The following is a 257,055-nucleotide window of genomic DNA, read 5'->3' on the forward strand; positions in this document are numbered from 1 at the left end:
TTTACCTCAACTCCACTTTCCTGCCTTTTCCCATATCCTTTGACTCCCTTGCTGATCAAAAATTTGTCTAACTCAGCCTTGAATGTATTCAATGACTCAGCCTCCACAGCTTTTTGGGATAAAGAATTCCGAAGATTCACGACCCTCTGGGAGAAGAAATTCCTCCTCATTTCTATCTTAAATGGGTGACCCCTTATTCTGAGACTATGCCCCCTAGTTTTAGATTCCCCCATGAGGGGTAACATCCTCTCAGCATCTACCCTATCGAGTCCCCTCAGAATCTTGTATGTTTCTATAAGATCTCCTCTCATTCTTCTAAACTCCAGTGAGTATAGACCCAACCTGTTCAATCTTTCCTCATAAGACAACCCTTCCATACCCGGAATCAACCTAGTGAACCTTCTCTGAACTGCCTCCAATGCAAGTATGTCCTTCCTTAAATAAGGGCACCAGAACTGTACGCAGTACTCCAGGTGTGGTCTCACCAGCACCCTCTACAGTTGTAGCATGACTTCCCTGCTTTTATACTCCATCCCCCTGGAAATAAAGGCCAATATTCCGTTTGCCTTCTGGATTACCTGTTGCACCTGATGTTGACTTTTTGTGTTTCATGTACGAAGACACCCAGATCCCTCTGTACCGCAGCATTTTGTAGTATTTCTCCATTCAAATAATATTTTGCTTTTTTATTTTTCCTCCCAAAGTGGATGACTTCACATTTTCCCACAGTATATTCCATCTGCCAAATTTTTGCCCATTCGCTTAACATGTCAATATCCCTTTGGGGCTGATTTTCGGATGGCCGAGTGGGTGCTTATTACATAAGCCAGTCAAGAATGGCCAAGACGTGGCAGTAGTGGTGACAATCATAATATTTAATGTGCTATTAACAAAAATCAAATATAAATAAAAAATATGGCAAACCGTCAAACACCCTTGTGCGTCCCCTTTGTGCTCACAAAACCTTTGCCTTACGCTTCCAACTATTCCTATATGGTGCTTCCCCTGTGGCTGCAGCAGAGGTAGTGGCAGGTTGCTCTTGTCCATGCCCTGACCGATTCTATGCTTTGGGCCTACGCCCTCTGGGTTTCAGTGCCCGTGAGTGCCCCTCCAAAGACTGCTCCACCTGCACCTGTGCAAGGGCAGACTTGACCACCTGGAGAGGAGGCAGCATTGCGAGTACTGGTTGAGAGGTGGGCAATGGGTGAGACGTGGGAGCGCTTTGAGTGGCGTCCCCACTTCCATGTCCCCTTTCGCCATCATCCCTCTCCTGGACGACAGTTTGGTGGACATGTGAGAAGCCTTGTAAGGCCAGTGATAGTGTATCTGCCTGCCTGTCTAAGACGGCAGAAAGTTGCTCACCCTGAGTCCGAAGGGCCGTTGTCAGGGCCTCAGTGGATTCATTGGTGAGCTGTGCTTGAAGCTCGATGGAGGCTAGCCTTCCCTCCATCGCACTTACCCGTGACACTATCTCAGAGATGCCCTCACGTCCCTGTGACAGTATCTCAGAGATTCCCTCCTGTACCTGTGCCACCATTCCACTCATGCAGGAGTTGGACTCCTCCATCCTCTGCGCGATTGTGGAGAGTGCACGTGGTACCTGTTCCAGTACCTCGCAAGTGTGCTGCTGCCCCTCGATCATTCTCCTTTTAAAGGATGGCCCCTAGGGTTCAGCATCTGTGTCCAGCTGAGCAGAGCCTGGAGAGGAGTGCTCCCACCGACGCGGACTCTCCACAGCTGCCCCTGCCACCAGTGTCTGTTCGTGCTCACGTGTGTGGTGACTCACATGTGCGACCCCAACTAAGTGAGGACAGGGACCCACCGAGGTGTATGTATCTGCGCTGGTGGATGGCTCGCTCAGATGTGACGGTACCCCCTCAGAGGCCGGCAGGTCCTCTGAGGAATCGCCCTCCGCTGTCACGGCAGTCGCTGAAGGCCCTGTAAGAGAGCAGAAGGCAATATTAAGCATGAAGACAGATGTTGAGCTGCTGAAGATGGCAAGGCATGTTAACATCATTTGCTATTGTTTTCTCTCTTCCCCAGGGGACCGAACCTTTATAAGGTAAGTGCAATAACATTTGTAGAAATCATGTTTTCAGAAATCATGTGGTCAGACGTCACGTGGTGAGAACATCACCTGGTCAGAGGCCACATGGTCAAACCTCCGGGAGTGCCTTCAACCAGAGTTGGCAACCCTGAGCTTCGAGCATTTTCTGTTCAAAAGTATTTTTAAGAAGAGGAAATAGGAGACAACATATTTCAGAAGCTTCACGGAGGTAAAATTCATATTGAGTTCTTTTAAAAGAGAGGCTGCGTGTGTGTGTCAGCGTATGAGTGTGTTGGAGAGAGGACAAATGACCATTCCAGTGATGTACCTGTTGTAACCTTTGTTTACTCTTCTTCTGTAAGCTTTAGGAAGTGACCGAGACGGAGAGAAAAAGGGGTGGAGGGGAAAAAGCAAATATTTCATCGTGTAATGTTACTTCAATTTAAAAATAAAGAGTTGAACTTTGAAGCCAGTTCATTGCCTCACCTGTGTTTTGTTGTTAGTTAGATAAGGTCAATGCCAATGGATTACACCTGTAAGACAGAAGTTCGAATTTGTAAAACCTATGAAACATTAGAAAGCGGGGAGAGCTTTCAAAACCCAGCTGGTGTTAAAGATGTGCCTAAAGAATTAGGAGAAGGATATGAGGGACGATTCTGAGATTTGGAGTAGCGGAGGAGAAAGGAGACATATAACCCATGCCAAAGAAAAATGGTTGGGGAGAGGTGTGAGATGGAAGACGGGGACATCCCAGCCTTCACATAGGTTCCACGTATGGGCTGCGGGCCTGCAAGAGTTAGGATACTAAATGAATCAAAGCCTTTTTCTAATTCTAAACTTGCCTCATAATTTAAACAATGGGCTAATTTAGGAATAAGACAAGAGGCAATTTAGTTTGATTTGCTGGTAAGGAGCGGATGTGACCTCCTCCAGCCCACAACCCTCCGCGATTCTCTGTGCTCCTTTTTGACCAAGCTTTTGGTCGCCTGTTGTAATATCCCCTTATGTGGCTCAGTGTCAAATTTTATTTGATAACGCTCCTGTGAAGCACCTTGGGACATTTTACTACGTTAAAGACGCGATATACGTTGGTGTTGATGATTGGGAGAATCAAGCAAGGATCATGAATGGACAGTAACACTGGATGAAGGCCACAGAATATCTTCCAGTTATCATTCATCACCTGGCTGAGCACAACACAGCTTGGCAGTGCCTGGCATGGAATCTTCCTAGGACTGGTTGGCATGCTCACCAACTTTGATCCAGGTAAGCAGGAGCATGTCCGTCAAATCAGGGGAAGAGTAGATACACAATCATTATTTAGGGAAAAAACTTTCAGAATAGATTGATTCAACATTTTTTTTAATGTAATTTTCATTTTTCAAATTCCTGGACAGCCACAATGACCGAACAAATTTATGCAGTGATTAGCTGACCAATCAAACCCAAGTCTGTGCCATATCAGGTGGGGCAGTGATTCAGAGTCTACGATTGGTTTAGGGAGAGTAATATCCCACTCCTGCTCACCAGCCAGCCATCCCTGGTCGATGTGTGGGATTGTTAGTGGCAGGTGATTGCAGGATTGGGTTCTATGGTCGAATTGCCTCCTTCCATTCACTGTGAAATCTCAGGCATGAATAATAGTTACTTGAGTGAGATGCACCAGAGGTTGCCCTGCCGACTGTGGAAACATACACCGGCAAGACTCACCGCTTTCACGAGAAGATGAGAGGGAGGAAGCTTGGCAAGCAAAAGGATAAAATACATTGCTGGAGAATATGAGACAATGCAGGTCCAGCAGCATCTGAAAAATGAATGGAGAGGCCAACATTTCTGGTAGAAAGAAAAAAAGACTTGCATTTATATAGCGCCTTTCATGACCTCAGGACCTCCCAAAGCACTTTACAGCTAATGAAGTATTCCTGAAGTGTAGCCACTGTTGTAATGTAGGAGCCAATTTGTGCACAGCAAGATCCCACTAACAGCAATGAGATAATGACCAGATAATCCATTTTTTAGTGATGTTGGTTGGGGGATAAATATTGGCCAGAACACCAAAGAGAACTCCCCTGCTCTTCTTTAAAATAGGGCCATGGGATCTCTTATATCCACCTGAGAGGGCAGACAGGGCCTCAGTTTAGCGTCCCATCTGAAAGACAGCACCTCCAACAGTGCAGCGCTCTCTCAGTACTGCACTAGACTGTCAACCAAGATTTTGTACTCAAGTCTCTGGAGTGGGACTTGAACCCACGACCTTCTGACTCAGAGGCGAGAGTTTTTTTTTATTCATTCATGGAATGTGGGCGTCGCTGGCGAGGCCGGCATTTATTGCCCATCCCTAATTGCCCTTGAGAAGGTGGTGGTGAGCCGCCTTCTTGAACCGCTGCAGTCCGTGTGGTGAAGGTTCTCCCACAGTGCTAACCACTGAGCTGTTGGTGAATGCCAAGTGGTGAGTGAAGTGCTGGTGCGATCAAAGATGGACACTCTCGATGGACACTCTCGATGGACACTCTCGATGTGCACTCTTGACACCAGCACAACTGTCTTATCCAATATAGCGGGTGCCGCACTTCTGGATGGAGATTTGTGCGCACTTCCCACCTGCCGTATTGGGAGCATAGAGGCCATTTAGTGCCCAAAAAATGGCCGAATTTCTCGATTGGTCAATGACCAAGAAACTATTAAAAGTTATCTTTGAAATGTGTTTGGGGGGAGGGGAGAATCTCGGACCTCACGATGACCTTCTTTCAATTATGATCATTGCCAACTATAATTGCTCCCGGAAAAATAAGAGAGGGGTGAAATCCTAATTTTAAAAGTGATTTCACTGGAAAAAAAATAAAGGAAGCCCAAAGATCAGGCATGTGTTATTTTAATTTCTTCCAGCTGGTTTGGAGAATTCCTTTAATGCTCTTTTCTCTAGAAAAGAGAAGACTGAGGGGTGACCTGATGGAGGTCTTTAAAATTAAGAAGGGGTTCGATAAGGTAGACGTAGAGAAAATGTTTCCACTTGTGGGGGAATCCAAAACTAGGGGCCATAAATATAAGATAGTCACTAATAAATCCAATAGGGAATTCAGGAGAAACTTCTTTACTCAGAGAGTGGTTAGAATGTGGAACTCATTACCACAAGGAGTGGTTGAAGCCACTAGCATGGATGGATTTAAGGGGAGGTTAGATAAACACATGAGGGAGAAAGGAATAAAAGGATATGCTGATAGGGTTAGATGAAGAGAGGTGGGAGGAGGCTCGTGTGGAGCATAAACACCGACATAGGCCAGTTGGGCTGAATGGCCTGTTTCTGTGCTGTAAATTCCTATATGATGTAATATTGAACTCTAGAGTTGATTTTGAGTGCCTGACTGTTCCTGTTTAGTCTATAAGTTGCTCACATAAGACATTATCCAGCTGGAGAGGTTTGCAAAATAAAACAGCTCTTGCAATCTAAGAACTAATAAGTGAGAACAAGATACTAGTGTAAGATGCTTGAGACTTGCAAAAAGATTTTTAGTGAACACAGTGCAATAAGGCCACAGATAAAATGACCGCTTCAAAAGATGATGGTGATGACTTGACTTAAATCTGACAAGTTTTAACTCTCTGTTGCTAGTCTGCCTCGCTTTTCGGCCAGCTGTTTGCCACATGTGTTGTGGTGGGATTTACTGAAACTTATTTCAATCCCAGGCTCATTTCGCAACACTCAGAACCAGATGGTGAACAGAACCTCTTCCCACCAGTAAAGAGTAAACTTCAAGTGCTTTCCCCTCACAGTTCCCGAGTTTTGCTCTTCCCCTTCCCGGTTCGGGTGGATTTCATCTAACTGTTCACAGTTTCTTGAGCAAGCAGTAAAGCTAATTTAAGCACAAGGGATGAGAATTTAAAACGAATGCTGGTCTGCCTCTCTCGGTGAATGTCGAAGATCCCATTGGGAAGAAGAGCAGGCAGTTCTCCTGGGATCCTGGCCAGCATTCCTCCCTCAAACGACGTCATCAAAGACAGATTACAAGCTCATTCATCTGTGGGATCTTGCTGTGTGCAAAAGGGCTGCCTCATTTGCCTACATCGCTGCACTTCGAAAGTAATCAAGGTGTGTGCAAAGTACTTTGAGATGTTTCAACGTGACAAAGCACCATATAAATATAAGAACTCTTGTCAATCATTGGTCAGGAAACAGAACTTGAATGACCCCAGACATTTGAACGGCAGTAAAGAAACTAAAGGATGACTTCACTCAATGCCAGTGAGATTGCTCGCCCATAACCAATAGTCAACACAGAAAGGTCAAAAAATGAGGGCCTCCATCCTGAAAGAATTCACACAAATAAAGCCTACACAATATCACAGAGCTGGAAACTATATGACAAGAATTCAACAATCTACTGAGCCAATTCATCCACTTACTTTACAAAGGAAGTGACTATCAGCCACAGCCCTCAGAGGAATTTTCCAATCACTTAATGAAACTCAAAACAGCAAAAGATCTGAGGCTCTCAACACATCTTGCTTTCAACAAACTGGAGAATGCCCCCAAGCAGAAATAGTCCGCCAACAAATGGGAGAATCATGAAAGAAAAAGGCAAAAAAAAGAACGGTGGGAATCTGTTTTTTACAAACTCCTCTAAGGGTGCTGCTTTGGCTCAACACTATCACTGCTGAGTCAGGAGGGCTTGGGTTAAAGCCTCACTCCAGGATTTGAGCACTTAATCCAGGCTGACGCGTCAGCGCAGTACTGAGGGAGTGCTGCCCTGTCAGAGGTGTTGTCTTTCGGGCGAGATGTCAAACTAAGGCCTTGTCTGCCTGCTCAGGTGGATGTAAAAGGCACTATTTGGAGAAAAGCAGGGAGTTTTCCAAGTGCCCTGGCCAACATTCAATCAAAAACAGGTTAAGTCGCCATTCAGTGTTGTTGTGGAACTTGCTGTGTGACAAATTAGCTGCACTGTTTACCTACTAAAAATGACTACTTCAAAAATATTTAATTGGATGCGATTGGACATGATAATCATAGACTCATACAGGGACCATTCGGCCCATTGTGCCTGTGCCAGCTCTTTGTAAGAGTTATCCAATTCGTCCCACCCCCCTGCTCTTTCCCCATAGCCCTGCAAACCTTTCCCCTTCAAGTATGTATCATAGAAAGAATCATAGAAAATTTACGGCACAGAAGGAGGCCATTTGGCCCATCGTGTCTGCCCCAGCCAAAAATGAGCCACCCAGCCGAATCCCACTTTCCAGCACTTGGTCTGTAGCCTTGTATAGAATCGCAATTCCCTTTTGAAAGTTACCATTGAATCTGCTTCCACCACCCTTTCTGGCAGTGCATTCCAGATCAGAACAACTCGCTGCGTAAAAAAAAAGTCTCCTCATCTCCCCTCTGGTCCTTTTGCCAATTATCTTAAATCTGTGTCCTCTGGTTATCGACCCTCCTGCTGGTGGAAACAGTTTCTCCCTATTTACTCTATCAAAACCCTTCATAATTTTGAAAACCTCTATTAAATCTCCCCTTAACCTTCTCTGCTCCAAGGAGAACAACCCCAGTCTCTCCACATAACTGAAGTCCCTCATCCCTGGTCCCATTCTAGTAAATCTCCTCTGACCCTCTCCAAGGTGCTATTTATTCCACAGACTCACCTCAAAGTATGTGAGTGTTTGCCATAGTCTCTAACAATCATTCTGGGTCATTAATTCTTTATTTTGGAGAAATGTGGTAGAACAGAAAATGTACATCATGACCTGATATCAGATGACCTGATATAGGTTTTTAAAATTACAATGGGGTTTGATAGGGCAGACCTAGAGAATTACATAGAACATAGAATTACATAGAAGGTACAGCACAGAAACAGGCCACTCGGCCCAACAGGTCCATGCCAGTGTTTATGCTCCTCACGAGCCCCCTCCCTCCTTCATTCAACCCTATCAGCATATCCTTCTATTCCCAGAATATTGCCATAAGATGTTTCCACTTGTGAGAGAGTCCAAAACTAAGGGCCAGAAATATAAAATAGTCACTAATAAATCCAATAAGGAATTCAGGAAACTTCTTTACTCAGAGAGTGGTTAGAATGTGGAACTCATTACCGCATGGAGTGGTTGAGGTGAATAGCATAGAGGCATTTAAGGGGAAGCTAGATAAGTACATGAGGGAGAAAGGAATAGAAGGATAAGTAGATAGGGTGAGATGAAGTAAATAGAGTGGGAGGAGGCTCATGTGGAGTGTAAACACTAGCATAGACCGGTTGGGCCGAATGGCCTGTTTCTATGCTGTAAATTCTATATAATTCTATGTAATGAAATAGAGAGATGCCCAGATGAAAAGCAATGGTGAGGTAGACAACATGAGAAACATGCAACAGAACAAAAATGGCATAGAATGCAACCTCTCAAGGGAGATACAGACTGTATAGTGCAATGAGGCAGCACACTAGGTGGGTTTGAGTCTAGCATAGATTGATGGGGTAAAAGTCTTGCTGAGTTAAGCCCCTGTTGAATACAAATGTTCAGTATAGAACTGCCTGTAACTCAGCACAGTGTGACCACGAACTGGCAGTTTCACTCAGAAGAGACACAAAGATGAGGCAAAGTGGAGATGTCACACTATGGCAGGAGGCAGGGTGCTCCTGAGATTAAAATTAAGGCACACATTGCAGGCAGATTCCCTCTGTTGGCCATTCATAGAACAGAGAAAACAGGAGCAGGAGTAGGCCATTCAGCCCTTCTAGCCTGCTCCGCCATTCAATATGATCATGGCTGATCCTCAGTCTCAATACCATATTGATGCCTTTTGTGTCTAGAAATCTATCTAGCTCCTTCTTAAATATATTCAGTGACTCGGCCTTCACAGCCTTCTGTGGTAGAGAATTCCACAGGTTCACCACCCTCTGAGTGAAGAAATTTCTCCTCATCTCAGTCCTAAATGTCCTACCCCGTATCCTGAGATTGTGACCCCCAGCCAGGGAAAACATCCTTATTGTATCCAGTCTGTCTAGCCCTGTCAGAATTTTATATGTTTCAATGAGATCCCCTCTCATTCTTCTAAACTCGAGAAACTGAAACTTTAAATGAGAGTACAAAGATATTTAGAATTTTTCTACAAGTAGCAACCTGACAATATCTTCCCCTTTTTTTGTTAGGACAGAGCAGAGCGAGCTTTGCTCTTCAATAAACCTGTGCTATCCCTGATCTGGGAGTGGTGGACAGGGTAATGTAGAATGAGCTTTATCCTGCAATAAACCCGTGCTATCCCTGATCTGGGAGTGGTGGACAGGGTAATGTAGAATGAGCTCTGATAATGATGGAGTGTCCTATCGAGTCTCAGTTGTTGTGGGAGTGCTGAAAGGAGAAGAGCCCAATTCTGAATACACTTACACACCCACACATATCACATTCGAAGCCAGATGAGGCGGATAGATGAGTCGCTTTGCGAACCAGGGGCTTGGCCGTCAGTCTCACAACCTCGCAGCCTCAAATTCGTTCAATCCAACCTGGCAGACGTGACACCATCGCTGTTGGTGGCTGTGTTTTCGCAGGCGTTGGGGTCAATATTGCAAGATATGAAGGTAACTTTTAGTGTGTTGTTATAGTGTTTCACCTGCCCACCTCTGTTACAATATCCGGACTGCAGCTCATGGTAAAAGATGACTTTGGGAATTGTATGATCAGGCGTGCGAACTGCGTGACCAGTCTAGCACAGCGGGTCCTTTTTGATGTGGTCAGTTGTGTTGGTCTGAGCTTCACTCGACATCAATATCTACATGAAATACTTGATCTGCGAGTGCTTGATGTGTAATGTAGAGGGAGCGTTACTCTGTGTCTAATCTGTGCAACACTTGATCTGGGAGTGCTTGACGTGTAATGTAGAGGGAGCGTTACTCTGTGTCTAACCTGTGCAACACTTGATCTGGGAGTGCTTGATGTGTAATGTAGAGGGAGCGTTACTCGGTGTCTAACCTGTGCAACACTTGATCTGGGAGTGCTTGATGTGTAATGTAGAGGGAGCGTTACTCGGTGTCTAACCTGTGCAACACTTGATCTGGGAGTGCTTGATGTGTAATGTAGAGGGAGCGTTACTCTGTGTCTAACCTGTGCAACACTTGATCTGGGAGTGCTTGATGTGTAATGTAGAGGGAGCGTTACTCTGTGTCTAACCTGTGCAACACTTGATCTGGGAGAACTTGATGTGTAATGTAGAGGGAGCGTTACTCGGTGTCTAACCTGTGCAACACTTGATCTGGGAGAACTTGATGTGTAATGTAGAGGGAGCGTTACTCTGTGTCTAACCTGTGCAACACTTGATCTGGGAGAACTTGATGTGTAATTTAGAGGGAGCGTTACTCTGTGTCTAACCTGTGCAACACTTGATCTGGGAGAACTTGATGTGTAATTTAGAGGGAGCGTTACTCTGTGTCTAACCTGTGCAACACTTGATCTGGGAGTGCTTGAAACAAATGTCCAAAAATGAAAAACTGTTCCATTGCTCAATATTTCCTTTGCTCACCTTGTTGAATACAAAAGAAAAGAGCCTGATTGGGATGGGAATCTGAGGAACACCCCCACCTCCATTACCTGTTTAAATAATGAAGGTAGCTTGAGCAGTTATATTGGCGTAGAGAGCCTAAGCATTGGCGTTCACCCTTCAGTCACGTGAAAGCTGTGGGTTAAAGGTTTCTGGGAGAATTTATTCTTGCAGTTTACAGTTTTGGTGTTTTCAGTCTGTGGGCCAACCAATGAGAAGGGGCCACCACTAACTTTTCGAAATCATCGGAGGGTCACAATTAGGAGCCAGTTCAGCAGCTGACATAATATTGAGAAGGCGAAGTTAGATAGTTACTCACCAAATTGTTTAAGATTTGCATGTTCCTGATTGAAAGAAAGGATCTGTAAAACTCTTCTACGTTGGCTCCTGGACTGGCAACACCTCGATTTGAAAATTGTCATCCTTGTGTTCAATTCCCTTCATGGCCTCGCCCTTCCCTATTCTGTAACTTCCTTCAGTCCTACAACCCTCCGAGATCTCTGCGCTCCTCCAATTCTGGCCTCTTGCCCATCACCGATTTCCATCGCCCCACCATTGGCAGCCGTGCCTTCAGCTGTTTAGGCCCTAAGCTCTGTAATTCCCTCCCTAAACCTCTCTCTCCTCCTTTAAGCCATCCTTAAAACCTACCTCTTTGACCAAGCTTTTGGTCACTTGTCCTAATATCTCCTTATGTGGCTCGGTGTCAAATTTTGTCTGATAACGCTCCTGTGAAGCACCTTGAGATGTTTTACTATGTTAAAGGTGCTATATAAATGCAAGTTGTTGTTGTTGCAAGGACTCAGGGAGAAAAGGCACACGCACGTAAAGGAATGGATGGCCAACTCACTCCCCCAGAAGTATCTGCTGTACCAAGCATGGGAGGAGGTAGTAAATTCAGCCAACTCCAGTCAACCAATACTGTCTTGGATGTGGATGGTTCACACCCAGGCAATGGTCAGGCAAAGCCCAAGGAGGTCTAGGCCCTCAGAGTCCCAGCAGGCAGTCAGTAGGGAGCACCGACTGCACTGTCTACAGGACAAACTTCTGTTGGAAACATCTGATTTTGCAATGCTCTCCAGTGATGCAAAGGGGTGGAAGTTATGCTACAGTTGTGTACAGCTCTGGTTAGTCCCCATTTGGAGTATTGCGTTCAGCTCTGGGCACAGCACCTCAGGAAGGATATATTGGCCTTGGAGGGGGTGCAGCTCAGATTCGCCAGAATGATACCGGGGCTAAAAGGGTTAATTATGAGGACAGGTTTCATAGACTAGGCTTGTATTCCCTTGAGTATAGAAGAGTGAGGGATTAAGGGGTGATCTTAAGTGCTCAGAATTTGCTGCAAAAATAATGGTGAGCCAAACAGCACTCACCGTTATTTCAGGGCAAACGGAAGGACAACTTCCAGCACCACACATGCGCAGTCAAATGCACAAAGTTGCTCTACGAGGTTCTGTGCTCATTTGAAAGCTGAGTGGGAAGGACAGCTCACCGGTGAAATGAATGGACCAGCGTGAAGTTGCTCTCCTGCCCAGCTGGAAATGAACTAATTGACATAGAAAATAGTACGCTGGATTTTTTAGGTCTAAACTAACTTTTAACAGTGCATCATAATGCCTGCCAAACAACCTAACTGGCACTGAAAATTTACTTTTAAAAATGTGGAGTCTCATTCCTTCCGATTTTAATTGTTGTTGGAGATTTTTTTAAAAACTTTTTTTATTTTTTTACTTGTCATTTCTGTCTCTTTTATCTCTGTTCCTTTAATTCAATATTTCTTATCCTCTCTTTATTTTGCTTTCTCTAACTGATTTTACTGTTGTAGTTCTGACTGCGCGGCTTGTCAAGGATGCTTCAATCTGGTTGGTTGAGTGGACAGAGCGATCCTTTTCCCGCTCACACAGCTCACGGATTCCCGGGAGAGGACGCTGCACTTTTTGCAGCTCACCATTAGAGGAAATTCCCGCACTAAAGCCCGTGGATCATTTGTGGGTAAGTTTAAATCATTTAAGCCGTTTGTTCACCGCTCAGAACAAATCCCAGGCCATTGTGTTTAAGGTGATTAAAGGATTTGAAAGGGTAGGTAGAGAGGAACTATTTCCTCTGGTGGAGTAATCTTAAAATTAGAGCTAGGCCGTTCAGGGGTGATGTCAGGAATCACTTCTTCACACAAAGGGGAGTGGAAATCTGGAACTCTCTCCCCAAAAAACTGTTGAGGCTGGGGGTCAATTGAAAATTTCAAAATTGAGATTGATTTTTGTTAGGTAAGGTGTACTAAGGGATCTGGAGCAAAGGCGGGTTAAGATTCAGATCAGCCATGATCTGATTGAATGGCAGAACAGATTTGAAGGGCTGAATGGCCCACTCCTGGTCCTATAATACCAGGAACTCTGGGATTACCCACTGCTGTCAACTATTCCTCAGCTCCCAACACCCATTCTATATGGGTGGAAAGCTTCTTTAGTGGTGCACAGGGCCAACAATGGGGGTTGATCACCATTTACATAGCAATTATACAGATATTAAGCAGATTAGTGACACTCGCTGTTTGCTAACCCCATTGTGGAATTATGTTTCTATAGCACCTTTCACGACCTCAGGATACCCCAAACTTCTTTACATCCAATGAAGTACTTTTGAAGTGTAGTCACTGTTGTAATGTAGGAAACACAGCAGCCAATTTGCACACAGCAAGCTCCCACAAACAGCAATGTGATAATGATCAGATAATCTGTTTTAGTGATGTTAGTTGGGGGATAAATATTGGCCAGGACATCAGGGAGAACTCCCCTGCTCTTTTTCAAATGGTGCTGTGGGATCTTTTACATCCACTTGAGAAGGCAGACGGGACCTTGGTTTAACGTCTCATCCTAAAGACAGCACCTCCAACAGTGCAATGCTCCTTCAGTACTGCACTGGGAGTGTCAGTCTAGATTATGTACTCAAGTATCTGGAGTAGGGCTTGAACCCACAACCTTCTGACTCAGAAGTTAGAGTGCTACCAACTGAGCCAAGATTGACTTAATGTATTCTTTCACCCAGTTACTAATTCTAACAGTTTGTTGTTTTGCTGGTAATCCTTTTAAATGTGTTAAAATAGTGCAAAAAGGAATGGTAAAACACTACATTAACAAAGGGAAATACATTTTGCACCCTGCCCCTCATGAATTAACAGATGGATCAAAATATTCACAAACCTGTATTCAGTGCACAAAACTGGGCTCCACCAGATAGTGCTACGCACTTCAACGTTGAGAATTCAAGAACCATACCTTAAGGAATTTTGTTGCTGCTTCTGCCTCAGTTCCCGCTGCCATTAGCCCTTTACATCAACAGTAGCTTGAAAGCTTTTCTGGGTCCAAATAATGTTATTTATGTAAATTGTTTGTGAATTACATTCATACATTGTCATTAGAAACATAAAAATTCTTGGAAGTGGAGCGGTGCAATGGGATTTACTGCCCTTTTAACCCTTACAATTTGGTTTGGAGTGCAGCCCAGACTGATGGACAATCATGGTCCGAAGTGAAGCGAGTCTAAACAAGTCTCAGTCCATTTCCTATTCACCGTGGGAGAACAGCACAAAACAAGCCCCAATGAGGCGGTCATTGAATTCAGACTCGATGGTAACCGAAGGATTGATAGGGGCTGAAATTCTGTTCATAGCCCAGTTACTAATTGTAACGGTTTGTTATTTTGCTGATAATCTTTTCAAGTGACTTAAAATAGTGCACAAAGGAATGTTAAAACACTACGGGGGTTAAACCGGGTAACCCCTGAAATCGAGTGCAGGGATCGCGGTCTGTGATTAACGCCCGTTCATTGCGCTGCAGGCAGCACCTTAAATTGGTGCTGCCTGCTGATTTCCATGATTGCTGAGGCAGCCAGTGCTACCCGTGCTGTTCATTGGCTGCACGCATCAGCGAAGGGTCCGATATCGGGAGTGACTGGTGCTACTTAAAGGTAGCCTCTTAAAGCGGGAGGGAGGGGGGTGCATTGCGCTGCAAGAAGTGGTGTCAGAAAGTGAATTGATTTTGAAGAATTTTGTCAAGCTGGCTCAACCTGCGTGCACCAAGTTTTTCTGATAGTGCACTAGAGGCCTTGGTGCAAGAGGTGGAGAGAAGGAGGCACATCCTGTATCCGCAGGGGGCAGGAGGCCATCCAGACATATGCTTAGGAGGCAGTGGGAGGAAGTAACTGTGGATGTCAATACGAGTAGTGTGGATGCAGTGCAGGAAGAAGTTTAATGATCTGACACGAGTTGTCAAGGTCAGTGAGTTCAATCTTCAAACGGAATATCCTACCAACTGCACCACTAGCCTCATCCACTGCTCAATTTATTACACCCACCTACCAATAATCCCTATCAATCAGTACTCAACCCTTCAATTCATATGGTTTACCTCACCCTTGCACACACAGCACTCTTACAAGCCTCACACCCACAACTTACAGCTCACACTGGCAGCTATTCAACCATGACAACCACATTACCCAAACATATTACAGGACATTCACTGACACACTTCCCTCCTTTTTTTTGCAGGAGAAGGTGGCGCATAACAGGAGGCAGCAAGAAATAACTGGAGGAGGACAAGCACGCCTACACATTTTAACCCCCATGGAGGGGGCAGTGCTGGCCATCATGGGAGGGGGTATCACTGAGGCCGTGGCCACTGGTGGCGCTGGAGGGATCGATGATGAGGGTCTCTGCATACCGAATCCTCCTCCTCTCTTCCCACTTCTCCCTCATCCCACAATCTTTTCTGACACATGTTCTGCAGATGGTGTGAGCACGCACTTCTTACTTTCTCCTCTCCCCGCACCACAACCCAACTCTTGTCCCTTTTTCATTTCAGATACTCAAGAACTGGAACCTTTCCAGTCAGAGGGTAAAGAGAAAGAAGACAGTGATGATGAAACGACACTGTCACTTGACCTTACACTTGCAGTCACCAGCTGAGAGACTTATGTGGAAATGGAAGAAGTAGTGTAAAACTGAAATAAAATGAAGGAGTCACCATGCGTAAGGGATAGTGGATAAATAATGCAGAGGTTCAGTAACGTTCTGAAACAGAGGGCTCATCGGTAACCTCGTCAGACACGGGTGAGGTCACTACAGACGCCAATTAACAAACAATGGGTCAATGGATGAAGTAAGATGTAAACTAATCAAGAAGATGGGACAGGTTGTAGAATAGGATAAACTAATCATCAGGGCGCAGGAAAAGGGAACAAATGTGTAATCAAGGAGATGGGACAGATTATAGGATAGTATAAACCTGGAGGAAAAACCCCAGATAGCAGCGAGAACCTCGGAGCAACACTCAACAGCAGGGACCTGGGGACGAAACCCTACGTAGAGGTTTGGACAGAGATTGATCACCTCGGACCAAATCGGGTAATATCAATATAAGTTGTGAGTCTTATGTGTGGGAATTGTACTTTAAACTACGAACAGTGTTTGTTAAGCATTTATTAAAGATAAATCTTTGTATGCGAAATCTGTTGCCGGTGTGTTTGTTCAGCCCAAACTTACATTTGAACCCTAAAAGGAAAGGTTGCTAACCTATTTGTTCGATCTTTCGAACATCTAGCGAAATCGGAGCAACAGACTGACACTGTGCTTACTAGGAGGGATCTGCACGTGGTGAGATATCGGGCACAAATGCGCAGGAGCCGGAGGGCAAGGCCGCACACTAGTTCTGCTGCAGAGGAGTCAGATGAGGACTTCAATGAGGACTTTGATACAGAAGAAGGCTGATGGGTGAACAGAACCAAAAGCTTGGTGCACTGGAAAGCCTGCGCACAAAGTCAAGTACCATTGAGGAGTCCAGCTCCAATTTGGAACAGGGCTTTGGGCCGAGCTTGGAGCCCAACGTGGAATGGGTTGTCACCTCCATCAGTACACACATGGAACCCACCATAATACAGCATCTGATGACCGATGTCATTCATTGCAGCACAAACAGCTTCCATCAAAGGTCTGACTGCTGCCTTCGAAGCTCAGACTGCTGCCATCATTGCTATGGGTACCATTATTGAAAGGGGCTTCCAGGGCATCATAGAAGTCCAACAATCTGTTCTACAACAGATCACCAGGATTGCTGAGGCGCTGCCCTGGGACAGTGGCAGTGGCACGATGGCAGTCGAACCTGCTGTCCTCTCTCAGGATGACAGCATTCCTGCTCCACCCCTGCCACTCCGCCGGTGCCCTTGCTGTTGCCTGTCAGCCAGCCAGTCCAGACTGTTGCAGCCCAGGCCGAGATGACCTTCCTCAATTGAAGGTCAGCAGTTTTCCACCTCCCATGCTCCAGCCAGTGGGGAAGCATCTTGCAGGAGCACTAGGAAAGGTAAAAGGCACACGGAATGCACAAGGATGATTAGTTTCATTTTGTAGACATTATTTAATGAGTGAATTGATAAATTCACTGCTTGTCTCTGGCAAGAGGGGATGAGATGAATGTGTTTCTCATTGTATAGAGAGCCTCAGCGACCTCCCTTATACTGCATTGCAGTGCAAAACTGCGAGATGTTGCTTATATCTCCAGCAGCAGCCTGAAAGGAACCAGAGGCATAAAAATTAAGAGCAACAGTCACCTTAAGAGCTAGAGGCAATGCTGTCCTTGCTCTGCTTTGAAGCTGCAATTGTGGCTGCAGCAGTTGACAAATCTCAGCCACGACCTCTTTTGTGAACCAAAGACGACTCATGCATTGGTCGTCGCTGAAGTTGAGGTAAGAAAATTGGTCCCCGAAGACCCTCCTTGGATATGGCCTCCTGCTGAGTGCCCTGCTCCTCCTCCTCCTCCTCCCTCTTCTCACAGCTTGTCCTGCTTTGCATGACCTCTCTTCATTCTCCCAGTCATATTCAATTCCCAGAGGAAGCCCTACCAGGTCACCCATGTCTAGAAGCAACTTCTTTCAGTACAATATTTTAAATGACACAAAAAGTACTGCAAGACAAGCCAGACCATTCCCAGTAGAGTACTTACTTAAACTCTAGCCAAGTAGAGGAAACCTCCAAAAACGTGAACAATTGCACCAGCAGCCAGAAGAAATAATCCAGCAACTAATCTGTGAGCACTTCTCAAACTCTTTAAAAAGTATTGGTTGGTGGGGGGGGGTCCTACATGCTATATAACGTCGTGTTCAGCTGTGCAAAGTTAAGACCAGACCTCGCAAGGATGGCGGGAGTGTGGAGTTGCAAAATGGCAGCATTGCCTTCAAATGCACACTTATTCGCGTCATATTTTCCCTACTATGCATTCTGCCAGTAGTCATTAGGCACGCGCAAACCCCTTTACCAAGATGGCGTCCTGCGCACTTCCCATCGGAAGTGTGCGCGTGCATCTTGGACACCATTTTGAAACCTTAGGTGGCCGCGTAGTGCTTAAAAACCAGGTGCTACACGGCCCAATTTAACCCCCATGGCTACTAGAGGGAAATAAATCTCGCCCCCTGGCCTCATGAATTAAGAGACTGATCAAAATACTAATACACCCAATAAATAGGGGCCTTCATATACTCAGGTCTTCTCCATATCCTTTACTCTAGCTCTTGTATTGTAGATCATTGTCATAGGTGAGTCCCAATTCCCTGTGCCTTAGAGAGTCTCTTCACTAGTTTTACTGGCTAGATAAATTTTTGTCAATGTGAAAGAAAGAAGGAAAGAACTTGCATTTATATAGCGCCTTTCATGACCTCAGGACATCGCAAAGGGCTTTACAGCCAATAAAGTACTTTTGAAGTGTAGTCACTGTTGCAATATAGGAGACGCGGCAGCCAATTTGTGCACAGCAAGGTCCCACAAACAGTAAATGATAATGACCAGATAATCTGTTTCAGTGATGTTGGTTGAGGGATAAATATTGGCCAGGACACTGGGGAGAACTCCCCTGCTCTTCTTCAAAATAGTGTTGTGGGATCTTTTATATCCACCTGAGGAGGCAGACGGGGCCTCGGTTTAATGTCTCATCCAAAAGATTGCATCTACAACAGCACAGTGCTTCCTCAGTGCTGCACATGGATGTCATCCTAGGTTATGAGCTCAGGTTGGGTTTAAACCCACAATTTTCTGACTCATAGGCAGGAACACAGCCAACTAAGCCAAGCTGACATCTGTTCTATTTCTGGAGTTTGGGAGCACAGAGTTCTCTTGATCCAATGGGGATGTGTTCCCTCGCACTATAACAGGCTGGATGAATCCAAACTCGTGGTGTCCCGCTTTTTTTTTCTAGACAAAAAAACCACCCGAATGTAATACTTTTCCAGTCCATTTGCCAGTAATTCCCAGAGAGACTCCAACCCACGTCGTTTCACAGCGATGTCATCTGGTCAGAACCAGCAGCAGCTGTAATCATGCTAATAGAGGGTTAGCTAGACTCCGTCAGCAAGACTTCATTCACTCTAGGAGGTGGCACATCCCTCAGGTCAGCATGCCAGCCTCATTTAAGCCCATCCTTTCATTGCACAGTGAGTTCTTGTGGTTTCAAATAAAGACAATTGCTGCTGCTCCTTTTATTTTCTTGCCTTTTCTATTGTGGACGGCCCCAACACTGGGATCATAGTTTTTTATTCCCTTTGCTGTTTTTCCTCACCCTCCACTCCTTACGGTTGCAGATTTATAGCACTGACATCAGGAAATGAGGACTGGGTCTGTACCAATTATAAAGAAAGAACGTGCATTTATACAGTGCCTTTCACGACCTCGGGATGGCCCAAAGTGCTTTACAGCCAATGAAGTGTTCTTGAAGTGCAGTCACTGTTGCTTTACAAGGCAACGCGGCAGCCAATTTGCACACAGCAAAGACCCACAAACAGCAATGAGATAAATGACCAGATAACCTGTTTTAGTGATGCTGGTTGAAGGATAAATATTGACCAGGACACCGGGAGAACTCCCCTGCTCTTCTTCAAATAGTGAAATGGGATCTTGTCAGAGATGCTGCCCTTTAAAGAAAGACTAGCATTTACATAGCACCTCGTATGGGTTCAAATCCCACTCCAGAGATCTGAGCACAAAATCTAGGCTGATACTTCCTGAGGGAGTGCTGTTGGAAAGACAGCACCTCCGACTTCAAAAAGTACTTAATTGGCTGTGAAGCGCTTTGAGACGTCCTGAGGTCATGAAAGGCGCTGTATAAAGGCACGTGTTGCTTTCCTTTCATTTCTTTCTATGCAGGACACATGAGCTGGAGCATACTGCAGAGCCCCTCCTGAATTGCCTAGGCAGTGAAAGTTCCCCTTTACGATCCCAATGGCCCTCTCAATGACCACCCCAGTAGATACATGTGCCTTGTTGTGGCACTCCACAATGCTAAATATGTTCAACCGAGGCCGAGCAGCAATCAACAGAGCCAATAGAGTGTTGAACTACAAGAGCCAAAACAGTAGAATAGAGGTCAGAGAAGACAATGATCAATTGTTGCAGTGCTCTGCCAAAAAATAAGAAAGAGATTCAAATGCTGGAGGCAGTGCAGAGAGTAGTCACAAGGCTGATCCGTAGTGTCAGGGGCCTGCGTAATGAGGAAAGACTCGAGGTTTTTCAACCTAGAAAGGAGGGTCCCGGTTTAACTTTGGGTTGCCAACACTGGTTGGGCGTGTTCCTGAAGTTTTCATCACATGACCTCCAACTGCCCCGCCCTCACCTGAGAGGGCGGACGGGGCCTCAGTTTAACATCTCATCCAAATGACGGCACCTCCGGCAGCGCAGGACTCCCTCAGTGCTGCACTGGAGTGTGAGCCTGGATTTTCTGGAATGGGACTTGAATCCAGGGGTGAGAGTGCTACCCACTGAGCCACGGCTAACACGTGCATAGCTGTAGCCTGCCGTGCCCTGCACAGTTTCACCATCCAAAAAGGCCTGGATTTGGACATTCCTGAGGAGATGGCTCCAGCTGCTATGGAGCCAGGAGTACAAAGAAAAGACCTGAGAACAACCGTCACCAAAGAACGCCTCAGTGACTGCTTCAAGGGGCATCGGAGCAGAACTGATCACCGAAGTCTCTTCTTTCTAACAGATTCCACCTTTGACTACCAGAGCCTTATCACCTTCAAATGGAGGACCAATCCTTCAATCCACTAGCCATCCTAGAACATGACATCAGCCCTCTTTGGCCCCACATGACCATGGCGTAAATAGGGAATGACCGTTGGGTAAATACCAATAGGAATATTAGGGAATGACCGTTGGGTCAATACCAACAGGAATATTAGGGAATGAACACCGGATCAATACCAACAGGAATATTAGGGAATGAACACTGGGTCTACACCAATAGGAATATTAGGGAATGAACACTGGGTCTACAACAATAGGAATATTAGGGAATGAACACTGGGTCAATACCAATAGGAATATTAGGGAATGAACACTGGGTCTACACCAATAGGATTATTAGGGAATTAACACTGGGTCAACACCAAGAGGAATATTAGGGAATGAACACTGGGTCTACACCAATAGGATTATTAGGGAATTAACACTGGGTCAACACCAAGAGGAATATTAGGGAATGAACACTGGGTCTACACCAATAGGAATATTAGGGAATGAACACTGGGTCTACACCAATAGGATTATTAGGGAATGAACACTGGGTCTACACCAATAGGAATATTAGGGAATGAACACTGGGTCTACACCAATAGGATTATTAGGGAATGAACACTGGGTCTACACCAATAGGAATATTGGGGAATGAACACTGGCTCTACACCAATTTGAATTTGCTGCCCCAGGAAGCTGTGGAAGCTACATCATTAAATAAATTAAAACAGAAATGGACAGTTTCCTAGAAGTAAAGGGAATTAGGGGTTACGGGGAGCAGGCAGGAAATTGGACATGAATTTAGATTTGAGGTTAGGATCAGATCAGCCATGATCTTATTGAATGGCGGAGCAGGCTCGAGGGGCCGATTGGCCAACTCCTGCTCCTATTTCTTCTGTTCTTATGTTAATATTAGGGAATGAACACTGAGTCTACAACAATAGGAATATTAGGGAATGAGCACTGGATAGTGTAAGATTCTCAAAATTCACAGATCCCCCAAAAACTCAGAGAAAAACCCTAAAGAAATTCACCTTTACCCTGAGTATGGGAAAACTTTGGCCATTGACTATAATCCGAAAATGGAAGGATAGTTGCGAGGTCACCAGACAAAATCTACAACCCACACGTGGAAGGTGGGAGAATTACTGCTTCAGACATGTCTCTGCTTTAATGCAAAACGGACAGCAGGGGGTCGATAAGCACTCCCATTGAAAGAGATAACTGTTTCCAGACTGGTGGGGCCATGCTTTTGTTTTAATGCAAAACCTATCAACACCTAGGACGTTGGATACAAAAGGAAGCCTTATGTGACAAGCTCTAAATCAGAATTAAAAACAATGACACATTGGGAGGAGCAATTTGTAATATGATCGGGACCATCAAAAGGCCATCAAAGAACTTTGTAAGAACTGTTTAAACAGACCATTGTAGAAGAGACAACAAGGCGAAAGCTCTCTCTCTCTCTCTCTCTCTCTGGCTTGCTGGCTCTGGTGGGCTGCTTGTGTTGGTTCTGCCTGTGTCTGGAAAGAAGAGCAGTTTGCAGTTTCCAGCAAACAACAAGGCAAGGGGAAGGCAGTTTGACAAGGAAGATCAGCAGCTCTAGAAGCACGCCGACACACAAGAAGAAACCAGAGCAACAGTCCCAGTGACCGTCAGACACCTCACGGCAACAAGGGCCTTACGAAACAACCAACCGAATATTACCACCAACCAACCGGGTAATATTGAGCCACCGCGACCAAAGAGAACCAACTCGGGAGAAAACCGAAGACCCGCAAAGTTACTACTCTACAATCTATTTCTGACTTACCTCTGGGTGAATTACTGTCAAGGGTTCGTTTGGTGAGCATTATCCCTGGTCCTTTAGAGTCCAACTTAGCTAGTACAGTGGGATTGGGAGGGGTGAGGTATCTTTCTACTGTAATTTCCCTCGCGTGTACTGTAGTGTTCCCCATTTTATTAGAGTGTTAAGATTGTTGTGTTGTATTTCCTCTCTTGAATAAAGGTCAAAGTTTCTTGCACCAAAACCAGTTGTCTGCTGCACTTTGTCACAACCCCCAAATAAGTCCAAGGTCTAGAACCCAGGGAGTGGGAGCGATTCGAACCGCTCAGTAGTCAGAGGTGAAGCTGACACATACCACCACCCCCTACAAAATGGCGACCGCGGCAGGACCTTGGCAAAAGGGATGTGACACAGTGGACACTGATTTGGAAGAGAGAACTCTAATGGAAGAGAGGATTTCAGATTATGTGTTCAGTCAGGTGAATATGGAAAAAAAATGGGTCACTAATCTGTTAAAGGCTGGGCGCCCGGTAGATGCTGCAGCTAAATGGACAGGAGGGAAGGTTCATAAGAAATCCATAGACAAGGCAGTCTGGCTGATATGCTTCAAGAAACAGATCCAGCTTTTGGACAGGCTCGTTGAAGCACAGGCAGCTGAGATCCGGCAGTCAGCCGTTGAAGTCCAAACGAAGGCCCTAGCAGGGGAGAAGTTACTGTTAGCATTGCAGACTCTGAACCAGGAAAGGGTGCAGTTAGTGGGGGAGCATAAGACCCAGCAGGAATATTTACAGTGTCAGGTCACTGAGGCCAAGAACAGCGAGCTGAGGTTGCGGGAAAAGAATGCCCGTCTGGCAAGTCAAATATGAGAGCAGGAGGAGAAAGTAAAAGGCTCACAGGCAGCCTATAAGATAGTGAGCACACAGAGGTTTGAGGATTCAGACCATGGCCCCTGCCAGAAGCAGATAGAGAGTCTGAACCTTGCTCTAAGGACGGCAAAAGGCATGGTATGCCTCATAAGCCCGAGTGCAGCCCAGGTCGACTTCACAGGGAACCTGGGGAGAATGGTTCAGACACCACAGGTAGTGCCAAGGGACGACCCGGTTGAGGAGCAGGAGGGCCCACGACCACCACCCGTAGCACCAAGCTTTAGTGAAATCTGGCAGGAGAGGGGGGTGGAATTAGGGGCAGAAGCTGAGGAGGAAAACCCCCAGCAAGAGAGGCTGGGACCGGGGCCGATGTGCCCGGCCCGGCAGCAAAGGTTCGGCCCGCCCGCTGATAACGGGGATGAGGGACCCCTCCAAAACCAGTTCGTAGTTCCCCACAGCACCCAACAGCTTAGGGCCATGGTAAGCCATTTAACAAAACTTGCTGCAAATGGGGACCCCTCGGTCCACTTCAAGGAAGTGGAACAAGCAGCAAGCATCAACGAGTGCAATGATGCTGAACAGGCCAAAATGCTGCTATTCTCCCTGGAGAGGAAGCTCTTCCAGTCCCTCTCTGACCAATGTAAGATGGGACAGTGTGATTATGGGGAGCTCAAGGAGGAAGTTCTTGAGGCCATGGGGATGAATGAGGGAAGTCCTTTCTCCCGGGTGGAAAAAACAGTGCAGCTCGTAGGAGAGACCCCGCAGGCTTTTGCAGACAGGTTGTGGCCGGTGTATAGGAGCGCATGCAGTGGGATGCCTAACCGGGCTAACCTGGACCAGGATCAGCGGGCCCACTGGCTCCGTTGCCTGATGGCAAACAGCTTGCCACAGGTCAGGGCCGCGGCAGGAATGTGGTTTGACCCAAAGAAACCCCTGACTACCGAACTCACAGTGATCAGACAATTGACCACAGCTTACCGTAATGGTAAAGGAACTGATGCACGCCCACCTAAAGGGAAAGTGCATGAAATGAAACCTGGCCAGGGTAGGAAGGAGTGGCATCAGGAAGGGAATAACCCTTCCAGCACAAAGCTCAGCTGTTATGGGTGTGGGAAGGATGGACACTGGAGGAAGGAGTGTAAGAATCCTTGGAAAGATAACAAGGGAAAGAATTCCTCAACCCCAGCCCAAAAGGCAGAGACAGGAATCCCTCCCGCCACGGTCGAGTCATTTTTGGACGCCATGAGAACCCTATTGACTGGCCCAGGGAAGGTAGCAGCCACCACCGGCGCTCTGACCCCATCAGCCCCATCTAACCCACAACCCTGACTAGAGCCAGCGCAGCCTGTTTACCTGTGTTCCCTTACCTACGACTTATGGAAGAGACCCCTCGTTGAGATGGAGGTAGAAGAGGTTTAAAGGGGACCTATCTGTTGGACACGGGAGCATCATGTACCATGATCCATTCAGCTAACCCCACCACCTCACCTCTATCTAACGGGGTCCCATAGAGTCTGTTGGGATTCACAGGTAAAGAACAGGCTGGCTCATTTTCCATCCCGCTGAACATTTGTTTAGGAACACTCCGCTCTAAGTGGACCTGTGTCCTAATGAAGTGGGAAGTAGAGGGTGGAAAAGGGATCCTGGGAGCCGACTTTATTGTAGGCCACGGGATCCTAGTGGATTTGAGGAATCACTGCCTGTGGGGAGCAAATACAGGAAAGGAAGGCGGAGTAGTAGTCATCCCAGGGAAACAGGGGAAGGGGACCCTGTGCACCATGAAGCCTAAAGAGGGTTATAACCTCGAACGCATGGTCAGCAATACCCCAAGGGAGTTCCAGGCATTTGTGCGAGCCCACCTAGCCACATTTGCCACACACAAACACGACTGTGGGAGGGTCAACGGGTTCGAGGTCAGTGTAGACGGGGACCCTATGGCCCGACCACAAAAGCAATATAACTTCCCCAGAGACGCGGAGCCAGACATGGAAGCAGCCATGTCCTCCTTAGTGCAACAGGGCGTCCTGAGACCGATAGTCACCCACGTGAACTCTCCACTGTGGCCGGTTAGAAAACCGGACAACTCCTGGAGGGCCACAGTGGACTATCGGGTGCTCAACAGTAACATCCCAGCCTGTGCACCCATGGTAGCAGCAGTTGCCGACCTGATAGGAAGTATCCCAGCATCCGCGACCACTTTCACGGTGCTGGATATCTCCAACGGGTTTTGGTCCATCCCTTTAAGGAGAGAGGATCAGTACAAGTTTGCCTTTACCTTTAAAGGGCAACAGTACACCTGGAACTGTCTGCCTCAGGGCTTCCACAATAGCCCCAGCATTTTCCACCAATGCATGGCAAACAGTTTAAAGGGCTTCAGCCAGCCCAGGCAGCTGGTACAATACGTGGATGACCTGCTCCTATTCACCGATGCGAGAGAGGAGCATGGCCCACTTCTGGCCGAACTGCTGGAACTGCTCGGTCAGGAAGGTTTTAAAGTGAACCCAAAGAAAGCACAGATTGGCCAGCAGGAGGTGAAATTCCTGGGCCTGACAATACGTGCTGGGGAAAGGGCCATAGATAAAGCTAGAAGGGAAGCAGTACAGGAGTTACCAGTCCCCAACACAGTCATGGGAGTGAGATCGTTTCTGGGGCTAACCGGGTACTGCAGAGACCTCATTGAGGACTATGCAGCCACAGCAGCCCCTCTGCTCCGACTCCTGCATAAGGGAGTGGGGTGGGTTTGGGATGAGGGTTGCCAGGCAGCATTTGTCAGGCTCAAGAAAGATCTGCAGACCGCACCAGCTCTAGGGGCCATAGATGGAGGGAAAGAGTTCTTCCTGGAGGGAGCAGCCAGCGGGGACAGCCTGAGTGCTGTGCTGCTCCAAGAGCGGCATGGAAAGCTGAGACCGGTGGTCTACTCCTCCAGGATACTCACAGATGTGGAGAAGAGCTACTCCAATTGTGAAAGGCACCTCTTGGCCACATATTGGGCTGTGAAAAGATCGCTGATCTTCACAGGCACCTCTCCCATCACCCTCCTCACCGATCACACGCCCACCCAGATGCTCCTGGACGGGAGAATCAAGGATGGGACAGTGAGCAGTGCCCGCATTGCTCACTGGACCCTGCTTCTCTCACAGATGGACCTGAAAGTAAAAGGACTCTGCGAGCCAAAGCTCGCAGCTAACCTGGTATATCCTGGAACAGCCCACTGGTGTTCCATAGAAGGGGTTTGGGAAGTAAACATGGGTTTACGGGCCGGGATACACCCCACAGGCCGTGAAATCTATGTGGATGGCTCCAGCACAGTATCTGCTGGTGAGTGACTCACGGGGTGTGGAGTTTATGACCCAGCGGCAGACCTTGCCCTGGCAATTAAGCTCCCCAGCACCATGAGCGCCCAGCAGGCTGAACTGTCCGCGGTAGTGTACGTGGTTACACACCCCGAGATCTTCCCCACCCCATACACGATTTGCTCGGACAGCATGTTCACATGCAATTCATGTACGGAGTACCTGGCCATCTGGTCCCGCCACGGATACACCTCCGCTGACGGGAGACCCCTCACAGTGAAACCCTTGCTGGAGAAAATCTTAGCAGCAGTGGGGGAGGAAGGGGAGGTTTTCATCCATAAGGTGAAAGCCCATTCCTCCGCAGAACCCCGGAGTGAGGGCAACCGGCAAGCCGACGTGCTAGCTAAGGAGGGTGCCCGCACAGGCACTTTCTGGGACCCATTTGGGTCCCGTCCTATAGCAGCAGTCACGGGTAGGAATGGGACAAAGGGGAGTGCAGGGCTGGCTTTAACCCCGGACCTTAAGAAGGTCCAAACCCAAGACCCCGTCCTCAAGGCAGTCCTCAGTGCAGTGGCAGAAGGGAAAAGGGTAGAGGGCCCTTACAGCACAGCAGCCCTCTCTGTAAAGGAGGGCATGCTGTTTAAGGGAGAGCAATGGGTAGTACCGCAGCAGCACAGGAGGGAATTCCTTCAACTGGCCCATGAGGGTCCAGGAGCGGAGCATCCCGGGCCTGAGACCACCTGGCAGCGGGTGGAACAGGCAGGATGGTGGCCAGGACTCAGGGAAGATGTCCGCGAGTTCTCTGCCAGCTGTCTGGTGTGTGCTGCTAACAACCCTGACCCCCACAAAAGGAAAGTACCTATGGGACACATCAGGAGGGTAGAGGGACCATGGCAGTCGATCCAGGTCGACTACATCGGGCCCCTACCCACCGCCCAGGGAGGCTATAAGTACTGCCTAGTCCTGGTGGATGTGTTCACAAAGTGGGTAGAAGCCTTCCCCTGTCAAACAGCCACGGCTATGAGTACAGCCAGGATCCTGGTCAGGGAGGTGTTCTCACGATGGGGGCTACCACAGTACGTGGAGTCCGACCAAGGGAGCCACTTTACCGGGCAGGTCATGCAGAATACCCTTATGGTACTTGGCATAGAGGGGAAATGGCACATTGCACACAACCCACAGTCCTCAGGGATTGTAGAGAGGATGAACAGAACCTTGAAAGAAAGGCTGAGGAAAGAGACGGTAGACTCACCTAGAAAGTGGGTAGAAGTCTTACCGTTGGTCCTAATGGGGATCCGAGCCAGCCAGTCAAAAAGCACGGGGTATTCCCCACACGAGCTCATGACTGGTAGGGTTATGCGGACCCCCACCCATGTGCTAGCCCCGGTGCTCACGGAGGGTCAGCTCAGAGAGGTGAACCGTGACAGCTTCGTCAGGAATCTGTTTGAACACCTTAAACAGGTTCACTGGCAGGCTGCTAGCAACATGGGAAAACAGCATCGGAGTAACCGACTGCTGTTAGAACCCCGTACGCACCACGAGTGGGAGATAGGGGATCAGGTTATGGTTAGGAATTTTGCTCGGATAGGCAGTCTAGAACCATTATGCATGGGGCCCTACAGCATTGTAGATAAGGCAAGCCCCATGGTATACGCCATAAAGCTGCCTCAGCGCACCAAATGGTTCCACATTAACCAATGTAAGTTGTTTAAATCCAAGAGAAGGGAACAGCCAGTTGGGGCAAGGTCTGAGGATAAAAATCCTCAGCCTGCAGCAGGAGCAAACTCACAGACTGCACAAGCGGGTGCAGTGGCTTGTTTTAAGGGAAGGGCCATCCCACCCACCGTTTGGGACACTCCCCCGCTCATCTGGGACTCAGACGAGGTGGAACCTGAGGGCAGAGAGTTACCTGCCCCTGACACAGGTTTAGAAGAGGTACAGCCTGAGGATAGAAATCCCCAGCCAGTGGCAGTGGAGATTCCACAGACCGCACAAGACGGGACAGTGGCTCGGGTTAAAGACTCACCAGCCAGAAAACCCCGACCAGCCACAGTCCCTAGAAGGCCCCCACGAACGCCACGGCCAAAGAAACCGTGGTCACCGGCTCCCCAGTTTAAAAGGGCAGTCCCTCAAGTCAGGGATCGATCTGAGGACAGAGGTCCCCAGCCAGCAGCCGCAGGCTGCGAGGGACCAAAGGTACAGGACAGGGCGGCCACACCGAAGGGAGTAGTTTGCTGTAACCCGAACAGGGATTAGCCTGGCCGCCCGGGGACGGGCGGCGGATGTACATAGCTTCTGTTATTTAATTTTGAGATTGTTAAGTTTGGGTGTTTTAGTTAAATTTTATATAAGGTGGTTGATAGTTTAAGTATTATTGTTTACCGTGTATTATTTTTCTATGTATGTACTGTATTTTCCAAGTGGTGCAGGGGTGTTGGACCCCCTCCGTGCTTGGATATGAATGTAACTGAATTCTTACCTGTGTCTGCATCTGAACATGGGGAATGCATGTTTTGGGTCTTAGATAGGTAAACTACAGGGGAAGGTTGGCTCTCGAGGATCGAGAATTTTGCTCACCTTTGACCAGTATGATACTTGAAGCAAGGTTAAAGTATCACAGGGGGGAGTGTAAGATTCTCAAAATTCACAGATCCCCCAAAAACTCAGAGAAAAACCCTAAAGAAATTCACCTTTACCCTGAGTATGGGAAAACTTTGGCCATTGACTATAATCCGAAAATGGAAGGATAGTTGAGAGGTCACCAGACAAAATCTACAACCCACACGTGGAAGGTGGGAGAATTACGGCTTCAGACATGTCTCTGCTTTAATGCAAAACAGACAGCAGGGGGTCGATAAGCACTCCCATTGAAAGAGATAACTGTTTCCAGACTGGTGGGGCCATGCTTTTGTTTTAATGCAAAACCTATCGACACCTAGGACGTTGGATACAAAAGGAAGCCTTATGTGACAAGCTCTAAATCAGAATTAAAAACAATGACACATTGGGAGAAGCAATTTATAATATGATCAGGACCATCAAAAGGCCATCAAAGAACTTTGTAAGAACTGTTTAAACAGACCATTGTAGAAGAGACAACAAGGCGAAAGCTCTCTCTCTCTCTCTCTCTCTGGCTTGCTGGCTCTGGTGGGCTGCTTGTGTTGGTTCTGCCTGTGTCTGGAAAGAAGAGCAGTTTGCAGTTTCCAGCAAACAACAAGGCGAGGGGAAGGCAGTTTGACAAGGAAGATCAGCAGCTCTAGAAGCAGGCCGACACACAAGAAGAAACCAGAGCAACAGTCCCAGTGACCATCAGACACCTCGCGGCAACAAGGGCCTCACGAAACAACCAACCGAATATTACCACCAACCAACCTGGTAATATTGAGCCACCGCGACCAAAGAGAACCAACTCGGGAGAAAACCGAAGACCCGCAAAGTTACTACTCTACAATCTATTTCTGACTTACCTCTGGGTGAATTACTGTCAAGGGTTCGTTTGGTGAGCATTATCCCTGGTCCTTTAGAGTCCAACCTAGCTAGTGCAGTGGGATTGGGAGGGGTGAGGTATCTTTCTACTGTAATTTCCCTCGCGTGTACTGTAGTGTTCCCCATTTTATTAGAGTGTTAAGATTGTTGTGTTGTATTTCCTCTCTTGAATAAAGGTCAAAGTTTCTTGCACCAAAACCAGTTGTCTGCTGCACTTTGTCACAACCCCCAAATAAGTCCAAGGTCTAGAACCCAGGGAGTGGGAGCGATTCGAACCGCTCAGTAGTCAGAGGTGAAGCTGACACATACAACCACCCCCGACAGCCGTGATCTTATTGACTGGCGGAGCAGGCTCGAGGGGCCGATTGGCCAACTCCTGCTCCTATTTCTTCTGTTCTTATGTTAATATTAGGGAATGAACACTGAGTCTACAACAATAGGAATATTAGGGAATGAGCACTGGATAAATACAATAGGAATATTAGGGAATGAACACTGGTTCAACACCAATAGGAGGACTAGGGAATGACCACAGCTTCTACACCAATAGGAATAATCGGGAGTGAACACTGGGTCAATAACAATAGGGATATTAGGGAATGAACACTGGGTCAATACCAATGGGAATATCGCGGAATGAAGACTGGGTCAATAAAAATCGGAATATTAGGGAGTGAACATTGGGTCCACACCAATAGGAATATTAGGGAATGACCACTGGGTCTACAACAATAGGATTATTAGGGAATGAACACTGGGTCAATACCAATAGGAATATTAGGGAATGACCACTGGGTCAATACCAATAGGAATATTAGGGGGTGAACACTGGGTCAATACCTATAGGAATATTAGGGAATGACCACTGGGTCTACACCAATAGGAATATTAGGGAATGAACACTGGGTCTACACCAATAGGAATATTAGGGAATGAACAGTGGGTCAATACCAATAGGAACATTGAGGAGTGAACACTGGGTCAAAAAAAGGAATATTAGCGAACGAAGACTGGGAATATACAAATTAGGAATATTAGGGAGTGAATGAGAGGCGATCTTATTGAAACATATAAGATTGTGAAGGGGCTTGATTGGGTGGATGCGGTAAGGATGTTCCCAAGGATGGGTGAAACTAGAACTAGGGGGCATAATCTTCGAATAAGGGGCTGCTCTTTCAAAACTGAGATGAGGAGAAACTTCTTCACTCAGAGGGTAGTAGGTCTGTGGAATTTGCTACCCCAGGAATTTAAAACAGAAATCGACAGTTTCCTAGAAGGAAAGGGAATTAGGGGTTACGGGCAGCGGGCAGGAAATTGGACATGAATTTAGATATGAGGTTAGGATCAGATCAGCCATGATCTTATTGAATAGCGGAGCAGGCTCGAGGGGCCGATTGGCCGACTCCTGCTCCTATTTCTTATGTTCTAACACTGGGTCAATACCAAGAGGAATATTGGGGAATGAACACTGGGTCTACACCAATAGGAATATTAGAGAATGAACACTGGGTCAATAACAATAGGAATATTAGGGAATGAACACTGGGTCAATAACAATAGGAATATTAGGGAATGAACACTGGGTCAATAACAATAGGAATATTGGGGAATGAACACTAGGTCTACACCAATAGGAATATTAGGGAATGAACACTGGGTCTACACCAATAGGAACATTAGCCCGTGAGCACTGGTCAATGCCAATAGGAATATTAGGGAATGAACACTGGGTTTACAGAAATAGGAATATTAGGGAGTGAAAATTGGGTCAATGCCAATAGGAATATTAGGGACTGAACACTGGGTCAATACCAATAGGAATATTAGGGAATGAACACTGGGTCTACACCAATAGGAACATTAGGGAATCAATGCTGAGACAATGCCAATTGGAATATTAGGGAATGAACACTGGGTTTACAGAAATAGGAATATTAGGGAATGAACATTGGGTTTACAGAAATAGGAATATTATTGAATCAACATTGGGTCAATGCCAATAGAAATATTAGGGAATGAAAACTGGGTCAACACAAATAGGAATATTAGGGAATGAACAGTTGGTCTACACCAATAGGAACATTGGGGAATGAACACTGGTTCTACACCAATCGGAATATTAGGGAGTGAACACTGGGTCAATACGAATAGGAATATTATGGAATGAACACTGGGTCTAAACGAATAGGAATATTATGGAATGAACACTGGGTCAATGCCAATAGGAATATTGTGGAGTGAACACTGGGTCTAAACGAATAGGAATATTTGGGAATGAACACCAATTCAAAGCAATGGGAATATTAGGGAATGAACACTGGGTCAATATCAATTGGAATAATAGGGAGTTAACACTGGTCAATATCAATTGGAATATTAGGGAGTGAACACTGGTCAATATCAATAGGAATATCAGGGAGTGAACGCTGGGTCAATATCAATAGGAAAATTAGGGAATGAACACTGGGTCAATAACATTAGGAATTTTAGGAAGTGAACACTGTGTCTAAACCAATAGGAATATTAGCGAATGAACACTGGGTCAATAACAATAGAAGCATTGGGGAGTGAACACTGGGTGAAAAAAGTAGGAATATTAGCGAACGAAGACTGGGAATATACAAATTAGGAATATTAGGGAGTGAACACTGGGTCAATACCTATAGGAATATTAGGGAATCAATGCTGAGACAATGCCAAAAGGAATATTAGGGAATGAACACTGGGTTTACAGAAATAGGAATATTAGTGAACGAAGACTGGGAATATACAAATTAGGAATATTAGGGAGTGAAAATTGGGTTAATGCCAATAGGAATATTAGGGAATGAACGCTGTGTCAATACCAACAGGAATATTAGGGAATAAACACTGGGTCAATGCCAATAGGAATATTGTGGAATGAACACTGGGTCAATGCCAATAGGAATATTGTGGAATGAACACTGGGTCTAAACAAATAGGAATATTAGGGAATGAACACCGATTCAAAGCAATGGGAATATTAGGGAATGAACACTGGGTTAATGCCAATAGGAATATTAGGGAGTGAACACTGGTCAATACCAATAGGAATATTAGGGAGTGAACACTGGTCAATACCTATAGGAATATTAGGGAATCAATGCTGAGACAATGCCAAAAGGAATATTAGGGAATGAACACTGGGTTTACAGAAATACGAATATTAGCGAACGAAGACTGGGAATATACAAATTAGGAATATTAGGGAGTGAAAATTGGATCAATGCCAATAGGAATATTAGGGAATGAACGCTGGGTCAATAACAACAGGAATATTAGGGAATAAACACTCGGTCAATACCAATAGGAATAATATGGAATGAACACTGGGTCAATACCAATCAGAATTTTAGGGAATGAACACCGAGGAAAGCAATGGGAATATTAGGGAATGAACACTGGGTCAATACCAATAGGAATAATAGGAAGTGAAAACTGCGTCTACACCAATAGGAATATTTGATAATGAAAACTGGATCAACACCAATAGGAATATTTGGGAATGAACACTGGGTCAAGACCAATCAGAATTTTAGGAAATGAACACCGAGGAAAGCAATGGGAATATTAGGGAATGAACACTGGGTCAATTCCAATAGGAATATTAGGGAGTGAACACTGGGACAATACCAATCAGAATATTAGGGAATGAACACTGGGTCTACACCAATAGGAATATTATGGAATGAACACTGGGTCAATACGAACAGGGTCATTACGGAATGAACACTGGGTCAAAAACAATAGGAATATTAGGGAACGAAGACTGGGACAATGCCGAAAGAAATATTAGGGAATGAGCACTGGATCAATACCAATAGGAATATTATGGAATGAGCACTGGATCAATACCAATAGGAATATTATGGAATGAGCACTGGATCAATACCAATAGGAATATTATGGAATGAACACTGGGTCAATGCCAATAGGAATATTCATGAATGAACACTGGGTCAACACCAACCAGAATTTTAGCGAGTGAACACTGGGTCAAAAAATAGGAATATTAGCGAACGAAGACTGGGAATATACAAATTAGGAATATTCGGGAATGAACAATGGGTCTACACCAATAGGAATATTAGGCCGTGAGCACTGGTCAATGCCAATAGGAATATTCAGGAATGAACACTGGGTCAATACAAAGAGGAATGTTGGGGAATGAACACTGGGTCAATACCAATAGGAATATTAGGGAATGAGCACTGGATCAATCCCAATAGGAATGTTAGGGAATGAACACTGGGTCAATAACAATAGGAATGTTAAGGAATGAACACTGGGTCAATACCAAGAGGAATGTTGGGGAATGAACATTGGGTCAATACCAATAGGAATATTAGGGAATGAGCACTGGATCAATCCCAATAGGAATGTTAGGGAATGAACACTGGGTCAATAACAATAGGAATGTTAGGGAATGAACACTGGGTCAATACCAAGAGGAATATTGTGGAATGAACACTGGGTCTACACCAATAGGAATATTAGGGAATGAACACCGATTCAAAGCAATGGGAATATTAGGGAATGAACACTGGGTTAATAACAATAGGAATATTAGGGAGTGAACACTGGTCAATATCAATTAGAATATTAGGGAGTGAACACTGGTCAATATCAATTGGAATAATAGGGAGTGAACACTGGTCAATATCATTTGGAATATTAAGGAGTAAACACTGGTCAATATCAATTGGAATATTAAGGAGTAAACACTGGGTCAATACCAATAGGAATATTAGGAAGTGAACACTGTGTCTAAATCAATAGGAATATTAGGGAATGAACAGTGGGTCAATAACAATAGGAACATTGTGGAGTGAACACTGGGTCAAAAAATAGGAATATTAGTGAACGAAGACTGGGAATATACAAATTAGGAATATTAGGGAGTGAACACTGGGTCTACACCAATAGGAATATTAGGGAATGAACACTGGGTCAATAACAATCAGAATATTATGGAATGAGCACTGGATCAATAACAATAGGAATATTAGGGCGTGAGCACTGAGTCAATACCAATAGGAATATTTGGGAATGAACACTAGGTCAACACCAAAGGAATATTAGGGAATGAACAGTGGGTCTACACTAATGGGAATATTAGGGAATGAACAGTGGGTCAATAACAATAGGAATATTAGGGAATGAGCGCTGGGTCAATACTAATAGGAGTACTAGGGAATGGACACTGCGTCTACACCAATAGGAATATTAGGGAATGAACACTGGATCAATACCAATAGGAATATTAGGGAATGAACACTGGATCAATACGAATAGGAATATTAGGGAATGAACAGTTAGTCTACACCAATAGGAATATTCGGGAATGAACAGTGGGTCAATCCTAATAGTAATATTATGGAATGAACACTGGTTCTACACCAATAGGAATATTAGGGAGTGAACACTGGGTCAATATCAATAGGAATATTAGGGAATGAACACTGTGTCTAAACGCATAGGAATATTTGGGAGTGAACATTGGGTCAATGCCAATTGGAATATTAGGGAATGAACGCTGGGTCAATACCAATTGGAATATTCGGGAATAAACACTGTTTCAATGCCAACAGGAATAATATGGAATGAACACTGGGTCAATACCAATGAGAATATTAGTGAATGAACACCGAGGAAAGCAATAGGAATATTGTGGAATGAACACTGGGTCAATATCAATAGGAATATCAGGGAGTGAACGCTGGGTCAATATCAATAGGAATATTCGGGAATGAACACAGGGTCAATATCAATTGGAATATTAGGGAATGAACACTGGGTCAATATCAATGGGAATATTAGGGAATGAACACTGGGTCTACACCAATAGGAATATTAGGGAATGAACACTGGGTCAATGCCAATTGGAATATTAGGGAATGAACACTGGGTCAATACCAATCGGAATATTAGGGAATGAACACTGGGTCTACACCAATAGGAATATTAGGGAATGAACACTGGGTCAATGCCAATTGGAATATTAGGGAATGAACACTGGGTCAATGCCAATTGGAATATTAGGGAATGAACACTGGGTCAATACCAATCGGAATATTAGGGAATGAACACTGGGTCAATGCCAATTGGAATATTAGGGAATGAACACTGGGTCAATACCAATCAGAATATTAGGGAATGAACACTGGGTCAATACGAATAGGAATATTAGGGAATGAACACTGGGTCTACACCAATCGGAATATTAGGGAATGAACACTGGGTCAATGCCAATGTAATGTCACTATTAATATTGAGGAGAATGAGAATTGATTCTGTACATGTGGCATTTTATTGGATTCATTTGGCAATATTCTAGACAGTGGTAGATTAATCAGACAGAATTTTTTCAACATTGAAGATGTACTTTAACAGCGTTCTCTTCAGTTGAATTTCTTTCACTGTTCAAGGCGTTCTACTCAAATTTTCCTCATTGCCCTTTCCAGAAGTGACTAATGTGAGAAGAGTGGTCAATCATTTATTTTGGCCTGCTCACCTCGTGCTTTATGAATCAGTCCATTTCACTGATTCCTGTGTGTATTTTGTCCACAGTTGTGGTTGTTGCCTAGTTGGGCCAGGGGAATTCCATCGGTTGATGGTTTATTCATGTCTAGCTTTTCCTCCCAGTATTCATTCCCCTTTGCTCCTGAGGGTGTTGACACATGCTGAGGTACTGTCTTGGGACGCTGGGTCTCTCGTAAGTGGGCAACCTTCTTGTGCAAGCCTAGGCCATGAGTGTTTCACAGCTGAGGACCTAATGGCTGAGCTAGGTCCTCTCCTCACCAGACGTCCACAGGTGCTCTTTTCATGGATAGTGATCAGGATCTAGCAGACCTGGCTGATACTCCTCTCCATAAACCCAGGGTACCGAGACCAACTGCAGCAACTCTCCTACTATTGTGCCTGAGATTCGAAACTGGGGGCTTCAGCATTGTGTTGCTTGGTAACATACTGAGCAGGGCCCATCCTTCATTTGTTTATTCCTACTCCAATACTCTCCTGGCCGGCCTCCCATCTTCTACCTTCCATAATCTTAAGCGCTTCCAAAACTCTGTTGCCCTTATATCCTAACTTGCACAAATTCCCGTTCACCCATCACGCCTGTGCTCACTGACCTACATTGGCTTCCGGTTCAGCAATGCCTCGATTTTAAAATTCTCATCCTCGCGTTCAAATCCTTCCATGGCCTCACCCCTCCCTATCTCTGTGACATTCACCAGCCCTACAACCCTCCAAGATCTCTGCACTGCCCCAATTCTGGCCCCTTGTGCATCTCCTACTCTATTCGCCCCACCATTGGTGGCCATGCCTTCAGGTGCCTAGGTCCTAAGCTCTGGAATTCCCTCCTTAAACCTTTCCGCCTCTCTGCCTCTCTCTCCTCCTTTAAGTCACTCCTTAAAACCTACCTCTGACCTGTCTTAACATCTCCTTATGCGGCTCGGTGTCAAATTTTATCTGATAACCCTCCTGTGAAGCGTTTTGGGACGTTTTAGTACGTTAAAGGCCTATATAAATGCAAGTTAATGTTGTTTAATTTAAAAACCGATCAAACATTTCAAAGGGAGTTGCTAGTTTTTTCTAACATACACAAATAAGCGCTGTGGTCAACTGGTCCCATGTACACATAAACAATCTGCCCATGATGGCGTCAAAAAATAAGGCACATGAGCCAAACCCATCTCCATATGTTTTTTTTTACTATATTTGTTCTTAGCATGTGGGGAACACTGGCAAGTATTTATTGCCCATCTCTGTAAGTGCCCATGGTACTTAAAAGTTTGGCAGTTCTCAGTGTAGAAAAGTCATCCGGTCCAGATGAGATGCATCCTCGGAGGGAAGTAAGGGTAGAAATTGCAGAGGCTCTGGCCACAATCTTCCAATCCTCTTTAGGTATGGGGGCAGTGCTGGAGGACTGGAGGATTGCAAATATTACACCCCTATTCAAAAAAGGGGAGAGGGATAAACTCGACAATTACAGGCCAGTCATCCTAACGTCGGTGGTGGGGAAACTTTTAGAGACAATAATCCGGACAAAATTAATTGGCACTTGGAAAAGTATGGGCTAATAAATGAAAGTCAACACGGATTTGTTAAAGGGAAATCGTGTTTGACTAACTTGATTGAGTTCTTTGATAAAGTAATGGAGAGAGTTGATGAGGGTAGTGCGGTTGATGTTGAGTATATCGACTTTCAAAAGGCATTTGATAAAGTAACACATAACAGACTTGTTAGCAAAATTAAAGCCCATGGGATTAAACGGGCAGTGGTAACGTGGATACAAAATTGTCTAGGGAACAGGAAGCAGGGAGTAGTGATGAACGGTTGTTTTTCAGACTGGAGGGCAGTGTACAGTGATGTTTTCCAGGGGTTGGTATTAGGACCATTGGTCTCTTTGATATATATTAATGACCTGGACTTACGAACATCCGAAATGACCAGCTGGTCTGTCAAGTCTGCCCCACACCATGATGGCCAGGTCATCATGATTAAACACTTCTTCCCTCCCCTCACCTCTTCACCGTCCCATCCTCACACCCACCTCCACAGCCATGTAATCTCCTGGGAAAGGCAAAAAAAGAGAAAAAGCACAGGGCCAATAAGGGAAGAAATTCCTCTCTGACCCCCACAGGCGATCAAAACCATTCCAGGACATGGACCAAGTGTTATCTATAAAGACACTTACCTTCTATATGATGCAATCTCTGCCCCAGTCAGGAACTGTTCCAGCTTGCTCTTGAAGGCAAAGAGTCAGCACCCACCACACCAGTTGGCAATGTATTCCAGAGACTAACCACTCTCTGGGAAAAGAAGAGCCGCCTAACATCCAGTCTATTCCTACTCTTCCATAGTTTAAACTCATGTCCCCTGGTCTTCCCCAACCTGTTAAACCAGAATAACCCATCAATAGGAACGCTATCCAGCCCTTGAATTATTTCATAGCGCTCAATCAGGTCACCTCTAAGTCTATGCTGCTCTAAAGTAAATGGCCAAAGTCCTTGAGCCTATCTGAGTAGCTGAAATTCTTTAAGCTTGGAATCATTCTTGTAGCTCTCCTCTGGACCTTTTCCAAGGCCGCTATATCACCCAGCAGGTGGGGGAACCAAATCTGGGCACAGTACTCTAGATGCAGTCTGACCAGTGACCTGCATTGTGTCAAAATTGTGTCCTTTGATTTATACTGAATGGTTCTATTAATACAACCTAATACCTTGTTTGCTTTAGCTGCAGTTTCTCTACATTGGTCATAAACCTTTAGTGATCTGTGCACATTAACACCAAGATCTTTCAGTTTTGTTCCCTGCAAATAATACATGTATTCTGTGTTGGTCCAACCAACATGCATAACACTACATTTATCTAAATTAAACACCATTTGCCAATGTGCGGCCCACTCCCCTAGTACATCTAAACCATTTTGAATTTGATTGCACTCCTCTACCATTTTAACCCTTGCACAGATTTTGGTGTCATCTGTGAATTTACTTACCATACTCCCAACACCACTGTCCAGGTCATTAATAGAGACCGTGAAGAGTAGCGGGCCTAGGGCCGATCCCTGGGGGACACCACTAGTAACATGTCTCCAAACTGAACCACATCCGTTAACTACAACTTTTTGGCTGTGGGATTGGAGCCAATTCCTGATCCAGCTTGTCAAATTTCTACTGATACTACAAGATTCTATGTTGTGAAGTAACTTAGTGTGAGATATCTTATCAAAGACTTTCTGAAAGTCCAGGTAGACAATGTCTACCGGATTACCCTCATCCACTACCCTAGTGACTTCCTCAAAAAAAACTGTCAAATTTGTTAGGAACGACCTATTTTTTCAGAAGTCGTGTTGAATGTCTCTAATCGACCCTTCCCTTTCCCAGTGATCATAAAGAGAATCTCTTTCGATACCTTCTAACATCTTCCCAATAACAGATGTCAGGCTGATAGGCCTGTAGTTCCTTGGTTCTGATTTGTCCTCATTTTTGAAAATAGGAACTACATGTGCGAGCTTCCAGTCTATGGGAACTATCCCTGACTCTATTGAACTATTGAAGATACGGGCAAGGGGTTCACAGAGCACCTGTCCCATCTCTTTAATCTCCCTTGGATGGATATTATCCGGACCTGGAGCCCTATCAATTGTGAGGTTTCCTAATCTATCCAAGATGACACTACTATCTATTTTAATGTTAATAATGATATTCAATACTGAGCACCCCTCATTTGGAACATAATCATCGTCTACAGGAGCATAGACTGATGCAAAATAGTCATTCAGCAGCTCTGCTATAACCTGAGAATCAGTTTGAATCTGCCCAAAAGTATCCTTTAGTGGCCCTATTCAATCCTTTATGGTCTTCTGACTACTGACATAGCTAAAAAAGCTTTTACTATTACTGCCACAGTTACACACCATCTTCTTTTCCTGAGATCTTTTGGCTAATTTTATGGCTGTTTTTGTCTTCCTTAATTGCATGCGATACTTTTCCCTGTTCTCCTGCGAGTTAATTGCCTTAAGAGTGTAGAATGCCTTCTGTTTCGATCGAATTTGCCTTCTGTACATTCCTCGTCAGCCATAATGGTTTTGTTTTACCATGTGCCCGTCTTTAAACCATTGGGGCATACCTGGCTTCATTCTGTTAAAGAGTGGTTTTAAATAGAACCCATTTGTCCTCAGTACTTGATTGCCTATCTAGTAGGTTTGCCCAGTCAACTTTTGCCAGTTCTTCAGCCATTTTTGTAAAGTTAACCCTCTCAAAATCTGGGACCAACATTAGATTGGCCAATAAGATTAAACCTAATGATATTATGATCAGAGCTGTCCAGGTGTTCCCCACATGGAGGTTTGATACAGCATTAGGGTCACTGCTAAAAAAACAGATCGAGAATTTGTTTATCCTTATTTGCCTCACCAACATGCTGTTTAAGGAGACAATCGTTGATGGTGTCTCCAAAAGTCTCAGCCACTCTCCCCTCTACACGAGATGGTTCACCATTTAATACAAGGAAAGTTGAAGTCTCCCATGATGCAAATTGGGCCCAGACTAGAAGCCTTAGCAATTTGTGAACAAAGTTCCTTATCAGCTGGGGATCCAAACACCTTCAGCTCCCGCTGATGTGCTAATATCTCTTGCTGCAGCAGGCAGGTGATTTCTGACAAATAAGGCTACACCCCACCTCCCTTCTGATCTATTCCATCTTTCCTAAAACAGTGATACCCTTCGATACGGCATTCAGCACCATCATTTAAATCTAGCCATGTCTCAGTAACACCTATAACATCTGGGTTTTCTAATGCTGCGTAAGATTGTAGTTCCAGCTGTTTATTTCGAAGACTTCTTGTATTGGCATAGAAGCTTTTCAATGGTTTGTCAGTTAGCTGACTCTGGGTACAATTCCTTGTCTCTGCCTTACCTTTAGAATTGTAAACAATTTTACAACACCAAGTTATAGTCCAGCAATTTTATTTTAAATTCACAAGCTTTCGGAGGCTACCTCCTTCCTCAGGTGAACGATGTGGAAATGAAATCCTCGAAATGAAGTCGCATTTATAATTCACAGAACAATGCTTGGTGAGTACAGACAGTTTTTTCAACTGCCCGTTGCCAAGGCAATCAGTGTGCAGACAGACAGGTGTTACCTGCCAGGTCTCAGAATATACAAATCACCAAAAAAAACAACAAACAAAAAAAAACAGAGATAGAGAGGTAGAAACATAGAAAAGACAGCAACTGACCCGTTATATTAAAAACAGATAACATTTGTTCGCTGGTGGGGTAACGTGTAGCGTGACATGAACCCAAGATCCCGGTTGAGGCCGTCCTCATGGGTGCGGAACTTGGCTATCAATTTCTGCTCGACGATTTTGCGTTGTCGTGTGTCTCGAAGGCTGCCTTGGAGTACGCTTACCCGAAGGTCGGTGGCTGAATGTCCTTGACTGCTGAAGTGTTCCCCGACTGGGAGGGAACCCTCCTGTTTGGCGATTGTTGCGCGGTGTCCGTTCATCCGTTGTCGCAGTGTCTGCATGGTCTCGCCAATGTACCATGCTCCGGGGCATCCTTTCCTGCAACGTATGAGGTAGACAACGTTGGCCGAGTCACAGGAGTATGAACCATGCACCTGGTGGGTGGTGTCCTCTCGTGTGATGGTGGTATCTGTGTCGATGATCTGGCATGTCTTGCAGAGGTTACCGCGGCAGGGTTGTGTGGTGTCGTGGACGCTGTTCTCTTGAAAGCTGGGTAATTTGCTGCGAACGATGGTCTGTTTGAGGTTGGGTGGCTGTTTAAAGGTGAGTAGTGGAGGTGTGGGGATGGCCATAGCGAGGTGTTCGTCGTCATTGATGACATGTTGAAGGCTGCGGAGAACATGGCGTAGTTTCTCCGCTCCGGGGAAGTACTGGACGACAAAGGGTACTCTGTTGGTTGCGTCCCGTGTTAGTCTCCTGAGGAGGTCTATGCAATTTTTTGCTGTGGCCCGTCAGAACTGTCGATCGATGAGTCGAGCGTCATATCCCGTTCTTACCTTTAGAAAACCTGGGTAGACTTTTAGTGTTACCTACCCCAGTAAAACTACTCATTCAAAAGCAAAGTACTGCGGATAATGGAAATCTGAAATAAAATAGAAAATGCTGGAGAAGCTCAGCAAGTCAGGCAGCATCTGTGGAGAAAGAAACAGGGTTCAATTTACAAACGGAGCTGTGAAGGGGGCGGGGGGGTCAATTTGAGGTCGGGAGACCCATTAGTACGGGTTTCCCGGACATCCTTATGATTTTGACGTAAAGACATGTTTTTTTTTGTCGGTTTCCCGTCCAACTGACCGGCTGATTGACAGGCTGGGCTCAGTCGGACGGGAGACCAGCCAGGGAGAGGACGTCTGCAGGTAAGTCTTTGTTTGCATGGATGGGGGTGGGGGGGGGGGGGACAGAGGGGGCTGGGTGAGCACGGGGCATGGGTGGGCATGGGTGGGCAAGGGTGGGCATAGCTGGAAACGGGAATCATGAGTCATGTGGGTTGGGATCGGGGGTCAGTCACAGGGGTCCGCGGTCATTGAAGGGGAGGGTAGGGGGTCTAGAGGATCGGGCTCGGGGTTGGAGGGGGAGGATCGGGGTCGGGGGTCGGGGTCGGGGGATTGGGGTCGGGGTTGGAGGGTCGCGGTCGGGGTCGGAGGGGGAGGATCGGGTCGGGGTTGAAGGATCGGGTCAGGGTCTTAGGATCGGGCCGGGGTTGGAGGATCAGGGTCGGGGTCGGAGGGGGAGGACCGGGGTCGGGGTCGGAGGGAGAGGATAGGGGTCGGGGTCGGAGGATCGGGCTCGGGGTCGGAGGGGGAGGATCGGGATCGGGGTCGGAGGGGAGGATCAGGTCGGGGGTCGGGGTCGGGGGATTGGGGTCGGGGTTGGAGGGTCGCGGTCGGGGTCGGAGGGGGAGGGTCGGGTCGGGGTTGGAGGATCAGGGTCGGGGTCGGGGTCGGAGGATCGGAGTCGGGGTCGGAGGGGGAGGGTCGGGTCGGGGTCGGAGGATCGGGGTCGGGGTCGGAGGGGGAGGACCGGGGTCGGGGTCGGAGGATCGGGCTCGGGGTTGGAGGGGAGGATCAGGTCGGGGGTCGGGGTCGGGGGATTGGGGTCGGGGTTGGAGGGTCGCGGTCGGGGTCGGAGGGGGAGGGTCGGGTCGGGGTTGGAGAATCAGGGTCGGGGTCGGGGTCGGAGGATCGGAGTCGGGGTCGGAGGGGGAGGGTCGGGTCGGGGTCGGAGGATCGGGGTCGGGGTCGGAGGGGGAGGACCGGGGTCGGGGTCGGAGGGAGAGGATAGGGGTCGGGGTCGGAGGATCGGGCTCGGGGTTGGAGGGGAGGATCAGGTCGGGGGTCGGGGTCGGGGGATTGGGGTCGGGGTTGGAGGGTCGCGGTCGGGGTCGGAGGGGGAGGGTCGGGTCGGGGTTGGAGGATCAGGGTCGGGGTCGGAGGGGGAGGACCGGGGTCGGGGTCGGAGGGAGAGGATAGGGGTCGGGGTCGGAGGGAGAGGATAGGGGTCGGGGTCGGAGGGAGAGGATAGGGGTCGGGGTCGGAGGGGGAGGACCGGGGTCGGGGTCGGAGGGGGAGGACCGGGGTCGGGGTCGGAGGATCGGGCTCGGGGTTGGAGGGGAGGATCAGGTCGGGGGTCGGGGTCGGGGGATTGGGGTCGGGGTTGGAGGGTCGCGGTCGGGGTCGGAGGGGGAGGGTCGGGTCGGGGTTGGAGGATCAGGGTCGGGGTCGGAGGGGGAGGACCGGGGTCGGGGTCGGAGGGAGAGGATAGGGGTCGGGGTCGGAGGGAGAGGATAGGGGTCGGGGTCGGAGGGAGAGGATAGGGGTCGGGGTCGGAGGGGGAGGACCGGGGTCGGGGTCGGTGGATTGGGGTCGGGGTTGGAGGGGGAGGATCGGGTCGGGGTCTTAGGATCGGGTCGGGGTCGGAGGGGGAGGGTCGGGTCGGGGTCGGAGGATCAGGGTCGGGGTCGGAGGGGAGGATCAGGTCGGGGGTCGGGGTCGGGGGATTGGGGTCGGGGTTGGAGGGTCGCGGTCGGGGTCGGGGTTGAAGGATCGGGTCAGGGTCTTAGGATCGGGTCGGGGTTGGAGGATCAGGGTCGGGGTCGGAGGGGGAGGGTCGGGTCGGGGTCGGAGGATCAGGGTCAGGGTCGGAGGGGGAGGACCGGGGTCGGGGTCGGAGGGAGAGGATAGGGGTCGGGGTCGGAGGATCGGGGTCGGGGTCGGAGGGGGAGGATCGGGGTTGAAGGATCGGGTCAGGGTCGGAGGATCGGGGTCGGATGATCGGGGGTCAGAGGGGGAGGATCGGGTCGGGGGGTCAGGGTCGGGGGACTGCGATCGGGGGTGGGTCCGCGATCAGGGGTGGGTGCGGCGGTCGGTGCAGGTAGGCTTGTTGGGCCAGGGGAAAGCACTCCTGCTCCTCTGGGCCCACAAGCTGTGCCTTTCTAGGCACTTACCTGCAGTCTCGGGCCTTCTCGCCCCCTTTCACGAGGCGTAATACAGGAGGTCCGGGAATCCCGGCCTCCGGGGTTGAAATGGGGAATTAGTTAAAAAAGGATGCCCGAAACCTCCTTGAGAGGTTTTAAGGCCAGACCTGCCTCCTGGGATTGGGTTGGCTGCCCGCCCCTTATCCCGCCCCCGTGAAAACTGGGGGCAGGTCTGAAATGGTGGCAATTTTCAATGGCCCCCCGCCCCCAACCCACCCACTTTTTACTTTGAAAATCGAGCCCAATGTTTCAGGTTGAAGACCTTTCATCAGAACTGGAAGGTGTTAAGAGAGTTAAAGTAAAGCTAAAGTAGTAAAACTACTGGCTGGTTTATCGATTCTAACCCTTGGCTCAACTAGTTTAATCCCCAAAGGCCACCTTAGAATTCTCGGCCAACATCTGTGCACCCAGATGGAGGCCATTCCTCCTAAGAAGCTTACCTTGCCGCTGAAAAATTTCCCAGTTCTCAATAAAAGTAAGTCTCTCCTTCTTACATAGGTCCTCGAGCCACAGGTTGACTCCGATGATTCTGCTGTTCCTTTCTGCAGAACTGCTTAGCACTGGAAGAAGGCCAGAGATGACCACCTTTGTCCTTTAATGCATACACGAACTTCCTATAGTCCTGCAAGAGAAAGGACTTTTTATCCATTACCTGGGTATACAGGGTATAATTTTAAAGTTTGCAGATGAGACGAAACTCAGAAATGTGATAAGCAATGTGGAAGATAGTGACAGACTTCAGGAGGACATGGACAGACTGGTGAAACGGGCAGACACATGGCAGATGAAATTTAAAGCCGAGAAGTGTGAAGTGATACATTTTGGTCGGAAGAATGAGTGGGGGCAATATAAACTAAATAAAACAATTTTAAAGGGAGTGCAAGAATAGAGAGACCTGGGGGTGCATGTACACAAAACTTTGAAGGTGAAAAGTTGAGAAGGCTGTTAAAACAGCATATGGGATCCTTGTCTTTATTAATAGAGGCACAGAGTACAAAAACAAGGAAGTTATGCTAAACCTTTATAAAACACTGGTTAGGTCTCAGCTGGAGTATTGTGTTCAATCCTGGGCACCACACTTTAGGAAGGATGTTAAGGCCTTGGAAAGGGTGTAGAAGTGATTTACCAGAATGGTACCAGGGATGAGGGACTTCAGTTATGTGGAGAGACTGGAGAAGCTGGGGTTGTTCTCCTTGGAACAGAGACGGTTAAGGAGAGATTTGATAGAGGTGTTCAAAATCACGTTGGGTTTTGATAGAGTAAATAAGGAGAAACTGTTTCCAGTGGCAGAAGGGTCGGTAGCCAGAGAACACAAATTTAAGGTGATTGGCAAAAGAACCAGAGGCGACATGAGGAAGCATTTTTTTACACAGCAAATTGTTATGATCTGGAATGCGCTGCCTGAAAGGGCGGTGGAAGCAGATTCAATAATAACTTTCAAAAGAGAATTGAAGGGAAAAATTTACAGGGCTATAGGAAAGTGCAGGGGAATTGGACCAATTGGATAGCTCTGCCAAAGATCTGGCACAGGTACGATGGACCGAATGGCCTCCTTCTGTGCTGCATTATTCTATGATACGATGATATGTAGTTGCCCTGAAAGCATTAAAGTCAACCACATGGTGTCAGCCATGGCTCAGTGGTAGCAATCTCACCTCTGAGTTAGATGGTCAAGGGTTTAAGTGCCATTCCAGAGACTTGAGCACAAAATCTAGGCTGACGGTCAAGTGCCGTACTGAGGGAGTGCTGCACTGTCAGAGGTGGCATCTTTTGGATGATACATTAAACCAAAACCCCATCAGGTGGACGTAAAAGATACCATGGTACTATTTTGAAGAACAGCAGGGGAGTTCTCCCCGATGTCCTGATCAATATTTACCCCTCAATCAACATCACTAAAAAACAGATTATCTGGTCATCATCAGATTGCTGTTGTGGGATCTTGCTGTGCGCAAATTGTTTGCCGTGTTTCCTACTTTACAACACTGACTACACTTCAAAAAGTACTTCATTGGCTGTAAAGCATTTTGGGATGTCCTGAGGATGTGAAAGGCGCTATATAAATGCAAGTTCTTACTTTCTTTCCACTTGAACACATGACCTCTGGATTGCCATAACCAGTCAGCTACCATATTCACACATATACCGCGTTAAGAACGTGGGTGCACAAAGACACAATGCATGGAAATAAAAGGAAGGGTTGGCAATATTGGTTAAAGAAACAATTACGGCTATGAGGAGGGATGATATGTTAGAAAGGTCATCAAATGAAACCATATGGGTTGAGCTAAAGAACAAAACAGGGGCAGTCACACTGCTGGGAGTGTACTATAGACCCCCAAACAGTCAGAGGGAGATAGAAGAGCAAATATGTAAGCAAATTTCTGAGAAGTGCATAAACAATAGGGCAGTAATAGCAGGGGATTTCAACTACCCGAATATTAACTGGGATACAATCAGTGCAAAATGTACAGAGGGCGCAGAATTCTTAAATTGCATTCAGGAGAACTTTTTTAGCCAGTACGTAGCAAGCCCAACAAGAGGGGAGAAGGGGGAGTTCTGGATTTAGTTTTAGGGAATGAAGCTGGGCAGGTGGAAGGAGTATCAGTGGGAGAGCATTTTGGTGGTAATGATCATAATTCAGTTAGATTTAGCATAGTTATGGAAAAGGACATGGATAGATCAGGAGTAAAAGTTCTAAATTGGGGAAAGGCCAATTTTACTAAGCTGAGAAGTGATTTAGCAAAAGTGGACTGGAAACAGCTACTTGAAGGTAAATCAGTGTCAGAACAGTGGGAGGCATTTAAGGGGAAGATTCAAGGGGTACAGAGTAAACATGTTCCCACAAAGAAAAAGGGTGGGGCTGCCAAATCTAGAGCCCCCTGGATGTCAAGGAGCATACAGGGTAAGATAAGGCAAAAAAAGAAAACTTATGTCAGACACCAAGAACTCAATACTGCAGAAAGCCTAGAGGAGCATAGAAAGTGCAGGGGTTAAAAAGGAAATTAGGAAAGCAAAGAGAGGGCATGAAAAAATACTGGCAAGTAAAATTAAGGAAAACCCAAAAATGTTTTATAAATACATAAAGAGCTAGAGGATAACTAAGGAAAGAGTAGGGCCTATTAGTGACCAAAAAGGTAACCTTTGTGTGGAGGCAGAAGATGTGGGTATGGTTCTTAATGAATACTTTGCGTCTGTCTTCATAAAAGAGGAGGATGATGCAGAAATTGTAGTTAATGAGGAGGAGTGTGAAATATTGGATGGGATAAACATAGTGGGCGAGGAAGTGTCAAGGCGTTTAGCTTCTTTGAAAGTGGATAAATCACCAGGGCCGGATGAAATGTATCCCAGGCTGTTAAAAGAAGCAAAGAAGGAAATAGCAGAGGCTCTGACCATCATTTTCCAATCCTCCCTGGCTACAGGCGCGGTGCCAGAGGATTGGAGGACTGCCAACGTTGTACCGTTGTTCAAAAAGGGAGAAAGAGAAAGACCGAGTAATTACAGGCCAGTCAGCCTAACCTCAGTGATGGGCAAATTATTGGAATCGATTCTGAGGGACAGCATAAATCGTCATTTAGAAAGGCACGGAGTAATCAAGGACAGTCAGCGTGGATTTGTTATGGGAAGGTCGTGTCTGACTAACTTAATTGAATTTTTTGAGGAGTTAATGTAGTGTACATGGATTTTAGCAACGCGTTTGACGAGGTCCCATGTGGCAGACTGGTCAAAAAAGTAAAAGCCCATGGGATCCAAGGGAAAGTGGCAAGTTGGATCCAAAATTGGCTCAGTGGCAGGAAGCAAAGAGTAATGGTTGACGGGTGCTTTTGCGACTGGAAGGCTGTTTCCAGTGGGGTCCCTTGCTTTTTGTGGTATACATTAACGATTTGGACTTTAATGTGAGGGCCTTGATCAAGAGGTTTTCAGATGATACAAAAATTGGTCGTGTGGTTGATAGTGAGGAGGAAAGCTGTAGACTGCAGGAAGATATCAATGGACTGGTCAGGTGGGCAGAAAAGTGGCAAATGGAATTCAATCCGGAGAAGTGTGAGGTAATGCATTTGGGGAGGGCGAACAAGGCAAGGGAATACACAATAAATGGGAGGATACTGAGAGGTGTAGAGGAACAAAGGGACCTTGGAGTGCATGTCCACAGATCTCTGAAGGTAGCAGGACAGGTAGATAAGGTGGTTAAGAAGGCATATGCGATACTTTCCTTTATTAGCTGAGACATAGAACATAAGAGCAGGGAGGTTATGCTAGAGCTGTATAAAACATTGGTTAGGCCACAGCTTGAGTACTGTGTACAGTTCTGGTCACCATATTACAGGAAAGATGTGATTGCACTAGAGAGGGTACAGAGGAGATTTACGAGGATGTTGCCAGGGCTGGAGAATCTTAGTTATGAGAAAAGATTGGATAGGCTGGGGTTGTTTTCTTTCGAGTAAAGGAGGCTGAGGGGAGATTTAATTGAGGTGTATAAAATTATGATGGGACTAGATCGAGTGGATAGGAAGGACCTATTTCCCTTAGCAGAGGGATTAGTGACCAGGGGGCATAGATTTAAAGTAATTGGTAGAAGGATTAGATAGGAGCTGAGGAGAAGCTTTTTCACCCAGAGGGTGTTGAGGATCTGGAACTCACTGCCGGAGAGGGTGGTGGAGGCAGAAACCCTCAACTCATTTAAAAAGTACCTGGATGTGCACTTGAAATGCCGTAACATACAGGGAAAGTGGGATCAAGCTGGATAGCTCTTTTTCGACCATCACAGACAACATGGGCCGAATGGCCTCCTTCTGTGCTGTAACTTTCAATGATTGTATGATTCAATGATGGACTCTGTGTTTAGACTGTGTTGGTGCTGAGGTCATGGAGGCGGGGGAGGGGAGGAGGGAATGGAGATGTTGGTGTGGGACAGCGAAGTGGAAAGATAGACGTACACAGGAAGAAGTGGGGTCGCCCATGTGACACACTTGAAATGTGTTTCTCGCTGGCAGTGGCAATGTTCTGTAATAACACGTGTGTTGGGAGTTGTAGAAAAGGTAACCTTTCGCCTACTTTCTCTCATCTAAACGCGTACACTTGTAACAGTTACAGGACTTCCTGGAGGGCCAATGAATGTTGTATTCCTAACAGGAGAAACCTCCAGAAATGGACCAACCTTAAGCCTTTTGTAGTAATCACCTCCTCTCCCTCCCACCTTCCTCTCAGCACCCTCCCCTACCGTATGAGTGTGATCCAGATGTGGACTGTGCACAGAAATGAGATTGAGGCAGAAAGAGAGAGACCGACTAAGCATCTGGTTACCATTAGCCTTCCCTCTGGCACACAGCCCTGCCGTATTGTCATGTGTACAAAGCCCACTTGAAATGAATGCTCAGTTCGTTGCTGCTGCCTGACCCTTTAGCATGGGTGGCCTCCTTGAGCTTGTCGGGTAATATTGGCCTTCTAAATGGGCGCCACGCGTTACACGCAGGATGGGAACATTGTACTGTGGATTGGAGAATGCCTGTTCTCAGCTGGAGGATTTTCCCTGATAGGGGGAGGCAAAATCAGAGGGCAATTCTAAAAAAAAAGAAAGACTTGCATTTTTATAATGCCCTTCACGACCTCAGGATGTCCCAAAGAACGTAACAGCCAGTAAAGTACTTTTGAAGTGTTGTTACAATTATAATGTAGGAAACACGGCAACCAATTTGCAACAGCAAGTTCTGACAAATGGCAATCTGATAATGACCAGATGGTCTGATGGTATTTTAGGTTGAGGAATAAATATTGGCCAGGACACCATGGAGAACTCCCCTGCTCTTCTTTGAAATAGTGCCAGGGGAGCTTTTACGTCACCTGAGAGGGCAGGGAGGAGACTCGGTTTAACTTCTCATCTGAAAGACGGCACCCCTGACAGTGCTGTAATCCCTCAGTGTTGCACTGTGAGTATCAGCTTAGAACCCACAACCTTCTGACTCGGAGACGAGAGTGCTGCCAACTGAGCCATGGCTGACACCGGTAATCTTCTACCACCATCTCAAAGTTGATGGGTACGGAGACGGTAATTTTTCGAGTTCCCTGCCAGCAGCGTATTCGAGGGTGCACTGACCACAACTTTTCATTCATTCACATGAAGTTAGCCGGAAGATTTTTCTCCCCCAGTGTGTGCCAACTTTACCTTTAAGTGGCCACAGCCCTTTTAATTTTCCGCAGCAGCCTCGCGCCCATACTGTGCCCCCCCCCCCTCACCTCCCACCCCCATACTGCGATCCCAGCTCAACCTTGACAGTCACCCATGGGGACTGCAATGAAACCCCTGGCCCAAGTAAAAAATTACAGTGGTGGCCTGCGCGATGTAGCTGTACACGGCAAGTTGGATGGTCCATCACCTATCTGCTGCAGTTGCTTGAAAACAAGAAAAAGAAAGACTTTCAGCGCCTTTCACGACCTCAGGTCATCACAAAGCGTTTTACAGCCAATGAAGTACTTTCGAAGTGTAGTTACTGTTTTAATTTTGGAAACGTGGCAGCCAATTTGCACACAACAAGGTCCCACAAACAGCGATGGGATAATGACCAGATCATCTACTTTTAGTGACGTTGGTTGAGGGATAAATATTGGGAAGAACTCCCCTGCTCTTCTTCAAAATAGTGCCTTGGGATCTTTTACGATCACCTGAGAGGGCAAACTGGGCCTCGGTTTAATGACTTATCTGAAAAACGGCACCTGCCAACAGTGCAGCGCTCCCTCAGTACTCCACTGGGAACGTCAGCCTAGATTTTGTGCTTAAACCTCTGAAGTGGGACTTGAACCCACTACCTTCTAATTCAGAAGACGAGAGTGCTACCCGTTGAGCCACGGTGAAGGACCCAGTGGCATAGGCTGCCTAGACGGTGGTCACCTTGAAAGGCACCGACAGAACTGCACCTTTGCTCAAAGTAGTGTCAAAGTCTGCCACAGTAGATTGCACAGGTCTCTCTGGTAAACCATAATCACCGCATGCTGCAGATCCACTCAGGTATGTGGAGGTGTGAATTCCTTGGCCTGAATACATGGCTGATACGTTACTTCTTGACTGTATAAAATGCATTGTTCCACTAATCCTCCTCTCTCTTCTCCAGAGCCTGTAGGTAGAGAGGGAAGCCCACTGGGATACACATTCCCACTTTGTAAACTCAGTACAGTGGTACGGAAGTATAGTGGTTATTTTACTGGACCAGTAATCCAGAGGCTTAGAATCATAGAATGGTTACAGCACGGAAGGAGGCTATTCGGCCTGTGCCGAGTCCATGCCAGCTCTCTGCAAGAGCAATCCAGCTAGTCCCACTCCCCCGCCCTATCCCAATAGCCCTGCAAATTTTTTCCCTTCAAGTCCAATTCCCTTTGGAAAGCCATGATTGAATCTGCCTCCACCACCCCCTCAGGCAGTGCTTTCCAGATCACAACCACTCGCTGTGTAAAAAAGTTTTTCCTCATGTCGCCTTTGGTTCTTTTGCCAATCACCTTAAATCTATGTCCATTGGTTCTTGACCCCCTCCGCCAATGGGAACAGCCTCTCTCCATCCACTCCATCCAGACCCCTCACAACTCCGAACACCTCCACCAAATCTCCTCTCAACCCTTCCTGCTCCAAGGAGAACAACCCTTGGACGACTAATCCAGACAAACGTGAGATCAAATCCCACCGTGGCATTTTGAGAATTTGAGTTCAGTTTAAAAAACGAAATAAAGTTTAAAAAAAAAGATAAATCTGTAAAAGTGACCATGAAGCTGTCGGGTTGTCATTAAAAACCCAACTGGTTCACTAATGTCCTTTAGGGAAGGAAACCTGCCATCTTTACCCAGTCTGACCTATATGTGACTCCGGTCCCACATCACTCTTAACTGCCCTCTGAAATGTTTTATTTTTTTTTATTCATTCATGGGATGTGGGCGTCGCTGGCAAGGCCGGCATTTATTGCCCATCCCTAATTGCCCTCGAGAAGGTGGTGGTGAGCCGCCTTCTTGAACCGCTGCAGTCCGTGTGGTGATGGTTCTCCCACAATGCTGTTAGGAAGGGAGTTCCAGGATTTTGACCCAGCGACAATGAAGGAACGGCGATATATTTCCAAGTCGGGGTGGTGTGTGACTTGGAGGGGAACGTGCAGGTGGTGTTGTTCCCATGCGCCTGCTGCCCTTGTCCTTCTAGGTGGTAGAGGTCGCGGGTTTGGGAGGTGCTGTCGAAGAAGCCTTGGTGAGTTGCTGCAGTGCATCCTGTGGATGGTGCACACTGCAGCCACAGTGCGCCGGTGGTGAAGGGAGTGAATGTTTAGGGTGGTGAATGGGGTGCCAATCAAGCGGGCTGCTTTATCTTGGATGGTGTCGAGCTTCTTGAGTGTTGTTGGAGCTGCACTCATCCAGGCAAGTGGAGAGTATTCCATCACACTCCTGACTTGTGCCTTGTAGATGGTGGAAAGGCTTTGGGGAGTCAGGAGGTGAGTCACTCGCCGCAGAATACCCAGCCTCTGACCTGCTCTCGTAGCCACAGTATTTATATGGCTGGTCCAGTTAAGTTTCTGGTCAATGGTGACCCCCAGAATGTTGATGGTGGGGGATTCGGCGATGGTAATGCCGTTGAATGTCATGGGGAGGTAGTTAGACTCTCTCTTGTTGGAGATGGTCATTGCCTGGCACTTATCTGGCGCGAATGTTACTTGCCACTTATCAGCCCAAGCCTGGATGTTGTCCAGGTCTTGCTGCATGCAGGCTCGGACTGCTTCATTATCTGAGGGGTTGCGAATGGAACTGAACACTGTGCAGTCATCAGCGAACATCCCCATTTCTGACCTTATGATGGAGGGAAGGTCATTGATGAAGCAGCTGAAGATGGTTGGGCCAAGGACACTGCCTTGAGGAACTCCTGCAGCAATGTCCTGGGGCTGAGATGACTGGCCTCCAACAACCACCACCATCTTCCTATGTGCCAGGTATGACTCCAGCCACTGGAGAGTTTTCCCCCTGATTCCCATTGACTTCAATTTTACTAGGGCTCCTTGGTGCCACACTCGGTTGAATGCTGCCTTGATGTCAAGGGCAGTCATTCTCACCTTACCTCTGGAATTCAGCTCTTTTGTCCATGTTTGGACCAAGGCTGTAATGAGGTCTGGAGCCGAGTGGTCCTGGCTGAACCCAAACTGAGCATCGGTGAGCAGGTTATTGGTGAGTAAGTGCCGCTTGATAGCACTGTCGACGACACCTTCCATCACTTTGCTGATGATTGAGAGTAGACTGATGGGGCGGTAATTGGCCGGATTGGATTTGTCCTGCTTTTTGTGGACAGGACATACCTGGGCAATTTTCCACATTGTCGGGTGGATGCCAGTGTTGTAGCTGTACTGGAACAGCTTAGCAAGAGGCGCAGCTAGTTCTGGAGCACAAGTCTTCAGCACTACAGCTGGGATGTTGTCGGGGCCCATAGCCTTTGCTGTATCCAGTGCACTCAGCCGTTTCTTGATATCACGTGGAGTGAATCAAATTGGCCGAAGACTGGCTTCCGTGATGGTGGGGATATCGGGAGGAGGCTGAGATGGATTATCCACTCGGCACTTCTGGCTGAAGATGGTTGCAAACGCTTCAGCCTTGATCTTTTGCACTCACGTGCTGGACTCCGCCATCATTGAGAATGGGGATGTTTGCAGAGCCTCCTCCTCCCGTTAGTTGTTTAATTGTCCACCACCATTCACGACTGGATGTGGCAGGACTGCAGAGCTTTGATCCGTTGGTTGTGGAATCGCTTAGCTCTGTCTATAGCATGTTGCTTCCGCTGTTTAGCATGCATGTAGTCCTGAGTTGTAGCTTCACCAGGTTGGCACCTCATTTTTAGGTACGCCTGGTGCTGCTCCTGGCATGCTCTTCTACACTCCTCATTGAACCAGGGTTGATCCCCTGGCTTGTTGGTAATGGTAGAGTGAGGAATATGCCGGGCCATGAGGTTACAGATTGTGCTGGAATACAATTCTGCTGCTGCTGGCGGCCCACAGCGCCTCATGGATGCCCAGTTTTGAGCTGCTAGATCTGTTCTGAATCTATCCCATTTAGCACGGTGGTAGTGCCACACAACACGTTGGATGGTGTCCTCAGTGCGAAGACGGGACTTCATCTCCACGAGGACTGTGCGGTGGTCACTCCTACCAATACTGTCATGGACAGATGCATTTGCGACAGGTCGATTGGTGAGGACGAGGTCAAGTAAGTTTTTCCCTCGTGTTGGTTCGCTCACCACCTGCCGCAGGCCCAGTCTAGCAGCTATGTCCTTCAGGACTCGGCCAGCTCGGTCAGTGGTGGTGCTACCGAGCCACTCTTGGTGATGGACATTGAAGTCCCCCACCCAGAGTACATTTTGTGCCCTTGCTACCCTCAGTGCTTCCTCCAAGTGGTGTTCAACATGGAGGAGGACTGATTCATCAGCTGAGGGAGGACGGTAGGTGGTAATCAGCAGGAGGTTTCCTTGCCCATGTTTGACCTGATGCCATGAGATTTCATGGGGTCCAGAGTCAATGTTGAGGACTCCCAGGGCCACTCCCTCCTGACTGTATATCACTGTACCGCCACCTCTGGTGGGTCTGTCCTGCCAGTGGGACAGGACATCCCCAGGGATGGTGATGGAAGAGTCCGGGACGTTGGCTGAAAGGTATGATTCTGTGAGTATGGCTATGTCAGGCTGTTGCTTGACTAGTCTGTGGGACAGCTCTCCCAATTTTGGCACAAGTCCCCAGATGTTAGTAAGGAGGACCTTGCAGGGTCGACTGGGCTTGGTGTTTTGCCGTTGTCGTGTCCGGTGCCTCGTGGTCCGATGCCGGGTGGTCCGTCCAGTTTTATTCTTATTATGACTTTTCGTAGCGAGATTTTACAACTGAGTGGCTTGCTAGGCCATTTCAGAATCAACCACATTGCTGTGGGTCTGGAGTCACATATAGGCCAGACCGGGTAAGGGCAGCAGGCTTCCTTCCCTAAAGGACATTAGTGAACCAGATGGGTTTTTACGACAATCCGGTCGTTTCATGGCCATCATTACTGATACTAGTATTTTAATTCCAGATTTTTATTTAATTAATTGAATTTAATTAATTAATTGAATTTAAATTCGCCAGCTGCCGTGGCGGGATTTGAACTCATGACTCTGGATTTTAGTCCAGGCCTCTGGATTACTAGCCCAGTAACATAACCACTATGCTACCGTACCCTCCCACTGGGCCAAATGGCCCAACAACCCACTCAGTTGCCACTACCACCTTCTCAGGGCAACTAGGGATGGGCAATAAATGCCAACGATGCCCATATCCCATGAATGAATAAAAGAAAATAATTCCGCTTCCCTAATAAACGCAGATGGGAGAGAGGATGCGGCTTTATAAAGATTCCACAGTGAAAAGAAGCAGACAAATCCCTGCATCAAATCACAGCTATTTGCCATAATTACCAAACAGGCTTCTCTTTAAGCAAGGTGAGCCAACATGTCTGACCTTTGGGGCCTATTACCCAGAGCACATTTGGTATGGATGTCAAGCAACGGCAGCACTGTTCAGTCACTGAGGCTGCTTTACGGGGCCTGCATCTCATCAACTTTTTTTGGCATCTTAATGAGTCTCGGGCCTTCAGGGCCACAGGCTCTTCCCAATCACCCCATTCTGGCCACATCCGCCTCCAGCCAGTCTGCACTCAAGTTGAGCTCAGCTGCTGAGGATTAGAGTTGAGGAAGGAATCATTTCACGACTTTGTGCGCCGCCCTGGGAAGCCTTGCCTGCCGAGAGAATGCGTGTCTGAAATTTCAGCCTGGGCTGTGCCTGATTTCCTCACCAGTATGTGATCGGTGCATGCCAGAGTTTCCAATGTGCAATTTCGGCAAGCAAGGCCCCCAGCCAGATGTCGTAAAGTTGCGCAGTTCTTGAAACCTGCACATCTGGATTCTTGGTCCATGAGGGCTACAGAACCTCTGTTACGTCACATCAAATTAAAGCTTTCAATTAACTTTAAATGAACCGGCTAACGAACAGTTCCATTATTGTGCACAAGTGGTGGGTAGGTCATTTACTGTTATGTGTTTAAGTATCTTATAAAATTGCTCGCTTTTGCACATATGTGATAGAAGCCTGTACTTTGTCTGTATCTCTCTTATACTCTTTGCAGGGAGACAGCTGTTTCCCACCGCAATGTTAATCAGTCCAGTGCCTGTCACGACTTCCATGGGCTCAATTTTCGCACCCGCAATCGGGTGCGTTCGTGACGGGGGGGTTGCGAAAATCGGGGATTCCCGGGGCGGGTCGGGAGCCCGGCTCCAACCCGCCCGCTTCCGGGTTCCCCAGTGACGCGCTGACATGCGCGCGCAGCCCCTGCATGTGGGACTCCCGCCGGCAATTAAAGCCAGCGGGGTGCCACTTAAAGTACTTAAACAGGTACTTCAGGTCGTTTACACACCTGATTGACCTGATATTTTAGGAGGGGTGGGATTTTGAAATTAACTGAGACTGTTTCCCGTACTGGGGGAAACACTCCCAGTTCAAATGGACGTGTTGCAGCCATCAGCCTGTGGCAGCTGCAAAGGTCCATTAGACAGGTGGGGGGGGGAGACCCTCACTCATTGCAGGAGGCCACTCTGTCACTTGGGACAAAGTTTGGCCTCCACCACCCTCCTCCTAACAATAAAATTCACCAACTTGCACATTTACCCCGGGGTCCAGAGACATGTACCTACCTTGCGGACCCCCTCAGATGTACATCTTCTGGATGGGGGCCGCCATAGCTGCATCACCAGCCTCGCCATCCACCTCTGACACGTGGAGCTCCACAACACAGTGCTGTGACACATCCACCTGCACAGCAGGAGGGAGGGCAACCGCAGAGAGAGATGCGTCGCAGAGGGCACTACCCTCGCCACAGGGTCCACAGACCGAGGCTCAGCTTCCTGGACCTCTCTGAGCAGCAGTGTACACGTAGGCTCAGAGTCACTCGACATGTAGTCGTGGACATCTGCAGCCTCCTTCATGCCGAGCTGCTCCCGGTTGGCCCGAGCACCATCTTCTTACCTGTCGCTGTCAAAGTCACCACTGCCCTCAACAACTTCTCCTCCGCATCCTTCCAGGGTGCCACCGGGGACATCGCCGACGTCTCTCAGTCGTCTGCACAAAAGAGCCCTGCAAATACACCTACACCCACTCTGCAGTGACACAATGGGTGGCATCAGGTGTGGGTCTTCATAGTGATCCTCAGGAAAGGGCATTATTGCACAAACCAGACAAGATTCGCAAAGACGCGGCAGTAGTGGTGCCAATATAATATGTGATGTGAGTTGATCAGAAATTAATTATAGGTAAACACCATGACAAACCCTCAAACAGCCTTGTGCATCCCCTTCATGCTCACAACACGTTCGCCTTACGCTTCCTACTGCACATATGTGATGCATGCCCTGTGGCTGCAGCACAGGTAGTGGCAGGTTGGGTGAGGAAGGACAGGTAAGTGGATCCAATTAGGCTGCGATTCCATGCGGAGCACACTGATTTCACCGGGCGCGTTACCCACGCGCCCAGTCGACCCCCCGCTGTGAACCCGCCGCCCTGCTAATATCGGGCCCCATGTCTTTCGTCTGTAACTATCTGATTGTCATCTAACCAGTTCTGAAGAACATGTTCATTTAAAGAACCCAACACCGCTGTTCCATTGCAACTAGGGGAGGGGACAGGATGGGGCCCACCAGTTGCTGAATGATTTCCTGACACTGACTGTCTAGGGTCAGTCATGTCAAATGGCCACTTGGATGAGGGCTGCCAGAACTGGTAGAACTTGTGTTCCAACAAGATGTCAGGAGGGGAAGAGAGAAATTTAAGATCCAAGTACATCGAGGGGGTACAGCAGAGCAGTGCTAGTGCTACTGGACTGATAACCCCATGAGGTAATGAGTTCAACTCCTACAAAGGCAAGTTGTAAAAGTGAATTCAATAAATCTAGTAACTTGAGAACGTGAAATCTGCTACATGTCATAATAAACCTAACTAGTTCACTAATGTACATCAGGGAAGGGCACCTTCGAACCCTATCTGGCCTCGGCCTGCATATGACTCAAGTCCCTCGTGATTTGGTTGACTCTTAATGCCCTCAGGGCAATGTGAGGTGGGCAATAAATACCACCATGCCCACATCCCAGGAGCATATAAAAACATTCTATGGTGTTCAGCACTGTATTGGCTGTTAACCAGTGAGAGCTCAGGAATGTGTCTATATAACTGTTTCCTGCCCTGGGGCAAGTTTTTTTTCACAAGTGTAGCCAAGCTCCCATCGTTTACAATGTCAGGAATAAAATGCCAATGCAATGACTGAATAACCAAATCAAAAAGTTACCCCTCCCTGAAAGCTTAAAATAACCCTTAAAACTCTCAACTAATTTGATTGATGACATGAATGAAATGGATGTCCTCAAAACAACATTATTCACCACAGTTCGCTCTTTGGCCCTCATAGTGCCAGCCCTGGCTCAGTGGGTAGCATTCTCACCCCCTGAGTCAGAAAGTCGTAGGTTCAAGCCCCGCTGCAGAGACATAAGCACAAATTCTCCACTGATACTCCCAGTGCAGTACCGAGGGAGTGCTGTACTGTCGGCAGGTGCCGTCTTTCGGATGAGACGTTAAACCAGGGTCCTATCTGCCCACTCAGGTTGAATGTAAAAGGTCTCACGGCACTATTTCGAAGAAGAACAGGGGAGTTTTCCTGTTGTCCTGGCCAATATTCATCTCTGAACCAACATCACTAAAACAGATGATCTGGTCATTTATCACATTGCTGTTTGTGGGATCTTGCTGTGTGTAAATGGGTTTTCCTACATTACAACAGTGACCAGGCTTCAAAATAAAGTACTCCATTGGCTGTAAAGATCTACGGGATGTCCTGGGGTCATGAAAGGCCCGAAAAACTGCGGGTTCTCTCTTTCTCTGGGTCAATTGCACAATCTCTTGATGCTGTTGCCTTGGGATGTGCTTCCGTGATCTGACCTCTTGATTAAGTGACATAATAGCCAACACTCTGTTATGATACAGGTCTCACCCCCGTTAATACTGCCAAGATTGAACTCAAACGAATGCTGAGCAAACAATTCACATGGCAAGTACTGTTCCCTCATTAGCAGCAATTAGCTATTAGGGACAGAAAATAGAGTGTAGCATTTCGCTTCTCAGAAACATCCTGAAACGCTTCGCATACAGTGAATTACTCTGAGGCACAGCGACTGTTGTTATGTGGATAATCCTGGTGGCCGTAGAATGTTGGCCAGGCCACCAGGAAAGCACCCTGCTCTTCTTTAAATGGTGCGGTGAGAACTTTAATGTCCACCTGAGACACCCGAGAGGGCAGTTTAAAGTCTCATCTGGAAGACGGGACATCCGACAGTGCAGCACTCCCCTGGTACTGCACAGGGGTGTCAGCCGACAGTGCAGCACTCCCCTGGTACTGCACAGGGGTGTCAGCCGACAGTGCAGCACTCCCCTGGTACTGCACAGGGGTGTCAGCCGACAGTGCAGCACTCCCCTGGTACTGCACAGGGGTGTCAGCCGACAGTGCAGCACTCCCCTGGTACTGCACAGGGGTGTCAGCCGACAGTGCAGCACTCCCCTGGTACTGCACAGGGGTGTCAGCCGACAGTGCAGCACTCCCCTGGTACTGCACAGGGGTGTCAGCCGACAGTGCAGCACTCCCCTGGTACTGCACAGGGGTGTCAGCCGACAGTGCAGCACTCCCCTGGTACTGCACAGGGGTGTCAGCCGACAGTGCAGCACTCCCCTGGTACTGCACAGGGGTGTCAGCTGAGATTAGGGCCTCAATCAGCACCTAAGAATTTATTCTATCCTTGGATTTTTTTTTCTCTCTTTTATGGGTTGATTCACTGCAGGGTCCCTTCCCTTCCTTTCCCCATATGTAAATAAACCTGCAGTGGTTTATCTCGATTATCTTGGCTCAGTGGGTAGCACTCTCGCCTCTCAGTCAGAAGGATTTATGGCTTCAAGTCCCACTCCAGAGACTTGAACACATAATTCAGACTGATGTTTGAGTGCTGCACTGTCTTTGGGCTGAGATATTAAACCGAGGCCCCATCTGCCAGTTCAGGTGGATGTTAAAGATTTCACCTGTTAAAGGCCAGCTCACGAGTGCCGTTGGCTCGGTTGTGAGATTAAGTTGCTTCATGCTGTCTTGTACAGAAAATCATGGGGTAGGAAGACGCGGAGGAAAGGACTAGCATTTATGCAGTGCCGCTCCAGAGACTTGACCACATAATCGGGGCTGACGCCTCAGTGCAGAGCTGTGGGAGTGCTGCACTGCCTGAAGTGCTGTCTTTTGGAGGAGGAGTTAAACCAGGGCCCCGTCTGCCAGTTCAGGGGGATGTTGAAGATCCCATTTGAAGAATAGCAGGGGAGTTCCTGGAGAACATTCTTTCCTCAACCAGTACAAGAAGACAGATCATTCTGTCATGTTTGCCCACACAGTAATCATCACACTTAAAAAATTGTGTGAAGCATTTTGAGACATTTCAATATGAAAGATGTTATGTAAACAGAGTGGTTAGAATGTGGAACTCACTATATGGAGTGGCTGAGGTGAATATCACAGATCCATGTAAGGGGAAGCTGGACAAGTACATGAGGGAGAAAGGAATAGAAGGATATGCTGATAGGATGAGATGAAGTAGGGTGGGAGGAGTCTCTTGTGGAGCATAAACACCGACACATAGCTGTTGGGCCGAATGGCCTGTTTCTGTGCGGCAAATACTATATATGTACTATGTCGTGCTGAAGACTTGTGCCCCAGAACTAGCTGCGCCTCCAGCCAAGCTGTTCCAGTACAGCTACAACACTGGCAATGTGGAAAATTGCCCTGGTATGTCCTGTCCACAAAAAGCAGGACAAATCCAATCCGGCCAATTACCATCAGTCCACTCTCAAACATCAGCAAAGTGATGGAAGGTGTCGTCGACAGTGCTATCAAGCGGCACTTACTCACCAATAACCTGCGCACCGATGCTCAGTTTGGGTTCCGCCAGGACCACTCGGCTCCAGACCTCATTACAGCCTTGGTCCAAACATGGACAAAAGAGCTGAATTCCAGAGGTGAGGTGAGAGTGACTGCCCTTGACATCAAGGCAGCATTTGACCGAATGTGGCACCAAGGAGCCCTAGTAAAATTGAAGTCAATGGGAATCAGGGGGAAAACTCTCCAGTGGCTGGAGTCATACCTAGCACAAAGGAAGATGGTAGTAGTTGTTGGAGGCCAATCATCTCAGCCCCAGGACATTGCTGCAGGAGTTCCTCAGGGCAGTGTCCTAGGCCCAACCATCTTCAGCTGCTTCATCAAAGACATTCCCTCCATCATAAGGTCAGAAATGGAGATGTTCGCTGATGATTGCAGTGTTCAGTTCCATTCGCAACCCCTCAAATAATGAAGCAGTCCGAGCCCACATGCAGCAAGACCTGGACAACATCCAGGCTTGGGCTCATAAGTGGCAAGTAACATTCGTGTCAGACAAGTGCCAGGCAATGACCATCTCCAACAAGAGAGAGTCTACACACCTCCCCTTGACATTCAACGGCATTACCATCACCGAAACCCCACCATCAACATCCTGGGGGTCACCATTGACTAGAAACTTAACTGGACCAGCCATTTAAATACTGTGGCTACAAGAGCAGGTCAGAGGCTGGGTATTCTGCGGTGAGTGACTCACTTCCTGACTCCCCAAAGCCTTTCCACCATCTACAAGGCACAAGTCAGGAGTGTGATGGAATACTCTCCACTTGCCTGGATGAGTGCAGCTCCAACAACACTCAAGAAGCTCGACACCATCCAGGACAAAGCAGCCCGCTTGATTGGCACCCCATCCACCACACTAAACATTCACTCCCTTCACCATCGACGCACTGTGGCTGCAGTGTGTACCATCCACAGAATGCACTGCAGCAACTCGCCAAGGCTTCTTCGACAGCACCTCCCAAACCCGCGACCTCTACCACCTAGAAGGACAAGAGCAGCAGGCACATGGGAACAACACCACCTGCACGTTCCCCTCCAAGTCACACACCATCCCGACTTGGAAATATATCGCCGTTCCTTCATCGTCGCTGGGTCAAAATCCTGGAACTCCCTTCCTAACAGCACTGTGGGAGAACCTTCACCACATGGACTGCAGCGGTTCAAGAAGGCGGCTCACCACCACCTTCTCAAGGGCAATTAGGGATGGGCAATAAATGCCGGCCTTGCCAGCGACGCCCACATCCCATGAACGAATTTTTAAAAAATGTATGTACTATGTATGTTAAACTAAGAATTCTACATGTGTGTGCTTGTTCACATATCATTGAACTGTCTTTAGAAAGCTCTGCAAAAGAGATTCCTGCAAAATATTGTATCCGCATGGTCTTCATATTGGTCAGATACGCTTATAGATCATTTCTTTCATTTGTTTATATGATGAATTCTGGCTGGTTGTATTTTCATAGAATCCAACCTCTTTACTGATGTTTTCCCTGAAAACTGAATGACGGAGCTGGAAGAATGCACAAGGGTTGTTTGGACTGTACGTGTATGTGTATGTGTGTATGTGTGTGTGTGTGTCCATCAATCACATTTGCAATGAGGTGTTGTTGAGTAGGCAGGTGTCCCACCTGGTCTGTGAGGGTCAGTGGAAAGCTTAGCCGCAAAAAACATATTGTTCTCCATCCTTGGCACCCTGCCCTGACCGTACAGTGATAGGAGGGTGTGGGATCTGAATAATAAGAAAGAAAGAACTTGCATTTATATAGCGCCTTTCATGACTTCAGGATGTCCCAAAGTACTTTACAACCAATGAAGTACTTTTGAAGAGTACGCCCTGTTGTAATGTAGGAAACACGGCAGCCAATTTGCGCACAGCAAGGTCCCACAAACAGCAATGTGATAATCCATTTTCTTAGTGATGTTAATTGAGGGATAAATATTAACCAGGACACCGGGGAGGACTCCTCTGCTCTTCTTCATAATAGTGCCATGGGATCTTTTGCCTCTACGTCTCACTCAAAAGGTGGCATCTCCAACAGCACACCTTTAGCATCTGAATAAGCGTCAGCCTAGATTTTGTTTCTGGAGTGAGTCTTGAACCCATAACCATCTTGACCCTAAGGTGAGAGTGCTACCCACTTTGTCACAGCAGTCAACAAGTCAAGTTTTCACAGATCTGCCAGTTGATTCCTTTCTGCAAGTAGGCCACGAGCTTCAATAAATCGTCAACACAAGTCACACGCCCAGCTTTCAAGCCTGTGTGCCCCCTCCCCAAGTATTGTAACCGTGTTGAAGGTCCTCCCTACTGGTTTTCTGTACCTTTCACGTGACTGTAGTACCAGAGGTTAATGCTGCGTCACTGCCCTGGTTTGAAAATTTCCAAGCTTGCAGGCCACACTGATAGCAAACAGATGAGAGTGTTGCATAAGAAGATTACAGGAAATAAAAGGATCAAATGTTCCAGATTTTCTTTTGGAAGTACCAGCTAAAGTTGACTGATATTTGGCATGGCAATCGGTTCGGAATGGTACAGCCATGGGAGGGAGGGGATGTTAGAAGGTTAGTTCATACAGAGTTGCTTTTATACACCTTCTAAAAGCCAGCTCAGGAGTCCCGTTGGCTGTGTTATGGGATCAGGTTGCTTCATGCTATCCTGTCTATCCTCTCAAGAGGACATAAAAGATCCCATGACACTATTTGAAGAAGATCAGTGGAGATCTCCCCGGTGTCCTGGCCAATATTTATCCCTCAACCAACATCACTAAAACAGATGATCTGGTCATTATCACATTGCAGTTTGTGGGATCTTGCTGTGCACAAATTGGCTGCCGCGTTTCCTACTTTACAACAGTGACTACACTTCAAAAGTACTTCATTGGCAGTAAAGCGCTTTGGGACGTCCTGAGGTTGTGAAAGGCTCGATAGAATCGCAAGTTCTTTACTTCCTTGCGTAAATGAATTGTTGGTTAGGAAGATGCAAAGGAAAGAAGGTGGGAACTTCCTGAACTCAGTATGACCCAAAGTACTTCACAGCCAATGAAGTACAATTGAAGTTTAATCATTGTTGTAATGTGTTCTCCAGCTCAGTGATGATGAAGGACTGCCCTCACTTGGTTCCACTCTTACCCATCCAACCACAGCCAGAACATCTCCGGGCAATGGCTTCCCTTCCCGCCCCCATGCCATTATATCAGGAATCCCCCAAGGAACTATCCTTGGTCCCCTCGACTACATGTTGCCCTTTGGTGACATTATCTGAAGACATTGGGTCAGGTTGACAACACCCAGCTCTATCTCACCACCACATCTTTCCACCCCTCCACTATTTCTATGCTGTCAGACTGCTTGTCCAACATCTAGCCTTGGGTGAGTCACTTCTTCAACAGCATCTCCCAAACCCACAACCTGTACCAGCTGGAAAGACATTGGCAGCAGGTGCATGGGAACACCATCACGTCAAGCTCCCCTCCAAGTCACACACCGTCCTGCCTTGGAAATATATCGCCGTTCCTTCATCATCACTGAGTCAAAATCCTGGAACTCCCTCCCTAACAGCACTGCGGGAGAACCTTCACCACACGGACTGCAGCAATTCAAGAAGAAGGCTCACCACCACCTTCTCATGGGAAACTAGGGATGGGCAATAAATGCCGTCCTTGCCAGCGACTCCCACAGTCCAAGAATGAAAACAAAGAAAACTCCGAAGCCGTTCTCTTCAGTCCTTCAGCTGTAAAATTCTGTGATCTCGTTATCCCCCTTTTTCAATTGCTGGCTGTATGTTGCACATTTTTGATGTCTCTCTTTTGTACAATGACCCCTGCTGAGCGACCTTTAAGAGTTGAAGGAGATCCTTGCTCACTTTAAGATTTTCCAAAAGAGTGCCCTGAACAGTGCCACTCACCTTTGTCTATTTATGCCCCTCCTCTCTCTCCTCATCCCTTCACCATCGCCCCTTTGAGACCAACTAACCCCTTGTTGAGGTGAATACCATTGACTCACTCATGTTGGTTTACCCTGAGGGATGCACTGTTCTGGTTGCTATGGAGGGTGACACCAAGGGGGTAGACCTTACACACTCACACTCACTTTGTGGGACAGGAGCACATGTCAGGAATTCTGCGGGTGGAACTCAACGTGGTTTTTTAAAAATTCATTCTCGGGATGTGGGTGTATCCAGCAAGGCCGACATTTACTGCCCATCCCATAACTGAGTGGCTTGCTAGGTCATTTCAGAGGGCAGTTAAGAGTCAAACACATTGGAGTGGGACTGGATTCACAGATAGACCCAGACCGGGTAAGGACGGCCGATCTCCTCCTCTAAAGGTTAGGGTTTTTAACAAAAATCTGATAGCTTCAGGGTCACTTTTACTGATATCAGCTTTTTATTAAACTGAATTCGAATTCTCAAACCGCCATGGTGGGATTTGAAATCACGTTCCACTGGATTATTAGTGTAGGCCTCAAGAATCACTAGCCCAGTAACACAACCACTCAGCTAAAGTACCCGTTTAATGCCCCTTAATGGCACGGCAACAGGCTTGTGGTCAACAGCACCATTAGTTAGCTTTGTGGGGGATAAGGAGACTGAATGGAGCCCTAGATTGGTTCTCCAACACTTAGCAGGCGAAAACATCTACAAGAGCTCAGACTGAAACTACTTCAGACGTGACGGTTATAAAATTAGGATGTATGGATCCAATCTGTGTGAGTTTTAGTGATTGATATTCAATTCTAATTACTTTGATTGAACTCAAGTGGGTTGGAAAGTTAAAATGGAGTAATATTGGCCCAGAATTTGCTGGGCAAATATCGCTATCATTAGTGTGTAAACAACCCAGCAATTTGTGGCGAGAAAGAGGTACGATGTGAGCTGAGAATTGCCACAAATTGCTGGACGATTTGTGCCGCTCTGTTGTTAGCCTCGTGAAAACAGGAGCTCGCAGTCAATCTCACCGTGACTGTCAAGAAATTGCTACAATTGTTTAGGATCCTTTTACTCTGTAAAAAAAGGTCGTCCTTTGCTGTAACAGGCCCCAAATCGAAAAGAATTACAATCTGAAGTTGCAATTTTTAATATTTTGAAAAGATGGTGTCAGATATTTCTTACACTGCAGTACAGACATGGCAATATGCCAACAAATACCCAGCCAGCAGACTCTTAGACAGAGTCTGGCCAGCCTATGTCTGGAAGGATGTCAACTCCCTCCTAAATAGGTCAAATTGTAACGCAGCATTAAAGAAATTATCATTTGTTTTAACTCCTTCTGTCATCCCGTCCTCAAGACTCACTAGAATCTCTGGTATCTCTGGGCTTCTAGTTCCTCACCAATGCCCTGTTTCACTGTTGCAGTGGTATCTGGGCACAGCCATCGATTGGAACAGGTCCCAAATGACCATTATGGCTGAATGTCCACTGAATTAGAACGGTTCAACCAGGGGGCTAATTGCCAACCCAAACCTGGCCCATGAGTGGAGCACTAGCCCAACCGTTTGAGATGCCGGCAATCAGTGTGGTTGACCGTCAATGAGTGAGTGTTAAAATGGACCATGGCCAAAGCCAACACCCTCCCCACCCCGCCCCCGATGTACTGCTCAATCTCTCCTTCCCTTTGGAATCCCTTCAGCATTTGACAACTTAAGCAGAAGCACGTTGACGACAAACAAATTCCACTCTATCACCCACTGCAGGACCAGGCCAGACTGTCACCAACGTCACAATGTTCCATTACCACAGTCTCACTATTGCCATACTGTTCCAATTTCCTTCCCAGTGGTACACCATTAATAGATATATATATGAGTTCAACATTCCTTGATTTGTAGCCAAGCATAATTGTATGCCTCTTGTGCTTCTTGATTCACACTGTGGTGTGTCAGTAATCCCATTGAACATTACACTGAGGCTTTAATGGTTTTTTTTATTCCCATCTGTTTTCTCATTATAGGCTTCTGTCTCCAAGCAACCATGTTCAGTTGGGAGCTGCCAATGGCATGGCTATAACCTGCTGATGACGTTATGAAAAATTGGCATTGAACTGGTAGAGCAATGCTTTCCTACATTTAGGTGATTTTCCTGGCATATGTTGTCAGTTGTCCTAATCACAAGTCTACAAATTACTCAAAATGATTGTCCGCTTTTCTTATTTTCCCTTCTACAACTCATCGCCCTCTAAAAAGCTCAAGTCTGTACAAGACTTGAATACTGCTATCGATGTCCAGGGAGATCTATTTAACACCTCTCTCACACTCTTGGACAGGTACAAGAAAAAGCTGATAATCAAATGCTCTCTCACTTCTAGAGTCTAAGCTCTCTCTCCTTTCCTTGTTGTCTTTCTCTGTTTCTTGGAAGCTATGGTCATTGCCCCTGTTAACTTTTTACTCTTTCTCCTGTGATCACAAGCTAAGTACAGACGAGCGTAGATCTTAGCTCATCCCTAGAGAGAATCTATGCTGCAACTGTGTCTTAAATGATTCCAGGGTTTTTGCTTCTACTGCCCTAGCAGGAAGTCCATTCCAAGTATTGATCACTCTTTTGTGAAGAACTGCCTGACATCAGTCCTAAATTTGTCCCCTTGTCCTACTACCACGGTTTAGTTTGAAGTAGTCTTCAAGATTTACCTATTCCATGCCATTTACTATTTCTTTAAAATTTAGTTCATTCTCAGGATGAGGGCATCGCTGGCAAGGCTAGTATTTATTGTCCTGAGAAGATGGTTTTACAACTGAGTGGCTTGCCAGGCCAATTCAGAGGGCAGTTAGAGTCAACCAATTTGCTGCTGGACTAGAGTCACATATAGGCCAGAACAGGTAAAGATGGCAGGTTTCCGTCCCCAATGGACAATTGGGTTTTTCCAACAATCCGGCAGCTTCATGGTCACTTTTACTGATACCAGCTTTTCTAAACTGAATTTAAATTCTCAAACTGCCATGCAGGGATTTGAACTCATGTTCTCTGGATTATTGCTCCAGATTATTGGATTATTAGTCCAGTAATATAACCACAATACCACCGTACCTTATATGACAATGGGCTAGATTTTGCTGGAGCGGGGCATTTTGCAACGTGCCTCGTTAGTTAGACTTGTTCACGCACATTTAGGTTTATAAATTTTTGCCCGCCAAGTCGCTGGAAGTGAATGGCGGGGCAAAGTCAACATAACATCTGGGACCTTGGCGAATAATGGGACCAACAGTCTTTCTCCCTAATCAATGAGATTTAAAGATTGAGAAATAAACAGAGGAAGGACAGAGAAGGAGGGTGAATTAGAGTGGGTGAATTCAATATCAAATTAGGTACAGAAAGAGATTAAAGAGAGGGAGAGAAGGATTGGATTAAGAGAGTGAGAAAAAATAGTCAGAAAGAAAAAGTTAGAAAAAAATGCAAAAATTTAAATTTGACATTTTTAAAATCTCCTAAAACAATTCACAACCTGAAGGAATGAGACTCCACATTTATAGTTGTTCACTTTCTGGGCGAGAGAGGTTGATTGGCAGTCATTAACAATTATCATGTCGTTAAAAGAGTACTTACATTGTTAATTACTAGACTTAACTTTCTGCGGTAAGTTTAATGGGCAATTAATGTGCAAATGCAGCAACTTCATGAAACACAAGGGGAGGTTAAGGGCGAGATGCCATTTTCGTGAAGCTAACGGCAGAGTGACGCAAATCAGCCAGCAATCTGTGGCGATTCACAATTGACGGGGTATATCTTCCTCCCCACAAGTTGCTGGTTGATTTGTGCATTAATAACGGCGTGTGTCGTTCAGACACCGTTATTTTTTCTGCAAAAATCTGGCCCTATATATTACTGTCTAACACACCACTATAAGATCAGCTCATTAACCTCCTTTCAAGGCTGAAAAATGTTAATAGTATATCAATTGTCTTTGTAGAAGGAAGAATCCTGGGAAAAATTTCAATTTGACGATTGAATTCTCTGACAAATCTGGAAAAAGAAAATTAAGGCTGTTGGGCCTTGCTGTAATTCTGTCTTAATCCCTCTCAGAACTGCACAAACCAGTTTGAAGTCAATTCTTCCACTGCACTTCGATAGGCTGATGTGTCCCATCTGTGTGGCATGGATACAGTTTTCCAAAATAAATAGTTAATGAAAAAACAAACTCCAAGAGTAAAAAAAAATCCAGGGAAAATCCTGTCAGATGCCGGATCCGATTGCAGCTGATGGGATGTGCTAGGACTGGCCATTCTCTGGTGTCTCATTGCTGCGTCCTCTTGTTAGATGTGAACACTGCAGTTCTTACCATCACTGAGCCACCTGTACTTAGGGGGGAGTGTGATACTCTGCCTGAATATTGCCCCCGGCTTGTATTCTTTGGATTGTAACATGCCCCACACAGAGTAGCGTCAAACAATGTTACCTCCCAATAAGAAGAAAAAAGAAAGACTTGCAATTATATCGCACCTTTCACGACCTCAGGACGTCCCAAAGCGCCTTACAGCCAATGAAGTACTTTAGAAGTGTAGTCACTGCTGTAATGTAGGAAACGCAGCAGCCAATTTGTGTACAGCAAGATCCCACAAACAGCAATGTGACAATAGCCAGATAATCTGTTTTTAATGATGTTGGTTGAGGGATAAATATTGGCCAGGACACCAGGGAGAACTCCACTGCTCTTTTTCGAAATAGTGCCATGGGCTCTTTTACATCCACCTGAGAGGGCAGACGGGGCCTCAGTTTAATATCTCATCCAAAAGATAGCACCTCCAACAGTGTTGTACTCCCTCAGTACTGCACTGGGATTATCAGCCTAAATTTTGTGCTCAAATCCCTTGAGCATAACTTGAACGCACAATCTCCTGACTCAGAGGCAAGAGTACTAGTACTGAGCCACGGCTGATGACTGTACTCCACATCAGGCAGACAGAAATTCTATCCGGGTATTCATACTCTAGTTTTCTTGTGTTGGAAGCGAATCCTCCGTTACTTTACGCAAAGCAACGTGACTGGCTTAAGAATCAACATTATCAGACGCAGTCCGACAGACAGGCTGGTAGTTGGGGTTTTCAGTAACTAGAATCCCACCAGACAATTCACTCTACTTTTACACAAATCAAAGCCAAATTATATTACATCAAAAAAGCCAAGTCCCCAAACTGAATCTGTAGCGTCTATCTGAATATCATACTAACTAAAACCATTCGCAACCCGTCTATCAAAGGGAACCGTACGAGCTGTCAGACTGCCTCATGTCTCTAATCAAAGTGCCATTTCCCCCTAGATTAAAGGGGAGGTCTGGCCATGTAGGCCTGTGGTTTCATTTGTGCTGGCAATAAAATCCTCATTACATTAACCCTTTAAGGCTTGCACTGTCATTCCCAGTGCACATTGAAATATATTAAAGTTAGAATTTATCATCTCTTTTTTTTCCCCAGATTGCACTCTGAACTGATGAATTTTGCACTCCCCCCACCCCTCCCCTCCCCCGCTGCTGTTTATTTTGGGACAAGCTGTAAATTGCAGAGTCTGTTTTATTTTCTTGGTATTGTGTTGAGATTGTTCAGTATACTTTTACTTTAATGACCATTAAAGAGATGGAACTTTCCTCCCCTCCTGTCAGGCCTGGATTTCAACTCAAAATTACAAGGGCAACGTTCTCTAACAGACCCTACCACCCAGGCTCTCTGTTATGAAGAGAGAAAACCGTAATCCCCTCTGGATGGGTTGGATTCCAGTCAAAGTCCCAAGAATGAAAGAAGTATTCGAATAGGCAGCACCTCCCGGCCCACCCACTCCAGAAAACAGGCCTTCATCCCTTTAACTGAGTTGGGCTTGAAACTAGGACCCTCAAATAAAAGACCCTGCATCGCCCAACCTTGCTATCACGTTGCAACAAAGCTATTTTCCTCAGAAAACTTAGAAATAGTTTGCTAGAATCAGCATAGAATCGTACAGCACAGAAGGAGGGCATTCAGCCCATCGTGCCTGTGCCAGCTCTTTGAAAGAGCTATCCAAAGAGTTCCACTCCCTGCTCTTTCCCCATAGCCCTGCAAGTTTTTACTTTTCAAGTATTTATCCAATTTCCTTTCGAAAGTTACTATTCAATCTGCTTCCACCGCTCTTTCAAGCAGTGCATTCCAGATCATAACAACTCGCTGCGTAAAAAACATTCTCCTCATCTTCCCCCGGTTCTTTTTCCAATTATCTTCAATCTGTGTCCTCCGGCCACTGACCCTACTGCCAATGGAAACAGTGTCTCCCTATCTACTCTATCAAAGCCCTTCATGATTTTGAACACCTCTATTAAATCTCCCCTTACCCATCTCTGCTCTAAGGAGAACAACCCCAGCTTCTCCAGTCTCTCCACATAACTGAAGTCCGGCCCATGGTCGATGAACGGTGCCAGCCATCGGTAGCAAGGACCAGCTAGAACCTTCCTCATATTAACCCGAGGTGGAATTTCGTTGCAACTTTAGCGCTGAATTTTTCTCAAGGCTCTGAAATGATCCAAAGTTAGTGAGACTTTAGTGGACTGCAGCATGCTTATTACCTTTCATGGAGTAGTAAGCAGATTTCCCACATGTTTGCTGTGTAAATTAAACAGTGCTGCTGTTGCCTGGACTCTATTAACAGCAACAGTTAAAGCTTATATTGAAAATCTTGTGCCAGCAGTTGATTATTCGTTCAGTAGATACTCAGGATTGGTTGCTGGTTTTGTCATGTCGCCAACTTACGATTAAACATAATCTGCAGGCCAATTCTCTATATCCTTCAAGGACGTGCATTTGGGGAACCAGAGAATTTGGAATTTAACTTCAAAGGAATTATATTTTCAACAACAACAAACCACATTTATATAGCCTCTTTAATGCAGAAAAACATCCCAAGGCATTTCGCAGAAATGTAATTAGTAATAAAAGGCGGCTGAGCCAAAGAAGGAGATATTAGGAGGGGTGACCAAAAGCTTGGTCAAAGAGTTGGGTTTTGAGGAGTGTCTTAAAAGAGGGGAGGGAGGCAGACAGACGGAGAAGTTTAGGCAAGGGATTTCAGAGCTTGGAGCCTAGGCGACTGAAGGCATGGCCTAAATTGTGAGGCAAAGGAAGGGGGGAATGCACAAGACCCAGATTCGGAAGAACACAGAGTTCTGGGAGGGGGCGGAGGTTTTAGAGCTGGAGGAGGTTACAGAGATAGGGAGGGGCAAGGTCATGAAGGGATTTAAACACAAGGATGAGCATTTTCAATCCGAGGCGTTGCAGGACCGGGAGCCAACGTAGGTCAGCGAGGACAGGGGTGATGGGTGAACCGGACTTGGTGCAAGTTAGGATACAGGCAGCAGAGTTTTGGATCAGTTGCAACTTACGAAGGGTGGAAGGTGGGAGGCCGGCCAGGAGAGCATTGGAATAGTCGAGTCTGGAGGTGACAAAGTCATAGATGAGGGTTTCAGCAGCAGATGGGCTGAGACAGAGGCTTAGGTGGGCAATGTCGGGAGCAGGTGGTCTTTGTAATGGAGATTTTATGAGGTTGATTAGGACGCCAAAGTTACAAACAGTGTGGTTTAGCCCGGACAGTGGCTGGGGTTGGCGATAAAATCGGTGGTGAGGGTACAGAGTCTGTGGCGGGGACCGAAGAGGAATGGCTTCAGTTTTCCCAGTGTTTAACTGGAGGAAATTGCAGTTCATCCAAGACTGGATGTTGGACAAGCAATCTGACAACATAGAGGCAGTGGATGGGTGGAGAAAGCTGGTGAAGAGGTAGAGTTGGAGATCATCAGTATACATGTGGAAGCCGACCCCATGACTATACTTTGCTTGATGGCTCATTATTGTCCTGTCCAGTAACCTGTTCCTTTGACCATCTTTTCAATCACCTCTTCACTAGATCTTTCACCACAGCTCAGGGCTCATTTCACCTCTGTGAAGCACCTTGGGAGTCCTCTAGTTAAGTGCACTATGTAAAACTAGCTTGTTATTGATTGATGCGACCCCATAGAGATGTGAGGTCTCTGTTTGCAGTTACACAGTCCCTTTTACCTCAGAGTGCAGCAGGTTCTCCTCAAGAAGACTGGTGTCCAGCACTGGGTGGAGAGTAACCCCACTCTGGTGCAAAGTTGCCTTTAAAAGTGCTCAGATAACTCACTTGGTTTATAATCATGGCATTGAGACTTTTAAATATTATAGGAAAGGGCCCACTGCTGACTGTTCTCTAACTTTACAGACAGCCACCAGCAACAAGAACTCAGCATGCACAGAGTTCGCTCTTGGCTGATGGACTGCAAGTCGCAGCATCCGGTATAACTCTGGTCTTGCCAGCCATGTTTCAAACTCTACTGCGACTAGTAGAACAGTATAACCACAACCATTGAGTCACTGTATTTGATGGGTCTCCTGCCCATTTCCTCTCCCCTTTACCAGTGTCATGTTTCAGGATATTTAACCATTTGTCTGCAGAAAGGATTTGGAAAAAGAGTTACTTTTAATGCTGGGTTTTTGAAAGCAGTACATGGTCCAACGAGTTCAAAAAAAAAAGGCACTTCCAGACGATGGGTGGTTACTATGCTAAAGACAAGTTGTTTATCCCAGAGACTGAACCACAACTGATTCACCAGCTTGTCTGTGTAATCAGAAAACACCTCTCATCCATTGTGTTGGAAAGCCTTTGATCTCCATCAGTGTGTGAAGCAGGCGATAATAAGAGAGGCACAGGCACCAAAAAAAGGATCTAGCTTTTGCAACCGAGTAGCTGCTAAGGCAGAAAGGTCCCAGGAAAGTCAGGCTGAAAAAGATCAGAATGAAGAGTCAGTCGGTTTAAGTCAAGCAGGGTGGCCAACGGAAGTGGGGGGGTCGTAGCGTATTCATTGTTTTTATATCATGACGCAGAGATAAGTTGTATTGATTGAATTAAGTGAATCTGATCATAATTATTGCTCTGGGCATTCATCTTACTGTGGAATAAAACAGCTTAGTGATTCAAACTAAGCCTTGCCTCAGCTATTGTCCACCATCAGAAGAAAGACATGTACAAAAGCTGGGGAATAGCCAGCTCAGGTCAGAAGGGGTCTCCATGGTTACAGCTCTGGTTCTCACTATCGTACAAGTCGATATAGGGCAGTGTGAGTTGGCAGGTAAATGGAGTTAAGATGCAGATCAGCCATGATCTAATTGAATGGCAGAACAGGCTCGAGGGGCTGAATGGCCTCCTCCTGTTTCTATGTTCCTATGTGAGTCAACTCTCATAAAAGTAAGATGCAAAGACCACTTAAGGGAATAACTGATGCCCTGTATCTACAGCAGACCCCAATTCACGACAACCAGCAATTTTCAAATACAAACACTAGCCACAGGGTTGGTTCAACTGAAAGGCCCTACATGGTAATAGTTTCAGAAACTTTTTCAACTGAATCTCATGTGAAGGGAAATAAACCTCGTAAGCCAGCTCTTAACTGGAGACAGAAACTATTGGTGGTAGTTACTCACTGAATGAAATATTTCTCTGCACCCAGATGGTTTCTATTTGTGTTTATCATCACATGAAAGTAGCCTATGAACAGATGAGACTTAATGTTTTAATATGAAATAAATTTTCCCATGAAATGAGATTTATCAAAGACATCCGTATCGGAAAGAGGTTTCATTTTGGTCGGATGACTTAAGCCACGTAATTCTCCCCCTCCTTTTCTGCTCTTTCCAATGAATTTCTTTTTTGTTGTCTTCTTTTACATTCAGTCCCGGTCCTGAAACACCTCAACCTTAAAATTCTCATCCTTGTTTTCAAATCCCTCCATGGCCTCTCCCCTCCCCATCTCTGTAACCTCCTCCAGCCCTACAACCCCCCGAGATCTCTGCGCTCCTCCAATTCTGGCCTCTTGCGCATCCCCGATTTGCATCGCTCCACCATTGGCGGCCGTGCCTTCAGCTATCCAGGCCCTAAACTCTCGAATTCCCTCCCTAAACCTCTCTGTCTTTCCGCCTTTCTCTCCTCCTTTAAGATGCTCCTTAAAACCTACCTCTTTGACCAAATTTTGTTGGATAATGTCCCTGTGAGCATCTTAGGACATTTTACTATGTTAAAGGCTCTGAATGAATACAAGTTGTTGTTATTATTGATTCACTCCAATCCTCTGTTTCCTCCTACTCCCTGTCAACTGTAAACCACATTCCAACTGGGCCTCAACAGACCAGGCCTAGAGGCTCTGTCTGTGTCGTGTAGAAGCGGTTACTGCAGAGTACACAAGAGTGGCCTGGGGATGTCTCTCTTCCTGATTCCCCCCTCCGCCCCCCATTCTTTCCCCTTAGAGGAAGCAGCTGGAGATGGTGCTGGTCAACTCCATAATGTGACACATCAGAATTTGAGAGATTGTGAGTGTGAACTGCAAATGCTTATTCTTTTTCAATGATGGGTTATTTTCTCCTCAACCTTCTTTTCATTTTTCTCTTCCACTCCTCCCTTCCCTCATACTCTTCACTCTAACTATCCTTTCTTTTATTTGCGGTGATCTCGCCTCCTCATACGAACATACAAAATTGACGGGTAGGAAAAGACCAGCTGGTCCATCAAGCCTGCCCCAAACTCATGATGGCTGGAACACCTTGACTAGATACCTCCTATCACGGCTCCCCCCCCTCCCCACCCCCCACCTCGTGTCCTAGGCCCAACCATCTTCAGCTGCTTCATCAATGACCTTCCCTCCATCATAAGGTCAGAAATGGGGATGTTCGCTGATGACTGCACAGTGTTCAGTTCCATTCGCAACCCCTCAGATAATGAAGCAGTCCGAGCCCGCATGCAGCAAGACCTGGACAACATCCAGGCTTGGGCTGATAAGTGGCAAGTAACATTCACGCCAGATAAGTGCCAGGCAATGACCATCTCCAACAAGAGAGAGTCTAACCACCTCCCCTTGACATTCAACGGCATTACCATCGCCGAATCCCCCACCATCAACATCCTGGGGGTCACCATTGACCAGAAACTTAACTGGACCAGCCATATAAATACTGTGGCTACAAGAGCAGGTCAGAGGCTGGGTATTCTGCGGCGAGTGACTCACCTCCTGACTCCCCAAAGCCTTTCCACCATCTACAAGGCACAAGTCAGGAGTGTGATGGAATACTCTCCACTTGCTTGGATGAGTGCAGCTCCAACAACACTCAAGAAGCTCAACATCATCCAAGATAAAGCAGCCTGCTTGATTGGCACCCCATCCACCACCCTAAACATTCACTCCCTTCACCACTGGCGCACAGTGGCTGCAGTGTGTACCATCCACAGGATGTACTGCAGCAACTCACCAAGGCTTCTTCGACAGCACCTCCCAAACCCGCGACCTCTACCACCTAGAAGGACAAGAGCAGCAGGTACATGGGAACAACACCACCTGCACGTTCCCCTCCAAGTCACACACCATCCCGACATGGAAATATATCGCCGTTCCTTCATTGTCGCTGGGTCAAAATCCTGGAACTCCCTTCCTAACAGCACTGTGGGAGAACCATCACCACATGGACTGCAGCGGTTCAAGAAGGCGGCTCACCACCACCTTCTCAAGGGCAATTAGGGATGGGCAATAAATGCCGGCCTTGCCAGCGACGCCCACATCCCGTGAACGAATAAAAAAAAAACACATGTAATCCCCTGGGAGAGGCAAAAAAAGAGAAAAAACCCAGGGCCAATAAGCAACAAAACCCTGGAAAATTCTTCTCTGACCCTCTCAGGTGATCGAAACAAGTCCATGAGAACACACGGACTAAGTGCTATCTGTAGAGACACTTACCTTCTATATGATGCGATCCCTGCCCCAGTCAGGAACCGGCCCAGCTACTTCTTGAAGGCAAAGAGTCAGCACCCACCACACCAGCCGGCAACGTTTTCCAGAGACTCACTACTCTCTTCACATATCTTTTCTCAGCTCCTGAAAGATGTCCTACGTCAGACCACGGAATAAGCTGCCCTTGAATTTAATCAATGAGTCTATCTCCCGGCTTCCCATCCTGCAATGAATCGAGCAGTTTGGAGGAAGATGATGCAAGTTGCCTACATGTTTCTAGGGTCAACATAAAACAAGGCATGTGTTTTACTATTACCTGTACATTCATGTTACCTCAAGGATATGGGGATTTACCATTACCTGTACAGTCATGTTACCCCAAAGACATGGGGATTTACCATTACCTGTACAGTCATGTTACCTCATGGATATGGGGATTTACCATTACCTGTACAGTCATGTTACCTCATGGATATGGGGATTTACCATTACCTGTACAGTCATGTTACCTCATGGATATGGGGATTTACCATTACCTGTACATTCATGTTACCCCAAGGATATGGGGATTTACCATTACCTGTACAGTCATGTTACCTCAAGGATATGGGGATTTTCCATTACCTGTACAGTCATGTTACCTCAAGGATATGGGGATTTACCATTACCTGTACATTCATGTTACCCCAAGGATATGGGGATTTTCCATTACCTGTACAGTCATGTTACCCCAAGGATATGGAGATTTACCATTACCTGTACAGTCATGTTGCTCCAAAGACATGGGAAAGGCAGGACTTCTCATAGGTATTCAAATGCTGTTGCTTACTCCCAAGTTCAATACTCTTTAAATAGTTATTTCTAGTAACTTCCATATGCCACTTTAGTCATTTATGATGATCAATGGAGGCCATTGATTCAACAAACTTAACACCCAATAAACTTCTATTGAAGATACGTATTTAAAAACAGAACATACTTTGGCAAGCAGTGCTGTCTATAGATGATGCATTGAAGGGAATGGTTCATGGCAATAGTATACTGATCCACTTGCTGCCGTTTGTGAAGTCTGTTTCTTTAGTTCCTTGCTTAACACTTAAAAATTCATTTTAGAAAAGGTCCTGGCTTCATGTCGGGAACATTTGTTTTTGTAGGTTACTCAAGTGAAGTGTGTTGACCAATCGTCCACTGTGAGTTCATGGTTCAGGCCCACAGGGAGTGTCCACTACCGATAATAAATCACTGCTGCCTCTTCGACAGCTGTAGGGCGAAGCAGAGAATTCACAGCTGGCCAACGTACTTTGTGACCTCTACACCATTCACAAGGCCAACTGTGGAACCAACCCAGCTCCCTGTTGCCACAGTCAATAATGACAAAGCTGGCTGAATTTTTTGAGGCAGTAACAAGGAGGGTCGATGAGGGTAGCACATTGATGTAGTCTATATGGATTTTAGCAAGGCTTTTAAGATGGTCCCACATGGCAGATTTGTCAAAAAAGTACAAGCCCATGGGATCCAAGGGAAAGTGGCAAGTTGGATCCAAAATTGGCTCAGTGGCAGGAAGCAAAGGGTAATGGTCGACGGGTGTTTTTGTGACTGGAAGGCTGTTTCCAGTGGGGTTCTGCAGGGCTCAGTACTAGGTCCCCTGCTTTTTATGATATATATTAATGATTTGGACTTAAATGTAGGGGGCATGTTAAGAAGTTTTCAGATGATACAAAAATTGGCCATGTGGTTGATAGTGAGGAGGAAAGCTGCAGACTGCAGGAAGATATCAATGGACTGGTCAGGTGGGCAGAAAAGTGGGAAATGGAATTCAATCCAGAGAAGTGTGAGGTAATGCATTTGGGGAGGTAAAATAAGGCAAGGGAGTACACAATAAATGGGAGGATACTGAGAGGTGTAGAGGAAGTGAGGGACCTTGGAGTGCATGTCTACAGATCCCTGAAGGTAGCAGGACAGGTAGATAAGCTGGTTAAGATAGTATATGAGATACTTTCCTTTATTAGTCGAGGCATAGAATATAAGAGCAGGGAAGTTATGCTAGAACTGTATAAAACATTGGTTAGGCCACAGCTTGTGCACTATGTACAATTCTGGTCACCACATTATAGGAAAGATGTGATTGCACTAGAGAGGGTACAGAGGAGATTTACGAGGATGTTGCCAGGACTGGAGAATTTTAGCCATGAGGAAAGATTGGATAGGCTGAGGTTGTTCTCTTTGGAACAGGGGAGGCTGAGGGGTGATTTAATTGAGCTGTATAAAATTATGAGGGGCCTAGATAGAGTGGATAGGAAGGACCTATTTTCCTTAGCAGAGAGTCAATAACCAGGGGGCATAGATTTAAAGTGATTGGTAGAAGGATTAGAGGGGAGCTGAGGAGAAATGTTTTCACCCAGAGAGTGATGGGGGTCTGGAACTCACTGCCTGAGAGGGTGGTAGAGGCAGAAACCCTCAACTCATTTAAAAAGTACCTGGATGTGCACCTGAAGTGCCGTAACCTACAAGGCTCTGGACCAAGTGCTGGAAAGTGGGATTAGGCTGGGTGGCTCATTTTCGGCCGGCACGGACAGGAAGGGCCGAATGGCCTCCTTCTGCACCTTAAATTTTCTATCATTCTATGGTCACAAAGTGGCATTGACTGGATCCCCTCACCAAGCGAGGCCGCAGAAGTGGGAATAGAAATTTCATACATGTGGATTTTTAAAGAAAGAACTTGCATTTATATAGCGCCTTTCATCACCTCGGGATGTCCCACAGTGCTTTACAGCCAATGAAGTACTTTTGAAGTGTAGCCACTGTTGTAATGGAGGAAACACAACAGCCAATTTACACACAGCAAGATCCCACAAACAGCAATGTAATAGTGATTAGATAATCTGTTTTTTAGTGATTTTAGTTGAGGGATAAATATTGTCCAGGACACTGGGGAGAACTCGCCCACTCTTATTCAAATAGTGCCATGGGATCTTTTACATTCACCTGAGAGGGCAGACTGGGCCTCGGTTTAACATCCAAAAGACGGCACCTCCGACAGTGCAGCACTCCCTCAGTACGGCACTGGAAGTGTCAGCCTAGATTTTGTGATCAAGTCTCTGGAGTGAGACTTAAACCCACAGCCTTCTGACTCAGAAACGAGAGGTGCTACTAACTGAGCCATGGCTAACACGAGTGATCCCAGCTTCAGACATATAATACAGGACACTCTGCTGAGTCACACAACAGATGGAGTTCAATTTATCAAAGAACAAAACTATAAATTTCTCAGACATGCGTTTATTTATGATATATTCATTGGTGCCCTTTAAAACTGGACGATCTGTTGGCCGATGACTGGTCAGATTCAGCCCTGTGCCTCCATTCATCAGTTCTTGGTTCTAGTGAACAATGGAACATATCACCTTGAAGAGGGAAGCCTGGTGAGGAGTGTGCAGTCATCTTTGGCCAGGGGCTACTATTGGCACTCTGCGAGTGTGGGGCTCCGGCTAGCTACGTACTGAGCATTAGCAGTTCTTTACCAACTGCAGCTCATCTGCTCACCCAGCTCCAGTTCCTGAAGACTAGTGAGGGGCGAGCCCTTCAGGAGATTGTGGAAAACATTACTGAGAGAAAGGAAAGGTAGTCATGTCCCTTTGGGAATATTCCACCCACGCCAGGCTGTAATGACCGTTTCAAACAGTGAATATGTTAGTAGTGACTGGTTAACCTAAGTGAGTACTCTATGTGCCAGCTTCTCCACATAAGAACATGTCTGCTAATAGCTACCTTTGGTTAGGTTTGCTCTGAGTGGTGAATTCGCACTATGCTGTGCAACTAAGAAAATGAGAACTTGCATTTATATAGCATCTGTTACGACCTCAAAGACATCCCAATGTGCTTCACTGCCAATGAAATACTTTTGAAGTGTAGTCAATATGGGATATGCGGCAGCCAATTTGCACACAGCAAGGTCCCACAAATAGCAATGAGATAAATGACCAGATCATTTGTTTTTAGTGATGTTGGTTGAGGGATAATTGTTGGCCAGGACACCAGGGAGCACTCCCCTGCTCTCCTTTGAATAGTCCCATGGGATCTTTTATGTCTACCTGAGAGGTGAGACAGGTCCTTGGTTTAAAATCTCATCCAGTAGATGGCAGTGCAGCTCTCCCTCAGCACTGCACAGAAGTGTCAGCCCAGATAATGTACTCAATCCTGGAGTGGGGCTTGAACCCATGACCTTCTGGCTCAGAGTGCTACCACTGAACTGCAGCTGCCACCTAGTTTGGGTTTAGAGGCTTACCTTGGTAGGTCTGACAGGGATCAGAATAGGGGTACGGAGTCCAGTTGAACTGGTGCATTAGGCATCCTCCTCATTTCTGGCTATAATATCAATCTGATTCTATGTTTATAACTGGAAAATCTGCCGTAAACCTGCTGCCAAACTGGCGATAGGGTATCAATGAAATCTTTTGACCAGGTTCGATCTGCAGTTCAAAATGCACCAGGAAACCTGAGGAAAATTTGGAGCTGGTATCAAAAGGTTCTTCACGCACGGGGAGCGATCAGCGTGAGGAACGGAGATTTAGTCAGAGCCACAGTCTCATTAACCCTGTATTCATTTAACAGGCGTTTGGATGCCATGATGGAGGTTTTCTAAATAGATGGGCTGAATGTCCGGGCTCATCCCTATCTATCTTGTGAGTGACTGGTGGTGCTGCCAACTCTGGTTGGACGTATTCCAAGAGGTTTCACCAGATGACCACCCGCTTCCAATTGCCCCGCCCCCCCACCCCCATCATTGGTCGCCCGACACGTCCATCCTCATGGGGCACCGCCTTCCCAGGCCAATCGGGAAAGCGAACAGGCTCTTTGTTATCCGATCAGATGATTTATGACTGTCAGTCAAACAGCCGAGTTCCCCCCCTCCAATATTTTTATAACTAATAAACGAAAATGAAAAAAATACAAATTATTTTTTAAAGCTCCAAAGATTTTTCTCCCTGGGTTGATTGCAAAAGTGTGTGGGAGGTTAATCTTTAATTCCTAGAGACTCCAGGACAATCCTGGAGAGTCGTCAGCCCTGCTGATAGGTCTAATGTCTGAGAGGGTTTGCTAATGTTTTAAGAGCATGACTTATTGGTTTATCCACTCATTAAAGCTCAGGGGCAGTGACTGAGAACTCAGTGAGATGCTGGGAAGGTGAATTCCTGAAATAAGCACCCTTTGTTTCAGGTAAGTATTCTGCCAAAAGCTATAGATCAATAGATTTCACCCAAAACAGGCGGCATGTGTGCTGATGACACCCAGCTCTACCTCACCACCACCTCCATCGACTCCTCCACTGTCTCTGATTTGTCACACTGCTTGTCCGAGGAGCAAAAATTTCCTCCAACTAAATAGTGGGAAGACCGAAGACATTGTCTTCAGTCCCCATCACAAAACTCCGTTCCCTAGTTACCGACTCCCTCCCTCTCCCTGGTCACTGTCTGAGGCTGAACCAGACTGTTCACAACCTTGACATCCTATTTGACCCTGAGATGAGCTTCCGACCACATATCCGCTCCATCACCAAGACTGCCTACTTCCACCTCCGTAACATCACCCGTCCCCACCCCTGCTGAAACCCTCATCCGTATCTTTGTTACCTCTAGACTTGACTATTCCAATACTCTCCTGGCCGGCCTCCCATCTTCCATCCTCCGTAAACTTGAGCTCATCCAAAACTCTGCTGCCCGTATCTTAACTCGTACCAAGTCCCGTTTACCCATCACCCCTGTGCTCGCTGACCTACATTGGCTCCCGATCCGGGAACACCTCGATTTTAAAATTCTCATCCTTGTTTTCAAATCCCTCCATGGCCTCGCCCCTCCCTATCTCTGTAACCTTCTCCAGCCCTACAACCCTCCGAGATCTCTGGGCGCCTCCAATTCTGGCCTCTTGCGCATCCCCGGTTTTAATCGCTCCACCATTGGCGGCCGTGCATTCAGCTGTCCAGGCCCTAAGGTCTGAAACTCCCCCCATAAACCTCTCCACCTCTCTACCTCTCTCTCCTCCTTTAAGACGCTCCTTAAAACCTACCTCCTGTCCTAATATCTCCTTAGGTGACTCAGTGTCAAATTTTGTTTGAAAATCACTCCTGTGAAGCACCTTGGGATGTTTTTCTATGTTAAAGGCGCTGTATAAACGCAAGTTGTTGTTGTTTTTGAATCTGGAATTCCCAAGATATCAGGGAATATGGACTTTGACTTGGGGCTGTCAGAAGGAATCAGCTGTACTTTAGAAAATGCTAACCTGAGCAAAGAATGTTAAGGGGAGATTTAATAGAGGTGTTCAAAATAATGAGGGGTTTTGATAGAGTAAATAGGGAGAAACTGTTTCCAGTGGCAGGAGGGTCAGTAACCAGAGGTTGCAGATTTAAGATAATTGGCAAAAGAACCAAAGGGAAGATGAGAAAGAATTTTTTTTAACACGGCGAGTTATGATCTGGAATGCACTGTCTGAAAGGGCGGTGGAAGCAGATTCAACAGTAACTTTCAAAAGGGAAGTGGATATATACTTGAAAAGTAAAAATTTGCAGGACTATGGGGAAAGAACAGGGAAGTGGGACTAATTGGATAGCTCTTTCAAAGAGCTGGCACAGGGACGATGGACCGAATGGACTCCTTCCGTGCTGTATGATTCTATGTTACAGGATGCTCCAAAACCATTTACAGCTTACACTTCAGTTAGTTCTTAATTTGAAAAAAAATTTAAATCATAAATCTCAAAGAAAGGTGAGTGTCTAATCAAGCTGGCCAGATTGAGTAGGGTCTTCTGCTGTTTGCATACCCTACTGAAAGGGACTTCGAGTAACTGCAGAAGCCATTTGCTAGCAGCAGATCTAATCGTATGTGCTTTTTTAAAAAAACCCTGAAAGACAATGTTATTCTGCTGTTGAAGCCTATGATAGTGAAGGGGGGAGTTGGAGGGGACACTCGGTGCTGACTGGGGGGGCGAGTTACTGGAGAAACAGCACCGCCTGGTGAGCGGAAGCGGGAGCGTCAGGGAGAGATTGGGACCCTAAGAGGGGGGGTTTGAGAGGAGGGTCAGTGATGGAACTTGGAAGGCAGGTTGGGGACGTTGAGTTCCTTTTTGCAAGAGAGTTGGGCTGAGTTTTATTTTCTGAGGTCCTCCCAGTCTAGAGACGCCCAACTCTAAGCTGGATGCAATTCTCCTCGCTTGTAAAAAAAAAACCAAAATCGTGCTATTTTCATTTCTCTTTCTAGCTGTTGGTGGACCATGTAAAAAAAAAAGCCAAGGACGAACTTCTGAACGAACATTTGCTTTTTGAAGGTCTCATCGCCTTTTCAGGGAGGAAGGCACAGACCGTTGGCAGGTAGTAAAACTTGTTCTGTCTGTGTGTGTGTGTGAAGTTCTGAAACTTTACTAAAAGTTACAAAAAGTTTGTAAAAACCTGTCACAGTTTAAAGAGTCTTGCAGAAGTACAAAGGAAGATTTATAAGGTGGCAGAATGAGGTTGAACCTATTAAATAAATCAGGAAGAATTCTTTCTCTCCAACTGAACATTTCTGCAATCGTTTGAACTTATTTCTCAATACTAATCACTGGGGTCAATGCTGGTTTTTTTCCCATTTTTAAAAAAAAGTCTAAACGGTGACAGTTTGCTGGATTTTTGTCTTGTTAAATATTGTAATTTTTTTTGGATTTGCATTTTTTTTTGCCGGTTACATATTTGCCCTATACAGTCCGGTTAACCCTGTCAGGGCACTGGAAGATGCCAGTTACAGCGCCCCTCTCTTAAAGCGGTACCATAACTCCGTTCTCAAATAATTGACACTTATTAATTGCACAAAATGCCCCAATTTCTTTGGGTTCAATAAAAACTGCACACGTCCTGTTAAAGTAAGTCACACAAAAGTGCCAATTTTATCCCCCGAAAGCGTCAACGCCTTTAAATTGTTCTCTCAATTCTAAAATAGAGTATCTAGAAAAATAATTAAACTATGGCTCATAATGTGAAGCCTCTCGAGGATTAATATGACAAAGGGTTGTTGCATTAGCTTCGGGACCATTAACATCTTGTTTGTTAAAGTGCTTTTATTTTTTAAAAAAACAGTATGGATGGGGTTAATTAATACCACACTGAAAGGCCAGGCTCGTGATGTATGATTCCAACAATCGCTCAGTTCTGGGGATCCGGCCCTTCGCATTTTGATACCGTTTTTTAAAAGAAAAAGTTTTAGGTTTATATTAAAATAATTACCATGGGCTGCTGAAGGGACGTTTCCTGTGCATCTCCGCCCCCTAGTGTTTCCACTGTGCACCGCAGATCCAAGTAACGTCATTTACTGCTGTACTTTATTAACTCATCAGAGAACCGCAGGACCAAAGTACAAGGCTATGCTATTAATTTAATATTCTATTGATTATTGAAGTGTTTCTATTGATTATTCTATTTCAGCTCAACCCCAGAGCTGCAGTTCTTGCAGCATTGGTTAATTACGAATGTCATTGAAGCTCTCTGATAAATGTCAGTTCACGCTTTTAACAGAGTCAGTTGGTCCTTGCCAGACGAGAGTTGGTGGATGCCAGCGACTCCTCCCCAGGCACTGTCAGTTTTGGGCCTGGTGCTGGTTGTTAGGAGATGCTGTGCCAGTGTGTCCCCTGTCTCCCTCCTTTGGCCCAGTACGTTCTCCCCTCAAGCGGTTTTACATCTGCAAGCTACTGCTGTTGTCCAGCTACCTCACCCTCAAGAGTAGACTGGGGCACACTTAGAAGATAAGGCAGGTCAGTGGCTCTACTGGGAAGCAGGCAGGAGTCCCAGTGCGTTCTGGCATTCAGTTGAAACCGCAGCGTAGCACCCAGTCTTTCTTGTGGGTAAGAACAGTGGGCGATGCCCAGGGGTTGTAGCTAACTTAAACAAGTGCCAGTGGGCAACGTGGTCCTTAGTAGTTGTTTGGCCTTTTGTGTACCCACAGACCTTGGCACTGAGCGAGCAGGTGGGGTCTGGTTCTGTAGGACCTGCACGAGCTTGCACAGTGACCTGGGGTCAAATTGACCCCATCTGACCTCACCTGGTAAGAAAGACGGGCATTTTTACCTTTCACAACCTCAGGACGTCCCAAAGCACTTCACAGCCAGTGAAGTACTTCTTGAAGTGTAGTCACTGTTGTAATGTAGGAAACGCAGCAGGCAATTTGCGCACAGCAAGATCCCACAAACAGCAATTTGATAATGGACGGGTAATCAGTTTTAGGTGTTGGTTGAGAGATAAATATTAGCAGGACAACAGGGAGAACTCCCCTGCTCTTCTTCAAAATAGCACTATGGGATCTATTATGTCCACCTGAGAGGGTAGACGGGGCCTCGGTTTAAATCTAATCCGACAGTGCAGCACTGGAGTACCAGCCTAGATTTCATACTCAAACCCCTGGAGTGGGATTTGAACCCACGACCTATCTGACTCAGAGGTGCGAGCGCTACCCACTGAGCCACAGCTGGATCATCCACGATGGCTACCCAGTCATCAGGCATGCTTCAAATTTCTGGCTCACACCTTTTACTCCCACTGTTTGATTTTTTTGTTTCCCCACTGGGTGTGAAGAGAACATCGTCCCCCTCTGTCCCCAGGTTCAATTTCAACCAAGCACAGTGCGACTAGCAGGAAGTCTCTCTGGACATTGATGTAACCTATGTTACTCAGATACATGGACCTTTGTGCACGTTCATGAGAACCCTGGGGGGGGGGTCCCGTGAGTAAGGGGACCTATATTGCCATTGATTCACTGAAGCCCAGGCAGTCAGACCCTTCTGAATCAGGGCTAAAGGGGTTAAATGATGAGGGCAGTTTGCATAGACTAGGCTTGTATTCCCTCGAGTATAGAAGATTAAGGGGTGATCTAATTGAGTTGTTTAAGACGATTAAAGGATTTGATAGGGTGGATCGAGAGAAACTATTTCCTCTGGTGGGGGAGTCCAGAACAAGGGGGCATAACCTTAAAATTAGAGCTATGCCGTTCAGGGGTGATGTCAGGAAGCACTTCTTCACACAAAGGGGAGTGGAAATCTGGAACTCTCTCCCCCAAAAAGCTGTTGAGGCTGTGGGGTCAATTGAAAATTTCAAAACTGAGATTGATCGATTTTTGTTGGACAAGGGTATTAATGGAACCAAGGTGGGTAAATGGAGTTAAGATATAGATCAGCCGTGATCTAATTGAATGGCGGAACAAGCCAGAGGGGCTGAATGGCCTCCTGCTGTTCCTGTGTTCCTATGTAATCTCAATCCTTGCAGATTGCCACTAGTGCCCTGTTGTTGGCTCTCGAGTAACCAACACTGCAGTGCTAGATCAGTCTCATCAGTCAACAGCGCTGACAGCCTGCTCCAGGTCTCTTGCACTGAATCTCCTGGGAGGTGTTTGATATTAGCTTTATTGCCGCATGAAAGGCAGATCCCTTCATTCCTGGGCTGCATCCATCCCAAGAATAAACTTGAATCACCTGGTGCTCGTTGTCCTCCATGGCAACTTTGCTTGTCTTTTCCTTCCCAAAGATCTCCCCATAGTCCTGGTAAGGTACCTCGGGGTCATTGCTCACAATAAGGTTCAACCAGCTGGAGGAGATCTTAAGTCTCCCTGTCAGACTATGTAGGTTTCTGGCAGGGACCCTGACACTCAACAGAAATGTCATAAATCCCGATTGTCACCCTGAGCAGACTCCAATAAATCCATTCTCTGGTGCACTCTGGCCATCTTCTAGGTTATCTAGAGGTTGTTATCTATTTGAGATGGGTCAGCAGTTTGAGTCTGTTGTTGTGGGGTAGGGTCTTCTCTAGCCTCTTCTAGCACCTGCTCCAAGTAGTGGTCTTCCCGGTCCACCTTTCAGTCCTTGGGCCAGTTCTGGGGACTAGTGGCCTCGTAGTTTTTGAAACCAGTTGGAAGATTTACTGTCTCGTCATCCAGGCCCCCTGGGGGGAAATGGGAGGGGCCTGCTGCTGAGTCAGGCCGCCTTTGGTTCTTTGTAAAGGATCCCACAATCAGCTGTTGTAAGGGTGGGATGGAGTTGCACACTGTCTTATCCTAGTAGCTTTAGGACATCTTGAGGTTGTGAAAGGTGCGATCGATATGCAAGTTCTTTCTTTCTTTGTATCATTTGCTTGGCCTTCAAGATGTGCAGCAACCAGTTTGCCTGTTTTGGGCAGTTGGAACTCACCGGGGCTTTTTTTGTTATCTTCAGCCGCTCTTCAAAAGCCAATTCTCCTTGCAGTGGATGGCACTGCCCTTGGGGGACCAGATGGAGTTGGGCATTTGGTCGTAGACCCCGGTTGGATCCTGATGACCGAGCTCACTCCATCCTCGTCCTCCGGCCTAGGCTTCTTGTTGCGAGTTGCTCACGGTGCCTTGCAGCCTTTCCTCTCCTTTGTTACCCAGCAACCTCCACTGGCTCCTAATCCTGCCAACCACACCAACAGAGAGAGCCCGCCAGCAGCAGCAAGCAGCCAACTAACAACAATCGACGAGCTGGTGTCTATACGGTTTGGGATCTTCATTAATGCTGTGTCACACTTTGTCTTTTGGCTACCAGGCTCAATCATGTGACTGGCATTAGCCTGAATGTTACTTGGGACTTTGCCAACAATGTCATCACAATACATGACCATCCATCTGGCCCCTTTTACATAACACTTCTAACTCCTCCCTAAACAGCCAGGAAGAGTAGCCCAACCTTGGTCTCTGGGGAGGGTCTACAGCAGCAAAGCTTTGTTGCATTTCATGATCTTCACTAGGCTCAGGCCTGCTCTGCTTGTTGGCCTGACTGTCTAGGCCTAGATCCCAGGGGATACATCTTTGCTAGACTCTCACTCCATAACTTCTATACTTCTTAACAATTTTGCAGCCAGGATCCCTCGCTCCTCCTGGGGAGGCTCCAGGAAGAGGTTCCTCCTGAGCTCTTTGACATCATTTCTGGTTTCAAACCGTCTGGCAGGAAACTTGGGTTTGCCCCAGACCCATGGGCTTAAATTTTAACAAAGAGAGAGACAAAGGGTCTAGCTTGCTAAGCGCGATTAGGAGTCCAATCATGGACCCCCTCCCCCCCCCCCCCAAGGCCCATTACACATCTAAAAGCTTGGCTGAGATTGACAACTCTTCTCCCCCTCAAGGGAAGCCCCATGGGTCCAGTGTCCATATAGGCCAAGATGTGAGGGCAGGTCTCCTGATCTGTACATGGTCCATGAGAGCAACACAATGACAGCTGAGCTTACCCAAAACATGACTTTGCGTCCGTCTTCACAAACGAGAGGGGCAATGCAGACATTGTAGTTAATGAGGAGGATTGTGAAATATTGGATGGGATAAACATAGTGAGAGAGGAAGTATTAAGGGGATTAGCATCTTTGAAAGTAGGCAAATCACCAGGGCCGGATGAAATGAATCCCAGGCTGTTAAAAGAAGCAAGGGAGGAAATAGCGGAGGCTCTGACCATCATTTTCCAATGCTCACTGGATACAGGTGCGGTGCCAGAGGATTGGAGGACTGCTAACGTTGTACCATTGTTTAAAAAGGGAGTGAGGGATAGACCAAGTAATTACAGGCCAGTCAGTCTAACCTCAGAGGTGGGCAAATTATTGGAATCAATTCTGAGTGACAGGATAAACAGTCACTTAGAAAGACACGGAGTAATCAAGGACAGTCAACAAGGATTTGTTAAGGGAAGGTCATGTCTGACTAGCTTGATTGAATTTTTTTGAGGAGATAACTAGGAGGGTGGATGAGGGTAGTGCGTTTGATGTAGTCTACATGGATTTTAGCAAGGCTTTTGACAAGGTCCCACATGGCAGACTGGTCGAAAAAGTATAAGCCCATGGGATCCAAGGGAAAATGGCAAATTGGATCCAAAATTGGCTCAGTGGCAGGAAGCAAAGGGTAAAGGCCGACGGGTGTTTTTGTGACTGGAAGGCTGTTTCCAGTGGGGTTCCGTAGGGTTCAGTACTAGGTCCCTTGCTTTTTGTGATATATATTAATGATTTAGACTTAAATGTAGGGGGCATGATTAAGAAGTTTGCAGATGATACAAAAATTGGTCGTGTGGTTGATAGTGAGGAAGAAAGCTGTAGACTGCAGGAAGATATCAATGGACTGGTCAGGTGGGCAGACAAGTGGCAAATGGAATTCAATCTGGAGAAGTGTGAGGTAATGCATTTGGGGAGGACAAATAAGGCAAGGGAGTACACAATAAATGAGAGGTGTAGAGGAAGTGAGGGACCTTGGAGTGCATATCCACAGATCCCTGAAGGTAGCAGGACAGGTAGATAAGGTGGTTAAGAAAGTATATGGAATACTTTCCTGTATTAGCCGAGGCATAGAATATAAGAGCAGGGAGGTTATGCTAGAACTGTATAAAACGCTGGTTAGGCCACAGCTTGAGTACTGTGTACAGTTCTGGTCACCACATTATAGGAAAGATGTAATTGCACTAGAGAGGGTACAGAGGAGATTTACGAGGCTGTTGCCAGGACTGGAGAATTTTAGCCATGAGGAAAGATAGGATAGGCTGGGTTTGTTCTCTTTGGAACAGAGGAGGCTGAGGGGTGATTTAATTGAGGTGTACAAAATTATGAGGGGCCAAGATAGAGTGGATAGGAAGGACCTATTTCCCTTAGCAGAGGGGTCAGTGACCAGGGGGCATAGATTTAAAGTGATTGGTAGACGGATTAGAGGGGAGCTGAGGAAAAATGTTTTCACCCAGAGGGTGGTGGGGGTCTGGAACTCACTGCCCAAGAGGGTGGTAGAGGCAGAAACCCTCAACTCATTTAAAAAGTACCTGGATATGCACCTGAAGTGCCGTAACCTACAAGGCTACAGACCAAGTGCTGGAAAGTGGGATTAGACTGGGTGGCTCATTTTCGGCTGGCACGGACATGATGGGCCAATTGACCTCCTTCGGTGCCTTAAATGTTCTATCATTCTATGATTCTAACAGTCACTGTACCTCTGGAGTAATTAATTGAGTGGCTATGGGGGCAGGGCTTACCCAGCATGCAAAGCGGTAGTGAACGCCCTCTATGAAATCACCTGCAGTCCGCCCCTTATTCTTCCCTGCTTTCTCTTGCTCTGGAAATGCCGGGAATTGCCACCACAATCCACGAGCTTGTGAGGTCACCATTTTCTGGTGAGACGGCAAACCAGTGGGCGAGTCTCGCGTCGCGTGCGGGAGAATTGTTGGGCCCTGGCACAGCATTACGGTGGATGGGACCTCCCATTAGAAGATGGAGGGAGCTTGTTGTCGCCGGCTGTTGTGCCACAGAGAGAGAGAAAAGATGCCTCGATCTTAACTTTAATACATTCTTTGAGATGTTGACAGTGTCTCAATGGTGATAAGGTGCTGCGTTAAGGAGAAGCAATTCTTCATTCTTAAGTCCAAAATATCCATCGAATGATTGTGTTAAGCAATAGCTTCCTCTGACCCACAGGCAAGAGTATTACCAACTGAGCCAAGCTCATCCTTTAATGATGTCTAGTATTATTGAAAGAATTAGACACATTCAGAATAGTCATTTGATACGAAATTCTGCCCCAAACTTGGTTGAGGTAGGACGCTAAAAGAAGCAATTGGTAAGACTGAAGTCATCATCTTCAGCCCGCACCACAAGCTCCGTTCCCTCGACACCAATTCCAATCCCCTCCCCGACCACTGTCGCAGGTTAAAGCCGGCATTTCACAATCTCGACATCCTATTTGACTCTAAGCTGAGCTTCCAACCCCATGTTCTCTCCATCACAAAGATCACCCACTTCCACCTCCCCAACTTCACCCGTCTCCACCCCTGCCTCCGCTCATCTGCTGCCGAAACCCCTCGTCCATGCCTTTGTCACGTTCCAGACTTGACTATTCCAATGCTCTCCTGGCCGGCCTCCCATCCTCCACCATTTGTGAACTTCAGCTCATCCAAAACTCTGCTGTCCGTATCTTAACTCGCACCAAGTCCCATTCACCCATCACCCCCTGTGCTTGCTGACCTACATTGGCTCCCGGTCCCCCAGTGCCTCAAATTTAAACTTCTCATCCTTGTGTTTAAATTCCCTCGTGGTCTCGCCCCTCCCTATCTCTGTAACCTCCTCCAGCCCTAAACACCACCCCCCCACCACAACCAAACTCTACGTTCCTCCTCTGGCCTCTTGCGTGTTCCCACCCCTCGCCTCACCATTGGCGGCCATGCCTTCAGCTGCCTAGGCCCCACCCTCTTGAATTCTCTCCGTAAACTCCATCACCTCTCCAACTCCCTGTCCTTCTCTGAGACCCTCTTTAAAACCCATCTCTTGGACCAAGCATTTTGGTCACCCCTCCTTATAGCTCCTTTTTTGTCTCGGCGTCTATTTATTCCTGATCATGCCTCGAAGAAGCATTATGGCTTAGGACATTGTTCCTGTGTTAGAGGCACTAAGTAAATCCGAGCGGTGGTTATTGTTGCATTATGAAGAGTAATTCTGGTTCCAGGCTCTTACACTCCTTGCCTTTGATCTATTTTGCTGTGTTCACCAGGCGTTGTTGCTGAACTGCAGACAGAAAATGCTTTCAAAATATCTCACTTTGCTCCTGATCTCTTGGGGACTCGTTGACCTGGTGAGAGGACAGGCTCTCGATTACAGGCCAGACGTGCCGCCTACTCCAAGTCCAGGAGGGTGCACAGGTAGGGAACGCGGAATCCTCGAGGTTTATCGCTCTCGATGTATTGCGTTGAATTTGAAAACTTGCAGTTCCCCTGCAATGACGAACACTTCAGCCCCGTGGGGCGAAGGCAATGCCCCGTATGCTGCTTAGGCCGAATGACCAGGAGGTGCCGGGTTTGATTCCCTGCCAGTTGCGGTGCTAAAGTTGCCCTCAGCATCTGAATGGCTGTCCAGTGACCCCTGCTGGAAAGTGTGTGTGAGTGTGTGTGTGCTTGTGTATATGCGCGCATGTTTATATGCGTGTACGTGCCAGTTAACACGGGCACGGGCTTGGTTGTGATGCCCTCTGTGGGTGAATAGCTTTCTGACACTGCATTTTAAAAATATTCATTCTCGGGATGTGGGCGTCGCTGGCGAGGCCAGCATTTATTGCCCATCCCTAATTGCCCTTGAGAAGGTGGTGGTGAGCCGCCTTCTTGAACCGCTGCAGTCCGTGTGGTGAAGGTTCTCCCACAGTGCTGTTAGGAAGGGAGTTCCAGGATTTTGACCCAGCGACGATGAAGGAACGGCGATATATTTCCAAGTCGGGATGGTGTGTGACTTGGAAGGGAACGTGCAGTTGGTGTTGTTCCTGTGCGCCTGCTGCCCTTGTCCTTCTAGGTGGTAAAGGTTTGGGAGGTGCTGCCGAAGAAGCCTTGGCGAGTTGCTGCAGTGCATCCTGTAGATTCTGGCTAGTTCTGGAGCACAGGTCTTCGGCACTATAGCCGGGATGTTGTCGGGAGGATGGCCTTTGCTGTGTCCGGCCCACTCAGCCATTTCCTGATATCACGTGGAATGAATCGAATTGGCTGAAGCCTGGCACCTGTGATGGTGATGTCCTCACAGTGAAGAATGGCCAGTTGGATAAGGCCTGCTGCGATCTCTACCCTGGAGTTGCCAACTCTGGTTTCACGTATTTCTGGAGGTTTCATCACATGACCTCCTGCCTCCCAAAGCCCCGCCCACACGCTCTGGCCATTGGTCATCCAACCTGTCCAGCCTCATGGGGCACCGCCTTCCCCACGCCCATCGGAAAGCAAGCAGGCTCTTAATTACCCGATTGGATGATTCTTGACTGTCAGTCAAACAGCCTTTTCACCCCGTCTCCAATATTTTCATAACTAATAAATGAAAACATTCACAAAGAAAATGAAAAGAAAATCACGCACAACTTTTTTCAATGATTTTTCTCCCGGGTCGCTCATAGCAGCGTCCTGGAAATGAATCTGTAATTCCTGGAGACTCCTGGAAGGTTGACAACCCCTACAGTAGCCCAGCAAGGGTGTGAAACTGATCGACCGACCGTCACGAAATTCACCCCAATTTGTCATTTCTATCCAAATCAAATGAGTGGCTACTATAATGGTCGGTCGCTCCAAGGCAGCAGATTTCCATCTGGGCGGCAAGTTGAAAATCTACCCCAGAAAATCTACCTTCAGAAAAATGGATGAAAGAGGGATGACACATTGAATAAAATGGTTCAGAATTGGGCAGTCACAGTCAGTAGCAAGGGAGTTATTTCAGGTTGGCTCATACACGGTCGCCAAGGGGTAGCTACAAATTCTAGTCGTTCTTGTGACAAGAGTGCTGAGCTCCCAACCAAAAGGCCTTTGAGTTTTTAAAAAAAAGGCCCAGGCCCACCAGCTAATATTGACCCTCACTGTTGTTTCAGTTCTTCTCCAGGCCACTAGTTGGAGCACCTGGTGCTGTTGACAGCAGAAGGGAAATCCTGTCAGGCTAATCTCATGCAACCGAAGCAGGAGCTGCTCATATCTAAAGCCCATCCTCACAGATTTTCATGAGGGCATCTCTCAAGCTGATTTCACCTTTGGAAACTGCACTCGGCGGATAATTTACCTGGGCTGGAGTTAGTAGTGTGAAATAAATTTACTGCCTTGTGTCCCTCAGTTAGAGTAGGGTTGTCAATTCTGGTAGGTCGGCTTAATCACATGACCTCCCATCTCCAACTGCCTCACCCAGTCAAACATCCTTTTTTTCGAACTCATCTTCAATATTTTTATAACAAAAGTGTTCAAAGAAAATGGAAAAAAACCCCCCACACATTTCATTTAATGCCCCAATGATTTTTCTCCTGGGTTACTCGCAGCGTCTGCGGGACAGTGATGGGGGGAGGGGAAAGCGGAATTCACGTTTTTGTGGGTCTGTTGTCTGATTCACTGTCTCCGCTCCGGCCCATTAGAGAACACCGCTGGACAGAAGCATTAGTTGGGGAGAGGGCTGGTGTGGCAATTATCTGCCGCAATGTCGACGTGCTGCTAGTTGGCTCGGCTGCCACATTCAGGCGTGTCAAGTCGCAGTCGTGAAGTGAGACTCACTCATTTTGTGGCTTCGGAAGTAATCTGTTTAAAGTATCCCGTTCCTGAATATATCGCAGGATGCACTGCAGCAACTCGCCAAGGCTTCTTCGACAGCACCTCCCAAACCCGCGACCTCTACCGCCTAGAAGGACAAGGGCAGCAGGTACATGGGAACAACACCACCTGCACGTTCCCCTCCAAGTCACACACCATCCCGACCTGGAAATATATTGCTGTTCCTTCATCGTCGCTGGGTCAAAATCCTGGAACTCCCTTCCTAACAGCACTGTGGGAGAACCGTCACCACACGGACTGCAGCGGTTCAAGAAGGCGGCTCACCACCACCTTCTCAAGGGCAATTAGGGATGGGCAATAAATGCTGGCCTTGCCAGCGACGCCCACATCCCATGAATGAATGAGAAAAAAACTCCCATATTAAATGAGTTTGTGATCTGTCTTGTGCTTTTTCTTTTGATTGTAATCTCACTCCTAACCTCTCTCTTATGTTGACACTTTTGCATCTTGGAGGAAAGCTATGAGGTAGATTACTGAATCCCACCTCCACCCTCACCCCACCCTTTGGCCGCGGTTAGTGTGTGGCCCAATAGGTTTACAGACCCCACCACCTATGCCATTCACGTTTATCATGGGCAGCGTTAAACATTTGCCCATACTATTAGAGTCAATTATAAAGGCGCCGTGTACAATGTACGCTGCCTATTTTGGCCAGTCCTTCGCACCTCGATAACCCCCTGTATGGTATGTACCGCTGTGCGGTGCTCAGTTTTTACGTCCAGGAAGCGGTGCTGCCAGGTGTCTCTCCCGCGATTCTCTCTTAGCTGGCAGACTGGCATTTTCAGTTGCTGCTTTTGTAGGTCAGAACAGGAACGGAGTGGGAGCTGCATCCCACGCCCAGCCCATATTTCAGCGAGCAGTAGAGCCTGCAAGGGACCGCAGCAGTGGCGATTGGTTTTAAACATCCTCCGCATATAGTGGGCAAATCGTGTCAATGCCAACGTGCCTGTTATAAGACCATAAGAGATAGGAGCAGGAATAGGCCATTCGGCCCCTCGAACCTGCTCCGCTATTTAATGAGATCATGGCTGATCTGATTTTTACCTCAACTCCACTTTCCCGCCCTTTCCCCATATCCTTTGACTCCCTTGCTGATCAAAAATTTGTCAGCCTTGAATGTATTCAATGACTCAGCCTCCACAGCTTTTGGGGTAAAGAATTCCAAAGATTCAGGACCCTCTGGGAGAAGAAATTCCTCCTCATTTCCGTCTTAAACGGGCGACCCCTTATTCTGAGACTATGCCCCCTAGTTTTACATTCCCCCATGAGGGGTAACATCCTCTCAGCATCTACCCTATCGAGTCCCCTCAGAATCTTGTATGTTTCTATAAGATCCCCTCTCATTCTTCTAAACTCCAATGAGTATAGACCCAACCTGTTCAATCTTTCCTCATAAGACAACCCTTCCATACCCGGAATCAACCTAGTGAACCTTCTCTGAACTGCCTCCAATGCAAGTATGTCCTTCCTTAAATAAGGGCACCAGAACTGTACGCAGTACTCCAGGTGTGGTCTCACCAGCACCCTGTACAGTTGTAGCATGACTTCCCTGCTTTTATACTCCATCCCCCTAGAAATAAAGGCCAATATTCCGTTTGCCTTCTGGATTACCTGCTGCACCTGTATGTTGACTTTTGTGTTTCATGTACGAGGACACCCAGATCCCTCTGTACCGCAGCATTTTGTAGTATTTCTCCATTCAAATCCTCGCTCTCAAATTGGATGTGAAATTCTATCATGTTATGATCATGTTATAAGCAGTGGGTTGGGGGGGGTACGGACGGACGGCGCTCTTAAATACTTCCTCAGCCTTCAAGACCTTTCTGAATGTCTTTTTTGTTCTTTCTTTGGTTGTATTTCAGGGAAGCAGGAATGTCTGGTGAGCGTGTACTTTGTCCTCGATACTTCGGAGAGCGTCGCCCTGCAGACCCGTATCCACGGCAACCTGGTGGAACTAACCAAACTCTTCACCGAGGACATTGTAATGAAGATGGTGAATGGAGCATTCAAGGACCGGGTGAAAATCATCTGGGAGTTCGGGGGCTTGCACTTCTCCGACAGGGTGGTCGAATTTAGCCGGATAACCCCTGATCAAAATGACTTCATCTCGGCCCTGAGAAACGTCAATTACATAGGCCGCGGCACTTTCACAGACTGTGCCCTGGAACAGATGACGGAGAAAGTAAAGCAGCAGGCCCGGTCGGACTCCTCGATCCGCTTTGCCATCGTCATCACCGATGGTCACGTGACAGGGAGTCCTTGTGGGGGCATACAGCTCATGGCTGAAAGGGCCAGGGACTTCGGCATCAGGATATTTGCCGTGTCTATCGATGACCTCCTGTACGAGCAGGGCCTTAAGACCATTGCCAACTTCCCGCACGAGCTCTACCGAAACAGTTACGCAGCAACACCTACAAAGGATAGCCGACCACCAGATAAGACCGCTGATCGAATCATTCAAGTTATGGTAAGTGCTCTTTGTTTTAAAGCATCTGTACTTTGAACCATTTTTGGTTTTGCCCTATATTAACCTGTGGCTTTTATCTGTGAAGAACTGCCCAGTTCTCAGGTGTGTGTCAGCTGGGCCTCAAGATCATCACACATCTTACATTATGGGTATATGTAAGGAATCTGACAACACCAGGTTATAGTCCAACAGTTTTATTTGAAAATCACAAGCTTTCGGAGGCTTTCTCCTTCGTCAGGTGAGTGTGGGATTCCATGGAAGGTTACCGCATATATACCTTCCATGGAATCCCACACTCACCTGACGAAGGAGCAAGCCTCCGAAAGCTTGTGATTTTCAAATAAAACTGTTGGACTATAACCTGGTGTTGTAAGATTCCTTACATTTGTCCACCCCGGTCCATCACCGGTATCTCCACATCATTATGGGTATAGACCTGAGATCAACAGACATCTGAGGTTATAGGTATAGTCCAGAGACTTAAGATCAACAGACATCTTAAGTTATAGGTATACTGCTGGGACCTAAGATCACCTGACATTTTGAGTCATTGGTATCAAGCTAGGCCGTAAGATCAACAGATATCTTAGGCTCTGGGTGTAGTGCGGAAACCTGAGACTAGCAGACATCATAGGTTATGGGTATAGTGCTGGACGCTGAGATCAACAGACATCTTAGGTTCTAGGTACGGTGCTGGGTCCTGAGATCAACAGATGTCTTAAGCTGCAAGTCTACTGCTCGATCAGTCTGAGAGTAGTAGCTGCAGAGAGCTGGTAGCACCAGAGTTATACTGTGCGCTGTGAAACTCCATTCCCGCTCATGGGCAGAGCTTTGTTCCCAGCCAATAAATGTTAAAAGTTTTGAGAACGCAGGTGGTCTTCACTATAAAAACCTTTTTAAAAAAAACCTCTGTGGTTCACACTTTATGAAGTGCACAGGAGATGCAATGCTGTTTGACAAGGTACTGCAGTGTCCAGCCCAAGCTGTGTGAGGCAGTCACACCGGTATATTCTGCATTGAGTGACAGCTGTGGCTCAGTGGATAGTACTCTTATCTCTGAGTTCGAAGGTTGTAGGTTCAAGCCTCCAGTGATAAAAGAATACAATTTCTGAGTCCATGCCTGCAGTAAAGTACCTTGCCTACTGTCACAACATAGTGAAAATGACCAACATGGATCCCATGATTTACTGATGTGTGTTTTTGGCAGGTGAGAAATCACGCCATATGCCCTCATGTGAGCTCAGCTCTCTCCTGGAAGTGAGGATGCAGCCAACAGTATAACTCTAGTGCTGCCTGCTGCTGTCTGCAGATACTACTCTTAGACTGATAGAGCTGACTTGGAAAATCTGCCCACACTTTTCCAGAGCAGAGACCACTCACGGTGATGGATAAATGGCATTGTAAATGCACTCAAAGGCCTAAGTCATAGATAGAGGATGAAGCGTTCTACAGGGTTAAGGATTGACCAATCTACAGGATTAAGGCTGGACAGTTCTACAGGGTTAAGGATTGACCAGTCTACAGGATTAAAGCTGGACAGTTCTACAGGGTTAAGGATTGACCAGTCTACAGGTTTAAGGCCGGACAGTTCTACACGGTTAAGGCTGGACAGTTCTACAGGGTTAAGGATTGACCAGTCTACAGGGTTAAGGATTGACCAGTCTACAGGATTAAGGCTGGACAGTTCTACAGGGTTAAGGATTGACCAGTCTACAGGATTAAGGCTGGACAGTTCTACAGGGTTAAGGATTGACAATTATACATGGTTAAGGAGTAACATTTCCATGGAGTTAAGGAGTTATGGTTCTAGACTTAAAGATGGACAGTTCTGCAGGAGTAAGGACTGACAATTCCACAGGGCTAATGATTGACAGTTCTCTAGGATTAAGAATGGACAGTTCCATGTGGTTAATGATTGACTGTTCTACACGGTTTAGAATATACAGTTCTACAGGCTTAGGGATTGTACAATCTGCAGGGTTCTGGATGAACAGTTCTACAGGTTTAAGGATTGACAGTTCTACGGGGCTAATGATTGACCGTTGTACAAGGTTGAGGATTGATAACTCTACACGTTTAAAGATTGATAGTTCTACAGGATTAAGGATTAACCGATCTACAGGATTAAGGATTGACTGTTCTACAGGATTAAGGATGCACAGTTCTACATGGTTAAGGAGTGATATTTCTACAGGATTAAGGATGGACCAATTTACATGGTTGAGGAGTGATAGTTATATAGGATTGAGGATGGACAGTTCTGTGGGGTTAAGGTTGGACAGTTCTATAGGGTTAAGGAGTGATAGTTCTATAATGGATAGAAAACAAAGAGTAGTCAAACCAAATTTGCAAAAGTAGTTATCAGGACGAGTTCATGGAATGTATTCAAGACAGTTTTCTAGAACAATATGTTGAGGAACCAAATGGCTACAGGCTATTCTAGATCTAGTATTGTGTAATGAGACAGGGTTAATTAGTAACCCGATAGTTAACGATCCTCTGAGGGAGAATGATCATAATATGATAGAATTTTATATTGAGGTTGAAAGTGATGTATTTAAGTCCAAAACTGATGGCAGAGACCAGCACGTGAATGCAAAAGACAAGGCTGATGCGTTTGCAACCATCTTCAGCCAGAGGTGCCGAGTGGACGATCCATCTCAGCCTCCTCCCGATATCCCCACCATCACAGAAGCCAGTCTTCAGCCAATTCAATTCACTCCACGTGATATCAAGAAACGGCTGAGTGCACTGGATACAGCAAAGGCTATGGGCCCCGACAACATCCCAGCTGTAGTGCTGAAGACTTGTGCTCCAGAACGAGCCGCGCCTCTAGCCAAGCTGTTCCAGTACAGCTACAACACTGGCATCCACCCGACAATGTGGAAAATTGCCCAGGAATGTCCTGTCCACAAAAAGCAGGACAAATCCAATCCGGCCAATTACCAGCCCATCAGTCCACTCTCAATCATCAGCAAAGTGAAGGAAGGTGTCGTTGACAGTGCTATCAGGCGGCGCTTACTCACCAATAACCTGCTCACCGATGCTCAGTTTGGGTTCTGCCAGGAGCACTCGGCTCCAGACCTCATTACAGCCTTGGTCCAAACATGGACAAAAGAGCTGAATTCCAGAGGTGAGGTGAGAGTGACTGCCCTTGACATCAAGGCAGCATTTGACCGAGTGTGGCATCAGGGAGCCCTAGTAAAATTGAAGTCAATGGGAATCAGGGGGAAAACTCCCCAGTGGCTGGAGTCATACCTAGCGCAAAGGAAGATGGTAGTGGTTGTTGGAGGCCAATCATCTCAGCCCCAGGATATTGCTGCAGGAGTTCCTCAGGGCAGTGTCCTCGTCCCAACCATCTTCAGCTGCTTCATCAGCGACCTTCCCTCCATCATAAGATCAGAAATGGGGATGTTCACTGATGATTGCACAGTGTTCAGTTCCATTCACAATCCCTCAGATAATGAAGCAGCCTGTGCCTGCATGCAGCAAGATCTGGACAACATCCAGGCTTGGGCTGATAAGTAGCAAGTAACATTTGTGCCAGATAAGTGCAAGGCAATTACCATCTCCAACAAGAGAGAGTTTAACCACCTCCCTTTGACATTCAACAACATTACCATCGCCAAATCCCCCACCATCAACATCCTGGGGGTCACCATTGATCAGAAACTTAACTGGACCAGCCACATAAATACTGTGGCTACAAGAGCAGGTCAGAGGCTGGGTATTCTGCGGAGAGTGACTCACCTCCTGACTCCCCAAAGCCTCAAGTCTTGAGTGTGATGGAATACTTTCCATTTGACTGGATGAGTGTAGCTCCAACAACACTCAAGAAGCTCCACACCATCCAGGACAAAGCAGCCTGCTTGATTGGCACCCCATCCACCACCTTAAACATTCACTCCCTTCACCACCGGCGCACTGTGGCTGCATTGTGTACCATCCACAGGATGCACTGCAGCAACTCGCCAAGGCTTCTTCGACAGCACCTCCCAAACCCGCGACCTCTACCACCGAGAAGGACAAGGGCAGCAGGCACATGGGAACACCTCCACCTGCACGTTCCCCTCCAAGTCACCCGCCATCCTGACTTGGAAATATATCACCGTTCTTTCATTGTCGCTGGGTCAAAATCCTGGAACTCCCTTCCTAACAGCACTGTGGGAGAACCTTCACCACACGGACTGTAGCGGTTCAAAAAGGCGGCTCACCACCACCTTCTCAAGGGCAATTAGGGTTGGGCAATAAATGCTGGCCTTGCCGACAATGCCCACATCCCATGAATGAATAAAAAAAACATAGTTAAGGACTGACACTTCTACAGGGTTAAGTTTTTACAACTCGACAGAGTTAAGTTTTGACAATCCTACAGGGCTAACGATTGGCAGTTCTTCGTGGTTAAGGATTGTCAATCCTACAGAGTTAAGAATCATGGAGTAGAATCATAGAATGGTTACAGCACGGAAGGAGGCCATTCGGCCCACGCCCCTGCCCTATCCCTGTAGCCCTGCAAATTTTTTCCCTTCAAGTACATATCCAATTCCCTTTTGAAAGCCACAATTGAATCTGCCTCCCCCACCCCCCTCAGGCAGTGCATTCGAGATCACAACCACTCGCTGTGTAAAAAAGTTTTTCCTCATGTCGCCTTTGGTTCATTTTCCAATCATCTTTTTCCAAATCTGTGTCCTCTGGTCCTTGACCCTTTCGCCAATGGAACCGTTTCTCTCGATCTACTCTGTCTAGACCCCTCATGATTTTGAACACCTCTATCAAATCTCCTCTCAACCTTCTCTGCTCTAAGAATTATCAATCCACGGATTGACAATTCTACAGGGTTAGGAATTGATAGTTCCACAGATTTGAGGATTGACAGCTCTACAGGGTGAAGGATCGACAGTTCTACAGTGTTAAGGAGTGATACTTTCAAAGGATTAATGATTGACCAATTTATAGGGTTGAGGAGTGATAGTGCTTCATATTTAAGTATATTCAGTTTTACAGGGTTAAGGATGGACAGTTCCACGGAGATAAGGAGTGATTGTTCGAAATAGTTAAGGATGAACAGTTCTACAGGGTTAAGGATTGACAATTCTACAGGGTTAAGGATTGACAATTCTACAGGGTTAAGGATTGACAATTCTACAGGGTTAAGGATTGACAATTCTACAGGTTTAAGGATTGACAATTCTACAGGGTTAAGGATTGACAATTCTACAGGGTTAAGGATTGACAATTCTACAGAGTTAAGGATTGAGAATTGTATAATGTTAAGGGTGGACAATTCTACAGGGTTAAGGATTGACAAGTTTACAGAGTTAAGTATTCAGAATTCTATAGGGTTAATGGTTGATAGTTCTACAGGCTGAAGGATTGATAATTCCACAGGGTTAAGAATAGATTGTTCTACAGGGTTAACGATTAACAGTTCCACACGGTTAAGTTAAGAACATAAGAACATAAGAAATAGGAGCAGGAGTAGGTCATACGGCCCCTCGTGCCTGCTCCGCCATTCAATCAGATCATGGCTGATCTTCAACCTCAACTCCACCTTCCCACCCAATCCCCATATCCCTTGATTCCCCTAGAGTCCAGAAATCTGTCTACCTCAGCCTTGAATATATTCAAAGGCTCATTATCCACAGCCCTTTGAGGTAGAGAATTCCAAGGATTCACAACCCCCTGGGTGAAGAAATTCCTCCTCATTTCAGTCTTAAATGGCCGACCCCTTATCCTGAGACTACACCCCCTAGTTCTAGACTCTTCAGCCAGGGGAAACAGCCTCACAGCATCTACCCTGTCAAGCCCCCTCAGAATCTTATATGTTTCAATGAGATCTCCTCTCATTCTTCTAAACTCCAGACTGTATAGGCCCAGTCTTCTCAATCTCTCCTCTTAGGAGAGCCCTCTCATCCCAGGAATTAATCTAGTGAACCTTTGTTGCACTGCCTCTAAGGCAAGCATATCCTTCCTTAAATAAGGAGACCAAAACTGTACGCAGTACTCCAGGTGAGGTCTCATCAAAGACCTGCACAATTGTAAACAATTTTACAACACCAAGTTATAGTCCAACAAATTTATTTTAAATTCCACAAGCTTTCAGAGGCTTCCTCCTTCGTCAGGTGAACGGTGTGGAAATGAGATTTTCGAATCCTTCGCATTTTAAAATCACAGAACAATGCCTGGTGATTATCACCAGGCATTGTTCTGTGATTTTAAAATGCGAAGGATTCGAAAATCTCATTTCCACACCGTTCACCTGATGAAGGAGGAAGCCTCCGAAAGCTTGTGGAATTTAAAATAAATTTGTTGGACTATAACTTGGTGTTGTAAAATTGTTTACAGTTGTCAACCCCAGTCCATCACCGGCATCTCCACATCATGCACAATTGTAGCAAGACTTCCTTACTCTTGTACTCCAGCCCCCTTGCAATAAAAGACAAAATTCCATTTGCCTTCCCAATTGCTTGCTGTACCTGCATGCTAACTTTCTTTGCTTCTTGTTCAAGGACACCCAGATCTCTCTGAACATCATTTAAAAAATATTCTGTTCTTCTATTCTTCCTACCAAAGTGAATAACCTCACATTTCCCCACATTATACTCTATCTGCCACCTTCTTGCCCAATCACTTAACCTGTCTATATCCCTTTGTAGACTCTTTGTGTCCTCCTCACAGCTTACTTTCCCAACTAGCTTTGTATCATCAGCAAACTTGGATACATTACACTTGGTCCCTTCATCTAAGTCATTAATATAGATTGTAAATAGCTGAGGCCCAAGTACTGATCCTTGTGACACCCCACTAGTTACAGTCTGCCAACCTGAGAATGACCCGTTTATCCCTACTCTCTTTTCTGTCCATTAATCAATCCTCTATCAATGCTAATATATTACCCTCAACCCCATGAGCCCTTATCTTGAATAACAACCTTTTATGTGGCACCTTATCGAATGCCTTTTGGAAATCCAAATATACTACATCCACTGGTTCCCCTTTATCTATCCTGCTAATTACATCCTCAAAGAACTCTTATAAATTTGTTAAACACGATTTCCCTTTCATAAAACCATGTTGACTCTGTCTAATCATATTATGATTTTCTAAGTGCCCTGTTACCACTTCCTTAATAATAGATTCCAGCATTTTCCCGATGACTGATGTCAGGCTAACTGGCCTGTAGTTCCCTGTTTTCTCTCTCCCTCCTTTTTTGAATAGCGGGTTTACATTTGCTACCTTCCAATCCACTGGGACTGTTCTAGAATCTGGGGAATTTTGGAAATTCATAACCAATCCATCCACTATCACTGCAGCCACCTCTTTTAAAACCCTAGGATGTAGACTGTCAGGTCCAGAGGATTTGTCGCCATTAGTTTCTCAAGTGCTTTTTCTCTACTGATAATAATTACTTTAAGTTCCTCACTCTCATTAGACCCTTGATTCCCTACTATTTCTGGTATGTTTTTTGTGTCTTCTACTGTGAAGACAGATACAAAATATTTGTTTAATGTCTCTGCCATTTCCTGATTCCCCATTATAATTTCTCCTGTCTCAGCCTCTAAGAGACCAACGTTTACTTTTGCTACTCTCTTCCTTTTTACATACTTGTAGAAGCTCTTACAATCCGTTTTTATATTTCTTGCTAGTTTACTCTCATATTCTATTTTCTCCCTTTTTATCGATTTTTTGGTCATCTTTAGTGGTTTCTAAACTCTCCCAATCCTCAGGCTTACTACTATTCTTCACAACATTATATGCCTCTTCCTTTAATCTAATACTATCCTCAACTTCTTTAATTAGCCACGGATGGATCACTTTTCCCATGGAGTTTTTATTTCTCAATGGAATGTATACTCGTGAAGAATTTTGAAATATTTCTTTGAATGTCTGTCATTGCTTATCTACCGTCATACCTTTTAATCTAATTTCCCAATCTACCTTAGCCAAATCACCCCTCTTACCAATGAAATTAGCTTTATTTAAATTTAAGAGTCTAGTTTCGGACTTAATTATGTCACTCTCAAACTGAATATGGAATTCTATCATATTATGATCACTCTTCCCCAGAGGATCCTTTTACTATGAGATTACTAATTATCCATGTCTCATTACACAATACAAGGTCTTAAATAGCCTGTTCCCTAGTTGGTTCCATGACATATTGCTCTAGGAAACTATCTCAAATGCATTCCATGAACTCGTCCTCCAGACTACCTTTGCCAATATGATTTGCCCAGTCTATATGAAGATTAAATTCCCCTACGATTATTGCATTACCTTTGTTACAAGCTCCTATTATTTCTTGATTGATACTCTGTCCAATTGTATAACTACTATTAGGGGGCCTATAAACTACTCCCACCAGTGTTTTCTGCCCCTTGTCATTTCTTACCTCCACCCATACTGATTCTACTTCCTGATTTTCTGAGCCAAGATCCTTTCTCACTACTGTCCTTATGTCATCCTTTATTATCAGGGCTACTCCCCCTCATTTTCCATTCTGCCTGTCTTTTCAAAATGTCAAGTACCCTAGAATATTTAGTTCCCAAACTTGGTCACCTTGCAACCACGTCTCAGTAATGGCTACTAGATCATTTATTTCTATTTGTGCCACTAATTCATCTATCTTGTTGCAAATGCTTCATGCGTTCAGATAAAGAGACTTTAATTTTAACTTTTTACCATTATTCCTTGCTTTGACCTTATTCATTGATGCACTATTTCCATTAAACTCTCTGTCCCTTCCTGTCACACTCTGCTTATCTTTACCCAAATCGCTACACTGCTATGTTGCCTTGTCTTTTCTCTTTAGATTTCTATATTTCACCTCACCTAACGTCCCAGTCCCCCCTTTTTAATTTAAAGCCCTATCTAAAGCCCTACTTATTGGATTCACCAGGACATTGGTCCCAGCCCGGTTTAAGTGGAGCCCGTCCCAATGGAACAGCTCCCTCTTTCCCCAGTACTGATGCCAGTGCCCCATGAAGTGAAACCCCTGTCTCCTACACCACTCTATGAGCCACGCATTTAACTCTCTGATCTGTCCCAATGCCAATTTACACGTGGCTCAGCTAGTAATCCAGAGATTATTACCTTTAAGGTTCTGCTTATTAATTTAGATCCTAGCTCCTCAAACTCCCTCAGCAAAATCCCATTCTTAGTTGTTGTTTCTGTGTCGTTGTTTCCATGTGGACCAGAACAACTGGATCCTCCCCCTCGTGCTCCAAGTTTTTTGCCAACCGTGAGGAGATATCCTTAACCCTGGCACCAGGCAGGCAACACAGCCTTCGGGACTCCCAGTCGTGACTGCAGAGAACAGTATCTATCCCCCTGATTATATTATCCCCTACCACTACCACATTCCTTTTTACTCCCCCCACTTGAATGGCCTCCTGTACCACGGTGCTGTGGTCAATTTGCCCATCCTCCCTGCAGTCCTTGTTCTCATCCATAGAGGTAGCAAGTACCTCGTACCTATTGGACAAGGTCAAGCGCTGAGGCTCCTCCATCACTACATCCTGGGTCCCTATACCTGCCTGACTCTCAGTCACACACTCCTGTCCCTGACCACTACTTAACCTAAGGGGTGTGACTTCCTCCTGGAATAAAGTGTCCAGTTAACTCTTCCCCCTCCCTGAAACATTGCAATGTCAGTTTTGACAGTCCTATAGGGTTAATGATTGACAGTTCGATAGGGTTAAGGATGTACAGTTCTACAGGATTGTGCATTGACACGTCTATAGCATTAAGGATTGACATTTAACAGGATTGTGGATTGACAGTTCTACAGGATTAGGGATTGACAATTCTAGAGGGTTAAGGATTGAAATCTCTACACGCTGAAGGATTGACGATCAAATACGGTTAAGGATTGACAATTCTACAGAGTTAAGGGTGGACAGTTCTACAGGGTGAAGGAATGATAATTTTACAGGTTAAAGGGTTGACAATTTTACAAGGTTAAGGATTGACTGTTCTACACTGTTAAGGACTGACTGTTCTACACCGTTAAGGACTGACAGCTCTACACTGTTAAGGTTGGACATCTCTACGGGGCTGAGGAGTGATAGTTCTACAGGATTAAGGATTGACCAATTTACAGGGTTGTGGAGTGATAGTTCTACGGGGTTAAGGATGAACAGCTCTACAGTTTTAAAGATTGACAGTTCCACAGGGCTAAGGAGTGCTAGTTCGATATTATGGATGAACAGTTCTGCTGGGTTGAGGAGCGACAGTTCTGCTGTGTTGAGGAGCGACAGTTCTGCTGGGTTGAGGAGCGACAGTTCTGCTGGGTTGAGGAGCGACAGTTCTGCTGGGTTGAGGAGCGACAGTTCTGCTGGGTTGAGGAGCGACAGTTCTGCTGGGTTGAGGAGCGACAGTTCTGCTGGGTTAAGGAGCGACAGTTCTGCAGGGTTGAGGAGCGACAGTTCTGCTGGGTTGAGGAGCGACAGTTCTGCAGGGTTGAGGAGCGACAGTTCTGCAGGGTTGAGGAGCGACAGTTCTGCTGGGTTGAGGAGCGACAGTTCTGCTGGGTTGAGGAGCGACAGTTCTGCAGGCTTAAGGAGCGACAGTTCTGCTGGGTTGAGGAGCGACAGTTCTGCTGGGTTGAGGAGCGACAGTTCTGCTGGGTTGAGGAGCGACAGTTCTGCTGGGTTGAGGAGCGACAGTTCTGCTGGGTTGAGGAGCGACAGTTCTGCTGGGTTGAGGAGCGACAGTTCTGCAGGGTTGAGGAGCGACAGTTCTGCTGGGTTGAGGAGCGACAGTTCTGCTGGGTTGAGGAGCGACAGTTCTGCTGGGTTGAGGAGCGACAGTTCTGCTGGGTTGAGGAGCGACAGTTCTGCTGGGTTGAGGAGCGACAGTTCTGCTGGGTTGAGGAGCGACAGTTCTGCTGGGTTGAGGAGCGACAGTTCTGCTGGGTTGAGGAGCGACAGTTCTGCTGTGTTGAGGAGCGACAGTTCTGCTGGGTTGAGGAGCGACAGTTCTGCTGGGTTGAGGAGCGACAGTTCTGCTGGGTTGAGGAGCGACAGTTCTGCTGGGTTGAGGAGCGACAGTTCTGCTGGGTTAAGGAGCGACAGTTCTGCAGGGTTGAGGAGCGACAGTTCTGCTGGGTTAAGGAGCGACAGTTCTGCTGGGTTAAGGAGCGACAGTTCTGCAGGGTTGAGGAGCGACAGTTCTGCTGGGTTGAGGAGCGACAGTTCTGCTGGGTTGAGGAGCGACAGTTCTGCTGGGTTGAGGAGCGACAGTTCTGCAGGGTTGAGGAGCGACAGTTCTGCTGGGTTGAGGAGCGACAGTTCTGCTGGGTTAAGGAGCGACAGTTCTGCAGGGTTGAGGAGCGACAGTTCTGCAGGGTTGAGGAGCGACAGTTCTGCAGGGTTGAGGAGCGACAGTTCTGCTGGGTTGAGGAGCGACAGTTCTGCTGGGTTGAGGAGCGACAGTTCTGCAGGCTTAAGGAGCGACAGTTCTGCTGGGTTGAGGAGCGACAGTTCTGCTGGGTTGAGGAGCGACAGTTCTGCTGGGTTGAGGAGCGACAGCTCTGCTGGGTTGAGGAGCGACAGTTCTGCTGGGTTGAGGAGCGACAGTTCTGCTGGGTTGAGGAGCGACAGTTCTGCTGGGTTGAGGAGCGACAGTTCTGCTGGGTTGAGGAGCGACAGTTCTGCTGGGTTGAGGAGCGACAGTTCTGCTGGGTTGAGGAGCGACAGTTCTGCTGGGTTGAGGAGCGACAGTTCTGCTGGGTTGAGGAGCGACAGTTCTGCTGGGTTGAGGAGCGACAGTTCTGCTGGGTTGAGGAGCGACAGTTCTGCTGGGTTGAGGAGCGACAGTTCTGCTGGGTTGAGGAGCGACAGTTCTGCTGGGTTGAGGAGCGACAGTTCTGCTGGGTTGAGGAGCGACAGTTCTGCTGGGTTGAGGAGCGACAGTTCTGCTGGGTTGAGGAGCGACAGTTCTGCTGGGTTGAGAAGCGACAGTTCTGCTGGGTTGAGGAGCGACAGTTCTGCTGTGTTGAGGAGCGACAGTTCTGCTGGGTTAAGGAGCGACAGTTCTGCTGGGTTAAGGAGCGACAGTTCTGCTGGATCTAGGATGGACAATCCTACAGGGTTGAGGAGTGCTAGTTCAATATTGTTACGGAGTGACAGTCCAACAGGGTTACGGAGTGACAGTCCAACAGGGTTACGGAGTGACAGTCCAACAGGGTTACGGAGTGACAGTCCAACAGGGTTACGGAGTGACAGTCCAACAGGGTTACGGAGTGACAGTCCAACAGGGTTACGGAGTGACAGTCCAACAGGGTTACGGAGTGACAGTCCAACAGGGTTACGGAGTGACAGTCCAACAGGGTTACGGAGTGACAGTCCAACAGGGTTACGGAGTGACAGTCCAACAGGGTTACGGAGTGACAGTCCAACAGGGTTACGGAGTGACAGTCCAACAGGGTTACGGAGTGACAGTCCAACAGGGTTACGGAGTGACAGTCCAACAGGGTTACGGAGTGACAGTCCAACAGGGTTACGGAGTGACAGTCCAACAGGGTTACGGAGTGACAGTCCAACAGGGTTACGGAGTGACAGTCCAACAGGGTTACGGAGTGACAGTTCTACTTGATTAAAGATGATGTGGAGATGCCGGTGATGGACTGGGGTTGACAAATGTAAGGAATCTTACAACACCAGGTTATAGTCCAACAGTTTTATTTGAAAATCACAAGCTTTCGGAGGCTTTCTCCTTCGTCACGTGAGTGTGGGATTCCATGGAAGGTTACCGCATATATACCTTCCATGGAATCCCACACTCACCTGACGAAGGAGAAAGCCTCCGAAAGCTTGTGATTTTCAAATAAAACTGTTGGACTATAACCTGGTGTTGTAAAATTCCTTACATATGATTAAAGATGAACAGTTCTACAAGGGTTAAGGATGAACAGTGACACCAGGTTCAGGATGGATAGTTCTACAGGGTATTTCTAAAGCGTTAAGAATGGACAGTTCTACAGGGTCAAGGAGCGACAGTACTTCATCGTTAATGGTGGACAATTCTACAGGTTTAAGGATTGACAGTTCTACAGGTTTAAGGATTGACAATTCTACAGGTTTAAGGATTGACAGTTCTACAGGGTCAAGGAGCGACAGTACTTCATCGTTAATGGTGGACAATTCTACAGGTTTAAGGATTGACAGTTCTACAGGTTTAAGGATTGACAGTTCTACAGGTTTAAGGATTGACAGTTCTACAGGGTTAAGGATTGACAATTCTACAGGGTTAAGGATTGACAATTCTACAGGTTTAAGGATTGACAATTCTACAGGTTTAAGGATTGACAATTCTACAGGTTTAAGGATTGACAATTCTACAGGGTTAAGGTTTGACAGTTCTACAGGTTTAAGGATTGACAGTTCTACAGGTTTAAGGATTGACAATTCTACAGGTTTAAGGATTGACAATTCTACAGGTTTAAGGATTGACAGTTCTACAGGTTTAAGGATTGACAATGATACAGGGTTAAGGATTGACAATTCTACAGGTTTAAGGTTTGACAGTTCTACAGGTTTAAGGATTGTCAGTTATGCAGGGTGAGGGGTGGACAATTCTACAGAGTTAAGGATTTACAATTCTACTGGGATACGAATGGACATTTCCATGGGGTTAATGATTGACAGTTCTACAGGATTAAGGATAGACAGTTTGACAGGGTTAAAGATTGACAGGTCTACAGAGTGAAGGATTGACAATTCTACAGAGTGATGGATTGACAGTTCTACAGGGTTAAAGATGAACTTTTCCACAAGTTAAGGATGGACAGTTCTATAGGATTAAAAATGGACAGTTCAACAGGGTTACTGAGTTAGGGGTGGACAATTTTACAGAGTTAAGGATTTACAATTCTATTGGGATAGGGATGGACATTTCCATGGGGTTAATGATTGACAATTCTAAAGGATTAAGGATGCACAGTTCGACAGGGTTAAAGGTTGGCAGTTTGACAGGATGAAGGATTGATAATTCTACAGAGCCAAGGATTGACAATTTTACAGAGTAAAGGTTTTACAGTTCTACATGGTTATGGATGGACATTTCCACAGGTTTAAGGATTGACAGTTCTACAGGGTTAAGGATTGACAATTCTACAGGTTTAAGGATTGACAATTCTACAGGTTTAAGGATTGACAATTCTACAGGGTTAAGGTTTGACAGTTCTACAGGTTTAAGGTTTGACAGTTCTACAGGTTTAAGGTTTGACAGTTCTGCAAGGTTAACGATTGACAGTTCTACGGGTTTAAGGATTGACAGTTATATAGAGTTAAGGATTGACAATTCTACAGGTTTAAGGATTGACAGTTCTACAGGGTTAAGGATTGACAGTTCTACAGGTTTAAGGATTGACAATTCTACAGGGTTCAGGATTGACAGTTCTACAGGTTTAAGGATTGACAGTTCTACAGGGTTAAGGATTGACAATTCTACAGGGTTAAGGATTGACAATTCTACAGGTTTAAGGATTGACAATTCTACAGGTTTAAGGATTGACAATTCTACAGGGTTAAGGATTGACAATTCTACAGGTTTAAGGTTTGACAGTTCTACAGGTTTAAGGATTGACAATTCTACAGGTTTAAGGATTGACAATTCTACAGGTTTAAGGATTGACAATTCTACAGGTTTAAGGATTGACAATTCTACAGGGTTAAGGATTGACAATTCTACAGGTTTAAGGTTTGACAGTTCTACAGGTTTAAGGTTTGACAGTTCTGCAAGGTTAACGATTGACAGTTCTACGGGTTTAAGGATTGACAGTTATATAGAGTTAAGGATTGACAATTCTACAGGTTTAAGGATTGACAGTTCTACAGGGTTAAGGATTGACAGTTCTACAGGTTTAAGGATTGACAATTCTACAGGGTTCAGGATTGACAGTTCTACAGGTTTAAGGATTGACAGTTCTACAGGTTTAAGGATTGACAATTCTACAGGGTTAAGGATTGACAATTCTACAGGGTTAAGGATTGACAGTTCTACAGGGTTAAGGATTGACAATTCTACAGGTTTAAGGATTGACAATTCTACAGGTTTAAGGATTGACAATTCTACAGGTTTAATGATTGACAATTCTACAGGTTTAAGGATTGACAATTCTACAGGTTTAAGGATTGACAGTTCTACAGGTTTAAGGATTGACAGTTCTATAGGTTTAAGGTTTGACAGTTCTACAGGTTTAAGGATTGACAGTTCTACAGGGTTAAGGATTGACAATTCTATATGGTGAAGGATTGATAACTCTACAGGATTTTTGGATTAAGAATTGACGTTTATACAGGATTAAGGATGGATAGTTCTAAAGGGTTAAGGATTGACCAATCTGCAGGTTAAGGAGTGACAGTTCCACAGGATGCGCAGTTCTACATGTTTAAAGAGTTAAAGTTCTGCACCGTTAAGAATGGACAATTCTACAGGGTTAAAGGTGGACAGTTCTATTGGATTAAGAATGGACAGTGACACAAGGCTCAGGATGGACAGTGACACAAGGCTCAGGATGGACAGTGACACAAGGCTCAGGATGGACAGTGACACAAGGCTCAGGATGGACAGTGACACAAGGCTCAGGATGGACAGTGACACAAGGCTCAGGATGGACAGTGACACAAGGCTCAGGATGGACAGTGACACAAGGCTCAGGATGGACAGTGACACAAGGCTCAGGATGGACAGTGACACAAGGCTCAGGATGGACAGTGACACAAGGCTCAGGATGGACAGTGACACAAGGCTCAGGATGGACAGTGACACAAGGCTCAGGATGGACAGTGACACAAGGCTCAGGATGGACAGTGACACAAGGCTCAGGATGGACAGTGACACAAGGCTCAGGATGGACAGTGACACAAGGCTCAGGATGGACAGTGACACAAGGCTCAGGATGGACAGTGACACAAGGCTCAGGATGGACAGTGACACAAGGCTCAGGATGGACAGTGACACAAGGCTCAGGATGGACAGTGACACAAGGCTCAGGATGGACAGTGACACAAGGCTCAGGATGGACAGTGACACAAGGCTCAGGATGGACAGTGACACAAGGCTCAGGATGGACAGTGACACAAGGCTCAGGATGGACAGTGACACAAGGCTCAGGATGGACAGTGACACAAGGCTCAGGATGGACAGTGACACAAGGCTCAGGATGGACAGTGACACAAGGCTCAGGATGGACAGTGACACAAGGCTCAGGATGGACAGTGACACAAGGCTCAGGATGGACAGTGACACAAGGCTCAGGATGGACAGTGACACAAGGCTCAGGATGGACAGTGACACAAGGCTCAGGATGGACAGTGACACAAGGCTCAGGATGGACAGTGACACAAGGCTCAGGATGGACAGTGACACAAGGCTCAGGATGGACAGTGACACAAGGCTCAGGATGGACAGTGACACAAGGCTCAGGATGGACAGTGACACAAGGCTCAGGATGGACAGTGACACAAGGCTCAGGATGGACAGTGACACAAGGCTCAGGATGGACAGTGACACAAGGCTCAGGATGGACAGTGACACAAGGCTCAGGATGGACAGTGACACAAGGCTCAGGATGGACAGTGACACAAGGCTCAGGATGGACAGTGACACAAGGCTCAGGATGGACAGTGACACAAGGCTCAGGATGGACAGTGACACAAGGCTCAGGATGGACAGTGACACAAGGCTCAGGATGGACAGTGACACAAGGCTCAGGATGGACAGTGACACAAGGCTCAGGATGGACAGTGACACAAGGCTCAGGATGGACAGTGACACAAGGCTCAGGATGGACAGTGACACAAGGCTCAGGATGGACAGTGACACAAGGCTCAGGATGGACAGTGACACAAGGCTCAGGATGGACAGTGACACAAGGCTCAGGATGGACAGTGACACAAGGCTCAGGATGGACAGTGACACAAGGCTCAGGATGGACAGTGACACAAGGCTCAGGATGGACAGTGACACAAGGCTCAGGATGGACAGTGACACAAGGCTCAGGATGGACAGTGACACAAGGCTCAGGATGGACAGTGACACAAGGCTCAGGATGGACAGTGACACAAGGCTCAGGATGGACAGTGACACAAGGCTCAGGATGGACAGTTCTACAGATTTAAGGATTCAGAGCTCTACGGGGTTAAAGATTATCAGTTGTACAGTTATTGATTGAATGTTCTACAGAGTTATGGATTGACAATTCCACAGCGTGAAAGATTGACAGTTCTACTGAGTTATGGATTGACAATTCCACACGGATAGGGATGGACATTTCCACAGGTTAATGATGGACAGTTCTTTAGAGTTAAGGATTTGCAATTCTACCAGGTTGAGGTTGGACAGCTCTACATGGCTAAGGAGTGACAGTTCTACAGATTTAACTATTGAGAGTTCTACAGGATTAAAGATTATCAGTTCTACAAAGTTATCGATTGGCAGTACTACAGAGTTAAGGATTTAGAGTTCTATAGATTTCAGGATTGAATGTTCTACAGAGTTATGGATTGCCAATTCTACAGGGTGAATGATTGGCAGTTCTACTGAGTTAAGGATTGAAAGTTCTACAGAGTTATGGATTGACAATTCTCCTGGATTAACGATTGACAGTTCTACAGGGTGAAGAATTGGCAGTACTACCAAGTTAACAATTGACAGTTCTACATCGTTAAGGATAGACATTGCCACAGGATAAGGATTGAAAGTTCTACAGGGTTAAAGGTTGACCAATCTACAGGGTTAAAGATTGACAGTTCTAAATGATTAAGGATTGACAAATCTATGGATTTACAGAGTGACAGTAAAGAGGAACAGAACTACAGGGTTAAATATTGATAGTTCTACAGGGTTAAGGATGGACAGTTCTACAGGATTAAGGATGGACAATTCTACAGGTTTTAGGATGGAAAGTTCAGCAGGGTTAAGGATAGAATGATCCACAGGTTTAGGGTTGACAGTTTTACAGGTTTAAGGATTGATAATTCTACAGGGTTAAGGATTGTCAGTTATGCAGGGTGAGGGGTGGACAATTCTACAGAGTTAAGGATTTACAATTCTACTGGGATACGAATGGACATTTCCATGGGGTTAATGATTGACAGTTCTACAGGATTAAGGATAGACAGTTTGACAGGGTTAAAGATTGACAGGTCTACAGAGTGAAGGATTGACAATTCTACAGAGTGATGGATTGACAGTTCTACAGGGTTAAAGATGAACTTTTCCACAAGTTAAGGATGGACAGTTCTACAGGGTTAAGGATTGACAATTCTATAGGATTAAAAATGGACAGTTCAACAGGGTTACTGAGTTAGGGGTGGACAATTTTACAGAGTTAAGGATTTACAATTCTATTGGGATAGGGATGGACATTTCCATGGGGTTAATGATTGACAATTCTACAGGATTAAGGATGCACAGTTCGACAGGGTTAAAGGTTGGCAGTTTGACAGGATGAAGGATTGATAATTCTACAGAGCCAAGGATTGACAATTTTACAGAGTAAAGGTTTTACAGTTCTACATGGTTATGGATGGACATTTCCACAGGTTAAGGATGGATAGTTCTACAGAGTAAAGGAATGACAGTTCTACAGGTTGAAGGAATGACAGTTCTACAGGGTTTAGGATTGACAGTTTTATGGGGTTAAGCATTAACGGTGCTATAGGGTGAAGGTTTGAAAGTTCTGTTAAGTTAAGGATTGAGTTCCACAGGGTTCAGGATTATCAGTTTTACAAAGTTATCAATTTTGACAGGTCCACAGAGTTAAGGATTGAGAGTTCTATAGAGTTAAGGATTGACAATTCTACAGGATTATGGATGGATATTTCCATAGGTTAAGGATGGATAGTTCTAAAGGGTTAAGGATGGACAGTTCCACAGGGCGAAGAATTGACAATTCTTGATGTTTAAGGATTGATAGTCCTTCAGGTTTGACGATTCTACAGGCTGAGAATGGACAGTTCTTCAGGGTGAAGGATTGAAAGTTCTACTGAGGTAAGGATTGACAATTCTACAGAGTTTAGGACTGAAAATTCTACAGAGTTAAGGATTGAGAGTTCTACAGAATTAAAGATTGACAGTTCTACAGAGTTATGGATGAAGAGTTCTACAGAGTGAAAGAGAGATATTTCTGCAGGGTTAAGAATGGACAGTATTACTGGGTTAATGATTGACAGTTCTACAAAGTTAATGATGGACATTTCCACAGGTTAAGGATGGACAATTCTACAGGATCAAGAATTGACAGTTTTAGAGGGTTACGGTTTGACTGTTCTGCAGGGAGATGGGTGGACCAATCTACAGGGTGAAGGATTGACAGTTCTATGGGATTACAGATGGACAGTTCTACGGAGTTAAATGTTGACAGATCTACAGGATTAAGGATGAACAGTTCTACAGGATAAGGGAATAATAATCCTACAGTGTTAAGGATGGACAGTTGTACAGTGTTAAGGATGGACAGTTGTACAGTGTTAAGGATGGACAGTTGTACAGTGTTAAGGATGGACAGTTGTACAGTGTTAAGGATGGACAGTTGTACAGTGTTAAGGATGGACAGTTGTACAGTGTTAAGGATGGACAGTTGTACAGTGTTAAGGATGGACAGTTGTACAGTGTTAAGGATGGACAGTTGTACAGTGTTAAGGATATAGACCGGTTAAGTGAGTGGGCGAGAAGGTGGCAGATGCAGTATAATGTGGGGAAAAGTGAAATTATCCAGTTTGGTAGGAAGAATAGAAAAGCAGAATATTTATTAAAAAGTGAGAGACTGAGAAATGCTGGTAGTCAGATGGATTTGAGTGACCTTGTACATGAATCCCAAAAGGTAAGGTGCAGGTACAGCAAGCAATTAGGAAAGCAAATGGTATGTTAGCCTTTATTGCAAGGGGGTTGGAGTGTAAGAGTAAGAAACATAGAAAATAGGAGCAGGAGTAGGCCATTCGGCCCTTTGACCCTGCTCTGCTATTCAATATGTTCATGGCTGATCCTCTATCTCAATACCATATTCCCGCTCTCTCCCCATACCCCTTGATGCCTCCTGCATCTAGAAATCTATCCAGCTCCTTCTTAAATATATTCAGTGACTTGGCCTCCACAGCCTTCTGTGGTAGAGAATTCCACAGGTTCACCACCCTCTGAGTGAAGAAATTTCTCCTCATCTCAGTCCTAAATGTCCTACCCCGTATCCTGAGACTGTGACCCCTCATTCTGGACCCCCCAGCCAGGGGAAACATCCTCCCTGCATCCAGTCTGTCCAGCCCTGTCAGAATTTTATATGTTTCAATGAGATCCCCTCTCATTCTTCTAAACTCGAGTGAATACAGGCCGAGTCGACCCAATCTCTCCTCATACGACAGTCCTGCCATCCCAGGAATCAGTCTGGTGAACCTTCGCTGCACTCCCTCTATGGCAAGTATGTCCTTTCTTAGGTAAGGAGACCAAAACTGCACACAATACTCCAGGTGTGGTCTCACCAAGGCCCTGTATAACTGCAGTAAGACATCCTTGCTTCTGCACTTAAATCCTCTTGCAATGAAGGCCAACATACCATTTGCCTTGCTGCACCTGCATGTTTGCTTTCAGTGACTGGTGTACAAGGACACCTAGGTCCCTTTGCAGATCAACATTTCCCAATCTGTCACCATTTAAATAATACTCTGCCTTTCTGTTTTTCCTTCCAAAGTGGATAGCTTCACATTTATCCGCATTGTACTGCATCTGCCATGTATTTGCCCACTCACTCAACTTGTCTAAATCGCCTTGAAGCCTCTTTGCATCCTCCTCACAACTCACAATCCCACCTAGTTTTGTGTCATCAGTAACTTGGAAATATTACATTTGGATCCTTCATCCAAATTATTGATACATATTGTGACTAGCTGGGGCCTAAGCACCGATCCCTGCGGTACCTCACTAGTCACTGCCTGCTGCCCCAAAAAATTATTCCTACACTCTGTTTCCTGTCTGTTAACCAATTATCCATGCCAGTATATTACCCCCAATCCCATGTGCTTTAATTTTACACACTAACCTCTTGTGTGGGACCTTATCAAAGGCCTTCTGAAAATCGAAGGAGGTCTTGCTGCAATTATATAGGGCTCTGGTGAGACCACACCTGGAGTACTGTGTACAGTTTTGGTCTCCTTATCTAAGGAAGGATATACTTGCCTTGGAGGGGTTGCAACGAAAGTTCACTAGATTGATTCCTGGGATGAGAGGGTTGTCCATTGAGGAGAGATTGATTAGAATTGGGCCTATGCTCTCTGGAGTTTAGAAGAATGAGAGGTGATCTCATTGAAATGTATAAAATTCTTAGAGGGCCTGACAGGTTAGTTGCTGAGAGGCTGTTTCCCCTGGCTGGAGAGTCTAGAACCAGAGGTCATAGTCTCAAGATAAGGAATCGGCCATTTAGGACTGAGATGAGGAAAAAATTCTTCACTCAGAGGGTTAGTGAATCTTTGGAATTCTCTACCCCAAAGGGTTGTGGATGCTCAGTCATTGAGTATATTCAAGACGTAGATTGATGGATATTTGGACACTAAGTGAATCAAAGGATATGGTGATACGGCGGGAAAGTGGAGTTAAGGTAGAAGATCAGCCGTGAGTTTATTGAATGGAGGAGAAGGCTCGAGGGGCCGAATGGCCTACCCCTGCTCCTAGTTCTTATGTTCTTATGTAAGGAGTGATAGTTCTACAGGGTTATGGGTGGAGAGTTCTACAGGTTTAAGGATTGACAATTTTACATGTTTAAGGATTGACAATTCCACAGAGATAAGGATGGACAGTTCTATGGGGTTAAAGAATGACAGTTCTACAGGATTAAGGATTGGTAATCTACAGGCTAAAGAGTAACAGTTCTACACGGTTAATGATGGACAGTTCTACGCGGTTAATGATGGACAGTTCTACACAGTTAATGATGGACAGTTCTACACAGTTAAGGATGGACAGTTCTACACAGTTAATGATGGACAGTTCTACACAGTTAATGATGGACAGTTCTACACAGTTAATGATGGACAGTTCTACACAGTTAATGATGGGCAGTTCTACACAGTTAATGATGGACAGTTCTACACAGTTAATGATGGACAGTTCTACACAGTTAATGATGGACAGTTCTACACAGTTAATGATGGACAGTTCTACACAGTTAATGATGGACAGTTCTACACAGTTAATGATGGACAGTTCTACACAGTTAATGATGGGCAGTTCTACACAGTTAATGATGGACAGTTCTACACAGTTAATGATGGACAGTTCTACACAGTTAATGATGGACAGTTCTACACAGTTAATGATGGACAGTTCTACACAGTTAATGATGGACAGTTCTACACAGTTAATGATGGGCAGTTCTACACAGTTAATGATGGACAGTTCTACACAGTTAATGATGGACAGTTCTACACAGTTAAGGATGGACAGTTCTACACGGTTAATGATGGGCAGTTCTACACGGTTAATGATGGGCAGTTCTACACGGTTAATGATGGGCAGTTCTACACAGTTAAGGATGGACAGTTCTACACAGTTAAGGATGGACAGTTCTACACAGTTAATGATGGACAGTTCTACACGGTTAATGATGGACAGTTCTACACGGTTAATGATGGGCAGTTCTACACGGTTAATGATGGGCAGTTCTACACGGTTAATGATGGGCAGTTCTACACGGTTAATGATGGGCAGTTCTACACAGTTAAGGATGGACAGTTCTACACAGTTAAGGATGGACAGTTCTCCACGGTTAATGATGGGCAGTTCTACACGGTTAATGATGGGCAGTTCTACACAGTTAATGATGGGCAGTTCTACACAGTTAAGGATGGACAGTTCTACACAGTTAAGGATGGACAGTTCTACACAGTTAAGGATGGACAGTTCTACACGGTTAATGATGGGCAGTTCTACACGGTTAATGATGGGCAGTTCTACACAGTTAATGATGGACAGTTCTACACAGTTAATGATGGACAGTTCTACACAGTTAAGGATGGACAGTTCTACACAGTTAATGATGGGCAGTTCTACACAGTTAAGGATGGACAGTTCTACACAGTTAATGATGGGCAGTTCTACACAGTTAAGGATGGACAGTTCTACACAGTTAATGATGGGCAGTTCTACACAGTTAAGGATGGACAGTTCTACACGGTTAATGATGGGCAGTTCTACACAGTTAAGGATGGACAGTTCTACACGGTTAAGGATGGACAGTTCTACACAGTTAAGGATGGACAGTTCTACACAGTTAATGATGGGCAGTTCTACACAGTTAAGGATGGACAGTTCTACACGGTTAATGATGGGCAGTTCTACACAGTTAAGGATGGACAGTTCTACACAGTTAAGGATGGACAGTTCTACACAGTTAAGGATGGACAGTTCTACACAGTTAATGATGGGCAGTTCTACACAGTTAATGATGGGCAGTTCTACACAGTTAAGGATGGACAGTTCTACACGGTTAATGATGGGCAGTTCTACACAGTTAAGGATGGACAGTTCTACACAGTTAAGGATGGACAGTTCTACACAGTTAAGGATGGACAGTTCTACACAGTTAATGATGGGCAGTTCTACACGGTTAATGATGGGCAGTTCTACACGGTTAATGATGGACAGTTCTACACAGTTAATGATGGGCAGTTCTACACAGTTAAGGATGGACAGTTCTACACAGTTAATGATGGGCAGTTCTACACAGTTAAGGATGGACAGTTCTACACGGTTAATGACGGGCAGTTCTACGCGGTCAAGGGCGGGCGGTTCTACGCGGTCAAGGGCGGGCGGTTCTACGCGGTCCAGGGCGGGCGGTTCTACGCGGTCCAGGGCGGGCGGTTCTACGCGGTCCAGGGCGGGCGGTTCTACGCGGTCCAGGGCGGGCGGTTCTACGCGGTCCAGGGCGGGCGGTTCTACGCGGTCCAGGGCGGGCGGTTCTACGCGGTCCAGGGCGGGCGGTTCTACGCGGTCCAGGGCGGGCGGTTCTACGCGGTCCAGGGCGGGCGGTTCTACGCGGTCCAGGGCGGGCGGTTCTACGCGGTCCAGGGCGGGCGGTTCTACGCGGTCCAGGGCGGGCGGTTCTACGCGGTCCAGGGCGGGCGGTTCTACGCGGTCCAGGGCGGGCGGTTCTACGCGGTCCAGGGCGGGCGGTTCTACGCGGTCCAGGGCGGGCGGTTCTACGCGGTCCAGGGCGGGCGGTTCTACGCGGTCCAGGGCGGGCGGTTCTACTGATTCTTGGATGGACGGTTCTACGGATTTAAGGATGGATAGTTCTACAGCGTGACGGATGGACAGATAACACACGTCTCTTCATATCTCTCACATTCAATATAACACACGTTTCTGCATATCCCTCAAATTCAATATAATACACGTCTCTGCATATCCCTCACATTCAATATAGAAACATAGAAACATAGAAAATAGGAGCAAGATGAGGCCATTCGGCCCTTCGGGCCTGCTCCGCCATTCAAAATGATCATAGCTGTTCGTCTAACTCAGTACCCTGTTCCTGCTTTTTCCCCATATCCCTTGATCCCTTTAGCATTAAGAAATATATCTATCTCCTTCTTGAATACATCTAATGACTTGGCCTCCACTGCCTTCTGTGGTAGAGAATTCCACAGGTTCACCACCCTGAGTGAAGAAATTTCTCCTCATCTCTGTTCTAAATGGCATACCCCGTATCCTGAGACTGTGACCCCTGGTTCCACACTCCCCAGCCATCGGGAACATCCTCCCTGCATCTAGTCTGTCTAGTCCTGTTAGAATTTTATATGTTTCGATGAGATCACCTCTCATTCTTCTAAACTCTAGTGAATATAAGCCTAGTCGACCCAATCTCTCCTCATACGTCAGTCCTGCCATCCCAGGAATCAGTCTGGTAAACTTTCATTGCACTCCCTCCATGGCAAGGACAACCTTCCCCAGATAAAGAGACCACAACTGCACACAATACTCCAGATGTGGTCTCACCAAGACCCTGTATGACTGCAGTAAGACATCCCTGTTCCTGTACTCAAATCCTCTTGCAATGAAGGCCAACATAGCATTCGCCTTCCTAACTGCTTGCTGCACCTGAATGCTCACTTTCAGAGACTGGTGTACAAGGACACCCAGGTCTCGTTGCACCTCCCCTTTTCCCAATCTGTCACCATTCAGATAATAATCTGCCTTTCTGTTTTTACAACCAAAGTGGATAACCTCGCATTTATCCAAGTTATACTGCATCTGCCCACTCACCAACTTGTCTAAATCACATTGAAGTCTCTTTGCATCCTCCTCAAAGCTCACATTCCACCCATCTTTGTATCATCTGCAAACTTGGAAATGTTACATTCAGTTCCCTCATCCAAATCATTGATATATATTGTGAATAGCTGGGGCCCAAGCACTGATCCCTGTGGTACCCCACTAGTCACTGCCTGCCATCCGGAGAAAGACCCGTTTATTCCTACTCTCTGTTCCTGTCTGTCAACCAATTCTCAATCCATGCCAGTATATTCTCCCCAATCCCATGTGCTTTAATTTTGCACACTAACCTCTTGTGTGGAACCTTATCAAAAGCCTTCTGAAAATCCAAGTACACCACATCCACTGGTTCTCCCCTATCTATTCCACTAGTTACATCCTCAAAAAACCCCATTAGATTTGTTAAGCATGATTTCCCTTTCATAAACCCATGCTGACTTTATCCAATCCCGTTAATGCCCTCCAAGTGTTCTGTTATCACATCTTTTATAATAGACTCTAGCATTTTCCCCACTACTGATGTTAGGCTAACTGGTCTGTAATTCCCTGTTTTTTCTCTCCCTCCTTTTTTAAATAGTGGGGTTACATTTGCCACCCTCCAATCTGTAGGAACTGTTCCAGAGTCTATAGAATTTTGGAAGATGATCACCAATGCATCCACTATTTCCAGGGCCACTTTCTTTAGTACTCTGGGATGTGGATTATCAGGCCCTGGGGATTTGTCAGCCTTTAGCTCCATTAATTTCCCTAGCACTATTTTTTTACTAATACTAGTTTCCTTCAGTTCCTCCCTCTCACTAGACCCTTGGTTCCCTAACATTTCTGGGAGGTTATTTGTGTCCTCCTTTGTGAAGACAGAACCAAAGTATGTGTTTAATTGTTCTGCCATTTCTTTGTTCCCCATTATAATTTCCCCCATTTCTGACTGTAAGGGACCTACATTTGTCTTCACTAATTTTTTTCTCTTGACATATTTATAGAAGCTTTTACAGTCAGTTTTTATACTCTATTTTCCCCCTCTTAATCAATCTCTTTGTCCTCCTTTACTGAATTCTGAACTGTTCCCAATCCTCAGGCTTGCCGCTTTTTCTGGCAATTTTATATGTCTCCTCTTTGGATCTAACACTATCCCTAATTTCTTTTGTAAGCCACGGTTGAGCCACCTTTCCTGTTTTATTTTTGCGCCAGACAGGAATGAATAATTGTTGTAATTCCTGCATGCGTTCTTTAAATATTAGCCATTGCCTATCCACCATCATCCCTTTTAGTAAAGTTCCCCAATCTATCATAGCCAACTCGCACCTCATACTTTCGTAAATTCCTTTATTTAGATTCAGGACCCTAGTTTCGGATTCAACTGTTTCACTCTCCATCTTAATGAGGAATTCTATCATGTTATGGTCGCTGTTCCCTAAGGGACCCCGCACAACAAGATTGTTAATTAATCCTTTCTCATTGCACAATACCCAGTCTAGGATCACCTGTTCTCTGGTTGGTTCCTCAACGTATTGGTCTAGAAAACCATCACGAACACATTCCAGGAATTCCTGCCCCACAGTATTATTGCTAATTCGGTTTGACCAATCTATATGTAGATTAAAGTCACCCTTGATTATAGTTGTACCCTTCTTGCATGCATCTCTAATTTCCTGTTTAATGCCCTCTCCTACATCTCCACTACATACAAGGTGGTTTGGGGGCCTATAGACAACCCCCACCAACGTTTTCTGCCCCTTGGTGTTTCTTAGCTCCACCCATACAGATTCCACATCATGATTTTCCGAGCCAATATCCTTCCTCACTATTGCATTGATTTCCTCCGTTACTAACAATGCTACCCCACCTCCTTTCCCTTTTTGCCTGTCCTTCCTAAATATTGAATACCCCTGGATGTTCAGTTATCATCCTTGGTCACTCTGCAGCCATTTCTCCGTAATTGCAACGATATCATAACCGTTACTATCTATCTGCGCTGTTAATTCATCTACCTTATTGCGAATGCTCCGCGCATTAAGACACAATGCCTTTAGACTTGTCTTTTTAAGATTGCTAGTCATCTTAGTTTTATTTTGCACGATGGCCCTATTCGCCGTTGTTTTCTCTGCCTTCCACTATTACTTCTTCCCTTTCTGTCTTTTGTTTCTATCCTTGTTTCTTCCTCCTCTGTCTCCCTGCTCAGGTTCCCATTCCCATGCCATTCCCCAACAGCACTAGCAAACACCCCCGCGAGGACATCGGTCCCGGTCCTGCTCGGATGTAACCCGTCACGCTTGTACAGGCCCCACCTTCCCCAGAACCAGTCCCAATGTCCCAGGAATCTAAATCCCTCCCCCCTACACCATTCCTGCAGCCACGCACTCATCTGGTCTATTCTCCTGTTCCTATACTCACCAGCACGTAGCACTGGTAGTAATCCTGAGATCACTACCTTTGAGGTCCTTCTTTTTAATTTATCTCCTAACTCCTTAAATTCATCTTGCAGGACTTCATCCCTTTTTTTTACCTATGTCGTTGGTACCGATATGGACCACGACTACTGGCTGTTCACCCTCCTCCTCCAGAATGCCCTGCAGCCGCTCCATGGCATCCTTGACCCTCGCACCAGGGAGGCAACATACCATCTTGGAGTCACGTTTGCGGCCGCAGAAACACCTATCTGTTCCCCTTACAATTGAATCCCCTATCACTATCGGCCTGCCACTCTTCTTCCTCCCCTCCTGTGCAGCAGAGCCACCCGTGGTGCCACAAACTTGGCTCTTGCTGCTTTCCCCTGATAAGCCATCTCCCCCAACAGTATCCAAAGCGGTATATCTGTTTGAGAGGGAGATGGCCCCAGGGGACCCCTGCTCTACCTGCCTCGTCCTTTTACTCTGTCTGGCAGTCACCCATTTCCTTTCTGCCTGCGTAACGTTTACCTGCGGTGTGACCACCTCACTGAACGTGCTATCCACAATAGTCTCAGCATCGCGGATGCTCCACAGTGAATCCACTCGCAGCTCCAGCTCCAAAATGCGGTAAGCCAGTAGCTGCAGCTGGACACACTTCCTGCACACATGGTCACCAGGGACACTGGTAGTGTCCATGACTTCCCACATAGTGCAGGAGGAGCATATCACAGGTGCGAGCTCTGCTGCCATGACTTGCCTTAGATTTACCTCATTAGATACTTACTTAAGGAGTTTACTCCTTCAAATTACTCTTACTTTGGAGAATGTGAACTACACCAGGGACCTTAATTCACGAAAAAACACTACTTGCTATAAGACCTGCAGACCTTCTCTTTCTTTTTACTTTAGTTACTGCACTGTAGAATGGTAGAAATATTCACCTGAACCTACTTACCAATCAGCTGCCTCCCCTACGCCGCGTCACTTTTTCACTGGTGACGTCACCTCTGGAAATCCACCGCTGGTCCCAATTATCCCCCTCCGATCTCCCTTAGCTCAGCTCTCCCGCTCTCGGACCCTCCTTTATCCCCCTCCGATCTCCCTTAGCTCAGCTCTCCCGCTCTCGGACCCTCCTTTATCCCCCTCCGATATCCCTCAGCTCTCCCGCTCTCGGACCCTCCTTTATCCCCCTCCGATCTCCCTTAGCTCAGCTCTCCCGCTCTTGGGCCCTCCTTTATCCCCCTCCGATCTCCCTCAGCTCAGCTCTCCTGCTCTCGGGCCCTCCTTTATCCCCCTCCGATCTCCTATAATACACGTCTCTTCATATCTCTCACCTTCAATATAACACATGTCTCTTTGTGACTGGAGACCGTACTTCCTATGTTTATGATTAATGCAGCACAGAGGTGCTTCAGAGCTTGAACAGGCTCCCTGGGGAGATACTGGAAGCAGTTAGTATTGATTAATTCGAATGCAAATTAGATAGATTTCTTTCAGAAAATAACGTTTGGGATATATGGGTGATTTGAGACATGACATGTGGTGGCTTTGGAGCTATAGTCTTTCCTTGCTTTCCTCTCCTCTCCTCTCCCCCACCCCACTACTGGGGTTTTCCTTGTGTCATATCTGGGTCTGTTGTAGACTAATTGATAGAGATTGATTGCTATGATTAGTCATTAACTCCATTATTGTTGTAACGTGCGATTACCAGGATGGTTGAAGATGAACTGGATGGACCTTGGCCTTTTCTCATCTAGCAATTCCTACGTTCTAGATCTTTCTAAGTCACTCTGATTAAAAACAGACTGCATTACAGTTCTGGTCTGCTTATCCCACAAGGGCTATGTTCTAACGGGTGCATTGCAGTGGAAGCCAGCATCAGTCATGCCAAATGAATGTTCTCTCTGCCAACAAACACCCTCCACTTTTCTTTACCACCTAGTATGTATGGAGAAGCAAAGAGTAGAGTGGCCGTAATTATATTCGAGATCTGAAACAGCAGAGTTCCTGCCTGGTTTATCGAGATTGGCGGTTTGCAGAACAGGTTTATTAGACGTTGCCAGTGCTCGGCTAGGCTTTAGCACAGATTGTTTGCACGTTTATCACTCTTCAGCAACATAGCAATTGCTCGATGAAGAAAGACCACGGTCCATCTTTTTTTAATTCACTCTTGGGATGTGGGCATCGCTAGCAAGGCTGGCATTTACTGCCCATCACTAATTGCCCTTGAGGAGGTGGTGGTGAGCCGCCTTCTTGAACCGCTGCAGTCCGTGTGGTGAAGGTTCTCCCACGGTGCTGTTAGGTAGGGAGTTCCAGGATTTTGACCCAGTGATGATAGTTCATCTTCTCCCGTCCTGGCAGTCACATGATACTTGGAGTGAAGAAGCTCCATGTGACATCTGATCTGAATTGATAATTCCCCAGTTTATATTTGCTCTGCTCCTGCTATCCTGTCTTATTTTAAAGAAATGTGTTCAGGAGTTACCTTATCTAAGCTGTTTAATATTTTATAAACTACAAGGCCTCCCTCCCATCTCCCTCTCTCCCCTGCATCTTTTCTCCAGGTATTTGTAGGCCCAATATTCGGAGCTCATACTGCTGGCTGGTGGCCTCACCCACTGGGACTATTCATCAGGAAATGGTGGGCGTGCTCTCCAAGACGCTCTGTCCAAGCGGCCCAGATGTGCAGCGAGGCATTGTGACTGACACTCAGCGCACACTCGGACAATCAGCCCCATTGAGTTCTTCTCACCTTCCCTTATCTCCCATACACTTGGATTCAGTCCTGTTGCTCTTCTCTCCACTACGGTTACCAACTCTGGTTGGCCGTATTCCTGGAGGTTACATCACGTGACCGCCTCCCTCCAACTGCCCCGCCCCCACACTCCCACCATTGGTCATCCAACATGTCCATTCTCACGCCGATTGGAGAGCAAATAGACTCTTCGTTACCCAATTGGACGATTCTTGACTATCGGTCAAACAGCCTGTTCTTTCTCAACTCCCACATTTTTATAACTGATTAAACAAAAGTATTGAAAGGTAATGATTTGTTTTTTAACGTCCCCTAGGATTTTTCTCCTGGGTTGTCCTGGAGATTAATCTTCAATTCCTAGAGACTCCAGGACAATCCTGGAGGGTTGGTGTCCCTACTGTCCCCTACACTCCATGTCCTCCAGCCTTTTTTGACGTGGCAATCTGAGACTGTATGCAGCACTCCCAAGAGTGTTCTGGCTGACTGCACTCAGCATGACTTTAGAATCATCAACCCTTCAGCGCTGGGGTTCACTGAGGACCACACCAGTAGGTGTCCATTCACTTAAAAGGTACACTGTTAACCAATTTTGAAGCCACACTTTAGTTCAACAAAGTCCAACGTGACCTCAAGATCACAACGCGGTGAAAGAGAGGGGACAGGCAAATCCCTTTTAAAGGCTTCTGCATTCCCAGGTGCAACTTAACATTAATGAGCAGCATAGGCCTATGCTTACCATCTGGAATGGTAATAAGGCAGTGGATCAAATCTTTCCCTGATTGGCTAGCATCAACGCTGATCTGAAAACTCTCGGCCTACATTTCTAGCTTTTCTAGCACTTGGACCAAAAGCAAATGATACAGCCACAGGAGAGGGCCCATTTCTATAGAAACAACAGGCCCTAAAAATATTCCTCAAGTTTTGATGTATCATGTGTAACACTCATACCTTTTCTGTTAGGGGGTGTGGGTAGGGGGAGAGGTGCTGGGACTTTACTGGGTCTCAGCTCCAGAACTACAATGTTTAGTAACGATTGTATTAACCCCTTGCGTCAGTGCTGCCACGTTCAAACCCAATCTGTGTGTGTGTGTGATACTGTTTTACTGTAAGCTCCTCTGACTGGGTTTCCATCTGATTTATTTTTTACAGAAAACAGAGGCCTTCAACGAGGTGAGTGTGACTACATTTCTGCTTTACTAATGACTGGACATTTAATCAAGTTAAACCATATTTTTGGCTAATCTGTAAGCACTAGTGAATTCTTCATGGGAATTCGGTGAGAAATGTTCCTCTTAAAGCCACATTACCTCAGTTTATTGGGCGGAATTTCCAACTACGAAGGCGGGGAGTGTAAATTGGGCCATCCGTTGTACATCCCTTCCCACTCCCTGATTTTTCTTTCCGTTTCAACAAAATTGCGTTGACGATACAAACTTAAAATAATAACCTAGGATTGGTTTTCACGACTGCACGTCCTGGTTTCACACAGCACCCGGTGGGCATTCAGAGTGGCACCGGGCAGGGGTCCAGAGAGGGAGATTGTCCACCTCTTCGGGCAATTTTTCATTGGCCATTGCCCATTCAGAGATGCCATACTATGCCAGCCATCTCGCACCATCATCCTTGGTTTTACATTGCTATCTGGTGGCAGTTCACTAGATTTTCCCCCCACCTCCCCACCAAAAAAATTGCATCTCCACAATGGTTGCCGCAAGGTAAGTAGGCCCTTTCATAGTTCCAAGAAAAGCTACTTCTGTCACCTGTGGTTTTACAACATAAAATATTCCTCGCAAAGAAGTGGCTATCGAAGATGAGTCAATCCTGAAATTTCAACGGGAATTGGAAAAATACTGACAGAAAAAAAATCTTAAAGGGAAGGGGAAAGAGCGGGGAAATGGGATTAGCTCGGACGGCTCTGATGTGGAGCTAGCAGGTGCAGCGGGCCGAATAGCTTCCTGCTGTGCCAAAGTGAGCCCAAGAACGGAATGGGTGAGTGATGTTGCCGAAACCTGGAGGGGTGGGAAGAAAATGACATGGAGAGGGAGAAAGAAGAGAGTGAGAAAGAGAACAGAATGAAGGAAATGGTCAATCTTAGCAAGCGATCATTGTGACGCTATGTTTTGCTGCTGTTTTTAAAATATTTTTCCACATGTCCCTGATGTCAGACGTACTCACCCACGGTTTTGCTGTTGAACGATTAACTCCACTGTTTGTCGGGCTTTGACGTGAAATCAAGGGCGGGTCACTTTAACCGAACCCGCCTGGCGGGAGACAGACCGGATCGGATTGGCTGCCTGTTTTAACCCCGCCCCTTCCATTGTGGGAAGTGAAGTGGGCGGCCAATCCGATCCCATCTATTTCCCAACGAGTGGCTTATTTAAATTTACAACCCCCCCCCCCCCAAATCTCAATGCAGCTCTTCGTGGCTATTGGCCCACAGCATAAGCCTACCCATAATAACCAGCAATAGTCACTAGATTGTAATCTCACTCACAGAGATCTAAGTATGGAAATATCTAAGGGCACATCGCCCTGCCCTTCCCACATAAAATACTCGATTCCAGTCTAGGCCCAGATTCACAAGGTTTTCCTGCTCCAGGCCCGGGGCCACTCCTAGCACAGGGCTCTCCCCTAGAAGTGCCTAGTGCCAGCAGAAGAGGCAGGAAGAGACTGATAAGACTTCAACCTCCTAGGGTGAGAGTGGGAGGTTAAAAATCCCTATCCTTCTTGCCTGCCCCCAGGGCCCCCTCCCCCCATCATTCACTCTCCAGGTCTTTGAGTGCAGGCCACAATGCCATAATTTTTGGATGCCCAGTTTAGGATTTCTAACTCTAGTTGGACGTATTCCTGGAGGTTTCATCACATGTCCTTCTGCCTCCAACCGCCCCGCCCCCACACTCCCGCCATTGGTCCATCCTCCAGGCACACTCCCTTCACATGGCCAATTGGAAAGGGAACAGATTCGCTGTTACACAATTGGATGATTCTTGACTGTTAGTCAAACGGCCTTTTGTCCCCACATCTCTAATATTTTTCTAACCAATAAACGAAAGTGATCAAAGAAAATGAAAAACCCGACAACTTTGTTTAACGCCCCAATGATTTTTCACCCGGGATTTTGCTCGCTGCAGTGTCCTGGAGATTAATCTTCAATTCCTGGGGGCTCCAGGACAATCCTGGAGGGTTGGCGACCCTATCCCAGCTCGCTGTCAAAATGGCGAATGAGGTGGGAGATCAGCAAGGCCCCACCCCGTCATTAGAATGCCTCGGGCGCCGGACGCTCTCCGCCCCCCTCCCACTTCCAGGGAAATCCCGGGGCAACCCGGAAGTGGTGGAGACCCCGCCCCTATTTCCTGGACTTTGCGCCTGGGGATCGGAATGTCGTTGCCACATGAGACCCAATAGTGTTTTTATAGAAGGAGAGAGGGATTGTAGCTGATGACGTTAGACTAAAATGTTATGCCTAAGATTCCCTTCACCTGCTACGATTGAGTAATGAGTATTAAATAAGATTTGAAAATTGATATGTGATTAAAAATTTCCTTCATTAACCATTGTATTGTCTGACTTTCAGTGCTATAAAATGAAGTGTCTGGAATTTACAGGCGGCATTGGCTTAAAGGGATTCAAAGGGAGGAAGGTGAGTAGAATCGAACACTATTGTATTTTATTCAGAAGCACAGGAACCTTAAGAGTCCATACTAAGAGACTTGAGCTTGTGTCTTCATCTCACTGGACATTTGTACGTTGACTCCCTTGTTCATCAAGGAAGGGTGGGCCTCGATTTCTTCTGGGTTGACTGCTTCTCAACATTGGTGATATCTGTGGAGAAGGCGATCGGGTCCAATTGTCTTCTCTCACCTCCTAGTCTTGGTTTTGAAGAGATGCCTGCACTAGGAGAAAGGTCATGAGGTGGGACGATACGCTGCGGCAAGTGCATTTCCTGTCCGTGGACTCCCAGTTCCTGTTGAGTGAACCCTGCAGGAGCATAATCAGCAGGAACAACGAGGCTGGGGAAGGGAGGAAGCATGTGGTCCCTCTCGCTTGCCCCCTGCTTGCCTACCTGTACCTGGTTTAGATACGATCGTCTAGGGACAAGGGAGGTGAAGGAAAAGTGACAAATGTTGGAAGGACCCTATCCAGCATCTGATAATGAAATGATCAGGTTGTTACTTAGGGTGGAGAGCCTTCATCAGAACTCCTGATAGTTGACTGGTTAAGCATTTTAGAAAGGATCAGTAAGCTTCCCCAGTGCTGGGTCCTCCCTAATCTGTACTACTGAGCCATTGGAACCAGGAAGGACCCCATTCCATGCTGGGTTAACTGATCTCACCCGGGCCAGCAAGAGGGCACTACATTTTGTCTTGTGTGCGGCTGTTGGGTGAGGACAGGGTTGAGTGTAGCTGTGATGCCCTTATGGGTCAATAGTCTGCAGACCCTCTCTGTCTAAGCTCACACGTATTAAATGGCCAGTTGGACAAGGTCCCAGAGGGTGGTACCTTGGACCCATGCTGCAGCGAGAGTCGGCGCTTCAGAAAAGGAGAGGGAGAAACAGATAATTAGTGTGAGCCTATTCTACTGACATCTGGTTTACCAATGGGAATGCTTGGCTGAAATTTTCCAAGTTGCAAGCAAGCTTCGAAAAATGTAGTTGACAGCTTGGTTCAGTAGGTGGTGCACTCACCTCCTAAATCGGAAAGTCGTGGGCTCAAGTCCGACTCCCAAGTACTCGTTCAGCACATGTTCTCAGATGGCACTTCAGTACTGAAGGAGTGCTGCGCTGTCAGAGGTGCCGTCCCTCAGGTGAGACATTAAATCGAGGTCCCGTCTGCCCGCTGAGGTGGATGTAAAAGGAACTCGAGGCACTATTCATAAGAACATAAGAAATCGAAGCAGGAGTAGGCCATACGGCCCCTCGAGCCTGCTCCGCCATTTAATAAGATCATGGCTGATCTTCGACCTCAACTCCCCTTTCCAGCCCGAACCCCATATCCCTTGATTCCCTTAGAGTCCAAAAATCTATCCATCTCAGTTATGAATATACTCAACGACTGAGATATGCTCAACGACTGAGTAGAAGAAAAGCAGCGGAGTTCTCCCGGTCTCTTGGCCAACACTCATCCCTTAACCAACAGCAGATTAACTGGTCATTAGTTATTGCTGATTGCGGGACATTGCTAATGCAAGATGGCCGCCTTCTTTGCCTATCTAATAACAATCGCTGAACATCAAAGTAATTCATTGTGCGTGAAGCACTCTGGGACACGTCTCAGAAGCATTATAAGTTGCAATATAAATGCAAGCCTTTCTTTCTAAAGTAGAAACACAAGAAACAATATAATGTATAATTTTTGTCTTTATAGGGAGAAAAGGGAGGAACTGGTGACCCTGGTGAAGAAGGCCCAGTTGGACGGCATGTAAGTGTCACTTTATCAAGAGATTTTGTTTTTAAACACCAGATTTAACTTTTTTTCACATTTGTGAATGAAATTCCCTTTTCTTCTTGCATAGGGCGATCCTGGTATCGAAGGTCCCATAGGATTCCCTGGTCCTAAGGTAAGAGACGCATCTGCTCATTGACTCCTTTGCTGGCTTGGCGGACCTCACAAGATTCCAGTAATTCGTATCCCAACCTGAAAAATCCAGTCAGGGCCAAGGAGAGCTAAATCCTTTTATCCCTCCGTGTCCCGGGACATTAGTTATTAAGCTTTTCTGTCCGTGAATTTTCCTCAGCTGCAAAAACAAACATCAAAACTCAAGGCACCCTCTGCCCTAACCCTATCCTTCCTCCTGTCTGGTTTTGGACTGGAGGGGAAAGAAGTGGTGATACCAATTAGGGCAGTCTTAAGTGGATGAAGATCATACGCATTAGACAATAAATAGATGAAATAAATGACTAACTTTGAGGTTGAAATCACACTGTGAGATGTTAGTGATAACTGTATGAAATTTCATGAAGGTGTCAGCCTGTTTTTTTTTAATGGGTTTAAATAGCTTCATATTCATTAATGTGTTTCGCTAACATCACACACCATGATTTCAACCCTTTTATGTATTCTTTTTCATTCTTGGGTGGTGGGTGTCACTGGCAAGATTGGCATTTATTGCCCATCCCCAGTTGCCCTGAGGAGGTGGTGGATCAGTTTTGATACAACTGAGGCCACTTCATCGGGCAATTAAGAGTCAACCACATTGATGTGGGACTGGAGTCACATATAGGCCCAGACCGGGTAAGGACGGCAGGTTTCCTTCACGAAAGGACATTAGTGAACCAGTTGGATTATTACAATCCGACAGCTTCATGGTCACTTTTACTGATACTAGCTTTTTATTTCCAGATTATTAAAACTGAATTGAAATTCTCAAACTGCCATGGTGGGATTTGAACTCACGTTCTCTAGATTGCTAGTCCAGTATCATGACCACTACGCTGTGAAATATGTAAACTATATAATGTAAGCGTTGCTATCTACAGATGCCTCTCAAATAGTTCCACCTGTGAATAATTGTCCCATGTCCATAATCCTGATGGGATGAAAGTCTCTTCCATGTGGAATGAGTTGAGTCAGTCTGAGCCCAGAGGGTGTGAGCCCACAGCGCAAAAATACTTCCCCTAACTCAACCCGAAACTGTCAATCTCGCTCAGAGGCCACAGGAGAGCCGGCATGGGAGGTAGAGTAAAGTCCCGCGGGTACCGTAGGGAGTGCTGCTCCGAGTTGGGGGGACTGAGACGCATTGTTGGGCAGAGTAGAGGGAGCTGTCCTCTTCGACGCACACTGGGGATAGTTCAGTTCCCCGGTTGCAGTAAAGAGGCACCTGGAGGGATGGACGGAGAGCCAACGCGAAGGGTCTGCATTCCTACTACACTGCCTCCCACAGTTCTTTACATAGAATTTACAGAACAGCAACAGGCCCAATTGGTCCATGCCGGTGTTTATGCTCCACACGAGCTTCCTCCCATTCTACTTCAGCTCACCCCATCAGCATAATCCTTCCATTCCTTTCATCCTTGTGCACTTATCTAGCTTCCCCTTAAGTTCTCTGAGCTTTCCTGGAACGATATAAGAGCCTAGGCCTGGGGTAGGCCCATGCCGAGTGTCAGAATGTTAACATGGAGAGAGGGGCGTTCCCGCCCTCCGAGCTCGTTTTCCTCCTTGCCTGCCTGTTGGGGGGCCCGAATAGGGTGCCCGTAGAAATCTGGTGACAGAGCTTATGTCGGGGCCCTCTACAGACTGGATGATCCTGACAGCAGCCTGACAATCAAAGAAGACTAAGGTATTGTACGTTTCGGCACTATTAATCCCCACTCTGCTCCAAGAAGTTTTCAGGGCCTCTGACTGCTGCCGTCCAGCAGCCAGTAGGTCCAGGCCCAAAGCAGCTAAAGGCCTCTTGAGGCCTAGAGCAGTGCTCCGACGTCCACCCCCGATCCCAGCCCAAGGCCCCTCCCAGGAGTGTGCCTGCATCACGCAGTTGACTCAGGCTAGATGATTATGAGCACGTCTCCCCTCCCCTCATAGGCAAAGCACTAGTGCAGTACCCCTGTGCCAGTCAGAGGTCCCAAGAGGAAAATCATCCCGATGCTCAGCATCTAAGTATGCTGCACCTGACCTGGGTGGTCTCGATGTTGACACTGGGTGGAGGGGTAGATTGCCATCTTCAATGCCTGAGTGGTGGAGCGAATCACCCACCCATTGTAGAACTTGCCCGATTTCATTCCGTTGATTTCAATAGAATGAAAAACGGGTGAGTTCTACAACAGGCGGCCGATTCGCTCAGCCAGGGTGGCGCCCGGGCGACGAAGGTGAAAGTCTACCCCTGGGTGTCTAAATGGAAAATGTTCCATTCCCCAAAACCCTATCTCTCAACTCGATGAGCTCATTATTCTTTAAATCGCACTGATAACTGTGTACAAGTTTATCATAAATGGTTCTCACACTTCGCACTCGCTCTGTTGAAACATGCCAGGCACCCACGTTTGATCGGTTATGCTAATCTTATTCCTTTTTTCTCCCTTTCCCAGGGTTACCCAGGCTTGCTGGGTGAAAAGGTAAGACACCTTCTAAATATTCACCTCCGTCTTCACATACAAACGTTGACATGACATAAGCCCTTTTAGAAGCTGGGTGACATTGTGGACGTGTTTCGAAGGGGGCCCCCTCAGTTCGGTCTCCGAAACCTGGGCGGAGAAATTGGACTTGTGCCCTGGAAATGAGCGGCACGAGGCCCGTGCCAAATCTGCATTTAGCTGGTGAGCTGCGGGCGCTGACTGGGCATCCCGAAGCAGCTCGCCGTTCCCAGCGGCAGCGAGCTGGGCCTGCTACGGGCGCCAGTCGCCAGCAGCGGCCCTCAGGCAGGTGCTATTTTGGGGGAGTAGAGGGCGCGGGGTGGTGGGGGTAGAGGTAACGCGCAGAAGGGGCAAGACCAGGACTGGCAGTGGCCCGCAGTTGATTTGTGGAGCCAACAGGGGGAGCATTCCTACTCTTTCCAACTCCACAGAATACAAAAAATTTACGACAGCTATAGGCCTATTTTCATCCTCCCTTTTAAGGGCCGGCTGGTTGAGCCGATCTAGTCCCGGAAGAACTGTCCAGTTTCACAACGGGGGTCCTAAAACTGGCGCAGGACCCTGATTTGCATAAACAACACCAGCATGTTTCAGGCGGACGCCCTGGGCGACAAATAGTCGCCTGATTCAATTTTGCGTGAGGCGCACCTCGGGTGTCAGTCGGGTGTGGGAGATCGCGACCCTGATTTTTGTATTCGGGTCGCTTATTTCACACTTGAAAAATGGGCGCGTTGATGCCCAATTCCCCTTCCCCACCTCCCCCCCCCCCCCCCCCCCCCCCCCTCCATGTTTGTAATGGGTAACGATTGGTTTAAGGACTGGCGGAACACACTTGCAAGCCATCCATTCCAGCAGCGGAAAAGGCGGCCACCGTTTTGAGGTCCTGGCCTCGTTTGGCTCCGACCAACGCCAAATGGACGTCTCGAGGCAACTTGATGGTTTTGGGCTATAGGTGAGACTTGGGGGAGGGGGGGGGGGGGAGCAAGGTCGAAGGGGGCAAGCCCGGGCCGGCAGCGGCCCACAGTAATTTTGTGGAGCCATTAGGAACACTCCTGCTTCTTTTGGCTCCACAAATATACAAGTGTAAAAATTATGTTTGCGGCTATTACAGCAGCGGCCCTTTAAGAACTACTGTTTAGGCCACTCAACACCAGTACACACGGGCTCCGCCCATGTGTCCCGTCAAATCGCAGTTGGCGTCCTAACACGTCATTCAGACTCCGACTTGCGTGGGTAAGAGGCCTCCCGTCCATTTCAGGCAGGTGCTCCGGCCGCCCGGGGTTAGGCCCCTTTCAAAATGGTGGCGGCCGGAGCTTCGCCATTAATATAGCGGCAAGTCTACTGTCTCCATTTTGAGGCCCTTGTCACCCGGTTAGCGCCAATTCCGGCCCCAGCGACCCTCGGCGCTAGAGCCTTCCCTTTACCGAGTTGGGAGCGAGCGTCACGCGCTTGGCGGGCACGGGAGGGCGCCCGGCATCTCGGACCTGCGCGGAGGAATCAGAACGTCGAAAAAAAAGGAAACAAACCCCGTCGCAAAGCTGAACTTCAGCCAGTAAACCGTTTTGTTCTGAAGTTGTAGAAACCACATGAATGAATTTGGGGAAACATTTCAAGGTGAAAAAATGTTTCTTGCTTAACGATGTTGCTCGCACCTGCATGAATTGGCCTAAGATCTTTCATTGGATGAAAGGTGCCTTAATACGACTGCAGAATGGGTGCTTGCAACAAGAAATGCTAGGCAACATCATATCAAATATTGTCATTAACATGTTCCCTTTTTGATGATTATAGGGTGAAATCGGAAGTGAAGGGAAGAAGGTGAGATTTCTCTCTCTCGTCCTCTTTTTCTCTCTCCCTGTCTCCTCTCTCTCTCTCTCTCTCCCTCTCTCATTAGTTAGTTCAGTTTAATATTTTTCCTGTTTTAAGTCGTGGCACTGTCTACACATCCCTAACACTTCGACCCATTGTATCCTCCAGGGTATTGCTGGATTACCAGGTCGGGATGGGATTAACGGACAGAAGGTAGGCTCTTCAATACGATGTGGGGCCAAGTGAACCGAACGGTCGTGTATTAGGGATGAGTAGTGTCTGGTACAGTGTGAAACAGTACTGTTGAGGACCGAGTGCGGAGGGGTCACCTCCAGGAGCGAGATTCAAATCCAGCCCAGACTGAGAGGTTGAAAAGCTCTCCTGATGGTTGTAAGGGTGGTATGTGAAATGAGTCTCTGAATGTTCAGCCCAGTTCCTAATGGGCCTTCAATTCACCACTGAACTCGCCATCACCTCACAGGATGGTTGGTGGGCTGTAGCAAATGGATAAGAGAGGTGTTCAGTTGCTGCATTAGTACACGAGGAGTTCTCTTCAGAGGTCTGCCTTGTTGGGGTAGAGTATTTGGAGCTTTAATGTGTATCTAACTGAGCTGCAGCCTGGTCCATCCCCAAACACTAACACCCCCAACCTCAGTGGGCGCAGGAAGATCTGTGTTCACTCGCCCATAGAGAGGATTGTTTCCTGTGTGCAAATGATGTTTGTGAAGCCAGAGTTTTGATTGGTTGAAAATTGTTTATCTAGATAAGACCACCTAAATGCACCTTTGGGAGACCCTCCCACATGTCAACCAATCACTTCAAATTAGAAAGACCACACTGCACAAAGGAAAGGAAGGAGAAAAGCAATGAAGCAAACAATAGATATGATATACCCATGTATTGTAACTTGGACAGTGCACTGCAATATGACAGTGCATGCAGTATACCCATGTATTATAACTGTGCTATACAGCGTGTGACAGTGTATACAATATACCCATGTATTATAACTGCAATACATTATAATATAGTGCACATGATAAACCCATATATTAAAACTGTGCTATACAGTATATGATATAGTGTATATGATAAATCCATGTATTATAATTGTGCTATACAGTGTACGATACAGTGCATGCGGTATACCCATGTATTATAACTGTGCTATACTGTATGTGACAGTGTATATTGTATTCCCATGTATTATAACTGTGTTATGCAGTATGTGACAGTGTCTATGGTATACCTACATATTACAACTGTTCTATACAGTATGTGACAAAGTACATGCGGTAAACCCATTTGTTACACCTTTAAAGTGCAATGCAAAATGTTGATTGTGTATATCATAGATTGTATCAATTTGGATCAAATAGCACAGTAAATGTGAATGCTGCTGGGTGTTGGTGACAAGTTTAAATCGTTCAAAGGAATCTGAATAAACATTGTGCTTTTTGTATTGATGAATTCAGGGAAAAATGGGACGTATTGGGGCTCCAGGATGCAAGGGAGACCCTGGTGACATGGTAATTTATTTTTATCATTAATTGTTCTTCGGAGTATTGTGAGGTTAGATAACCGTGTTGAAGATCATTACCCTCAGTAATTCAGACCATTACAATGTGGGGGAGGGGGTTTGGGTTTTTTTTCCTCATCCAAGAGTATCTCTTTTGAGTCTGTTTAAGAATAGCTTTGTAAAATTGAAAAGCACCATGCGATATCCATTTTAAATATAGATTCTAAAATCACGCACTGCCTCCACTCATCTTTCAACCTCCTAAGTTTGTTCTTTTCCTTTCTTTTTATGTCTGTGACCTCATCCATTCATTGCCCAACTCTACCCATTCTTGCTGTTGATTCAAGTTTACATTCATCATCTTCTCTCAGACCATAGCCCTTCAATTCACACAACCACCAATCCTCAGAATCGCGATGGCTTCATTTCCGATATGGCATAACTTCTCTGAGATGATATTCCTTCAGTGCACACAAACCTCCATCCCTCCAATGGCTGTATCTTGATCTCCCTCATACCATTCGATGGGACAATGAAAATCTTCTTTCTTTCAATTCTTTAAAATATGTTTTCTTCATGTCCCGCTAGTCTAACCAACAATCAGCACCTCTTCCCTTTTGAGCTCTCCCCTTAGTCCTTCCTCACCTACTGCTGTTCTTGGCTTAAATATCTTCTCTGACATCAAGTGGAACTCTCATGTTTCTTCTATTACTAAATCTGCCTCTCAGAAGCTTGGTTTCCGCTTTCATGCTGAATACTTCTCACCAACTCTTGGATCTCTCCAAAGCCCAACACTAGTTTTTGGACACATCTCTAATATCTGCCACCTTTCTCACATTCCAGGACAGGATACAAAAGAAGCTTGCCAAATCCTCCAGCCTTTGAACTCTTTCTCTTCCATCTTAACCTTACTTATTTCTGTCTATTCTTCCCATACTACTTTAGCTAGTGCTACTCTGTAAATTCCCCACTTGTTCCTCCTAAACTGCAAATAAACCATCCTAAGTGCCCCCTCCTCACTGCATCCTTACTGTATTGCAATCAAGGCCCATCACACAGTCTCCCACTCCAACTTACTTCCCCAAGGCCTCAAAACTGTTTATCCTCCCTTGTGCAGTTATGTGGCTTTATAAACCTGAGCTTATTTCCTGACTTACTCCCCCTTCGCTTTTATTGTTTACAACATTGTTGGTGTCCAGCACTATGTGCCTTGGCCCTTCATCTTAATGTCTTAAAAAAATGTGTACATAGATCCTAAAGAACCACAGCTCTAGTCATTATAGGACAGATAGATCATCTTTATATATTAAAGGTGAACATGTGAGCCAAAAGAAGTAACTTCTTAGGGTAGGAAGTGAGCGAGTATTCATTGCAGCTTTAGTACACTGTGAGGGAAATATGTGTGTACTAATTGAGGTACAGAGCAGGGACCTCATTATTAGCCTCTGATCTTATTCCCTATATTGTAACAGTATTAAAGGGGAAGGACTTGCAATGCATACAATATGCCCAACTATATTTTGCCCCTCGAGGGCACGTTGTGAAGACAAGTTCCACATATACCATGATGACACCCAGCCCTACCTCACCACCACCTCTCTCAACCCCTCCACTCCCTCTGCATTGTTAGATTGCTTGTTCGACATCCAGTCCTAGATGAGCTGCAATTTCCTCCAATTAAACCTTGGGAAGACTGAAGCCATTGTCTTCGGCCCCTGCCACAAACTCCGTTCCCTTCCTACTGATTCGATTCCCACTCCTTGGCCACTGTCTGAGGCTGAACCAGACTGTTCACAACCTCGTTGTGCTATTTGATCCTGGGCTGAGCTTCGAACCACATGTCCTCTCCATCACAAAGACCGACAACTTCCAACTCCATAACATCGCCCATCCCTGCCCCTGCTTCAGTGTATCTGCTGTTGAAACCCTCATTCATGCTCTTGTTATCTCCAGACTCGACTTTTCCAATGCTCTCCTGGCCGGTCTCTGATCTTCCATCCTCCATAAACTTCAGCTCATCCAAAACTCAGTGGCCTGTATCCTAACTCACACCAAGTCCCATTCTCCCATCACCCCTATGCTCGCTGACCTACATTGGCTCCCCGGCCTGGCAATGCCTAGATCTTAAAATTCTCATCCTCATATTCAAATCCCTCCATGGCCTCTCCCCTCCCTATCTCTGTAACCTCCTCCAGCCCTACAACTCTCCGAGATCTCTGCAGTCCTCCAATTCTGGCCTCTTGCAAATCCCCGACTTCCTTCGCTCCATCATTGGCGGCCGTGTCTTCAGCTGTCTAGGCCCTAAGCTCTGGAATTTCCTCCCTAAACCTCTCTGCCTCTCTACCTCTCTCTCCTCCTTAAAACCTACCTCTTTGACCAAGTTTTTGGTCACCTGTCCTAACATCTCCTCATGTGGCTCAATGTCAAATTTTATTTGATAATGCTCCCGTGAAGCACCTTGGGACGTTTTCTTACGATAAAGGTGCTGTATAAATGCAAGTTGTTGTTGTCGTTGTTGTTGTTGTTTCTCCTCATGAAAGTATCTCTGAAAGGTGAAAAATCATTGGGCAACCTCTAACGTTTGAGATCTGGTGGAGGCCTTCCCAAGCCCTTTAGGTGTCAACAGCCAAAGCCTCCATTAGTTGGGTGCCATCATTCATTCAGCAGGAGCGGGTGTCCTTGTTTCTAGATCCAAGATCCCCATCCATTAAAGTCGGCTTGGCAACCAGCATTCAACTGGCTTCTCACACAGCAGATCACTGTCTCCCAGACACTGCTCAGCTCTTGGGAGATCGGACTTTTAACACACTGGCTGTTAGCACTCCAATCTGGAGCTCTCTGATAAAAGCAACACCTTTCCAGCCGTGACCCAGTGAGCCAGAAGGTTGTGGGTTCAAGTCCCACTCCAGAGACTTGAGCGCAAAAATCTGTGCTGACATTCCAGTGCAGTACTGAGGGAGTGCTGCACTGTCTGAGGTGCCGTCTTTCATATGAGACATTAAACCGAGACCCCGTCTGCCCTCTGAGGTAGATGTAAAAGATCCCACGGCGTTATTTCGAGCAGTGGAGTTCTCCCCATTGTCCTGACCATCATTTATCCCTCAACCAGCATATGCTGATAGGGTGAGATTAAGTAAGGTGGGAGGAGGCTCGTGTGGAACATAATCACTGGCATAGACCAGTTGGGCCGAATGGCCTGTTTCTATGCTGTAAACTCTATGTAATTTTATGTAAGCATTGCTAAAACAGATTGTCTGGTCATTATCACATTGCTGTTTGTGGGATCTTGCTGTGCGCAAATTGGCTGCCACGTTTCCTACATTACAACAGTGACTACACTTCAAAAGCACTTCACTGGCTGTAAAATGCTTTGGGACATCCTGAGGTCATGAAGGGCGCTATATAAATGCAAGTCTTTCTTTCTTCCAGTACGTATCTAGCATGTGGCTATCGGCTCAGAACCTCACGGCCTCAATACCGATCTAGTTTAATAATCATATTTAATAAAAGAAGTGGCTGGAAGACCTCCTACCGTTTTAAAATGTAGCCCACCTGACTGGTAGCCGAGGATTTACCAAACAGCTGTGAATTTCTAAACACTGATGTGGTTCCTCGAAGAGTGCTGGGCAATGTAGCACTAAAAGGGTTAATGCTTCTAATTCCTTATCGTGTGTGATGTCTCCTCATGAAGCTGTGATTCACTTGCTCATAGGGAGCCCCTGGTTTTCTTGGAGAAGCTGGAGATCGAGGATTTGCTGGTGATCCTGGGCCTAAGGTTTGTGTGTGATCGTGTTTCAGAGACCGAGGGGCGCTAAATTGGGCCGTGTAGCGCCCGTTGTTTCGGCACTACTCGGCCCCTCGGGCATCCAAGATGGTGTCTTGGATGCGCCAGCACGACGTGCGCCAGACACCATCTTGGTATAGGAGTTAGCTTAGGCGCAGTTAACGAACGCTGGAATCATGTAAAGTAGGGAGAAAATGGCTTCAGTCAGTGTGCAACGCTGATTTAAAGTGATAAGTCCCAAAATGTCTCAACACACAGTCTTAACCCTGACCATCTGAACGTGTCTTAGAGTGCCTGGAGGACCCCCCACCGGCGCTATTTGAAGGGACAATGCAGGATTTACAGGTTAGCGGCTGGATTATTGCTTCTGGCTGCCGAAACATTTGTACCTGTTTTTGGAGGTCTCCTAGACTTGAAAACTAAGACGCGGGGACTTAGCCTAACATTTAGAGCCAGGACATGCAGGAGTGAAGTTAGGAAATGCTTCTACACGCAAATTGTGAGAGACGTTTGGAACGTTCTTCTCCAGACGGCAGCTGATGCTAGCTCACTTGTGAAAGTTAAATCTGAGATTGATAGATTTCTGTGAACTAAGCATATTAAGGGATGTGGGGCTAAGGTGGGTATATGGAGTTAGGTCATAGGTCCACCATGACCTCATTGAATGCGCAACAGGCTTGAGGGGCTAAATGCCACTTGCTGCCTCCTGATATGCGCCACCTTCTGCAAGAAAGCGTGATGTGTGCCTGGGTGATGTGCCTGTCATGGTTGAATAGCTGTCAGTGTGTGTGGCCTGAGAGTTGTGAGTGGACAGCTTGCAACAGTGATAATGTGTAAGGGTGAGAGGAAGCATCTGGTTGGAAGAGTTGAGTACTGATGGAAAGAGTTTGTTGGTATGTGGGTGATGGGGCTGTCGTGCTTGGTGCAGTTGGTCGGAGACGCCACTTGACAGTTGACCTCACTCACCTTGACCACTCATGTCAAAATATTGAACTTCTTCCTGCACTGCATCCATGTTCATGATGCTGTGCGCCTGGCATTGACTTCGTCCCCCGCTGTCTCCCACTGCCTTTGGGGAAATATCTGGAGGGCCTCGCCCCCCCCCCCCACCCCCCTGCGGATATAGGATGTCCCTCCTTCTGTCCACCTCTTGCACCAAGGTCTCTAGTGCATCAGCAGAAAACCTTGGTGCATGCTCTCTCCCAGGCCTGGCACAAACTCAGATCGGCAGATTGGTGAGGTCTGGAGTGCTGATTGGAGGATGTGGGATTTAGTAGTGCGCAACTTTATTTAATGTTTTAACATAACTCATCAGTGTGTAAACATAGGGATGGGACCTGCATCTGTGTTTTACATGTGCGATGTGTAATCTCCGCACATACAGTAGACTGTGAGTTTCAGCAAATAACAGGTACCGGCTACCTTTAAGAGATTTGTAAGAAACATCCTTCCTTTAAGAGATTGAGCTCCCCCTGATGGTGGAAAGTGCGAACTGCATTGATTCCCCACGCAAGGCCTGGAATAGAACGCTGATTGAAGGTGAGTCCTTAGGTCGGCCGAAACTTGCGTCCTGCCATTGGGCGCGGGGGCCATTGGGCGTGGGGTAACAGCACATCACGCTACCTGTGCCCAAAAACGGCCCCTATCAAATTTCTCCCCCCTAATGCCTGTTTTAGACAGCCACCAGAGACGCCTGAGAAACAGCTCATCCCAATTTCGAGTCAGCCGTTTTTCAGGTGTGCTTGGGGCGCAGGACTTCAATCCCCGAAGTCAGGCCTCATTGCGCCTGTTTTTCGCCTGTAGGACAGATGTAGCGAGCTCCAATTTCTACCCCATTCTTTCTCAGCAAAGCCATTGCTTTATCCTGATGAATATCAAAAAATACCCAAGGATGGAATTGAGCTTACTTGTGGTGTACTTGGACATCCTGCCCAACGCTGCTTAAACTATGGTGCCTTTGGGCTGTAAATTCATCTGAGCCTGTTTTCGGGCCCAGATTCCGTACTGCACGGGCCCAACTGGAAGAGCGTAGAAGGATGTGCGGATAGGGTGAGATGAAGTAGGGTGGAAGGAGACTCGTGTGGAGCATAAACACCGGCATGGACCTGTTGGGCCGAATGGCCTCTTTTACACTGGAAGCCCCATTAACTTTATGTGCAGACTGTTGAGCCAATCCAATCTTCTAGCCATGTTACAGTAGCTATTGTATGAGGTCCAGGGGGTCACACAGCAGAAGAATTATTGAGTAATGTTGTGCTTTCTTTCAGGGAGATGTTGGTCGACCAGGAAGAAGCGGACCTCCCGGCTCTCAAGGAGACAAAGGTCCTAAGGTGATTGTGATACAATTCATAACACGTAGACTGGTCGTTATAGATGCTGAGGGCAGTATTGTACAAGTATTGGCTAAAGATACAGGGGAGGAGGCGTTGGGATAGTTCTTTAGGTTCTTTCATCCACCAGATTTTCTTCTGCAAAGTGCTCACTTACTGCCTCTAAAGGAGAGGACAGGTTTCATGACAGTAGTTGCAACTCTTTAACCCATCAGGGATATTTTGGGGGAAATTACAGGGGGTTAGCTGTGTGATAACGAGGAAAGCATGGAGCAAGAAAAGACTATTCGGCCCATTGGATTTCACGTGCAAGGTTGTGGACTTTCCCTAGTTTGTAGCGAATCTGGAGATCAAGGGAATCTCCAAGAAGAGCAGTCTCTGGAATGAGTTGGACTGGGTTAGGACATTGACCTTTTACCTTTGGGATCTGGGTTCAAGTACAACCCATACTGATGGAGCGAAAGTTTCCTCTCTGTAGGTCCTATGGTGAATTGAGTTTGAGGAGTCTCATCTTAGCTCCTAATGGTTCTGAATTAACACCAGAAAGCTGTCCATAATAAAGCAAATTTGCACTAAACTTGGTAATGTCACTTAAGCTGTGATCCATAGCCACGTGGGAAGTGGAAAATTGACACTCCTGCAGTAGGGGAAGCTCTACTTGGGTTGGGGACGAGACATTTAGTTGGGGCAGAGGAGAGGGAGCTTCAGCTCTGCATCTGGCTTTCCTGTACCTGACCTGTGAATGATCAGTGGAAGTTCAGCAGGAACCTTGTATCCATTTGTAACTAGGTCTTCTGTCGACGTTACGGTGGTGGAGCAGGAAACAGTCCAAGGAAATTCCCACCGCTGGTGTCCCAAAGTGTAAAAGCATTCCATTCTCCAGTATTAATATCTGTCACTTTAATGATCACATGAAGAATAAAAAAAACTGCTCTCAAAGTTCTTTCTGACCCTTAGGGTGATTGCATAGATGAGAAGGCATTCCCGTAGTCCATCAGAACTGCAGACATACTGCTCCACAGAGTATTTGATGGTCCTTCCCCTTACCTTTATAAACCTTCAGTCTCTTTCATAACTGGTGGACCATCTTGTCACTCTTTAAAGGTTCAGAATAGGATTGGCTAATGTAGCTAAAAGTCTATTCCACATATCTACTGCTGTGTAGGGGGATTGGTGCCATCTTGCAATGGCTGCATGTAGCAGATAATTGGTGATGATTTAGCGTGTGATATGTAGCTTCCCGTAATCCAACTAAGGTGGTTAGTCCAATGCTGGATGAAGAGGTCCTGTTACCCAAGGTTCATTTCGACTGCATCCAAATAATCTGATTGTTCCATGTTGTTTCTGCATCACTCTATACTAACCTAGTTGATCCCCCTTTTTATTAGGTAAAGGTATCAAGGGATAGGGATCAAAGGTGGGTAAATGGAGTTGAGATTCAGATCAGCCGTGATCTAATTGAATGGTGGAACAGGCTCGAGGGGCTGAATGGCCCACGCCTTTTCCAATGTTCCCCTGACATTGCCCATCACGCTTTGTAATGTAGGTCCACCAACGCTTAACAGCAACCCGGCCTCCAGTTCCCATTCAGAGCTCCGAAGCATACAGTAGAGTGTTATCTGGGCGGGTGGGTTCTACAATGGGTGGGCAAACCTAATCGCCATGAGTTGAAACTTTCCCCCCAGAATTTTTTAATATTTTGTGGATAGCTACAGAAAACAATTGGCTGTGAGTAAACTACCATCATGCAGTGCTTTCCCAGCCCATTTTGCACCATGGTGGTTTTGGTTAGTGTGTCAGCTGACACGTGAAGGTCCTAGCCACATTGTGCCAATTGTTGTTCGGGTTCAGTGGGCAGCACTCTCTCCTCTGAATCAGAAGGTCGTGGGCTCATGTCCCACTCCAGAGTCTTGAGCATAAAATCTAGGCGTGCAGTACTGAGGGAGTGCTGCACTGTCGGAGGTGCACTTTATCGGATGAGATGTTAAACCGAGGCTTTGTCTGCCCTCTCAGGTGGGCATCAAAGGTCTCATGCCACTATTTCAAAGAAGAGCAGGGGAGTTCTCCCCGGTGTCCTGGCCAATATTTATCCCTCGACCAAGATCACTAAAAACAGATTATCTGATCATTATCACATTGCTGTTTGTGGGACCTTGCAGTGTGCAAATTGGCTGCCGCATTTCCTACATTACAACGGTGATGGCACTTCAAAAGTATTTCATTGGCTGTAAAACACTTTGTAACGCCCTGAAGTTGTGTACGGCTTTATATAAATGCAAGTCTTCCTTTCTTAAATGAAACAGCTCACAGGAGTGTCCTGTTGTCTCTCAGTCTGTTGCATTCTGAAGAAATGTACTCCTCTCCTCTGACAACAATAGTGGGGATTGTATCCCCAGGAGGAAGATGAGGAGCAATCTATTGAGTCAGCATATAATTGTAAACGTTTACAGTGTTGTCCTGTCCCTTCACTTTTCTTTTATTAACATCTTTTCTTTTTACTTAGGGACCAGTGGGACCTGCAGGACGTCCAGGACTAATGGGTTCGAAGGGTGCAAGGGTAATTTTATATACTCAAGCCAAATATAGCTCAGTGGGATCTGGGGTCTACACTGTTTTCCAACGCTGGAGGTTGAACCTTAGGCCCTGGGTTCAGTGTAGTCCAGATAGGTAGGAAGAAGCTATCCCCAGTCACAATAAGGACTGTTAGAAAATCTCTCCACAAACTCTCTTGTAGAATCTTCATGACTTTTTTTCCTCTATTCATTAATTTATTCTCTTCAATTCTCACTAACTGATTCTGCCTCTCTCTTTCTGCTCTTATATTTTCTTGTTTCTTTCTCTTCTAACTTCACTCTGAATGTTGCTGTATCCTTTTTTTCTTTGATTCTTTCATTGTCTAGTTGTTTTTCTGTTTTCATTTTCTTCCTTTTGCATTCTGTTTAGTGCCTCTTTCTCCCTCTCTCTCTCTGTCTCCTTTTTCTATCTGCTTCTCTTTTTCTCTCCCCTTTGTTGCGTTCTTCATTACCGTTCTATATTTTTCTCTTCTCTACCTCTTACCACTGTTGACCAATTAATTGTTCACTATCAGCCTTTCTTTTTTTCTCTGCTTCCTCCCTACATCTTTATCTTCCTCTTTTCCTCGCTCTCTCCCTCTCTTTCTGTCTCTCTTGTACCTCTCTATCTCTCTCCATTCTTTTTCCTCTCTTTCTATACCACCTTCGATCTTTCTCTATCTCCACCCCTTTCTTTCCTTTTTTTTATTATACCTCATCTTCTCTTTCCCTTATTTGCCTTTCGATTTTCTTTTTCTTCAACATTTCTTGTCTTTTATTTTCTCTGCCATTACTGGTTACTTTTAAATGTTTAATTTCAGAAGCCATTGATTTAAGAAAAAGCCTCTAAATAAAAATGAACATTTGTATTTTGCACCTTGCTTGCAACTCCTTGTTTACGTTAAACCTCATATGAGTTGGGAATAAGCATATTTAACAATTGTATAATTCGAAGGAAACATCAGTGGCTTCATTACAACTGTTACCTTTAACCTTCGCGGCCTCTGGGCCTAACTTTTAACTTTGACGTGGACCTAGAACTAGGAGCATTGGATCGTCCGCCTGTTATTTCACGAACTACTCCAGGAATTCCTCCCTTCACGTGATTTAAAAAGCCCTCAGCGGATCTCGCACCAGCGAAGAGCTAGCATGACTCTCACTGAGGCTCCCGAAAACCTTGCCAAATGTAAGGCAATTGATCATGGAAGGGTTCTCACCTTGTTGTACCAGAGTTATGCCAACCATTGGAGCCAATGACCTTTGGGCCACTCTTTCTTCGGTCCAGGTGCTTCCAGTGAGGTGGTTTTGTGCTGTTCCCCCTTTGACCGGCAGATGGGGGCGGGCGTTACTGACGTGTCTTTATAGGTGCAATGCGCCCACTCCAGACATGTTAACGACCCCGTCCATGGGATTTGGGATGGGATTGGCATCCGTGGCTGCGGGTGGCCAGGAGTGGTGCTCTGCCACTTTTCTGGCAGTGGAACAGAGACCTTTGAACTTTGAACCCCAGTGTTCAGACCAGAGGCCTGCAGAGTGCTCAGGAGGAAGGTGTATATTCTTCCTGAAGTTTGTGCCGAACTTGGCTGGAGCAATGTAACAGGCCAAAGATGGAAAGGCAAGACTGGGAATGGGAGAGGGTTGGTCAAATGGAGGTGCTGGGCAAATGGATCACCCAATCTGCATTTAGTTTTCCCAGTATAGAAGAGATTGCAGCATGAGTGGGGAATACAATATAGTAGATTGGATAAAATATATATGAATCGCTGTCTTACAGTGGCTTCTTATTAACTGATGTTCTACTGTTTATTTTACTCCGCAGGGAAACAAAGGAGTTCCTGGGCCCAAAGGAGATGTGGTAATTTTTATTTTCTTCGTAAAAAGTATATTGTTTACTTACACGCATTGTCATAAACTCACAAATACTTTAGAAATGAAGCCAAAAGCTAAGAACTATTATAGAACATTACCCAACAATGTTTACTTACACAAGGATGTAGCAGAGATGCTAATGCATAAAATGTCACACATCTCTGTCCATGAGCACGGTCTTATATACATAGATAGGAGATCTTATGCACGCAGGCACGCACACACGCATGCACGGGCACACAGATATTGGTGGTTATTGCTGGATTTCAAAGGAACACAGATTAGCCTGTTTACACAGTGCTGACAGGTTTCTTGTTAGGCTGAGACAGACAGAGAGAGGTGCTCTGCAATGAAGCAGGCAGGTACTGAAATGCAGCCATGTAGTAAAGCTGCTGACAAAGTATTCCTGATTTATGTAATGACTTTCGTCCCGACCACAATATAGAATATCAGTGGATCAAACCCTTTCCCAACCACTCTTATTATATTGAATATGAATTGATAAATCAATTTTCCCCATTCACAGCCATTACCACTGCCAGAGGTTCTGTCGATCATTAAATGTAACTTCAGCTTAATATCTATGGAATCACCATTTCCCTACAGTTTCCCCGGATCTCCCACCAAAGTTACAGTGGAAAATCGGGAGATCCCCTGCGGACATACAATCCCATAGAGAACCCCTGAGGACATTAAACCCCGTAGAGATCCCCTGAGGACATTAAACCCCATAGAGATCCCCCTGAGGACATTAAACCCCGTAGAGAAACCCCTGAGGACATTAAACCCCATAGAGATCCCCCTGAGGACATTAAACCCCGTAGAGATCCCCCTGAGGACATTAAACCCCGTAGAGATCCCCCTGAGGACATTAAACCCCATAGAGATCCCCCTGAGGACATTAAACCCCATAGAGATCCCCCTGAGGACATTAAACCCAATAGAGATCACTTGAGGACATTAAACCCCATAGAGATCCCCCTGAGGACATTAAACCCCATAGAGATCCCCCTGAGGACATTAAACCCCATAGAGATCCCCCTGAGGACATTAAACCCCATAGAGATCCCCCTGAGGACATTAAACCCCATAGAGATCCCCCTGAGGACATTAAACCCAATAGAGATCCCCCTGAGGACATTAAACCCAATAGAGATCCCCCTGAGGACATTAAACCCAATAGAGATCCCCCTGAGGACATTAAACCCAATAGAGATCCCCCTGAGGACATTAAACCCAATAGAGATCCCTTGAGGACATTAAACCCAATAGAGATCCCTTGAGGACATTAAACCCAATAGAGATCCCTTGAGGACATTAAACCCCATTGAGATCCCCTGAGGAAATTCAACTGCACAAAAAGACAAACGGAGAGGGAGACAAAGAAAAAAATGTACGTCTAACATACAGAGGGAAGGATAGGCTTTGAGGAGAAATAAAAAAAGTGAAAAACAGTCCAGCAAACAGATTCAGAGACCAGAGAAAATGTGTGAGATGCATACAGAGTGAGAAAGTAAGACAGAAAGAGTTGAAGACAGTGAGACGGAGAGAATTAGAGAGTGCAGAACAAGCAGACACACAGTTACACAAAGAGTGGCAATTTTTTAAAAAGTTCTGCCTATGAACAGTACCATGGGAGATCAATCATTATTAAAAGTTTGGAGCCTGAACATGAAGGAAGATATGAATGTAAAACATGGAGGTGACCTTTGGCCGGTAAATCCAAGAACTCATGTCTCCAGTGTCATTTCTGATTGGTTCCTAGTTCTGGCACAGAAATATAAATCAGTTTCCAGAGCCATGGGGGTAATTTTCCCTTTTGCCGGGGGTGTAAAACTGGCAGTAGTGGATCAACCGCCCATTCCGCACCCTCTTTGATTTTCCTTTCCATTGAAGCTGTAATCATTAGTTTGCCGCCTATGCTGGAAGTGAAAATTACCCCCCTCCCCCTTATCTCTAATGTTGGCTCTGATTGATTCAGTCACAAACCATTTTTTTGCCAAAATAAAATTATTATATAAAGAATGGGAAGGGTCAATCATATTTTTCACCAAAGTTCTAGTTATGGCAGGCATTGAATGATGCATCAGACAGATTGTCCACAGGCAGAATACAGTTTGAAAATCTCTATTGCTGAAAGCACTGATAAAATTTTAACTATAGACAAAATATCTTACGTGCTTTTTGAAACATTCTGGACACTTTTTTTAATCATTCATGGGATGTGGGCGTCGCTGGCGAGGCCGGCATTTATTGCCCATCCCTAATTGCCCTTGAGAAGGTGGTGGTGAGCCGCCTTCTTGAACCGCTGCAGTCCGTGTGGTGACGGTTCTCCCACAGTGCTGTTAGGAAGGGAGTTCCAGGATTTTGACCCAGCGACGATGAAGGAATGACGATATATTTCTAAGTCGGGATGGTGTGTGACTTGGAGGGGAACGTGCAGGTGCTGTTGTTCCCATGTGCCTGCTGCTCTTGTCCTTCTAGGTGGTAGAGGTCGCGGGTTTGGGAGGTGCTGTTGAAGAAGCCTTGGTGAGTTGCTGCAGTGCATCCTGTGGATGGTGCACACTGCAGCCACAGTGCGCCGGTGGTGAAGGGAGTGAATGTTTAGGGTGGTGGATGGGGTGCCAATCAAGGGGACTGCTTTGTCCTGAATGGTGTCGAGCTTCTTGAGTGTTGTTGGAGCTGCACTCATCCAGGCAAGTGGAGAGTATTCCATCACACTCCTGACTTGTGCCTTGTAGATGGTGGAAAGGCTTTGGGGAGTCAGGAGGTGAGTCACTCGCCACAGAATACCCAGCCTCTGACCTGCTCTTGTAGCCACAAAATTTATGTGGCTGGTCCAGTTAAGTTTCTGGTCAATGGTGACCCCCAGGATGTTGATGGTGGGGGATTCGGCGCTGGTAATGCCGTTGAATGTCAAGGGGAAGTGGTTAGACTCTCTCTTGTTGGAGATGGTCATTGCCTGGCACTTGTCTGGCACGAATGTTACTTGCCACTTATCAGCCCAAGCCTGGATGTTGTCCAGGTCTTGCTGCATGCAGGCACGAACTGCTTCATTATTTGAGGGGTTGCGAATGGAACTGAACACTGTGCAATCATCAGCGAACATCCCCATTTCTGACCTTATGATGGAGGGAAGGTCATTGATGAAGCAACTGAAGATGGTTGGGCCTAGGACACTGCCCTGAGGAATTCCTGCAGCAATGTCCTGGGGCTGAGATGATTGGCCTCCAACAACCACTACCATCTTCCTTTGTGCTAGGTATGACTCCAGCCACTGGAGAGTTTTTCCCCTGATTCCCATTGACCTCAATTTTACTTGGGCTCCTTGGTGCCACAATCGGTCAAATGCTGCCTTGATGTCAAGGGCAGTCACTCTCACCTCACCTTTGGAATTCAGTTCTTTTGTCCATGTTTGGACCAAGGCTGTAATGAGGTCTGGAGCCGAGTGGTCCTGGCGGAACCCAAACTGAGCATTGGTGAGCAGGTTAATGGTGAGTAAGTGCTGCTTGATAGCACTGTCGACGACACCTTCCATCACTTTGCTGATGATTGAGAGTGGACTGATGGGGCAGTAATTGTCCGGATTGGATTTCTCCTGCTTTTTGTGGATAGGACATACCTGGGCAATTTTCCACATTGTCGAGTAGATGCCAGTGTTGTAGCTGTACTGGAACAGTTTGGCTAGAAGCGCAGCTAGTTCTAGAGCACAAGACTTCAGCACTACAGCCAGAATATTGTCAGGGCCCATAGCCTTTGTTGTATCCAGTGCACTCAGCCGTTTCTTGATATCACATGGAGTGAATTGAATTGGCTGAAGACTGGCTTCTGTGATGGTGGGGATATCGGGAGGAGGCCGAGATGGATCATCCACTCGGCACTTCTGGCTGAAGATGGTTGCAAACCTTGTCTTTTGCACTCACGTGCTGGACTCCGCCATCATTGAGGATGGGGATTTTCACGGAGCCTCCTCCTCCCGTTAGTTGTTTAATTGTCCACCACCATTCATGACTGGATGTGACAGGACGGCAGAGCTTTGATTTGATCCGTTGGCTGTGGAATCAGTTAGCTCTGTCTATAGCATGTTGCTTCCACTGTTTAGCACGCATGTAGTCCTGAGTTGTCGCTTCACCAGATTGGCACCTCATTTTTAGGTACACCTGGTGCTGCTACATCATTAGATAAATTTAAAACAGAAATAGACAGTTTCCTCGAAGTAAAGGGAATTAGGGGTTACGGGGAGCGGGCAGGAAATTGGACATGAAGCTGAGTTCAGATCGGTCAAGGCCCTGTGGGTGGCGGAGCAGGCCCAGGGGCCGAGTGGCCGGGTCCTGCTCCTACTTCTTGTGTTCTTTAGATTTGAGGTTAGGATCAGATCAGCCATGATCTTATTGAATGGCGGAGCAGGCTCAAGGGGCCGATTGGCCTACTCCTGCTCCTAGTTCTTACGTTCTTATGCTCTTGGCATGCTCTTCTACACTCCTCATTGAACCAGGGCTGATCCCCTGGCTTGTTGGTAATGGTAGAGTGAGGAATATGCCGGGCTATGAGGTTACAGATTGTGCTGGAATACAATTCTGCTGCTGCTGATGGCCCACAGCGCCTCATGGATGCCCAGTTTCGAGCTGCTAGATCTGTTCTGAATCTATCCCATTTAGCACGGTGGTAGTGTGTCACACAGCATGATGGACGGTGTCCTCGGTGCGAAGACAGGATTTCGTCTCCACGAGGACTGTGCGGTGGTCACTCCTACCAATACTGTCATGGACAGATGCATCTGTGATAGGTAGATTGGTGAGGACAAGGTCAAATAGGTTTTTCCCTCGTGTTGGTTCGCTCACCACCTGCCGCAGGCCCAGTCTGGCAGTTCTGTCCTTCAGGACTCGGCCAGCTCGGTCAGTAGTGGTGCTACCGAGCCACTCTTGGTGATGGACATTGAAGTCTCCCACCCAGAGTACATTCTGTGCCCTTGCTACCCTCAGTGCTTCCTCCAAGTGTTGCTCAACATGGAGGAGGACTGATTCATCAGCTGGGAGAGGGCGGTAGGTGATAATCAGCAGAAGGTTTCCTTGCCCATGTTTGACCTGATGCCATGAGATTTCATGGGGTCCAGAGTCAATGTTGAGGACTCCCAGGGCCACTCCCTCCTGACTGTATATCACTGTACCGCCACCTCTGGTGGGTCTGTCCTGCCGATGGGACAGGACATACCCAGGGATGGTGATGGAAGAGTCTGGGACGTTGGCTGAAAGGTACGATTCTGTGAGTATGGCTATGTCAGGCTGTTGCTTGACCAATCTCTGGGACTATTAAGATTAAACAGTTAGTTTATATCATTAATTATCAGCTGCAGTTTTTTTGTACTTAAAGATTAATAAACTGCAGACAGAAATGACTATATCTAATTATCAAACTCGTGCCCCCAACCCAAATGGCGTTTGGTGTTCGTGTTCCTGGGCCCACCCTCTGTTACTCCCTTCTACAGCACACTCTCTCCCTCGACTCACTATCACATCTACCCACTCACAGTCTGACCACCGCATCTCATAACTGCACCAGACCTTAACACCACCCCCTCCTCACCCACCTCCTCGTTTCTACCTCCCTCCCCTGCCCCACCCACCCACCCCCCCACCCCCCCCACATCTCCTCGCCTCAGCCCTGTGCTCCCTGTTCCTCCGATCCACTGTAGCAGCCTGACCTGCAACCTACCAATGTCACTTGATGAGGGGAGAGATCCCTACCCACTCACCAACCCGGCCCCCCCCCCCCCCAACCCCGCAATACCACCCGCCCCCCTCCCACCATGTCAGCCAGCCACCACGACCTGGAGCCTCAGCTGGGGTCGGCCCTCACCTGCTGCCACTGTAAACAGGGAATCATTGATTATCTAGCAGAAGCAGTCAAACAGATGCAGAGATTATACGAGAAAAGTGCACGAGAGGCAGACAGAGAGAGACAAACAGAGAAAGAGGCAGACAGAAAGAATTAGTGGGCACGGAAAGCTTCAGGAAGCGAGGGACCTTCTTTTGTTTGGCAGCAATGCAATGGGAAGTTCTAAGCTTTATTTTTTTTTCCGTCAATCTTAATATTAGGGTCGCAGAGGTGACCTTGGATCCAAAGGTGCTCCTGGACCCAAAGGAAGTCCAGGAGAAAAGGTGAGTGTGGATTTTTTTTTTTTCAAAGCTTTCTTGTCAACACACAAATGAAATGTGCAGAGGAGCTTTTGGAAAGGGACAGCCAAAATTTCCAGGGGTTTTTCTGCATGAGGTTCAGAGTTCAGCAGTCATGCCCCCTTTAAATTACAGAACCCGTTTGAAGCAGATATGGCCCTGTAATCAGCTCGAGCCCCCGATGCAGTGAGACCAGCTCCATTTACGTTGTTCCTGCGTAGTTGGTTTGAGAGGTACAATTTGCCGTTTAATTTCAGAGAACTGGCCCGGGAGCTGGCAGACTTCCTGCGGCAGAATCACTGGATCACTCAGCCTGGCTGTACCGGACGGAACAAATTGGCAGCTGTTGCCATTGGCAGCAATCTTTATATTTGCCACCTGGCGGTCTTGCCCCCTCTAAGGGGTGGTTCTTGGAAACAAGCAGTGCTTCCTCGCGTAGAACGCAGCACTGCTCCCCAGAACCAGTGCCTCGAGGTAATGGGTCTGTAGGCATTGTACCAAGCAAGGTGATTGTAGGGTTGCCAACCCTCCTGGATTGCCCTGGAGTCTCCAGGAATTGAAGATTAATCTCCTGAAGCAAAAACCCGGGAGAAAAATCATAGGGGCATTAAAAAATAAGCTTTTTTTCATATTCTTTCAATACTTTTGTTTATTAGTTATAGAAATATCGGAAATGGGAAAAAGGAGCCATTGGACAGGGCGGGGCAGTTGGAGGCGGGAGGCCATGTGAAAAAAACTCCAGGAATACGTCCAATCAGAGTTGGTAACCCTAGGCTATTGTAAGGCAAGGCTTAGAGGGGTTGAAGCCATTCTGATCTGCTATTTTTAGTACATGGATGGACACAAACGAGCAGCCAAGGAGGGGGGGGGGGGGGGGGGGGGTGAAATCAGGATGTCAGAGGTGTCGAATTTCTGGCAAGAACTGAACAGGGTGGCTCTGGTCTTGCAGGTGTCTTATTCAGAAGTAGCGCTCTGTCCCATCCATGACAATCATGGAAAGCACTGCTCAAACCTGAAATGATAATGACTTGACTTATTAAACATGTTCTTGTCCCATTAAAGGGCGACAGTGGAATTGAAGGTGTGCGAGGATTGGCAGGTGAAGCCGGATTGAAAGGCGAGAAGGTAACGGACTACCTTGTGATGTCAGAACATGAGTGTAACGATAATCTATTAACTGCTGCAGTATTCTCTGGCAATTTTCATGCTGCTGTAAGCACTATTCAAATAACTTCCTAAATGATATGGAAGACGACCATTCAAAGCTATTGGGGCAGGGATGGGGTAGGACTGCTTTATTTTACCAAATCTAAAAATGGGACAAGAGTGAGAAAGAAGGAACAGAGGATGGGATCAGGGATTGAGTTCTGAGGTTTCCTTTGCCATTGATAAAAATTCGTCAAAAACTAAAGTTCATCATTATAACTAAGATGAAAGTTCCAGAAAGGCTAGAAGGGCTCCAAACAAATAAATCCGCAGGATTAGATGGTATTTATCCCAGAGTGCTGAGAGGGACTAGGGAGGAGATTTGTGAGGCACTGACACTTCTTATGGGGGAGTCACTGGGCACTGGGGAGGCTCCAGTAAACTGGAAACAGGCTAATGTGGTGCCCATATTCAAAATGGGAGACAAAATAGACACAGGCAACTACAGCTCCATTAATCTTAATTCCCTTCCACGCAAAATAGTGAATCCAATGATCAGGAGTAAACATCAGGATCATCTATACAACAATAACCTAGTTATCAGCAATCAATGAGGATTCAGGACGGGAAGATCCTGACCAACCTCCTCAATTGAAGTGGTTTTCCTCAACTTCCATAAAGCTTTTGATCAAGTGCCATACGAAAGGCTTATTAACCAAACGCAGAGTTGTGGGCGTTCAGTGTAAACTCTAGGACTGGATAAGAAACTGGTTGAAGGATAGGAAACAACAAGTTCTAATTAGAGGAGTTATGTTGGAGTGGGAGGAAGTACTGAGTGGGGTGCCTCAGGAATTGGTGTTGGACCATTGCTGTTTCTAAAATACATCAATGACCTGGATCCAGAAACTCAATGCAAACTGGTCTGATGATACCAAACTAGGGGGGGCAGCGGAATTAGAGAATGAGTTGGATAGAATGTGTAAAGTGGGCAGAACCGTGGCAGATAACGTTTAATGCAGAAAAGTGTAAAGGGCTACACATAAAAAGAAAAAATAGACAACACACATCCTCCATGAATAATGCTGAAATAGCTAAGGATAAAGCTGAGAGACCCAAGAGTCTTAGTAGAGCAGCAATCAACAAAGCCAATAGGATGTTGAACTCCAAAGCCAAGAAAGTAGAATAGAAGTCAGAGGAAGTAATGATTAAAGTGTGTACTGCTCTGGTCAGACTGCACCTTGAATAGTGCGTCCAGTTCTGTTCACCAAGAAACCTGGGAGACATTCAAATGCTGGAGGCAGTGCAGAGAAGAGCCATGTGGCTAATCCCCAGTGGTCAGGGGTCTAAGTCATGAGGAAAGACTGGAGAAATGTGGGCTTTTTCAGCCTGGAAATGAGACGCCTGTGAGCTGAACTTATGGAGGGATATGAGGGAGTTAAGGTTATAGAAAGTGTTCACCTGCAATATTCATTTAAATCAAACTAGGAGTCAAATGAGGGACACAGTAAAAGACAACAATTTTAGGACTGATATCAGGAAGTTCTTCACACAAAGAGTGACCAAAGTGTGGAATAAACTACCAGATAGAGTAGTGAAGGCAAAAACTCTGGAATCATTTAAGAAACAATTAAATGTTACAATGGAGGGTGGCATTAGGATCTCTCTTATTAAGATGGGCCGAATGGCCTTCCTCATCCGTAATTACCTTGCGAACCTCCATAATTAATGTCTCCACATCAGGAGGTGCAGACATCAATGGATAAGTGGACTTCGGTTTAGAACTGAAGGCTCCCGATGTTCGGTTCAGCTCCTGGAGATTACCAGAGAGCCTGCTCAGAAAGTCCTTTAGAGAGGGTGCAGAGGAGATTTACTAGAATGGTACCAGGGATGAGGGACTTCAGTTATGTGGATAGACTGGAGAAGCCGGGATTGTTCTGCTTAGGGCAGAGAAGGTTAAGGGGAGACTTAATTGAGGTGTTCAAAATTGTGAGGGGTTTTGATGAGTAGATAGAGAGAAACAGGAGGGTCGGTAACCAGAGGGCACAGATTTAAAATAATTGACAAAAGAAGCAGAGGCAAGAAAGGAGAAATTTCTTTACACAGCGAGTTGTTCTGATCTGGAATGCGCTGCCTGAAAGGGCGGTGGAAGCAGATTCAATAGTAACTTTCAAAAGGGAATTGGATAAATACTTGAAAAGGAAAAAATTTCAGCATTATGGAGAAAGAGTGGGACTAATTTAATTTCATTTCCGTTCGGATCGATGGAAAGGAAACTCAGGCAGGTTCTCAACGGTCAGGCAATCCACTTTGCCTATTTAACGCCTAGGTGGTGAAGGTGAAAATTGCCCTCAAAGCATTCATAACTTTAGAATTTTTATTCATTGGTGTTTTAGTTGCATATTTGTCAATATGCCATGAACAGGACTAAATTATGAGGACAGGGTTGCACAGACCAGGCTTGTATTCCCTTGAATATAGAAGATTAAGGGGCGATCTAATTGAGGTGTTTAACACAATTAAAGGATTTGATAGGGTAGAGAGAGAGAAACTATTTCCTCTGGTGGGAGAGTCCAGAACAAGGGGGCATAACCTTAAAATTAGAGCTAGGCCGTTCAAGGGTGATGTCAGGAAGCACTTCTTCACACAAAAGTTAGTGGAAATCTGGAACACTCTCCTCCAAAAAGCTGTTTAGACTGGAGGTCAATTGAAAATTTCAAAACTGAGATTGATAGATTTTTGTTGGGAAAGGATATTAAGGGATATGGAACCAAGGCGGGTAAATGGAGTTAAGATACAGATCAGCCATGATCTAATTGAACAGTGGAACAGGCTCGAGGGGCTGAATGGCCTCCTCCTGTTCCTATGAATGAAAGCTTCTCTTGATATCCCTATAATATTAGGGATACATCTCTGGATTAGAGCGGGAGGGCTGAAATATTTTTTTAAATGGCCAGCCCAGAGAGATGGGAATGCCCTTGATGGTATTGTCAGGCCAAGCTGAAGATCGGTCACAGAGGTCTTGGCCTAAAGAGGAAGGAAGTCCCTTCCTCTCAGTTCGGCTAACACTGGCAGGTGGTCACTACACCGTCAGTCCTGAGTTTTGAGTTGAGGCGTCATTGCGGGAAGCCCTTCCTTTTCCAGCTCACTCATTGAAATCTTCACTTTGTTCACAGGGAGATATCGGCCTCCCAGGACCGAGAGGAATTCCTGGCTCACCTGGAGGACCGGGCTTCAATGTAAGTTGCAGTTTCTGACCCCATAAGTACCGAGTGCTGTGTGACCTAATTTAGGGTTGCCAACTCTGGTTGGACGTATTCTTGGAGGTTTCATCACATGACCTCCCGCCTCCAACCGCCCCGTCCAGTAAAACAGCTTTTAGTTCCCCATCTCCAATATTTTTATAACTAGTCAACAAAAGCGTTCAAAGAAAATGAGAAAAAACACATTTTTTAATTCCCCTATGATTTATCTCCTGGGTTACTCGTGACATAGTCCAGCAGATTAATCTTCAATTTCTGGAGACTCCAGGACAATCCTGGAGGGTTGGTAACCCTAACCCAACTTATTGTTAACCCACAAAGCCAGCAGTGGGCCTCACGCTAGGCCTATCACTCAGGGGCCCTTTCGGAGTGTTTATCAAGTGCTGCTGTTACAAGTTGGGTTTGGGAGCACTTGTTTTACAAAGTATCTAATCCTTTTATGTGTACAGTACTGGTCTTCAGAGAGCTGAAGTTCAAAGAGGCCACATTTTTGGGTCGCTCAGCAGCGTACTTTAGTTCTGAAATAGAACTATTCCCAAGGGCTTCTGTTTCAGTGCAGTAACATTCTATGATTCTATATGACAAAGTCCTACTAACACTAACACACACACACACACACACACACACACACTGCTTTATTGGGGGTGTGGGGAGGAAAGGCTATAAATCCTGCAGATTACATAAAGAGGTGGCTGGAATGGATTCCAGATGTGCACACATGTTCTCGGCCGGTACGTATCAGTAGTACGGCCGTAAATGCACTAAAAAAAAAGGCCTCTCAATATAGACATGTGTAATTCGTCCATTCGCCAGTTCTGGTTTATGTATAGTACACCTGAAGTACTCCCCACCCCAATTCCCCCCTTGTTTTTATCATTCATAAATAGCCAGAAGCACTTTGGGATAAGCTGATTACGGATGCATGATATTGGGCAGACAGAAACTCTTCGCATTGGTCGGTAGTTTGGTTTGGAGACTATTTTGAAGTGCTGATTTATTTCATTTGCGCATCAGTTGCCCAGCTGGTCAAAAGAAAAAGACCGGTAATTATCACAAAATTGTCACAAGCCATAGCAACAGAGGGGATGAGTAGAAGAATAGAGCTGGAAAAGAGGAGAAACACTAAATTTCCTCAGAAAAAAAAGTCAACAAAAAACAGAAGTGAAGAAACGTGAGTGAGGGATAGGAATGAAGAGGTGGCACCAGCTCTCACATCAGGAACTCGAGGTGGAGAAGTCACCGGGCCCTGATAAAATGCATTCTAGGCCATTGAAGGAAATCAAAGAGGAGAGAACAGAAGAGAATTCACTCTTTCAATCCTCTTTAGATATGCAAATTGTACCGAGGAACTGGAAACTAGCCAATGTTACACCTCTGTTCAAGAAGGATAAACTATTAGATCAGTAGTCTAACATCACTAGTGGGCAAACTCTTAGATAATTCAAAATAAAATTAGTTAGAAATGTACAGCATAATCAAGGACAGTCAAAATGGATTTGCTAAAGGCAAGTCATGTTTGACAAATTAAAGGAGTTTTTTGAAGAAGTGACAGATTGGATAGATAAAAGGAATGCAGTAGATGTATTGTCTATGGATTTTCAGAAGGCATTTGACAAGAGGCTTGTTACAAAAATGCAGGCATGTGGTATAAGAGAAAAACATGGCAGCATGGATAGGATGTTGGTTAACGGACAGGAAACAAAGGGTTAGGGTTCATGGAAAAGGGGATAGAAAAAGAATAGGGAAAGATTATTTTCTCTGGTTGGGGAGTCAATGGCAACGGGACATCAATTTAAAATTTGTCACAAATTGAGGAGAGAGGTTTGGAAAAATTTCTTTACACAGAGAGCTGTGGGAGCATCGAATGCTTGGCCACAGGGAGTAGTTGAGGCAGAGACCATTACGTCTTTAATTAGGATAAATATTTGAAGCACAGAAAAGTACAAGGCTGTGGGGAGAGTGCGATTAGTTTTGGATCGCTGTGGCAAAGATACAATGGCCTCCTTTTGCGCTGTAAACTGCATGGTTTCCAGTGAAGGTTACTATCACAACAAAAAAAAACGTCCCCAGGTTTCCACACCTTCAGACATGGTACTTGAAAGGGCCACCTGAACATTGACTGAGAAATGGAAATGTTACAATAACACTGTGGCAAGTTATTGCCCTGAGAGTGAGGCACATGGTGAGGCGGTGAAGGCATCTGCATCGGACTTGTGTCCTGCCTTAACTGACGCTGCTTGCCACTGACAACAAAGGGAGACCTTCTCACTCTGCCTTCCTCATGCTGGAGTTGTCATACCTGGGTCTCAATCTGGCTTCCACTAATGAGCTAACTCATCCAGCAAATCCATATCAGATGGGCACGCTGTCGTTACGTGAGCTGAGTGGCTCAGGGAACTTTACAACAGGTTTAAAATCCACTTTTCATCTTCTTCAGGGATCTCGAGGTGACGCGGGTGAGGTTGGACCAAGGGGTGACACAGGACCACCAGGCCCTAAGGTAGGCATTCGGATAGCTGGCACCGTTAATTTACAGAAATGCACTTAAGTTAAATAAACACAGGAAAGCGTGAATATTAATATTGTGCAGGACGCCATGTTAAAAGTCATGACTGATTGAAAAGTAAGATGGTTTACAAGAGTCTGTGCATGTGGCCAACTCTTGCAATATTTTTATTTGGCCCAAGTGCAAAGCAGGAGGGTAGGAGTCCTCTACATTGATATTACACAAGGCAAAGAAGCCCATTTTTTTATGGTGACAATATTTTTTATTGTAAGTTATATTTCTCCTCACCAGTCTCGGTTTCATGTACCATCTGGGCACGTATTGCAGAGGAGCGCAGCAAGTCTGATCCCAATTGTCTAGAAGATGAGCTATAAGGAAAGATTAGAAAAGCTTTAAGGCCAGTGAGTAAAGAAGACACAAATTAAATAGGTGAAAAATAAATTTAAAACAGATCGCGGAAATATTTATTTTCTCAAAGTTTGAGAAAATGTTTGGAATGATTTACCAGGTAGTGGAGTCAAAGAGGCAAGGAGAGGTCAAGATGCCATTGGGTGTGAGACTAGGTGAGGGTAGCACGATGGGCCAATTGGCCTTTTCTCCTCCATGACGTTATAATGTCGGCCTAGAAATTGACAGACTGATGTGAAGGAGTGATCCCTGCACCAGAGCAAGTAGGCCTGAGGCCCACCTGATAATAGGCCATGGGGCCTTATTTACATGAGGCTGGAGAGCAGCAGATGCCTCCTGGGTGTCCCCAGGCAAAGAGGGTTTCAATTTTGGGCCCTGTGTCATTGGCAGCGGCTCTCGAGTAGGTCCAGGGAGAGGGTGGGGAGGCGATCAGGAGGGAGACGGGGAATCGACCGGGAGGGAGGGAGGCGGGGAATCGACCAGGAGGGAGGCGGGGAATCGACCGGGAGGGAGGCCGGGGGGGAATCGACCGGGAGGGGGACGGGTTGGGAGTCGACCGGGAGGGAGGGAGGCGGGGAATCGACCGGGAGGGAGGGAGGCGGGGAATCGACCGGGAGGGAGGGAGGCGGGGAATCGACCGGGAGGGAGGGAGGCGGGGAATCGACCGGGAGGGAGGGAGGCGGGGAATCGACCGGGAGGGAGGCCGGGGGGAATCGACCGGGAGGGAGGGAGGCGGGGAGTCGACCGGGAGGGGGGTGGGGGGGGAGTCGACCGGGAGGGGGACGGTGGGGGGGGAGTCGACCGGGAGGGGGACGGGGGGGGGGGGGGGAGTCGACCGGGAGGGGGACGGGGGGGGGGGGGGGGAGTCGACCGGGAGGGGGACGGGGGGGGGGGGGGGAGTCGACCGGGAGGGGGACGGGGGGGGGGGGGGGAGTCGACCGGGAGGGGGACGGGGGGGGGGGGGGGAGTCGACCGGGAGGGGGACGGGGGGGGGGGGGAGTCGACCGGGAGGGGGGGGGGGGGGGGTGGAGGGGGACGGGGAGGAAGCGACTGGGAGTCGACCGGGAGGGGGACGGGGAGGAGTGGGACGGGGAGGAAGCGACTGGGAGGGGGCCAGCAGCGATGTTCGGGTAAGCATTTTTTTTAAAAACACGCCTTTTTGCTGGCGGATTCCAGCGGTCCCTTTAACCGCATGAAAACCATGTTTTCCTGAAGTGACTACACTTCAAAAGTACGTCATTGGCTGTGAAGTGCTTTGGGGACGTCTTGAGGTTGGGAAAGGCGCTATATAAATGCAAGTTCTTTCTCTCTTTCTCTCTTTTCTTCATTCAATCTGCTGGTGCTGCCGATGTAACTTTCTTCTTGAATTTGTTTTAAGGGTGACAAAGGAAGACAAGGATTCAGCTTCCCTGGACCGAGAGGAGAACAGGTACGTGGGTTTATCTGCTCATTAGTTTTATTTTCATTTACTTCCTATCTCATTTGTTTTATTCTGCTCTTTTTTTTACAAACAGGATTTTCAAAATGTTTGAAAGCTGCTTATTTAGCCTGGGGTACACAAACCATTTAGAACAAAATCATTTCTAACAGAAAACCCTTTTACAAGATCTCCAAACTCTAATCCCTTTATCAAAATACGGCCAACTGATGAAACCCAAGGGCATTTTAACAACACATACAACGAACATTTAAAGATTGGAAATTCTGCTGTGTGATAATGATGTGTGAACATAAGACCCAGTCGTCCTGAGTGTGAAAACTTTTAACCCTTTCATTGCAAATGGATTAACGCCTCTGCTGAAACAGCAGAGAAATGAATTCCACGTGACAAAGCAATGCATCTCCCTCTTGGAAACCCCCTCGTCCTTACATTTTTCAGAGGAAGGGAAGTCTTGGCTAAGATCAGCTAACTTAGCACGGACTGGGGCTTGAACATGGGTCTGTCTCGGCCTGTGCTTCTAGAGTTGGTGCAAAACCGGGCAGTGCTGTTACCAACTGAGGCATCAGTCTGTTGTTAATTGAATACCTTCATTCCATGTGAAGATCCTTTAGATGTTGTCCTCTGTTAAATAACCTAATGGAACCTGGTTTGAAGGAGACCAGGTGACCCTGGGCTCATCAGTAGAGAGCTGAAGATGTACTCTGTGATATTAATAACAAACATGTCGACCGGTCTGTTTGATATTCCTAGTTTAACATTGGCATTTACGGCTTTCATTGAAATAGGAACTTTGTACAAACATGTTGATTCACTTGATACTAATATCGCACAGCGAGATTTCAACCCATAAACATTTGACATCAAATATAATGAGGATTTGATTTGGCCCTTCCCCTTCCAATAGTTTCAGCAAATTTTGTTTTGTTAAAATGGTCACAAATCCGTTACTCAACTTATTCCTAAACAATCAAATCCATTTCTTCTTTATTCTTAACCAACCAAATTCATCACTTTTCTCACTCTTAACCAGTCACAATGCCCAATCAATCAAATCCATTTCTGTTCTTAATTGACCGAATCGACCACCCTTCACTCCCAGTGTGTTTCCTCACTCTGTGAATCACTCTGTGATTCCCCGGTCAGACTAAGGCTGAACAAAAAGGCATAACTGTTTGTCTCTGCTTTTCAGGGTGGCGATGGAGAGGAAGGTCCAAATGGATATCAGGTGAGTGAGGCCTCTGTTGGTTCGAAGCAGCGAGCGAGGTACTATGTAAATGTGATAGGTCGTGCGGTTCAGTATGAAACATGGCAAGCAAAAAATTCAAGAATCTGCTATGGTCACGACAAACGTTCTGGTAAATCTTGCTTTGGAACAGAAGGCCAGGTATTATAATCCAGTAAGGGTTTAATACACTAGCCTAAAATGCACTGTAAGTTCACTAGAACAACGAATAGACCGGGCAGAGTTCAAATTCATTCATAAGAGCTTACTGGGACTGACACCACTGATCTGCTGCACTCAGATTGTAAATGCAAAGTTTTACCACCCATTAAAATACGTTGGCCTAGAAATGAGGCTGCGTAGCTCATTGCACTAAGGCCCAAATATGGCCGGCAAGAAGCATGCACACGTTTCCGTCCCGCAGTGTGCCGCCCGCCATGGTGGATAAGGACAAATGAGAAGCGTCCTTTACGGGAGGAGCCTCAAGCAGGCGTTAGGCCCGTCTCATAAGCGAATAAGAGGCCTAATGCCTGTTTGAGGTCCCTTTCTGAGGCAACCCGCGAGACAAAGGTAAGTAATTTACCTGAATGTTAAGCCAGGAGGTGCAGGAGTGCTCCTCCCACCCCCAGATTAAAGGATCCGATCGCTGCTCCCAACACCCCCCTCCCCTCAACATCACCATCGCTCTCGGCCCCATCCCAGATCCTCGGCACTGATCTTCAACCCAGGCCCCCATCCCGACCCTCGACTCCGACCCCGACCCCCGACTCATGTTCTCATCCCCAACCTTGGCCCCTAACCACGACAACACTGACCTGAGGGCCGCTGCGATATTAGCAACGGCCCAAATTCGGAGTCCTCTTGATTGGCCGCTTTGCCGGGAACATTAAAATGAGGCCCGAGGCCCAATATCTGGAGAGCCTCGGGCCTCACCACTCAGGCATGGGGGTGGGGGGGGGCACAAACTATGTCACCCCAAGCACCTAAAAATGGTTGCAACCCAATTTCTAGGCCATTCTATATACAACTTACATTGTTCATTACAATGAACGTCCTTTGTAGGTTATTATCATCCAAACGTTGAGGCCAATCTATGAGGGTTGAAATATTAGGTCGGAGCAGGGAAGCCCATGACCAGGATAAAGAGAGCACTTTTCCTGTATTCTGTGTAATATGTACCTCTAAGTGTATTCCTTATCTAGTTTAAAGTTTTCAAGATTATGAAGATAATTTGCTGCGAGTACATTGTTCATTGGTGAAGGGTTCAAATCCTAAGTGGCACAGGTTAGAAATTGGGAAATTAGGAGTGAGGAGAGAACATTTTCAGGAAAGAGGGAGGGGATTGAGGGACATGGCGAGAAGGTGAAGTAGATGGGTTGATCGGTGAAAAGGGAACAGGATTGTTGGGCCTAGAGGTATTTATTTGTTCCTAACTTTTCTTATGCCAGGCTGTGTTTTGATTTATGAACCGTTCTGGCTGCTGTTCTTTAAGAGCGCATCAACTAGGCTGACTGTTCAGCGCAGTACTGAGGGAGTGCTGCACTGCCGGAGGTGCCGTCTTTCAGATGGGACATTAAACTAAGGCCACGTCTGCCTGTTCAGGTGGATGTAAAAGATCCCATGGCACTATTCGAAGAAGAGCAAGGAGTTCTCCCAGCATCCTGGCCAATATTTATCCTTCAACCAACATCACTGAAACCAATCAACTGGTTATTTATTTCATTGCTTTTTGTGGGACCTTGCTGTGCGCAGGTTGGCTGCTGAATTTGCCTGTATACCAGTGGCTACACTTCAAAAGTAATTAATTGGCTGTGAAATTCTTTGGGATGTCTCGATCCTGTGAAAAGTGCAAATTCTTTCTATATTCAGACATTAAGGAGTGACACATTACCAATACCAGTGATGCCAAGTCTAAATGCAGCATCACCTTTCAGGTGACCAAGGCAACACCTGACTGTTAGCAGCAGAATATTTAGATAGTAGTACATATCGATGGCTCCCTTCACTGAGGAGAATGGAAATGTGTAATTTATTGTAACTGCAACATTCAGCCCTATCCCGAAAGGTGTCTATGGGTGGACAGTGGCATGGCTCACGATCTACTCAACACTTCGCAAGGTTGTTAGGAACATAGGAACAGGAGGAGGCCATTCAGCCCCTCGAGCCTGTTCTACCATTCAGTTAGATCATGGCTGATCTGTATCTTAACTCCATTTACCCACCTGGATTCCATAACCCTTAATAATAAACTTACCTTACAAAAATCTATCAATCTCAGTTTTGAAAGTTTCAATTGACCCCCAGCCTCAACAACTTTTTTGAGGGAGAGAGTTCCAGATTTCCACTACCCTTTGTGTGAAGAAGTGCTTCCTGACATCACCTCTGAATGGCCCAGCTCTAATTTAAGATTGTGCTCCCTTGTTCTGGACTCTCCCACCAGAGGAAAGAGTTTCTCTCTCGACCCTTTCAAATCCTTTAATCATCTTAAACACCTCAATTAGATCACCCGTTAATCGTCTATACTCAAGGGAATACATGTCCATGCAACTGAAGTGTAGTCACTGTTGTAATGTAGGAGATGCGGCCAATTCACACACTGCAAGGTCCCACAAACAGCAATGTGATAATGAGCAGATTGTTGGAATGTTTTTACTTGGATAAGATCCCAAAGGTTGTTTGGAGTCTTTCCTGTTGGAAAGCTACATCATTAAATAAATTTGAAACAGAAATAGACAGTTTCCTAGAAGTAAAGGGAATTAGGGGTTACGGGGAGCAGGCAGGAAATTGGACATGAATTTAGATTTGAGGTTAGGATCAGATCAGCCATGATCTTATTGAATGGCGGAGCAGGCTCGAGGGGCCGATTGGCCTACTCCTGCTCCTATTTCTTATGTAAGATGGGATGAAGAGTAACCATTTAATGAAGAGCAAAGTTCAAACAATCCAACATTAAGATTGTCCTTTTTTCTTCAGGGTTCCAAAGGAGAAATGGGACCCAAAGGAGAACAGGGTCAGAAAGGACCCCCTGGTGAAGCAGTAAGTGTCCTCAACTTTCTTATTACTTGATCTTGTTTCTCAGAATCCAGTCAACTGATCCCTAAAGTGACTTTCCCGATAATCGGTAGGAATATTTCGCCAGTTCTTGGCCAAGTCACTGGTTAGATACCTTTCTGTTGCTAATTCAATATTTCGTGTTGAAGCAATTACAATTTATATATTTTTTTTAAATGTAAAAAATCACACTGTGATGCTCCTTTCCATTTCCCTAAAATCTTTAGGGAGATTCTGGAGCAGTGGGTGAGCCAGGAGAGAGAGGACCCCCAGGAGATCCAGGTTCGGAGGTAAGTGCCATTGATTTTACAAGCAGCAAACTGGCTACAATGCAAGCTAAGATGGAACATTCTGGAGCAGTCATGTTGCAGTTCAGCATTCGCAGTTCAGCATTCACAGTTTAGGCGACATTTTGGTTGCCATTGCCTCGTCATTCCCGAACCCAGTTCTCGACTGTTTTTCTTCCCCTTGACAATGTTTGTTTCTCTTCTCCTTTTGCCTTGGGCTAAGTTCTTTTTTATTCATTCATGGGATGTGGGCGTCGCTGGTGAGGCCGGCATTTATTGCCCATCCCTAATTGCCCTTGAGAAGGTGGTGGTGAGCCGCCTTCTTGAACCGCTGCAGTCCGTGTGGTGAAGGTTCTCCCACAGTGCTGTTAGGAAGGGAATTGCAGGATTTTGACCCCGTGACAATGAAGGATTGCATGGCAGGACTACTTCAACATTTGTTCACTTGTCAACCCAGACAGTGAGGGGAACGCGGCAAAGTGAACAGTGAAACTCAGAGGCGGGAATACTACCACTGAGCCAGCGGTCATTCCGTCCAGTCCCGAGTGCCCCTTTTGATTTCAACCCAGTATTTAGAGACCACGTTCTAGTCTCCACTCACCGGGGCAGTCTGGAGCGGGGCTCGAACCCTACACCTTTTGATTCAGAGGCGGGAATGCTACCACTAAGTCAAACGCTCAGGCCTTAGAAATACTAGGGCCAAATTTGATGCTGCTACCTCTGCATCAGCTGAGGTCAGCTACCTCAGCGCAGGCCAGAGATCAAACCTGGGACTTTGCTGACCAATAAGGCTCAATTACTTGCTGATCCAGAGAGCTTGGTTCTCAGTTGTTGAGTTGAAGCTATAGGACCTTCTCTCGAGGCCCGTAGTGACTCAAATGGTTGGCCCACAGCCTGGAAAGATGTAACCGCGGTATCCTGGATATTCGCAGGAAACGGTTGATGAAATCTGCAGTGCAAACAAGTGGGAATTGGAACTATAGTTAGAAGAAACATGCTCTTGCTCCCACCCCCATCTATCAAAACAAAGATCTTAGCCTGCAGATGCCTAAGGGTCAATTCCATGGTCCTCGCGCCCAGCAGGGAGGTTCCGTTCACAGGGAGTGCAGGTGTGAAAATCTGGGCCACATTCCCAACCAACAGTGGATAATGGGGAATAAGATCCCACCCCCCATCTCCAAGGGCACAGGGTTAGGAGGAGCGGTTCTTGAGTTAACATTTAGACTCCGAATACACAGAGGCCTTTCGTGTGAGTTGGCCAAAGCCTCAATGTACTAGCTCCAGAGGTTCTCTGATTCCAGAGTGGAACCCTTCCTCCGGATCTCACATGGACCTCCAGGTGATTCTCACAGGATAATTCACGCCTGGATCCCTATAGATTATGGTCACAAAGGTCTGGAGCTTCATGGGAAAATTCTCAACATCCAACCCTAAAATAGACCAGGCAGGCAGGGTTACCATAGCTCAGTGGAACCCTTGTTTAGTACACCAGTCGCGCTTCAGGTCTTCCCTCCAAATCCACCGTGCAGGAGATGGACCGCTGCACACCTCCCCCAAGTGTGAGCGAAAATGGATGGACACACTTAACCAACAAATTTACCACTGGTCTAATCAAGTTCATTACCAAACCCACTGGGCAGGTTTTGTTTGCCTTAAGGGTCACACAGCTCCAGGTAATTGCTGAAATCAGATGGGGTGGGCATGTTCCAAGGTCAGGTGGACCGGGCAGATTGTAACGTTAGGAGAATACATATTAATGGAAGAATGATTAGCACGCTATCGGGTCAATAATCTATCTTTTTATTGAGAACTAGTTGTGTATCTTCTTGTTTTATGGCAGGGTACCCACGGGACTGAAGGAGATCCTGGCCTAACAGTAAGTACCGTCTGTAGAACACACATGGCCTCGACATTCAGGCTCGCGGGATCTATCCCTGAGGCCCGAGGCGCACCCGATATTGGGCCTCGGGCCTCATTGCCGTCGAGTCGGCGGGCTGTGGGTAGTAAGAGGCAGCTCATCGGCAAAGCAGGGTGGAAGATCGGACCACTGCGATGCAAACAGCGGATCTCAGGCATGGTTAGCCGGTACAGGGAGGAGGGGGGCGATCGGGAGGAGGGGTCGACCAGGAGGAGGGGAGCAATTGTACCACATTGAGTTTAAGTACGTATTTCCTTCTCTGAACACTAACTGGTCAGCTCCGCAGTTTCAATGTATTGATACAGAGCCATGTCCAACTTCCAACTCATCAGGTATATCCTGGGTCAGGCTTTAGGGGTTGGCAACCCTCCTGGATTGTCCCGGAATCTCCAGGAATTAAAAATTCATTTCCTGGAGACTGCTGCGAGCAAACGCCGGGGAGAAAAATCGAAGGAGCATTAAAAAGAAAATGTGTGCATTTTTCTCTGAACACTTTCTATTATTAATTATTAAAATATTGAAAATGGGGCAAAAGGCTGTTTGACCGACGGTCGAGAGTTATCCAATCGGGTAACGAGGAGCCTGTTCACTTTCCCAATTGGTGCGGGAGGGCAGTGTCGGACGACCAATGGCGGGAGCATAGGGGCGAGGCGATTGGAGGCTGGGGAGTGTCATGTGATGGTACCTTCGGGAATAGGTCCAATCAGAGCTGGCATTCGGAGGCCGCTCCCAACTCCCAACATTCCAAGGTAAACTCCCAACTGCACTGCTGGAGAGAGCGGGCAACGGAATCAGCTGGTAATCAGATCTGGGATCACCCAGGATAGATTGGCAGATTTGGACAAGCGTCCCGTATTTAAGGGCAGTTCATCTGAAGTCCAGAACATGTAGCCAGTAAACTAAAATCACCTTCATCTCATAGGGTTTTTGTTTTAACTCTTCACTCTTTAGGGTAATCAGTGGTAAGATCAACCGAGGCTTTTCTAACCAATTGGTTTTATTGACATTATCTGTAAAACTTATTGTATTTTAAAGATTCATACAATCTTAATTAGAAGTACAACGCAAAACCCAGAATGGGCAATTCTTCTGCTTCGGGAGACCAAGAGGTTAATAATCCATCGACATCCTGCGTGGTCTGTCTTGTGGACTGCCTCCTTCTTTCACTTTAGAACGGCTCATTCTCGCTGACAAAAAAATCAACTTTTCAGTCATTTTCCTCCCTCACTTTCCCAAGGTTTACTACAGAATCGACACCTGGTGTTTACGATGGTTTCCCACAGCCTCTCAAGGCCTCATTATCCGTGGCCTTCCAGACAGTCTGAATAAGACTTTTCGAATTTGGTCAACCTTCCCAGCATGCCGTCTTAAGCAGTCAGTTTAACAGTTCCTTTATTGAATTAATACTTTTAACCAATCTCAGCTCCTCTAGCAGGCAATTAATCCAGGGTTTCTAGCCAATCCTTTAGTTTCCTTAAAACTGGTATTGAAAAGTCCAAAATCTTCAGTCTGCAGTTAAAGTTTAAAAAAACAATCCATGTAATACAGCTTTGTTTGGCATGATGAAAGTGGATAGGCACTAGGACCGCACAGAATCCCCTCCTGTTTATTTGACTCTGTAGGAAAGGATGGAAAGAATGAAATAAAGAGCAAGAAAATTGGGAAAGATAGAGAGAGAGCTAGAAATGGATAGACAACAGAGATAACCAGAACAAGGAAACAATATGTGGCAGCTCTCCAGATAGCCTACGGCACAGCACAAAGCTGTATGAACCAGAAAGCTCCAGATATGCTCTCTCAATGCCCAGGGCTACGCTACAATGGGCCTCAGTGTCCCTGGACCTGAGAGGGGAAAGGTCAGCCAGAATTCCTGCTCCCCTGTCCATTGCCTCTCAGTAGAAACTAAATGAATGTGGACTTCCGGGTGTGAACAGCATCAGTCTCAACTGCAACGCCTTCAACAGTTGAATAGCTTGCTGCCGCTCGCTCATAAATGATAGCCATTTGGGTAAAGTATTGGTGAGGGGTAAGTGCCCCAGGCAGGAGTCAGCTAGGGTCGCCAACCCTCCAGGATTGTCCTGGAGTCTCCAGGAATACACCCACCCAGAGTGGGCAAGCCTAGAGTCAGCACCTTCAGAAGCAGAAGGGCAAAGCAATATCAAGTGTCAATAAATCATCTCCGCTGTCTCCAATAATCAGATCATGTGTGGAGAAGTCTTCCTTCTCAGTAAGTTCTCACGGTTTGCTCCCTTGTCTTGGTCCTTTGTTGAGTTGCTGGGTAAGGCCCAGGGTCTGGGTGATGTCGCCCTCCTCTCTATTTTTTCCTGACTTTCACTTCATGTTTGACAAATTTATTAGAGTTTTTTGAGGATGTAAGTAACAGGGTAGATAAAGGGGAACCAGTGGGTGTAGTATATTTGGATTTTCAAAAGACATTCGATAAGGTGCCACATAAAAGGTTGTTACACAAGATTAGGGCTCATGGGATTGAGGGTAATATATTAGCATGGATAGAGGATTGGTTAACGGACAGAAAACAACAGAGAGTAGGAATAAACGGGTCATTTTCAGGTTGGCAGGCTGTAACTAGTGGGGTACTGCAAGGCTCAGTGCTTGGGCCTCAGTTATTTACAATCTATATTAATGACTTAGATGAAGGGACCGAGTGTAATGTATCCAAGTTTGCTGATGATACAAAGCTGGGTGGGAAAGTAAGCTGTGAGGAGGACACAAAGAGTCCACAAAGGGATATAGACAGGTTAAGTGAGTGGGAAAGAAGGTGGCAGATGGAGTATAATGTGGGGAAATGTGAGGTTATTCACTTTGGTAGGGAGAATAGAAAAACAGAATATTTTTAAAATGGTGAGATACTATTAAATGTTGATGTCCAGAGACACTTCGGTGTACAATAAACACAAAAAGTTAACATGCAGATACAGCAAGCAATTAGGAAGGCAAATGGCATGTTGGCCTTTATTGTAAGGGGGTTGGAGTACAAGAGTAAGGAAGTCTTACTACAATTGTACTGGGCTTTGGTGATAACTCACCTGGAGTACTGTGTACAGTTTTGGTCTCCTTATCTAAGGAAGGATATACTTGCCATAGAGGCGGTGCAACCAAGGTTCAGTAGATTGATTCCTGGGATGAGAGGGTTGTCCTATGAGGAGAGATTGAGTAGAATGGGCCTATACTCTCTGGAGTTTAGAAGAATGAGAGATGATCTCATTGAAACCTATAAGATTGTGAGGGGGCTTGACTGGGTAGATGCTGGGTGGTTGTTTCCACTGACTGGAAAGTCTAGAACTAGGGAGCATAGTCGCAGGATAAGGATCGACCATTTAAGACTGAGATGAGGAGGAATTTCTTCACTCAGAGGGTTGTGAATCTTTGGAATTCTCTACCCCAGAGGGCTGTGGATGCTGAGTCGTTGAATATATTCAAGACTGAGATCGATAGATTTTTGGAATCTATGGGAATCAAGGGATATGGGGATCGGGCAGGAAAGTGGAGTTGAGGTCGAAGATCAGCCATGATCTTATTAAATGGTGGAGCAGGCTTGAGGGGCCATGTGGCCTACTCCTGCTCCTATTTCTTATGTTCTTATGTTCTTATCTCCTAGGACTGCGATGTGATGACTTACATCAGGGAGACGTGCGGATGTTGTGGTGAGTCCATTTGTTTATGTCAAAGCACTTAATGCACGATTGGAATTCAGAGGCCTTCATTCAGAGGCCTCGTTGGCTACAAAGTGAAAATATCTGATGGTGAGTCAGTTGTCATGACAATGACGACCTTAGTAACCAATATGCTGATTGAATTCACTTAAAAAGGACTGGTTTACGGCTGGGTGTTTTGCCAGTTGTAAATTTTATGCCTCAAAATACATTTAATTGAAACCCGACCACCAATCCCAGCAGGAAGCCTTGCCTGATGGGAGCGTATATCAGCAAATCACGAGGAGTGTGCCGACAGTTTCTCGTAGGATTTCTGTTTGCCTCGTTTGAAGTGCACACTCTTTTCCTGGAAGGACACACCCACTAATCTAATACCAGACTGCCAGTGATTAGGATCCCTTAATTTGGTATGTAGAGGCACCACTAAGTGTAACCATCTAGAAGCCTATGCCTTACTAGCACAGAGTCCGGGTTAGCTTCCTGCCTGCTTATCCAGCTTGGAGTATTGGCTTGCAGTTTCACCTGGAGTCAATTGAGGAGAGTCCCAGCTGCCAATGGCTGGTCTACCCTCCTAGGTTGCCATGGATGAGCCAGCATGAACAGCCACCGCCCCCCCACCCCCAGCCGGAGAACCGTGGAAACAGATAATGGTTTATCCACTCTTTTCCAGTCTCCCATCATCAGAAATGTCAGCATGGAGCCAATGCAATCTCTTGTAACCTTTCCTGGCTCCTAAGAGGATAGACATGACAGGTGGTAAGTGTAACATGCTTGGGAGGAACAGGTGACTTTAGACCTATGGTTCCCAAAACTCTCCACCACTGAGGGTTTTCTCACCTCATGTGTGGGCCTGTTGTAGACTAATTGATAAAGATTGGTTGCCACATTTAGTTAACAACTCCATTATCATTGTATCATGCGACTATCAGGTAGAAGGTGAACTAGCTGGACCTTGGTCTTTTATCGTCTAGTGATACCTACCTTCCTGTAGTCACTAGTTGGTCCATTAGTTAAGTGGTCAGTGGAGTGGATTCATTGACCTTGCAAAGATTGGATCAGTCTGGATTTTGGACCTACCGCCATTCTTAAAACCCTCCGCAGAATTCCTCAATAGATGTAAAGGACTAAAAAGCATTGATGAGCACAATTTAAACTCCCTCTTTATTTTCCATCCTCCTCCCCCTTTCCTTTTTTTCCCATTTATGTCAGACTGTGAGAAGCAGTGTGGGCCATTGGATATCGTCTTCGTGATTGACAGCTCAGAGAGTATTGGGCTGACCAACTTTACCCTGGAAAAGAATTTTGTCATCAACACCGTCAGCCGATTAGGCGCGTTAGCAAAGGATCCCAATTCCATTACAGGTCAGTGATTCAGGGTCACCCTCTTATATGACCCTACTTCCTGTTCAGGATTATAGGGATCTTTTTCACTAGATCATAGTAACCCATTTGGAATCTTTTTAAACAAACCTCTCCCCATAATTTGGGTGTAAGTGGACTTTTAAAATAAATTTTCCCCAATTTTAACCCTTTCTTTCAGCTCTTTTATGTTGGTGCATTGAACATATGCAGCTAGATCGTGCTTTTTTAAAATTTAAAATGATGTATTATTGAACTGATTAGACCCATCCCTGAAGGATGTGTAACTAGGGTAACAGTTGCCTGGCAATCCTGGGTCTGCGACTGATGGCCGCAACTACCCTCCGATTCAAGATGGCAACCCAGCTACAGGATCACACTCAGTGCAGTTAGGGTTATTTATTCATTTTTTACACGGTTCATGTTTACAAGTTGTTTTGTGATTTGGAATTACTGCCCTTCTCCGCACCCTGCACCAAGCAGATATGCTGGCACACACCTATTAACAGTTACACCACAACAGCCTATCTGAAGCCGACACTCACCTTAAACATACTCAAACAAACAATTGCACCCTACAGTTTGCTCGTGGCCACTTGTGTACTCAGATTCTACAGCGGCACGCTACACACAACACCTTCACATATACATTCGGACCCTCCTATGTGCTCACACCCGAAACCATTGCGGACCCTCGCATTCCAGTCTGACCACGGGTGGATTTCATGTCGTACAACTTGCTCACACTCATACCCCACCACCAGCTCACACTCCTCCTCCCGTCGCAAGTGTTAACCTACAAGGCCATACCCTTCCTCCATGATAGGTCAGTCTAAAACAGTTCTGCTACATTCATACCATCTTGGCTTTCTCCTCCAAAAGCATCCTAGCCTTCCTGTCAGCGCCCCCTCAAGTGGCTACACCATCTTTTACAAGGGATGTGATCAGCCCCTGTGGATAGATTACAAATGCTCCTCACACCTGTACCCTGTACCTCCCCAATTCTACACTTGTAGCACTGGGTTACTCCGTTTAGCGCCCAGTGATCTGTGGAACTTCCAAGTGACTTCCATTTTGCATTTAACTCATGGCGATCGTTGAATTGCAGGGGCCCGCGTTGGTGTTGTCCAGTACAGTCACGAGGGAACGTTTGAATCCGTGCAGCTGAACGACCCAAAAATCAACTCGCTCTCAGCTTTCAAGGAGGCCGTTAAGAAGCTGGAGTGGATAGCAGGCGGGACGTGGACCCCCTCTGCCCTCAAGTTTGCCTATGACACGCTGATCAAGGCCAACAAGCGTGAGAAGGCAAAGGTCTTTGCCGTGGTGATTACCGACGGGCGGCACGACCCGCGGGACGATGACACGCTGCTCACTTCCCTGTGCAAGGGCGACGTCATTGTCAACGCCATCGGCATCGGGGACATGTTCGACAGGCAGCAGGACGACGAAACGCTGAAGTCAATCGCCTGTAAACAGAACGGGCGGGTGCAGAAGATGAACCTCTTTGCAGAACTGGTGGCTGAGGACTTCATTGATCAGATGGAGGAACTGCTGTGCCCCGGTAGGTCCACATAACAGGAAGCAAGCTCCGTTCCCAAAGCTGTCCTCAAGAAGCTTGGCTTCCTCCTTTGTGTCCAAGGCTCCTTTTTTGCCCTCAGCAACTCTTAAAATCTCTATCAAGTCCAAGTTTCTCCAAGGGTAGACAATTGCTGCAAATTGCTCTCCTTCTTTCTTTGCCCAGAGAGTGGTGAGATTGTGGAACTCACTACCACATGGAGCGGTTGAGGTGAATAGCAAAGATGCATTTAAGGGGAAGCTGGATAAGTACATGAGGAAGGAAGGAATAGAAGATATGCTGATAGGATTAGATGAAGTAGGCTAGGAGGAGGCTCATGTGGAGTGCAAGTACTGGCATAGACCAGTTGAGCCAAATGGCCTTTTTCTGTGCTGTAAATTCTATGTACTTCTATGAACTAGCAACCCAGAGGTTTTGAGTTCAAACCCTGCCATGTGGGCTGGCACTAGATATGATTGTCATAAAAACCCAACAGGTTCATCAATGTCCTTCAGGGATGGAACCCTGTCATCTCTCCCTGCTTCAGTCCCACACTGTGTGGTTGACTCATAAGGTCCTGTGAAGCATAAAATAATCACCATCATCCCAAGCACTGCAGTGGTTGAAGAAGATGGCCCCGACCTCCTCCAGGGCAACAAGAAATGCAGCATTGCCCAAATCCAAAGAACAAATTTAAAATAAAACTAAGGGTCAAATCGAAATAGCCTATGGTCTTAGTAGGTTTGGAATTTATCATGTCGAGTCACTACAGAACAGCAATCAATAATGTGATGGAAAGCTGCATTATATTGGCAAATGAGTAGGGTTTAACTCATTGGATGTCACCCTGAGATTGTACAGTGCCTGGACAGACTTCACCTTGACTACTCTGTTATAGTTTTAGTCATTCAGATACAAGGGAGATGTTCTAGAGGAAGAAGATGCTGCCAAAGTCACAGTAACAGAAGATACAGTTGAGATACTGGATGCACTAAAAATTGATAAAGAGGAGGTAGTAGAAAGGCTGGCTGTACTTAAAGTAGATAAGTCACCCAGTCCGGATGGGATGCATCCTAGATTGCTGAGGGAAGTAAGGGTGGAAATTGCGGAGGTACTGGCCATAATCTTCCAATCCTCCTTAGATATGGGGGTGGTGCCAGAGGACTGGAGAATTGCAAATTTCACCCCTTTGATCAAAAAAAGGTGTAAGGATAAACCCAGCAACTATAGGCCAGTCAGTTTAACCTCAGTGGTGGGGAAACTTTTAGAAATGATAATCTGGGACAGAATTAACAGGCACTTGGACAATTGGGGATTAATTAAGGAAAGCCAGCACAGATTTGTTAAAGACAAATCGTGTTTAACTAACTTGATTGAGTTTTTTGATGAGGTAACAGAAAGGATCGATAAGGGCAATGCGGTTGATCTGGTGTATATGGACTTTCAACAGATGACTGATAAAGTGCCACATAATAGGCTTGTCATCAAAGTTGAAGCCCATGGAATAAAAGGGTCAAGGGCAGCATCTATACGAAATTGGCTAAGTGACAGGGAACAGAGAGTAGTGGTGAATGGTTGATTTTCAGACTGGAGGGAGGTGTACAGTGGTGTTCCCCAGGGGTTGGTGCTGGGACCACTGGTTTTTTTAATATATATTAATAACTTGGACTTGGGTGTACAGAGCACAATTTCCAAATTTGTAGACGACACAAAACTTGGAAGTGTAGTGAACAGTGAGGAGGATAGTGATAGACTTCAAGAGGACATAGACAGGCTGGTGGAATGGATGGACACGTGGCAGATGAAATTTAACGCAGAGAAGTGCGAAGTGATACATTTTGGTAGAAAGAACGAGGAGAGGCAATATAAACTAATTCTAAAAGGGGTTCAGGAACAGGGAGACCTGTGGGTATATGTACACAAATAATTGAAGGTGGCAGGGCAGGTTGAGAAAGCGGTTAAAAAAGCATACGGGATCCTGGGCTTTATAAATAGAGGCATAAGAGTACAAAAGCAAGGAAGTCATGATGAACCTTTATAAAACATTGGTTCGGCCACAACCGGAGTATTGTGTCCAGCTCTGGGCACCGCACTTTAGGAAAGATGTGAAGGCCTTAGAGAGGGTGCTGAAGAGATTTACTAGAATGGTTCCAGGGATGAGGGACTTCAGTTATGTGGATAGACTGGAGAAGCTGGGGTTGTTCTCCTTGGAACAGAGACTGTTGTGAGGAGATTTGATAGAGGTGTTCAAAATCATGAAGGGTCTAGACAGAGTAGATAGAGAGAAATTGTTCTCATTGGCGGAAAGGTCAAGAAGCAGAGGACATAGATTTAAGGTGATTGGCAAAAGAACCAAAGGCAACATGAGGAAAATCTTTTTTACACAGCGAGTGGTTAGGATCTGGAATGCACTGCCTGAGGGGGTGGTGGAGACAGATTCAATCATGGCCTTCAAAAGGGAACTGGATAAGTACTTGAAAGGAAAAAATTTGCTGGCGTACGGGGAAAGGGTGGGGATGCTAGACTAGCTGGATTGCTCTTGCAAAGAGTCGGCACAGACTTGACGGTCCAAATGGCCTCCTTCCATGCTGTAACCATTCTACGATTCTATGGTGCACAGAGCAGCCACAAGACTGATCTCCATGTCTGGGAGTTGAGTCACGAGGAAAAAACTTGAGAAACTTGGGGTTTTGGACCTTTTATAGAAGTGTGCAAGATGTGAAACGGTATAAATAGGGTAAAGTTGGAACGTTACTTCAAGATATGCCACGAAAATAAGGACAGTGGACACGGAGAACAATGTCAGAAGGCTTTTCACACAGAATGTGACCGACACATGGGATGGACCTCTGAGTAGAGGCGGAAGCGAAAACCTAGCAAGGCATTTAAGAGAGAGTTTGAGAGCTGTGACTGGGGGCGGGGGTGGGAACCTGTACGTTTGTTCTGGATGGACGAGCTCGGATAGGCTGTAAGACTTTCCTCCTCTGTATCTGCCTTGTATAGCCAGCGTCTGCTCTAAAGCTGTACTATAAAACAATGCAGAGAATAGCAAGGGCTTATAATAAAAGGCCAGCTGTCTTGGTATCAACCCAAATTCTCTGCCAAAGCATCTGCATATAGAGTGGGGCCGGGGAGCAGGACATCACTTTGGGGTTTCCTGGGAGAGGAAATGGTACATACAGCATTCCAGGGGGAGCCTGAAGCAGGGATCAAATGACCTTAATTAAGAAAATAAGTAACTTTTTCCCGTTTGTTTTTCTATTCTTATGACGAGTGTAAATGTTTTCACATCTTGTTCCTTTCTCTTTCAGACCCTGAGATCATCTGTCCTGATCTACCCTGTAAAGCAGGTAGGTTACAAATACATCAAAACACATTGAACAGCAGGATCTCTCTGTTTCATTATAGGTAGACTGTGGGGTAGAACATACAAAGACTGTATTTAGACTGTGTGTAGAACTTACAAAGACTGTATTTAGACTGTGGGGTAGAACATACAAAGACTGTATTTAGACTGTGTGTAGAACATACAAAGACTGTATTTAGACTGTGGGGTAGAACATACAAAGACTGTATTTAGACTGTGGGGTAGAACATACAAAGACTGTATTTAGACTGTGTGTAGAACATACAAAGACTGTATTTAGACTGTGTGTAGAACATACAAAGACTGTATTTAGACTGTGTGTAGAACATACAAAGACTGTATTTAGACTGTGGGGTAGAACATACAAAGACTGTATTTAGACTGTGTGTAGAACATACAAAGACTGTATTTAGACTGTGTGTAGAACATACAAAGACTGTATTTAGACTGTGTGTAGAACATACAAAGACTGTATTTAGACTGTGGGGTAGAACATACAAAGACTGTATTTAGACTGTGTGTAGAACATACAAAGACTGTATTTAGACTGTGGGGTAGAACATACAAAGACTGTATTTAGACTGTGTGTAGAACATACAAAGACTGTATTTAGACTGTGGGGTAGAACATACAAAGACTGTATTTAGACTGTGTACAGAACATACAAAGACTGTATTTAGACTGTGGGGTAGAACATACAAAGACTGTATTTAGACTGTGTGTAGAACATACAAAGACTGTATTTAGACTGTGTGTAGAACATACAAAGACTGTATTTAGACTGTGTGTAGAACATACAAAGACTGTATTTAGACTGTGTGTAGAACATACAAAGACTGTATTTAGACTGTGTGTAGAACATACAAAGACTGTATTTAGACTGTGTGTAGAACATACAAAGACTGTATTTAGACTGTGTGTAGAACATACAAAGACTGTATTTGGACTGTGTGTAGAACATACAAAGACTGTATTTAGACTGTGTGTAGAACATACAAAGACTTTATTTAGACTGTGTGTAGAACATACAAAGACTGTATTTGAACTGTCTATAGACCGTATGTAGACTGTATCTAGAGTTGAGGGCTATGGTTAAAGTAAAAGTAAGGGGATGTATTTCTCTCCCTCACTCCTCTCTCCACTGTGCCTAGTCCTGAAGGAACTATTTGAATGCATTTTGTTGGGAAAATGGCAGCAGAATACTCTCTAGAAATAGAAATATTAAGGCCCATTACCGACAGGGAATTCTAGAGAAGTTTAGCATGAAATTCCATTATTAACCAAAATAAAAAGGAGAGAGTGCCTGGGTGTTTGTGTGTGATTAAGGACTCGCTATTGAAAGTACAGAAGCACGGAGCTTTCAAACACGCGATTTCCGAGAATTCTGTTAGTGGGGGACTGTCAATTCTGGCGAAACGCAGTTGATCTCTTTTTTTGTGAAAAGCCAAAATTTTGCCCCAATTAGCCAGTCGGGGCAAATTTACGAAATCTCCGGGAGGCACAAGCCAGACAGAACGATGTAAACGAGGTAAGGGGGGGTGTGGGTGCAAGTCACAGAGGCACCCAGAGAAAGACGGCGCTGCCCCTCAGCCCCACTGACTCGAAGGTCCAGAATGGGCCCCTGGGGACAGGCTGAAAATAGTCAGGTAGGCCACAAATCATCCGTCGCCTGTGGAACTGATCGAACCCTGCACTGAGCAGAATCTGGCCAGTCCCGACCTAAAATAGAAATCGGGGTCCTATTTATGTCATAGGACCCTAATTTCCATATTAAAAGGGGCCTATCGCCTGAAACAGGCAGTCGCTTTGGACACCCAGGGGTAGGCCCCTTTCGGAATGGCACCGCCGGCATTGCTGGTGTTAATGGGGGCGGTAAGGCCTCCAATCCCATTCTGAGGCCATTAACCACCCCGTTAACGCCAGACGAGGGCAGTGAAAATTGGCCCCAAGGAACCATCACTTTGTTAGTAGATGTTGAAATACTGGCTGGTTCCATGGTATATTTGTCCTTCCGTCGGAGAATTGGAAGCTGTGATGATAGCGCAGTGAAAGTGGGATTGTATGAACAGCAGACGTGCCATCGTGTGAGTCATCTCTGTGTGCTGTATGGACTGAACCATGCCTAATACCAAAGGGGGAGGGGATGTATGCATTGAACTACACAGAAGAACCCTTGCCACCTGGCACCCTGTTTATATTACAGAACCATTCCCATTGGATGTGATTCTGTAGTTGAGCCGAATTCGTTCGTACTATGGGGTGGATCTGGCAACATAGGAACAACCGCACAAGCATAAGAACTCGACGTGTAAAATTACTCAACGGTTAACATGGCTTGAAAGGAACCTTCCGCTCGCGCAGTTAGTGCACGGCCACATTCACAACTTTTTCATTCTGACTGCTGCCTTAACCTCTCGCCTCGCTCTCTTTAGTGACCAACACCTAAAACAGATTATCAGGTCATTATCACATTGCTGTTTGTGGGATCTTGCTGTGTCCAACAGTGACTACACTTCAAAAGTACTTCATTGGTTGTAAAGCGCTTTGGGGCGTCCTGAGTTCATGAAAGGCTCTATATAAATGCAAGTCCTTTCTTTTTCTCTCTCTCTCTCTTTCTTTTTCTTTTCTCTCTCTCGCTCTCTCTTTCTTTCTTTGTCCTTTCTATAATAGGCCCCCCCAAACTGCACACAGTACCTTTAACTTTGCCTTGTAAAAAGCTACTACTTTCCTCTGGTTTTCTGTCCTCCTATTTTAAAAAAATGCAAAGTGCTGTTGGCCTTTTTTAGGGCTTCATCTATCTGTACAGGCACTGTTCTACCCGCAAACTGTAGAAAAACATTTCCCGACCACACAAACTTGACGGGCAGATAAAGACCAGCTGGTCCATCAAGCCTGCCCCATGCCATGATGGTAATCGAAACCAGTCCAGGCGATCACATGGTCCAAGTGTTATTTGTAAAGACACTTACCTTCTATATGAGGGGACCTGGACGGGTTAACTAGTTACTGAGTGAATGGTACACTCTGTCAGTCAGTGTTAGCGAGCTTAAACTCTTCTTTTTAATCGTTTTCAGATATCATAAACAGTAACGTTATCCCACCCTTGTCGGTGCTTGGGAAGTACACTTATAACTTCTTTCCCGCAATCCGGGAATTTATAAGAAACATGCAAACTACTCAGGACCCAGACACCTACACCAAACTGGTAGCGACTATGGCCTACACCGCAGAGAAGGCCAAATTCGCCAGCGGAGAGGAACGAAAAAATTGGACAGACTTATTCATAGATTCTTTTAAAATGATTTACACCGATATAACGGGGAATGTTGACAAAGCGATGGGACTGTGCTAGGGTAACTGGCTGTATGATACTTCCATGGCAGTTAATGCTTCACGGAACACACTGATTCTTACCGGATCTGTGCTATTGAAGGGTAATAAAAAGCCAGCTTGTCTCCCGCCTTCTCACTCTGAGCCTTGCATCATGTCACTAGGGGCCATTTGCAGCTGGTCAACGGAGCAGGCTAGAGGGTTTAAAAAGGGTCCGAAAGGCCATTTGGGTGCAGTTAAGCCCAGGTTTATGCAGCTGCTTTTAGACTGTCACTTATTTAGATGAGATCCCTGGACACATTTGCGGGGTAGTTTGCACTCCTTAATCCGGCTCCCTTATCCCAACAATGGAATCCTGATCCACACAACAACAAACAAAACTGGATCCATGAATCTGCTGTGGGGATGAAGGAACTGGATTTAGCAGTGTAAAAGCTCGGAACTGTATCACGGACCCTCCTGGAATCCAGACTAAACATAGGGTCCATTTAACTGAAATCAGAAAGTTGGGATACGGAGTGGGGGGGGGCAGGGGTGGTTGACTGAAATCCATACTTGGCTCAGACTTGCTGTGAAGCAAAGCCTGTTCCTGCGAGAAATAAAAGCAGAAAATACTGGAAGTGCAGAGTAGGCCGACCGGCACCTGACGAGCCTGAGTGGAGACCCTCCGAATGGACGTTATGGTTGCCAACTCTGGTTGGACGTATTCCTGGAGGTTTCCTCACATTACCTCCTGCCTCCAACTGCCCCGCCCCTAGGCTGTCGCCATTGGTCTTCTGACACATCCATACACGCAGCGCACCTCCTTCCCAACCAATCGGAAAGCAAGCAGGCTCTTACTTACCCGATTGACAGTCAAGAATCATCCAATCAACCAGCCCTTTTTATCCCGTATCCAATATTTTTATAACTAATAAATATTCAAAGAAAATGAAAAAAAAATCACGTAGTTTTTTTTAATGCCCCTGTGATGTTCCTCCTGGGTTTTTTCTCCCAGCACTGTCCTGGAGATTAATCTTTCATTCCTGGAGACTCCAGGACACTCCTGGAGGGTTGGCAACCCTAAAGGAGGTTGAGTTTGGATGAAAGGAGATCCCCCTGGAATGTTGATCCGCATTTCCTCTTCCCTGGATGCCGTTGGCCCGTGTTGTGTCCCCATTGTTTCAGATTTCCAGCTATGCCCCCCCCCCCCCCCCGTCCCTCTATCTCTCCACCCACACAAGCTTCTGTTAAGCAGAGGAGCCTGCATTCCTGCTGTATTGTCTAGGTGACGCACACGTCTGCCTTTCTACTGCAGTTTTCTACATGTACATGTATCATTCAATAAACATATACATTTTATTCTCTGATGCTGGCTGATGTTTTAACAGAAAAGAAGAACTTGCATTTATATAGCGCCTTTCACGACCTCAGGACATCCCAAAGCGCTTTACAGCCAATTAAATACCTTTATGAAGTGTAGTCACTGATGTAACATGGGAAACACGGCAGCCAATTGGCACACAGCAATGTCCCACAATGAGAATATGTTAATGACCAGTTAATCTGTTTTGGTGAATGTTGGTTGAGGGATAAATATCGGCAAAGACCCTGGGAAGAACTCCTCAGCTCTTGTTTGAAATAGTGCCCTGGGATCTTTTATATTCACCTGTGAGGGCAGACGGGGCCTCGGTTTAACGTTTCATCCGAAAGACTCCCTCAGTACTGCAGTGAAGAGTCAGCCTATGATTTTGTACTACCAAGGCTCTGGAGTGGGACTTGAACCCACAACCTTCTGACTCAGAGTTGAGAGTGCTGCCCACTGAGCCAGGGCTGACACTTTGTGAAGAGGGATGTTGGGAGAGGAGGGGGGGGGTGGGGGGAGTGTGGGGAGGGTTCAGAGTTGGAGGGTATTGGTTTTGGGGCAGGCCATTTGGTAGATTTCCCATTTGAAAAACTGAGCAACAAGTTTTAGAACATAGCCCTGCGCAGGCACTAGTGAGTCCATCTGCACCTGCACCTGCACAGTTTGGGACCATATTTATTCAAAGATCTTAACGCTTGAGACCCCACCAGCGCGCCCACCTCCTCCCGCCCCAAGAGCTTGTGCACTGTGACCTCACCCCTGTTGAGCGTTGACCACGGCTGATCTAATGGGCTCTTGTGAATATTACAGAAACTATTTGTTTGTTAATCTGCACAGTACAGCACTGTAAACATAGCACGAAAAGTGCTGGAAATACACAACGGCTTGGCCAGCAGCTGTAAAGGGGGTGAGCGGCTGACACTTGAGGCACAGTGCTTTGTCGAGATTAATCCAAACTGTCTGGCGAAGGGTATAAACCCACATTGTCAACCTGCCTTCTCTCTTATACCTTAGAGATGCCATTATACCTGCAGTGTATGTCCAGCATTTTTGAGTTTTTTTGGTTCTTAATTCACATTGTACTGAACTCCAGCTGCATATTGGTGGGGTGGGGTCCAGGTTTTTGGGCCATTTAGGTGTGTACCATGGAGCCTAAGGATGGGGGGGGGGAAGAGGGCCACATATAAAGCATAAGTACAAGTTCCCATTAATCTACAGATACCTCAAGTTACTGATACGAACCAACCTTGGTGTTCTGATCTAGAATTGATCCACCAGTGAGACTACAGCGCTAGGAAGAGCAAACATCCAGGCCTACAAAATTTAAACAGGAGAAACCAGTGAACAAGAGATAGAAGCACAAATAGGAATGAGTTGCCTGGGCTTCAAGGGCCCAAAGGCTAGAGCTTGGGTTGGGGGGGGGGCTGAATGTGGCCCTAGGGTACGATATGCTAACATGGATGTCCCAGGTTCACCAGCCCGATGGTTTCGTTGGGTAATTTCACACCAACGGCGTCGCTGCCACCGTCCACGCCACCCGACAGTGGGAAGGAGCTGAAAGCTATGCCTCCGACAACGTCCACCCCAAGGCGGCAGAGATCTCCGTCTTATTGTCCCTCTGATGGGCCTAATAAGGGACTGGAGTCTGGTTGCCAACTCTGGTAGCACATAATTCCTGGATGTTTCATCACATGACCTCCCACCTCCAACCGCCCCACCCCCACACTCCCGCCATTGATCGTCCAACACGTCCATCCATGTGACACACCACCTTCCCACGCCAAGTGTAAAGCGAATAGACTCCTTGTTACTTGAATGGATGATTCTTGACTGTCAGTCAAACAGCCAATTTTCCCATCTCCAATATTTTTACAGCGAATAAATGAAAGTGCTCGAAAAAATTTTAAACAACATACAATTTATTTTTTTAATGCCCCTGTGATTTTTCTCCTGGGTTTTTGCTCGCAGCAGTGTCCTGGAGATTAACCTTCAATTCCCGAAGACTCCAGGCCAGTCCTGGAGGGTTTGTCAACCCCTAGGTTAGTGGCACACTGCAAGCAGAAAGAGGGGGGGTGGTGGTAGGTCAAAGGATTCTATTTCAGCAACGCTATGACAGAGATCCTAACCAACAACGTAAAACTCGAGCCTCAAAAGGATGCATCTGAAATTGGTCAAGTTTTATTGAAAAGAAAATCGGAACCGTTAGTGAATGGGCATGATTCTATGACATCGAGCAGAGAGGTAATCCTATTCGGGATTTGCTCGAATGCCGTCGGATATGTTTATGGATTCAATTGGTTTTATCATTCATATGATAAATATGAATATCATTCATATTTTTGTTTTTGACAAAAGGGCAACAGGCAACAAATAGCCAGGAGCAAAGAAAGCACCTCATTGGTTATTAGATCAACCGAAACCCGAGTGTGGGCTTCCTGTGTGATGTGGGGAAGGGGCCAGTCCGACACGTCCACACTGTCACCCCCACCCCTCATGATGGGATGAGGCGGAGCAAAGAGGCCACTGTTGGAAATGTCCTGAGCTGTTTGCCTGCTCTCCCAATGGAAGAGAGATTCAGATCCGAATGTCAAATAGAGTGATTCCATCACCCCCGCTATTCGAGACGAATTCCGCTGTCATTGACTGTACCTCAGTGGATTGCATGAACTGCAGTGCGGATGCTTAGCGGGGACGTATGTTTTGTCTAGATCCTGGGAACCATGGCCTAGTATGTACAAGTTGCTAAGCAGAGATGTCTACACCCCCGGGTATCCATACGGCATGTAACATAATCCAGTGCAGTCAATGCAAATTTTATAGATGTTCCCAAGACTGCATGTTTGGCCCCTGTCGGCATCCATACATCCCTTCCCATTGCGTCATTCTCCATCCCATGGTTACAATACTGTACAATCTGCAGACTTTTCCATAACTGATCAGCATAGGTCCAGGTGAATTCTGCATTACCGTCTCAACACAGAATGAAAGAAATTTCTGTTTCAAATCGTGTGAGTCCAGAACAAGGGGCCATCAATATCAGATGGCCACTAACAGATAAAATAAAGAATTTAGGAGGAAATTCTTTTCAAAGAGTGGTGAGAATGTGAGAGATGTGACCGCACGGTGTGGTTGAAGCAGATAGCATTGACGTGTTTGCGGGGAGGTTGATGGTACTGCAAATATATCAACCACTTAGGAATAGGAGCCCGATTCTTATACGAACTTTTAGGGAATGTTATTGTCCAAGCACAGCAGCAGGGTTTGTGGAATGTTATTGTACGAGTATATCGGGGGGGTTTGGGGAATGTTATTGTACGAGTATACTAGGGGGGTTTGGGGAATGTTATTGTACGAGTATACTAGGGGGGTTTGGGGAATGTTATTGTACGAGTATACTAGGGGGGTTTGGGGAATGTTATTGTACGAGTATACTAGGGGGGTTTGGGGAATGTTATTGTACGAGTATACTAGGTGGGTTTGGGGAATGTTATTGTAGAGTATACCGGGGGGGGTTTGGGGAATGTTATTGTGGAGTATATCGGGGGGTTTGGGGAATGTTATTGTAGAGTATATCGGGGGGGTTTGGGGAATGTTATTGTGGAGTATATCGGGGGGTTTGGGGAATGTTATTGTGGAGTATATCGGGGGGGTTTGGGGAATGTTATTGTACGAGTATATCGGGGGTTTGGGGAATGTTATTTTAGAGTATATCGGGGGGGTTTGGGGAATGTTATTGTACGAGTATATCGAGGGGGTTTGGGGAATGTTATTGTGGAGTATATCGGGGGGGTTTGGGGAATGTTATTGTACGAGTATATCGGGGGTTTGGGGAATGTTATTTTAGAGTATATCGGGGGGTTTGGGGAATGTTATTGTGGAGTATATCGGGGGGTTTGGGGAATGTTATTGTACGAGTATATCGGGGGGTTTGGGGAATGTTATTGTACGAGTATATTGGGGGGTTTGGGGAATGTTATTGTAGAGTATATCGGGGGGTTTGGGGAATGTTATTTTAGAGTATATCGGGGGGTTTGGGGAATGTTATTGCACGAGTATATTGGGGGGTTTGGGGAATGTTATTGTAGAGTATATCGGGGGGTTTGGGGAATGTTATTGTGGAGCATATCGGGGGGTTTGGGGAATGTTATTGTACGAGTATATTGGGGGGTTTGGGGAATGTTATTGTACGAGTATATCGGGGGGTTTGGGGAATGTTATTGTACGAGTATATCGGGGGGTTTGGGGAATGTTATTGTAGAGTATATCGGGGGGTTTGGGGAATGTTATTGTACGAGTATATCGGGGGGTTTGGGGAATGTTATTGTAGAGTATATCGGGGGGTTTGGGGAATGTTATTGTACGAGTATATCGGGGGGTTTGGGGAATGTTATTGTAGAGTATATCGGGGGGTTTGGGGAATGTTACTGTACGAGTATATCGGGGGGTTTGGGGAATGTTATTGTAGAGTATATCGGGGGGTTTGGGGAATGTTATTGTAGAGTATATCGGGGGGTTTGGGGAATGTTATTGTACGAGTATATCGGGGGGTTTGGGGAATGTTATTGTACGAGTATATCGGGGGGTTTGGGGAATGTTATTGTACGAGTATATCGGGGGGTTTGGGGAATGTTATTGTAGAGTATATCGGGGGGTTTGGGGAATGTTATTGTAGAGTATATCGGGGGGTTTGGGGAATGTTATTGTGTGAGTATATCGGGGGGTTTGGGGAATGTTATTGTTGAGTATATCGGGGGGTTTGGGGAATGTTATTGTAGAGTATATCGGGGGGTTTGGGGAATGTTACTGTACGAGTATATCGGGGGGTTTGGGGAATGTTATTGTAGAGTATATCGGGGGGTTTGGGGAATGTTATTGTAGAGTATATCGGGGGGTTTGGGGAATGTTATTGTACGAGTATATCGGGGGGTTTGGGGAATGTTATTGTAGAGTATATCGGGGGGTTTGGGGAATGTTATTGTACGAGTATATCGGGGGGTTTGGGGAATGTTATTGTACGAGTATATCGGGGGGTTTGGGGAATGTTATTGGAGAGTATATCGGGGGGTTTGGGGAATGTTATTGTAGAGTATATCGGGGGGTTTGGGGAATGTTATTGTGTGAGTATATCGGGGGGTTTGGGGAATGTTATTGTAGAGTATATCGGGGGTTTGGGGAATGTTATTGTACGAGTATATCGGGGGGTTTGGGGAATGTTATTGTACGAGTATATCGGGGGGGTTTGGGGAATGTTATTGTACGAGTATATTGGGGGGTTTGGGGAATGTTATTGTACGAGTATATCGGGGGGTTTGGGGAATGTTATTGTAGAGTATATCGGGGGGTTTGGGGAATGTTATTGTACGAGTATATTGGGGGGTTTGGGGAATGTTATTGTACGAGTATATCGGGGGGTTTGGGGAATGTTATTGTACGAGTATATCGGGGGGTTTGGGGAATGTTATTGTAGAGTATATCGGGGGGTTTGGGGAATGTTATTGTACGAGTATATTGGGGGGTTTGGGGAATGTTATTGTACGAGTATATCGGGGGGGTTTGGGGAATGTTATTGTACGAGTATATTGGGGGGTTTGGGGAATGTTATTGTACGAGTATATCGGGGGGTTTGGGGAATGTTACTGTACGAGTATATCGGGGGGGTTTGGGGAATGTTATTGTGTGAGTATATCGGGGGGTTTGGGGAATGTTATTGTAGAGTATATCGGGGGGTTTGGGGAATGTTATTGTAGAGTATATCGGGGGGTTTGGGGAATGTTATTTTAGAGTATATCGGGGGGTTTGGGGAATGTTATTGTAGAGTATATCGGGGGGTTTGGGGAATGTTATTGTGGAGCATATCGGGGGGTTTGGGGAATGTTATTGTACGAGTATATTGGGGGGTTTGGGGAATGTTATTTTAGAGTATATCGGGGGGTTTGGGGAATGTTATTGTACGAGTATATCGGGGGGTTTGGGGAATGTTATTGTAGAGAATATCGGGGGGTTTGGGGAATGTTATTGCAGAGTATATCGGGGGGTTTGGGGAATGTTATTGTAGAGTATATCGGGGGGTTTGGGGAATGTTATTGTAGAGTATATCGGGGGGTTTGGGGAATGTTATTGTAGAGTATATCGGGAGGTTTGGGGAATGTTATTGTTGAGTATATCGGGGGGTTTGGGGAATGTTATTGTAGAGTATATCGGGGGGATTGGGGAATGTTACTGTACGAGTATATCGGGGGGTTTGGGGAATGTTATTGTAGAGTATATCGGGGGGTTTGGGGAATGTTATTGTAGAGTATATCGGGGGGTTTGGGGAATGTTATTGTACGAGTATATCGGGGGGTTTGGGGAATGTTATTGTAGAGTATATCGGGGGGTTTGGGGAATGTTATTGTACGAGTATATCGGGGGGTTTGGGGAATGTTATTGTAGAGTATATCGGGGGGTTTGGGGAATGTTACTGTACGAGTATATCGGGGGGTTTGGGGAATGTTATTGTAGAGTATATCGGGGGGTTTGGGGAATGTTATTGTAGAGTATATCGGGGGGTTTGGGGAATGTTATTGTACGAGTATATCGGGGGGTTTGGGGAATGTTATTGTACAGTATATCGGGGGGTTTGGGGAATGTTATTGTACGAGTATATCGGGGGGTTTGGGGAATGTTATTGTAGAGTATATCGGGGGGTTTGGGGAATGTTATTGTACGAGTATATCGGGGGGTTTGGGGAATGTTATTGTACGAGTATATCGGGGGGTTTGGGGAATGTTATTGGAGAGTATATCGGGGGGTTTGGGGAATGTTATTGTAGAGTATATCGGGGGGTTTGGGGAATGTTATTGTGTGAGTATATCGGGGGGTTTGGGGAATGTTATTGTAGAGTATATCGGTGGTTTGGGGAATGTTATTGTACGAGTATATCGGGGGGTTTGGGGAATGTTATTGTACGAGCATATCGGGGGTTTGGGGAATGTTATTGTAGAGTATATCGGGGGGTTTGGGGAATGTTATTGTACGAGTATATCGGGGGGTTTGGGGAATGTTATTGTAGAGTATATCGGGGGGTTTGGGGAATGTTATTGTAGAGTATATCGGGGGGATTGGGGAATGTTATTGTAGAGTATATCGGGGGGTTTGGGGAATGTTATTGTAGAGTATATCGGGGGGTTTGGGGAATGTTATTGTAGAGTATATCGGGGGGTTTGGGGAATGTTATTGTACGAGTATATCGGGGGGTTTGGGGAATGTTATTGTACGAGTATATCGGGGGGTTTGGGGAATGTTATTGTACGAGTATATCGGGGGGTTTGGGGAATGTTATTGTACGAGTATATCGGGGGGTTTGGGGAATGTTATTGTACGAGTATATCGGGGGGTTTGGGGAATGTTATTGTAGAGTATATCGGGGGGGTTTGGGGAATGTTATTGTCGAGTATATCGGGGGGTTTGGGGAATGTTATTGTCGAGTATATCGGGGGGTTTGGGGAATGTTATTGTGGAGTATATCGGGGGGTTTGGGGAATGTTATTGTAGAGTATATCGGGGGGTTTGGGGAATGTTATTGTAGAGTATATCGGGGGGTTTGGGGAATGTTATAGTACGAGTATATTGGGGGGTTTGGGGAATGTTATTGTACGAGTATATCGGGGGGTTTGGGGAATGTTATTGTAGAGTATATCGGGGGGGTTTGGGGAATGTTATTGTGGAGTATATCGGGGGGTTTGGGGAATGTTATTGTAGAGTATATCGGGGGGGTTGGGGAATGTTATTGTAGAGTATATCGGGGGGTTTGGGGAATGTTATTGTAGAGTATATCGGGGGGTTTGGGGAATGTTATTGTAGAGTATATCGGGGGGTTTGGAGAATGTTATTGTAGAGTATATCGGGGGGTTTGGGGAATGTTATTGTAGAGTATATCGGGGGGGTTTGGGGAATGTAATTGTGGAGTATATCGGGGGGTTTGGGGAATGTTATTGTAGAGTATATCGGGGGGTTTGGGGAATGTTATTTTAGAGTATATCGGGGGGTTTGGGGAATGTTATTGTACGAGTATATCGGGGGGTTTGGGGAATGTTATTGTAGAGAATATCGGGGGGTTTGGGGAATGTTATTGCAGAGTATATCGGGGGGTTTGGGGAATGTTATTGTAGAGTATATCGGGGGGTTTGGGGAATGTTATTGTAGAGTATATCGGGGGGTTTGGGGAATGTTATTGTAGAGTATATCGGGGGGTTTGGGGAATGTTATTGTAGAGTATATCGGGGGGTTTGGGGAATGTTATTGTTGAGTATATCGGGGGGTTTGGGGAATGTTATTGTAGAGTATATCGGGGGGTTTGGGGAATGTTACTGTACGAGTATATCGGGGGGTTTGGGGAATGTTATTGTAGAGTATATCGGGGGGTTTGGGGAATGTTATTGTAGAGTATATCGGGGGGTTTGGGGAATGTTATTGTACGAGTATATCGGGGGGTTTGGGGAATGTTATTGTAGAGTATATCGGGGGGTTTGGGGAATGTTATTGTATGAGTATATCGGGGGGTTTGGGGAATGTTATTGTAGAGTATATCGGGGGGTTTGGGGAATGTTACTGTACGAGTATATCGGGGGGTTTGGGGAATGTTATTGTAGAGTATATCGGGGGGTTTGGGGAATGTTATTGTCGAGTATATCGGGGGGTTTGGGGAATGTTATTGTACGAGTATATCGGGGGGTTTGGGGAATGTTATTGTACGAGTATATCGGGGGGTTTGGGGAATGTTATTGTACGAGTATATCGGGGGGTTTGGGGAATGTTATTGTAGAGTATATCGGGGGGTTTGGGGAATGTTATTGTGGAGTATATCGGGGGGTTTGGGGAATGTTATTGTGTGAGTATATCGGGGGGTTTGGGGAATGTTATTGTTGAGTATATCGGGGGGTTTGGGGAATGTTATTGTAGAGTATATCGGGGGGTTTGGGGAATGTTACTGTACGAGTATATCGGGGGGTTTGGGGAATGTTATTGTAGAGTATATCGGGGGGTTTGGGGAATGTTATTGTAGAGTATATCGGGGGGTTTGGGGAATGTTATTGTACGAGTATATCGGGGGGTTTGGGGAATGTTATTGTAGAGTATATCGGGGGGTTTGGGGAATGTTATTGTACGAGTATATCGGGGGGTTTGGGGAATGTTATTGTACGAGTATATCGGGGGGTTTGGGGAATGTTATTGGAGAGTATATCGGGGGGTTTGGGGAATGTTATTGTAGAGTATATCGGGGGGTTTGGGGAATGTTATTGTGTGAGTATATCGGGGGGTTTGGGGAATGTTATTGTAGAGTATATCGGGGGTTTGGGGAATGTTATTGTACGAGTATATCGGGGGGTTTGGGGAATGTTATTGTACGAGTATATCGGGGGTTTGGGGAATGTTATTGCAGAGTATATCGGGGGGTTTGGGGAATGTTATTGTACGAGTATATCGGGGGGTTTGGGGAATGTTATTGTAGAGTATATCGGGGGGTTTGGGGAATGTTATTGTCGAGTATATCGGGGGGATTGGGGAATGTTATTGTAGAGTATATCGGGGGGTTTGGGGAATGTTATTGCAGAGTATATCGGGGGGTTTGGGGAATGTTATTGTAGAGTATATCGGGGGGTTTGGGGAATGTTATTGTGTGAGTATATCGGTGGGTTTGGGGAATGTTATTGTAGAGTATATCGGGGGGGGTTTGGGGAATGTTATTGTACGAGTATATCGGGGGGTTTGGGGAATGTTATTGTACGAGTATATCGGGGGGTTTGGGGAATGTTATTGTACGAGTATAACGGGGGGTTTGGGGAATGTTATTGTAGAGTATATCGGGGGGGTTTGGGGAATGTTATTGTCGAGTATATCGGGGGGTTTGGGGAATGTTATTGTCGAGTATATCGGGGGGTTTGGGGAATGTTATTGTGGAGTATATCGGGGGGTTTGGGGAATGTTATTGTAGAGTATATCGGGGGGTTTGGGGAATGTTATTGTAGAGTATATCGGGGGGTTTGGGGAATGTTATTGTACGAGTATATTGGGGGGTTTGGGGAATGTTATTGTACGAGTATATCGGGGGGTTTGGGGAATGTTATTGTAGAGTATATCGGGGGGGTTTGGGGAATGTTATTGTGGAGTATATCGGGGGGTTTGGGGAATGTTATTGTAGAGTATATCGGGGGGGTTGGGGAATGTTATTGTAGAGTATATCGGGGGGTTTGGGGAATGTTATTGTAGAGTATATCGGGGGGTTTGGGGAATGTTATTGTAGAGTATATCGGGGGGTTTGGAGAATGTTATTGTAGAGTATATCGGGGGGTTTGGGGAATGTTATTGTAGAGTATATCGGGGGGGTTTGGGGAATGTAATTGTGGAGTATATCGGGGGGTTTGGGGAATGTTATTGTGGAGTATATCGGGGGGTTTTGGGAATGTTATTGTAGAGTATATCGGGGGGTTTGGGGAATGTTATTGTACGAGTATATCGGGGGGGTTTGGGGAATGTTATTGTGGAGTATATCGGGGGGTTTGGGGAATGTTATTGTAGAGTATATCGGGTGTTTGGGGAATGTTATTGTACGAGTATATCGGGGGGTTTGGGGAATGTTATTGTAGAGTATATCGGTGGGGTTTGGGGAATGTTATTGTGGAGTATATCGGGGGGGTTTGGGGAATGTTATTGTACGAGTATATCGGGGGGGTTTGGGGAATGTTATTGTGGAGTATATCGGGGGGGTTTGGGGAATGTTATTGTAGAGTATATCGGGGGGTTTGGGGAATGTTATTTTAGAGTATATCGGGGGGTTTGGGGAATGTTATTGTCGAGTATATCGGGTGGTTTGGGGAATGTTATTGTAGAGTATATCGGGGTGTTTGGGGAATGTTATTGTACGCGTTTTCGGGGGGTTTGGGGAATGTTATTGTACGAGTATATTGGGGGGTTTGGGGAATGTTATTGTAGAGTATATCGGGGGGTTTGGGGAATGATATTGTAGAGTATATCGAGGGGTTTGGGGAATGTTATTGTACGAGTATATCGGGGGGGTTTGGGGAATGTTATTGTACGAGTATATCGGTCGGGTTTGGGGAATGTTATTGTAGAGTATATCGGGGGGTTTGGGGAATGTTATTGTGGAGTATATCGGGGGGTTTGGGGAATGTTATTGTGGAGTATATCGGGGGGTTTGGGGAATGTTATTGTACGAGTATATCGGGGGGTTTGGGGAATGTTATTGTACGAGTATATCGGGGGGTTTGGGGAATGTTATTGTAGAGTATATCGGGGGGTTTGGGGAATGTTATTGTCGAGTATATCGGGGGGTTTGGGGAATGTTATTGTAGAGTATATCGGGGGGTTTGGGGAATGTTATTGTACGAGTATATCGGGGGGTTTGGGGAATGTTATTGTTGAGTATATCGGGGGGTTTGGGGAATGTTATTGTACGAGTATATCGGGGGGTTTGGGGAATGTTATTGTAGAGTATATCGGGGGGTTTGGGGAATGTTATTGTGTGAGTATATCGGGGGGTTTGGGGAATGTTATTGTTGAGTATATCGGGGGGTTTGGGGAATGTTATTGTTGAGTATATCGGGGGGTTTGGGGAATGTTATTGTACGAGTATATCGGGGGGGTTTGGGGAATGTTATTGTAGAGTATATCGGGGGGTTTGGGGAATGTTATTGTGTGAGTATATCGGGGGGTTTGGGGAATGTTATTGTGGAGTATATCGGGGGGTTTGGGGAATGTTATTGTACGAGTATATCGGGGGGTTTGAGGAATGTTATTGTAGAGTATATCGGGGGGTTTGGGGAATGTTATTGTAGAGTATATCGGGGGGTTTGGGGAATGTTATTGTAGAGTATATCGGGGGGTTTGGGGAATGTTATTGTGGAGTATATCGGGGGGTTTGGGGAATGTTATTGTACGAGTATATCGGGGGGTTTGGGGAATGTTATTGTCGAGTATATCGGGGGGTTTGGGGAATGTTATTGTAGAGTATATCGGGGGGTTTGGGGAATGTTATTGTGGAGTATATCGGGGGGTTTGGGGAATGTTATTGTAGAGTATATCGGGGGGTTTGGGGAATGTTATTGTGGAGTATATCGGGGGGTTTGGGGAATGTTATTGTACGAGTATATCGGGGGGTTTGGGGAATGTTATTGTATGAATATATCGGGGGATTTGGGGAATGTTATTGTGGAGTATATCGGGGGGTTTGGGGAATGTTATTGTAGAGTATATCGGGGGGTTTGGGGAATGTTATTGTGGAGTATATCGGGGGGGTTTGGGGAATGTTATTGTGGAGTTAATCGGGGGGTTTGGGGAATGTTATTGTGGAGTATATCGGGGGGTTTGGGGAATGTTATTGGAGAGTATATCGGGGGGGTTTGGGGAATGTTATTGTGGAGTATATCGGGGGGGTTTGGGGAATGTTATTGTGGAGTATATCGGGGGGGTTTGGGGAATGTTATTGTCGAGTATATCGGGGGGGTTTGGGGAATGTTATTGTAGAGTATATCGGGGGGTTTGGGGAATGTTATTTTAGAGTATATCGGGGGGTTTGGGGAATGTTATTGTGGAGTATATCGGGGGGTTTGGGGAATGTTATTGTACGAGTATATCGGGGGGTTTGGGGAATGTTATTGTACGAGTATATCGGGGGGTTTGGGGAATGTTATTGTAGAGTATATCGGGGGGTTTGGGGAATGTTATTGTAGAGTATATCGGGGGGTTTGGGGAATGTTACTGTAGAGTATATCGGGGGGTTTGGGGAATGTTATTGTAGAGTATATCGGGGGGTTTGGGGAATGTTATTGTAGAGTATATCGGGGGTTTGGGGAATGTTATTGTAGAGTATATCGGGGGGGTTTGGGGAATGTTATTGTAGAGTATATCGGGGGTTTGGGGAATGTTATTGTAGAGTATATCGGGGGGTTTGGGGAATGTTATTGTAGAGTATATCGGGGGTTTGGGGAATGTTATTGTAGAGTATATCGGGGGGTTTGGGGAATGTTATTGCAGAGTATATCGGGGGGTTATGGGAATGTTATTGTACGAGTATATCGGGGGGTTTGGGGAATGTTATTGTACGAGTATATCGGGGGGTTTGGGGAATGTTATTGTACGAGTATATCGGGGGGTTTGGGGAATGTTATTGTCCGAGTATATTGGGGGGTTTGGGGAATGTTATTGTGGAGTATATCGGGGGGTTTGGGGAATGTTATTGTAGAGTATATCGGGGGGTTTGGGGAATGTTATTGTCGAGTATATCGGGGGGTTTGGGGAATGTTATTGTAGAGTATATCGGGGGGTTTGGGGAATGTTATTGTGGAGTATATCGGGGGGTTTGGGGAATGTTATTGTGCAGTATATCGGGGGGTTTGGGGAATGTTATTGTAGAGTATATCGGGGGGTTTGGGGAATGTTATTGTGGAGTATATCGGGGGGTTTGGGGAATGTTATTGTACGAGTATATCGGGGGGTTTGGGGAATGTTATTGTATGAATATATCGGGGGATTTGGGGAATGTTATTGTGGAGTATATCGGGGGGTTTGGGGAATGTTATTGTAGAGTATATCGGGGGGTTTGGGGAATGTTATTGTGGAGTATATCGGGGGGGTTTGGGGAATGTTATTGTGGAGTTAATCGGGGGGTTTGGGGAATGTTATTGTGGAGTATATCGGGGGGTTTGGGGAATGTTATTGGAGAGTACATCGGGGGGGTTTGGGGAATGTTATTGTGGAGTATATCGGGGGGGTTTGGGGAATGTTATTGTGGAGTATATCGGGGGGGTTTGGGGAATGTTATTGTCGAGTATATCGGGGGGTTTGGGGAATGTTATTGTAGAGTATATCGGGGGGTTTGGGGAATGTTATTTTAGAGTATATCGGGGGGTTTGGGGAATGTTATTGTGGAGTATATCGGGGGGTTTGGGGAATGTTATTGTACGAGTATATCGGGGGGTTTGGGGAATGTTATTGTACGAGTATATCGGGGGGTTTGGGGAATGTTATTGTAGAGTATATCGGGGGGTTTGGGGAATGTTACTGTAGAGTATATCGGGGGGTTTGGGGAATGTTACTGTAGAGTATATCGGGGGGTTTGGGGAATGTTATTGTAGAGTATATCGGGGGGTTTGGGGAATGTTATTGTAGAGTATATCGGGGGTTTGGGGAATGTTATTGTAGAGTATATCGGGGGGGTTTGGGGAATGTTATTGTAGAGTATATCGGGGGTTTGGGGAATGTTATTGTAGAGTATATCGGGGGGTTTGGGGAATGTTATTGTAGAGTATATCGGGGGTTTGGGGAATGTTATTGTAGAGTATATCGGGGGGTTTGGGGAATGTTATTGCAGAGTATATCGGGGGGTTATGGGAATGTTATTGTACGAGTATATCGGGGGGTTTGGGGAATGTTATTGTACGAGTATATCGGGGGGTTTGGGGAATGTTATTGTACGAGTATATCGGGGGGTTTGGGGAATGTTATTGTCCGAGTATATTGGGGGGTTTGGGGAATGTTATTGTGGAGTATATCGGGGGGTTTGGGGAATGTTATTGTAGAGTATATCGGGGGGTTTGGGGAATGTTATTGTCGAGTATATCGGGGGGTTTGGGGAATGTTATTGTAGAGTATATCGGGGGGTTTGGGGAATGTTATTGTGGAGTATATCGGGGGGTTTGGGGAATGTTATTGTGCAGTATATCGGGGGGTTTGGGGAATGTTATTGTAGAGTATATCGGGGGGTTTGGGGAATGTTATTTTAGAGTATATCGGGGGGTTTGGGGAATGTTATTGTGGAGTATATCGGGGGTTTGGGGAATGTTATTGTACGAGTATATCGGGGGGTTTGGGGAATGTTATTGTACGAGTATATCGGGGGGTTTGGGGAATGTTATTGTAGAGTATATCGGGGGGTTTGGGGAATGTTATTGTAGAGTATATCGGGGGGTTTGGGGAATGTTAGTGTAGAGTATATCGGGGGGTTTGGGGAATGTTACTGTAGAGTATATCGGGGGGTTTGGGGAATGTTATTGTCGAGTATATCGGGGGTTTGGGGAATGTTATTGTCGAGGATATCGGGGGGTTTGGGGAATGTTATTGTAGAGTATATCGGGGGTTTGGGGAATGTTATTGTAGAGTATATCGGGGGGTTTGGGGAATGTTATTGTAGAGTATATCGGGGGGTTTAGGGAATGTTATTGTAGAGTATATCGGGGGGTTTGGGGAATGTTATTGTAGAGTATATCGGGGGGTTTGGGGAATGTTATTGTACGAGTATATCGGGGGGTTTGGGGAATGTTATTGTACGAGTATATCGGGGGGTTTGGGGAATGTTATTGTACGAGTATATCGGGGGGTTTGGGGAATGTTATTGTACGAGTATATTGGGGGGTTTGGGGAATGTTATTGTGGAGTATATCGGGGGGTTTGGGGAATGTTATTGTAGAGTATATCGGGGGGTTTGGGGAATGTTATTGTCGAGTATATCGGGGGGTTTGGGGAATGTTATTGTAGAGTATATCGGGGGGTTTGGGGAATGTTATTGCAGAGTATATCGGGGGGTTTGGGGAATGTTATTGTGCAGTATATCGGGGGGTTTGGGGAATGTTATTGTAGAGTATATCGGGGGGTTTGGGGAATGTTATTGTACGAGTATATCGGGGGTTTGGGGCATGTTATTGTGGAGTATATCGGGGGGGTTTGGGGAATGTTATTGTACGAGTATATCGGGGGGTTTGGGGAATGTTATTGTGGAGTATATCGGGGGGGTTTGGGGAATGTTATTGTACGAGTATATCGGGGGGGTTTGGGGAATGTTATTGTACGAGTATATCGGGGGGGGTTTGGGGAATGTTATTGTAGAGTATATCGGGGGGTTTGGGGAATGTTATTGTACGAGTATATCGGGGGGTTTGGGGAATGTTATTGTACGAGTATATCGGGGGGGTTTGGGGAATGTTATTGTAGAGTATATCGGGGGGGTTTGGGGAATGTTATTGTGGAGGATATCGGGGGGTTTGGGGAATGTTATTGTAGAGTATATCGTGGGGGTTTGGGGAATGTTATTGTACGAGTATATCGGGGGGTTTGGGGAATGTTATTGTAGAGTATATCGTGGGGGTTTGGGGAATGTTATTGTGGAGTATATCGGGGGGTTTGGGGAATGTTATTGTACGAGTATATCGGGGGGGTTTGGGGAATGTTATTGTGGAGAAAATCGGGGGGGTTTGGGGAATGTTATTGTGGAGTATATCGGGGGGTTTGGGGAATGTTATTGTAGAGTATATCGGGGGGTTTGGGGAATGTTATTGTAGAGTATATCGGGGGGGTTTGGGGAATGTTATTGTGGAGTATATCGGGGGGGTTTGGGGAATGTTATTGTGGAGTATATCGGGGGGTTTGGGGAATGTTATTGTAGAGTATATCGGGGGGGTTTGGGGAATGTTATTGTGGAGTATATCGGGGGGGTTTGGGGAATGTTATTGTAGAGTATATCGGGGGGGTTTGGGGAATGTTATTGTGGAGTATATCGGGGGGTTTGGGGAATGTTATTGTAGAGTATATCGGGGGGGTTTGGGGAATGTTATTGTGGAGTATATCGGGGGGTTTGGGGAATGTTATTGTGTGAGTATATCGGGGGGGTTTGGGGAATGTTATTGTACGAGTATATCGGGGCGTTTGGGGAATGTTATTGTAGAGTATATCGGGGGGGTTTGGGGAATGTTATTGTGGAGTATATCGGGGGGTTTGGGGAATGTTATTGTAGAGTATATCGGGGGGGTTTGGGGAATGTTATTGTGGAGTATATCGGGGGGGTTTGGGGAATGTTATTGTAGAGTATATCGGGGGGTTTGGGGAATGTTATTGTGGAGTATATCGGGGCGTTTGGGGAATGTTATTGTAGAGTATATCGGGGGGGTTTGGGGAATGTTATTGTGGAGTTAATCGGGGGGTTTGGGGAATGTTATTGTGGAGTATATCGGGGGGTTTGGGGAATGTTATTGTAGAGTATATCGGGGGGGTTTGGGGAATGTTATTGTGGAGTATATCGGGGGGGTTTGGGGAATGTTATTGTACGAGTATATCGGGGGGGTTTGGCGAATGTTATTGTAGAGTATATCGGGGGGTTTGGGGAATGTTATTGTGGAGTATATCGGGGGGTTTGGGGAATGTTATTGTGGAGTATATCGGGGGGTTTGGGGAATGTTATTGTAGAGTATATCGGGGGGTTTGGGGAATGTTATTGTACGAGTATATCGGGGGTTTGGGGCATGTTATTGTGGAGTATATCGGGGGGGTTTGGGGAATGTTATTGTACGAGTATATCGGGGGGTTTGGGGAATGTTATTGTGGAGTATATCGGGGGGGTTTGGGGAATGTTATTGTACGAGTATATCGGGGGGGTTTGGGGAATGTTATTGTACGAGTATATCGGGGGGGGTTTGGGGAATGTTATTGTAGAGTATATCGGGGGGTTTGGGGAATGTTATTGTACGAGTATATCGGGGGGTTTGGGGAATGTTATTGTACGAGTATATCGGGGGGGTTTGGGGAATGTTATTGTAGAGTATATCGGGGGGGTTTGGGGAATGTTATTGTGGAGGATATCGGGGGGTTTGGGGAATGTTATTGTAGAGTATATCGGGGAGTTTGGGGAATGTTATTGTACGAGTATATCGGGGGGTTTGGGGAATGTTATTGTAGAGTATATCGTGGGGGTTTGGGGAATGTTATTGTGGAGTATATCGGGGGGTTTGGGGAATGTTATTGTACGAGTATATCGGGGGGGTTTGGGGAATGTTATTGTTGAGTATATCGGGGGGTTTTGGGAAATGTTATTGTGGAGAAAATCGGGGGGGTTTGGGGAATGTTATTGTGGAGTATATCGGGGGGTTTGGGGAATGTTATTGTAGAGTATATCGGGGGGTTTGGGGAATGTTATTGTACGAGTGTATCGGGGGGGTTTGGGGAATGTTATTGTGGAGTATATCGGGGCGTTTGGGGAATGTTATTGTAGAGTATATCGGGGGGGTTTGGGGAATGTTATTGTGGAGTTAATCGGGGGGTTTGGGGAATGTTATTGTGGAGTATATCGGGGGGTTTGGGGAATGTTATTGTAGAGTATATCGGGGGGGTTTGGGGAATGTTATTGTGGAGTATATCGGGGGGGTTTGGGGAATGTTATTGTACGAGTATATCGGGGGGGTTTGGCGAATGTTATTGTAGAGTATATCGGGGGGTTTGGGGAATGTTATTGTGGAGTATATCGGGGGGTTTGGGGAATATTATTGTGGAGTATATCGGGGTGTTTGGGGAATGTTATTGTACGAGTATATCGGGGGGTTTGGGGAATGTTATTGTACGAGTATATTGGGGGGTTTGGGGAATGTTATTGTAGAGTATATCGGGGGGTTTGGGGAATGTTATTGTAGAGTATATCGGGGGGTTTGGGGAATGTTATTGTAGAGTATATCGGGGGGTTTGGGGCATGTTACTGTAGAGTATATCGGGGGGTTTGGGGAATGTTATTGTAGAGTATATCGGGGGGTTTGGGGAATGTTATTGTAGAGTATATCGGGGGGTTTGGGGAATGTTATTGTAGAGTATATCGGGGGGTTTGGGGAATGTTATTGTACGAGTATATCGGGGGGTTTGGGGAATGTTATTGCACGAGTATATCGGGGGGTTTGGGGAATGTTATTGTACGAGTATATCGGGGGGTTTGGGGAATGTTATTGTACGAGTATATTGGGGGGTTTGGGGAATGTTATTGTGGAGTATATCGGGGGGTTTGGGGAATGTTATTGTAGAGTATATCGGGGGGTTTGGGGAATGTTATTGTCGAGTATATCGGGGGGTTTGGGGAATGTTATTGCAGAGTATATCGGGGGGTTTGGGGAATGTTATTGTAGAGTATATCGGGGGGTTTGGGGAATGTTATTGTGCAGTATATCGGGGGGTTTGGGGAATGTTATTGTAGAGTATATCGGGGGGTTTAGGGAATGTTATTGTGGAGTATATCGGGGGATTTGGGGAATGTTATTGTACGAGTATATCGGGGGGGTTTGGGGAATGTTATTGTGGAGTATATCGGGGGGGTTTGGGGAATGTTATTGTACGAGTATATCGGGGGGTTTGGGGAATGTTATTGTGGAGTATATCGGGGGGGTTTGGGGAATGTTATTCTACGAGTATATCGGGGGGTTTGGGGAATGTTATTGTGGAGTATATCGGGGGGGTTTGGGGAATGTTATTGTAGAGTATATCGGGGGGTTTGGGGAATGTTATTGTAGAGTATATCGGGGGGTTTGGGGAATGTTATTGTAGAGTATATCGGGGGGTTTGGGGCATGTTACTGTAGAGTATATCGGGGGGTTTGGGGAATGTTATTGTAGAGTATATCGGGGGGTTTGGGGAATGTTATTGTAGAGTATATCGGGGGGTTTGGGGAATGTTATTGTAGAGTATATCGGGGGGTTTGGGGAATGTTATTGTACGAGTATATCGGGGGGTTTGGGGAATGTTATTGCACGAGTATATCGGGGGGTTTGGGGAATGTTATTGTACGAGTATATCGGGGGGTTTGGGGAATGTTATTGTACGAGTATATTGGGGGGTTTGGGGAATGTTATTGTGGAGTATATCGGGGGGTTTGGGGAATGTTATTGTAGAGTATATCGGGGGGTTTGGGGAATGTTATTGTCGAGTATATCGGGGGGTTTGGGGAATGTTATTGCAGAGTATATCGGGGGGTTTGGGGAATGTTATTGTAGAGTATATCGGGGGGTTTGGGGAATGTTATTGTGCAGTATATCGGGGGGTTTGGGGAATGTTATTGTAGAGTATATCGGGGGGTTTAGGGAATGTTATTGTGGAGTATATCGGGGGATTTGGGGAATGTTATTGTACGAGTATATCGGGGGGGTTTGGGGAATGTTATTGTGGAGTATATCGGGGGGGTTTGGGGAATGTTATTGTACGAGTATATCGGGGGGTTTGGGGAATGTTATTGTGGAGTATATCGGGGGGGTTTGGGGAATGTTATTCTACGAGTATATCGGGGGGTTTGGGGAATGTTATTGTGGAGTATATCGGGGGGGTTTGGGGAATGTTATTGTAGAGTATATCGGGGGGTTTGGGGAATGTTATTGTACGAGTATATCGGGGGGTTTGGGGAATGTTATTGTCCGAGTATATCGGGGGGGTTTGGGGAATGTTATTGTGTAGTATATCGGGGGGTTTGGGGAATGTTGTTGTAGAGTATATCGGGGGGTTTGGGGAATGTTATTGTAGAGTATATCGGGGGGGTTTGGGGAATGTTATTGTGGAGTTAATCGGGGGGTTTGGGGAATGTTATTGTGGAGTATATCGAGGGGTTTGGGGAATGTTATTGTAGAGTATATCGGGGGGGTTTGGGGAATGTTATTGTGGAGTATATCGGGGGGGTTTGGGGAATGTTATTGTACGAGTATATCGGGGGGGTTTGGGGAATGTTATTGTAGAGTATATCGGGGGGTTTGGGGAATGTTATTTTAGAGTATATCGGGGGGTTTGGGGAATGTTATTGTGGAGTATATCGGGGGGTTTGGGGAATGTTATTGTACAAGTATATCGGGGGGTTTGGGGAATGTTATTCTACGAGTATATCGGGGGGTTTGGGGAATGTTATTGTAAGAGTATATTGGGGGGTTTGGGGAATGTTATTGTAGAGTATCTCGGGGGGTTTGGGGAATGTTATTGTGGAGTATATCGGGGGGTTTGGGGAATGTTATTGTAGAGTATATCGGGGGGTTTGGGGAATGTTATTGTCGAGTATATCGGGGGGTTTGGGGAATGTTATTGTACGAGTATATCGGGGGGTTTGGGGAATGTTATTGTCCGAGTATATCGGGGGGGTTTGGGGAATGTTATTGTGGAGTATATCGGGGGGTTTGGGGAATGTTGTTGTAGAGTATATCGGGGGGTTTGGGGAATGTTATTGTTGAGTATATCGGGGGGGTTTGGGGAATGTTATTGTGGAGTTAATCGGGGGGTTTGGGGAATGTTATTGTGGAGTATATCGAGGGGTTTGGGGAATGTTATTGTAGAGTATATCGGGGGGGTTTGGGGAATGTTATTGTGGAGTATATCGGGGGGGTTTGGGGAATGTTATTGTACGAGTATATCGGGGGGGTTTGGGGAATGTTATTGTAGAGTATATCGGGGGGTTTGGGGAATGTTATTTTAGAGTATATCGGGGGGTTTGGGGAATGTTATTGTGGAGTATATCGGGGGGTTTGGGGAATGTTATTGTACAAGTATATCGGGGGGTTTGGGGAATGTTATTCTACGAGTATATCGGGGGGTTTGGGGAATGTTATTGTAAGAGTATATTGGGGGGTTTGGGGAATGTTATTGTAGAGTATCTCGGGGGGTTTGGGGAATGTTATTGTGGAGTATATCGGGGGGTTTGGGGAATGTTATTGTAGAGTATATCGGGGGGTTTGGGGAATGTTATTGTCGAGTATATCGGGGGGTTTGGGGAATGTTATTGTACGAGTATATCGGGGGGTTTGGGGAATGTTATTGTACGAGTATATCGGGGGGTTTGAGGAATGTTATTGTGGAGTATATCGGGGGGTTTGGGGAATGTTATTGTAGAGTATATCGGGGGGTTTGGGGAATGTTATTGTACGAGTATATCGGGGGGGTTTGGGGAATGTTATTGTGGAGTATATCGGGGGGGTTGGGGAATATTATTGTAGAGTATATCGGGGGGTTTGGGGAATGTTGTTGTGGAGTATATCGGGGGGGTTTGGGGAATGTTATTGTGGAGTATATCGGGGGGGTTTGGGGAATGTTATTGTACGAGTATATCGGGGGGGTTTGGGGAATGTTATTGTACGAGTATATCGGGGGGTTTGGGGAATGTTATTGTACGAGTATATCGGGGGGGTTTGGGGAATGTTATTGTGGAGTATATCGGGGGGTTCGGGGAATGTTATTGTAGAGTATATCGGGGGGTTTGGGGAATGTTATTTTAGAGTATATCGGGGGGTTTGGGGAATGTTATTGTGGAGTATATCGGGGGGTTTGGGGAATGTTATTGTACGAGTATATCGGGGGGTTTGGGGAATGTTATTGTACGAGTATATTGGGGGGTTTGGGGAATGTTATTGTCGAGTATATCGGGGGGTTTTGGGAATGTTATTGTACGAGTATATTGGGAGGTTTGGGGAATGTTATTATAGAGTATATCTGGGGGTTTGGGGAATGTTATTGTCGAGTATATCGGGGGGTTTGGGGAATGTTATTGTAGAGTATATCGGGGGGTTTGGGGAATGTTATTGTAGAGTATATCGGGGGGTTTGGGGAATGTTATTGTAGAGTATATCGGGGGGTTTGGGGAATGTTATTGTACGAGTATATCGGGGGGTTTGGGGAATGTGATTGTCCGAGTATATCGGGGGGTTTGGGGAATGTTATTGTAGAGTATATCGGGGGTTTGGGGAATGTTGTTGTAGAGTACATCGGGGGGTTTGGGGAATGTTATTGTAGAGTATATCGGGGGGTTTGGGGAATGTTATTGTAGAGTATATCGGGGGGTTTGGGGAATGTTATTGTAGAGTATATCGGGGGGGTTTGTGGAATGTTATTGTGCGAGTATATCGGGGGGTTTAGGGAATGTTATTGTGGAGTATATCGGGGGGTTTGGGGAATGTTATTGTAGAGTATATCGGGGGTTTGGGGAATGTTATTGTACGAGTATATCGGGGGGTTTGGGGAATGTTATTGTAGAGTATATCGGGGGGTTTGGGGAATGTTATTGTAGAGTATATCGGGGGGGTTTGTGGAATGTTATTGTGCGAGTATATCGGGGGGTTTGGGGAATGTTATTGTACGAGTATATCGGGGGGTTTGGGGAATGTTATTGTAGAGTATATCGGGGGGTTTGGGGAATGTTATTGTACGAGTTTATCGGGGGTTTGGGGAATTTTACTGTACGAGTATATCGGGGGGTTTGGGGAATGTTATTGTACGAGTATATCGGGGGGTTTGGGGAATGTTATTGTAGAGTATATCGGGGGGGTTTGGGGAATGTTATTGTACGAGTATATCGGGGGGGTTTGGGGAATGTTATTGTAGAGTATATCGGGGGGTTTGGTGAATGTTATTGTACGAGTATATCGGGGGGTTTGGGGAATGTTATTGTAGAGTACATCGGGGGGTTTGGGGATTGTTATTGTACGAGTATATCGGTGGGTTTGGGGAATGTTATTGTGGAGTATATCGGGGGGGTTTGGGGAATGTTATTGTACGAGTGTATCGGGGGGGTTTGGGGAATGTTATTGTGGAGTATATCGGGGGGGTTTGGGGAATGTTATTGTGGAGTATATCGGGGGGTTTGGGGAATGTTATTGTAGAGTATATCGGGGGGTTTGGGGAATGTTATTGTACGAGTATATCGGGGGGTTTGGGGAATGTTATTGTAGAGTATATCGGGGGGTTTGGGGAATGTTATTGTAGAGTATATCGGGGGGTTTGGGGAATGTTATTGTACGAGTATATCGGGGGGTTTGGGGAATGTTATTGTACGAGTATATCGGGGGGTTTGGGGAATGTTATTGTAGAGTATATCGGGGGGTTTGGGGAATGTTATTGTACGAGTATATCGGGGGGTTTGGGGAATGTTATTGTAGAGTATATCGGGGGGTTTGGGGAATGTTATTGTAGAGTATATCGGGGGGTTTGGGGAATGTTATTGTAGAGTATATCGGGGGGTTTGGGGAATGTTATTGTACGAGTATATCGGGGGGGTTTGGGGAATGTTATTGTGGAGTATATCGGGGGGTTTGGGGAATGTTATTGTACGAGTATATCGGGGGGTTTGGGGAATGTTATTGTAGAGTATATCGGGGGGTTTGGGGAATGTTATTGTACGAGTATATCGGGGGGTTTGGGGAATGTTATTGTGGAGTATATCGGGGGGTTTGGGGAATGTTATTGTAGAGTATATCGGGGGGTTTGGGGAATGTTATTGTACGAGTATATCGTGGGGTTTGGGGAATGTTATTGTGGAGTATATCGGGGGGTTTGGGGAATGTTCTTGTACGAGTATATCGGGGGGTTTGGGGAATGTTATTGTACGAGTATATCGGGGGGTTTGGGGAATGTTATTGTAGAGTATATCGGGGGGGTGTGGGGAATGTTATTGTCGAGTATATCGGGGGTTTGGGGAATGTTATTGTGGAGTATATCGGGGGGTTTGGGGAATGTTATTGTAGAGTATATCGGGGGGTTTGGGGAATGTTATTGTGGAGTATATCGGGGGGGTTTGGAGAATGTTATTGTGGAGTATATCGGGGGGGTTTGGGGAATGTTATTGTACGAGTATATCGGGGGGGTTTGGGGAATGTTATTGTGGAGTATATCAGGGGGTTTGGGGAATGTTATTTTAGAGTATATCGGGGGGTTTGGGGAATGTTATTGTGGAGTGTATCGGGGGGTTTGGGGAATGTTATTGTACGAGTATATCGGGGGGTTTGGGGAATGTTATTGTACGAGTATATTGGGGGGTTTGGGGAATGTTATTGCAGAGTATATCGGGGGGTTTGGGGAATGTTATTGTACGAGTATATTGGGAGGTTTGGGGAATGTTATTGTGGAGTATATCGGGGGGTTTGGGGAATGTTATTGTAGAGTATATCGGGGGGTTTGGGGAATGTTATTGTGGAGTATATCGGGGGGTTTGGGGAATGTTATTGTGGAGTATATCGGGGGGGTTTTGGGAATGTTATTGTGGAGTATATCGGGGGGGTTTGGGGAATGTTATTGTACGAGTATATCGGGGGGGTTTGGGGAATGTTATTGTGGAGTATATCGGGGGGTTTGGGGAATGTTATTGTCGAGTATATCGGGGGGTTTGGGGAATGTTATTGTGGAGTATATCGGGGGGTTTGGGGAATGTTATTGTAGAGTATATCGGGGGGTTTGGGGAATGTTATTGTACGAGTATATCGGGGGGGTTTGGGGAATGTTATTGTGGAGTATATCGGGGGGGTTGGGGAATATTATTGTAGAGTATATCGGGGGGTTTGGGGAATGTTGTTGTGGAGTATATCGGGGGGGTTTGGGGAATGTTATTGTGGAGTATATCGGGGGGGTTTGGGGAATGTTATTGTACGAGTATATCGGGGGGGTTTGGGGAATGTTATTGTACGAGTATATCGGGGGGTTTGGGGAATGTTATTGTACGAGTATATCGGGGGGGTTTGGGGAATGTTATTGTGGAGTATATCGGGGGGTTTGGGGAATGTTATTGTAGAGTATATCGGGGGGTTTGGGGAATGTTATTTTAGAGTATATCCGGGGGTTTGGGGAATGTTATTGTGGAGTATATCGGGGGGTTTGGGGAATGTTATTGTACGAGTATATCGGGGGGTTTGGGGAATGTTATTGTACGAGTATATTGGGGGGTTTGGGGAATGTTATTGTCGAGTATATCGGGGGGTTTTGGGAATGTTATTGTACGAGTATATTGGGAGGTTTGGGGAATGTTATTATAGAGTATATCTGGGGGTTTGGGGAATGTTATTGTCGAGTGTATCGGGGGGTTTGGGGAATGTTATTGTAGAGTATATCGGGGGGTTTGGGGAATGTTATTGTAGAGTATATCGGGGGGTTTGGGGAATGTTATTGTAGAGTATATCGGGGGGTTTGGGGAATGTTATTGTACGAGTATATCGGGGGGTTTGGGGAATGTGATTGTCCGAGTATATCGGGGGGTTTGGGGAATGTTATTGTAGAGTATATCGGGGGTTTGGGGAATGTTATTGTAGAGTACATCGGGGGGTTTGGGGAATGTTATTGTAGAGTATATCGGGGGGTTTGGGGAATGTTATTGTAGAGTATATCGGGGGGTTTGGGGAATGTTATTGTAGAGTATATCGGGGGGGTTTGTGGAATGTTATTGTGCGAGTATATCGGGGGGTTTAGGGAATGTTATTGTGGAGTATATCGGGGGGTTTGGGGAATGTTATTGTAGAGTATATCGGGGGGGTTTGTGGAATGTTATTGTGCGAGTATATCGGGGGTTTGGGGAATGTTATTGTACGAGTATATCGGGGGGTTTGGGGAATGTTATTGTAGAGTATATCGGGGGGTTTGGGGAATGTTATTGTAGAGTATATCGGGGGGGTTTGTGGAATGTTATTGTGCGAGTATATCGGGGGGGTTTGTGGAATGTTATTGTGCGAGTATATCGGGGGGTTTGGGGAATGTTATTGTAGAGTATATCGGGGGGTTTGGGGAATGTTATTGTACGAGTATATCGGGGGTTTGGGGAATTTTACTGTACGAGTATATCGGGGGGTTTGGGGAATGTTATTGTACGAGTATATCGGGGGGTTTGGGGAATGTTATTGTAGAGTATATCGGGGGGTTTGGGGAATGTTATTGTACGAGTTTATCGGGGGTTTGGGGAATTTTACTGTACGAGTATATCGGGGGGTTTGGGGAATGTTATTGTACGAGTATATCGGGGGGTTTGGGGAATGTTATTGTAGAGTATATCGGGGGGGTTTGGGGAATGTTATTGTACGAGTATATCGGGGGGGTTTGGGGAATGTTATTGTAGAGTATATCGGGGGGTTTGGGGATTGTTATTGTACGAGTATATCGGGGGGTTTGGGGAATGTTATTGTATAGTATATCGGGGGGTTTGGGGAATGTTATTGTACGAGTATATCGGGGGGTTTGGGGAATGTTATTGTGTGAGTATATCGGGGGGTTTGGGGAATGTTATTGCAGAGTATATCGGGGGGGTTTGGGGAATGTTATTGTGGAGTATATCGGGGGGTTTGGGGAATGTTATTGTAGAGTATATCGGGGGGTTTGGGGAATGTTATTGTCGAGTATATCGTGGGGTTTGGGGAATGTTATTGTAGAGTATATCGTGGGGTTTGGGGAATGTTATTGTAGAGTATATCGGGGGGTTTGGGGAATGTTATTGTACGAGTATATCGGGGGGGGTTTGGGGAATGTCATTGTGGAGTATATCGGATGGTTTGGGGAATGTTATTGTACGAGTATATCGGGGGGTTTGGGGAATGTTATTGTAGAGTATATCGGGGAGTTTGGGGAATGTTATTGTCGAGTATATCGGGGGGGTTTGGGGAATGTTATTGTGGAGTATATCGGGGTTTTGGGGAATGTTATTGTAGAGTATATCGGGGGGTTTGGGGAATGTTATTGTACGAGTATATCGGGGGGTTTGGGGAATGTTATTGTGTGAGTATATCGGGGGGGTTTGGGGAATGTTATTGTACGAGTATATCGGGGGGTTTGGGGAATGTTATTGTAGAGTATATCGGGGGGTTTGGGGAATGTTATTGTACGAGTATATCGGGGGGGTTTGGGGAATGTTATTGTACGAGTATATCGGGGGGTTTGGGGAATGTTATTGTGGAGTATATCGGGGGGTTTGGGGAATGTTATTGTACGAGTATATCGGGGGGTTTGGGGAATGTTATTGTGGAGTATATCGGGGGGTTTGGGGAATGTTATTGTACGAGTATATCGGGGGGTTTGGGGAATGTTATTGTACGAGTATATCGGGGGGTTTGGGGAATGTTATTGTAGAGTATATCGGGGGGTTTGGGGAATGTTATTGTACGAGTATATCGGGGGGTTTGGGGAATGTTATTGTACGAGTATATCGGGGGGTTTGGGGAATGTTATTGTCGAGTATATCGGGGGGTTTGGGGAATGTTATTGTGGAGTATATCGGGGGGTTTGGGGAATGTTATTGTAGAGTATATCGGGGGGTTTGGGGAATGTTATTGTACGAGTATATCGGGGCGTTTGGGGAATGTTATTGTGGGAGTACATCGGGGGGGGTTTGGGGAATGTTATTGTACGAGTATATCGGGGGGTTTGGGGAATGTTATTGTCGAGTATATCGGGGGGTTTGGGGAATGTTATTGTACGAGTATATCGGGGGGTTTGGGGAATGTTATTGTGGAGTATTTCGGGGGGGGTTTGGGGAATGTTATTGTACGAGTATATCGGGGGGTTTGGGGAATGTTATTGTCGAGTATATCGGGGGGTTTGGGGAATGTTATTGTACGAGTATATCGGGGGGTTTGGGGAATGTTATTGTAGAGTATATCGGGGGGTTTGGGGAATGTTATTGTACGAGTATATCGGGGGGTTTGGGGAATGTTATTGTACGAGTATATCGGGGGGTTTGGGGAATGTTATTGTACGAGTATATCGGGGGGGTTTGAGGAATGTTATTGTAGAGTATATCGGGGGGTTTGGGGATTGTTATTGTGGAGTATATCGGGGGGTTTGGGGAATGTTATTGTGGAGTATATCGGGGGGTTTGGGGAATGATATTGTACGAGTATATCGGGGGGTTTGGGGAATGTTATTGTAGAGTATATCGGGGGGTTTGGGGAATGTTATTGTAGAGTATATCGGGGGGTTTGGGGAATGTTATTGTAGAGTATATCGGGGGGTTTGGGGAATGTTATTGTACGAGTATATCGGGGGGTTTGGGGAATGTTATTGTAGAGTATATCGGGGGGTTTGGGGAATGTTATTGTAGAGTATATCGGGGGGTTTGGGGAATGTTATTGTACGAGTATATCGGGGGGGTTTGGGGAATGTTATTGTAGAGTATATCGGGGGGGTTTGGGGAATGTTATTGTAGAGTATATCGGGGGGTTTGGGGAATGTTATTGTAGAGTATATCGGGGGGTTTGGGGAATGTTATTGTGCGAGTATATCGGGGGGTTTGGGGAATGTTATTGTAGAGTATATCGGGCGGTTTGGGGAATGTTATTGGAGAGTATATCGGGGGGGTTTGGGGAATGTTATTGTAGAGTATATCGGGGGGTTTGGGGAATGTTATTGTACGAGTATATCGGGGGGTTTGGGGAATGTTATTGTGGAGTACATCGGGGGGTTTGGGGAATGTTATTGTACGAGTATATCGGGGGGTTTGGGGATTGTTATTGTAGAGTATATCGGGGGGTTTGGGGAATGTTATTGTAGAGTATATCGGGGGGTTTGGGGAATGTTATTGTACGAGTATATCGGGGGGTTTGGGGAATGTTATTGTGGAGTATATCGGGGGGTTTGGGGAATGTTATTGTAGAGTATATCGGGGGGTTTGGGGAATGTTATTGTACGAGTATATCGGGGGGTTTGGGGAATGTTATTGTAGAGTATATCGGGGGGTTTGGGGAATGTTATTGTGGAGTATATCGGGGGGTTTGGGGAATGTTATTGTGGAGTATATCGGGGGGTTTGGGGAATGTTATTGTACGAGTATATCGGGGGGTTTGGGGAATGTTATTGTGCGAGTATATCGGGGGGTTTGGGGAATGTTATTGTGGAGTATATTTGGGGGTTTGGGGAATGTTATTGTAGAGTATATTTGGGGGTTTGGGGAATGTTATTGTAGAGTATATCGGGGGTTTGGGGAATGTTATTGTAGAGTATATCGGGGGGTTTGGGGAATGTTATTGTAGAGTATATCGGGGGTTTGGGGAATGTTATTGTACGAGTATATTGGGGGGTTTGGGGGACGTTATTGTACGAGTATATCGGGGGGTTTGGGGAATGTTATTGTAGAGTGTATCGGGGGGTTTGGGGAATGTTATTGTAGAGTATATCGGGGGGTTTGGGGAATGTTATTGTGGGAGTATATCGGGGGGTTTGGGGAATGTTATTGTGGAGTATATCGGGGGGTTTGGGGAATGTTATTGTGGAGTATATCGGGGGGTTTGGGGAATGTTATTGTGCGAGTATATCGGGGGGTTTGGGGAATGTTATTGTAGAGTATATCGGGGGTTTTGGGGAATGTTATTGTAGAGTATATTTGGGGGTTTGGGGAATGTTATTGTAGAGTATATCGGGGGTTTGGGGAATGTTATTGTAGAGTATATCGGGGGGTTTGGGGAATGTTATTGTAGAGTATATCGGGGGTTTGGGGAATGTTATTGTACGAGTATATCGGGGGGGTTTGGGGAATGTTATTGTAGAGTATATCGGGGGGGTTTGGGGAATGTTATTGTGGAGTATATCGGGGGGTTTGGGGAATGTTATTGTAGAGTATATCGGGGGTTTGGGGAATGTTATTGTATGAGTATATCGGGGGTTTGGGGAATGTTATTGTACGAGTATATTGGGGGGTTTGGGGGACGTTATTGTACGAGTTTCTCGGGGGTTTGGGGAATGTTATTGTACGAGTATATCGGGGGTTTGGGGGACGTTATTGTACGAGTATATCGTGGGGTTTGGGGAATGCTATTTCGTGACAGTATCAGATTGATTTTGGATTCATTGTGCATCCTTAGCTTTGAGGTTCAACAAGGCTTTCCGCAAAGATAAATGTGAGACCCTCTGACTTTTCATTGTATTATTGCATCATAGCAGGTATAGCACAGGAAGAGGCCATTTGTTCCATTGTGCCTGTGCGGTCTCTTTGAACCAGCTATGCAATTCGTCCCATTCTCCTGCTCTTTCCCCATAGCCCTGTAAATTTCTTTTCCCTTCAAGAATTTATCCAATTCCTTTTTTAAATGTTATTATTCTATCTGCTTCCACCATCCTTTCAGGCAGTGCATTCCAGATCATAACAACTCACTGTGTAAAAAAAAAAGTTTCCTCATGTCACCTCTGGCTCTTTTGCCAATCACCTTAAATCTGCGTCCCCTAGTTACCGACCCTTCTGCCACTGGAAACAGTTTCTCCTTATTTACTCCATCAAAACCCTTCATGATTTTGAACACCTCTATCAAATCTCCCCTTAACCTTCTCTGCTCTAAGGAGAACAACCCCAGTTTCTCCAATCTCCCCACATAACTGAAGTCCCTCATCCCTGGTACCATTCTAGTAAATCTCTTCTGCACCGTCTCTCAGGTCTTGACATCCTTCCTAAAGTGTGGTGCCCAGAATTGGACGCAATACTCCAGCTGAGGCCTAACCAGTGTTTTATAAAGGTTTAACATAACTTCCTTGCTTTTGTACTGTATGCCTCAATTAATAAAGTCCTGGATCCCATATGCTTTTTTAAACAGGGAAACAATTTTCCCTACGTTTCTGTACAAGCCAAAAGGAATTCTGCTCCTCCTGTCAGCTGGCCACGTTTCGGCCTTGTTTCCCGGCCTGGGCAGTATTGCATTGCTGCCAGGCATCAGTGTGTGTCGCCTGCTTTCTGTTGACCTTCTGTCTCTAAATCTGGGAGATCGGTCAGTGAATGAGAACTGGTGTCCCTCACACACGATGCAATGTCAGATGTAATCTTCTTCTGAAGCCTGAACCAGGTTTGTTGTTAGACTCCTCCAGCCTTGCAGCTGCCGCAGTGGAGACAATCTTGTTGGGGGCGAGTTCCTGGCGATCGCCTCCTTCTCTCACAGAAGGCTCCGCTCAGCATTGCTACATTTAGCCCTCATTCTCAGCCATGGCTCTGAGATAAAGCATGTGGGTTCAAGTCCCTTTCCAGTGACTTGAGCACAAAATCTAGGCTGGCATTCCATTGCAGCACTAAGGGAGTGCTGCACCGTCGGAGGTACCGTCTTTCAGATGAAATGTTAAACCGTGGCCTCATTTGCCCTCTCAGGTGGACATAAAAGTTCCCATGGCACTATTGAAATTTTCAATTGACCCCCAGCCTCAAGAGCTTTTTGGGGGAGAGAGTTCCAGATTTCCACTCCCCTTTGTGTGAAGAAGTGCTTCCTGACATCACCCCTGAACGGCCTAGCTCTAAATTTAAGGTTATGCCCCCTTGTTCTGGACTCTCCCACCAGAGGAAATAGTTTCTCTCTATCTACCCTAACAAATCCTTTAATCATCTTAAACATCTCAATTAGATCACCCCTTAATCTTCTATATTTAAGGGAATACAAGCCTAGTCTATGCAACCTGTCCTCATAATTTAACCCTTTTATCCTCTGTATCATTCTGGTGAATCTGCACTGTACCCCCTCCATGGCCATTATATCCTTCCTCAGGTGCGGTGCCCAGGACTAAATGCAATACTCCAGATGAGGTCTAACCAGAGCTTTATTTAACTGCAACATAACTTCCACCCTTTGTATTCCAGCCCCCTGAGATAAAGGCCAACATTCCATTAGCCTTTTTAATTATTTTTTGTGCCTGTCCACTAACTTTAAGTGATTTCTGTACTTGGACCCCTAAATCTCTCTGTTCATCCACAGTTCCTAGCTTCTCACCATTTAGAAAATACTCTGATCTATCTTTCTTAGGTCCAAAGCGGATGACCTCTCACTTCCCCACATTGAACTCCATCTGCCACAGTTTTGTCCACTCAGTTAATCTATCAATGTCCCTTTGCAACTTTCTGCTCCCGTCTACACTATTTACTGTGCTACCTAACTTAGATGAGACCTAAGGCGATCAGGAGCTAGAATGATTTTTTCCCCCTTTCTCTCTGGCCCAGGGATCTTGAAGCCAATTGTCACATTCTGAAAATTGCCCCCATCGGAGATCAGGAGCCCAGTAGAGGCTGAGGAGTGAACCTGGGATTCTCCTTCCTTTGTGGGCAGTAGTACAACAAGCAATGACTTTACCCATGCCAGCCTTGGCTCAATGGTTGAGTCAGAAGGTTGTGAGTTCAAGTCCCACTCCCGAGACTTGAGCACAAAACCTAGGCTGATGCTCCTGTACAGCACTGAGGGATCACTGCACTGTGGGAGTTGTTCAAAATGTTAAAAGGATTTGGTAGCGGAGATACAGAAAAACTATTTCATCTGGTGAGGGAATCAAGAACAAGGGAACATAATCTTAAAGTAAGAGCTAGGCCACTAAAACAGATTATCTGGTCATTAACACATTACTGTTTGTGGGATCTTGCTGTGCGCAATTTTGGCTGTCGCATTTCCTACATTACACAGGGTCTACACTTCAAAAAGTACTCCATTAAGCGCTTTGGGACGTCCTGAGGTCGTGAAAGGCGCTATATAAATGCAAGTCTTTCTTATCAACTAGGGCCCTCAAGAAAGCTCAGTTTGGATTTTTTTTGTTTTCATTTAAGATTGATGCTCCCTTTTCTGTTACCGTCTGTCCCCTGGGGGTGGAGAGGGGAGCAGGGAGGAGGCCAGACTGACTGAGCCGAATCAAACGTATCCTTTCTTGTCTTTTCCAGAACTTGCCGTGGCTCCGTGCACGCAGCGCCCGGTGGACCTGGTCTTCATGATCGACGGCTCGGAGCGGATGGGCGAGACCAACTTCCGGCACGTGCGGGAGTTCATCCAGAGGGTGGCGACCACCCTGCCCCTGGCCAAGAGCCACGGAGACGCCATGCGGGCGCGCATCGCCCTCCTGCAGTACGGCAGCGAGGCGGAACAGCAGCTGGTCTTTGGCTTCAGCCGCAACCTGACCAGCATCCTGGACTCCCTGGCCGCCATGAGGTACCTGGACTCGGCCTCCAACGTGGGCTCCGCCATCATCTACGGCATCCACAACGTGGTCCAGAAGCCGGGCTCGACGCCCCAGGCCGCCCGGCGGGGGGCCGAGCTCTCCTTCGTCTTCGTGACGGACGGCACCAGCGGCAACAAGAGCCTGGGTGAGGCGGTGGGCGCCATGCGCAAGCACGACGTGGTGCCCACGGTGATTGCCGTGGGGCCTGACGTAGACATGGACGTCCTCCTTCAGGTCGGGTTAGGGGAGAGGGCAGCCATCTATCGAGCCGGAGACTACACCCAGATCCTACAACCCAGCTTCTTTGAGAGATTGTACAGGTGGATCTGTTGAGGACTTTGAAACCAGCTCTCTTCTTTCCCCCTCCGCAAGCAGGTTCACATACAGTCAACCCCACAAATACCCTTTTTTTAGTTTTATGTTATTCAGGAAAAGGTAAAACAAGGTGCTTCTTTTTTGTTATATGTATATCTAATTATTTTGTATCATTGTTTATTTTTTCCTTTTTGTACATTCCTAGCTTGTTCGGGTCGCCAGCTCTGGTCGGACGTGTCCCTGGAGGTTTCGTCACGTGACCTCCGACCTCCAATCGACCCGCCCCCCCCCCCCCCCCCAACCCTGCAATGACCATTGGTCGCCCGACACATTCATACGTCAATCCTCCACAGGGCACTGCCTCAGTTCATTACCCGATTAACCGACGGTCAAGAATCGTCCAAACGGCCTTTTTACTTTATTCCCATCTCCAACTAATAAACGAAAGTGTTCAAAGAAAATCTTTCTTTCGAAAAAAAACACACCCAATTTTTTTTAATGCCACTCTATGATTTTTTTTTTGTCCCGGGGTCGATAACATAGAGTGTCCTGGAGATTTTAATCTATAGTTCCTGGAGACTCCGGGACAATCCCGGAGGCTCGGTGACTCGACAGCTTGCTAGACAACCAAACATTTCCTTTCCATCACACTAAGACTAGCACTGCCTCGGCCATTTTGTTTTTTGTCATGTTTTGTAAGCTCCATCCTTTCGAAGTGTGCACTGATTATTTTTTGCACGCCACGATAGCTCGAATTTCTCCAGACGATCAGAGAATCATTACTTGAAGCCGAGCGCTGGGATAGAGGCCAGCTCGTCGGTTTAAAGCTCCCCCTCCCCCTCACCCGCCCGGCCAGCGAGAATGCGGCAAAGGGCTAAAGCTACAGGTAGGTTACTAGCGTCTCGCTGCTACCCCTCCTCCCCCTCCTCCTCCTCCCCCTTCACTCCCTTACAAAACACACACATGGACCACGCAACAACAAAGCCCAGGGGCCACTGAGCCTCCTATTCCCCACTTCCCCACACAAGCCCCTACCAAGAAAGGACCCTGGCTCTGTTGCTAGGTAACACTGCCCACATACACAGTATAGAGACCTCAGTGTATTATCTACAAGCACTCTGTGATCTGTCGTGTAGCATGGCTTGAGAAAGCATGTACACCCCACACCACTTAAAATGTCCACGTTTAAAACGGGCAGTCACTTATAGCGGCCAAGAAGCGCTAACCACTAACCATTCGTATTAACTTCAAAGTTGCCTGTCTTAAGCGGTCCATTTATTTTGGGCAGAAACAGCTGTGCTTACTGACCAGTTTGCACCTCATTAAGATGCACTGAATGCAAGAACAAACATAAATAAATAACCTCTCGTTAAGATCCAATTACCTGTTGTGTACATAAACCCTCCTAATCCCCTCTCAGTGGGTTACAGTTTGTACTAAGCATTGACTGCAGTTTAAATAAAGCTAGCTGCATAGCATGCAGTCTTGTTTAGTTTATTTGTGATCTACAACATCCTTATATAGTACTGTAACAGCGCTACCACATGATAGTGGGCAAATCATACGAACACGCACACTATAAGCACTGGGGACTGTACGGGTAAAACGAGAAAAAGAATGGAAAGCAACCCCTAAACTTTGCAATCGGTCGACTCGTGTCCCCACATTCATGCTTTCAAAAAGGTGGGCCGAAGCAATGGCCATTTTACTTTGCCAGTGGTCATTTTTTGGTGGGAAGGGAGGATGCTGCGACATGTTCTCTTCCTGCCAGCAGGAGGTGGTGTTGCACAGTGTGTCACACTCAGTAAATGAACTGCATTTAAATTCAGTGACAAGAGATTCAAACAGATTTGTTTTTCAAAGAACAACTTGTGAATGTTTGAAATCTCAAGTGAAAACAGGAAAGGCACAGCAGGTTAGCCAGAGTCTGAAAGAGAAAGCAGGGGTTAAAGTTCCACTGAAGAATCGCACCTAAATCATTAGCCCTTCTGGACACTGGCAGATCCCATTGTGGGCCTGATAGCGTCTTTGTTGTTTTTTTTTCTTTTAGTCCTGGTTAGTTTGGACGCCTTTACACACCAAGTCTAGTGTCGGTGCAAAGCGAATTTGCACTGACGCTTGTACTTGCAGAGTGTAAATCGGGGTGTGACGGCCCACACAGACTCTGGCGAGCCACTGTCCCCGAGGAAGCCTCATTTGGGTGTCCAGTCGGGAGCCGACTCCATATTCGGGCCGCGTTCCCGCCGTGACGGCGGCATCAGCCTAAAGCGATGGCGTTTGCGGCCAACGTTTACAGTCGTCGTTGTGAATTCAGACGTTGACCTGCAAGTTCACACATTTCCCCCCGCCCCCGCCTGCAAGGGGCCAGTGTCAAAGGTCAGCGGGCCAGCGTCAAAGGTCAGCGGGCCAATTCTTTGCCCTGGTGCCGGACTCTCCGAGGTCCTGTCAGCACGGTAAGGCTCATCCGGCTTTCCTGGAGAAATAGTCTCGGATTGACACCAGGTTCTAGTTACTTGTGCCTATTTTATATTGCAAAGCCACAAAGCTTCGTAATATATATTTCTAGTGAATGTTTTTGCGATGAAATAGTCCATGTCAATTGTTCCAAAAATGTATTTTCATACGGTCTGCTGCATCCAAATTTGAATCATTCTGTACTGAATACAAAATCAATAAAGGGATTTTCCAAAATCTCTGGGATCTGTTTTGCATAATTTATGCAGTTGCCTCATGAATATTTGCGGGTCGATTATTGTCTGAGTGTTTCTGCCCAGTGTGCGGCGCCCATGTCTCAAGCTGTTCGATGCTCAGGGGGATATTTGTGTAATTGTTCAGTAAACTCCCCCAATGCCTCAGTGAGTGCACTGCCCAGTGTCGCACTGCAATCTGCCACAATTCACTTAACAACTGCACGTTCAAGCTCCCACACTGTCTTCGACAGTTGCTGATCTGCTCAACTCCTTCCTTCACCTCCACCTCTGACACCCTGGTCTCGAGTAAAACCCTGATTCTCTCTTCCCTCCTGGTCATTGCCCCATCTTCACTCCCTCAAGCCCAAGGGGTGCAGACTTGAACGTATATGGAACTATTGGGCCCCGATCTCCGCCAAAACTGCCCACTGCTCCAGGATCGTCCCCAGCTTCTTTCCTGCACGACCCCTGTCCCCTCCACCCTCAACCTCCAACAACAAGTGCAAGGAGCTCATGGGTGAGCCACAATCTCCTCCAATTAAACATTGGGAAGACTGAAGCCATTGTCTTCAGCCCCCACCACAAACTCTGTTCCCTCACCACCGATTCCATCTCCCACTGTCTCAGGCTGAGACAAAATGTTCGCAACCTCAGCATCCCATTTAACGCTGATCTCAGCTTCTGACCTCATAGCGTCACAAAGACTGCCAACTTCTACCTCAGTAATATCGCTGGTCTCCGCCCCTGCCTCAGCTTATCTGCTGCTGAAACCCTCATCCATGCTTTTGATACCTCCTGACTCGATTATTCCAATGTTCTCCCGGCCGGCCTTCCATCTTCCACACTCCGTAAACGTGAGCTCATCCAAAACTCTGCTGTCCGTATCCTAACTTGCTCCAAGTCCCATTCACCCATCACCCCTGTGCTCACTGACTTATATTGGCTCCCGGTCCAGCAACGCCTCAATTTTAAAATTCTCATCTTTGTTTTCAAATCTGTCCAAGGCCTCGCCCGTCCCTATCTCTATAACCTCCTCCAGCCCTACAATCCCTCAAAGAACTGTGTTCCTCCAACTCTGCCCTCACGCATCCTCCACACCCTTCACCCCACCATTGGCGGCCGTGCCTTTAGCCATCTAGGCATCAAGCCCTGGAATTCCCTCCCTAAACCTCTCCACCTCTTTACCTCTCTCTCCTGCTTTAAGACCCTCCTACCTCCTACCTACCTCTTTGATCAAGCTTTCAGTCACCCCTCCTAATATATCCTTCTTTGGCTCCTGCCTCTAAAAATTACCTTTCCTCTTATGAAAACACTGGTGGGAGTAGTTTATAGGCCCCCTAATATTAGCTATACCATTGGACAGAGTATTAATCATGAAATAATAGGAGCTTGTAACAAAGGTAATGCAGTAATCATGGGGGACTTTAATCTTCATATAGACTGGGCAAATCAAATTGGCAAAGATAGTTTGGAGAACAAGTTCATGGAATGCATTTGAGACAGTTTCCTAGAGCAATATGTCATGGAACCAAACAGGGAACAGGCTATTTTAGATCTTGTATTGTGTAATGAGACAGGGTTCATTACTAATCTCACAGCAAAGGATCCTCTGAGGAAGAGTGATCATAATGTGATAGAATTTCACATTGAGTTTGAGTATGATATACTTAAGTCTGAAACTAGAGTCTTAAATGTAAGTAAAGCTAATTACATAGGTATGAGGGGCAAGTTGGCTAAGGTAGATTGGGACAATAAATTAAAGGGTATGACGGTTGAAAAGCAATGGTAAACATTTAAAGAAATATTTCAATAGTCTCAACAAATATACATTCCATTGAGAAATAAAAACTCCACAGGAAAAGTGATCCACCCGCGGCTAACTAAAGAAGTTAGCAATAGTATTAGATTAAAGGAAGAGGCCAAAATGTTGCCAAGAAAAGTAGTAAGCCTGAGGATTGGGAGAAATTAAGAAACCAGCAAAGGACGACCAAAAAAATGATGATATGGGTGAAAATAGAATATGAAAGTAAACTAGCAAGAAATATAAAAACAGATTGTAAGAGCTTATAGAAGTATATAAAAAGGAAGAGAGTAGCAAAAGTAAACGTTGGTCCCTTAGAGGCTGAGACAGGAGAAATTATAATGGGGAATCAGGAAATGGAAGATGCATTAAACAAATATTTTGTATCTGTCTTCACAGTAGAAAACACAAAAAGCATACCAGAAATAGTGGGGAATCAAGGGGTAAATGAGGGTGAGGAACTTAAAACAATTAATATCAATAGAGAAAAAGTACTGGAAAAACTAATGACTATAAGCTAATAAATCCCCTGGGCCTGATGGGCTACATACGAGGGTTCTAAAAGAGGTGGCTGGAGAGATAGTGGATGCATTGGTTATGATCTTCCAAAATTCCCTAGATTCTGGAACGGTCCCAGCGGATTGGAAGGTAGCAAATGTAACCTCGCTATTCAAGAAAGGAGGGAGAGAGAAAACAGGGAACTACAGGCCAGTTAGCCTGACATCAATCGTCGGGAAAATGCTGCCATTATTAAGAAAGTGGTAACAGGGCACTTAGAAAATTATAATATGATTAGGCAGAGTCAACATGGTTTTATGAAAGGGAAATCGTGTTATTTGAATTTTTTGATGATGTAACTAGCAGGGTAGATAAAGAGGAACCAGTGGATGTAGTATATTTGGATTTTCAAAAGGCATTCGATAAGGTGCCACATAAAAGATTGTTACACAAGATAAGGGCTCATGGGATTGAGGGTAATATATCAGCATGGATAGAGGTTTGGTTAATGGACAGAAAACAGAGAGTAGGGATAAATGGGTCATTTTCAGGTTGGCAGACTGTAACTAGTGGGGTACCACAAGGATCGGTGCTTGGGCCTCAGCTATTTACAATCTATATTAATGACTTAGATGAAGGGACCGAGTGTAATGTATCCAAGTTTGCTGGCGATACAAAGCTAGGTAGGAAAGTAAGCTGTGAGGAGGACACAGAGTCTACAAAGGGATACAGACAGGTTAAGTGAGTGGGCAAGAAGGTGGCAGATGGAGTATAATGTGGGGAAATGTGAGGTTATTCACTTTGGTAGGAAGAATAGAAAAACAGAATATTTTTTAAATGGTGAGAAACTATTAAATGTTGGTGTTCAGAGGGATTTGGGTGTCCTCGTACAAGAAACACAAAAAGTTAGCATGCAGGTACAGCAGGCAATTAGGAAGGCAAATGGTATGTTGACCTTTATTGCAAGGGGGTTAGTGTACAAGAGTAAGGAAGTCTTACTACAATTCTACAGATCTTTGGTGAGACCTCACCTGGAGTACTACATACAGTTTTGGTCTCCTTATCTAAGGAAGGATATACTTGCCTTAGAGGCGGTGCAACGAAGGTTCACTAGATTGATTCCTGGAATGAGAGGGTTGTCCAATGAGGAGAGGTTGAGTAGAATGGGCCTATACTCTCTGGAGTTTAGAAGAATGAGAGGTGATCTCACTGAAACATATAAGATTGTGAGAGGGCTTGACAGTGTAGATGCTGAGAGATTGTTTCCCCTGGCTGGAGAGTCTAGAACTAGAGGGCATAGTCTCAGGATAAGGGGTCGGACATTTAAGACTGAGATAAGAAGGAATTTCTTCACTCAGAGGGTTGTGAATCTTTGGAATTCTCTATCTCAGAGGGCCGTGGATGCTGAGTCGTTGAATATATTCAAGGCTGAGATCGATAGATTTTTGGACTCTGAGGGAATCAAGGGATATGGGGATTGGGCAGGAAAGTGGAGTTGAGGTCGAAGATCAGCCATGACCTTATTGAATGGCGGAGCAGGCTCGAGGGGCCGTATTGCCTACTCCTGCTTCTGTTTCTTATGTTGTTATGAATTCTTCTCCCTCGTCCTTTGACAAGGATACTCGCCCCGATCCCATTCCATAGCGTAAATCTAACCTCCCTGTTCTCCCCCCCCCACCACCGCCACACATGGACAACATGTTCCCACCGTGGTATCAGTCGAAATTTGACAAACTAGATTAGGAATTGGCTCCAATCCTGCAGCCAAAATGTTGTAGTTAACGGATGTGGTTCAGCCTGGAGACTTGTTACTAGTGGTGTCCCCCAGAGATCGGTCCTCGGCCCGCTACTCTTCACGGTCTCTATTAATGACCTGGACAGTGGTGATGGGAGTACGGTAAGCAAGTTTGCAGATGACACCAAAATCTGTGCAAGGGTTAAGACGGTAGAGCAGTGCAATCAAATTTTTTTAAAGATTTAGCTGTACTGGGGCACACATTGGCAAATGGTGTTTAACTTAGATAAATATAGTTTCATGCATGTTGGTAGGGCCAACACAGAATACACGTATCATTTGCAGGGAACAAAACTGAAAGAGGTTAAGCGACAAAAAGAATTTAGTGTTATTGTGCACAGATCACTAAAGGTTTATGACCAATGTAGAGAAACTGTAGCTAAAGCTAACAAGATATTAGGTTGTATTAATAGAACCATTCAGTATAAATCAAAGGACACCATTTTGACACTATGCAGGTCACTGATCAGACCGCATCTAGAGTACTGTGCCCAGATTTGGTTCCCCCACCTGCTGGGTCATATAGCGGCCTTGGAAAAGGTCCAGAGGAGAGCTACAGGAATGATTCCAAGCTTAAACCACCTCAACTACTCAGATAGGCTCAAGGTCCTTGGTCTATTTACATCAGTTGCTGTCTTTTCTATGTTTCTACCTCTCTATCTCTGTTTTTTTGTTTGTTGTTTTTTTTGGTGATTTGTATATTCTGAGACCTGGCAGGTAACACCTGTCTGTCTGCACACTGATTGCCTTGGCAACGGGCAGTTGAAAAAACTGTCTGTTATCACCAAGCATTGTTCTGTGAATTATAAATGCGACTTCATTTCGAGGACTTCATTTCCACATCGTTCACCTGAGGAAGGAGGTAGCCTCCGAAAGCTTGTGAATTTAAAATAAAATTGCTGGACTATAACTTGGTGTTGTAAAATTGTTTACTATTTACATTAGAGCAGCCTAGACTTTGAGGTGACCTAATTGAGGTCTATGAAATAATTAAAGGGCTGGATAGCATCCCTATTGATGGGTTATTCCAGTTTAACAGGTTGGGGAAGACCAGGGGACATGAGTTAAACTATGGAAGAGTAGGAATAGACTGGATGTTAGGCAGTTCTTCTTTTCCCAGAGAATTGTGAACCTCTGGAAAGTAAGTGTCTTTATAGATAACACTTGGTCCATGTGATCTCCTGGACTGGTTTCGATCGCCTGAGGGGGTCGGAGAGGAATTTTACATAGTATTTTTTCCCTTATTGGCCTTGGGTTTTTTCTCATTTTTTGCCTCTCCCAGGGGATTACATGGCTGTGGGGGTGAGTGTGAGGGGGGAGAGGGGAGGAGACGGAAGAAGTGTTTAGCCATGATGGTCTGGCCATCATGGTGTGGGGCAGGCTTGATGGACCAGCTGGACTTATCCTGCCCCTCAATTTTGTATGTTTGTACCGTTGTGACATACCTTGACATAGTGTGCTGGATCTACCTTTTCAATACCATTTAATATATGGTATATTCCTATATGGTCTCCCTCAGTTACCTCAAGACTGAAGAGCCTCAGTTTATGTGGTTCTTTCCTCCACTTCAGCAGCCTTCAAACAGGAGATTGGGAGCTACACTGCTGCATCATTTGCCTGCAGACAGATGCTTAGACCTTGAGTTTCCTTTCCCTCTTTTTTTTTTGCCTGTCACTTCTCTGTTTCCATCCCCCCTTCAGCTTTGCCACAGGCCACTAATGGGTCAAGATGTTTCCTGAATCATTCCAATGGTTTTCAGAATTTTTCTCCCCTTATTCTGTCCCCTCCCCTTTAAATTTCAATTACACCTATTCCCTCCATGAGTGCGCTCCCTGCAACTGAAGCAATGGCCAATGAACCAACCTTGGAATACTGGGTGCAAATGTCACACTTCCATTGGACTCTGAGTAAAACCCACCAATAACCGTTCAGGTCTAAACTGGGCCAATAGTGGGAAATCTAGGCCACAGCTAGAAGAATAACTTTCATTTATATAACGCCTTTAATGGATTAAAATGTCCCAAGGCGCTTCACAGGAGCGTAATCAGATAAAAAATGGACACCAAGCTAAAGAAGGAGCTATTAGGACAGGTGACCAAACGCTTGTTCAAAGAGGGAGGTTTTAAGCAGCCTCTTAAAGGAGTAGAAGTAAAGAGGTGGAGAGGTTTAGGGAGGGAATTCCAGAGCTTAGGGCTGAGAAGGCTGAAGGCACGGCCACCAATGGTGAAGCGAAGGAAATGAGAGAGGCACAAGAGGCCAGAATTAGCGTAGAGTTCTTGGAGAATTGTAGGACTGGAGGAGGTTAGAGTCATAAGGAGGGGCGAGGCCATGGAGGGATTTGAAAACAAGGATGAGAATTTTAAAATTGAGGTGTTGGGGGATCTTATATATGCAGAGAGATGTCTTCTACCCAAGATTCGTCCATGGGTACAAATATATTTCACGTTGGCCCAACAGTTCAAGAAAAGCAAATTAAATTTCTTTGTTTATGAAGAAACCTTAAGCATATCACACAGACTTTTCTCCCAAAAAGATATAGGTGGAGTGCAGGATGATTCAAAACCCGGTTACAGAGAAATACCCCCCGGGCCCTCCACTGTTTTGTAGCTGGAGAACTGAGGCCAGAAAACTGACAGGTCTGGTTATGCCGAACAGCTCACCGCACTCTCAGCCAGTCAGGCGCTTGCTCAACTGCACCCAAAACCTGAACTGAAACTCTCTGAATGCTGCATGTCCTATTCTGCTTTTCAAGTGTGCACATCTAACATTTAGAAAGTGTGTAGGGGGGGGGGCGGTGAGGGGAGGGCGTTCTCTAAGTTTGTGATATTAAAGAAATTAGATTTGAATAAGCTCGAAGTAGAGTGTATTCCTGAAGGTTTCATCACATGACCTTCCGCCTCGAAGCGCCCTGCCCCCACACTCCCGCCATTGGTCCATCCCCCAGGCACATGGCCTTCCCACAGCCAATCGGAAAAGGAACAGACTCTTTGTTACCCGATTGGATTAATCTTGACTGTTAGCGAAACAGCCTTTAACCCCATTTCCAATATTTTGATAACTAATAAATTAAAGTTTTCAAAGAAAGTGAAAGAAACACCATTGTGTTTAATGCCCCTGTGATTTTTTTCTCCGGGGTTTTTGCTCGCAGCAGTGTCCTGGAGATTAATCTTTAATTCCTGGACACTCCAGGCCAATCCTGGAGGGCTGGCAACCCTAGCTTTAAGAATAATCTGGTTATGCTTTTAAAGGGCTCGTGTCAATTTGAATGGGCATGGTAAAGCATTAGCAATAGATGAAGGGTCTATAATAGGTCCAGAGGTTACCGAGCGACAGAACATCCCAAAAATTGTTGGACTATAACCTGGTGTTGTAAGATTCCTTACATTTGTTTTGTTCAGCTCAGGGTCCGTCTATTTGGTTATTCATTTTGGAACAAAAATTGTTGGACTATAACCTGGTGTTGTAAGATTCCTTACATTTGTCCACCCCAGTCCATCACCGGCATCTCCACATCATAAACAAAACAAGACAGGGATCTGAAAAATGTGAGCTTGGATTTGGAGATAGCAGGGTGAAAGGCTGAGAGAAAGTGAGAGAAGAGTAGTAGAAATCAGGAATTCTCTCCCCACCCCCCAAAAGGTTGTGGATGCTGGGACAATTGGAGCTTTCAAGACAGATCAGTAGATTTTTGTTAGGTAAGGGTATCGGGGGATATGGAGCAAAGGTGGGCAAATGGAGTTGAGGTACAGATTAGCTATGATCAAATTGGATAGCAGAGCAGGCTTGAGGGGCTGAATGGCCTCCTCCTGTTCCTATGTTCCTACATGTGGAAGCTTCACCAGATGACAAGCCAACATATATATCTAAAAATCAAAAGCAAAATGCTGCGGATGCTGGAAATTTGAAATAAAAACAGAAAATGCTGGAAATACTCAGTAAATCAGGCAGCATCTGTGGAGAAAGAAACAGAGATAACGTTTCAGATCGAAGACCTTTTGTCAGAATGCGCACACACGCAGTGAAATGGGCAAAACAAACTGCAATTGGATCAGAACTGCTAATCCTGATTCTTGATCTTTGATTGTTATTGAGGTGAAGGAGGAATGTTTACTGCCAGTCCTCCTCCTCTAAAGTACAGCTGCCACTATTGAATCTTTCGGGTCAGCCAAGTGTCTGACAGGCACATAAACCCATCGCCGTGTTTGAGAGTCTCCCAACCAAGCGACTGGGGGATCTGCGCCCACTTGTAGAGCTCCTGTTGTTTGCCCAGTAAAGAGTGCACACACCCTTCCCCCATAGTGACACATCCAGAAACTCTTTCCATTTGCGGGGGAGTCCGGGACAAAGGACCATAAAAATCTAAGATAGCCACTAACCGGACAAATAAAGAATTTAAGAGGAATTTCTTCACACAGAATGTGGAAGTCGCTGACACATGGGGCACGATTTTAAAAGGGGAAAACGGGTGGGTTGGGGATTGGGGCGGGGCGGGGCAATCAAAATTGCTGTTTTTGGGAGCGGGCAGACATCCCGGCTGGAACCCCATACATCTTTTGAATGAGGTTCAGGCAATTCTGTGTGCGTGCGTACAGCAGTCACCAGGAAGTCCCACCCCCACTTAAATCCGGCAGGCTGATAATTGAAGGAGTAAATGTACCTCACTGAGGTACTTAAGGTAGTTTATTTTTTGTGTATTGGATCGTTAAAAAGATTTTAACCAGGCGGGAAGGGCCGGATCAGTGAAAAATAAATTAAATAAAATTATATTTCACATTGTAAATAAATTAAATAAACATACCATAAAAACAATGTTGCCTGCGATTTCCCCCCCCCCTCACTCTGATCCCGATGTCCGATGTCTCTAATCTCTGTTTCCTCCCACTCCCATTTCTATCCTAACTGCCGATGAGGTCTGTCTCTCTCTTTCTGCCCCCACCACCCCGCCCCCCGCCCCAGATGTGCAGCTCCTGTTGCTTTAATTAGCCTCATTAGGGTTGCGATCCCGCCTACTTCCCTTCCGGGTTTGCCTTCCCTGCGATCCCGCCTACTTCCCTTCCGGGTTTGGCGCCTGCAAATCACCCCCCTCCCCGGACTCTCCCCTCTGACATATTAAAATTGTGCCCACGGTTGAAGCAGATAGCATTGAAGCATTTACGGGGAAGCTTGTGCATCCATTAGGGAGTAGGAAATGGAAGGATATGGAGGATGGGTGGGAAGAGGTAATTAAAGTGGGAGGAGACTCGTGTGGAGTCTAACCATGTTGGGCCAAATGGCCGGTTTCAGCGGCTCAGGGAATTGTGGGTGTCTGACACCACCATTGCGGCCTGGCTGATTTTGATATTAGAAAGCCCTGACTGTTGCCCATTGGCTCACGCTGGCTGCAATCTCAGAAGCTCAGGTGGCATAGAAAGTGGTCACATTCATAATCTGTCGCAGTGTATAAATTCAGGGAAGCGGGGAACTCCAAATGCTCCTTCAATTCCATACGCAGGTCAGAAAGTATTTGCTTGTTTGCTTAAAGTGCCCTATTTTCAGACCGATATAATTCTGAGCTGTGCGATTACTGCTGATTTCATGAATTCTAATATCGAGCTCCATCCCTGCTAGCTGTTTCTTTTCTGTTTACCCCTAACTAGGGTTGCCAACTCTTGCTGGAGGGAGTTCAGTTGGAAGTGGGAAGAAAGTTGAATGAAGAAAGAAAGATTTGCATTTTTTTAGGGCCTCTCATGACCTCAGGACGTCCCAAAGCGTTTTACAGCCAATGAAGTACTTTTTGAAATGTAGCCACTGTTGTAATATAGGAAATATAGCAGCCAATTTGCTCGCAGTGATGTCCCACAAACAGCAATGTAATAACGACCAGATAATCTGTTTTAGTGGCCGAGGTCTAACATTAAGATTATGTTCCCTTGTTCTTGATTCTCCCACCAGAGGAAATAGTTTCTCCATATCTACACTATCAAATCATTTCAACATTTTAAACACCTCAATCAGATCACTCCTCAATCTCCTAAACTCAAGGAAATACAAAGCAAGTTTACGCAACCTGTCCTCATAATTTAACATTTTTAGCCCCGGTATCATTCTGGTGAATCTGAGCTGCACCCCCTCCAAGGCCAATATATCCTTCCTGAGGTGCGGTGCCCAGAACGAAACACAATACTCCAGAGGGGGTCTGACCAAGGCTCTGTACAACTGGAGCATAATGTCCTCCCCTTTGTAATCCAGCCCCCTTGAGATTAAGGCCAACAATCCATTAGGCTTTTTGATTGCTTTTTGTACCTGTCTACTAGCATTAAATGATTTGTGTATTTGGACTCCCAAATTTCTTTGCTCCTCTGCAGTTCCTAGTTTCTCACCATTTTGAAAATATTCCGATTTATCTTTCTTAAGTCCAAAGTGGATGACCTCACATTTGTCCACATTGAACTCTATTTGTCCATGTCCCTTTACAGCTTCCTACTCCCATCTCTACTCCTTACTGTCCCTCCTAATTTAGTTTCACCTGCAAACTTTGATATCCAACTCTATATTCCTTCATCCAAGTCATTAAATATGGTGAAAAGTTAAGGCCCCAGAACAGACCCCTGGGGAACACCACATGTCACATCCTGCCAATCTGAGTACCAATCCCCTTTATCCCCATTCTCTGTCTCCTACCTCCCAACCAATTACAAACCCAAGTCAAAAGGCTGCCTCCAATTCCGTGCACTCTCATTTTTGCTAATAATCTCTTGTGTGGAACCTTATCGAATGCTTTCTGGAAATCCATACAGACAACATCCATAGACAGTCTCTTGTCTATCTTAGTGACCTACTCAATACAATGCAAATAGATTAGTCGGACAAATACTGGTGGGTACAGGTCTGTCACTGTATAACACTGGGGTACAGTACTGATGGGTACAGGTCTGTCACTGTATAACACTGGGGTACAGTACTGATGGGTACAGGTCTGTCACTGTATAACACTGGGGTACAGTACTGATGGGTACAGGTCTGTCACTGTATAACACGGGTACAGTTCTGGTGGGTACAGGTCTGTCACTGTATAACACTGGGGTACAGTACTGGTGGGTACAGGTCTGTCACTGTATAACACGGGTACAGTACTGGTGGGTACAGGTCTGTCACTGTATAACACTGGCATACATTACTGGTGGGTACAGTTCTGTTACTGTATAACGGGTACAGTACTGGTGGGTACAGGTCTGTCACTGTATAACACCGGTGTACAGTACTGGTGGGTACAGGTCTGTCAGTGTATAATACTGGGGTACAGTACTGGTGGGTACAGGTCTGTCAGTGTATAATACTGGGGTACAGTACTGGTGGGTACAGGTCTGTCACTTTATAACACTGGGGTACAGTTCTGGTGGGTACAGGTCTGTCACTGTATAACACTGGGGTACAGTTCTGGTGGGTACAGGTCTGTCACTGTATAACACTGGGGTACAGTACTGGTGGGTACAGGTCTGTCACTGTATAACACTGGGGTACAGTACTGGTGGGTACAGGTCTCCACCACCTCCACCCTGCCCACCACCTCCACCATTCCCACCACCTCCACCATTCCCACCACCTCCACCATTCCCACCACCTCCACAATGCCCACCACCTCCATCCTGCCCACGACCTCCACAATGCCCACGACCTCCACCCTGCCTGCCACCTCCACCATTCTCACTACCTCCACCCTGCCTGCCACCTCCACCCCGCCTGCCACCTCCACCATTCCCACCACCTCCACAATGCCCAACACCTCCACCCTGCCCACCACTTCCACCCTGCCCACCACTTCCACCCTGCCCACCACTTCCACCCTGCCCACCACTTCCACCCTGCCCACCACTTCCACCCCTTCCGCAATGCCCACCACCTCCACCCTGCCCAAGACCTCTACAATGCCCACCACCTCCACAATGCCCACCACCTCCACAATGCCCACCACCTCTACAATGCCCACCACCTCTACAATGCCCACCACCTTCACAATGCCCACCACCTCCACAATGCCCACCACCTTCACAATGCCCACCACCTCTACAATGCCCACCACCTTCACAATGCCCACCACCTCTACAATGCCCACCACCTCTACAATGCCCACCACCTTCACAATGCCCACCACCTCCACAATGCCCACCACCTTCACAATGCCCACCACCTCTACAATGCCCACCACCTTCACAATGCCCACCACCTCTACAATGCCCACCACCTCTACAATGCCCACCACCTCTACAATGCCCACCACCTCCACCTTGCCCATGACCTCCACAATACTCATTCGATCCGTACTGCCCCTTGTGCCTATGCCACTTATCAGATCCATGTTGCCCCTGGTGCCCATGCTACTTAATAGATTGATGCTGGTCTTTGCAACAATGAGATCTTTGTTGACCAGAGCCAGGACCAGATGTTCAACCTTGTCACCTGTTTAAAAAAAAAGATGAATTGTAAAAGCAGTGGTGTACAGTTGTTACTGTTGCACTGCATGCTTTTCTTCCAACACTTGCTCGCCCTGTTTACGGGTAGATGGTAGTTTTCATGAGCAGACCATATACCCTAATGAACTGGAGCTCAGGTCCTTACTTGCCGCCATGCCCTGTTACAATATCTCGTTTGACAATATGGTACGTTGCTTGCGATATTGCACTCACCACCAGGTTCTTCCATCGTTTCAGACGGCAGAAATTGACACACTTCCAGGCCAATGCCTACAGGTTAAATTTACTAGGTGGGATTTAGCAGCAAGTGATATGATATACAGAGGGAAAAAGATACCACATGACATTAGTACAGCACAAACAGCCCTTTTAGGAAGCGTGGCCTAGAGTTTGGTCTTTCGGGTGCTTCTCAGAACTACTAAGTCCCCAGTATGGCAGGCAGGAAGCATATGCACATTTCCAGCCGGACGTGCGCCATCTGCCATATTGGGTAAGGACGAAAAATATGCGTTCTGCACCCAACCCTGAAACAGGCATTGGCCCTTTGCATATACAAATAACGGACTTAATGACTGTTTCAGGCCCCCTCTCCAAGATTGGCTTGCCCTGGGGCAGCCAGTGCCATCGCAGGCTGCATTCAGGAAAACCAGGGAAAGCAGGCTTAGGGATCACCTGCTAGGTCCAACCAAGAAGGTAAGTAATTTACTTGAATGTGGAGCCGGGAGGAGCAGGACTGATCCTCTTGACTCCATGTTAGAGGAACCAATCTCTGCTGCCACCATTCTACCCCCAACCCCTATCGCCGTCGATCCAGCCCCGACCTCGATTACCACCCCGCCAACCTGCCCAAAAATGGGCACGCCCAAATTTCTGGGCCTCGGTTCATTATAATCTACTCAACTAACTCTTGGAGATACAATGGCAGGTTACAAGGGAAACAATTCCTCACAAGGCCTTATTAGCTCTTGTCACATATTGCGGCAGAGCTAAACAGAGAACTAAAGGCCATACAAAGATGTCTGGGTCATATGGATGTCCTTGATATGGTGCTGCAGCACAGCTGATGGGGATATTCTGCTATGATTGAAATAGTCTTCAATGATAAAAGGGTCCTAGCTTGTGATAGTGACGCCAAACCGAAGTCACATTTTACAATTGGATTTTCTTAATGGCTTAGCCTACAAAAAAGACCAAAGTTATCTGTAACCCATAGGCTCGCACACAAAGATTGGGCAAGACAGAAGAGGGGAAAACTGCCCAACAAAAGAAGTAAAGAAGAAAAACAAATGGCTAATAATGGATTGAGCATAGCACAGGCCCCACCTCTCTCATAGCGGACGTGATCGTGCAACACAATTTATTCCCACAGAGGATGAGGGGGCCTTGGCCAGCAGTCAACAAACCGATGAATCTGTCAACTTTGTTGAGCTTAAAGCCCCTGGAACCATTTAAGAGACAGTTATAATGTGACGGGAGGGGATGGGGAGGTGTGGATGGAAGGTGACCCTGAATGCGGAGCAAACAGTAACACGAATTGTCATATTCCCAATAGCCTCCCCTTTCAATTAAAATCGTCTTTCTAGAACTCTTACCTGTTGGTCACTAATAGTTTAAAGGACAGGGAAACTGCTTCTCAATACACAATGAACGTCACTTGTGCAGACTCACTCTGGGGGGCGGGGGGGGGTGCGGTGGGGTGGTATTAGGGGTTAACAACAGGTAATTGCACTTTAATGAGGTGCAAACAGCTGCTTGAACTGCCTGAAAGAGCCAGCCCACTTCATATGGTTTAAACGGTACCTTGGTAATTGACGCCTATGGTAATGGAAATGGTTCGAGCTATTTGCCCAACATAGGGGACTGTCTGGGATAAACAGGGATGGTATAAGCAGTGGGGACTGCACTTCTAAATGGTACCCTTTACCCCACAACAAAATGCAAAACAATCATTACCTTTGTTGCTATTTTATATTTTTGAAAACTTCATTAACTTGAAAGATCTGGAGTTGAACAGAAAAGTGAATTCAATTAAAACTGGACTCTTACTTGATTACTACACGTTCTTAACACTTGCGGTCACCTGAAAAAAAAGATAAGAATTGGAACAAAGATGGCGCTATATCACAAATCATCTACTTCACAATATGTACGGTTAAACATAAACGAGAAGATTTGGCGTGACCTCACCTGGAGTATTGTGTACCGTTTATGCCCCGCACCCCACCTCCCCAACTCAAGAAGGACATTATGGCTCTTGAAAAGGTACAGAGACGAGGAATAAGGATGATCCTTGGCCTAAATGCATGGAGCTTTGGAGATAGACTTCACGTCAGGAGCTTGGATTTGCTGGTGAGGCCGGCATTTATTGCCCATCCCTAATTGCCCTTGAGAAGGTGGTGGTGAGCCGCCTTCTTGAACCGCTGCAGTCCGTGTGGTGACGGTTCTCCCAGTGCTGTTAGGTAGGATGTTCCAGGATTTTGACTCAGCGACGATGAAGGAACGGCGATATATTTCCAAGTCGGGATGGTGTGTGACTTGGAGGGGAACGTGCAGGTGGTGTTGTTCCCATGTGCCTGCTGCCCTGATCATTCTAGGTGGTAGGGGTCGCGGGTTTGGGAGGTGCTGTCGAAGAAGCCTTGGCAAGTTGCTGCAGTGCATCCTGTGGATGGTACACACTGCAGCCATGGTGCACCGGTGGTGAAGGGAGTGAATGTTTAGCGTGGCTGATGGGGTGCCAATCAAACGGGCTACTTTGTCCTGGATCAGGTATTTCAAGTTATTAAGGCTGCCAATTATGTGCAAGTAGATAGGTAATTTGGGATGATAGGGGCAGAAAGAACTAAAGGCCACCCACTTAAATTGAGAAAGGCGGGGAATGAGAGTGGATATTCAGAAATGTTATTTTTCTCAGAGGATGATTAGCCTGTGGAACATGATTCCAGGGGAGTTAGTGAGGACTGGCTGCTTGCAATCCTCCAAGAAAGCATTAGGTGCATTTTTGAAAGATACGTGATCATCGGTAATAACCAATGGGCCTCCTGTGCCTTTGAGGAGGTCAGAGAGGAATCTTTGACAGAAGACTCCTGAATTGGTTTCCGATCCAGGAGGAGGGGTGCGAGGGGCAGGCTGAGAAGAAGAGTAGATGCATGGGGATAAGCCCAGCAGAAAATTGGGCAAATGGAATGATGGCTTTTTTCCAAAGTAAAGAACCAGAAACACATACACTGTGTGAGCAAGAGTCCAATTCAGCCTGGATTGATGGGATGAAGATCTCCTTTTTCTGATGGCAGTGGGCATCCCAGGTGAAATGAGTCTGGGCCAACTGCACCTGGCTGGGTGAAGGCCCTCTGCACAAACCTGGCACTAGTGTGTGATAAAATGGAAGTTTCACTGGGCGGAACTGCAATAATGATTGGTATGCGGGAAGGAAACTTTCACTCTTAGTGCAGTAATAGCGCGCTTCTGAGATTCTGGTTCTGGTTACGAGGGAATGTTCACCAAGCCGTAGCCCATGATCTGGAAATGTTTAATGCTGACACAAGGTCACTATAATGGGAACGATGCTAAAATTCCTCAGCACAAACAGCAAATCAGCAAAAGATATCAAACTTTAATGCCAGCAATATACTCATACATGTCTAGACCATCACCCACACTGGGAGAGAGACCCTTCCTCAGACCATCACCCACACTGGGAGAGAGACCCTTCCTCAGACCATCACCCATTCTGGGAGAGAGACCCTTCCTCAGACCATCACCCACTGGGAGAGAGACCCTTCCTCAGACCATCACCCACACTGGGAGAGAGACCCTTCCTCAGACCATCACCCACACTGGGAGAGAGACCCTTCCTCAGACCATCACCCACTGGGAGAGAGACCCTTCCTCAGACCATCACCCAAACTGGGAGAGAGACCCTTCCTCAGACCATCACCCACACTGGGAGAGAGACCCTTCCTCAGACCATCACCCACTCTGGGAGAGAGACCCTTCCTCAGACCATCACCCACTCTGGGAGAGAGACCCTTCCTCAGACCATCACCCACTGGGAGAGAGACCCTTCCTCAGACCATCACCCACACTGGGAGAGAGACCCTTCCTCAGACCATCACCCACACTGGGAGAGAGACCCTTCATCAGACCATCACCCACTGGGAGAGAGACCCTTCCTCAGACCATCACCCACACTGGAAGAGAGACCCTTCCTCAGACCATCACCCACACTGGGAGAGAGACCCTTCCTCAGACCATCACCCACACTGGGAGAGAGACCCTTCCTCAGACCATCACCCACACTGGGAGAGGGACCCTTCTTCCTCAGACCATCTTCCACACTGGGAGAGAGACCCTTCCTCAGACCATCACCCACACTGGGAGAGAAACCCTTCCTCAGACCATCACCCACACTGGGAGAGAAACCCTTCCTCAGACCATCACCCACACTGGGAGAGGGACCCTTCTTCCTCAGACCATCTCCCACTGGGAGAGGGACCCTTCCTCAGACCATCACCCACACTGGGAGAGAAACCCTTCCTCAGACCATCACCCACACTGGGAGAGAAACCCTTCCTCAGACCATCACCCACACTGGGAGAGGGACCCTTCTTCCTCAGACCATCTCCCACTGGGACAGAGACCCTTCCTCAGACCATCATATATGTCTACATATTACAGTATGCCTGAAAATGCAGTTTGTCGTGGATGGTTTCATTTTTCCTCTGTTCTATTTTACCACTCCAGCTAATTCACATTTACACCGACTTGTTGATGACTTACTTTCAAATCATTAACCATTGTGCTAACAACAGCACAAAGCAGTCATTAAACTATTGGTAGAGATTAGAAAAGGGCAGATGCTGGAAATCTGATAGAAATATACAAGTCAGTCAGCATCTGACAGAGAAAAAGCAGGGGAGGAATCCTTCATTAAAACATCACCCAAACTGGGAGAGAGACCCTTCCTCAGACCATCTCCCACACTGGGAGAGAGACCCTTCCTCAGACCATCACCCACACTGGGAGAGAGAACCTTCCTCAGACCATCACCCACACTGGGAGAGAGACCCTTCCTCAGACCATCACCCACACTGGGAGAGAGACCCTTCCTCAGACCATCACCCACACTGGGAGAGAGACCTTTCCTCAGACCATCACCCACAATGGGAAAGAGAACCTTCCTCAGACCATCACCCACACTGGGAGAGAGACCCTTCCTCAGACCATCACCCAAACTGAGAGAGAGACCCTTCCTCAGACCATCACCCACACTGGGAGAGAGACTCTTCCTCAGACCATCACCCACACTGGGAGAGAGACCCTTCCTCAGACCATCACCCACACTGGGAGAGAGAACCTTCCTCAGACCATCACCCACACTGGGAGAGAGACCCTTCCTCAGACCATCACCCACACTGGGAAAGAGACCCTTCCTCAGACCATCACCCACACTGGGAGAGAGACCCTTCCTCAGACCATCACCCACACTGGGAGAGAGACCCTTCCTCAGACCATCTCCCACACTGGGAGAGAGACCCTTCCTCAGACCATCACCCACACTGGGAGAGAGACCCTTCCTCAGACCATCTCCCACACTGGGAGTGAGACCCTTTCTCAGACCATCACCCACACTGGGAGAGAGACCCTTCCTCAGACCATCACCCACACTGGGAGAGAGACCCTTCCTCAGACCATCACCCACACTGGGAGAGAGACCCTTCCTCAGACCATCACCCACACTGGGAGAGAGACTGTTAATCATACTGGGAGAGTCCATCGGCCCACACTGGGTTAGAGACACTGCATTGGGCCCCCTCTCACCCAAACCAACCTTTTCTCTTTCAGATACTGGCTGAGCTGCTGCATATTTCCAGCCATTTGTGTATTAATTTGCCACTTGGCGTTTCTGACCAGCTCCTTTAAAAGCAGTTTTTCCACAGAACGACTCATAATTCCAGTGGAAGTCAAGGCAAGGGGCATTAAGTTCCCTTACAAACAGCTTCCCCTTTAGTTGTGGTGGGATTCTTCAAGTAAAACCCCTACTGAACAACATAATCAGCAGCAACAGCGCTACCACCTCTGGGCTGCTCATTAAAGGTTCCTGAGCAGCAGTTCTAGAAGTGCACAAGTCAGCCATGCTTTATCCCTTGATTCCCTTAGTGTCCAAATATCCATTGATCTCAGCCTTGAATATACTCAATGACTGATCATCCACAGCCCTCTGGGGTAGAGAATTCCAAAGATTCAGAACTCTCTGTGTGAAGAAATGTTTCCTCATCTCAGACCTCTTATCCTGAGACTATGTCCCCTAGTTCTAGACTCTCCAGCCAGGGGAAACAGTCTTTCAGCATCTACCCTGTCAAGCCCTCTAAGGATTTTATCTGTTTCAATGAGATCACCTCTCATTCTTCTAAACTCCAGAGTATAGGCCCATTCTACTCAATCTCTCCTCACAGGACAACCCTCTCATCCCAGGAATCAATCTAGTGAACCTTTGTTGCACCCCCTCCAAGGCAAGTATATCCTTCCTTAGGTATGGAGACCAAAACTGTACACAGTACTCCAGGTGTGGTCTCACCAGAGCCCTGTATAATTGTAAGACCTCCTATACACCAGCCCCCTTGCAATAAAGGCCAAAATACCATTCGCTTTGCTGAACACTTCCGCTCAGTCCGCAAGCGTGACCCTGTCCTGCCGGTCACTTGTCATTTTAATTCCCCTTCCCCTTCCCACTCCCTCTCTGCCCTCGGCCTCTTCCACTGTTCCAATGAACTCAATGGAAGCTCGAGGAAGAGCACCTCATCTTTCGTTTAGGCACTTTACAACCTTCCGGACTCAGCACTGATTTCAATAACTTCAGATCATAACCACTGCTCCCATTTTTTTTAATTAATTTAATTTTTAAAAATTTATTGTACTGCAGCTGCTGGTAATGGTTCTGCTGTTGCCACTTACAGCTCCTCCAGACCCATCTATTGTTCCTTTACCTGTCCCATCACCACCCTTCTTCCCTTGCACCCTCATCCCTTTCGTCATTTAATCACTCCTGCCCTCCACCCTATCAGAGACCTTCCATTTTGTTCTTTCCTCCCCTCCCCTCCCCCCCCCTTTCCCTGACTCTGTACTTACTTAAAAACTTTAACTCTTTAACATCTTCCAGTTCTGATGAAAGGTCATCGACCTGAAACGTTAACTCTGTTTCTCTCTCCACAGATGCTGCCTGACCTGCCGAGTGTTTCCAGCATTTTCTGTTTTTATTTCAGATTTCCAACATCCGCAGTATTTTGCTTTTGATTTGGCTGCGCCCGCCCTACTGAAACCCAGAAGTCTCACCGGCACTTAAAGCCAACGGGGTGATGTTTATAGGGCCAATCGATGCATTTAAAGCACTTAAAGATGTTAAATTTTTGTTCTTTGAACTACACAAGCCATTGTAACTGCTTCTGAACGTCTCTCCCATGGCCTCTGAATGACACCATGGAAACGGAGGCAAGTTGCAGTCGGCCCACATTTGGATCTTTAAACCAGTGATTGACACGTGAATAAAAGGTGAGTTTTTGCGGCAGGGCAATCAGTTCTCTCAGACAAACCTTTGGCTGGGAGTTCTTCGTGTTTAGACTCAGATTTCTTGGTTCACACTGAGAATTCTTGAGTTCCAACATATTTACCTACATTTTGGATCCCCTCAAACTGGCATCAGGATGGGGGGGGCAATGGGTTTATTCTACATTACATCTGAGGAGGAGGCACATCACCAGGCAAGACGTGCAGGTCTGGGTGTTGCAAGTCCACAAGACAGAGGTGCGCCACAAGGATGTGGAGAAGAGCAGAGAGGGAACAACGGAGGGGCCGAGGTCACAGGAGGCACTACCCACGTGAGAGGGTCAACAGACAGAGGCTGAGCTTCCTGGACCTCTCTGAGGGGCAGTGCCTATGAAGGCTCAGAGTGAGTCACCAGGTGGTCGCAGACATCTGCAGGCTCCTTCATGCAGAGCTGCTCCCGCCTGGGCCTGATGGCCATGCATTGCCCATCACAGTTAAAGTCATCGCTGCCCTCAATTTCTTCACCTTCAGATCCTTCCAGGGCGCTACCAGTGACATCACCAGGATCTCTCAGTTATCTGCACATAAGTGCATACGACAGGTCATGGATGGCTTGTTTGCCAGGACATCCGACGATGTCAACTTCCCCTGTGACAACATCAGCCAGACTGAGAGGGCAGTGGGTTTCCACTCTCTGTCTGGCTTCCCATGGGTACAGGGTGCAATTGATTGCACACACGTAGCAATCTGAGGACCTCCACATGAGCCAGGACTGTTCATCAATCAAAAGGGATATCACTCCATCAATGCACATCTGGTTTGCGATCACCGGAGGAGGTTTCTGCAGGTGTGTGCCAAATTCCCTGGTAGTTGCCATGATTCCTTCATTTTGCTCGAGTCCAACATCCCGCCTTCTGCGCACAAGACAGGGTTAAGGGATGGCTCCTTGGAAACTAGGGATACCTCCTGCAGATGTGGCTCATGACATCTATGAGAAACCCCAGCAATAAGGCACTGCAGTGGTACAGCGACAGTCACATCACCACCAGGTCTGTCATTGAACAAGCCATAGGAATGCTCAAGATGTGCTTCAGGTGCCTGGATCGATCTGGGGGAGCCCTTAAATACTCACCAGCGAGGGTGTGCAAAATAATAGCTGTGTGTTGCGTCCTGCACAACATCGCTCAACAGAGAGGGTCACAGGTGGAGAAGCTCAAATGCGGTCATGAAGTATCCTCATCTGCCGGCAACATGACGATGGAGGACCAACACCACCACCGCCACCTACACAAAACAGCCCTTCAACCACACATACACCCATTATAAACACGCCCAAAGGGTGGCATCAAGTCTCACTGGTCATGATGAAGCACATGTAAGGGCGCTTTCACAAAAGGGACTCAAGAATGGGCAAGATGTGGCAGTGGTGGTGACAAGTATGACATTTAATGTACGTTTAACAAAAAACAAATAGAAATGAAAACATGGCAATCAGACAGACATCCTTGTGAACACCCTTGGTGATCAAAAAAACCTTCTTCCTCTTCCTACAATTTCTACGTGGTGCATCCTCTGTGGCTTCAGCAGAGGTAGTCGCAGGTTGCTCAGGTCCCTGCCCTGACTGCTGAGATGCTCTGGGCCTACGCCCTCTGGGTTTTGGAGCCCGCGAGGGCCCCGCCAAAGACTGGTCCACCTGCACCTGTGGAGGGGTAGACTCGGCCATCTGGAGAGGAGGCAGCATTGTGGGTATTGGTTGAGAGGGAGACAATGGGTGAGACGTGGGAGCGCTTTGAGTGGAGTCCCCACTTCTATGTCCCTTTTTACCATCATCCCTCTCCAGGGCCAATGCTACATCACTTCTACCACTCTGCTGGACAACAGCTTGGAGAACATCTGTGATGATTTTTGAGGCCACTGTTAAGGTATCTGTCTGCCTGTTTACGGCAGCAGAATGTTGGTCACCCTGAGTCCGCATGGCCGTTGTTTGGGCCTGTATGGACTCATTTGTGAGCCGTGCTTGAAGCTCAATGGATCTTTTCTCCATCGCAGACATTCCTGCACTGACCTGCACCACCATTCCACTAATGCTGGTGGTGATCTCCTCCATCCTCTCCGCTATTGTGGAGAGAGTGCGTGGCATGTTTTCCAGTACCTCGCAAAGGTGCATCTGTACCTCGATCATTCTCCTTCTCAAGGATGGCCCTCGGGGTTCAGCATCTGTGTCCAGATGAGCAGAGTCTGGAGAGGAGTTCGCTCACCGACGCGGACTCTCCACAGCTGTCCCTGCCACCAGTGTCTGCTCGTGCTCACTTGTGTGTGGTGACTCACCAGGTGACAACCCAACTAACTGTGTAATAGGACCCACCGAGGTGTGAGTATCTGCACTGGTGCATGGTCCGCTGTGATGTGACGGTGCACCCTCAAAGGCAGGGAGCTCCTCTGAGGAATCACCCTCATCCAGGTCTTGTGGTCCTTCAGCAACCTTTGAAGGACCTGGAAGAGAACATACAGCAATATTAAGAATCATCGCAGGAGTAATGTTGTGATGAGCATCCTGAGGTGTGCAACAGGTCAATCATTGATAACATCAATTCATGTTGTGTGTGAGGGATGTTAAAGTTCTGTCACCAGACGTTTGCAGGGTGCCAGTCTCGGCATCTCCGATGGCCAGGCATTCGACTGTTCGGCTGAGGTCCAACCCTCCCCCTCCGCCTCTGTTTGTGGTGACCCCCCTCCAGCCTGACTCCTCTCTCTTGTATTTTGCACTATTCTCCTACAAGTGGAGAAAGTACAGATGTGTGTGTGAGTGAGTGAGGGTGACGGGTCACCCGATGGATGCATTGCTTTGGGTGAGGCTGACAATGAAATAGATGCATCAGAGGGTGAGTGTCAGACAGACTGATCACATTACATCAGGATTGGGGTGAGTGGGAGTGGTGGGTTCACAAATGGGGAGGTGATGAAGTGCTCAGAAAGTGAAGTTAAGTTGATGATGAGCCTTAAGTGGGTGTGAGGAGTGATGTGATGGAGTGGGCTTGGCAGGGCAGAGTGAGAGGGAGGGTTAGTGTACACCACAGGACGTAGGTGAATCAGTAACTGTACTCACTTTTCCTGACCTGGTTAGGTCATTGAAGCGATTCCTGCACTGCATCCACGTCCTTGACACAGTCCTCCACCTCGAGCCAGGCCTTCTTGGTGTCAGAGGCAGGGCACTTCCTCCTGTCAGCCGGGTACAATATTTCCCTCCTGCTCCTCACACCGGCTAATAGCAGCTCCAGCGAGGAGTCACTGAACCAGGATGCTGGCCTCATCCTTTGCTGCTCCATATTTGCTGATTTTGCCTTTCTCCCTCAAAATCCATGGTTGCGTTGGCCCTTTAAATAATCCAGGTCCCAGCATGCCATTCAGGTGCGCAGTGCACCCGCTGCACAGCTGGGAGACACGAAACCCAAAGTCACATTAAGGGCCTGCAATTGAGTCAGAGTCACTCGAGAAAACACAAACAATTTTCCCGGGTTTCCCACGCGTTCATTGACCTCCCCCCCCCCGCCCCGCCCTCCTGCTGAGATCCCACTGATATGTTAAAACTTACCCCATTGTCTCTAAGGGAGGATAAGCCCTGGCCCTAAGTTTTGGAATTCCTCCGAGATCCCTGCGTTCCTCCAATTCTGGCCTCTTGCACATCCCCGATTTTAATCGCTCCACCATTGGCGGCCGTGTCTTCAGCTGCCGAGGCCCTAAGCTCTGGAATTCCCTCCCTAAACCTCTCCCCCTCTCTACCTCTCTCTCCCCTCCTTTAAGATGCTCCTTTAAACCTACCTCTTTGACCTGTCCTAATGTCTCCTTACGTGACTCGATGTCAAATTTTGTCTGATAACACTCCTGCGAAGTGCCGTTGGACATTTTGCCACGTTAATGGCGCTATATAAATGCAAGTTGTAGTTGTAGATGTTGTTGTTGAGATCGCCCAGCTCCACTGGCTCTCTGCGACCAACAAATCGACTTCTCAAGTTCCTCGTCCTCGCTGCCAAATCCCACTAAGCTGGGGTTGCCAACCCTCCAGGATTGTCCTGGAGCCTCCAGGAATTAAAGGTTAATTACCTGGATACTGTTTCCAGCAACCGAGGAGAAAAAATCATTGGGGCATTAAAAAAAAAGTGTGTTTTTTTCATTTTCTTTGAACACTTTTTTTTATTAGTTATAAAAATATTGAAGGTGATAAAAAGCTTGTTGGACTGGGTGGGCTAGTTTTTGGTGGCAGGTCATGTGATGAAACCTCCTCTGACACAGAGCTACTCTGTGCCCCACCTCACCCCTTCATCGGTGGCCATTCTTTCAGCCACTATACCCCCCACTCCCTAGAACTCCCTCTCTAGATCCCTTCGCCTTGCTCACCTCCCTGTCTTTCAAAACCTCCTTAAAACTCTCTGACCAGGCCTTCAGCCTCTCCTCGAACTTCTTGGTCCTCTCTCCTTCCCCTTCGATTTACCTCCTCAAGTTAAAGCACTGCGTGATGCTATACTGTACCCGAGGGGAGCTCGGCAGAAATGTAAATGGTTGTTGAGCTCCGTTTGTCCCTGCAAATGCAGAACGTTGCCTTGGAGAATAACGTACAGCGAAGCATATTTTTAGAAGTGGCAAATTCTCAAGGCATCTAAATAAATAAAGAAAGAAAGACTTGCATTTATATAGTGCCTTTCACAACCTCAGGATGTCCTAAAGCGCTTCACAACCAATGAAGTACTTTTGGAAGTTTAGTCACTGTCATAATGTAGTGAAATGTGGCAGCCAATTTGTGCACAGCAAGCTCCCACAATGTGATAATGACCAGATAATCTGTTTTTTCAATGATGTTGGTTGAGGGATAAATATTGGCCAGGACACCGGGGAGAACTCCCCTGCTCTTCTTCAAAATAGTGCCATGGGATCTTTTACATCCACCTGAGAGGGCAGAAAGGGCCTCGGTTTAACTGCTGGATTGTTGAGCAGAGCGTTATTATATGAATAGACATCTGTGATCATCTCTGTACAGCTGATGCCGTATATGGCTCAGTGGGTGCTGTCAGCTCCCTGGTGCCTCTCCCCAGTGACCATTATTTTGTTATGAGCCGGTTCGTCGAGTTTTGGCAGGATATTCAACTGTGGAGGGCAACACAGCCAAACTTGAGCTTGTGCTCACTAAAGTCCATCATATGCCTACACTTCTGACCAGGACTTGGGCACTAGGCTGACACTTCAGGGCAGTACTGAGGGGAGCACAATATTTTCAGAGATGACGTTTTTCAGATGAGACGTTAGACTGAGGCTCCAGGTGCCTGCCTCTTCGGGTGGATGTAAAAGAGCCCATGGCATTATTGGACAGGAACAGAGGAGTTTCCTCAATTTCCTGGCCAACATTCCTCCCTCAGCCAACACGCCCAAAACTAGTCTACCCGGTTATTTATCTCATTGTTTGTGCATCCTTGCTGTGTGCAAATTGGCAAACAAAACAAGTCATCACACATCAAAAATATAATTAATTGCCTGCTTTGGTGCATTCCAAAGACATAAGTGCCATATAAATGCAAATTGTTTCTCCCGTTCCCTTTCCCCTCATGGAATCAACTCAAACTAAATGCTCACTCCCTCTCTCTGATGTTGATTTAACAGGATACCCTTGAACGGGTTGGTTTTGAGGACCAATCTCTAATTGGAGAGCAAAAATGAAACAATATTAATGCACGGTTGGTGCTTTTTTTAGCGTGTTTGCCAATAGAATCAGTTTGTAAGTCAGCATGTGTAAAGTGATGCTGTCTTGGCTGAAATGTGCTTTTTTTGTTTCACAATGCGGCGTGTAAGATTTTATTTTTTTATAGAACCATTTTCTCCCTTCACGGTTCGCAACAGGTTCTGTTAATGGAACTTGTCTCCTGTGATCGACAGGCTTGTGGCTCTCTGTCATCTGCCCTCACAGTGTTGCTTGTCCCACAGACTGACAATTACTCCACTCGCAGCAGTCTGCATCTTAGTGTCGTGCTACTTTACTTCGGATTGGTGGATATTAAAAGTAGCTGAGATTTTACAGGGTAAAATAACTAATAAGCTTATTTACAATTAAATAGAATTCTAAAGTGCAAAAGTTCGGTAAAATACCACAAAATATGATATAAATACAACAAGGAACGCCCATATTGGGTCAATTACCTTTCATAAGAATGTCTTTATGTGTAAAAAGAATTGATAATTGTCAGAAAAGTTCGGTCTCCGAATGATAAACCATGTCATAGGACCCCAATTTGCATATTACATTCTATCTCAGGACCCTACCCAAGGTGGCGGGCGGCTGGATTTGCCAACGTGAATGGGCAGGGAGTGGCCCGAAGCCATTTTCAGACAGCCGCTGCCCCATTTACATACGGCAGAGGGGGTTAAAATTGACCCTTGCGGCTTTCGAGATTTATTAAAGTCAACAGATGGAGAAGACTTCAATCCATCAGTGTGGGTTAGATTGAAACCAAGGTTGAAAGGCCAGTGTCTAACCCAGCGTGTCACTTAATCCCCCCAACAGCCTTTTCTCAAATGTATAGATTTATAATCCATTGTATTTGGTATCAAACAATCAACAATGCTTGCTAGTTACTTTTGTGAAATGAAACTACATATAAATAGCATTTAAATCTAAAGAAAATAGAACCAATTTGCAAACCATAGAAAACCACAGCAGTGCTATCAAAAGAATAAATGAATCATAAGAGCAAAGGCAGCATACAGCAATCATCTAATGTTCCTTTATAGCTGATGACATAAGCATCATGTGGAAGGAACAGGCCAGAAGAAGTGGGAAAGTCCAAATGTCAGCTGATGCTTAAAGAGAAACTTCAGTGCAGTACTGAGGGAGTGCCGCAGCATAGGAGGTGACGTCTTTCAGATGAGACATTAAACCGAGGCCCCGTCTGCCCTCTCAGGTGGACGTAAAAGATCCCATGGCACTATTCGAAAGAAGAGCAGGGGAGTTCTCCCCGGTGTCCTGGCCAATATTTATCCCTCAACCAACATCACTAAAAACAGATTATCTGATCATTATCACATTGCTGTTTGTGGGATCTTGCTGTGAACAAATTGGCTGCCCCGTTTCCTACAATGCAACAGTGACTACACTTCAAAAGTACTTTCATTGGTTGTAAAGCACTTTGGGACATCCTGAGGTTGTGAAAGGCACTACATAAATGCAAGTTCGTTCTTTCTTTATTCCTCTGCCTTGAAAACTCCACATTGTTGCCTCCAATTAATGGCTTGCAATCCCCTTCTCTCCCCAATTCAACCACACCCACTTCAGGTTCCTGTTTGACTCTGTTCCAAATCAGCTGTTTGAGTCTGTTCCTGCTTAGCTGCCCAGTATCAGTATTCAAGGCAGTTCTCTCCTCTCTCATTGAGGGGGTCAGGGCTAACTCTGCCTCGAAAACATAATTTGAAATGTCTGAATTGCCAACATTGTGCCTGATCTGATGATGGAATCCCTTACTACAAGAACTGAGGTAACCCTTTCTCAGGCTGGACAGAACTGAAGAACACAAGCAAACACATAGAATGGCCTGACCCATTGGGCAAGTGTTAACGTGGAGCCTTAAAGTAACCGAATGTGGTAATATGGCTAATTTGGTAGCACTCTCCCTTCTGGTTCAGGAGTTCATGCATTCAGCACATAATCCAGGCTGACACTTCAGTGAAGTACTGAGGGAGTGCTGCACCATTGGAGATGCTTTCCTTCAGATGAGATGTTAAACCAAGGCCCCGTGTACCTATGCTGCTGGTTCAAGTGCACACTACAGATCCCAAGGCAGGAGCAGGGAGCTCACCCAGTGCGCTGGCTAATATTCCTCCCTCAAACAATGCTAACCAAAAAAAAAGACTGTGGGACTTTGTTGGCAACTTTGCTTATATAAAAACAGTCACTATATCATTAACTTATTAGAGTTCTTTGAGGAAGTAACAAGAAACGTGGATAAAGGGGATCCTGTGGATGTGGTGTCCTTGGATATCCAGAAGGTACCACATCAAAGGCTACTACACAAAATAAGAGCTCATGGTGTAGGGGGTAACATATTAGCATGGATAAAGGATTGGTTAGCTAACAGGAAACAGAGTAGGCATAAATGGATCATTTTCAGGTTGGCAAGATGTAACGAGTGGAGTGCCACAGGGATCAGTGCTTGGGCCTCAACTATTTACAATCTATATCAATGACTTGGATGAAGGGACTGAATGTATAGTTACTAAATTTGCTGATGACACAAAGGTAGGTAGGAAAATAAGTTGTGAAGAGAACATAAGGAGTCTGCAACGGGATAGTGAGTGGGCAAAAATTTGGCAGATGGAGTATAATGTGGGAAAATGTGAACTTGTCCACTTTGGCAGGAGGAATAGAAAAGCAGTATATTATTTAAATGGAGAAAGATTGCAGAACTCTGAGGTACAGAGGGATCTGGGTGTCCTAGTACATGAATCACTAAAAGTTAGTATGCAGGTACAGCAAGTGATTAGGAAGGCAAATGGAATGTTGTCATTTATTGCAAGGGGAATGGAATATAAAAGTAGAGATGTTTTGCTCCAGTTGTACAGGGCATTGGTGAGACCACATCTAGAATACTGTGTGCAGTTTTGGTCTCCTTATTTAAGAAAGGACATAATTGCTTTGGAGGCAGTTCAGAGAAGGTTCACTCGACTGATTCCTGGGATGAGGGGGTTATCTTATGAGGAAAGGTGGGAGAAGTTGGACCTGTATACACTGGAGTTTAGAAGAATGAGAGGTGATCTTATTGAAACATATAAGATCCTGAGGGGACTTGAAGGGGTAGATTGTGAGAGGATGTTTCCCCTTATGGAAGAGACTAGAACTAGGGGCCACAGTTTAAAAATAAGGGGTCTCCCATTTAAGACGGGGATGAGGAGAAATTTTTTCTCTGAGGGTCATGAGTCTGTGGAACTCCCTTCCCCAGAGAGTGGTGGAGGCAGGGTCATTGAATATTTTTAAGGCTGAGTTGGATAGATTCCTGATTAACAAGGGAGTCAAAGGTTATAGGAGGTAGATGGGAAAGTAGGGTTGAGGTCGCAATCAGATCAGCTATGATCTTATCAAATGGCAGAGCAGGCTTGAGGGGCCAAATGGCCTACTCCTGTTCTTAATTCGTATGTTCGTATTTCAAGAAGTGACATGGAAGGTGCTATATAATGTCAATTATATAACAGCATAAAACTCTTCCAGACATGTTGAGCATCAGTAAACTCTTTCAGCATGGCACCAGTCCACGAGAGCTGGAAGGCAAAGGGAGGGAACAGAAAAAAAATGTGTGTAATTTATTTCCCTAAATGAGATGGATGAGTCTTCTTAAAGGTACATTACACTAAGGCTTCACTTCAATGTAACAGTGCAACTGCGATGCCACTGCGATCTTTCAGATTATAGCATGCTATATGGGGACTTAAAACAGTGTCAAACGAACTCCTGGAGAGGGTCTCACACCCCATGGCTTTAGTGCGTACGTTAGCCTCCCGAGTTATACAGCCACTATAGTCTAGATGCACAACCAAAGCTACTTTGCACAATCAAAGAATCCTATGTACTCATAGGATTAACAATATCACTGCACCTTTAAATCTCACTGCTCTCTGAGCAGTTTAAACAGAGGGATTGTTTCATATATTGAGTGTAAGAAAAAGTTTAAGGAGAAACAGCTTAAAGAGCCCATTTTTGGTTTTGGTTTCATTTTTTAAAATCTCACATTTCACAAAAAAAAGGAAAGAACTTGCATTTATGTAGAACCTTTCAAAACCTCAGGAGGTCCCAATGGGCTTCACAGCTAATTTTTTTTATTCATTCAGGGGATGTCACTGGTAAGGCCGGCATTTATTGCCCATCCCCAATTGTCCTTAAGACGGTGGTGGTGAGCTGCCTCCTTGAACCGCTGCAGCCCGTGTGGTGAAAGAGCAGGATTGTACAACTAAGTGGCTTACTAGGCCATTTTAGACGGCAGTTAAGAATCAACCACATTGAATCAGATGGGCAATCCGGTAGTTTCATGGTTACCATTACTGAAACTAGCTTTTTTTTAATTCTAGATTTTATTTAATTAACTGAATTTAAATTCCCTAGTTACCAGTTGCAGGGTTTAAACTCATGTCTCTGGATTACTAGTCCAGTAACATAACCACTATGCTTCCATACCCAGATGACGTGCTTTTGAAGTTTAGTCACTGTTGGGATGTAAGAAACATGACAGCCAATTTGTGCAGAGCAAGGCCCCACAAACAGCAATGACCAAATAATCACTTTTAGTAATGTTAGTTGAGGGATAAATATTGTCCAGGACACCAGGGAGAGCTCCCCTGCTCTTCTTCGAAATAGTGCCATGGGATCTTTTACTCCCACCTGAGAGGGCAGACAGGGCCTCGGTTTAACGTCTCACCTGAAAGACAACACCTCTGACAGTGCAGCACTCCCTCAGTACTGCACTGGGAGTGCCAGCCTGGATTACATATTCAAGTTTCTGGAGTGGGACTATGAACCTAGGACCTTCTGACTCAGAGGTGAGAGTGCTACCCACTAAGCCATGGCTGACTCCTGCGATGGCACACAAATAACACAATGATGTTCATGTGATGCAACAAATAGAGGTGTCCCGAATGCTTGGTGGGTGAATGATTTGGTTATGGAGCTCGCCGGGGCCACAGGTTTAATTCCTGCCTGTGCTGTTAGTTGATCGCAGCCAGGACAGCGATAGGGCCATTGAAACTGTCCCTGGGATAGTGAGGGAAACCTCACCTGGGGTTCCTGATCATTAACACCATCCAGTGAGTTCAGCATTCTGTTTGCTTGTTGTTTACTGCTCCACAGTAATTGAAAATGTTGAGCGTGGAGTTCAGTAAAACCATTAGATTTCTTTCAACATCATTAACTATTTCAACACCTCGGCAGCCAATCTGCGCACAGCAAGGTCCCACAAACAGCAAAGAGATAAATGACCAGATCATCTGGTTTTTCTTGGTAGCATTGGTTGAGGGAGGAATTTTAACCAGTGCACCGGCTCGTCTTTGAAAAGCATCATGGGACCTTTCACGTCCATTTGAGCAGAGAATAGGCAGAGGCTTTAACGTCTCTTCTGAAAAGACGGCACTTTCGACAATGCTGCACTCCCTCAGCAATACACTGAACTGTCAGCCCTGGGGTAACAGGGCTTGAACCCTCAACCTTCTGACCCAGATGAGAATGACACCAACTGAGCCAAGACTGACACAAGCACTAGCATTTTGCACAGAATTTTGTGGAATGTTTTTTAGAAGTCTAGGCACATCATGCTGTCGGGCTTTCCATAGTCCACTTGGGAGGTGACGTCTGAGAAAAGTTAAGGAGGTTGATCAGGCAGGATCTGCCCCTTCTGACTCCACGATCACTGCTATTTTCTAGGTTATTATCTTGCCGATAGCTCTCATGTTTACTCGTCATAGTTGCTCCATTATTTTGCACAGTATTGATGCTAAAACTAACCAGTCTGCAGTTATCTGGGTCTGTTTTGTTTGCCTTTCTGAAAATGGGCACCACATTCGAACTCCCTGCTGTTCATTGATCCCTTAATAATAACCATCGCTGCTTCATCCCTTGTCTCTTCTTCCCTTGACTTCCGGTTTGATTTTGCTTACAAACATTATTGGTTTGCGTTAAGCGTCGGTGTTCAAATCATTGGTATGAATGAGGAACAGCAGAGGTCCCAGCACCGAGCCCTAAATAACACTCCATTTATTAATGTATTGAAAGTCTTGTATATAGTCTTGTCTTTCTGGCGCACTTAGCTGTCACATCTAGCTGTCACATCTGGATTTTACAGATGGCTATCACATTTAAGTTATAGCTTATGTATATACTTGTCATGTATACTTACCCTTCAATCACCATCTACAAGGCACAAGTCAGGAGTGTGATGGAATACTCTCCACTTGCCTGGATGGGTGTAGCTGTAACAACACTCAAGAAACTTGACACCATCCAGGATAAAGCAGCCCGCTTGATTGGCACCCCATCCACCACCTTAAACATTCACTCCCTCCACCATTGGTGCACTACGGCTGCAGTGTATACCATCCACAGGATGCAATGCAGCAACTCGCTAAGGCTTCTTTGACAGCACCTCCCAAACCTGCGACCTCTACCACCTGGAAGGACAAGAGCAGCAGGGAACACCATCACCTCCAAGTTCCCCTCCAAGTCACACACTATCCCGACTTGGAAATATATCGCCGTTCCTTTATCGTCGCTGGGTCAAAATCCTGGAACTCCCTTCCTAACAGCACTGTGGGAGAACCTTCACCACACGGACTGCAGCGGTTCAAGAAGAAGGCCCACCACCACCTTCTCAGGACAACGAGAATCATAGAATCATAGAATATTATAGCACAGAAGGAGGCCATTCATCCCATCGTGCCTGTGCTGGCTCTTTGAAAGAGCCATCCAATTAATCCCATTCCCCTGCTCTTTCCTCATAGCCCTGCAAATTTCTTTTTTTTATATATATTTCCAATTCCCTTTTGAAAGTTGTTATTGAATCTGTTTCCACCACCCTTTCGGGCAGTGCATTCCAGATCATAACAACTCACAGCTTTTTAAAAAAATCTCCTAATTTCCCCCTGGAATTTTTTGCCAATTATCCTCTGGTTACTGACCCTCCTGCCAGTGGAAACAATTTCTCCCTATCTACTCTATTAAAACCCTTGTCAAAAAAAGAGGTTCCCTTTTTATCCCCCCTCCTCTCTCTCTCTCTCTTCTCTGCACTAGCATTTCAGTAAAGCTTGCTAGATGTGTGTTTGTATTTTATCTCTTGAGTTCTAAAAAATTGCCCAGGAGTGAACGTGGAGGGATGTGCCTGCATGTAACGCATGTAAGTCTAGGGTGTAGTACCGGTGGGACCAGGCATTGCTGATTTTAGTGGTATTGAGATGATTGGCTGGGAAGCTGTATCAGCTTAGTTGGGGACTCTTTCAAGTGTCAGCTTGGCTCAGTTAATAGCACTCTTGAGTCAGAAGGCTGTGGGTTCAAACCGCACTCCAGGATTTGAGGTTACATTTTAGGGATGGATGATAATCCACGTCCCGAGAAACAATTTTTTAAAAATCCTCTCAGCTCCCAGTTTACGTCTCCATGGTAGCTGACATTGTGACACTAAGCTCCACAGTGCTATCCATTTAATAGTTTCATGGCCTTGTGGAGATCCCCCTCCCACTCCCAGCTGCCAAACTGCAACCCCTGCACAGATCCCTCCCCCAACCTGACACCCAGAAGCCAGCCTGTGGCCCTACACAGATCCCTTCCCCCACCCCCATCCATGACCCATCAGCCCTCACCCAAAACTGCAGAAACGGAAGAGGAGAGTAAATGGACAGAGAGAGGCAGAAGAGAAGAGAAGAGAGAGACAAAAACATAAGCAGAGATAGAGATACAGGACAGCATGCTGATGGGTAACCAAAAAAAGGGGAGAGAAATTGAAAAGAATGCATTCACCTTTTCTGAATACAAATTCTAGGTCAGCTTGCTTCAATCTAAAGGGACCTCTCCTGTGTTCATTGACTCTCTCAAATCCCATCCCTTGTCTCTCTTAGCACCCTGAGATAAATGCCATCCTCTCTGTGACACGAAGACAAGATAGATTTCCACTCCCCTTTGTGTGAAGAAATGTTTCCTGACATCACCCCTGAACGGCCTGGCTCTAATTTTAAGGTTATGCCCCCTTGTTCTGGACTCCCCCAC

At 46.3% G+C, this 257,055-nt stretch overlaps 1 protein-coding gene across 2 annotated transcripts; it reads left to right on the forward strand.

Moving 5' to 3' along the window:
- Positions 1–84,966: 84,966 nt before the first annotated feature.
- Positions 84,967–223,202, forward strand: col6a2 (collagen, type VI, alpha 2). 2 transcript variants are annotated; one of them, XM_067988107.1, is made up of 29 exons: positions 84,967–85,183; positions 93,345–93,492; positions 97,767–98,371; positions 129,929–129,949; positions 132,354–132,419; positions 134,143–134,196; positions 134,291–134,335; positions 136,800–136,826; positions 138,636–138,662; positions 138,822–138,866; positions 140,129–140,182; positions 143,885–143,947; positions 146,224–146,286; positions 148,790–148,843; positions 150,658–150,693; positions 156,803–156,865; positions 157,943–158,005; positions 161,200–161,262; positions 163,724–163,786; positions 165,579–165,629; positions 166,831–166,866; positions 169,837–169,899; positions 170,142–170,204; positions 172,042–172,077; positions 175,739–175,784; positions 177,003–177,155; positions 178,261–178,713; positions 182,019–182,057; positions 185,149–186,745. In XM_067988107.1, the coding sequence occupies exons 2-29, from the start codon at positions 93,372–93,374 to the stop codon at positions 185,424–185,426; spliced, it is 2,751 nt and encodes a 916-aa protein (XP_067844208.1). In that variant the 5' UTR covers positions 84,967–85,183; positions 93,345–93,371; the 3' UTR covers positions 185,427–186,745. The 2 variants fall into 2 exon arrangements, with proteins under 2 accessions (XP_067844208.1, XP_067844206.1); XM_067988105.1 differs by lacking the exon at positions 185,149–186,745 and adding an exon at positions 219,922–223,202 and having other exon boundaries at positions 84,968–85,183.
- Positions 223,203–257,055: the final 33,853 nt, after the last annotated feature.

This window comes from Heptranchias perlo, chromosome 7 (assembly GCF_035084215.1).
Source record: "Heptranchias perlo isolate sHepPer1 chromosome 7, sHepPer1.hap1, whole genome shotgun sequence".
Classification (NCBI taxonomy): domain Eukaryota; kingdom Metazoa; phylum Chordata; class Chondrichthyes; order Hexanchiformes; family Hexanchidae; genus Heptranchias; species Heptranchias perlo.

Excerpts from the sequence above, each read along its gene's own strand:
- col6a2 (XM_067988105.1), top strand. The coding sequence starts at position 93,372 with ATGCTTTCAAAATATCTCACTTTGCTCCTGATCTCTTGGGGACTCGTT. Across the intron at positions 165,630-166,830 it reads CTGGACCGAGAGGAGAACAG|GGTGGCGATGGAGAGGAAGG; the intron begins GTACGTGGGTTT and ends TCTGCTTTTCAG. Across the intron at positions 166,867-169,836 it reads AAGGTCCAAATGGATATCAG|GGTTCCAAAGGAGAAATGGG; the intron begins GTGAGTGAGGCC and ends TTTTTTCTTCAG.